The sequence below is a fragment of the Hyperolius riggenbachi genome, chromosome 5 (genome assembly GCF_040937935.1).
Source record: "Hyperolius riggenbachi isolate aHypRig1 chromosome 5, aHypRig1.pri, whole genome shotgun sequence".
Lineage (NCBI taxonomy): Eukaryota > Metazoa > Chordata > Amphibia > Anura > Hyperoliidae > Hyperolius > Hyperolius riggenbachi.
Genome location: NC_090650.1, coordinates 28,040,292 through 28,323,028, shown reverse-complemented (window position 1 = coordinate 28,323,028; position 282,737 = coordinate 28,040,292). Strand labels below are relative to the sequence as shown.

Genomic DNA, 282,737 nt, shown 5'->3' with positions numbered 1-282,737 from the left:
CACGTCGTCGAATTTGAACGCATTGTGAGTGAGAACAAAACGCAAACAGTCGCATACAAACGTTACGTGATCATGATCGGACCAAACCCGGTTAAAAAAACGTTCGACTGCCTCTATGCCTGCATTATGAGGTATGTGGCTATAGAGGCTTTCAACGTCGATGGACATTAATAAGTCACCGCCAGAGCACACGAATATGTCCAGCCGAGGGGATCCCATCGACTTAGCTGAGGAAGCAGAAATCCAGGAGGATATCACTGAGGAAGACGACAACACAGTCGCTTCAGGAAGGACAGATCTGACAAACTTCTTTAAGAATCTGTCAGTAGCATCTAAAACCAACAAAGCGGTGGGTGCACGGGTATTGGAAACCAGACTAGACCAACTATGCGAGAGGGAGGTCAAGCTGTTCTGGACAGTGGAGACTTTGAAGCAATATAAACACGATCAAATCTCTGCAAGAGGTTTCCGTAAATACGAGGAACCATCTGAGTATCAAGATGACCCCGCCTTCGTGGAAAAATGGCGGAAAGCTTATCTAACTCACGCTGCAGTATTACAAGGAATTGTTCTAGAAAGAACGCAACAGGAACATGCCCATGTTACTAAACAAATCGATACGATTAAACAGCAATACAAAACACTGGTGAATCCGGAAAAATTTTCTGGAACCATTGGTAAAAAATCGACGAAAAATTGACCTCTTTGCAAAATAATACACCGGTCGCATGCGCTTACGCTAATTTATTTTTGGCAGCTTGGGAGGGGGATTGCGTCTATAATAGACGTAATCCCTACAGAAGCTGTATCAGGAGATGGTCCAGGTATGTGGACGACGTCCTGGTGTTCTGGTCTGGGTCCCCTTCGGAGTTTACCCGATTTGTAGATTATCTTAATCTGAATGAGGTCAATATGGCCTTCACGTTTGAAATGGGCCCTGACAAAATTGCCTTCCTCGATTTGGAGCTGCGGGTTTGCGGTTCTCGCCTAGTGGCGAGGGGGCACCGCAAGCCCACAGCTACTAACTCACTTTTGCGAAGGGATAGCTTCCACCCTGATCATGTCACTAAATCATTGCCTTATGGCCAGGGGCGTAACTAGAAATCACTGGGCCCCCCTGCGAATATTTGGATGGGGCCCCCCCCCATAGGTGCCAAATAATCGTAATGGGGCAGCGTTTCACTGTAAATTAATTGTAAAGTGGGCAGCATTTTACCAGACAATCGTAATGTGGGCCAGAAAATCGTAATGTGGGCAGAGTTCACCAGAAAATCGTAATGTGGGCCTTTAGAAAATCATAATGTGGGCAGAGTTCACCAGAAAATCGTAATGTGGGCAGAGTTCGCCAGAAAATCGTAATGTGGGCACCAGTCACCAGAAAATCGTAACGTGAGCAGCAGTCACCAGAAAATTGTAACGTGGACAGCATTCACCAGACAATCGTAATGTGGGCAGCGTTCACCAGAATATCGTAATGTGGGACAGAAAATCGTAATGTGGGCAGAGTTCACCAGAAAATCGTAATGTGGGCAGCGTTCACCAGAAAATTGTAACATGGACAGCATTCACCAGACAATCGTAACGTGGGCAGTGTTCACCAGAAAATCGTAATGTGGGCCAGAAAATCGTAATGTGGGCAGCAGACACCTGAAAATCGCAATGTGGGCAGCAGACACCTGAAAATCGTAATGTGGGCAGCAGACGCCTGAAAATCGTAATGTGGGCAGCAGACACCTGAAAATCGTAATGTGGGCAGCAGACGCCTGAAAATCGTAATGTGGGCAGCAGACACCTGAAAATCGTAATGTGGGCAGCAGACACCTGAAAATCGTAATGTGGGCAGCAGACACCTGAAAATCGCAATGTAGGCAGCAGACACCAGAAAATCATAATGTGGGCAGCAGACACCAGAAAATTGCATTGTGGGCAGCAGACACCAGAAAATCATAATGTGGGCAGCAGACACCTGAAAATCGTAATGTGGGCAGCAGGCACCTGAAAATCGTAATGTGGGCAGCAGACACCAGAAAATCATAATATGGGCAGCAGACACCTGAAAATCGTAATGTGGGCAGCAGACACCAGAAAATCGCAATGTGGGCAGCAGTGACCAGAAAATCGCAATGTGGGCAGCAGTGACCAGAAAATCGTAATGTGGGCAGCAGACACCTGAAAATCGTAATGTGGGCAGCAGACACCAGAAAATCGCAATGTGGGCAGCAGACACCAGAAAATCGCAATGTGGGCAGCAGTGACCAGAAAATCGTAATGTGGGCAGCAGACACCTGAAAATCGTAATGTGGGCAGCAGACACCTGAAAATCACAATGTAGGCAGCAGACACTGGAAAAAAAAATGCACCTGTGAAAAAAAAACAATTCACTTACCTGACAGAAGTCTTCTCCTCTCCCGGCATCTGGCTCGCAGCTCCCCAAGTCCTCCTGCAGCACATCTCCAGCGCTGACAGGCAGAGTGCAGGGCTACGGCAAGATGGCTGCCGAAGCCCTGTACTAGAGACACAAATAGTCTCCAGTGTAGGGCTTCTTCGGCGGCCATCTTGCCGTAGCCCTGCACTGCCTGCCGGAGACTATGCAGGCTGCTGGAGCGGGGCTGCGGGGAATGAACTGGCGCAGCGTCTATTAGACACTGCGGCCAGTTGAGCACCTTGCTGGGGGGTCCAGAGCAGCGCTCCCCCCACGCACAGTGAGCGGGCCCCAGAGCAGCCCCGGGCCCCCCTGCGGCTGAGGGGGTCGCATCCCCGGTAGGTACGCCGGTGCTTATAGCCAATTCCTCCGTCTGAGGAGAAACAACTCAGAATTGGAAGACTTTGTAACTCAGGGAAATGCTCTGAAAAAAAGACTTTGCAGTAGAGGGTATCCCGAGAACGAACTTGATACTGCCTTCCATAGAGCCCTACAAAAAAATCGAGACGACCTCCTGTTCAAGGATCGCGATTCTAAACGCGATGACAAAATTGCCTTTACGTTTAACTACACACAAATGGCCAACACAGTTAGAAATGTTATTAAAAAGAACTGGTCTGTCCTAGTTAAAGACCCTATTCTGAAATCCTTGCTGCCCTCTTCCCCCTTGGTGGCATTCAGGCATGCGCCCACTATTGGAGACCATGTCACTAGGAGTGAGTGCACGCCTGGTCCCATTGAGAATTGGTTACAAAGATGTCGGCCGAAGGGCAACCACAGATGCCAATTTTGCTCCCACTGCCAATTTATGTGTACCGGCACGTCTTATCGTGTAGGTGCCTTGCAGTGGACAGTGCGTGACTTAATTACTTGTAATACTAAATTCGTGGTTTATGCTCTGTGGTGCCCTTGTGGCCGATTTTATATTGGCAAAAGGAGAATACAAGAACATTGGTGTTCCGTTGCTAACGGTAAAGGCGCCACGAGATTAATAGAGCATGTCAGACAAACACATGAAAGCAACCCAAACGTGTTAAAATTTTGTGGTCTGGCACAGGTTATGATTCCAAAACGGGGAGGAGATCGCTCTCGACCTCTATTAAGAAAAGAGTCGCTTTTGATCATTAAAAGTGAAGCCCTGGGCCCAATGGGTTTCAACGATCATAACGATTTGGCATGTTTTTTAGATCCATAGCTGTAGCAACCTATGCATTGAGATTATCCCTTAAGTTTGAATATGTACTTTTGATCTGTAATTTTAGATGTTGCAATTTTATGCAAACAGGTTTGCAATGAGGATGATGATTCCTGTAATAATTGCTTCCATCGTCCAGTAGTTTTTTCCTCCTTTATCTCCCCCTCGCATTTTCGGCATTTTTATGCAATCTCACGTTCCACATGCACGTTTGAGTCACTGTACTTCACAGCTAGCCTCAAACGGCCCCCCTCCCCCTTTTTCTTACAACTGATTTTGCAATCTGAAGCAATATGCTCCTTTCAGATGGTGAATACGCCTCTTTTTTAGATTGCATGCGTATACGGTTACGCGTCCGCATGCGTTCCATGCCGATACGCATGGTCTGCGCCGACGCGTAATTTGTTACGCATACAGTAACGCGTTTTCCTTTTGGACGCGTGAACGTCTGGTTGACGCTTACGTTTTTACGCATGCGGCCGGAATAGTGTTGGGCGAACAGTGTTCGCCACTGTTCAGGTTCTGCAGAACATCACCCTGTTCGGGTGATGTTCGAGTTCGGCCGAACACCTGATGGTGTTCGGCCAAACCGTTCGGCCACATGGCCGAACTAAGAGCGCATGGCCGAACGTTTCCCGAACGTTCGGCTAGCGCTGTGATTGGCCGAACGGGTCACTTGGTTCGGACACGTCTTTGTCTGTGGATTTAGCTTTGGGTAGGCAGGCAGGGTAGTTCGCGCTCCAGCCACGCTAGCCAGGGTCCCCCCAGTCATTGTGTCGCTGCTGGGAATAGTAGTACACCGCTCGCTCAGCCACACTATATAGCATTGTGTTTACTGCCACTTTGTGTACCACACTCAGCCACACTATATAGCATTCTGTTTACTGCCACTCTGTGTCTGCTGGGAATAGTAGTACACCGCTCGCTCAGCCACACTATATAGCATTCTGTTTACTGCCACTCTGTGTACCTCGCTCAGCCACACTATATAGCATTCTGTTTACTGCCACTCTGTGTCTGCTGGGAATAGTAGTACACCGCTCGCTCAGCCACACTATATAGCATTGTGCTTACTGCCACTCTGTGTACCTCGCTCAGCCACACTATATAGCATTCTGTTTACTGCCACTCTGTGTCTGCTGGGAATAGTAGTACACCGCTCGCTCAGCCACACTATATAGCATTCTGTTTACTGCCACTCTGTGTACCTCGCTCAGCCACACTATATAGCATTGTGTTTACTGCCACTCTGTGTCTGCTGGGAATAGTAGTACACCGCTCGCTCAGCCACACTATATAGCATTCTGTTTACTGCCACTCTGTGTACCTCGCTCAGCCACACTATATAGCATTGTGTTTACTGCCACTTTGTGTCTGCTGGGAATAGTAGTACACCGTTCGCTCAGCCACACTATATAGCATTCTGTTTACTGCCACTCTGTGTACCTCGCTCAGCCACACTATATAGCATTCTGTTTACTGCCACTTTGTGTCTGCTGGGAATAGTAGTACACCGCTCGCTCAGCCACACTATATAGCATTGTGTTTACTGCCACTCTGTGTACCTCGCTCAGCCACACTATATAGCATTGTGTTTACTGCCACTCTGTGTCTGCTGGGAACAGTACTACACCGCTCGCTCAGCCACACTATATAGCATTCTGTTTACTGCCACTCTGTGTCTGCTGGGAATAGTAGTACACCGCTCGCTCAGCCACACTATATAGCATTGTGTTTACTGCCACTCTGTGTCTGCTGGGAATAGTAGTACACCGCTCGCTCAGCCCCACTATATAGCATTGTGTTTACTGCCACTTTGTGTCTGCTGGGAATAGTAGTACACCGCTCGCTCAGCCACACTATATAGCATTGTGTTTACTGCCACTCTGTGTCTGCTGGGAACAGTAGTACACCGCTCGCTCAGCCACACTATATAGCATTGTGTTTACTGCCACTCTGTGTACACCGCTCACCCAGCACACTATATAGCATTGTGTTTACTGCCACTCTGTGTCTGCTGGGAACAGTAGTACACCGCTCGCTCAGCCACACTATATAGCATTGTGTTTACTGCCACTCTGTGTACCTCGCTCAGCCACACTATATAGCATTATGTTTACTGCCACTCTGTGTCTACTGGGAATAGTAGTACACCGCTCGCTCAGCCACACTATATAGCATTCTGTTTACTGCCACTCTGTGTACCTCGCTCAGCCAAACTATATAGCATTCTGTTTACTGCCACTCTGTGTCTGCTGGGAATAGTAGTACACCGCTCGCTCAGCCACACTATATAGCATTCTGTTTACTGCCACTCTGTGTCTGCTGGGAATAGTAGTACACCGCTCGCTCAGCCACACTATATAGCATTCTGTTTACTGCCACTTTGTGTCTGCTGGGAATAGTAGTACACCGCTCGCTCAGCCACACTATATAGCATTCTGTTTACTGCCACTCTGTGTACCTCGCTCAGCCAAACTATATAGCATTCTGTTTACTGCCACTCTGTGTCTGCTGGGAATAGTAGTACACCGCTCGCTCAGCCACACTATATAGCATTGTGTTTACTGCCACTCTGTGTACCTCGCTCAGCCACACTATATAGCATTCTGTTTACTGCCACTCTGTGTCTGCTGGGAATAGTAGTACACTGCTCGCTCAGCCCCACTATATAGCATTGTGTTTACTGCCACTTTGTGTACCTCGCTCAGCCACACTATATAGCATTGTGTTTACTGCCACTCTGTGTCTGCTGGGAACAGTAGTACACCGCTCGCTCAGCCACACTATATAGCATTCTGTTTACTGCCACTAGGTGTCTGCTGGGAATAGTAGTACACCGCTCGCTCAGCCACACTATATAGCATTCTGTTTACTGCCACTCTGTGTACCTCGCTCAGCCACACTATATAGCATTCTGTTTACTGCCACTCTGTCTGCTGGGAATAGTAGTACACCGCTCGCTCAGCCACACTATATAGCATTCTGTTTACTGCCACTCTGTGTACCTCGCTCAGCCACACTATATAGCATTGTGTTTACTGCCACTTTGTGTCTGCTGGGAATAGTAGTACACCGTTCGCTCAGCCACACTATATAGCATTCTGTTTACTGCCACTCTGTGTACCTCGCTCAGCCACACTATATAGCATTCTGTTTACTGCCACTTTGTGTCTGCTGGGAACAGTACTACACCGCTCGCTCAGCCACACTATATAGCATTCTGTTTACTGCCACTCTGTGTCTGATGGGAATAGTAGTACACCGCTCGCTCAGCCACACTATATAGCATTGTGTTTACTGCCACTCTGTGTCTGCTGGGAATAGTAGTACACTGCTCGCTCAGCCCCACTATATAGCATTGTGTTTACTGCCACTTTGTGTACCTCGCTCAGCCACACTATATAGCATTGTGTTTACTGCCACTCTGTGTCTGCTGGGAACAGTAGTACACCGCTCGCTCAGCCACACTATATAGCATTCTGTTTACTGCCACTAGGTGTCTGCTGGGAATAGTAGTACACCGCTCGCTCAGCCACACTATATAGCATTCTGTTTACTGCCACTCTGTGTACCTCGCTCAGCCACACTACATAGCATTGTGTTTACTGCCACTTTGTGTCTGCTGGGAATAGTAGTACACCGTTCGCTCAGCCACACTATATAGCATTCTGTTTACTGCCACTCTGTGTACCTCGCTCAGCCACACTATATAGCATTCTGTTTACTGCCACTTTGTGTCTGCTGGGAACAGTACTACACCGCTCGCTCAGCCACACTATATAGCATTCTGTTTACTGCCACTCTGTGTCTGATGGGAATAGTAGTACACCGCTCGCTCAGCCACACTATATAGCATTGTGTTTACTGCCACTCTGCGTCTGCTGGGAATAGTAGTACACCGCTCGCTCAGCCCCACTATATAGCATTGTGTTTACTGCCACTTTGTGTACCTCGCTCAGCCACACTCTATAGCATTGTGTTTACTGCCACTCTGTGTCTGCTGGGAACAGTAGTACACCGCTCGCTCAGCCACACTATATAGCATTGTGTTTACTGCCACTAGGTGTCTGCTGGGAATAGTAGTACACCGCTCGCTCAGCCACACTATATAGCATTGTGTTTACTGCCACTCTGTGTACACCGCTCACCCAGCACACTATATAGCATTGTGTTTACTGCCACTCTGTGTCTGCTGGGAACAGTAGTACACCGCTCGCTCAGCCACACCATATAGCATTGTGTTTACTGCCACTCTGTGTCTGCTGGGAACAGTAGTACACCGCTCGCTCAGCCACACTATATAGCATTGTGTTTACCGCCACTCTGTGTACACCGCTCACCCAGCACACTATATAGCATTGTGTTTACTGCCACTCTGTGTCTGCTGGGAACAGTAGTACACCGCTCACTCAGCCACACTATATAGCATTGTGTTTACTGCCACTCTGTGTACACCGCTCACCCAGCACACTATATAGCATTGTGTTTACTGCCACTCTGTGTCTGCTGGGAACAGTAGTACACCGCTCACCCGCCAATGTATAGCATTGTGCTCTGTGTCGCTGCTGGGAATAGTGGTACACCACTCACCCACCACTGTATAGCATTGTGCTCTGTGTCGCTGCTGGGAATAGTGGTACACCGCTCACCCACCACTGTATAGCATTTCTGTACTGCCACTGTACTGCTGCCAGTCAGCGTGTACTTTAAGGATAAGTGAAATGAGGAAGAAATCCGGTGAAAGAGGGAGGGGCAAGGGAAGAGGTGTTTCCCCTGACGGTTCAGGTACAGGCCACAGGGGAGCACCCAAGAAAACCCACTCAATACTGCCCATGTTGTCCAGGACAACAACCCTCACAAATCCAAAAGAACAGGACCAGATAATTACTTGGATGACCTCTCAAGCGTCCAGCAGTGGGTTAAGCAGCACCAGCACATCACGCACGAGGTCCGAGTCCTCAGCCAGTTACAAGGAGCCAGTGGGCACAAAGCTGACACAACCGGCAGCGACACCACGCACACAACTGCCAGATAACCAGTCCGATGAATTACCTCAGGACACAATGGGGTATTCGCAGGAGCTATTCCCAGCCCAACAAACTTCCACCTTTGAAAAGGTCAATGGAGGAACAGCCAGAAATGTTGTGCCCGGATTCACAACCATTAACTGTGGGAAATGCACCGCGCACTGAAATGCAAGGCGAGTCCGAGGACTTTGAAACCCAAATCCCAGAGCAAGTTGGGCAGGAGGGGTTGCAATTGCAGGAGGTCGGACGACAAGATCTGGAAGACGACGTTGGAGTGAGCTGCGCAGAGGTTGTTCTGGGGAGCTCTACTCCACGGCGGCGGCCCCCCACAATGACATATGACGAGTTTCAGGAGATGGAAGAGGAGGGTATGGACAATGTGGACATAGACCCAGATTTTGTTTGTGAACGAGAACATCGCCGTCGTAGCAGCAGCACAGATGAGTCTGTTGAAGAACCCACTGCTGCACGAGTTCGCCTTGTGCCACAAGGTAGGCGGCGCGCAATTTCAGGCACCACAAGCGTGGAAGTTCAAGTGAGAGGCAAAAGAGGCGCAAACAGAAATCGCCAGCAAGGCAGGTGCTCCAAAGTCTGGGCTTTCTTTGAAGACTGCACTGAGGATGGTACTATGGCGATTTGCAAGGTGTGCAAGACCCGCCTGAGCAGGGGGAAAAGTATTAACAACCTCTCCACCACCAGCATGAGCCGCCACATGCTATCCAAACATCCCACTCTGTGGGCAAACGCGGCAGGACAGGGTACCAGCAACACTGCCTCCCTTGGGGCCACCAGACTCACCACCAGACCCGCCTCAGCAGCAGCAGTAGCCCAGCCATTGCGTGGTTCACAACATTCACAAACATCAGACGCTGACACTGTCACTTTCCGGAGTAGTGCTCTTGAGGTCTCCCAGTGTTCATCAAACACAACAACCAACAGCCCTTCAGTGTGCAGCCCTACGATTCAGTTGTCTGTCTCGGAGATGTTTGATCGCAAGAGGAAATTGCCAGCAAATGACCCCCGGGCCGTGGCAGTAACAGCCAGCATAGCCAAGCTTCTGGCCTGCGAAATGCTGCCATATCGAGTGGTGGAGACAAACAGCTTCAAGGGCATGATGTCAGTGGCCATCCCACGTTACGTGGTTCCCAGCCGCTACCACTTTGCGCGCTCTGCAGTGCCTGAGTTGCATGAGCACGTGGTCAGCAAAATAACCCGAAGCTTGAAGAATGCCGTTGCCTACAAGGTTCACCTCACCACTGACACCTGGACGAGTGTGTTCGGCCAGGTTCGATACATCTCCCTTACCGCGCACTGGGTGAACCTTGTGGAGCCTGGCAGCGATTCCTCACCTGCTACGGCGCGGGTGTTGCCCACGCCGCAAACAGCTGCACCGCCGTCCCTCCCACTGGATAACAACAGCAGCACCTACCTCTCTGACTCCTTCTCCTCCAACGCATCTCAAAGCTGTACCTCATCCGGAAACGCTAACCCAGCACCAGCAGCAGTAGGATCGTGGAAGCAGTGCAGCACAGCTGTTGGCATGCGTCAGCAAGCGTTGCTGAAGCTGATCTGCCTTGGGGATAAGCAGCACACAGGGGAGGAAATTTGGAGGGGAATAAAGGAACAGACGGATTTGTGGCTGGCACCGCTGGACCTGAAACCGGGCATGGTTGTGTGTGATAATGGGAGTAATCTCATTCGCGCTTTAAGGTTGGCTAAGCTGACACTAGAGTTGGGCCGAACCTCCGATTTTCGGTTCGCGAACCGGGTTCGCGAACTTCCGCGGAAGGTTCGGTTCGCGTTAAAGTTCGCGAACCGCAATAGACTTCAATGGGGATGCGAACTTTGAAAAAAAAAATAATTATGCTGGCCACAAAAGTGATGGAAAAGATGTTTCAAGGGGTCTAACACCTGGAGGGGGGCATGGCGGAGTGGGATACACGCCAAAAGTCCCCGGGAAAAATCTGGATTTGACGCAAAGCAGCGTTTTAAGGGCAGAAATCACATTGAATGCTAAATGACAGGCCTAAAGTGCTTTAAAACATCTTGCATGTGTATACATCAATCAGGTAGTGTAATTAAGGTACTGCTTCACACTGACACACCAAACTCACCGTGTAACGCACCGCAAACAGCTGTTTGTGTATTGACGGCTGTGCTGGACTGGTGCGCACCATGGCGAGAGTGCAGGTTTTGGTGGCTTTACAGCCCATATGGTCGGCCTGGCTGATGTAGCTGAATGACAGAACAGTGACTGTCCAGCTGATCAAATTTGGTCTGACCACAATGAAGCAACGACCTTATTATCTTTTGTGTGCCCCCCGAGACACTCATCTAGGCGCCGGTCATTGCTTCATTGTGATACGCAAGCCCCTTCACCACGGCAAGGTAATGATCACGAAGGGGAATGGGCGCATGTACATGCCTTTTCTTTTGTTGTTGCAGCTGCCCGCAGTGCAGCCAGAAAAATTAGGCAGTCATGTACACGCACCATAAAAATTATTGCAGCGACCTAAAAAATTCAGCAATCCGCCTGGAGTCCCGGACCCTGTTGGTGGTGGCGGAGAAGGTAGTGAAGCGGCCTGCAGGCAGACATGCTGTGTGGAGGGACTGGGAGCGACTTAGTCTTTTTGGGGCAGGCCAGGCAGCCAGTCACACGGCGTGCAGGCAGAGATGCTGTGTGTGCGGGGACTGACTTAGTCTTGGGGCGGGCAGCAGCCCTCCGGGATCCATGCCTCATTCATTTTGATAAAGGTGAGGTACTTAACACTTTTGTGACTTAGGCGACTTCTCTTCTCTGTGACAATGCCTCCAGCTGCGCTGAAGGTCCTTTCTGAGAGGACGCTTGCGGCAGGGCAGGAGAGAAGTTGGATGGCAAATTGGGACAGCTCTGGCCACAGGTCAAGCCTGCGCACCCAGTAGTTCAAGGGTTCCTCATCGCTGTTCACAGCAGTGTCTACATCCACACTTAAGGCCAGGTAGTCGGCTACCTGCCGGTCGAGGCATTGGTGGAGGGTGGATCCGGAAGGGCTACGGCGAGGCATTGGACTAAAGAACGTCCGCATGTCCGACATCACCATGAGATCGCTGGAGCGTCCTGTCTTTGACTGCGTGGACACGGGAGGAGGATTAGTGGCAGTGGTACCTTGCTGGCGTTGTGCTGTCACATCACCCTTAAAGGCATTGTAAAGCATAGTTGACAGCTGGTTCTGCATGTGCTGCATCCTTTCCACCTTCAGGTGAGTTGGTAACAGGTCCGCCACTTTGTGCCTGTACCGAGGGTCTAGTAGTGTGGCCACCCAGTACAGCTCATTCCCCTTGAGGTTTTTTATACGGGGGTCCCTCAACAGGCAGGACAGCATAAAAGACGACATCTGCAGAAAGTCGGATCCAGTACCCTCCATCTCCTCTTGCTCTTCCTCAGTGACGTCACGTAAGTCAAACTCCTCCCCCCAGCCGCGAACAATACCACGGGAAGGTTGAGCAGCACAAGCCCCCTGCGACGCCTGCTGCGGTTGTTCTCCTGCCGCTGTCCCCTCCTCCTCCTCCTCCTCCCCCAAAGAAACACCTTGCTCATCATCCTCTGAGTCTGACTCGTCTTCTGCACACGACCTCTCTTCTTCCTCCTCCTCCCCCCTCTGTGCTGCCGCAGGTGTTGAGGAAACAGCTGGGTCTGATGAAAATTGGTCCCATGCCTGTTCCTGCCGTAACGGTTCCTGGTCACGCTCATTCGCAGCTTCATCCGCCACTCTACGCACAGCACGCTCCAAGAAGTACGCGTAGGGAATTAAGTCGCTGATGGTGCCCTCACTGCGGCTCACCAGGTTGGTCACCTCCTCAAACGGCCGCATGAGCCTGCATGCATTTTTCATCAGTGTCCAGTTGTCGGGCCAGAACATCCCCATCTTCCCAGACTGTTTCGTTCTACTCCAGTTGTAGAGGTACTGGGTGACGGCTTTCTTCTGTTCTAGCAGGCGGGAGAACATGAGAAGGGTCGAATTCCAGCGAGTGGGGCTATCGCAAATGAGGCGTCTCACCGGCATGTTGTTTTTACGCTGAATTTCTGCAAATCGTGCCATGGCTGTGTAAGAGCGCCTCAAATGCCCACAGAACTTCCTGGCCTGCTTCAGGACATCCGCTAAGCCAGGGTACTTTGCCACAAATCTTTGAACCACTAGATTCATGACATGTGCCATGCAGGGTATGTGTGTCAGCTTCCCCATATGCAAAGCGGCAAGCAGATTGCTGCCGTTGTCGCACACCACGTTGCCTATCTCCAGGTGGTGCGGGGTCAGCCACTCATCCACCTGTTTCTTAAGAGCAGCCAGGAGAGCTGCTCCAGTGTGACTCTCCGCTTTGAGACAAGCCATGTCTAAGATGGCGTGACACCGTCGTACCTGGCATGCAGCATAGGCCCTGCGGAGCTGGGGCTGTGTAGCTGGAGAGGAGAACTGCCACTCAGCCAAGGAGGAGGAGGAGGACAGCGAAGAGCATGTAGCAGGAGGAGAGGAGGTGGCAGGAGGCCTGCCTGCAAGCCGTGGAGGTGTCACAATTTGGTCCGCCGCTTTCTGCTTGCCATCGTTCACCACCAGGTTCACCCAATGGGCTGTGTAGGTAATGTAGCGGCCCTGCCCGTGCTTGGCAGACCAGCCATCCGTGGTCAGGTGTACCCTTGACCCAACGCTCTTCGCAAGAGATGACACCACTTGCCTCTCAACTTCACGGTGCAGTTGGGGTATGGCCTTTCTCGAAAAATAAGTGCGGCCTGGCATCTTCCACTGCGGTGTTCCGATGGCCACAAATTTACGGAAGGCCTCAGAGTCCACCAGCCGGTATGGTAACAGCTGGCGAGCTAACAGTTCCGCCACGCCAGCTGTCAGACGCCGGGCAAGGGGGTGACTGGCCAAAAGTGGCTTCTTCCGCTCAAACATTTCCTTCACGGACACCTGACTGCTGCTGTGGGCAGAGGAGCAGGAACCGCTCAAGGGCAAAGGCGGAGTGGAGGAGGGTGCCTGTGAAGGTGCAAGGGAGAAAGCGGCAGAAGCAGATGATGCACCTGAAGGAGGAAGAGGAGAATGAGGGTGACTTTTCTTTTGTGTGCTGCTGCTGCTTTTGCTCAGGTGGCCATCCCATTGCTGTTTGTGCCTTTTCTCCAGGTGCCTTCGTAAGGCACTTGTCCCTACGTGAGTGTTGGCCTTTCCACGGCTCAATTTTTGTTGGCAGAGCGAACAGATGGCTTTGGTCCGATCTGAGGCACACACATTAAAAAATTTCCACACCGCTGAGCCACCCTGGGATGTGGGCACTATGGGGACCTCAGCAGCTGATGCTGAAGGGCAAGTTGGCTGGCTGTACATAGGTGGCGATACATGGTGCCGGACTCTGCCACCAGCTGTTTCTGACGAAGAGCTGCCCCAGCTTCTTTCAGCAACTTCTATCCTCCTACTACTCTCTGACTCCCCCTCTGAACTGTCCCCCTCTTCATCTCCTCTATTGGGAACATACAGAGGATCCCTATCATCGTCATCATCGTAATCATCCTGCCCAGCTTCGCTTGACTCAGAAAAATCCAAACATGCACCATCAGTAGGTCCTTCATCCTCCTTACACGTTACATCCATAGTGTTGCCGCGTAACGCAGACATATGAGCTGGTGAAAATTCATCTGGCTGTAACAATGGTTGTGCATCAGTGATTTCACCACCACTAAATAATTCTTGCGAAGTGTCAAATGCAGCGGAAGTGGTGCTAGTAGTAGCGCTGGTGGCTGAGCAAGATGAGGTGTTCTGTGTCGCTAAATACTCAACCACGTCCTGACAATCTTGGGAGGTGATGGGACGTGCCTTCTTCCGAGCACTGTACTGTGGGCCAGGTCCACACGAAATTACATTTACACGACCTCGCGCAGACCTGCCGGGTGGCCTTCCTCTGCCTCTGCCACTACCTCTTCCTCTTCCTCTACCTGTTTTGTCCATATCGGGTATGCACGGAGTGGTATATCACACTGCGTGCACTCACGTAGGTAGGTGGGTTCACTTAACTGCACAGGTATGCGCACTGATGCGGTGGGTTCACTGAACAGTACAGGTATGCAGTGGCGGGTTCACTGAACACAACAGGTATGCAGTGGCGGGTTCACTGAACAGGTATGCAGTGGCAGGATCACTGAACAGGTATACAGTGGCGGGTCCACTGAACAGAACAGGTATACAGTGGCGGGTCCACTGAACAGAACAGGTATACAGTGGCGGGTTCACAGAACAGGTATGCAGTGGCAGGTTCACTGAACACAACAGGTATGCAGTGGTGGGTTCACTGAACAGGTATACAGTGGCGGGTCCACTGAACAGAACAGGTATACAGTGGCGGGTCCACTGAACAGAACAGGTATACAGTGGCGGGTCCACTGAACAGAACAGGTATACAGTGGCGGGTTCACAGAACAGGTATGCAGTGGCAGGTTCACTGAACACAACAGGTATGCAGTGGCGTGTTCACTAAACAGGTATACAGTGGCGGGTCCACTGAACAGAACAGGTATACAGTGGCGGGTTCACTGAACAGGTATACAGTGGCGGGTCCACTGAACAGAACAGGTATACAGTGGCGGGTTCACAGAACAGGTATGCAGTGGCAGGTTCACTGAACACAACAGGTATGCAGTGGCGGGTTCACTGAACAGGTATACAGTGGCGGGTTCACTGAACAGAACAGGTATACAGTGGCGGGTCCACTGAACAGAACAGGTATACAGTGGCGGGTTCACAGAACAGGTATGCAGTGGCAGGTTCACTGAACACAACAGGTATGCAGTGGCGTGTTCACTAAACAGGTATACAGTGGCGGGTCCACTGAACAGAACAGGTATACAGTGGCGGGTTCACAGAACAGGTATGCAGTGGCAGGATCACTGAACAGGTATACAGTGGGGGGTCCACTGAACAGAACAGGTATACAGTGGCGGGTCCACAGAACAGGTATGCAGTGGCAGGTTCACTGAACACAACAGGTATGCAGTGGCGGGTTCACTGAACAGGTATACAGTGGCGGGTCCACTGAACAGAACAGGTATACAGTGGCGGGTCCACTGAACAGAACAGGTATACAGTGGCGGGTTCACAGAACAGGTATGCAGTGGCAGGTTCACTGAACACAACAGGTATGCAGTGGCGTGTTCACTAAACAGGTATACAGTGGCGGGTCCACTGAACAGAACAGGTATACAGTGGCGGGTTCACAGAACAGGTATACAGTGGCGGGTCCACTGAACAGAACAGGTATACAGTGGCGGGTTCACAGAACAGGTATGCAGTGGCAGGATCACTGAACAGGTATGCAGTGGCAGGATCACTGAACAGGTATGCAGTGGCAGGATCACTGAACAGGTATGCAGTGGCAGGATCACTGAACAGGTATGCAGTGGCAGGATCACAGTACAGGTATGCAGTGGGCTGAGGGCTCACTGAACAGAACAGGTATGCAGTGGCAGGATCACTGAACAGGTATGGAGTGGCAGGATCACAGTACAGGTATGCAGTGGGCTGAGGGCTCACTGAACAGAACAGGTATGCAGTGGCAGGATCACTGAACAGGTATGCAGTGGCAGGATCACAGTACAGGTATGCAGTGGGCTGAGGGCTCACTGAACAGAACAGGTATGCAGCCAGGAAGAAGTTAAGCCTAACTAATCTTTCCCTATATGAGAGACTGCAGCAGCTCGCCCTACTCTCACTAATGCAGGCACACGAGTGGCCGTAATGGCCGCCGCTGCCTGCCTTATATAAGGGGGGGTGGGGCTCCAGGGGCTAGTGTAGCCTAATTGGCTACACTGGGCCTGCTGACTGTGATGTAGAGGGTCAAAGTTGACCCTCAGGTGCATTATGGGGCGAACCGAACTTCTTCCGCAAAACATTCGCGTGCGGGTACCCGCACGCGAACCACCTACGTTCGCGCGAACCACGTTCGCCGGCGAACCGTTCGGCCCAACTCTAGCTGACACACATCCCTTGCCTGGCGCACGTGGTGAATCCTAGTAGTTCAGCGGTTCCTGAGGACATACCCAGGCGTGGCCGATCTTCTGTTGAAGGTGCAGTACTGCTTCGGGGGCACTCGCCAAGATGCAGGAGCGCTTCAATCTCCCCCACCATCGCTTGCTGTGTGATGTCCCTACGCGCTGGAATTCTACGCTGCACATGCTAGCCCGCTTTTGCGAGCAGAAGAGTGCAGTGGTCCAGTACATGACGGCGCAGTACTGAGGCGCATCCGGACAGCTGCCAAGCTTCTGTGGATCCGATTGGGCCAACATGTTGGACCTCTGCCAAGTCCTCCAAAATTTTGAGCAGTCCACGTTGCTTGTGAGCAGTGACAACTCTTCAGTCAGCATTACCATACCACTGCTGTGTTTACTGAAGAGGTCAATGTTGAAAATCAAGGAAACAGCTGTCATGATGCAACTGGGGGAATCTGAAGGAGAAAACGATCAGCGTGATGGTACCAACATCAGGCCATCCGCCTCAGGAAACACTGGCCCCAGCAGCTATGACGAAGAAGAGGAGGAGGAACAGCTGGAGTTGGAGCAGGAATTTCATGCCACCACTGACGAGGGCCAGAGCGGTGCACGTTGGACTTCCACAATTCAGCGCGAATGGTCAGCAGAAGCAGACCAGGAAGAAGGTGACGACTATGATGCATCACAACAACTATCACAACGCTCACAAGAGGATGATGAGGATTCTGGCAGGACTCTGGCACACATGGCTCAATTCATGCTAGACTGCATTGAACGCGACCCACGCATTGTGCGCATTCTGGACAACACCAATTACTGGGTTTATACACTTCTGGATCCACGGTACAAACACAATGTTCCAAAACTGCTTGAAGAAAGAGTCAGACAGGTCAAAATGGAAGAATACCAGCAGGCCCTTGTGGAAACTTTAGAGAGGAGATTGACATCCTCCCCCTCCTCTAGCCAGTTGTACGCCGACAGACTGACTTCCGCAAACCCAGGACGACCAGGAGGGCAGCAAACAACACAAGCCGCAGCTAGTGCCCAAAAGGGAATGGTATCGGCAGTGCCCTTGGAGTGGGAAAATTTTCTGACACCCATGCAGCAGCAGCCCACAGAACAGCAAGCGTGCAGATCCACCTCCAACACCGATCGCCTGGAGAAGATGGTCAAGGACTACATGTCAGATGGCGTAGCTGTGTTGAACAATCCATCTGCACCCTTCAACTATTGGGTATCGAAGCTAGACACCTGGCACGAACTGGCAATGTACGCAATAGAGGTGCTGGCTTGCCCGGCAGCCAGCATTATGTCGGAACGCTGTTTCAGTGCTGCCGGAGGCATCGTCACAGATCGGCGTATCCGCCTCTCCACAGAAAATGCAGACCGTCTGACTCAAATTAAAATGAATCAATCCTGGATTGGAAACGACTATGCAACACTCCCGGACCCCAACCAAGTAACATGAACAATGACCATCTGTGATGGGTTAGCGTTGCCGGTCCCTGTTTATGGAACCTCTCATCTTTATTACATTTATGACTGCATGGCGGTAAAAAGCATGCTATCCGCACGCTTCTTGTCCTCATGCAAGGCCTGGGTTGTTGTGTCTCAAAGCGTGGCCTTCTCCTCCTGCGCCTCCTCCTGTTCCATCACGTGTGCTGCTGCTGCTGCTGGGTTAGCGTTGCCGGTCCCTATTTATGGAACCTCTCATCTTTATTACATTTATGACTGCATGGCGGTAAAAAGCATGCTATCCGCATGCTTCATGTCCTCCTGCAAGGCCTGGGTTGTTGTGTCTCAAAGCGTGGCCTTCTCCTCCTGCGCCTCCTCCTGTTCCATCACGTCTGCTGCTGCTGGGTTAGCGTTGCCGGTCCCTGTTTATGGAACCTCTCATCTTTATTACATTTATGACTGCATGGCGGTAAAAAGCATGCTATCCGCACGCTTCTTGTCCTCATGCAAGGCCTGGGTTATTGTGTCTCAAAGCGTGGCCTTCTCCTCCTGCGCCTCCTCCTGTTCCATCACGTGTGCTGCTGCTGCTGCTGGGTTAGCGTTGCCGGTCCCTGTTTATGGAACCTCTCATCTTTATTACATTTATGACTGCATGGCGGTAAAAAGCATGCTATCCGCACGCTTCTTGTCCTTCTGCAAGGCCTGGGTTGTTGTGTCTCAAAGCGTGGCCTTCTCCTCCTGCGCCTCCTCCTGTTCTATCCCGTCTGCTGCTGCTGGGTTAGCGTTGCCGGTCCCTGTTTATGGAACCTCTCATCTTTATTACATTTATGACTGCATGGCAGTAAAAAGCATGCTATCCGCACGCTTCTTGTCCTCATGCAAGGCCTGGGTTGTTGTGTCTCAAAGCGTGGCCTTCTCCTCCTGCGCCTCCTCCTGTTCCATCACGTGTGCTGCTGCTGCTGCTGGGTTAGCGTTGCCGGTCCCTATTTATGGAACCTCTCATCTTTATTACATTTATGACTGCATGGCGGTAAAAAGCATGCTATCCGCATGCTTCATGTCCTCCTGCAAGGCCTGGGTTGTTGTGTCTCAAAGCGTGGCCTTCTCCTCCTGCGCCTCCTCCTGTTCCATCACGTCTGCTGCTGCTGGGTTAGCGTTGCCGGTCCCTGTTTATGGAACCTCTCATCTTTATTACATTTATGACTGCATGGCGGTAAAAAGCATGCTATCCGCACGCTTCTTGTCCTCATGCAAGGCCTGGGTTATTGTGTCTCAAAGCGTGGCCTTCTCCTCCTGCGCCTCCTCCTGTTCCATCACGTGTGCTGCTGCTGCTGCTGGGTTAGCGTTGCCGGTCCCTGTTTATGGAACCTCTCATCTTTATTACATTTATGACTGCATGGCGGTAAAAAGCATGCTATCCGCACGCTTCTTGTCCTTCTGCAAGGCCTGGGTTGTTGTGTCTCAAAGCGTGGCCTTCTCCTCCTGCGCCTCCTCCTGTTCTATCCCGTCTGCTGCTGCTGGGTTAGCGTTGCCGGTCCCTGTTTATGGAACCTCTCATCTTTATTACATTTATGACTGCATGGCGGTAAAAAGCATGCTATCCGCACGCTTCTTGTCCTCATGCAAGGCCTGGGTTGTTGTGTCTCAAAGCGTGGCCTTCTCCTCCTGCGCCTCCTCCTGTTCCATCATGTGTGCTGCTGCTGCTGCTGGGTTAGCGTTGCCGGTCCCTGTTTATGGAACCTCTCATCTTTATTACATTTATGACTGCATGGCGGTAAAAAGCATGCTATCCGCACGCTTCTTGTCCTCATGCAAGGCCTGGGTTGTTGTGTCTCAAAGCGTGGCCTTCTCCTCCTGCGCCTCCTCCTGTTACATCACGTGTGCTGCTGCTGGGTTAGCGTTTCCGGTCCCTGTTTATGGAACCTCTCATCTGTATTACATTTATGACTGCATGGCGGCAAAAAGCATTGCTATATCCGCACGCTTTTTGTCCTCATGCAAGGCCTGGGTTGCGTCTCAAAAAGCGTGGCCTTCTCCTCCTGCGCCTCCTCCTGTTCCATCACGTGTGCTGCTGCTGGTGCTGGGTTAGCGTTACCGGTCCCTTTTCCTGGAACCTCTTTTCTGTATTACATTTATGACTGCATGGCGACAAAAAGCATGTTACCTGTGCAAAGAAACATGACATTTTCCACATTTAAAAGACAGTTTTTCCTTTGAAACTTTACAATCAATTTTCTCAAAAACTATAAGCTCTTTTTCAAATATTTTTTTTTCCTCTTGTACCCACTCCCAAGGTGCACATACCTGCAAATTTGGGGTATGTAGCATGTAAGGAAGCTTTACAAAGCACGAAAGTTCGGGTCCCCATTGACTTCCATTATGTTCGGAGTTCGGCGCGAACACCCGAACATCGCGGCGATGTTCGGCGAACGTTCGCGAACCCGAACATCTAGGTGTTCGCCCAACACTAGGCCGGTAATACGCACGTCATTGCGTACCTGCCTCCAGTTCATGACACAGGAAAAATAAGCCTGTGCATTCATGTGTACAAACGTGGATCAGCCTCGGAAGAAGCACCGCCGTGCGAAACGGCTGTTAGGCTACCGTTTTTGCCCTGCACCCACCACCGCCACCTTTTGATATGGTAGGACATCCTCCTCTTGCAACTGTTTGAATGCACAAGATGTTTGCACATGACGATTTTTCTACAGATGATGATGTTTTGTACCTACCTTTTTGAATGTCATAATTTTTGCAATAACAATGGTGATTTTATTCACAATCTGAAACACCATTAAAACAGTAATCACTGCAGTGCCTGATTCAATTGCTTTTCTTTTCTGATGCTGATCCTATGTGTATGTTTCGCTAATCAGTCATGAGCACGCAGTAACTGTTACATTATCAAAGTGGCTTTTAGAACATCTGTCCATCCTCATTCCCAGTGACATCTGTCAATCCTCATTCCCACTTAGCTTCAGCCTATCAAATGACAGCGATCCCCGGACCCCGGCCAATCAGAGGCCGGGGATCGCCGATCTGCTCTACGGCGCTGCTGCGCAGCAGCGCCGTATGAAGTAAAACAGCGGGGATTTCTTCCCCGCGTGTTTACATTTTGCCAGGCGAGCCGCGATCGTCGGCTCTCCTGGTGTTCACAGAGACACCCTCCGTGAACTGACATGGAAAGGCCGCTCGATAGAGCGGCCATTTCCATGGTAACCCACTTAAGACCTGCTGACGCCTATGGGCGTTAGCTGGTCCTTAAGTGGTTAACCCGTACCCCCACCCAAAGTACCTGCATTCAAAACCCATGTGATGCCCAAAGCCTACCCCTAGCCAGCACCCAGTACAGGCATGATGCCAAGTATTCACACCCATGTCACATTCAGTACCTGCACCCAGCACCCACATGACATCCAGTACATGCACCCAGATCTTACATGGCACTAAGTATTTGCAATCAACACCCGCATGAAACTCGATACCCAACCATAGCCAGAACCCACATGGCACCCAGCATCTGCATTCAGCAGCATGACAATCAATACCCCCCTAGCCAGAAACGAGGAAGGGGGGGGGGGGGCATGCAGGGGAAGGCATTGCCAGGCCCCTTTTTTAAATTTGAGCACTCTCCACTTAAGGACCCTCTGCACGGCCCTGCGTATGGCATATAAAAAGTAGGAAAACATGCTTTTATTGAATATTATGTCAGGGTTTTATACCGCTTTAACATATACACAATGATATGCATATTAGATGTATGAATATACACTGTAGATACTGTAATTCACCTGTAGTATATGGGCTTCTGCCCATTTGTATTAGAGATTAGTCTTACTTTATCGAATCCTCTATTATGAAACTGCGTATTAGGAAAACTATAATTGATCTTGAGAATATGGGTTTTGCCCACTACTGGTATACTAGGCCTTATAGCATTGTCCTCTGAAGTTGCTTTTTATTTTTATTTGGGTTTTTATCTGTAAATATTGTTATGCTATCCTGTTATATAATTTTCCTTTAACAATATGACTTTGATTATCTGGGTCTGAGCGCCACCTCCTATTTTGTTTTTAAAGGGAATCTGGAGTGAAAATACATTTATGATATAATGATCTGTATGTGCAGTACTGCTAAGAAATAAAACATTAGCAGCAGAGACACAAGTCTAATATTGTTTCCAGTACAGGAAGAGTTGAAGAGAACTCAAGGCGGGTATTTGAAATCTTAAGAGACCACAGAGGAATGTCCTGTGCATAATAACATGCCTCTGGCTCTCACTATTGCTGCCTCTAGTCCCCCACGGGGTCTCCTGTGCTCTCCTGTAAAAAACGCCCAGTATCCTTGTCGCTAGCCGTCTATCTACCTTCCGTATGTCATTTAATGCACGCTCCCCCACCTCTATCCCCGCCTCTACCCACCTCCTGTGAGCTTCCTCCAATCGGAAGCTAAGCTGCGACCCAAGAAATACCTCCCAGGTCGCGGCTTAGCTTCTGATTGGAGGAAGCTCACAGGAGGTGGGCAGTGGCGGCCGAGGGACAGAGGCGGGGGAGCGCGCATTGAATAACGTACAGAAGGTAAATAGATGTCTAGTGACCAGGAGTCTGTCGCTAGCCGGCGCTATTTACAGGGGGACACAGGAGACCCCGTGGGGGACTAGAGGCGGCTATAGCGAGAGCCAGAGGCATGTCATTATGCACAGGACATTCCTCTGTGGTCTCTTAAGATTTCAAATACCCGCCTCGGGTTCTCTTTAAGAATCTCCAGTTATCTATGAAAAAGAGCCACTGATCTCTCCTACTTTCTACTATATAACTGAAATAAAAAATATGAGAATATTTTCTTTGCTACTAATGTTCTATTAATTATCTGTACTACACAACCAATTCATTATATCTTAATTTGTTTTTCGCTTTAGTGTCACTTTAAGGCACGTATTTGACCTGAGGAAATGGCTTACGCTGAGAAACGTGTTGTCATTGTGCTGTATGTAAATAAAAGTATTGGAACCTTTTTTTACCAAAATTCCTAAACCACAGGACTCACCTACCTCTTAGACATTATGTTTTGGGCACCTCCAAATAATAATATTAGCAATATTAACCACTTCACCACTGAGGGGTTTTACCCCCTGACCACCAGAGCAATTTTCACCTTTCAGCGCTCCTTCCATTCATTCGTCTATAACTTTATTATTACTTATCGCAATGAAATGAACTATATCTTGTTTTTTTCGCCACCAATTAGGCTTTCTTTAGGTGGGACATTATGCCAAGAATTATTTTATTCTAAATGTGTTTTAATGGCAAAATAGGAAAAAGTGTGGGGAAAAAAATATTTTTTCAGTTTTCAGCCTTTATAGTTTTTAAATAATGCATGCTACTGTAATTAAAACCCATTAAATGTATTTGCCTATTTGTCCCGGTTATAAAACCATTTAATTTATGTCCCTATCACAATGTTTGGCGCCAATATTTTAATTGGAAATAAAGGTGCATTTTTTTTCAGTTTTGCGTCCATCCCTAATTACAAGCCCATAGTTTATAAAGTAACAGTGTTATACCCTCTTGACATAAATATTTAAAAAGTTCAGTCCCTAAGGTAACTATTTATGTATTTGTTTTAATTGTAATTTTTTTTATTTTTTTTTTATTACAAAAAAAAAAAAAATTGGGGAGTATGGGAGGTAAGGAGTTAATTTTTTGTGTAACACTAATTTATTTCTATGTAAAAAATGTTTAGGGTGTAATTTACTATTTGGCCACAAGATGGCAACAGTAACTTTTTGTTTAATACAACCTGCAAGCGTCCTTCCGCACCCTTGCAGGAAGTACTAGGAGGCTGAGAGTTTGTTTTTCTTTACAATGATCGCGCTGCTCAGCGGAGCAGCAGCGGATCATTGCGGGGCTTAGATCAATGAACGGGAATGGATTTTCCCGTTCATTGATCTCCGGGCGAGCGGCGGGCAGCGTGTTTACTGGTGGGAGTGCGCGCTAGAGCGAGCGGGAGTGCGGGCAGCGGCGGGAGCGCGGAAAGTACGGATTTCTCCGTCCCTGGGGGTTAAAGGATGGAAGAAGGGACGGAGAAATTCGTACGGGCGGGGGTAAAGTGGTTAAGTATGTATGGAGGCTGCACAGTAGCAATACTCTTGTCCTGTATGAAGGGTGTAATTCTCAGTATCTGCTCTTATTCTGTGTGTATGGTGGCTGCACAGTAGCACTTCTCTTGTCCTGTATGCTGGGTGTAATTCTCAGTATCTGCTCTTATTTTGTATGTATGGAGGCAGTGGCGTAGCTAAGGAGCTGTGGGCCCCGATGCAAGTTTTGCAATGGGGCCCCCAAAGCACTCTATACATAACAATTGATATGGCGCACCAAAACCTGCAAATGGCAATTACAGTGTCAGAGGTACAAGAAGGGAATGGGAAACAGTTTGCTAATGATTACCACAATTAAAAGTACCTATAGAAGTGATTATTATGAGCACAGGACCAATAGAGAGCTAATACTGTAGTTGAGGGTGGGCCCTTCGGGGCCCCTCTGGCGCAAGGGCCCCGATGCGGTCGCAACCTCTGCAACCCCTATTGCTACGCCCCTGTATGGAGGCTGCACAGTAGCACTCCTCTTGTCCTGTATGCTGGGTGTAATTCTCAGTATCTGCTCTTATTCTGTATGTATGGAGGCTGCACAGTAGCATTTCTCTTGTCCTGTATGCCGGGTGTAATTCTCAGTATCTGCTCTTAGGCCTGGTGCACACCAGAGGAGTTTTTCTGAGCGTTTTGAGTTTTTAAATCTGCTGCTAATGTTATCCTATGTGTCTGTGCACACTGGAGCAATGAGGTTTTGTAAAAAACCCCATAGCATTACATTGGGAAGAGCTTTTAGAGGTTTCAAAAGCTCTTCCCAATGTAATGCTATGGGTTTTTTTACAAAACCTCATTGCTCCAGTGTGCACAGACACATAGGATAACATTAGCAGCAGATTTAAAAACTCAAAACGCTCAGAAAAACTCCTCTGGTGTGCCCCAGGCCTTATTCTGTATGTATGGAGGCTGCACAGTAGCACTTCTCTTGTCCTGTATGCCGGGTGTAATTCTCAATATCTGCTCTTATTCTGTATGTATGGTGGCTGCACAGTAGCACTCCTCTTGTCCTGTATGCTGGGTGTAATTCTCAGTATTTGCTCTTATTCTGTATGTAAGGAGGCAGCACAGTAGCACTGCCCCTGTACTGTATGCATAGGCGGCACCACACTGGGGCACTCCCCCCCCCCCCCCCAGAAATCCCTGTGCCCAGGAGAGAGTGGGCACCACTCTCTCCTGGTCCATCTTGCCAGTGTGCTGTGCCCAATCGCAGTTTAAGTGGTGTTCCCTGGTTTGAGTTATGTCCAGATGGTACCGGTCTTAGTTTTGTCTTGTACATTACAGACTATTACAATTGTTTGTGAAGTCCTGAAGAAGGTTTTTCCGAAACAAGTCGATGTCGCCTTTCTAAGCAATTGCATACTTCAGCATATGTTTTATGTACCCATCAATGGGATATTGTTTGCAAAGATAATTTTGTTAGAAGAGCTGTGAACTAAGACCACCACTTCCTCCTTCAATTTTGCCATTTAAGTTGGTTTTTAAGCTCATTTAATCTAATCTTATACTTTTGGCGCCTCTGTTCATTGTATACAATTTTGAGTCCACCCTTGGTGGAGGGTTGTTACCCTTTCTTCCTGTCTACAGAGAGCGACTTCTTAATCCTGAGTGGGGTCAGGATAATCTCCCCACCTGCCTTTACAGTGGTTGCCTGCTGGTGACCCCGACTTGTGAGTATTTAGCAATACAAACTTATTGCCACCTTGTCCAGTACGATTTACACTATTGGGGCTCTTGGTGTTCCCTGTTTTTATCCTGATTGTATGTTCTAACATTGTCAGTCAACAGCAATAGAGTCTGAAGAAAGCTTACGATCAGCCAATAAACTATAGAGCTTGTATTTACATACAGGAAGTTTTGAATCAGGATGACAATCCTGATTCAAAACTTCCTGTCTGTAAAATGCAAGCTCTAGTCTACAACAATGCTTAGCTACTAAGAGAAGGTATTACACGCACAGTGTGCGCCTCCCTACTGCCTCTTCCCCCTCCCCTTGCTTGTAGAGACATCAGCCACACGATGGGAGCTGGAATGATTTCTCTGCGTTCTGTCCACACAGGAGCAGCTTGCCAGCAAGTAAGGATTAAAGCATTCCAGCAAACCGGCCAAGTACATTTTTAAGTTACTTTTCTTCAATAATAGCACCATCATTTGGACAATCTGCTTTGCCCAAATGCCTCAGAGTTCTGTATCTGTTGTTTATATTTGGTTCCTATCATTGCTGAACTAGTTAGCTTTAATTTTATCACCTGAGTTATACAAAAAAATATCTAAAACTTGCCATACAAACACTGATTTCACCCAAATGGGCCCCACCAGCCAGCCATCGTGCCCCCTTTGTGTCCCCCCAAAAAATAACGCTAGAGCCGCCACTGTTTATACATGGATTCATCCCTCAATATTTGCACAACTTCAGTTTTTTTATGCTTGTGGTTGGATAATAGTAAAAACTTGTAACACCATAATCATGCTCATAAAATATAGTAAGTGGATGTATGGAATAGGCGGCTGGTGGGGATAAAACCTTTAAAATATTGAAAAGGACCATAACAAACCATACCTCCTGTCTGGAAGACTGCCCGCTAATAAAGGGGTCATGTAAAACTGTATTGGCTATTTACTTGACCCCTCAATTAGTAAGTTCCTATGCTCCTTTTTAATATTTTAAATGTTTTATCCACAGAGGATGCCTCTTCCATAGAACCATTTACAGTATTGATAAACACCCTCCTATACCTCTCTCTGGGATATCCTGAGGAGTTAAGGCAAAGGAATCCTCTCATGTTACCATCTTGAAAGAGTGACCACATTCTTTCTCAAGGAAAATGTCCAAAAGGAAACAATCGTCTTTATCTTCTAAAGGTGGCCATACACTAGTCGATTTGCCATCAGATTCGACCAACAGATAGATCCCTCTCTGATCGAATCTGATCAGAGAGGGATCGTATGGCTGCCTTTACTGCAAACAGATTGTGAACCGATTTCAGCCTGAAACTGTTCACAATCTGTGGTGGTGCTGCCGTCACTCCCCCGCATACATTACCTGCTCCGCCGGCGCGACTCCCCAGGTCTCTGCTGTCTTCTTCTCCGCTCTGGTCTGGTCTCCGGCATGCTTCACTTCTTCCTGCCCGGCAGGAAGTTTAAACAGTAGAGCGCCCTTTACTGTTTAACCGGTTCAGCGCCGCAGTGCCGAAAATCTCATGCATCCGAGCAATGTTCACCTCCCATTCATTCGTCTATAACTTTATTGCTACTTATCACAATGAATTGATCTATATCTTGTTTTTTCCGCCACCAATTAGGCTTTCTTTGGGGGGTACATTTTGCTAAGAGCCACTTTACTGTAAATGCATTTTAACAGGAAGAATAAGAAAAAAACGGGAAAAAATTCATTATTTCTCAGTTTTTGGCCATTATAGTTTGAAATTAATATACGCTACCGTAATTAAAACGCATGTATTTTATTTGCCCATATGTCCCGGTTCTTACACCGTTTAAACGATGTCCCTATCACAATTTATGGTGCCGATATTTCATTTAGAAATAAAGGTGCATTTTTTCAATTTGCGTCCATCCCTATTTATAAGCTTATAATTTTAAATAATATAATAACATATTCTCTTGACATGCATAATTAAAAAGTTCAGACCCTTGGGTAACTATTTATGTTTTTTTTTTTTTATTGTATTTTTTTTTTTTTTTTAATAAAAAAAGTGTATGTGGGTAATTTTTGGTGTGGGAGGGAAACTGCTAATTTTGAATGTAAAATTATATTTTTTTTAATCAAAAATTTATGTGGGTGCAGTTTACTATTTGGCCACAAGATGGCCAAAGTGAAAAAAGTCCTGGATGCGAACGATCCAGCATCCAGGAACTAAAATGCTGGGGAAAAGTTTCCTGGGGGCAGAAATACAGCACTCTCTTGAGAGAAAGCGTCGGTATTTCTGTGGGGAAGTTAGATCGGTGAATGGAAATTATATTCCAATTAACTGATCGGGGGGCTAGCGGCGGGTGCGCGCCCGATCGCGCGCACCACGCAGGGAAACCAGCAGTGCCTATCTGGACGAGGAAACTCGTCCAGATAGGCCGAACTGGTTAAACTTCCTTGGTGCAAAGCCCGGAGGCCAGTAGGGGCATGAGTTGTTTCCCCATAGGAAACAATAGACCAATTCTCCCTAGCAACAGGAAGAATTTCAGTGCCCGTTTTGCATCCAATACCTGTGCCTTTAAGGACGATTAGACATTCTTGTTTTTCACTGAACCTGGGGCCTCTTGGAATGTCTGTCTGTGTTTAATAATGCAAATCTGTGCCAGATGGGCCCCTTGTGATACGGTGAAGAAGGGGGGGGGGGAGGGGGGGAGTAAGAAGCTCAGTATTGTTTAGGAAGTGGAGGGTGTGGGGAACTTGCACGCTTGGCACTTATTTTGTATGTTTAATTTATTTTGGAAGGCCTGGGATGGAAGGATGAAGCAAATAAGTACCGTAGTTCCTGCCATACTTAGGGTGGATACACACCTCCAATTTTGATTGACTTAGCGTTGCTATAGCCTTAATCCCATTACGTCCTGTGGCGGCACCAAAATTTCCAATGCCGTTATTGCTTGACTATAACGATGAGAGATTACCTATACAACCTGTTAATAGTATTCAAAATCTAAATCTACTACATGGAGGTGGTAAAATTGGCCAGTGATTGGTCAATTAAAATTGGATGTGTATGTCAGGCTTTAGAGTCAACAGATTAGGCCCGGTTCACATTAGCGTTCCCTGTCCTCGGATCCGGACCGTATACTGTACAAACGGAATGTACGTTCCGCATAGCAATGCAAAGGCTATGCGGACGTTCACATGCGTCCGTTCCGTACAGTACGGAGCCGGCCCGGATCCGGACACTTTTCCAACATGCGCTATTTTTTGGTCCGGCTCATCCGGCCCACGCACCCGGACCGGAGCCTGACTGCACCATCCAGAAACAGAAAACCAATGGGAAACGGAAGCACAGAACACACTGGCTACAAACACCTGACGTTCTACCCCACTTCCTATGCGTATTCTAGCAGCGATTTTGGATGGGGACACATGGGCAAGCATTTTGGAGTTGAGTTGCAGTGACTTTTAACGTGCTGGAGCTGTTGGCAGTATGTCGGAGGTGGAGGTGAGGCCTAAACAGCGGAGGACCTGATTCCACAGGTGCACCTTCTGCTGACCTCCCAGACCCCAAAATTTGTATTCATTTCTACTCTCTTTCGCCAAACGGATCCGGATCGCATCCTGATGTACACCTGATGCAACCTGACCGGATCCGGATCAGAACCGTACGGTTCCGATCCGGATCCGATCAGGTCATCCGGTCCGTTTGGCAGAGAAACGCAATTGTGAACGGGGCCTTAATTGGTAAACTGAGAAGCCAATCAGGATAATATGCACTAAAAGATTTTTTTTTAAAAAGTAGGTAATGGTGGACTTACCTCCTACTTTAAGACACTCAGGTCAATATATAAAAATTGTTTGTTTTTGAACAATAAGTAGCTCCATGTTTCGTGGGGTTTACCCGCTTCCCCAGATAAAGAAAGGGTAGGAGTATTTGTTTCGGGAACCCTGTGGGCTCCGCGCCTTTGGAGACAAAGAGGGCACAGAGCTCCCACAGTGTCCTTATCCAAAATAGGGGGCTTTCTGTTATTTGCATGCTGAGATAAGATTGTTATTATAGCTAAAAAATAAATAAATAAATAAAAAAATCGCACAATCCTGCTGGCACTGCACAGTTTCTGCAGTTAGGCAAAGACATCCAGTCTAGGTAAACAAAAAATGTAAGGACCAGCTTTCATTTTCGTCCGACAGGCTTACTGCACAGGCCTGGCCACGCATCTACTTTTATGTGTTCTAGTCCACAATAGCGCCCTGCGCAAGACGCCATTGCGGACAGGACCGTGTAGAAGACTACGCGTGGCCAGGCCTGTTGGCGAAGTGAAAGTAGCTGCCGGCGGGGACAGGAGGATCCGAGCGAGACTGCGAGGGCACCGGACAGCTGCAGGGGGCTGGTAGAAGCCCCAGGTGAGTAATGGTGCCCCTACACAATACAATAAAAATATTCGATTTTCCCATTTATTCGATCTAAATGATCAAATCGAATGAAAGTTGAAAATATATTTTTTTCGATCAAGAAATTCGAATGATTATCCTGTTTTTTCGAGAAAAATCTGATCTGACATGCTGGAAAAATCTTTATATTCGATCTAATGGAATAATCGAACTAAATTATCTAATCGAAAAAAAAAAAAATTGTACCATGTATGGGCATCTTAAAAACAGATTTATTTCGTAGGCTTCAGTGTTTCTTTAAAGAGAATCTGTATTGTTAAAATCACACAAAAGTAAACATACCAGTGCGTTAGGGGACATCTCCTATTACCCTCTGACACAATTTCGCCGCTCCTCGCCGCATTAAAAGTGGTTAAAAACAGTTTTAAAAAGTTTGTTTATAAACAAAACAAAATGGCCACCAAAACAGGAAGTAGGTTGATGTACAGCATGTCCACACATAGAAAATACATCCATACACAAGCAGGCTGTATACACCCTTCCTTTTGTATCTCAAGAGATCATTATACACAGGCAGTGTGCATAGAGGGGCCAGGAGGGGGGAGATGCATCACAGAACCACAACACTGAAGAACTTGGCAGCCTTCCAGACACAGGCTGACAAGTCTGACAAGAGAGAGATAAGTTGATTTATTACAGAGATGGTGATAGTAGAACGTGCTGCAGTAAGCCAGAACACATTAGAATAGCTTTTGGAACTTGTAGGATGATAAAAAACAGGATGTAATTTTTGTTACGGAGTCTCTTTAAAGGGGAACTGAAGAGAGAGGTATATGGAGGCTGTCATGTTTATTTCCTTTTAATCAATACCAGTTGCCTGGCAGCCCTGCTGGTCTATTTCTCTGCAGTAGTATCTGATTAAAACCAGAAACAAGCATGCAGCTAGTCTTGTCAGATCTGACTTATAAGTCTGAACCACTGAAACACCTGATCTGCTGCATGCTTGTTCAGGGGCTATGGCTAATAGTATTAGAGGCAGGGGATCAGCTGGGCTGCCAGGAAACTGGTATTGTCTAAAAGGAAATAAACATGACAGCCTCCATATACCTCTCTCTTCAGTTTCCCTTTAAAGTGACTAACAAAAATTACAACGTTTTTTCTACCATCCTACAAGTTCCTAAACCTATTCTAATCTGTTCTGGCTCACTGCAGCACTTTGTACTATCACGGTCTCTGTAATAAATCAATGTATCTTTCCCCTGTCAGACTTGTCGGCCTGTGTCTGGAAGGCTGCCAACTCTTCCGTGCTGGTCTGTTCCTCTATGCACACTCCAGTGTGTGTTTTATTTACATAAGCCAGCAGCTTCTCTGCTATCTTATCAGTGATAGAAGAGAGCTGGATAAAAATCCTCCTCTGTTAGGCTGTGAAAGTAGCTGGCTGACACATACTGAGGAATTACAAACACAGGCACAGGCAGAGCTGTCTGCAGGAAGCCTGTAATGTTCAGTGCATGAGAGAAGAAGGGGACAGAAGGTAAACACACAAATGATCTTTTGAGATTGAAAAGGAAAGCTGTATACAGCCTGCTTGTGTATGGATATATTTTCTATGTGTGGACATATTGTACATCAATCTACTTCCTGTTTTGGTGGCCATTTTGTTTGTTTATAAACAAACTTTTTAAAACTGTTTTTGACTACTTTTAATGCGGCGGGGAGCGGCAAAATTGTGACAGAGGGTAATAGGAGATGTCCCCTAACACAGTGGTATGTTTACTTGTGCGATTTTAACAATACAGATTCTCTTTAAAGTGTAACTGTCGGCATAAAATAAATTCTTTATTTTTATCTGGTAACCAAGTAATAAGGATGCTAACCAGGCAATCCAAAAGTTAAAATCTCTATTACTTTTCTTGTTTATAAATGATCATTCCCCAGTTTACCTGACTCTTATTTGGTACGTTGCCGCACAAAGGAAGTTGCAGGGCATGCTGGGTTGTCTTTTTTTTCTTCTTTATTTCCCCTCAGACTTAACTAATGTATAGAAGCAAAAAAGGACAACCCAGCATGCCCGGCAACTTCCTTTGTGCGGCAACGTACCAAATAAGAGTCAGGTAAACTGGGGAATGATTATTTATAAACAAGAAAAGTAATAGAGATTTTAACTTTTGGATTGCCTGGTTAGCATCCTTATTCCTTGTTTACTAGATAAAAATAAAGAATTGATTTTTTATTTTATGCCCGACAGTTACACTTTGGCTGCACCATCATTCTGATTCCCTAATTCTGCCTCTGCCATGTTTAACATTCTTTTGCTCCTCCCCATAACACCATGTTGCTTATCTACCACGCCTCCCTCATTATATGTACATCTATGCCCCGCCCCTCTGCAGCCACCGTAATGAGAGGCCAGCCCAGTTTGCTACATTACCTGAGACCCGTTGCTTCATTCCCCTCAAACATCTTAAAGGAAACCTAAACTGAAAATAAAAAGAGCAGTTTAACTTACCTGGGACATCTTCCAGCCCCCTGCAGACGTTCGGTGCCCTCGCGTCATTCCGCAATCATCTGGTCAACTGCAGCTCCCTTCTGTCTGCTGTATACGCTTTCCCAAGCCAAGCCCCTTCTGATCCAGCTTCCATGCACGGGAGAGTTCTGTGCTTGTGCAGTATGATACAGAAAAATTGCTACTGTGCTTGTGCAGAACGCTCTGATCAGAAAATACAGATAATCATTACAGTCATAAAAAGTATTTCTCTGCTGCAAGAATGAAGTCCAGTGCATAGCTGTAATGCAGTCTGATGTTTTTACATAAGTTTAATGTGGATTACAGTACATTTTATTTGAGCTGTTACAGTACTTGTTTTTTACACTCAAATGAACTTTTTTTCAACACATAACTGTCGTCAGCCCTAGGACTAGATCCACACAAGTTTAAAACTTACTTGGGTCATGAAATAAATTAATTTGATATATTACTACATTGGGGGCTTAGGGTTTATATAATTTAATCAGTTTCATAGAGTACCACTATAGTCTACAAATACATTCCCTGCAGGTCTGTTGTGAATCTGCTGAGAATGCTGTGCACGCCTAACAGATGTTGTCTGTTGCCCACAAAGTCGGTTAAGATAGCATGTAAATAACGAATGATACAGGAAGAGTATGCTTATTTGCCCTGCAGATCAACTGCCCATCGCCCTCAGAATCACCTGGATTGTCCAAGGCAACATAGGTACCTGCCTAGTAGCGTTGGCTGAATTCACCTCAGTTTGGTTTGGATTTAGTTGACTTAGTGCCAATGTTTGGGTTAATTCAGAAGCCAAATTTAGATTGAAGTGTTGGATGGTTTCTATTGTTGTCCGTTTCAATCTGTTTTACATTAAAAATAGACAAAAATGCACAGAAAAATATCAATAAATTAAAAGGAATGGCTAAATTAACTATAGTTACCGATTGCCCAGCCAGCTCATGGTGAACCAGAACTCCTAGGAGTGTGTAAGGGGCTGAAAGAGACCAAAAAAGCCTCCTTACTAAAATATTATGCGAAACAAGTTTTCCTTCTTAAAACAGAAGGTATGTGCGATTATCCAAGTTGGAGTGAGCATTAAGGCCCATATACACGTCGGATTTCCGTGAACGACGGGTCGTTTGAACGTCCCGTCGTTCAGTCGTTCGCCCGCTAAATCGGGCGTGTGTACAGACTGTCGTTCGCTTGATAAGAGTGAGTTTGAGCGATCCGCCCGAGGTTCACGGAAATCCGACATGTGTGTGGGCCTTTAGATGTATCCCACAATGCATCACTGCTGAATATGCAAAGCATTCCGGGCAAAGCTAACAAGACAGATAGGAAACCAGCGAAGGTAAGGGGAGTGTGTGTGGGCACTGGACAAGCCCCAGGAGTAGCTACTTCATATTTTGCTTAGTTCAGGTTCTCTTAAAGCATGGGTGTCAAACTCAAATACAAAGTGGGCCGATATTGTACACTGGGACCTAGTCGCAAGCTATCCTCAATGTCTACTGGCCACCTCCCTCCCCTATACAGTTCCCTGGTGTCTAGTGGTCCTCCCACCCCTATACAGTTCCCTGGTGTCCAGAGACCCCCATCCTCCCCTATACAGTTCCCTAGTGTTTAGTGCCCCCCCCCCCATATGGCTTCCCTGGGGTTTCACCTCTAATATAGCTTTCCTGGTGGTCTAGAGTGGGCTGTAATGCAAAATGGGGAAAACACTTGAAGGCCAAATTTAATGGCTCTGAGGGCCAAATTTGGCCCACGGGCCAGAGTTCGACATGTGTCTTAAAGGGAATATCGACTTATCCAGGGCTTCCTCCATCCCCTTGCAGCCGACATGTCCCACACCGCAGCTCCGCTCCCAGAGGCCAACCTTGCGAGGTAGTTCTCTACTGCGCCTGCGCAAGCGCCGCTGTCCATCAAGTCCACGTTGTCTGGAGTGTACCGCGCAGGCGCAGTAGAGGACGACCTCGCGAGACCTGCCTCTGCACCAGCGAGGACCCCGGGTTGGCGGCTGAGAGCGGCGTTGCGGGGTGGGACATGTTGGCGGCAAGGGGCTGGAGGAAGTCCTAGGAAAGTAGATTTGGAGAGCTTGGATATTCCCTTTAATAACTTATGTCTAAACTTTAGGGTTAGTGAATGTTTGTGGTTTCTTTAAAGAGAACCTGAAGTGAGGAAACTGGCTTCAGGTTGGATACTCACCTATGCAGAAGGAAGACTCTGGATACCACAGCGCCTTCCCAGTTCTCTGCCTGTCCTGTGCTTCTAGCGAAGTTAACAAATAAAATAAATAAAGCCAAAAAGACGTAGCCTCAGCCATAGACCCAAAATGTATCAATATTCTCATTCAGAGCCGGGTCATCCACAAGCCAAACCTAGGCAGTTGCCTAGGGCCTGGAGAAAGTCTAAAGGGCCTGGTGGATGTCAGGCCCCCACCACAACTTACTATAAAAACCAGGTGACTATCAGCGGTGGACAAAAACTGCTTTCTTACCTACTGGCCCCACTTCATACTGTTCTGTTCTCATTCATGCAGTGACTGGCTTAGATGGTCAACAGGGCTCAACTTCATAGCCAGTAGTTCTTTGGTTTGTTGCAAAAGCAAACACCATCTTCATATAGATTTAACATTGCTGAGCTCTGGCTGTGATAAAATGCCCAGTACTGTATGTTGCTTTCTTTCAAGCAACATGGAAAATACATTAGTATAATAAAAACAGAGGAGCTGGAGTCAGAAATTCCAAAAACGGAGAAGTTGGAGTGGAAGGATTTATGTGCAGACTGCAGACTTCACAGCCCTGTTACTGAAGCACGCCTCATCTTAAGACCGTGGTTGCATTCTGCCTCTTGGCTCCACCCCTTCTTGCTTTCTTAAAGAGACACTGAAGTTTCTTGTCTTACCTGCTTTTATGCTTAAAGAGAACCCGAGGTGGATTTGAAGAATGTTATCTGCATACTGAGGCTGGACCTGCCTATACAGCCCAGCCTCTGTTGGTCTCCCAAACCCCCCTAAGGTCCCCCTGCACTCTGCAATCCCTCATAAATCACAGCCAAGCTGCTGACAAACAGCTTGTCAGAGCTGGCTGTGTTTATCTCTATAGTGTCAGTCTGCTGCTCTCCCCGCCTCCTGCAGAACTCCAGTCCCCGCCTGCATCCCTTCCCTCCTCGCTGATTGGAGGGAAGGGACGGGGGCAGGGACCGGAGCTATGCAGGAGGCGGGGGAGCAGCTGAGACTGACACTACAGATGTAAACACAGCCTCACAGCACGGCTGTGATTTATGGGGGATTGCAGAGTGCAGGGGGACCTTAGGGGGGTTTGGGATAGCAACAGAGGCTGGGCTGTATAGGCAGATCCAGCCTCTGTATGCAGATAACATTCTTTAAACACACCTCGGGTCCTCTTTAAGTCCTCTCCAGCATTAAATTCTAAGCTAATGCGCCGCATTCCTGCGACAGAGCGAAAGATTTAGAGCAGAGAAATAGCCCACCAAAGTTCTGGGCTCGCAGATTACTTTCTTCCTGGAAGAGGCAGAGCTCTGAAGAGAACTTATGCATAAAAGTAGGTAAAGAGAGAGACTTCAGTGTCTCTTTAAAGCTGGATAATACTCCCAAAACTAAAATTTCAGTAAATACTCTTAAGGTGGCCACACACGATACAATAAAAAGGATACGATTTTACAGTAATTCGATACATGTGATTGGATCTCCTGAAAAAAATAAATAAATCATAAGCTTTTTTTTCATTCGACAAAAATCCGATCCGATTTCTCGTTTTTTGTTTTCAATTTTTATCAATCCGGAATGCTGGAAATTTTTTTTTTTTTACATTTCTAAAGATTGTATGGTGTGTGTTAGATTGTCAATTTATTAATATACACACCCTAGCAATTTTCTCAGAGGTTCCAATCATTTTTATCATAATTGGGGAAAAATTGAACATAGGTGTGTAGTACATTGCTCAGATTTTTGAAATGTTACAATCAGTCAGATAAATTAATTGCAATTCTTAAATTGGACAGATATTTTTTTTTAAAAATGTATGGTCACCTTTAGTCACAGAAAAGAACATTTGAAAGAGTTCCCTGTGACTACAAATATCTATTTTTACTGCAGAGAGAAGTAGAAGCTGGCTTATCTCTGATTATCGGCAAAGGCACGATTCTCTCTGCCTGTGTCTTCACTCTGCCCCCCTCCCTCTGCTGGTGTGACTCTGTTGCCAAGGCAATGTGTCTATTCAACGGGGGGGGGGGAGAGGGAAGGGATAGGGCGGAGTGAAGACACGTGCAGAGAGCTTCAGCTGGGAATGATAATATTTGCAGATTAGCCAGAGATAAGTAAGGCTGTACTGCTCTCTGCAGTGAAAATAAACATTTTTACACACGGGGAATTCTTGGGAATGCTTTCAAATGTTCTTTTAAGAGAATTTACTGAAATATTCATCTTGGGAGTATAAATCACAAGGTTTTAAATATATACAGTATAGCACCCCCTTATTTTTACTGCAAGCCTGCTGCAGCGCAGTTACGAATGCAAATGAATCCTTCCCGTTCCTAAAAAGCCAAACATACATTTAAAAACACTGGATTATAAAGTAGAGGCATTACCCTTACACATCATGGATATCCAAAACCACTAATATTTTTGAAGTGGGTCAAAAAAAGACAAAACCAAACAAACAAAAAAAGTCCCTCTACAGAAGAACGGCACTAAGTAATTCCGTACATAGTAAATATGCAAATGGAACATCTGGTTAAGGAAGTAACTTCCATAGCCCAAAACAGGTAACGGTATTTTTCAGGCAACTTCCTCTAATCATAGTTTTCTTCACATCAACAGCAAAACAAATGTGAGCAGTAATATAGAGGTCATGTGTATATTGTCAGCATAGTTACAGTACTCCATCATAGGCATATAACTATCATAATACATCAATCCTCCCTCATGTCCTTGATAATCCAGGCATACTATATATATAGAACCACCGATACATAAAACACCTACAGCCAGAGCAGGATCATCCACAAGGCAAGGTAGGCAGGTGTCTAGGGCCTAGTGGGTTTCAGGGAAGCCAACAGCCACTTTTTCTGAGCCCTCTCCCACACCAGATAACCAAAAGGACCATAAGAGGAAGCCAAAGCAGCTACCTTGCCCAGGACCCCATTGCATCTTAATCCATCTCTGCCTACAGCATATTCATTTTATTGAACCATAGAAAACAATTTGCAGATTTTTCTTCTAGCTTTCTTGGTGTCTGCCAGATGCCTAACAAAGACCCTAAAGAGGAAGGACTGAAAAAAAAGCAGTAGATAAATACTGCTACATAAAAGAACTATGGACGATCAATAAAGTGCAACTTTCTCCAAGTTGATGCAAACATGGTTGCAATTTGTGTGCGGCCTGAACCTGGACCAATCAAATACATTTGCAGTTAATTGTGATTGGTGGAGTTTCAAGTTGGATGCAAATTGAAACTTAAATTTGTGTTACTTGGAAACATTGGCATGCAGCAGATATTTACAAGCAACAAAAATAAGTGGAGATCTAGGCGCTTCCTAATGGAAGGAACCACCAATCACAGGCCCTTTAATCTTCCAACTAGGGTTCCAGCAGATTGGTTGTTTTCTTCCTCTGTACTGTAGGCTCACTGGGTGCTAAAACAGCAGAAGGATTGGAGATGCTTTTAAAGGATACCCGAAGTGACGTGACATGATGAGATAGAATGAAACAATTAAATATCAGGTATGTAAGTGGCTGACTCAGTCCTGACTCAGACAGGAAGTGACTACAGTGTGACCCTCACTGATAAGAAATTCCCCTTTTTATCTCTTTCCTGCTCTCAGAAGCCATTTTCTGCTAGGAAACTGTTTTATAGTTGGCATTTCTAATCAGTGAGGGTCACACTGTAGTCACTTCCTGTCTGAGTCAGGACTGAGTCAGCCACTTACATAACTGATATTTAACTATTTCAGACAGAGAAAGAAAAAAAGGAACACAGCATAGTTATTTGTGGGCTAGGCACTGTACATACACATGTCTATCTCATCATGTCACATCTCACCTCGGGTATCCTTTAAAAACACTAGACTACAGGACTAGGGAGATAGATGTGTTACTCATTTAAAGCGGAACTGAAGTACCTTTAAAAAAAATAAGAGTTTCACTTACCTGGGACTTCTGCCAGCCCCCTGAAGCCGACCTGTACCCACGCAGCTTCAAGACGAGCCTTGGTTCCCACGCCGCGGATCACTTTCACTTTGCGCAGTTAGATACTACTGTGCCTGCGTGGCCCTAGCCGTGCGCATCCTCGTTCACGCTCCCATCGCCAGAAGCGTACTGAGCAGGCGCAGTAGAGATTTTCTCCTACTGCGCCTGCACAGTATGCTCCTGGCTACGGGAACGTGTAAGAGGATGCGCTCGGCCAAGGCGCAGTGGACCTAGACTTCGAGTCGAGTGTCCACTGCGTGAAGACAAGCCAGCCGTGGCGGGGAACGGAGGATCGCTTTGAAGCTGCATGGGCACAGGTTGGCTACAGAGGGGCTGGCAGAAGCCCCAGGTAGGTGAAACTTATTTTTTTTTAAAGGTTCTTTAGTTTCGCTTTAAAGCAAACGTTTAAAACAATGTGAGATACTCACCTATTAAGAGAAAAGGCTCTGGATTTAATAGAGCCCTCCTGGTTCTCTCTCCGTACCCTTGTTACACCGCTACAGCCTCACCTCCTGTAAAAGTCTGAACCTTCAGGAGTCCAGTCTTTGGAAGTATTTGCCAGGCACATTCTTAACACACGCGCAGGATGGACCCGATTGTCTTCAGAAGTACTAAGGTACATGAGGACTCCCGAAGGCTTATTCAAACACTTGGTCAAATACATTTTATGGGAGGCCTGACAGTGGACCGAGGGCACGGAGAGAGGAACAGGAAGGCTTCTCGGACTCCAGAGCCTTCCATCTCTGTAGGTGAAAACCACCAATAGTTTACTCCCCTAAAAACAAAAACTATTTCCTTCATGAAATATGAGTTATTTTTTAAGAATACGGCATCACATGAGCAGGATGTTACCCCTAAAATCAACTGTAAATCCTTTCACCCTCTTCAAAAATCCTAGTGGTTCTGATTTACCATCATATCTCAGGGTACGTTACAACACCATTTCCTTTTTGGGTTAGCAATGGTCAGCCATCTTGGCAGATCTGGCTAAAAAAGTAATCCCTGTTATCCAAACCAAACTCCAACTGTTTTTGGGCAATTTTCCCCAAAGTCTAAACAGATGTGAGCAAAAGTAGGGATGCTTTTTGTGTATACGGTCTACAAAGGGTTCTAAAACTCGTTACAGCCATACTGTGCAGCCACATGACACACCTCTCCAACAAGTCTCCCATTCCAGTCAGTTCCAGTTTTGATTTTTATATGCTATACATGGGATTAGTGTCACACTTACACTCATAGTAGTACAGAGTTAGCAGCTCTCACTCGTCATGCCCTCAAAGACCCTCCCGACAGCCACACCTGACACAGTCTCTTCCTGAACAACAATGTCAAGCCACAGAGCTTTCACAGGCCCGAAGCCAGCTTTAAAAAACAAAAAAAAGTGAAATACTCACTTATGGAGAGAACAACACATGGTGGAGAGGCACCCAAGAGTTATAAAAGGTCAGTTTTAAAAACAACTTGAGGTAACTTACCTCAGACAAGAAATCACTTACGGTACAGTAAGAAATTAATTTATTAAGCACAACCCTTGCTCAATCTTGTTCACTTATCCTTCCAGAGGTGTAGCTAGGGTTTTCAGCGCCCGGGGACAAAGACAGCCCCCCCCCCCCCCATCTGGACAAAATGGATGTAGCCACCCATTACAATGTGGTCGTGGTCATGGGTGGAGTCAAATGTACAAATGCTATTTAAATGGCCATATGTGCCCCCGTTCCCCCCATTTAAATAGCCAAATGTGCCCCCTTCCTCTGTTCAGATAGCCAGATGTTCCCCTCCTATAAATAGCCATATGTACCCCCTCTTCCCACATATATTTAGCCAAAATGTACCCCCCTTAGGTAGCCAGACGTGCCCCCCTCTATAGATATCCAGATGTACTTCACTTTTTCTGCTGCTGTTAAAGCTTCTGCACTCCTCTGCAGAGAAAGGGAGAGAAGCAGGGGCACTTTGGCAGCCAGCGAGCCGCCTCTCACGCACATGGGGGAGCAGCGGCCATGCTGAGCGCCCTCACAGTGCTGCACCCCCCTTGTGCCCCCCATAGCTACGCCTCTAGATTCTTCCCAGTTCTCTCTTCATGTCCTCGGTCCAGTGCTGTCACCCCTGTTGTAGTTATTCAACCAACTGGTCAAATAAGCCTTCAGGGATCCTTTGAAGGCTTCAGTAGGTCCTCAAGTATTCAAGTGCTTCCGAAGACGGGCGGCCTCGTACTAACCATGCACAAACGGCACTCCACACAATGTGGAGAAGCCCATCTTCCGAGGACTCCTGGACGCAACAAAACTGAACACGGGACAGTGTGGGAACTAGGACACCAAGAGGACCAGGAAGACTCTTGGAGATCCAGAGGCCTGCTATACACCATGGCTCTCGATGTAAGCCTGGCTACAGGGGCATAAAGAGAATTTGCATATTCAGTAGCGGTGCATTGTGGGTAACCACAGATGTTCACTTAAAGCTGAATTATTGCAAACACCTTCTGTTTTAACCTTTTAACTACCGCTCCACACCAATTAGCGTGGACGCGGCTGCAGCCCCAGGACCATCTAACGCCGATCGGCGTGCGGTGCTGGGGGTGGGTTTTGCAGGAGATCGTGCTTGCATCTCCGCTTGAATGACGGAGCTCCCCTCCGTCATCAGTCTCCCAGCGGCTAGGAGGCTGTTACACGGCAAAACCCCCGTGTGGCATGGCTGTCCCCCTGGGAGGCACAGAAGCGATCGGCTCTCATAGGCTGATGCCTATGACAGCTGATTATGGTGATTGGCTGGCGGGGGGAGGGCGGGCTTCCAATAAAAAAAAAAATTAGTTAAATATATTGAAGAAATAAACATAAATAAAAAAATAAAGAAACACGCTGGCGGGGATCAGACCCCACCAACAGAAAGCTTTGTTTGTGGGGTAGAAAAGGGAGGGTGGGGTGGGCGGATGGACACTTGTGTGCTGGGTTGTACGGCCCTGCAGCGAGCCCTTAAAGCTGCAGTGGCCTAATTTGTGAAAAATAGCTCGGTCACGGGGGGGTGGGAAGGTTAGGGGATGCAAAGCCTACGGCCCATAAGTGGTTAAGGCAAATCACACTGAGCATTGCTTTTTACTAGAAGGGCTTTTCAGTCTAGTTCCCTATACTTTCCTAGTGTTTATGGATAACCCCCAGCTGCTTCGGCATTCTGCTCCCCTCTCCATTGGTGAGTATCTAATTTTTTTTTTACTGCTGGCTTCAGAGCTGCTTTAACTACACTGAATGCTTTACAGGATTAGCAAGAATAAATAGTGCTCTGGACTATACCTGGCTGCTTCTTGCTGGCTTACTATGTGGCTTGCCAATCGCACATGCATTCACACTCACCTACTCAACTCACCCAATGACTTCACATAGACACACAAAGTGATAGTCTCCTTTAACAAAGTTTAAAAGAAAAACGAACGCGTTAGACACTGCACAGAGAATGAAGCGACTCGTGATTGGAGAGAGAGAGAGAGAGGCATGCAATCAGGACTACGCAACCTATTCCAGCTCTCCTGACTCTCTAGTAGAGACAGTGGACGAGGTCAACCTTCATAATCTAGCCATAAATACATAGTGCAAGAGGGTGCTGGGGGGGGGGGGGGGGGGGAGGGGAACACAAATGTTCTGCAGTATGAACTACAAGGAGAAGAACGGCAGTCACAGCGAGTCTCCATCGCTTCAATATTACCACCAAGAAGTCCAGGAGCTCGCGTGGAGCATTCTAGGAGTTTTCCTATGTCAGATCTTTGGAAACGAGTGCTCACATCATAGCGCTGAGGGCCCGGTGGCTGAGCGGAGTGTGGGTCCTCTGGTGGATGAGGAGGTGGGAACTTTGGCGAAAGCTCTTACCACATTCGGCACAGGTGTACGGGCGCTCACCGGTGTGGACTCTCTGGTGGGTCACCAGGGAGGAGTTGCGGCTAAAGCATTTGCCGCACTCGTTGCAGACAAAGGGTTTCTCTCCAGTATGAATTCGTTGGTGGATGGCCAGGTAGGAGCTCTGGCTAAAGCTTTTGCCGCAAACCTTGCAGGTGTAGCGTTTCTCTCCGCGGTGGACGCGGTGATGCCGGTTGTAGTCGGAGCTGTGGATGAAGCCTTTGCCGCACTCTATGCAGATGTAAGGTTTTTCCCCGGTGTGGGTGCGTTGGTGGGTCACCAGAGTGGAATTACAGCTGAAGCTCTTGCCGCAGCGCAGACACGTATACGGCCGCTCACCCGTGTGAGTTCGCTGATGCGTGACCAGCTGCGAGCTGCGTCGGAAACACTTCCCGCAATCCGAGCAACTAAAAGGCTTTTCGCCCGTGTGAGTTCGCCTGTGCCGCAAATACGCAGACTTATAGCGGCTGGTTTTACCGCACTCTACACAAATGTACTTTTTGTCCTTGGAGTCCGTGTCCTGCAAGATTTTGATGGCCTTGAAGGCCTTCAGCCTCTGGTCGGTGGAGTGTGGACGCCCTTGGGGGGAGGACAGGTCAATGCCGTTTTCTTCGTATGGAATGGTGAACGAGCTTTCTCCCATCTGGAAGGCCTCCTCTTCCTCCGCCGCCGTCTCCCTGCGGCTGGACTCGCGCTCGCTGGCCAAGCTCTGCAGGTGAGCGATGATGTTGGAGAGCTTGCTCGCCCCCTTACCGCTCGGGCCAGGCTTGGCTGGAGAGCTGAGGGGAGGACTGTCCTTCTTATCCGATTCCAAGAAGCTCTCTTCCATCTCCTCAACTGGAGCAGACTGAGAAAGATCATCATCGTCATCACGGCAGTCTAATAGCACTCCACACTGCTGGATGTACAATGTGTGCTCATCTTCTGTACCGTTCATCGGCCCAAATGAGTCTGAGGACAAAAAAAAGCCAATGAATTAAAGATATAATCCGGCATACAGTTAACCATTTCCCATCCAGACCTCAGTCCCCTCCCCCCCATGGGCCAAAGCAGTTTTGACATTGTAGCTATGTCCCTATTTAGTCAACAATAACATTATCCCTACTTAAGACACCTAAATGAAATATATATCGATTTTTTTAAAGGGAAGGTTCAAGCAAAATAAAAAAATGAGTTTCACTTACCTGGGGCTTCTACCAGCCCCATGCAGCCATCCTGTGCCCTCGTAGTCACTCACTGCTGCTCCAGTCCCCCGCTGGCAGCTTGCCAACCTCGGAGGTCGACGCACCGCATTGCGTACATTTTTACGCATTCCCGCTAGTGCAGGAACATTAACACATACATTTTTACGCGTTACTGGTTCAATGCGTAAATTTTTACGCATTGAACCGGTAATGCGTAAAAATGTATGTGTTAATGTTCCTGCACTAGCGGCAATGCGTAAAAATGTACGCAATGCGGCCCGCCGACCTCCGAGGTCGGCAAGCTGCCAGCGGGGGACTGGAGCAGCAGTGAGTGACTACGAGGGCACAGGATGGCTGCATGGGGCTGGTAGAAGCCCCAGGTAAGTGATACTCATTTTTTTTATTTTGCTTGGACATTCCCTTTAAGACAAACTAGACTTTCATGTGGCATTTTTCCTCTAGAACAATTTTGTTTTCTATGCATTTTAATGGTAAAAAAAGAGAACAAAATAGAAAAAAAAACACATTTGTCGGTTTTACCAATTCCAGTTTAAAAATAAAAATGCTACCTTAGATAAAAAACACAAACTTTGGCTATTTCAACCGTTTATCGCAAAACTTAGATTATGTTCCTGTCCCAATTTATGGGAGGTTATTTGATTCAAAAACAGTGATACTGTGTGAATTTTCATTATGAACCGAGAAAATAAAAGTATTTAATTGGTGAAAATCAATCTTATTGGCTCAGGGAACATATATTCCCTTTCACCAATTAGGGTTTGCATAGGAGTAGCCCAATCATGCACAGCTGTGCTTCAGTTACAAGACGTATACTTTACCTACGTCCTTGTGCCTTAGACAAAGTCACAGTGGACGTAGATATACTGTATCTGAGGCTGAAGTGGTTAATAACAGAATAAAAAGGTCCAGCTGGAATACTTATACTGGATGTCATGTGGTGGAGCGCACAGGAGGTGTGTGGAAGGTGTGTGGAATGTCTGGGGCAGATCATGTTAGCATGACAACTCACAGAGCAGCATGTGATAAGTTTGATCAGGTGATAGATCTGTAAGGCTCTGATTTGCTGGGTAAGCAGGAAGTGATCACAACCAATCAGAACCCTCTCAGTCAAATGTTTCACTAAGCAAGCGCCGACAGGCACAAGGCGTTAAAGATCAACAATTTCAAATCAATTATTTCCAACCATCTAAAATTGCTTCTAATGGATGTGTCTGTAAAAGTGTGTGTTAAGAAATGCTGAATGTTTAAGAAATGAACATTAGTGCTTCTAGCCTAGCTGTCTATTTGTAAAGGAACTAATGAGGCGTTGGGATTTCACAAGATTAGTTTCTCCAACTTTAAATTGGCAAGATTGTAGCCGCGTGTGGCTGAAGGAAGCCGAGTTTCCGCTCGCTCTCCCCGACGATGCGACCGTTCTCTTCCCGCTGATGTGCCGCCCCCCCCCCCCCTCCCCAACCGGAAAAATTGGATTGTGCATGGTATGATTACCATACACAATCAAACCGCGATATACCGTCGTACCGGTATACCATGGCAATCCTACTCCACACACTGGGGTGTTCCCACTGTCCCATCTCCCCACACTGCTGTGTTACTGCAGTCCATTCTCCCCACACTGCTGTGTTACCGCAGCTATCTCCCCACACTGCTGTGTTACCGCAGCTCCACCTCCCCACACTGCTGTGTTACCGCAGCTATCTCCCTACACTGCTGTGTTACCGCTACTATCTCCCCACACTGCTGTGTTACCGCTGTCCCATCTCCCCACACTGCTGTGTTACCGCAGCTAACTCCCCACACTGCTGTGTTACCGCAGCCATCTCCCTACACTGCTGTGTTACCGCTACTATCTCCCCACACTGCTGTGTTACCGCTGTCCCATCTCCCCACACTGCTGTGTTACCGCAGCTATCTCCCCACACTGCTGTGTTGCCGCAGCTATCTCCCCACACTGCTGTGTTACCGCAGCTATCTACCCACACTGCTGTGTTACCGCTGTCCCATCTCCCCACACTGCCTTGTTACCGCAGCTATCTCCCCACACTGCTGTGTTACCGCAGCTATCTCCCCACACTGCTGTGTTACCGCAGCTATCTCCCCACACTGTTGTGTTACCGCAGCTATCTCCCCACACTGCTGTTTTACCGCAGCTATCTCCCCACACTGCTGTGTTACCGCAGTTCCACCTCCCCACACTGCTGTGTTACCGCAGCTATCTCCCCACACTGCTGTGTTACCGCTACTATCTCCCCACACTGCTGTGTTACCGCTACTATCTCCCCACACTGCTGTGTTACCGCAGCTATCTCCCCACACTGCTGTGTTGCCGCAGCTATCTCCCCACACTGCTGTGTTACCGCAGCTATCTACCCACACTGCTGTGTTACCGCTGTCCCATCTCCCCACACTGCCTTGTTACCGCAGCTATCTCCCCACACTGCTGTGTTACCGCAGCTATCTCCCCACACTGCTGTGTTACCGCAGCTATCTCCCCACACTGTTGTGTTACCGCAGCTATCTCCCCACACTGCTGTTTTACCGCAGCTATCTCCCCACACTGCTGTGTTACCGCAGTTCCACCTCCCCACACTGCTGTGTTACCGCAGCTATCTCCCCACACTGCTGTGTTACCGCTACTATCTCCCCACACTGCTGTGTTACCGCTACTATCTCCCCACACTGCTGTGTTACCGCAGCTATCTCCCCACACTGCTGTGTTACCGCAGCTATCTCCCCACACTGCTGTGTTACCGCAGCTATCTCCCCACACTGCTGTGTTACCGCAGCTATCTCCCCACACTGCTGTGTTACCGCAGCTATCTCCCCACACTGCTGTGTTACCGCAGCTATCTCCCCACACTGCTGTGTTACCGCAGCTATCTCCCCACACTGCTGTGTTACCGCAGCTATCTCCCCACACTGCTGTGTTACCGCAGCTATCTCCCCACACTGCTGTGTTACCGCAGTTCCACCTCCCCACACTGCTGTGTTACCGCAGCTATCTCCCCACACTGCTGTGTTACCGCAGCTATCTCCCCACACTGCTGTGTTACCGCAGCTCCACCTCCCCACACTGCTGTGTTACCGCAGCTATCTCCCCACACTGCTGTGTTACCGCTACTATCTCCCCACACTGCTGTGTTACCGCAGCTATCTCTCCACACTGCTGTGTTACCGCAGCTATCTCCCCACACTGCTGTGTTACCGCAGCTATCTCCTCACACTGCTGTGTTACTGCAGTCCCACCTCCCCACACTGCTGTGTTACTGCAGTCCCATCTCCCCACACTGCTGTGTTACTGCAGTCCCATCACCCCACACTGCTAGAATGCCCCGTGTAACAATGTTGTAATATCTTTCCCATCGATTAATTACAAAGCTCTGATGCTGGGAATACACAATGAGTTTTTCAGCAGATTTACTGGCCAATCGATTTTCCTCGTTTTAGATAGTTTTTCTGATCGATTGCCATTCAATCCTCTGAGAAAAACTATCGAAATAAGATCGGACCTGTCGGTAATTATCTATAGAGCCATCTGTCTGCCAAAAGCAAAAAAAACTTATGGTGTATTCCCAGCATTATATTACACAGCAATGTACAAGGTTTATCAATAATAATCAGATGTTTCACTAAGCAAGAGCCTATGGGCCCCAGGTGCTAAAAGAAATGAAAAACCAGGAGGACATTTCAAATACATTATTTTAATTTAAAATTGCTTCTAATGGATCTGTCTGTAAAAGGCTGTTAAGGGTATAAAATGCTGAATGTTTAAGAAATGTACATTAGTGCTGCTAGCCTAGCTGTCTATTTGTAAAGGTACTAATGAGACACTGGAGGACTCATTTTGCAAGATTACTTTCTCCGAAGACTTTAAGTTGGCAAAGTCTATTGGTTTTCCATTTACTTTGCTAAAATCCTCTCAATACTTCTGTTTCATCTCCCCACACTGTTGTGTTACCACTGCGATCTCCTACACGGCTGTGTTACCACTGCCCCATTCCCACACTGCTGTGTTACCGCTGTCCCATCTCCCAACACTGCTGTGTTACCGCTGTCCCATGTCCCCACACTGCTGTGTTACCTCTGCCCCATCTCCCCACACTGTTGTTACCACTGCTATCTCCTACATGGCTGTGTTACCACTGCTATCTCCCCACACTGCTGTGTTACCGCTGCCCCATCTCCCCACACGGCTGTGTTACCACTGCTATCTCCCCACACTGCTGTGTTACCACTGCTATCTCCTACACGGCTGTGTTACCACTGCTATCTCCTACACGGCTGTGTTACCACTGCTATCTCCTACACGGCTGTGTTATCACTGTGCCATCTCCTCACACTGCTGTGTTACCTATATCTCATCTCCCCACACTGCTGTGTTACCTCTGCCCCATCTCCCCACACTGCTGTGTTATCACTGCCCCATCTCCCCACACTGCTGTGTTACCGCTGTCTCACCTCTCCCATATTGCTGTATTACCTCTGCCCCATTCCCACACTGCTGTGTTATCACTGTGCCATCTCCCCACACTGCTGTTACCTCTGCCCCATTCCCACACTGCTGTATTACCACTATGCCATCTCCACACACTGCTGTGTTAACTATATCTCATCTTCCCACACTGCTGAGTTACTACAGTCCCTACTCCCAACACTGCTGTGTTACTACAGTCCCATCTCCCAACACTGCTGTGTTACTACAGTCCCATCTCCCAACACTGCTGCGTTACTGCTGTCCCACCCCCTCATACTGCTGTGTTACCTCTACCCCATCTCCCCACACTGCTGTGTTACCTCTGCCCCATCTCCCCACACTGCTGTGTTACCACAGTCCCAACACCCCACACTGCTGTGTTACCGCTGCCCCATCTCCCCACACTGCTGTGTTACCACTGTCCCATCTCCCCACACTGCTGTGTTACCACAGTCCCATCACCCCACACTGCTGTGTTACCGCAGCCCCATCTCCCCACACTGCTGTGTTACAGCTGTCCCATCTCCCCACACTGCTGTGTTACCACAGTCCCATCACCCCACACTGCTGTGTTACCGCAGCCCCATCTCCCCACACTGCTGTGTTACCGCAGCCCCATCTCCCCACACTGCTGTGTTACAGCTGTCCCATCTCCCCACACTGCTGTGTTACCACAGTCCCATCACCCCACACTGCTGTGTTACCGCAGCCCCATCTTCCCACACTGCTGTGTTACCGCAGCCCCATCTCCCCACACTGCTGTGTTACAGCTGTCCCATCTCCACACACTGCTGTGTTACTGCTGCCCCATCTCCACACACTGCTGTGTTACCACTGTGCCATCTCTGCACACTGCTGTGTTACCACAGTCCGATCTGCACACACTGCTGTGTTACCACTGCCCCATCTCCCCACACTGCTGTGTTACTGTTGTTCAGTCTCCCCACACTGCTGTGTTACTGTTGTTCAGTCTCCCCACACTGCTGTGTTACTGTTGTTCAGTCTCCCCACACTGCTGTGTTACTGTTGTTTGTTATAATTTAAGTAGGCCTCAGTTACTTGGCCTGAGTTTTATGTAAAAGGCTTGTCCGCAGTGTATGCCTTTAAAATAAATAGAGGTTTTGTGATGCAGGCAGAGGCATCTCAGGGTCTGCGTGTAGCAGAGGATACACGCAGATACTGAGAACATGTTCCTAAAAGAAGGCCATCGGACTACTCTGACCTCAACCACAGGAACAGAAAACATTGGCCATGTTTACTAACCATCCACGGTCCTGCATATAGGCCAAATGCCTCATTGATTATTAATCAAGTAGGTGTGTATGATGACACCACGAGTGGGTCCACCAATAATCTGGTCTAGGGGGTGGCGAAGATGATGTCATATTTAACTCTTTCCTAGTCAGTATTAAAGGCTGAGGGAGCTACGAGAGGTCACTTCTGCTTCTGCTTCTTCCTTCTGCACTAGCTAGCAAGGCTGACTGGGACGACTTCTAAGCATGTTCTTCCTTTCTGTAATCTGATATAATGTATGCTGTACATAGGTAGTTTAGTGTAACGTAGTTAGGAAGAAGGTACCTGATAGACTCCAGCAGGGAGTCTAATCACGAGCTTGTAATGCAACATGAAGATTGGCATGGCTAGGATATGATGTATGTATCTATCTGCATTCCTGTTTCCTGAATAAATAACGTAAACATTGAAGAAGCCTGAGAAAGTCTATATCCTGTTTGCGGTGTGGAGAGTCAAGTGATCTCACAGTCTGTGTGACGATGGTGTCGAAGCAAGGTGATTAGAACAGTTTATAACAGTGGTGCTGAAATCCTTCCCTGCCTAGCAATACAGGCAGACGGGGCCGGGGCCGAAGAAAGTGGTTTCAAGATATTCCACAGCAAAACAAGCGGAATAGACGGACACGGACTGTAAAGCTTATCAAGCTGATACTGATAAGCTGGGGTGAGTGTGTGGGAGCCGAGCACACACGGGCTGCAATTCGAGGGAACCAGCGGCGACACTCGTGGATGTTAAACTTTGACTGTAAGTGCACATCAGTCATAGCCTAAACCGGATCGCAGGTGACTGGAACGCTCCGAGGCCGGCTGGCAGCTGCCGCTGGATATCGATCCGCTAAGCCAGTGTGGGTACACAGAGATGACGCTCAGGAGTTCCAGAGATCCACTCAGTGTCGGGAAAAAGTTGCCATAAGCTGGTCGAATTCGCAGGCTTACAAAGTCCTCTGCTCAGGCAAGTATGTTTTACGTTGTTATGTTGCATTATCTTTATTGTATGAGAGGAGGATAATGTGTTTATGTGTACATTCTGTGTTAATTGCAGCGTGGAGGCTGCGGGCTTCTCATCTCTCCTGTGCGTGGTGGGAGGGGTGAGGAGAGGTGCAGCTCCGAGGTAAATACAGAATGTGTTTTCAGAGTTTATGCGCTTTGATTGTTTCTTAGGATTCGATGTTCCTGTGTGGCAGATGTTTTGTTTTCTCTCTCTCTGGATTTTGTTTTGTTTTTCTCTCCCTGTCCAGAGACTGGGCAGGATGATAGATAAAGGGGGGGGGGGGTCCCCCGCGGCAGAGGGAAACCAACAGTGTTAGTGGTGGACAGGGGAGAGAGGTAGCCGAGTAGACAGGAGAGGGAAGGAGAGAACAGTTGTAAAACTTAGAAGTAAGTTTTTTCTCGGTGAGCTGTTTTTTTTTTTTTTTTTTTTTTTTTTTTTTTCGGGGAGCTGGGTGGACAGCCCTTGTCTCTGGGTAGCTGTGTAAGTTCGCATAGTGACAGCTGAGATAATGGGTGAGGTTTTTGTTTGTCTTTCCTCCGTGCGTTTCCAGTCAGAGTTGCTAACATGCTTGTACATATCCGCATCTGTTATGTTGTTCAGCCAGCTCGTCTGTTGTTCGTCTCAGCAGTACTAGCCGTTAATGTGGTTTAGAGTTATGCGGCGTGCTGTAGTAGTTCTGAGTTATGGCTGAGATAAGCTGCAGGTGATTTGTGGAGAGAGGGAGTTTTCCACGTCCCAAGGATTTCTCCTTAGGTTTTTACGGACATCCAGGAATGTATGATTTTTTTTTTACTCTGCATTGTGGATAGATGCTTTGTAATTATGCATAAAATGTTTGTTCTGTTTGTATTTTGTTTTCTCTCCTAAGATATAGGAACGAGAGGCTGCTATGGGAGCAGCCATCTTAACTGGCAGTCCAGGACTCAAAATGGCGGCAGTGGAGAGAGCCCGCCCCCGAGAGTCATGGCCCCCACACGTCATGGCAGGGGGGGAGGAGGGGCTGGGGGATCCACGTCACGTCAGGCTGTGCTCACGGCTCCGGGCAGAGCAGCTGAAAGGGAGGGGGGTAGAAATACAGAGACATGCTACTGTGTGTCTCGGGTCTCAAAGTATTTCCCCAGAGGTTTTCCCTGAGTCCGTGGAAAGGAATGCCAGGATACGTGCAACAAGCTATTACTGTATGATTAGCAGGAGCACGGATAGGAAAAGTGTCCCAGCTAGGTGCAGGGACACACGTAGCAGTGCAGGTCAGGGAAGTGTCTGTACTGAGTTGCTTACGGGATTATTCCTGTAAGTGGGGCACCTTAATGGGTGGTGCAGCATGAGTTCCCAATAGCGTATAGGGGGGGACAGTGCATCAGGGGGGTGCCGGAGTTGGAAAAAAGGGAGTTGACCAATTCGGGTTTCCGTCGCCGCTTCTGCAGAGCGGTAACGTTTTTTTCCGGTTTTTGTCGTGGACAGGGCCAGAGCTTGACTGAGTGGTCTATGCTGGGCTGGGGCTGTTTTTTTGTGCGTTTTTTTTCGTCCACTGATTGGTCAAATATGTTTTTTCCAGCTCCTATCAATTGTAACACAAAGAACAAAAACTGACCGCAGTTTTTGGGGCAATTATACAGATGATAGAATTGCCATGTACAGAGTGACAGTGTATCAGTACGCTGTTTGCCATGTGACTACCTACCATGTGGGCATTCAGGGATCTGCATACAGGCATGCGACGCTGGTATGCTTAGCCCTGCACCCTGTGTAGTTTAAGTGCAAAGTGCTCCTTCCTACAGGGAGGCAGCCGTTTTTTTTGTGAAGTCTGGGGGTAGTGGCACGGCAAACATTGGTCAGAGGGTACAACACACAGAACTTCTAGCAGAGCTGGTATCGCGATGAAGTTCTAGATAAGTAAATGCGATAATGAGTAGGAGCATTGCAGGCTCACCTGCAAAGCAGCATCAGGTGTGGCATCCGTAATCTGTGCATGCGACGGCCGCGCATGGACAGATGAGGGGGGATGTGGAGTGAGCTGCAATGGGGTGAGAGCTTCCAAAGGTGAAGCGAGCTTCCAAAGGTGAAGTCTGCGGGAGCATATTGTAAACAGGTAAGTACTGAGGATAGTACTGAGGTAGGGGGGTGAAGTTTAACTCCAATCTACCAATAAGAGTAAACAGAGTTCATGAGAACCATAAAGCAACGAGATCAATTACGGTATATATTGATCAATTTAAAGTGTAAAGAGTACAAGCCGCAGGGCGAATCCCAAATCATTAATAAGAATTGATTTGTTTGTATTTCGATTTCAGGTGTTTGGCAATATGGAATTGAGACAGCTGCAGTGCTGGCAGCAAAGATGGAGATGTCAGTCGGATAAGCGAAAGGTTCCAGATGCCAATCTAAGCTTGGAGGAACACGAGATTCCTGAAATCGGAAAGAGACTAAAACACGAGATTCCTGAAATCGGAAAGAGACTAAAACACGAGATTCCTGAAATTGGAAAGAGACTAAAACACGAGATTCCTGAGATCGGAAAGAGACTAACAAAACAGTCTGAGCAAAGCATAATGCAAAGTGCTAATGTTTTTCTTTCCCAAGGTGGTGCTTTTATAATGAAGAGTACCATGCTGATGGTGATCCTAGGTTGCCATTCCGTCCTAGGAGAACGAAGAGAGGACATTCTCATGTATAATAAGGGGTTAATGAGAATGCAAGGCCCAAGCATGTTAATGTTGGGTGACAAAGGTACTGATCCTTTCACACCTCCCTCTGATTGGCACAGATGGACCAAGCAGGGATGGAGGGAAAGAGCACTTGTGCCAGGAGAAAACAAATTTCATGGCACAATGTGGGTGAAAGGTCTGAAGGGTCAGGTGTGCGGGCAGTGGGGATTGAATGGCAGTGTAAATCTGCTATTTAATACCACACTCCCAGAATCGACGCACCGATCCAAAGGTTGGTTAAAAGGTACATTGCAGTACAATGGGTACGTGCAAAAGGTGGAGTGTGTGATTCAGGGGTACCTTGTCTTGGTTATGCAGAGTGAGATGGTTCCAGATTGGAGAGGAACGAGTAGGAGGCGTCAATTCTCCTGCCGGAGAGACGCGGGGGACAACATCACACTCTGGAGCTACCAACAGAGAGTGCCTCTGAAACAACTTTACACACGTAAAGGCTGGAAAGCCGAGGGTGGGTGGTTCTCGAAACAAGAAGTAAAAATCGAGATCAAGCCACATTTCCAGGTGACAAAGAGGGTGGGGAGAGCGGTCCCGGGGGAGGGAAAGCCCACACAGGGAACCCCATTCACACCACACGGGTCACAACAGGGGACGATATTACACAGTCCATATGCAACAGCTTATCCTCATGATAGTTGGGTAAGTGAAGAGGTACTCTTAATCGAACGATTGCAGAGAGTACAATCTTCCCGACCTCAGGTACATAGTGTGCCTCAGGACATAAGGGGGGAAGAGGTCCAATCAGGACAGCTGGGGACATATTTTGTCAGCGAGAGATTGGACAAGGGGAGGTATATTAATCTTTCTGGAGAAGGATCTTTTGCATGGCAGCTTCGAGATGTTTGGGTGAACAAATGGAAACGGTGCAACATTCCTTTAGGCACCGCCACTTCCTTAGTTCCAACCTCAACCCAGGTCTTACACCAGGACCTGAGAGGTCAACCTTTTTTGGTGCTAGACGGCGAGGTGAAGCAAGTAGAGTTGTCCTCATGCGGGCAATTCTTGCAGAAGTACCTGCGTTGGCCGGGGCAAGTCAAATTTAGTGAAGAAGCCTGCAGGCTCAATAACGCAGAATGCGAGGCTACCATTCAAAAGATCCACCCTGAAGCCCAACCGATAGTTCCGGTGGCGGAAGGAAAGGTTTAGTTTTTTAACATAAGTTCTAATGATACATTCAAGGTATATTCTCATAATTGTTCCGATAAGGGGGAGTTTCCAAGGGGAACATATTGTGGGAGCGGAGATCCCATATGGATCCAGTCATCCAGGTTGGATGACGTTGTTTCTCAAATTGTTAAGAGAACTCTAAAGTGCAAAGTTTCACGGGTAGTTCCCGTCCTGAAAGAGAACATGACATGGGACAAAGGGGAACAGGTTTTGATCCAAGACGACCACATTTTGTTACAAAGGTTAAACAAACAGTACACTAAGTTAGAGGTAAGATTTCACCATGATACAGGTGATCTTCACGAGGTAGAATACAAAAACGAGCAGGTGAGTTCCAGTCTGACCTGGTGGAAAAAGGTTCCGGTGATGTTCCAGGGACACTCGGACTGGGCCTCTGCGGTTCCAAAGTTCTTTCTACACCCACTGGTCGTCTGGATGGGGATGACAACTTTAGGCATCATTATCCAGGTGAGGTTGCATGTTAAAATTACGTAAAACAAATTAACCTAGTCCAGAGATTGGTGCCTCATAAACAATCTCCTGAACCGATATTTTCAAATTAAGGGATATACAGGGTTACGGGTATAGGTTTAGTAGTACCTGTGATGGAGCTGATTGTATAAAGGCGTTCTTTTAGAAGGCACCTGGCACTGCTCCCTTGAGTAACAACCAAACGAGTTTCACTTTTCTGTGGTCATGCAAGTTTGTGAGTGACACGGAAGTGACGCAAATGCTGAGCATGTGGTATAGAGGGACTTAGAAGTAGGGCCTCCCCAGAGAGCCTGGTTACAGGAAGACCAAGAGGTCTTGCTCTCTCTCTTCCAGGGGTAATCGCCGAGAGCAGAGAAGTTGTGTGAGCACGAACATCGAGAAGTGAAACATAAAAGAAAAGAAACCAGGTACTGGGAGGTTCAGACGCTGGGATCTGCGGGTCAAGCCGTTTTAGGGGGGATTGTTATAATTTAAGTAGGCCTCAGTTACTTGGCCTGAGTTTTATGTAAAAGGCTTGTCCGCAGTGTATGCCTTTAAAATAAATAGAGGTTTTGTGATGCAGGCAGAGGCATCTCAGGGTCTGCGTGTAGCAGAGGATACACGCAGATACTGAGAACATGTTCCTAAAAGAAGGCCATCGGACTACTCTGACCTCAACCACAGGAACAGAAAACATTGGCCATGTTTACTAACCATCCACGGTCCTGCATATAGGCCAAATGCCTCATTGATTATTAATCAAGTAGGTGTGTATGATGACACCACGAGTGGGTCCACCAATAATCTGGTCTAGGGGGTGGCGAAGATGATGTCATATTTAACTCTTTCCTAGTCAGTATTAAAGGCTGAGGGAGCTACGAGAGGTCACTTCTGCTTCTGCTTCTTCCTTCTGCACTAGCTAGCAAGGCTGACTGGGACGACTTCTAAGCATGTTCTTCCTTTCTGTAATCTGATATAATGTATGCTGTACATAGGTAGTTTAGTGTAACGTAGTTAGGAAGAAGGTACCTGATAGACTCCAGCAGGGAGTCTAATCACGAGCTTGTAATGCAACATGAAGATTGGCATGGCTAGGATATGATGTATGTATCTATCTGCATTCCTGTTTCCTGAATAAATAACGTAAACATTGAAGAAGCCTGAGAAAGTCTATATCCTGTTTGCGGTGTGGAGAGTCAAGTGATCTCACAGTCTGTGAGACGATGGTGTCGAAGCAAGGTGATTAGAACAGTTTATAACATTGTTCAGTCTCCCCACACTGCTGTGTTACTGTTGTTCAGTCTCCCCACACTGCTGTGTTACTGTTGTTCAGTCTCCCCACACTGCTGTGTTACTGTTGTTCAGTCTCCCCACACTGCTGTGTTACTGTTGTTCAGTCTCCCCACACTGCTGTGTTACTGTTGTTCAGTCTCCCCACACTGCTGTGTTACCGCTGCCCCATCTCCACACACTGCTGTGTTACCATTGTTCAGTCTCCCCACACTGCAATCTTACTGCCAAATAATCGCAAATGCCTTCTGTTTTAAGAATGCAACCTTCTGTTTTGCATAACATCTTAGTAAGGGGGCTTTTTGATCTTTTGTAGCCCCTTACACACTCCTATGAGTTCTGGTTCACCGTCCAGGACAGGAACTTCCTGGGCAATCTGTGACATAAATAGAGCAGCTGTCTGCTTTTTACTTAACATCGCCACATAGAGCCTGACAGGAGCAGTGGCACTGGATGAAATAAAAGTGCCAGCTTTCCAAATGACTCAGTACTGATGTCTGCGGATGTAGATGAGGATAAAGGCCTGTTTCCTCTGGGTTCTGTGTCCGTTTTCGAACTGGATGTGTGCTATGGAAAGCTGCAGTATGCCTTTCAGAACCGCATTAGATTCAGACGGCATGTTATTGACAGAATAGGCAGAGTTTCCCCGTGTGACTCGGATGCGGGAAACCGTTGCGTATTCCGCAATAGTGGAAACTTCCTGTTGTCAGGGCTGAATATGCGTCTGTACAGCCTCTGCCCAGCGATGTTGCCTGAGGGGTCATATCCCGATCCATGTGGTGCTACATCAGCCAAGTGTGTGTACGGGTCTTAAAGGATACCCGAGGTGACATGTGACACGATGAGATAGACATGTGTATGTACAGTGCCTAGCGCACAACTATGCTGTGTTCCTTTTTTAATTGCTCTGCCTGAAAGAGTTAAATATCAGGTATGTAAGTAGCTGACTCAGTCCTGACTGACAGGAAGTGACTATAGTGTGACCCTCACCGATAAGAAATTCCAATTATAAAACACTTTACTAGCAGAAAATGGCTTCTGAGAGCAGGAAAGAGAAAAAAAGGGTCAATAGTTTATAGATTTTAGCTCTGGCATACTTCAATGAATGTGTCATTGAGCAAAAACAATAAAACAGTTAAAACGTTAAAAGTAGATAGAACATAAAATAAAACTGGAATATCTTAAAAAGTCATTTTAGGAGAAGGAAGATAGATACAATTGTTTATGTCATTCGTTTATTTTCACTTCTGGTGTCCTTTAAAGGATACCAGAGTTGAAATTAAAAAGTGAAACCAAGGTGAGAGTTCTATGGAGGCTGCCTTTTAAAGTGACTCAAATATTAAAAATTAAAAAGATTTTATACATACCTGGGGCTTCCTCCAGTCCCATCCCCCTGGATCTCTCCCACGCCGCCGTCCTCTGCTGCCTGAGAACCGGGTCCCTACACTTCCGTCAGTCGGAGCCAGTCAAGCGTAAGAGAAGTGCGCTGTTTGCGTATCTCTCCAGCAGCCGCTGGAGAGATACGTAGAGGGCGCACTTCTGCGTAGGCTGAGTCCGATGACGTCAGTGACGGGACCCAGTTCTCCTAGCTGCGGGCAGCGGAGGACGGCAGTGTGGGAGCGATCCAGGGGGATGGGGCTGGAGGAAGCCCCAGGTATGTATAAAATCTTTTTGCTTTTCATATCTGGTACCCTTTAAGCAATACCAGTTGCATGGCTGTCCTCTGATCCTCTGCCTCTAATGCTTTCAGTCATAGACCCTAAACAAGCATGCAGATGATCAGGTGTTTCTGACATTATTGTTAGTTGCATGCCTGTTTCCGAAGGGCTGCCATTCAACTGGAAGTGTTTAAAAGGAAATAAATATGGCATCCTCCATATCCTTCTCACTTCAGTTGTGCTATAATTTGTAGTCATCAACCCCAAATTTAATACCATATAAAACTAATTGATTTCTTGAGCAAAGGGAGTTTGAAAAGGAAAAAAAAACTTTTTTTTTTTTAAATTTGAAATAATTAAAGTGCATTTTTTTTTTACGACTCCAAGCACCCAAAAATTGCTCCGACTCCTCGACTCCACAGCCCCGCCGTGGTGAGTTCTGCAGCAGAGTTTATGCTCCACTTTAATCCGGTGCCTTCTCCCAATCATCTGCTATGCACCTGTACCATGTGACCAGATGGGATGGTCACATATATGCCATCGCGTCATGACATACAGGCAGGCGTCCGACAGCAATGGAGAGGATACACAGGAGGAGTGTAGCAGCAGAGGTGAGTCTATGCCTCCACTGCACAGCCCAGGAGAAGCATGTGAGGCGGGGGGAGACCTGGGCTCCTGGCATGCAAGGCGGCTGCACAGATTTCCAATAGATTTCATGCTGAAATCTGTGTACAGTAAACTGGCAGCAATAGATCTCTATCTTATCAGATTCGGTCAGAAAGGGATCTGTCTGATGGGACCATTGTGCTAATCAAAGCACAAAACGTTGATCCTGCACCTGCTGGATCAGGAACATTTTCAGCTGAGGGAGCCATAAATGCCATATATTTTAAAATGTATTTCCGTGAGAGCCATACAATATGTTTCAAACGGAGACAGTGTGCATGCACAGCAGAGGGCTCACGTCCCTGTTGCCAAGGTGATGTGTATACAGTTGATCTGCCGGGCAGCGGTAGTGTCAGACACGTCTTCAGTTTATTTTGGGTTTCAGCAACATCAGCAATTTCCCTGAGAGCCTGACAGGAGACATACCGACTAACAGCTTGTACAATTAGCTGGCTGACTTGGGGGTTGATTCACTTTGTAGGACGAGATCACAGCACTTTGGCCCAATAGGCTGCCTGTCAAGTGACAGGCAGCCTATTGGGCCAATCAAAGTGCAGGGATCTCATCGTACAAAGTCACTGGAACCGACAGGGCTCAGAGTGGGACAATTGAAGCGGCAGTTCGTTTAGGGGAGAGCGCAAGAAAGTTAGTGGTGCATGCTACAGCAGTAGCGTGCCTACTTTTACTTGCGCTGTCACACTAAGCTGTGCTGCTTGAGCAGTGTAGCTCAGTGAATCAACCCCTACTGATTTGTCTGTGAGCCGGATGTAGCCATCAAGAGAGACACATCTGGCTCCTGAGCCATAGGTTCCCTACCCCTGCTTTAATGTCATCTCAAGTATCCCTCAATACATACATACAGCATAGTCCCCGTTATCCAGAACTCAGGCAACCGGAAGTCTCAACTAAGGCTTGGAGGCTTTGCAGTGCATAACATACTTTCCGAGCCTCCAGCGATGCTTCCTAACCTTCCTGTACCTCCTAGTGGCTTTCCGGTGTCCATGCACTGTGGGGGGGTTTCAGCACATGTGTCCGGCATCAGACGAACCCTGCCGGTGCCCAGATAGTGGGGACTTTGCTGTGTTTGTTATGTGCACACCATATCTGTCAATGTATTTCAAACATTACCGTGAACGGCCTTCTATGGGGCTAGCAGGAGATCGCGGGCACTGATGCGCACACCTATCCACTTAAAAGGCGGAGCCCCGCACCGCCTTCAGTCTCCCATCAGCGATTGCCGCTCGGAGACTGTTAGACTGCGAAACCACCGTCTTATTAGGCTGTGCAGCGCTGCGATCTGCATCAGCGCTGTACTGGGGACAGCCGTGTGACACGACTGTCCCCCAGGACACAGGAGAGCGATCGGCTCTCATAGGCTGAAGCCTATGACAGCTGATCCCCGTGACTGGCTGGCTGGGGGGAGGGACGGATTTAACAAAAATAAAAAATAAATACTAGAATTTATTAAAAAGTAAAGCGCATAAATATTTATATAACTAGAAAAAATAAACACTGGGGGAGCGATCGGACCCCACCAACAGAGAGCTCTGTTGGTGGGGAGAAAAAGGGGGGGGGGGGTGGGGGCGTGGGAGCCCTTAAAGCTGCAGTGGCCAATTTAACAAAAAATGGCCTGGTCTTTAGGGGGGTTCAACACTGCGGTCCTCAAGTGGTTAATTAACTATTAATACTTATTCAGACTTATGTATATAAAATGTGGTTTGATTGCTTTTTTACACTCGAAACATACTATAATAGACTTTGACAAGCTGAAGGGGCCCTGAGGCCTAATAAAGTACCCTTTCTAGGATATGTGTCCCATGTGGTGAAAACTTAGGTGGTATGATACACTGTGCAACTTTGGATGTTTTCTCTGAGCACTAACCTATGATTCATACAGGACTGTTGCAATTACTCCTAAAAATAGATGCATGATGCAGTGCACTGCTTTTTGATGTTGTTCTACTGGGCTATATCTATTTCAGGCTGAGTGTGAAGATTTCAAAGGTTGGCGAGTGTCTGGATAGATCTACAGAGGGAGTTTGAGTGGAGGGGAGAAGCACGTGAAAAATCCTGCATGCATAAGAGGGAAGAGGTGAATAAGGTGGCTGAATGGAGAAGAACATCAGCAGGCTGGGTTTAGAATGTGATCTAGGAATGAGAGCAGTATACTGAGGAGCAGCACTGGTGAGCACTTTGTAGGCATGAGTTAGTAGTCTTAAAGCCGACCTGAACTCAGAACTTCCTCTCTGCTCTAAAAGATAAGCAACAGCATAATAACCGTTAAAGAAAAAACATTTATTTTGTTACAGCGGATACAAATCCTGCAACAAATCTGTAGTTTGTCTACTTCCTGCTTTCACAGAAGAAGATATATGGTTAAAATCCTGCGTTTACAACTTAGCTGCTCTGCAGATATTCCTGATCTCACTCAGCTGAGAGATCAAATTACACTTGTGATCAGTCACAAATGAGAGGGAATTAGGCTAAACTCTCTAAATATATACAGGGGGCATTTCTTTGTTTTCCTTCTGTCCTGTGCAAGAGTTCAGGTCCACTTTAACCTCCTTGGCGGTAGCCCCGAGCTACAGTCGGGGCAGAAAAACCACAGGTCAAAGCGGTAACCCCAACCTCCCGCCAGCGGTTCTAGCAATGCGCGCAGCGGGCGTTTCATCTCACCTCCCAGGAAGTCCAGACGTCGGCCGCCATTCTTCTTCCTCTCCTCCAAGGCTCTGCTTCCCCCTGGTGAGATCGCCATCTGTTGTCATGATGACAGCCAGCAATCTATACTGTAGAGTTACAGTGCCACCCGGAGGACGGATGGAGAACTTCAGCACTGGAGCCAGGGAGGTGAGTGATTGCTGCGCTGCTGCAGACTCTCTGCTGGGATGATTTTTTTCATTATTTTAGGGTCTAAAAGCACATGAAAAAATTGTACCGCTTTTAGACCTTAAAATCAGAAAGAATCACAGTGCCAGGGAGGTTAAAGGACAGCTGAAGTGAGAGGGACATGGAGGCTGACATATTTATTTCCTTTTAGTGCAAACTGCCTGGCTGTCCTGCTGATCCTCAACCTCTAATACATTTAGTCATAGTCCCTGAACAAGCATGCAGATCAGGTGCTCGGACTGAAGTGTGGCTGGATTAGCCAGATGCTTGTTTTAGATGTGATTCAAACACTACTGCAGCCAAACAGATCAGCATGACTGCCAAGCAGCTAGTATTGTTTAAAAGCAAATCAATAGGTCATCCTCCCTATCCCTCTCAGTTCATGTGTGCTTTAACCCTTTCCATTCCTATATTGGGACTAATGTCAGACACTGGCCTTTTCCTCTATAGGCCCGATGTCGGTCACAGTCCATTACAGAAAAAAGCGGCTGCGGCTAGATGGCGATAAATGGGTCATGGGTGATCCAGAAAATAAAAGCATTGTAAAGGGTTAAAGGGGGCCTGAACTCAGAGGAGATAAGCAACAGCATAAAAATATTTCAATGAAGACATTTCTTTGTTACAGCGGATACAAATCCTGCAATAAATCTGCAGTGCATCCACTTCCTGCTTTCATGCAAACAGACATAGGGTTAACCCGTGGGTTGTTTTACCTTGTGGACGAGTGGAAGTTTCACATTTCAGCGCTCCTCCCTTTCATTCCCCCATACCTTTATCACTACTTATCACAACAACATTAGCTATATCTTGTTTTTCCGCCACCAATTAGGCTTTCTTTGGGTGGTACATTATGCTAAGAATTATTTTATTCTAAAAGCAATTTAATGGTAAGAATAAGAAAAAAAATGGCCATTATAGTTTTGAAATAAAACGTAAAACTGTGTATAAAAGTCACACATTTTATTTGCCCATTTGTCCCGGTTATTGCAACGTTTTTAAATTATATTCCTAGTACAATGTATGGTGATTGGTGACAATATTTTATTTGGAAATAAAGGTGCATTTTCCCAGTTTTACATCCATCACTAATCACATGCTCATAATTTAATAATAATATACCCTCTTGACATGCATATTAAAAAAAAAACATGTTAATCCCTAATGTGTGTAGGTGTAATTTTACTATTTGGCCACAAGATGTCCTTGCGAATTATTTCCTATAAGCGTACATTTAATACGCTAAATAGGAAGTAATGCGTGGCTGTGTTATTTCGGAAGTGACGCAGGTAACTCATTGATGGCTGCGATCACGGTGGCCTAGAGGGGAGATGAATGAATGGCAACAATGTTCCCATTCATTAATCTAAAGATCGGCGGCGGAAAAGAGCGAGCGGGAGGGTGCGCGGCGGCACCATTGGAGAATGATTACTGTTTTTGAACAAAAAAAGTGATCATTCTCACCGGACATGCATGTCCGGACTTCTGTCCCCTGCCACCAATACACCCTGTTGCAGGGACCATTGCAATCGCGGGATTGCGCACGCAGCCCCCCAAAGTGCACGGATGTGAGTCTTGCGTCCCTGCGGCTAAACTAGTTAAAGTAAACCTGAACTCTTGCACAACATAGAAGGAAAAAAAAGAAATGCATCCTGTATGTATTTAGAGAGTTTAGCCTGTCAAACCCACCCTCATGTGTGACTAATCACAAGTTGTAATTTGATCACTCACCTGTGTCAGCTGACTGCCATGGCAGAGAAGTTAACAGGTAAACACAGGATGTTAACAATAGGTCTGCTTCCATGAAAGCAGGAAGTAGATATATTGACGTATTGCAGGATTTGTATCAATTGTAACAATGAAATGTTTTTCTATAAAGGTTATTATGCTGTTGTGTATTTTTTAGAGCAGAGAGGAAGTTCTGAGTTCAGGTCCCCTTTAACATCCTGTGTTTAAAAATTAGCTGCTCTGTCGAGGCAGCCAGCTGACACAGCTGAGAGATCAAATAACAGTTGTGATTAGTCATAGATGAGGGGGAATTAAACAGGCTAAACTCTCTAAATACATACAGGGTGCATTTCTCTATGCTTTCCTTCTGTCCTGTGCAAGAGTTCAGGTCCCCTTTAAGAGGGTGTATGCCACAGAAACATTAATTTACAGTACTGCGCAGGTAAGATGATGCAGTAGCAAGCTGTTCTCTATCACATCTCATGCACAGATCCTGAAGAAGTAGGGCAGGTTCTACGAAACACACAGAAGCAGTGAATGAGGTCGATGTGTGCTCTTTTTATACTCTGGCACATCTCCCTTCTTGAGTCACCTGTTTTTATGGGCGCAGTCTCTCCAGCAGAATCATTTACAATGTATTATGTAGCCTATATAAAACTGGTGCCTTTGTGCTGTCATAAATAGTTTACTGCGCAGCATTAGGGTTTCGTATACTCCCTGTGAACTGCTCCCCATTTGGCATCTGCTCACCGCAGAGCTATAATTTTGTTTTCCACGGAGCGCCTCAGAAGGAACTCATTAATTCTTGCACCATCACATTTATATCTGATGCACAGGATTAGTCACTGTTCAGACTGAAGGTGGCCATACGCTTATTGATTTTTTTGAATCGTTATTGGGCTGATTCGATCATTTGATCAAATATGCTAGAAATCGATGCTGCAAATGATTCCTGATTGACCGATTTTTACCTGATAACGGTCAATTTGGTGCGCGACACTAGCGCGCTTCTGATCTCTTGTCTCCAGTGTCTCCAGGCGCCTGTGTGACATAACAAATGCTAGAGGCCTCTAGTGGTCATGTAAGGTATTTGCCATGTTGCCCCTAGTGTTTGACCTCTATAGCATATGTCACTCAATCGCCCCGGGACTCAGCAGCCAGCGGGGAGAGAAGAGCTAGCGGCAGTGGAGAGAAGACAAGGGACACAGGAGGCACACGTGAGCGGACAGGTGCGCCAAAACTACTGTGCAACACTTGCCATTGGTCCGGGGGTACATGTTACATATTGGGGAGACCAACCAGGGGTCCATCGGTCATCAAAAAATCGAAGGCCACTACCGCCAAGCCCCCGACTGATGCCTTTCAAGCAAGATCTTTCCAGCATGCCGGGTCAACCTTTTTGATTGATTTAAGCTGGTAAATTGATCAAAATGACGATGGGCCAGCCACAATGCAAAATCAATCTCTTCCAGATTCAATCACTATGATGGAATCTGCAGGATAACAACACGGCAAATCGAGTAATGTACAGGCACCTTTACTGAGCAATATCTGGCGTTTTAAGTCTTTTTTTACGATATTTTTAAAGGAACTTGAGAGGATTATGGAGGCTGCCATCTTCCTTCTCTTATAATGAATGCTGGTTGCCTGTCTTCTGCGCTGATGATCCGCCTCTAATACCATAAGTCACTGGCCCAGAATGAGCAGCAGATCAGATGCTGTGACTCCACTGGCAGCATGCTTGTTACAGGGCTGTGACTCCAACACTACTAAAGCCAAAAGCTCAGCATGACAGCCAGGCAACTGGCATGGTTTATAAGGGAGTGAAGATTTGTGTATTTTTTTTAATGGTCAGTAGTGGTGTTATCTACACAAACCTATTCACATTTCTAATACAAATATTTTTGTTATCATATGGGGTTGGTAATTTTGTGACCGACCCCCGACCTGAAGGTCAAGCAACTTTGATTTTGGACAGCTCCACCCCTTCAGTGATGCCTTTAACTGGTCTCATAAGAGCAATTTACCCCATTTCACTTGACAGGCAGCCTATTTGGCCAATCAGAGTGCAGGGATAACGTCCTTTAAAGTGATTGGACCTCCAGGGGCTGAGAGCAGGAGGAGTGGAGCGCTCGTTGTTTTCAGGGTGAGTGGGCGTAATTTACTAGCTCTTGCTATCCTATGCATAGCGTGCGCTGAGTGCTCGCTCCCCTGACTGAGCCTGATTACGCAGGCTACTCTGCCATTTGCACGCATAGCATGCAGGGAGGGAGAACACATTAAGTGGCAGTGATTCACTATCGCACGTAAGTCGCTAACTCGCGCTGTTACGCTGTGCTATGGTTAGTGATTCAAGCCCTATGGACCAAAAAAATTGAAGAACGAAGTTTCAACAATTATTTCAAAATAATCACGTGACAATTAAGCCTCTAACACACACACACACGGGGTGGGGAGAGAACAATGTGGTTGCTAAACTGCTAAAACTTTATGTGGCACAGGGAGGGGAGTGCAATACACCGGTGCATGCGCTGGATTCCTGTCCAACGCAGTTCTGAACAGCCACATGTCATCTAGTGTGTGTACCTAGCTAAAGCCCTGTATACACGCTAGATAAAACCTGACCTTTGCCAATAAGCCAGCATATGTACAGCAGGCCCCAAAGCCCCTCAACTGCTTGATTAAGAGCATTGTTCTGTCTGTCGGCACCCCCCCCCCCACACACACACAGAACGCATCACTATTGCACAGTGTCGGCCACGCAATGTCACGAAAGGGTTCGGTACGTGTGTACAAGGCTTAATGCCTGGCATACACGGCCCAGATTCTTCTTATCAATCGAGCCGCTGATAGCTCGATAATTTCCGACATGTCCGATCACCGCGTGGATCGATTTCCCGGCTCGATCCTCGCAGGCAGACAATAGGCAAAAACGAAGGGTTGATAAGCACTGAGAAGGAAGTGCCCGCGGGGACGAACGGGAATCGATCCGCGCGCACGAGCGGTGACGCGCCGGCATCGAGCCGCTGGCTCGATACCAGTGCAAAAACGAGCCGTGTATGCCCAGCATTAGAGCTATTGTGTTATCTCTAAAGACAATAGAGGTTGACCTTTGCCTGTTTGTCACTGCTAACACAACTAAGGTAGTAAACAAAATAAGACAAAAAAAAAAAAACTGTCTTAGGGCTGAGACACACCAGAAAAGCTCCCCAATCGCTAGAGGTTTCAAAAGCTCTTCCCAATGTAATGCTGTGTTTTTTTTTTACAAAACCTCATTGCTCCAGTGTGCACAGACACATAGGATAACATTAGCAGCAGATTTAAAAACTCAAATCGCTCAGAAAAACTCCTCTGGTGTGCACCAGGCCTTAAAGCGGACCTAAACAAAACATTTTTTTAATTCAAAATATTTAGTTGCACCACTCTGACACATACAAAGATAAATAAACACTCCTTCAAGCCTATGAGCATTTCAGTGCATACTTTTCACCCTTCTCTTTTCATAACTAGGGTTATACAGGTGGCAGCCATTACTTCTGAGCTTAGTAGGAGGTTTTAGATCATGGGTGTGTTTGTCATCAGCTACCCTCCCTCACAGGGGCGTCGTCTATGTGAAATCTCACACAAGCTGAGATCACCTCCCCTGTGACATCATCAGTAGCAGCCTTTGTTTTTGTTTTTATCTCCTCCACCAGTCTGCCGGATTCTGTCCCAGCAAAATGAATGGAAGGGAGGGGTTCCTCCAATAAATGTAAAATATTTTATATTTGCCATCATGCAGCTGAAAAAAGGCTGCTATTTATTATTATTATAAGTTAGAAAATAGATTTTATTTCTGAAATCTTGTATTTTTATTTTGGGTCCACTTTAAGGTGCGTACACACGTCCAACTTTACGCCTGTTTATCGTTTAAACTGTTCGTTTGAATGGCGTGCAAAAAATGATGTCTTGTACACACTGACCGACTAAGCAGCTGATATGCTAATTTATATGACGTTTAACCAACTTGCTAATGGACAATGGACTGGATAGACCAATGGGCTAGATTAAACGACTGATCAAACGACTGTATGTTTGAATGTTTATTAGTTGGACAAACGACTAGAAGTTGTTTGTACACACTTACGGACCAGACAGTTGTTTGAACGACAGTTGGACCAACTGATCCGCCAACCGGCTGTTATCAGTCGCTCGACTCCGCGTACACACATCCAACTTGACGTTCAAACGACAAGTCGGACGACAAATTGGGCGGAAAAACAGGACGTTTGTACTATACCTGGTACACACCAGGCAATTTTCCACCAGATAAACAGGTTGAATCAATTATTTCTGACAGGTCTGATCGTTTTTATGATTTCCCATGGTGTTTTCTGATCGTTTTTTGTATAGAAGTGATCGGAAAATCAATCAGAAACAAAGATCGGAAATCAAATCAGTCCTGCTGGAAATATTCGATTTGACCAGTCTATCTGATGGGTGTAACTGTAAATGTGGCCATACATCATGCGATTTTGGTGGAAGAGATAGATCTCTCGGTGATCGAATCTGAACGGTGAGAGATTGTTGGGTGCCTTAAACCGCAGGCTGATTCCCGATCAATTTCAGCATAAAATCTTTTGGGAATTAGCCTAGTGACACCATTTCTGCCCACGTTGCCCCAAATGTTAGATGGTCCCCCAGTGCATTAACACTTTACTCTGTGTCCGCTGACACTAAACCCCCGATACCTTAAACGTCCATTTGAAATCACTCCGCAATACAGAAGTGTTCACTCCAGCCTAACTACCGCTTTCAGCAATCTCTCAAAAAAAAAAAAAATCAAAAAAGAAGTTACAAAGTCCAGAGGCTTACTGTATCCTCCTCGCCCTTGCCAGACAAGGCTGGATTTATACTTTATGTGCCTCTAGGCCAAGTATGTTGTTGCTTTTCTTTCTTGTGCAGCAGCCTCATCTTCCATGTGTATGATCCATGTACTGCAGCCCCTTTCCCATACCATGTGCAGCCCCCTCTTCCATGTGTATCATCCATGTACAGCAGCCCCTCCCGCCCCATGTGGAGCCGCCTCTTCCATGTGTATCATCCATGTACAGCAGCCACTCTCATTCCATGTGTATCCCTCTTCCATGTGTATCATCCATGTGCAGCCTCCTCTCCCATGTGAATCATCCATGTACAGCAGCCCCTCCCATTACATGTGCAGCCCCCTCTTCCATGTGTATCATCCATGTACAGCAGCCCCTCCCATTCCATGTGCAGCCCCCTCTTCCATGTGTAACATCCATGTACAGCAGCCCCTCCCATTCCATGTGCAGCCCCCTCTTCAATGTGTATCATCCATGTACAGCAGTGCCCCCCATTCCATGTGCAGCCCCCTCTTCAATGTGTATCATCCATGTACAGCAGTGCCCCCCATTCCATGTGTAACATCCATGTACAGCAGCCCCTCCCATTCCATGTACAGCCCCCTCTTCCATGTGTAACATGCATGTACAGCAGCCCCTCCCATTCCATGTACAGCCCCCTCTTCCATGTGTATCATCCATGTACAGCAGCCCCTCCCATTCCATGTGCCGCCCCCTCTTCCATGTGTATCTTCTATGCACATCAGCCCCCTCCCATTCCATGTGCCACCCCTCTTCTATGTGTATCATCCATGTACTGTAGCCCCCTCCCCTTCCATGTGTAGCCCCCTCTTCCATGTGTAACATCCATAGTTACATAGTTATTTTGGTTGAAAAAAGACATACGTCCATCGAGTTCAACCAGTACAAAGTATAACACCAGCCTGCTCCCTCACATATCCCTGTTGATCCAGAGGAAGGCGAAAAAACCCTTACAAGGCATGGTCCAATTAGTCCCAAAAGGGAAAAATTCCTTCCCGACTCCAGATGGCAATCAGATAAAATCCCTGGATCAACATCATTAGGCATTATCTAGTAATTGTAGCCATGGATGTCTTTCAACGCAAGGAAAGCATCTAAGCCCCCTTTAAATGCAGGTATAGAATTTGCCATAACAACTTCTTGTGGCAATGCATTCCACATCTTAATCACTCTAACTGTAAAGAACCCTTTCCTAAATAAATGGCTAAAACGTTTTTCCTCCATGCGCAGATCATGTCCTCTAGTCCTTTGAGAAGGCCTAGGGACAAAAAGCTCATCCGCCAAGCTTTTATATTGCCCTCTGATGTATTTATACATGTTAACTAGATCCCCTCTAAGGCGTCTTTTCTCTAGACTAAATAAAGCCAGTTTATCTAACCTTTCTTGGTAAGCGAGACCTTCCATCCCACGTATCAATTTTGTTGCTCGTCTCTGCACCTGCTCTAAAACTGCAATATCTTTCCTGTAATGTGGTGCCCAGAACTGAATTCCATATTCCAGATGTGGCCTTACTAGAGAGTTAAACAGGGGCAATATTATGCTAGCATCTCGAGTTTTTATTTCCCTTTTAATGCATCCCAAAATTTTGTTCGCTTTAGCTGCAGCGGCTTGGCATCGAGTACGATTATTTAACTTCTTGTCGATGAGTACTCCTAAGTCCTTCTCCAAGTTTGATGTCCCCAACTGTATCCCATTTATTTTGTATGGTGCTAGACCATTGGTACGACCAAAATGCATGACTTTGTCAACATTGAATTTCATGTACAGCAGCCCCTCCCATTCCATGTGCCGCCCCCTCTTCCATGTGTATCATCCATGTACTGTAGCCCCTCCCATTCCATGTGCAGCCCCCTCTTCCATGTGCATCATCCATGTACTGTAGCCCCTCTCTTTAATAAACAGCTTCCTTGGACATCAGTTTCCCTTTTTAATGTGCTGCTCCCCAATTGCAGCCTTCATTTCATATGCAGCAGCCCCTCTTTCATGTCTAGGTGCCCCTCAGGCTGCAGCTGCCCAAGGCCCAGGTCTTGGTGGCCTTTCCATAGACCCGGCCCCGCTTCTCATTGAAGGACCCTCTGAACATATCAGACAAGAGTTTGTCAGATATGTTCTTGTGGCCGCACTCCCCAGTCTGCCAGTGCAAGTCTGTTTTGGGGGACGAATGGTCAAACTAGAGGGGGAACAGTTAAAAGCAAAACCACATGTATGGGGCAGAGATGGTGAAAGAGAGGATAATAATTCAGGCTTGAATGAGAATTGTATGCAGCTTGGATTTGCGTTCATCAAAATAGTCCGAAAGTACAAATTCCAAAAAGCATACGCTCTGCAAAATATTCATGTACAGCTGGAGTTATTTGCATCTCACCACCCGTCCCTTATCGGGAATACAAAAGTTTGCTTTCTTAGAACAGAAAGAATTTGCAATAATTCAGGTTGGAGTGAGCTTGAGATGTCTCCCAGTGCATCACTGCTGAATATATGCAAATTAACCATTGTACCCTTAGAAGCTAAACACACCTCCAGAACCGCTGGAATGCAATGATGTGTCAGCTTGTTAATTTGTGAAGAGCCATAATAATCCAACATGCATACAGACTGTTTCAGATTGATCCTCATCAGTGCATGGCATGGATTAATGTGGCTCTATGGAGTAGTGCTTGTAACACCGGGAGATACAGACTAACCAGCAAGCTCATGGTGACCCAGAACTCTTTGGAGTGTGTAAGGGGCTACAATGGTCCTAAAAGCCCCCTTACTAAGATGTTAAGAAATACACACAGGCTGAGCAAATTCCAAAATGTCTAGATAGTAGGTACGATAGGTAAGAGAACAGCAGCCTCCAAGTCTGGGGACTTGCCTTTTGTGTATTTATAAACTACAACAATAACAAACACCACATTCTGCCCAACAAACTCTCGCCAGAAGAACATGCAATACGCACATACACTCTTCGTATAAGCCAAATATTAGTGAGCCAAGTGCTCTAGTCCATGTTCTCAGGGTGATTGAAAGCACCCTTTACTAATCCATAAACAGTATGAAGAGACTGGCAGTTCTGGCAAATGACAACTCGATTCAGGCAAGCGCAAGCCAAAGTTCCGGACACAGAGGTCCTTTCTCAAAGTGTACCTGAGGCAACATGTGACATGATGAGATAAACATGTGTATGTTTAACCACTTTACCTCCACAGGTGCGGATATCTCCGTCCCTTTGCACAACCTTTAACCACCAGTGACGGAGATATCCGTACCTCCCGTCGCCGCCCGCGCTCCCGCTTGCTCATGCGCGAGCTCCCGCCCGCCGCCGCCCGCCGGGAGATCAATGAACTTGAAAAACCGTTCCCGTACGTTGATCTCTGCCCCCCAGCAATGATCGGCTGCTTCTATGAGAAGCAGCACGATCATTGTGATTTTCCCAGCCTCACTGTGCTTCCTGTAAGCGTACTTCCGGATGCTTACAGGTCGCATGAACAAAAAATTACTGTGGCCATCTTGTGGCCAAATAGTAAAACTACGCGTACGTTAAAAAGGGGCGCTGGGAAAAAAGGGCGCCGGGTTTTTAACGATAAGCATGGATAACGTTTAAAAAAATATTGTACTGTTTTTCGTTTAAAATTAATGGTTTTTAAAGTTATAAATCATTAAATAATGTGCATTAAATCGGCAATTGTAAAAACGTTAATCTTTCGTTTAAATAGTGAACCGTATAATAACGTTTAAAAAAAAAAATTACTAAGTAACCCTCCCTGTACCTACCCCTAACCCCTAGACCCCCCTGTTGATGCCTAAACCTAAGACCCCCCCTGTTGGTGCCTAAGTAACCCTCCCTGTACCTACCCCTAACCCCTAGACCCCCCTGTTAGTGCCTAAACCTAAGACCCCCCTGTTGGTGCCTAAACCTAAGACCCCCCTGTTGGTGCCTAAACCTAAGACCCCCCTGTTGGTGCCTAAACCTAAGATCCCCCTGTTGGTGCCTAAACCTAAGACCCCCCTGTTGGTGCCTAAACCTAAGACCCCCCTTTTGGTGCCTAAACCTAAGACCCCCCTTTTGGTGCCTAAACCTAAGACCCCCTGTTGGTGCCTAAACCTAAGACCCCCCTGTTGGTGCCTAAACTTAAGACCCCCCTGTTGGTTTTTTCGTTTAAAAATAATGTTATAAAAAAAATGTACTGTTTTTCGTTTAAAAATAATGTTTGAAAAAAAATATTGTACTGTTTTTCGTTTAAAAATAAAATTTAAAAATGTATAAATCATTAAATAATGTGTAATCATGAGAAACAGTAATAAAACATTAAGTCTCCGGGCGCCGCTTTTAAAACGTTAATTTTCTCCGGCGCCCTTTTTTCCTATCGGGCGCCCATTAAACGATATTTATTATAGGAGTGAATGGCGGCGCCCGATTTGTCCACTAGCCTCAGGCGCCCGAATTTACTGTTTCCTAAAACTACACCCAAAAGCATTTTTCATATACAAATACATAGTTTTACATTATAAATGAACTCATTACCTCCCACACTCCCCTAATTTTTTTTGTGTGCAATAAAAAAAAATTACAATAAAAAAAATACATAAATAGTTACCTTAGGGACTGAACTCTTAAAATATTTATGTCAAGAGGGTATAACACTGTTACTTTATAAACTATGGGCTTGTAATTAGGGATGGATGCAAAACTTAAAAAAAATGCACCTTTATTTCCAAATAAAATATCGGCGCCAAACATTGTGATAGGGACATAATTTAAATGGCGTAATAACCGGGACAAATGGGCAAATACATTTCATGGATTTTAATTACAGTAGCATGCAATATTTAAAAACTATAATGGCCGAAAACTGAAAAAATGATTTTTTCCCAAATTTTTTCCTATTTTCCCATTAAAACGCATTTAGAATAAAAAAATTCTTGGCATAATGTCCCACCTAAAGAAAGCCTAATTGGTGGCGAAAAAAACAAGATATAGTTCATTTCATTGCGATAAGTAATAATAAAGTTATAGACGAATGAATGGAAGGAGCGCTGAAAGGTGAAAATTGCTCTGGTGCTCCAGGGGTAAAACCCCTCAGTGGTCAAGTGGTTAAAACCTTTTCACCTCCCCCAGCACAAGTATCTAGGTCCCTGTATTTACACAAATATAAACAAATACAAACACTTGGTTCTGTTTCTATTTTTAGAACACACTAACTCTGTATCTCCACCTTGTGGCCAAAAAGTAAAACCACTTCCAAATACCCTATTATACACCTTCCCATAGAAAAATGAAACACATTTTCATTATTTTTTTTTTTTAAAAACCCTTCAAGGTGAAATGAGTAAAGCAGCCTAGTTATTAATGTTTTGCACTGTACATACACATGGTACAAAGAGATATAGATATGCAGAGAACCGAAGAAGGAAATATGGTGTTATGAGTGAAGAACAGAATGTAAATTTGTTTAAAGGATACCTGAAGCAAGAGGGATATGGAGGCTGCCATATTTAATTTTAAACAATACCAGTTACCTGGAAATCCTGCTGATTCTCTGCCTCTAATACGTTTCGAAACTGACCCTGAACAAGAATGCAGCAGATCAGGTGTTTATGACAAGATTAGCTGCGTGTTTGTTTCAGGTGTGTGATTCAGCACTAGTGCAGCCAACGGGATCGGCAGGACAGCCAGGCAACTGACATTATTTGAAGGTAAATAAATATGGAAGCCTCCATACACCTCTCACTTCAGGTTCCCTTTAAAGTGAATATGAGACAAAGCACACTCATGTATTTTACCATATATATCAGTGGGAACATTAGAGAAAACACCTACCTTGCTTTCTGTTTCATTCTGCACTGCTCAGCTTGCTTGTTATCAGCCCTGATAAAATCCCTGACTGAGCATTCAGTCTGGCTTCGCTCAGGAATCATTATAGCCGAGTCATTATAGCAGAGCCAGAAGGGGGCAGGCTTGGGCTTGAAAAGACATCAGAGAAGACAGACTCAGCTATAATGATTCCTGAGCAAAGCCAACCTGAATGCTCAGTAGGGGATTTTTTCAGGGCTGTTAACAAGCAGGCTGAGCAGCGAAGAATGAAACAGAGAGCAGGATAGGTGTTTTCTCTAATGTTCCCACTGATATATATGGTAAAATACATGATGGTGCTTTGTCTTTGGTTCACTTTAAATGCCTTTGCACCTCTTTTTTTCTCCATGCCTAGCCTTCTCTTCCCTTCTTGTGCCTACCCATCAATGATATCTATGCCTAACCCTCTCTGCCCCTCTCCCACCTACCAACCCCTAGCCTAGCCTTTCCTTCTTGTGCCTTCGCATCCATGCCTATCCCTCTCCAGCTCACTTCTGTCCCTCCCTTCTTCCTACCTGTGTAAGGTATTTGACAGTCGTCATCATCATCATCCGAGCCTGGAGGATCCCACATGTGTGTCCCGTCCATATGATGGTTCATAGCGTCGTTCTCACTCTGTGAAAGGAGAAACATTTTCAATAAAAGACAGAAATAACATAACACAATGGCACACAACACCCATTCATTCCCACTTCGGTGAAACTTCAGGACAGGTAAACATTTTAAGGCGTAACACCACATTGCATTCTGAGAATTTGGAAGACACTTGATCGGTACGCACACAAACAATGCAGCGTTCCCAGCGACAGTGGGGGACATTTATCAAGAGTGTCTGAGAAAAAATATTGGTAGGATGTGAGAAATCTGTGCAGAACTGTCTCAGACATCTTAAGAAATCACTAAATAGTGCAGATTCCTTTGTAAACGGTAAAGAATAGGAGGAGTTAGGGAGGTCTCTCAGACAGTGCAGTGTGTGAGAGGATTTGCTGTTGGTTATGTAACCAATACATCTGCTGTATTGCATCAATACCCAGCACTGGAAGGGTTATGCACAGAACAGCTTCACAGGACACCTGGCAGCAGGGGGAGGAGCACTTCACAAATCACGTCTAGCCTGCACTGCTGCACTATCTGTAGAACTGTTTTTAAACACTTCATAATCTGTCACAGTTTAGGAATGTATTTGCTCTTTTCTTAACTGTAGTGCAGCTCTAGAAATCCACGCTAAACTGCTGCTATTACGTAGGATTTAAAGGGAACCAGAGAGGAATGGAGCCTGAAAATAGAAAAAGATTTCATACATACCTGGGGCTTCTTCCAGCCCCAAAAGCAGGATCGCTCCCACGCCGCAGTCCTCCGCTTCCGGGTCCCGTCACTTCCGGCGGACGCGGCCAATCGTCCGCATTACAGGCGCTCCCTCCATACCCTTACACATTGCGGCTGCGCAGTAGGCAGCCACAAGCGTAAGTGTATGGAGGGAGCCCCTGTGATGCGGACAATTGGCCGCGTCCGCCGGCCGACTGGCGGTAATGACGGGACCCGGTACTGGCGGATGCAGGCAGCGGAGGACGGCGGCGTGGGAGCGATCCGTGTGTATGGGGCTGGAGGAAGCCACAGGTATGTATAAAAGCTTTTCTGTCCTCCTCTCTGGTTCTCTTTAAGAAGTTTCTTATTATCATGCAGAACCCCTGCTGGTTAGAACAGTTTAAGAAGAAAAAAACGTTGGTAATGCTTTGATAAATCTGACCCAGTGACACTGGGCAAATCTAGCTACACCCTGTCAGGATAATCTGGGCGAGGGCCAATGAGGCCAATTCTCTGCAGTACGAATGGCTAGTGGAGAGGGTGATGAGTGTTCTTGTGAAATGACTGATGAAGAGGTGGATAGCACAAATGATAGTTCCCTTGCCTGGAGTGCTGGATTCAAACACTAGGATGGGGGCCAGTTAGAGATGACCACTTATAGCAGCGCTGGATTCTGTGACCAGTAAAAAGTGCTATCCTATGGGTAGCCAGTGTCTCTGATGTTGGTGAAGTAGGACCAGGTACAGATGACCACGCTAGTCTACTTTAGGGGACCCAAATTCTCATAGGGAACAGTTCTCCAATTACAGCATTCTTTACAAAACAAAGCGCTGTGATTGGCCAAATAGTGTGGGCTTAGTTTACTACAACCTATTGGAAACCTAGCAGTTCGAGAGGGTGCTGTCCACCCCAATCACGTTAGCTGAATTTCCCTAAGAAGTTTCCTGCTGGGACCCCTAAACTAGGCTAGCGTCCAGATGACATCTGAAGTTCTGAATGCAGCACTAGACAACAGATGTCTAGTAAGCCCCCGTAAAGCAGACTTTGATGGGGGTTGGGGGGGTGGGGGTGTCACAAAAGATGGCCCAGGGAGAGGATGGGACAGAAGAAAGCAGAAGATATCAGGTGGGGTCTGTGGGGAGGGGGTGTAATCAGACAAGTCTCTGATGAAGGTGAGTTAGAGACGGAGGATACCTGACTGCAGCACTGGCCGCCATTTTTCTGTAACACCTGATATAGTAACTGGCAGGGGTGGATTGTAACTGGCAGACGCCATACAGCAGGTATCAGACAGGGTATCTGATGATAGTGGAGGATGGACAGATGACACTAACTTGTAGCACTGTATTCAGTGACCAGCAGGGGTATCTCTGTACCAGCAGCCCCCTCATGAAGCAAATACTGGTCCTCTGATGAAGGTGGGTAGAAGCAAAGATACAGGAGAGGCAGGACAGATCAGTGGTTAGCAAGAGTGACTCTGTACCCCTAAGAAGCAGATACTGATCCTCTGATGAAGGTGGGGGAGAAGCAGAGATACAGGAGAGGCAGCATAGCTTAGTGGTCAGCAGCGGTGACTCTGTACAGGGGGAGGAGCAGAGATACAGGAGAGGAAACACAGCTCAGTGGGCAGCAGGAGTGGCTCTGTACAGGGGTGGGCACTGACAGGAGAGGCAGCACAGCTTAGTGGGCAGCAAGGGTTACTCTCTCCCAGCAGCACAGCTCAGTGGGCAGCAGGGGTGACTGTACAGGGGGAGGAGCAGGGATGCAGGAGAGGCAGCACAGCTCAGTGGGCAGCAGGGGTGACTCTCTCCCAGCAGCACAGCTCAGTGGGCAGCAGGGGTGACTGTACAGGGGGAGGAGCAGGGATGCAGGAGAGGCAGCACAGCTCAGTGGGCAGCAGGGGTGACTCTGTACAGGGGTGGGCACTGACAGGAGAGGCAGCACAGCTCAGTGTTCAGCAGGGGTGACCCTCTCCCAGCAGCACAGATCAGTGGGCAGCAGGGGTGACTCTGTACAGGGGGAGGAGCAGAAATACAGGAGAGGTAGCACAGCTCAGTGGTCAGCAGGGGTGACTCTCCCAGCAGCAAAGCTCAGAGTGGGCAGCAGGGATGACTCTGTACAGGGGGAGGAGCTTGGATACAGCAGAGGCAGCACAGCTCAGTGGTCAGCAGGGGTGACAGTACAGGGAGAGGAGCTTGGCTACAGCAGAGGCAGCACAACTCAGTTGTCAGCAGGGGTGACTCTCCCAGCAGCACAGCTCAGTGGTCAGCAGATGTGACAGAAAGGGGGGGGGGGTTGGATACAGCAGAGGCAGCACAGCTCAATGGTCAGCAGCAAAGCTCGGTGGTCAGCAGGGGTGACAGTACAGGGGGAGAAGCTTGGATACAGGAGAGGCAGCACAGCTCAGTGGTCAGAAGGGGGGACTCTGTATTGGGAGAAGCTTGGATACAGGAGAGGCAGCACAGCTCAGTGGTCAGCAGGGGTGACTCTGTGGGGGGGGGGGGCTTGGATACAGCAGAGGCAGCACAGCTCAGTGGTCAGCAGCACAGATCAGTGGTCAGCAGGGGTGACAGTACAGGGGGAGGAGCAGAGATACAGCAGAGGCAGCACAGATCAGTGGTCAGAAGCACAGCTCAGTGGTTAGCAGAATGACAGTACAGGGGGAGGAGCTTAGATACAGAAGAGGCAGCACAGCTCAGTGGTCTGACAGATGTGGGGGGACACAGACAGGACACACTGCAGCCACGCCCCCTGTCAGGCTGAGGGGAGGATGGTGCTGACAGGGAAAATGAACCACCCCCGATACAAGCCCCTTCTACACCCCGCCCCCTCCCGGTTGGCCTCCCCTGCCCCACACCCGCCGGGTTACCTCCTCCTCCTCCTTCTCTTCTCCGCCGTCACCGCTCACTAGGGGCTCCATTCACCGGAAGCCGCCCCCGCTGCCGGCCCCGCCTCTTCCGCTTCCTCTCACCTTCACGGAAGTGCTTCGCGCTGTATGCTGGGAGATGTTTCACCGGCACTACAACTCCCAGCATGCCCCGTCCACCCCGGGGTCCCCCCTGCCCGGCGCATGGGGGCGCCTGACCGGCCAATGAGGTGAGAGCATTGCCCCCCAATGCTGTGTCTGTATGATAAGGGAGACCCCCAATGTTGTGTGTGTAGAATATGGGAGACCCTCAATGTTGTGTCTGTATAATAAGGGAGACCCCGTAATGTTGTGTCTGTAGAATATGGGAGACCCTCAGTGTTGTGTCTGTATAATAAGGGAGACCCCTCAATGTTGTGTCTGTAGAATATGGGAGACCCCCAATGTTGTGTCTGTAAATTATATGGGAGACCCCCAATGTTGTGTCTGTGGAATATGGGAGATCCCCAGTGTTGTGTCTGTAGAATATGGGAGATCCCCAGTGTTGTGTCTGTAGAATATGGGAGACCCCCAGTGTTGTGTCTGTAGAATATGGGAGACCCCCAGTGTTGTGTCTGTAGAATATGGGAGACCCCCAATGTTGTGTGTGTATAATATGGGAGACCCCCAATGTTGTGTCTATAGAATATGGGAGACCCCCCAATGTTGTGTCTGTAGAATATGGGAGACCCCCAGTGTTGTGTCTGTAGAATATGGGAGACCCTCAGTGTTGTGTCTGTATAATAAGGGAGACCCCCCCCCCCCCCAATGTTGTGTCTGTAGAATATGGGAGACTGCCAATGTTGTGTCTGTATAATAAGGGAGATCCCCAATGTTGTGTCTGTAGAATATGGGAGACCCCCAATGATGTGTCTGTATAATAAGGGAGACCCCCCAATGTTGTGTCTGTATAATATGGGAGACCCCTAATGTTGTGTCTGTAGAATAAGGGAGACCCCCCAATGTTGTGTCTGTAGAATAAGGGAGACCCCCCAATGTTGGCAACTGACTGACAAGACAATGTACTGTGTACAGGGCTGTGAAAGATTATGTGGTTTTATAAATACTAAATTATAATAATGTGATACCGCAAAAGCAACAGTGAAGCATACTTTTCATCTACTGTATGCTTCACTTCACTAAAGGCACGGCGCCGCTTAGCCATTGCATTGTATTCCTGCTGTTACAGAGAATGCACCCCAACGCCCACTGTGAACGTAGCCTGAATAACATTTTTTTTTTAATTAAACCAGGATATCTTGGAACATCTTCTACACTATGGTTGTTACATTTAGCTGCACACTCACAACTGCTATTCCAATCACAGTCTTTCTAGTCCTTTTTGTGATCCATTGTAACCATGTGAGCGTTTCATACTTTTGCCCCTCAATAACAAAAGCCTGTCCAGGTTTCCCAGATTCAAACAGGCTCCGAAGCCTTAAAGAGAATCTGTATTGTTAAAATCGCACAAAAGTAAACATACCAATGCGTTAGGGGACATCTCCTATTACCCTCTGTCACAATTTTGCCGCTCCTCGCCGCATTAAAAGTGGTTAAAAACAGTTTTAAAAAGTTTGTTTATAAACAAACAAAATGGCCACCAAAACAGGAAGTAGGTTGATGTACAGTATGTCCACGCATAGAAAATACATCCATACACAAGCAGGCTGTATACACCCTTCCTTTTGAATCTCAAGAGATCATTTGTGTGTTTCTTTCCCCCTTCTGCTCTCATGCACTGAAGTTTCAGGCTGCTCTTTTCTTCCTACAAACAGCTTTGCCCTTGTCTGTAATTACTCAGTATGTGAAAGCCTAGCCAGCTCAGAGGAAGATTTATCCAGCTTGTAAAAGATAAGAGAGAACAGAGAAGCTGCTCTAATCTAAATAATACACAGTCAGTGTGCAGAGAGGGGCCTGGAACGGGGAGTTCATAGCAGAACCACAACACTGAAAAACTTGGCAGCCTTCCAGACACAGGCTGACAAGTCTGACAGGGGAAAGATACATTGATTTATTACAGAGACTGTTATAGTACAAAGTGCTGCAGTGAGCTAGAACACATTAGAATAGCTTTTGGAACTTGTAGGATGATAAAAAACAGGATGCAATTTTTGTTACGGAGTCTCTGAGAATCTGTATTGTTAAAATCGCACAAAAGTAAACATACCAGTGCGTTAGGGGACATCTCCTATTACCCTCTGTCACAATTTCGCCGCTCCTCGCCCCATTAAAAGTGGTTAAAAACAGTTTTAAAAAGTTTGTTTATAAACAAACAAAATGACCACCAAAACAGGAAGTAGGTTGATGTACAGTATGTCCACACACAGAAAATACATCCATACACCAGCAGGCTGTATACAGCCTTCCTTTTGAATCTCAAGAGATCATTTGTGTGTTTCTTTCCCCCTGCAGCTATCTTCCACTGAAGTGTCAGGCTGTTTCTTCCTGCAGAGTGCAGACAGCTCTGCCTGTATGTAATTCCTTAGTATGTGAAAGCCCAGCCAGCTCAGAGGAGGATTTATCCAGCTTGTAAAAGATAAGAGAGAAGCTTCCCTAATCTAAATAATACACAGGCAGTGTGCAGAGAGGGGCCTGGAGGGGGGAGATGCATCACAGAACCACAACACTGAAGAACTTGGCAGCCTTCCAGACACAGGCTGACAAGTCTGACAAGAGAGAGATAAGTTGATTTATTACAGAGATGGTGATAGTAGAACGTGCTTCAGTAAGCCAGAACACATTAGAATAGCTTTTGGAACTTGTAGGATGATTAAAAACAGGATGCAATTTTTGTTACGGAGTCTCTTTAAGCGGATCCGAGATGAAAAACGAACTATAACAAGTAACTTGTCTATACATCTTATCTAAAGTTTAGATAGTTTACACAGCAAATCTAGCTGCAAACAGCTTTAATAGAATATGATTATTTCTTCCTGTGATACAATGACAGCAGCCTTGTTGTTTGTAAACATTACACAGAGGCAAGCTTATCTGCATCTTGAGCAAAAAAACCTAATCCCCCCTCCTCCCCTCTGTCTCTGAAATCTCTGGCTAGTAATACCTCCCCCTCCTCCTGCCCAGACTGAGCTCCCATGAGCCCTTGCTGAAAGTGCCTTGGCTCTCTGAAAACCTGTGGGCGTGGCTTGTTTAGTTTATAGGGAATTAGAGTATTAAAACAAAAAAAGAAAAAGTATTTGGCTTGAGGAATGCCCTATAAACAATAGGAAAGGAACACAATTATGCAATGAGTAAAAGTTCTGAGATAAACGTTTACTCATTGCATAATTCTGTTCCTTTCATATAGTTTATAGGGCATTCCTCAAGCCAATTAATTTTTTTGTTTTGTTTTAATACTCTAATTCCCTATAAACTAAACAAGTCTCGCCCACAGCTCAAAGTGCCTTGGCACTCCATGTAGCAAGGGCTTATGGGAGCTCAGTCTGGGCAGGAGAAGGAGGTTACTAGCCAGAGATTTAAAAGGCAGAGGATAGTGGAGTGAGCTGAGGGCTGGAGATGCTATCAGCTTGCCTGTGTGTAATGTGACAAACAAAACATGGCCGCTCTCATTGTATCACAGGAATAAACAAACTGTTAAAGCTGTTTGCAGCTAGATTTGCTGTGTAAACTATCTAAACTTTAGAAAGGATATGTAGACAAGTTACTTGTCATAGTTAGTTTTTCATCTCGGATCCGCTTTAAAACTAATGGGAACCAAAAAGAAAAAAGCAGATACTTACCTATGGAGGGGGAAGGCTCTGGTCCTCGTTTTAGTACTGTCACCCCCGGTAGTATCTGACCGATCGGTCGTATACTGCTCTCTGCTGCGGGAGGCTTTGAAAGTCTTTGGGAGCCTGAGTGCTCCTGAAGCTGGGCGGCTCCCTTCTGCGCCTGCGGTAGCACATTCACTCACACATGCACAGTGCATAGCCGCCCGTCTTTGGGAGAACTCGAGCTCCCGAAGACTTTCAAAGCCTCCCGCAGTGGGGATTCAAACGAGGATGACATCACTGGAATGAAGAGACCGTGAGAGTATCAGGAAGGCTTTATAGGACTCAGAGTCTTCCCTCTCCTTAGGTAAGTAACTGTTTGTTTTTGTTTATTTCGGTTCCCATTAGCTTTAACCACTTAAAGAGGAACTCCAGTGAAAATAATGTAATAAAAAAAAGTGCTTCATTTTTACAATAATTATGTATAAATGATTTAGTCAGTGTTTGCCCATTGTAAAATCTTTTAAATCCCTGATTTACATTCTGACATTTATCACATGGTGACATTTTTACTGTTGGCAGGTGATGTAGCTGCTGCATGCTTTTATGGCAGTTGGAAACAGCTGTAAACAGCTATTTCCCACAATGCAACAAGGTTCACAGACAGGAAACTGCCAGGAGTACCACAGTCCTCAGAGCTTCTTGTGGGAGGGGTTTCAACAATACATCGCCCCCTGATGGTCTCTTTGTGAAAAGGAATAGATTTTCCATGTAAAAGGGGGTATCAGCTACTGATTGGGATAAAGTTCAATTGTTGGTCGGAGTTTCTCTTTAAGCCCGAAGGGTTGTTTATTTTTTGCATCTAAACAACTTTCACCTCCCATTCATTTTCCAATAACTTTATCACTACTCATCACAATGAATTGGTCTATATCTTGTTTTTTCCGCCACCAATTAAGCTTTCTTTGGGTGATACATTTTGATAAGAATTATTTTATTCTAAATCCATCTTAACAGGGATATTAAAGGGACTCCGAGCAGTGCAGAAACTATGGAAAGATGCATATCATTTAAAGCTCTCTTTCTCCTCTTTCCAATGATATATAAACCGGCCGCCCTATGCCTTTTAGTTTTCGCTATTTTCGCGATTGAAATTGCTGCGGCCGCAATTTCAATCGCAAAAATAGAGAAAACTAAGAGGCGTAGGGTGACGATTTAGCTGTTGCCAGAAAGAGGAGAAAGAGAGCTTTAAAATGATATCCATCTTTCCATAGTTACATTGTATTACACAGGACGACACTTTCCCCAGTGTCAGCAGCTCCATTCAGCAGAAAAAGTCGCCCTGTGTAATACAATGTAACTATGGAAAGATGTATATCATTTTAAAGCTCTCTTTCTCCTCTTTCTGACGACCCCTAAATCATCGCCCTACGCCTTTTAGTCTTCTCTATTTTTGCGATTGAAATCGCGGCCGTGGCAATTTCAATCACGAAAATAGCAAAAACTAAATGGCGTAGGGCGGCGGTTTTTAGATCATTGGAAAGAGGAGAAAGAGAGCTTTAAAATGATATCCATCTTTCCATAGTTTCTGCACTGCTCGGAGTCCCTTTAAAGAGACTCTGTAACAAAAATTTCATCCTGTTTTTTATCATCCTACAAGTTCCAAAAGCTATTCTAATGTGTTCTGGCTTACTGCAGCACGTTCTACTATCACCATCTCTGTAATAAATCAACTTATCTCTCTTGTCAGACTTGTCAGCCTGTGTCTGGAAGGCTGCCAAGTTCTTCTGTGTTGTGGTTCTGTGATGCATCTCCCCCCTCCAGGCCCCTCTCTGCACACTGCCTGTGTATTATTTAGATTAGTGCAGCTTCTCTCTTCTCTTATCTTTTACAAGCTGGATAAATCCTCCTCTGAGCTGGCTAAGCTTTCACATACTGAGGAATTACATACAGGCAGAGCTGTCTGCACTCTGCAGGAAGAAACAGCCTGACACTTCAGTGGAAGATAGCTGCAGGGGGAAAGAAACACACAAATGATCTCTTGAGATTCAAAAGGATGGCTGTATACAGCCTGCTTGTGTATGGAGGTATTTTCTATGTGTGGACATACTGTACATCAACCTACTTCCTGTTTTGGTGGCCATTTTGTTTGTTTATAAACAAACTTTTTAAAACTGTTTTTAACCACTTTTAATGCGGCGAGGAGCGGCGAAATTGTGACAGAGGGGAATAGGAGATGTCCCCTAACGCACTGGTATGTTTACTTTTGTGCGATTTTAACAATACAGATTCTCTTTAAGAAAGAAATGGAAAAAAATCGTTATTTCTCAGTTTTTGGCCATTATAGTTAATACATGTTACCGTAATTAAAACCCATTTATTTTATTTGCCCATTTGTCCCGCTTATTACACCATTTAAATTATGTCCCTATCACAATGTATGGCGCCGATATTTTATTTGGAAATAAAGGTGCATTTTTTAAATTTGCATCCATCATTATTTACAAGCCCATAATTTAAAAAATTATATTAATATACTCCTTTGACCTGCATATTTAAAAAGTTCAGACCCTTAGGTAACTATTTGTTTTTTGTTTTTTTTTGTTTTTGCGTTGTTTAATTGTAATTTTTTTTTAATTGTATGTGGGTAATTTTTGGTGTGGGAGGTTAACAGCTAATTATATATGTAAAATTTTTTATTTATATATTAAAAAATGGATGTGTGTTTTACTATTTGGCCACAATGAAAAAGTCCTGGAAGCGTGATCGTACGCTTCCAGGAGGATGAATGAAGACGGGGAACTTTTTGAAACTCTGAAAAACTGCAGCGTCTAAAGAGCCGCTGTCGGCTTTTCTGCGGGGTACTTCGATCAATGAAAGGGATCTATAATCCCTTTCTTTGATCGCTGGGCTAACGACCTGGCAGCGGGAGTGCGCGCGGCCCGCGGGAGTGCGCGCGGCCCAACTGGACGTGAATGTGCGTCCAGTTGGGCTTAAGTGGTGAAAGAAAACCTGTAACTAAAAAAACCTCCCCTGGGCGGTACTCACCTCGGATGGGGGAAGCCTCCGGATCCTATTGAGGCTTCCCCCATCGTCCTGTGTCCCATGGCGATCCCGCTGTGCCCCTCCGAACAGCAGGGATGTAAATATTTACCTTCCTGGCTCCAGCGCAGGCGCAGTATAGGCTCTCCTTTCGGAGATAGGCGGAAACAGCCGATCGCTGTTGGTCCTCTGTACTGCGCAGGTGCATGTCTCCTGCGGCTGCGTAGTAGAGCGGACCCAACAGAGATCGGCTATTTCCGCCTATCTCTGTGCGGAGTGCCGCAACAGCGCCCCCTGCTGGAGCCAGGGAAGGTAAATATACGGTATCAGTGCTTTTCAGACTTATCAAGCCAGGATTGCAGGATGCTTCGGGGGAGCCAGCGCTGGATTGCCTGCAGCAACAGGGATGGGGGAAGCCTTATTGGGACCCTGAGGCTTCCCCCTCCCGAGGTAAGTACCCCCCAGGGGACATTTTTTTTAAAATTACAGAGTCTATTTAATAATCAGGGCTCTATGCGCATACATTGAGTGTGTGACTTCCACCTTTCTGTCTTAGAACTTTTCTCCTATCAATGTGCAGCATTTCTCTATGATTTTTGCTTCCTGCAGTGCTGGGTCGTGTCTGGAGAGAACAGGGGCAGATTTTATGGACCCCGCAAAAGATGGCCGAGAGTGTCCTGCAAGGGAGGGACGATGGAGAATTCGACTTGGACCTCTTCTTCTTCGGTATGTAGAGGTTCCAAATTCAATCAACCTTCATTATTTCCTCCAAGTTTTCTGCTGTTATTCGGTATTGATTTAGAATCAAAATTTGAGTTTTAGTCAGAGTGCAATGGAAAAGATGTCCTCGGTGCTGCAACCTAATTAATATGCGGTGTCAGGGAGACAACCAGCCAACAATCGAATCCCACAAAGGTGCAAGTTGGAACCAATCAAAAGAAGTGACTGGGTCTCAACCTGGTCTCTACTGTTGTGTGATGAGAGGTAGTTTGATAACCGGTAGAGGAGTGGCTCTGGGGTGAGGAAAGGTAGTTTGATAGCTGGGTAGAGGAGAGGCTCTAGAATGATGGGAGGCAGTTTGATAGCTGGGTAGAGGAGAGGCTCTGGAGTGATGGGAGGTAGTTTGATACTTGGGTAGAGGAGAGGCTCTGGAGTGATGATAGGTAGTTTGATAGCTGGGTAGAGGAGAGGCTCTGGAGTGATGGGAGGTAGTTTGATAGCTGGGTAGGGGATAAGCTCTGGAGTGATGGGAGGTAGTTTGATAGCTGGGTAGAGGATAAGCTCTGGAGTGATGGGAGGTAGTTTGATACTTGGGTAGAGGAGAGGCTCTGGAGTTATTGGAGGTAATTTGATAGCTGGGTAGAGGAGAGGCTCTGAAGTGATGGGAGGTAGTTTGATAGCTGGGTTGAGGATAAGCTCTGGAGTGATGGGAAGCAGTTTGATATCTGGGTAGCGGAGAACCTCTGGAGTGATGGGAGGTAGTTTGATAGCTGGGTTGAGGATAAGCTCTAGAGTGATGAGAGGTAGTTTGATAGCTGGGTACAGGAGAGGCTCTGTAGTGATGATAGGTAGTTTGATAGCAGGGTAGGGGATAAGCTCTGGAGTGATGGGAGGTAGTTTGATAGCTGGGTAGAGGAGAGGCTCTGGAGTGATGGGAGGTAGTTTGATAGCCGGGTAGAGGAGAGGCTCTGGAGTGATGGGAGGTAGTTTGATAGCCGGGTAGAGCAGAGGCTCTGGAGTGATGGGAGGTACTTTGATAGCTGGGTAGGGGATAAGCTCTGGAGTGATGGGAGGTAGTTTGATACTTGGGTAGAGGAGAGGCTCTGGAGTGATTGGAGGTAGTTTGATTGCTGGGTAGAGGAGAGGCTCTGGAGTGATGGGAGGTAGTTTGATAGCCGGGTAGAGGAGAGGCTCTGGAGTGATGGGAGGTAGTTTGATAGCCGGGTAGAGGAGAGGCTATGGAGTGATGGGAGGTAGTTTTGATGGCTGGGTACAGGAGAGGCTCTGGAGTGATGGGAGGTAGTTTGATAGCTGGACAGAGGAGAGACTCTGGAGTGATGGGAGGTAGTTTGATAACCGGGTAGGGGAGAGGCTCTGGAGTGATGGGAGGTAGTTTGATAGCTGGGTACAGGAGAGGCCCTGGAGTGATGGGAGGTAGTTTTGATAGCTGGGTACAGGAGAGGCTCTGGAGTGATGGGAGGTAGTTTGATGGCTGGGTAGGGGAGAGGCTATGGAGTGATGAGAGGTAGTTTGATAGCTGGGTAGAGGAGAGGCTCTGGAGTGATGGGAGGTAGTTTTGATAGCTGGGTACAGGAGAGGCTCTGGAGTGATGGGAGGTAGTTTGATGGCTGGGTAGGGGAGAGGCTCTGGAGTGTTGGGAGGTAGTTTGATAGCTGGGTAGAGCAGAGGCTCTGGAGTGATGAGAGGTAGTTTGATAGCTGGGTAGAGCAGAGGCTCTGGAGTGATGGGAGGTAGTTTGATAGCTGGGTAGAGCAGAGGCTCTGGAGTGATGGGAGGTAGTTTGATATCTGGGTAGAGGATAAGCTCTGGAGTGATGGGAGGTAGTTTGATAGCTGGGTAGAGGAGAGGCTCTGGAGTGATGGGAGGTAGTTTCTTAGCTGGACAGAGGAGAGGCTCTGGAGTGGTGGGGGGTAGTTTGATAGCCGGGTAGGGGAGAGGCTCTGGAGTGATGGGAGGTAGTTTGATAGCTGGGTAGAGGAGAGGCTCCGGAGTAATGGGAGGTAGTTTGATAGCTGGGTAGAGGATAAGCTCTGTAGTGATGGGAGGTAGTTTGATAGCTGGGTAGAGGAGAGGCTCTGGAGTGATGGGAGGTAGTTTGATAGCTGGGTAGAGGAGAGGCTCTGGAGTGATGGGAGGTAGTTTGATAGCTGGGTAGAGGAGAGGCTCTGGAGTGATGGGAGGTAGTTTGATAGCTGGGTAGAGGAGAGGCTCTGGAGTGATGGGAGGCAGTTTGATAGCCAGCTAGAGGAGAGGCTCTGGAGTGATGGAAGGTAGTTTGATAGCTGGGTACAGGAGAGGCTCTGGAGTGATGGGAGGCAGTGTGATAGCTGGGTAGAGAAGAGGCTCTGGAGTGATGAGAGCTAGTTTGATAGCTGGGTACAGGAAAGGCTCTGGAGTGATGAGAGGTAGTTTGATAGCTGGGTAGAGGAGAGACTCTGGAGTGATGAGAGGTAGTTTGATATCTGGGTAAAGGAGAGGCTCTGGAGTGATGAGAGGTAGTTTGATAGCTGGGTAGCGGAGAGGCTCTGGAATGATGGGAGGTAGTTTGATAGCTGGGTTGAGGATAAGCTCTAGAGTGATGAGAGGTAGTTTGATAGCTGGGTACAGGAGAGGCTCTGGAGTGATGGGAGATAGTTTGATAGCTGGGTAGAGGATATGCTCTGGAGTGATGGGAGGTATTTTGATACTTGGGTAGAGGAGAGGCTCTGGAGTGATTGGAGGTAGTTTGATAGCTGGGTAGAGGAGAGGCTCTGGAGTGATGAGGTAGTTTGATAGCTGGGTAGCAGAGAGGCTCTGGAGTGATGGGAGGTAGTTTGATAGCTGCGTAGAGGATAAGCTCTGGAGTGATGGGAGGTAGTTTGATACTTGGGTAGAGGAGAGGTTCTGGAGTGATTGGAGGTAGTTTAATAGCTGGGTAGAGGAGAGGCTCTGGAATGATGGGAGGTAGTTTGATAGCCGGGTAGAGGAGAGGCTCTGGAGTTATGAGAGGTAGTGTTGATAGCTGGGTAGAGGAGAGGCTCTGGAGTGATGGGAGGTAGTTTGATAGCTGGACAGAGGAGAGGCTCTGGAGTGGTGGGAGGTAGTTTGATAGCCAGGTAGGGGAGAGGCTCTAGAGTGATGGGAGGTAGTTTGATAGCTGGGTACAGGAGAGGCTCTGGAGTGATGGGAGGTAGTTTGATGGCTGGGCAGGGGAGAGGCTCTGGAGTGATTGGAGGTAGTTTAATAGCTGGGTAGAGGAGAGGCTCTGGAGTGATGGGAGGTAGTTTGATAGCCGGGTAGAGGAGAGGCTCTGGAGTTATGAGAGGTAGTGTTGATAGCTGGTCAGAGGAGAGGCTCTGGAGTGGTGGGAGGTAGTTTGATAGCTGGGTAGAGGAGAGGCTCTGGAGTCTGGAGTCATGGGAGGCAGTGTGATAGCTTGGTAGAGAAGAGGCTGTGGAGTGATGAGAGGCAGTTTTATAGCTGGGTAGAGCAGAGGCTCTGGAGTGATGGGAGGTAGTTTGATAGCTGGGTAGAGCATAAGCTCTGGAGTGATGGGAGGTAGTTTGATAGCTGGACAGAGGAGAGGCTCTGGAGTGGTGGGAGGTAGTTTGATAGCCGGGTAGGGGAGAGGCTCTGGATTGATGGGAGGTAGTTTGATAGCTGGGTAGAGGAGAGGCTCCGGAGTGATGGGAGGTAGTTTGATAGCTGGGTAGAGGATAAGCTCTGGAGTGATGGGAGGTAGTTTGATACTTGAGTAGAGGATAAGCTCTGGAGTGATGGGAGGTAGTTTGATACTTGGGTACAGGAGAGGCTCTGGAGTGATGGGAGGCAGTTTGATAGCTGGACAGAGGATAGGCTCTGGAGTGGTGGGAGGTAGTTTGATAGCCGGGTAGGGGAGAGGCTCTGGAGTGATGGGAGGTAGTTTGATAGCCGAGTAGAGGAGAGGCTCTGGAGTGATGGGAGGTAGTTTGATAGCTGGGTAGAGGAGAGGCTCTGGAGTGGTGGGAGGTAGTTTGATAGCCGAGTAGAGGAGAGGCTCTGGAGTGGTGGGAGGTAGTTTGATCGGAGCAGTGCTTTTCAGCGCTGCTAGATTTGGGCGCAGCCAGTGCCGCCATAGACTGTAATCAGTCTATAGAGGCGCTCAGTGAGTAACGTCGGCGCCGTCAGCAAATGGAGCCGAAGTTGCTTAAAAAACACAATAATTCGGCCTCCAGCACTCGCTGGAAGCCAAAATATTTCATTCCCCCACTATCCATGGCGACCTGGAGGGGGATTAGTAATTAAAACGGCCCGGACTTGTGCAGAAGCAAGATCAGCCATATAACGCTGTATCCTGCCTGATGGGAGGTAGTTTGATAGCTGGGTAGAGGAGAGGCTCTGGAGTGATGGGAGGTAGTTTGATAGCTGGGTAGAGGAGAGGCTCTGGAGTGATGGGAGGCAGTTTGATAGCCAGCTAGAGGAGAGGCTCTGGAGTGATGGAAGGTAGTTTGATAGCTGGGTACAGGAGAGGCTCTGGAGTGATGGGAGGCAGTGTGATAGCTGGGTAGAGAAGAGGCTCTGGAGTGATGAGAGCTAGTTTGATATCTGGGTAGAGGAGAGGCTCTGGAGTGATGAGAGGTAGTTTGATAGCTGGGTAGCGGAGAGGCTCTGGAATGATGGGAGGTAGTTTGATAGCTGGGTTGAGGATAAGCTCTAGAGTGATGAGAGGTAGTTTGATAGCTGGGTACAGGAGAGGCTCTGGAGTGATGGGAGATAGTTTGATAGCTGGGTAGAGGATATGCTCTGGAGTGATGGGAGGTATTTTGATACTTGGGTAGAGGAGAGGCTCTGGAGTGATTGGAGGTAGTTTGATAGCTGGGTAGAGGAGAGGCTCTGGAGTGATGAGGTAGTTTGATAGCTGGGTAGCGGAGAGGCTCTGGAGTGATGGGAGGTAGTTTGATAGCTGCGTAGAGGATAAGCTCTGGAGTGATGGGAGGTAGTTTGATACTTGGGTAGAGGAGAGGTTCTGGAGTGATTGGAGGTAGTTTAATAGCTGGGTAGAGGAGAGGCTCTGGAATGATGGGAGGTAGTTTGATAGCCGGGTAGAGGAGAGGCTCTGGAGTTATGAGAGGTAGTGTTGATAGCTGGGTAGAGGAGAGGCTCTGGAGTGATGGGAGGTAGTTTGATAGCTGGACAGAGGAGAGGCTCTGGAGTGGTGGGAGGTAGTTTGATAGCCAGGTAGGGGAGAGGCTCTAGAGTGATGGGAGGTAGTTTGATAGCTGGGTACAGGAGAGGCTCTGGAGTGATGGGAGGTAGTTTGATGGCTGGGCAGGGGAGAGGCTCTGGAGTGATTGGAGGTAGTTTAATAGCTGGGTAGAGGAGAGGCTCTGGAGTGATGGGAGGTAGTGTTGATAGCTGGTCAGAGGAGAGGCTCTGGAGTGGTGGGAGGTAGTTTGATAGCTGGGTAGAGGAGAGGGTCTGGAGTCATGGGAGGCAGTGTGATAGCTTGGTAGAGAAGAGGCTCTGGAGTGATGAGAGGCAGTTTTATAGCTGGGTAGAGCAGAGGCTCTGGAGTGATGGGAGGTAGTTTGATAGCTGGGTAGAGCATAAGCTCTGGAGTGATGGGAGGTAGTTTGATAGCTTGACAGAGGAGAGGCTCTGGAGTGGTGGGAGGTAGTTTGATAGCCGGGTAGGGGAGAGGCTCTGGATTGATGGGAGGTAGTTTGATAGCTGGGTAGAGGAGAGGCTCCGGAGTGATGGGAGGTAGTTTGATAGCTGGGTAGAGGATAAGCTCTGGAGTGATGGGAGGTAGTTTGATACTTGAGTAGAGGATAAGCTCTGGAGTGATGGGAGGTAGTTTGATACTTGGGTACAGGAGAGGCTCTGGAGTGATGGGAGGCAGTTTGATAGCTGGACAGAGGATAGGCTCTGGAGTGGTGGGAGGTAGTTTGATAGCCGGGTAGGGGAGAGGCTCTGGAGTGATGGGAGGTAGTTTGATAGCTGGGTAGAGGAGAGGCTCTGGAGTGATGGGAGGTAGTTTGATAGCTGGGTAGAGGAGAGGCTCTGGAGTGGTGGGAGGTAGTTTGATAGCCGAGTAGAGGAGAGGCTCTGGAGTGGTGGGAGGTAGTTTGATACTTGGGTACAGGAGAGGCTCTGGAGTGGTGGGAGGTAGTTTGATAGCCGAGTAGAGGAGAGGCTCTGGAGTGATGGGAGGTAGTTTGATACTTGGGTACAGGAGAGGCTCTGGAGTGATGGGAGGCAGTTTGATAGCTGGACAGAGGATAGGCTCTGGAGTGATGGGAGGTAGTTTGATAGCTGGGTAGAGGAGAGGCTCTGGAGTGGTGGGAGGTAGTTTGATAGCCGAGTAGAGGAGAGGCTCTGGAGTGGTGGGAGGTAGTTTGATCGGAGCAGTGCTTTTCAGCGCTGCTAGATTTGGGCGCAGCCAGTGCCGCCATAGACTGTAATCAGTCTATAGAGGCGCTCAGTGAGTAACGTCGGCGCCGTCAGCAAATGGAGCCGAAGTTGCTTAAAAAACACAATAATTCGGCCTCCAGCACTCGCTGGAAGCCAAAATATTTAATTCCCCCACTATCCATGGCGACCTGGAGGGGGAATAGTAATTAAAACGGCCCGGACTTGTGCAGAAGCAAGATCAGCCATATAACGCTGTATCCTGCGACGGAGCCTACCGGCGCCGATTTCAAATGTACTCAGTTTAATAGCGGGGTAGAGGAGAGGCTCTGGAGTGTTGGGAGGTAGTTTGATAGCCGGGTAGAGGAGAAGCTCTGGAGTGTTGGGAGGTAGTTTGATAGCCGGGTAGAAAAGAGACAGTCGTTGGATGTAGAGATGCAGAACACCCTCTTAGGTGATGGATGGGTGGGGGGAAGGATAGGTTCAACTTTGATTGACTCATTGGCCTCGATTCACTAAGCTTATCTCCTGTCTTTAATAACTCTTCTAGAGTTGTTACCATGGTGATAAGGCATGTAGTATTCAGGAAACATTTTACCTCAGGCAAACCTAAAGTTAACTTTTCTGTCTTTAAGTTAACTCTTCAATCCTTAAAATAACTCCAGAGTTAAAGACAGGCTGCTGCATGTGAAAAAAACTACAGAGGAGGCAAATTAACTACAGAGGAGGTAAATTAACTACAGAGGAGGTAACTTAAGGAATGAAGAGATAAGATAACTCTCTCACTGTGTGGAGGTAAGTTTTCTCTTGCCTTATTATCTCCAGCATGATCTTAGTGAATTGAGGCCTTTGTATTGTTCTGAACATTGCCATTATATAGAATACGTAAGTAATAAAGTACCACATAGAAGCAGCTCTTCTGTGAATGTGTACTCTGTCCACAGACTGTCTACAGTGAACAAATGATTTTATTTGTTACTATCTTTGTTTTGTTTTTACACTATGGCTACATATCTATTCTGGTATCATTCTGTTCTCTTGGCCTTAATCAGCCTCGCGGATTATTGTGTATCTTTTCCAGGGACAGAAGCTCCAGCCGTCCAGTCTGACATTGCGCCAATCATAGAGAGAGGAGTGGAGCCTTGCGCTGCAAGTGTTCAGGCAACTACTGGAGCAACAGCCAGTACATGTGGTGAGCTCGAGATAAAAACCAATCCCATCATCTTACTATTGCTAAGCCTGTCAGAAACACTTGTGTGACTTGGGCGGGTCCAGCATTGCGTGACATGTCTCAAGCGTAAGGTTATGGTGAGGGTGGACCTACAGGGACACAGAATCCACTGGAACAAATTTTAAGAGTAGCACAAGAGTACCATCTGTGATTACAAAGACACAGGCTCCCTTCTAGGACCTAGTTCAGGCCATGGGCTGCATACTGAGTATCTCAAGTGTAGGATTACTGTAGGCCCTACACAGGGGTCTCAAACTCAATTCACCTGGGGGCCGCAGGAGGCAAAGTCAGGATGAGGCTGGGCCACATAAGGGAGTTCGCTTCAGTGCTCCCAAGTAATCCGCCACATCCCAGCCGCTAAACGAGGGCTGCAGAGCCCCCAAATCGCCCGGGGGGCAATCCGCAGGCATTTCCTGGAAGGGGCAGAGCTTCCAGCTTCAGCTCTGCCCCTCCTGACGTCAATCGCGGCAGAACGCCGCCTTTGCCCGCCCCTCTCACTGTTCCTTCACAAGAAGGGGTGGGGAGAGGCGGCGATCCGTGCGGCAATTGACGTCTGGAGAGGCAGAGCTACAGCTGGATGCTCTGCCCCTCAGCGCAGTCGTGGATGTTTGCCCGGGGGATTTGGGGGTTTTGCAGCCCTCGTTTAGCGGCGGGGATGAGGCGGATTACTTGGGAGCACTGAAGCGAAAGGCAAAATAGGCAAATAATAGTTCGCTTCCGTGTCTCTTTTGCCGGCGTGGGCCACAAAATATTGTATTGAGGGCCGCAAATGGCCCGCGGGCCGCGAGTTTGAGACCCTCGCACTACAGCATAGGGATTACAGTGTAGGGTGTATGCTAAGTGAAGGGTAACTATAGATATAAGTTTCTGGTAAGTGTAACATTGCCAAAGAATTTATAAATATATATCTCCACTCCACTACTGCTTGCCAGGATCCTCTATTTTGGTGCTGCACTACTGTCCGTGTACATGCTAGAAATCTGTGCATCCAATTTATGAAATTAGTTATATGTTACCGAATTTTAATCAAAATGAGTTAGTACAATACATTTTGATGTGTCCTACAGCTTAGCCTCAGGGCCAGTTCTAGACTTTTTGCTGCCTGAGGCACACTTGTGAGGATGCCCTCCACCCAATTTGGAATGATCGGACAGCAACCGAAAATTTTCACCTTTAGTATAGGTAGCCAGGTATAGTTGCTCCCTCTATAGGTAGCTAAGTATAGTTGCCCCCTGTATAGGTAGCCAGTATAAGTAACTAGTATAGTTGCCCCCAGTGCAAATAGCCAGTATTGGTAGCCAGTATAGTTGCTCCAGTATAGGTAGTATTGTTGCCCCAGTATAGGTAGGTAGAATCACGTTTATTTCGCTAAGTACAACGTGAGTTGAACCCGGAATTATTTTTGGCTCAGACAGGGTCGGAGATGGTACAAACACATGCATGCAATCCAACATGTACGGTCAGGTACAGTAGTACAAGTAGCATATACCTATAAATACAGCACACTAGCTATAATGACGGACGCGTGGGGGAGTCTGGAGAGCTGTGTGAGGGGAGCAGCCGGTGGCCCTCTGCCGGTGGCGCTCGCTCAGCTCCGCAGCAGCTCCAGACGCCCCTCCGTGTGTCATGGAGAGAGTGGACAGCGAAAGAGAGAGAGAAACAGCAGGAATAGCTAAGAGACTTAGGCAGGAAAGAGAAAAGAGAAAGAACGAACAGAGAAAGAACGAACAGAGAAAGAACCAGGGCAAGAGGAGAGAGACAGAGGCAGAGTCCCCCCCAGGGCTGCAGGATAAGGAAAAAAAAGCACCCCAGGGTCCGACAAAACAGTCCAAACAGAGTCCATCCCCGTGGAGAAGTCGCCAGGTGTAGATCGCTAGTCCTCCAGGCTGAGTGGTGGGTGGTGGAGCAGGCTGACCGCTGGTCCTCCCGGCTGAGTGGTGGGTGGTGGAGCAGGCTGACCGCTGGTCCTCCCGGCTGAGTGGTGGGTGGTGGGGCAGGCTGACCGCTGGTCCTCCCGGCTGAGTGGTGGGTGGTGGGGCAGGCTGACCGCTGGTCCTCACGGCTGAGTGGTGGGTGGTGGGGCAGGCTGACCGCTGGTACTCCCGGCTGAGTGGTGGACGACACGAGCCATGGCAGTGGCAGATGGCCCTGGTAAGGCTGGGGGCCGTGGCTGGTAAAGACCCACTACCACGTGGGAGGCCCGGCATGAAGCGGTGGTGGTCAGGCCTCCTGCCTGCATGGAGTGGCGGTGGCTGAGGGGCTGGCTCGGGGCAGCAGCCAGGCAGCACCGAAAGTGCCAGTGCCCGAGAAAAGAAAAAGCCCGAACAGCTGATCAGCTGTCGGCCCGCAGGCGGTTTGTGCAGCCGGGCGCACCGACCCGCTGGAGGCCTGCATGGCATTGTCCTCCGTGGCTGGAGTGTGCGGAGGATCATGGTGGCCTCTCCCCTAGGAGCCTTCCTGGTCGTCGGGCCTTCAATTCCTGCGTGGAGTCGGCGCGGAAGGTGCCCCTGATGGTCGCTAGTATAATTGCCCTAGTAAAGGTAGGTAGCTAGTATAATTGCCCTAGTATAGGTGGTATAGTTGCCCCAGCATAGGTAGGTAGATGTCAGGTTTCCCCCATGTAGATATAGTTGCCCCATTATGATGGTAGATGTCAGGGGAAGGGTTAGTAGTGGAATTGAGGTTTGAGGGTTTTATTTTCAGTTGGTTATTTTAGGGGGGGGGGCTTTTGAGATACTTACTGTGATTTCATCGACATTGCGTGTGGATTAGCATTCTAAATTCTGATGTGCCAAGCAGAGTTAGTAGGGCTCAGATTTACCACCAGAAGATGTAATAGTTAGGTTGGTGCTAGTCAGAGCCGGATTAAGGCTAAATGGGGCCCTAAGCAAAGTAACTGATTTGGGCCCCCCCATCATGTCGTAATAGAATCAGAAGATGCAGCTGCACAGCAACATGCCGCACACACCAGGGCAGCCAAGCTACTGGTTGCTATGGGCAACAGCCCGCTTTCCTCTGTGGGTGCACAATGCAGGGAATAGCAGCGACAAAATGCAGAGTGAGAGATGAATGGCTGGGACATTTGCACTCAGGGGCTGGGGCACTCCTGTGAAGAGGGCGCCAGATATCACAGCAGCAGCACTTTCCCCCTGCATCTTCAGCCTGGCAATAGCAGAAAGCTCTGGACACCGCCAAACCGGAAGCCGTTCCCCAGACAGAAATACATAACCACCCCCACCACTGAACAACCGATTTCCTCCCAAACTAGACAGCCACCATGCAGCCTCCATCCCAGTGAATACGATATTCCAGCAGAGAAGGCAGCCGCAGCGGGGGAGAATGAAAGCACCAGATGACTCACATTCACCTCTTGCGATCCAAGCAATAGAGGTCCCGTCATCCGGAGCCCATCTGTCTCCTCTAGAGTGCTGCCGCTCTGTTACTACTACTATTACTACTTTCTGTCTGATCTGAAAATCAGGAAGTTCACAGCGAGCGGCTGCACTGTAGAAGAGACAGATGGGTTTCAGATGATGGGATCTCTATCGCTTGGATCATGGATAGGTGAGTGAGCGTTTGCCATCTGCTGCTATCATTCTTGCTGCAGCTGTGGTTCTCTGTGGGAAGGGAGGGAGGAGTGGGCAGCGGCAGAGCGCACAGTAGCAGGAGGGGGACCTAGGAGGAGAGCCTGGCTCTGAAGACAATCAGCAGCGCGCGGCATCATTTGAAAGACAAATAACATTTATATCGCGCTTTTCTCCTGGCAGACTCAAAGCGCCAGAGCTGCAGCCACTAGGACGTGCCCTATAGGCAGTAGCAGTGTTAGAGAGATTTGCCTAAGGTCTCCTACTGAATAGATTCTGGCTTACTGAACAGGCAGAGCCGAGATTCGAACCCTGGTCTCCTGTGTCAGAGGCAGAGCCCTTAAAGGGACTCCGAGCAGTGCCTGTGGGTACGCCTTTAAGCATACCCACAACTAATTAATTACATCCTCACACCTACCAGTATAATGTTTGTAATTATATCCCCCTGGGTTCCTTATATTTCATTGCATTGTGCTGAATCGAGCTGCCGACTTTGGAGAAAAGTCGTCCTGTGTAATACAATGTAACTATGGAAAGATGCATATCATTTTTCTCCTCTTTCCAATGATAGATAAACTGCCACCCTACGCCTTTTAGTTTTCGCGGTCGAAATTGCTGTGGCCGCGATTTTGATCGCGAAAATAACGAAAACTAAAAGGCATAGGGTGGCAGTTTAAATATCATTGGAAAGAGGAGAAAGAGAGCTTTAAAATGATATGCATCTTTCCATAGTTACTGCACTGCTCAGAGTCCCTTTAACCATTATACCATCCAGCCACCGCTGACAGGATGGCGAGGGCTGGTTTATGTGCTGATGGGGCCCCTTTGACTCTGAATGGGGCCCCAAGCGACTGCTTTTGTTGCCTGGTTGGTAATCCGGCCCTGGTGCTAGTAGTTATAGTATTTCATATTTTGTTCCCTAGCTTAGGGTATGTGTAAGGAGTGGAATGATATTGGTAGGGGATAGTTAGTAGTACTTCAGAGCTCTAGTTAATATGGGAGGGTGTGTGTCAGGAGTAAAGCTACTAGTGGTAAATGTGAGAGTTAGTGGCAGGGCTGTGGAGTCGGTACAAAAATCATCTGACTCCGACTCCTTAGTTTATGAAACTACCAACACTGACTCCAGGCACTCAAAAAATTGCTCTGACTCCGACTCCTCGATGCCAACCCCAGATCCCTGGTTAGTGGTAGCAGTGGTTTAGTTATTAATAGACGGTGTTTGGTTTTTACAGTATTAGATGTGGCAGTTGTTATACCACAGGTACAAGAACCGTTCGGGCCCTTTTCCACTGCTGCAGAAATCGGGATGAATTTGCAGTTTCCCCACAAGCAAATCGCGTGGGGAAACTCTGCCATGGGGATAATGCTGCCACCGTCCGAATCGCTTGCCTTAGTGATTCGGCTGACATTGCAGCATTTTTTTGTGCGGGATTTTGCTGCGTACTCGCACAGGAAGGAAGTGCCGCCGTGCATCTCGCAGGACACATGGCGGCTAGTGGAAACGGGCCCTCAGAGATTATAGTGTTGGTTCTCCAGTCACATAGAGAAAGGTAAAAAAAAGCCTCTTTGTGTCTTTCAGATGGCGGCACCATGCGGTCCGGTCAGCAAGAGATGATGGCGACTCAGTTTATGCCACCTGGAATTCCATTGATAAACCCTGAACTGTCCTCGTGCTTTCCTCGGGACTCCACGTGGGGAGTATGCAGCTCCGGGGACCTTCAGTCGGCACCTTCCACCAACTGTCTGGAGAAAGCCAATCAAGGCGAGCGAAGTCCCACTGACCTCACCAGTATTATTGCTCATCTCCGTAGTTTGGCCACAGAAACCTCTAATAACTGTTCAAGAACGGATGTGGAGAAAACAGGACCAAGTCCCAGCACGGACATTGAGGTTGCAGGCAACTCGGAATGCCTTAGCAACAAACTGGCAACTCCAGCCACCGGGGAAGACATCAGTAGTCCTCCATCGGACCTTCAAGAGGGTTATGCGAACAACCAGTTTCGATTTGTCAATACAGAAACGAACCTGAAGAAGAAGTCCAACCATAAGATCTACATCTGCTCAGAATGTGGAAAGACGTGTCCGTGTCAGTCAGCCTACATTCGGCATCAGAGAATTCACACCGGTGATAAGCCGTACTCCTGTGCAGACTGCAGTAAAAGGTTTATTCAGATTTCGGATTATAATAACCACGTGAGATCCCACACTGGTGAGAAGCCGTACACCTGTACGGAGTGTGGCAAGAGTTTCAGCCGTAGCACCTACCTGGTCACGCATTCCAGAACGCACACCAAAGAGAAGCCATACACGTGTAACGTTTGCGGCAAGAGCTTCATCCAGCATTCTCACCTCTCGCTTCATTTGAGAATCCACAGCGGAGAAAGGCCATACATCTGTATCGAGTGCGGCAATAGCTTCAGCCGCAGCTCTACTCTCGTGAAACACAAAAAATCCCACCGCCGGAAGACCCTACACATGTGTCAGAGGAAGAATGGAGAAGAGCTTGCCTATAACTTCACCCAGAACACACCACCTACCTGGGGGATCAACACTGACCAGGAGGAACCAGCCATTGTCTCATCTGCAGCCAAGGTTGCTCTTGTTAAATCAGAGACAGACGAGAGTGCCGAGAGCTATCAGCAAGCGAGGGATTGCCAAGCACAATACAGAGAGGACAAAAAGATAAAACCATTACGAATTACGCTAGAAAAATATTTAGTTCCCGCGAGGGACGCTGATGATCCCTCTGGATCTGTCACACCTCAGACAAAGGTCTTGTGGAAGAAGAAAATGCCACATGCAGATGAAGAAAACAACAATGCTTCTTGTAACGGATATGTGGAAACATCTGAAGGTCCGGTGGAGGTTTTGAAAGAGATGGACAGTCCAAAGACGGAAGACATAATTTCCCTCTCAGTGCAAGAGAATGGAGTAAGTGAAAACTGTAACCCAAAGCCAGAGTGCTCAGCACTTGACCCTGATCATCTCAGTAAGACTCCTGTAGACAATGTTGAGTCTGGTGACTCTGTGGCCACAGACACAGCGGTTACCAAACATGAAGTGACTGATTCCCCCACCTTGAACAGCAATACAGACTTTTCCAGCATTTTCAACAGTTCTGAAGAGACAGCACATCTTGGTGGCCTCCAGAGTCCACACAGAGGTTCTCTCTTCATCTGCAGCTACTGTGGAAAAAGTTGTCCATGTAAATCGGCTTTTCTCCGACACCAGAGAATTCATACCGGAGAAAAACCTTATTCTTGTCCCGAATGTGGCAAATGCTTTATCCAGGCCTCGGACTACAACAACCACGTCAGATCTCATACCGGCGAGAAGCCATACACTTGCGCCGAGTGTGGCAAGCGCTTCAGTCGCAGCACTTACTTGGTCACGCATTCCAGGACTCACACCAAAGAGAAACCGTACAGCTGCCAAGAGTGCGGCAAGAGCTTCATCCAACACTCGCACCTCTCTATCCACCGCCGCATTCACAGCGGAGAGAGGCCCTACTCCTGTCTAGAGTGCGGCAAACAGTTCAACAGAAGCTCAACACTTGTCAAGCACCAGAAGTCGCACATTAAGAAGAGCATTGCTGATGAACAAGCCAAAATGACACCAACATCCTTGGGACCTATTTCAATATCTAGGAAAGTCTAAAACTGGGTGGTGCTGAACTTGTTAATCCATAACTGGACCTTTTCCAGGTACCAAGGGGATTGCTGCTGTCTGCTGTTTCACAATCAGTGTCTTTCCAGATTGGCTGATCATGTGACTGGCCACTCATTTATAGATGTTGATAATGGCAGATGTTGTTGAACATAATTGTTAACAGAGCGAATTGGGAGCGCAGCCTAGAGGTTTTCCCCATCTGCAGAATTCCATACATAAATTAATGCTATTGCAACAGTGTTTTCCCCAGAAATTTTTTCCAGCCGGGCGGCATGAAAAAGTAGCCGGGTGGGGCGAGATAAGAGAATGCAGGGCCGGTGTTTCTGTGAGCAACTCTGCTTACAGCATAGGAGGAGGTGAGCTGATGACAGCCTGGGGAAAACACTGTGCAGTTATAGTCCCTGGCAAAGATGGTGTCTTCCACTGTTCTGTCTTTCTCAGTGGGTTGTGAAGGTGGAATGTGCCATTATTTGAGGTGTTGAGGGTAATGGCGTCTCCAGCGAAGCAGGTGGTTTCGGCGCTCAATGTCGAGCACTAAAACTAAGGGCCACTATAGCAGTAATGCTATAGGGCATGGGGCGCATAAGGGTAATTCGGGGTTCCAACAATTCCCGGATCCCCAAATTACATCTCCCTCAGAGTTGCTTCAACTCGGAGAGGGAATAGTATTTAAAGTAAGTCTGAAACGAAGTAAAAAAAAAAAAACAGATACTAAAGACAACCGAGGTGACATGATAAGATAGACATGTGTATATACAGTGCCAAGCACACAAATAACTCAGCTGTGTTCCTTTTTTCTTTCTCTGCCTGAAAGGGTTAAACATCAGGTATGCAAGTGACAGTTTCTGTCCGGGTCGGGACTGGGTCAGACTATAGCATAACCCTCACTTATAAGTAATTACAGCCATAAAACATTTTCCTGTCAGTAAATGGCTTCTGAGAACAGGAAAGAGATAAAAAGGGTTAATAATTCATAGTTTTGGCATACTTCAATGAAGATGTCATTGACCAGAGACAATGAAACAGTAAAAACTTAAAACTATATTTAAATATAAAATAAAACTGTGGGATATCTTAAAAAAAGTCATTTTTTTAGGAGGAGGATAGATACAATTGTTTTTCTCACCAGTTTATTTTCACCTCGGAAGTTCTTTAACTAAGGAGATGGAAGGCTCTGGGTCCTATGATGCCTTCCCGTTCCTCTCCTGGTCCTCTTGTTCCAGCGCTGGCTCTCCCGTTAGCAGTTTCTGACTAATGGGTTGGAGACTGCTCGCTGCTGCTGCCCGAGTGCTCCCAAAGACGGGCAGCTTTGTACTGTGCATGCGGGAGCACGCTTTCTCGCGCGCACACAGTACAGAGCCACTTATCTTCAGGAGAACATGGGCTCCCAAAGACTTCCGAAGCCTCCCGCTGTGGGAAATTTGAATGGGAGAGCCAGGGGTGGAAAGAGCAGACTGGGAGAGGAATGGGAAGGATCCAGAGCGTTCCCTCTCCTTAGGTAAGTATCTTAGGTTTTTTTTTCTTTACTTTGCTTCAGATTCCTTTTAATGCTCACCCTGCGCCCAGCTCACCAGCGGCGTACTAATACGTGCGCGTCTCCAGAGCAGAAATGTTCAGGAATTGGTTGCTGAGGTCACCAAGATCTCCAGTGCTTTCACGGAAAACCTCACCCGGCCCGAACACGGAAAACCTCACCCGGCCCGAACACGGAAAACCTCACCCGGGCCGGACACGGAAACCCTCACCCGGCCCAGACACGGAAAACCTCACCCGGCCCGGACACGGAAACCCTCACCCGGCCCAGACACGGAAAACCTCACCCGGCCCGGACACGGAAAGGATTGACAGATTGATAGCTCTTTCTCGATTCTGTGGGTGGTGGTGCATGGCCGTTCTTAGTTGGTGGAGCGATTTGTCTGGTTAATTCCGATAACGAACGAGACTCCCTCATGCTAACTAGTTACGCGGCCCCCGGCGGTCCGCGTCCAACTCCAGTGCTTTCTGTCATTAGAAATCCTCTCCTCATTGGTCTTTTTATATGATGTTCTTCATGTGTGACCGGAGTGGACATTATGGGCTTCCATATATTTACAGTATTCATTCATGGATTACCCATCTCTTCTCAGCTGCTGTTTTCTTTGTGTCCAACCCGAGGTCAGAGATTTTCTATGCAAATCTACAAGGAAGGGGGAGCAGTGTACATGCTATTACTGGTAGGGGGCATCCACTCCGGAAGAAAATCATTCATTCATTTTAATGTAAAGCAGACCTGAAGCAAAAAAAAAAAAGTATGATATAATGAATTGTATGTGTAGTACAGATAATGAATAGAACATTAGTAGCAAAGAAAGGAGTCTCTTAAGAGAGATTTTTATTTTCAGTTACATAGCTTTTTTTTTTTTTTTTTTATATAACATTGCATCATTTTGTCACATTTGCCGTTTTAAAACCACACTCTGTCTTTTAGGGCCCGTTTCCACTACAGCGGAAACCGGGCCGAATTTGGAGAGATTCCCCGCAGGCAAACCGCGCGGGGAAACTCTGCCATAGGAAACTATGGTGCCCCAGGCCCAATCGCTTACCTTAGCGATTCCGCTTCCGTGCGGGAGGCTGAGAATCCTATAGTCGTGCATGGCACGACTTCTGGGATTCGTCAGTATTCCCGCTGACCAGGAAGTGCCACCGCGCGTCTCGCAGCCGCACGCGATGGCCAGTGGAAACGGGCCCTTAAGCTATAGAACAAAGCAGAGATAATGACCCTTTGAACCTTCCTGCATTCAAATCCTATCTCAAGATGTCCCTCACTGCACTGTTTAAAGGAAACATCCAAGCAAAATAAAAAAAAAAAAAGATCCACTTACCTGGGGCTTCCTCCAGCCCGTGGCAGACGTCCTGTGCCCTTGCCGCAGCTCCGGTGGCTACCGGTCTTCTCTGCTGCAGAACCTGACCTCACCAGGTCGGGTTCCGGGTCGGTGTCTTCTGCGGTCCACGGCGCGGGTCACGTGGTCCAGCCGACGTCATCAGGACGGTACTGTGCAGGCGCAGAACTACTACTACTACTGCGCAGTACCCTCCTGATGATGTCTGAGGGACCACGTGACCCGCACTGTGGAGCGCAGAAGACACCGACCCGGAACCGGACCTGGTGAGGTCAGGTTCTGCAGCAGAGAAGACCAGGAGCCTCCGGAGCTGCAGCGAGGGCACAGGGAGGCTGCCACGGGCTGGAGGAAGCCCCAGGTAAGTGGATCTTTTTTTTTTTTTTTTTTGCTTGGATTGCTTTAGAAAACAGGACTCTATTCCACCCGGTGGGTGGAATAGCTCAGAGAAGTTCTTTTTAGTAAAAATTGAAGTTTTTTTTTTGTTTTTACTCTTCCTATACTGGAAAACAATGAGACTTTTCTTTACTACTAATGTTCTATTTCTTAGCTGTCTTCTACAGTGCTACAGTACATAGCCATGTCACTGACTGTCCTTCAGATGAGCTCATAATCTAATCCCTACCATAGTCTAATGCAGGGGTGCCCACACTTTTTCGGCTCGCAAGCTACTTTAAAATTTGCCGAGGCCAGGAGATCTACCAACGTCCCAAATGCTAAGCACGCGTCCCCCCCCCCCCCCCCGCCCGCGTTAGCCAGGTATATGTGCCTGCAGCATAGGTTACGTGCCCTCAGTTAGGTTAGCCTGGTATTTGGGCCCTCAGTGTAGGTTAGCCAGGTATATGTGCCTGCAGCATAGGTTACGTGCCCTCAGTATAGGTTAGCCAGGTATTTGGGCCCTCAGTGTAGGTTAGCCAGGTATTTGGGCCCTCAGTGTAGGTCAGCCAGGTATATGGGCCCTCAATGTAGGTCAGCCAGGTATATGGGCCCTCAGTGTAGGTTAGCCAGGTATATGGGCCCCCAGTGTAGGTTAGCCTGGTATATGGGCCCCCAGTGTAGGTTAGCCTGGTATATGGGCCCCCAGTGTAGGTTAGCCTGGTATATGGGCCCCCAGTGTAGGTTAGCCAGGTATATGGGCCCCCAGTGTAGGTTAGCCAGGTATTGGTGCCCCCAGTGTAACTTAGCCAGGTATTGGTGCCCCCAGTGTAGCTTAGCCAGGTATTGGTGCCCCCAGTGTAGCTTAGCCAGGTATTGGTGCCCTCAGTGTAGCTTAGCCAGGTATAGGTACCTGCAGCGTAGGTTAGCCAGGGTCCTCTGGACTCCTGGAACCTCCAGCAGGCAGGCCGCTGGCCAATATGAATGTCGGGGAGAAGATGGCAAGACGCGGCGAGGAGAGAGGCGGCGCGGCCGCTACGTCATGGCTGGGGGCGGCGCCGGGCATGTTACCAGCACGCACGTTGCAGGCTGCCCGGCGCCGCCCCCAGCCATGACGTAGCGGCCGCGCCGCCTCTCTCCTCCCTCTCTGCTCGCCGCGTCTTCTCTCCCCGTCTCCCGTGCATTCTTATTGGCCAGCAGCTAAACATGATGAGCTGCTGGCTGCAAAATTTAATGAGACGCGGCCAAGAGGCCGCGATCTACCGAGTAGGCGGTCGCGATCTACCGGTAGATCGCGATTGACCTATTGGGCAGCCCTGGTCTAATGTTTCTATCATAGTCTAAAGGTGGCCTTATTACTGGTACAGGCCATACAATTTCCCATCGGATAGGCCGGTTGAATCAATTTTGTCAGGTCTGATTGGATTTCCGATATAATTTTTCTGATGGATTTTCCGATCACTTCTATACAAAATTGCGCAGAAATATGATCAGAAATCAGATCAGACATGTCGGAAATTAGCAATTTGACCCTTCTATCTGGCGGCAAATTGTATTGCATGGTGTGTACCAGGCATTATAGATGGTCACCAGATCGACCATAAGATAGGTCACTCTGAATCTAAATCACTCAACAATTTGTGGAGCCGCCTGCCAACACCGCTCAGGTCTACCCCCATCAGTGATCCTCCAACCGGCAACAGAGCTCTCACATGTGTAGCTAGCATGTGTCCTCCTGGGTCCAGTGGTTTAACTTCATGCCGCGAGTCTCCTCCTCCCTGTATCCCTCTGCTCTTCCTTGTCCTGTGACACAAGCTAACGTTCAAACACTAGAGCTCGGACGTGTATGCTGCCAGACCTCTAGTGATTGAACTTCAGCTTGTGTAATATGCCCACACAATGCAGCCATTTAGAATGCTTCAAGTTGTAGATGTCGATGTGATTGGAGAACTGTTCCATGCTGGCTCATCTCAACCATACCAGCACCAAAAAAATGTATTTTCGTTTTGGGGGCAGGTTCTCCTTTTACCTGGAAGTCTATTTTTTTTTGTCATCCCTGACATTTCAGGGGACTGGAAAAGCTTGTTCGAAAGGTTCGTACACACACTAGATTACACTTGGCCGAGGCAGTTACTATAGACCGCTTCTGCTGAGAATCTTGTGTGTGCACAGCACCCCCCAACCAATCCTGATGTGTGGGCGTGAGGTCTGGCCTGCCAAGATCATCCAATCCTGATGTGTGGGCGTGAGGTCTGGCCTGCCAAGATCATCCAATCCTGATGTGTGGGCGTGAGGTCTGGCCTGCCAAGATCATCCAATCCTGATGTGTGGGCGTGAGGTCTGGCCTGCCAAGATCATCCAATCCTGATGTGTGGGCGTGAGGTCTGGCCTGCCAAGATCATCTTGGCCAAATGCAGCTTGAATCTTTTGCTCTCCTTCCTTACCCCTCCCACTCCTTCGTGCGGTGCTCGTTGTCCTTCCAACCCATAACATAACCATAACATAACCATAACAGAACGCACTGTTAGCCTGCTGGCTAGCAACCCATCGAAACACAGCCTTGGGATAGACACAAACTGTTGCCTTAGGGAGGGATTCCCTATCTCTGCCTTGCGACCGTAATCGCATGTATGTGCTTAGCCTAAAATGTGCCAGAGCTGAGCAAATATAAACGTTTTTACATACCTAGGGCTTACTCCAGCCCCATGCGCACGGATCGCTCCCACACCGCCATCCTCAGTCTTCAGCTCCGGTCCCATAACTTCAGCCAGTCTGCACAAAAGAAGTGCGCCCTCTACGTACCTCTCTGCAGCCGGCGTAGAGCTACATAAAGAGCGCACTTCTCTTGCGCATGACTGACTGTGACTGGCAGAACTAACGGGATCCAATACTGGAGCTGCAGGCAGCGGAGGACGATTCATGCGCATGGGGCTGGAGGAAGCCCCAGGTATGTATATAAAGTTTTGTTTTTTTTTTTTTAGCTCTCTGGTTTCCTTTAATGTTTTGTGGAATTACTGGTATCTTTTGGAGGAATTAATACACAGTGCAGTCTTCAGTATATCAAGTACCGTAGACCGTTGATATCCACCAAATATCAATCCTTTACTTTATCTGCCTCCATAGATGGTGGGTGAGATGCAACCAAATCTGGCTTGCACACACGTTATACAGTATAATCTTGTTATTATAAACTCGGGCATAGTAAACATTTGGGTATAGTAAACTACCTCTCCAGGTCCCGGCCAATCTCCATTGTAAGTCTATGTGAGCAACACCTGGTATAGTAAACCCAGATAAAATAAAACTTCTGTGATAGTAGACATGTTTTGGCCCCCGCGTGACGCTGACTCTGGATATAGTAAATGGTGGGCGGTGCATGCATCACATGTCAGTGGGTGGAGCATGCGTCACATGTCAGTGTGAAACCCATGGACAGCTGCTCTCTTCAGGCTGCGTTGCAGGTGATTTGATGCCTGATAACATTTGTAACACAATAAGAATGGCACCGGAGCTGGATAAACAGTACTGTACAAATAATTAGCCTGGGGAAAATGAGGAATAATGTGAACATAAACAAAAGAGGATGCAGCGTTACCACTTCCACTGTGCAATCACCGTTAAAAGTATTGTCACAGTCCTCCCACAGGATTGTGCACACTCCCAGGTATCTCTTCCCTTGTTAGTGATAACTCTCCTGGTAGCGTGTGGAGCACAGTACAAGCTACCTTCACTTGTAGTGCAGATCAGAGCGGGCCTACTTGCTACAAAACTAAGGAGAGTGAAGAGGTGAGTGCTAAGTCCTGCCCACGGAGGTATTGGAGCCACTCGCATTACAGATGCAAGTGGCTCATATCATGATTGGCTGCATTTTGAAGAGAGGCTTCATGATTGGCCCAAGTGTGAGCAGAGAGTTTTGCAGGACATGTGCTGCAAGTCCCGCCCGCAGAGGTATCAAAGCCACTCACAGGAAGCGAGTGGCTGCCTCTATTCAGTGACGGCTTCAGTTTTTAAGGAGCCCTGGATACTGTACCAGCAATTTGTCCAGCCTGGCTGTGCAGCCCTAAGGTATACTAAACCTTGTAGTTCCCCAAATGTGCAAGCGCTTGTACCGTACCTCCAATGGGAGGACAGAGTTGGTTCTTTGCAGCAGAGACTGTACCAGGGCATGCTGGGCCATTTCTAGGACAAGTGCTTTTACTGTACCTCCAATGGGAGGACAGAGCTGCTCCTGTGCAGCAGAGATGTACCAGGGCATGCTGGGCCATTTCTAGGACAAGTGCTTTTACTGTACCTCCAATGGGAGGACAGAGCTGCTCCTGTGCAGCAGAGAATGTACCAGGGCATGCTGGCCATTTCTAGGACAAGTGCTTGTACCGTACCTCCAATGGGAGGACAGAGTTGGTCCTTTGCAGCAGAGACTGTACCAGGGCATGCTGGGATGTTTCTAGGACTATTTCTGATCTAGCAAACCACTTTTACCAGCCCCTTGGAGTTTACTATAACAAGATTATACTGTATTCAGCTTGGATCTGGGCCCGTAAGATTCAGCAGCAAATGCATTTGATTGGCACAGCTCACAAGCGGCATGCAAATTGCATTAAATTAGCATACGCTAGTCCACCACCGCCTCCTGAGGAATTTTAAAACTTTTAGTTATGTTTTTATCCTTTTGGCGCCTCTGTTCTCTTTACAATACTAGCATCCACCTGATGGAGGGGTTGAATCCCCTTCTTCTATCTACAGAGAGCGACTTCTTAATCCTGAGTGAGGACAGGCTAATCTCCTCACCTGCCTACACGGTAGTTGCCTTTGAGGTAACCCTGACTTGTGAGTATATTCACTATATACTTTTCCACTAACCCAACTCTTGAATTACTACACTATATTGGGCTCTTGGTGTCCCCTTTTTTCTCATAAATTAGCATACAGTCTGGAATTGTTTGCGTCTTGTCACTAAATCTATCATCTGCCACCTTGCAGCATTAGAGAAGACTTCAGCATTGATCTTGTCTAATATTGATGATACCACCTTCACTAGATTTGGACTGTTCGATGTGTACAAAAGCCATGATGATGTCACTTCCGTACCGCTGCTCTCATCACCTTCCCACCACCACCTTCTTGCCCCAACAATGGTTACACAAGAAACCGCCATTACCATGTGACATTCTGATCAAGTATCAATCGCAAATGCCCTTCTTTTTTATATATATATTTATATATTTTGATTATTTAAATTAAATCTGTCTAATATATTAAAAACCTTGTACAGTCTATGGCAGCCCTTTGATTACCTTTTTCAGGTTTTTCTTGGATAAACTTTCTCTTCTGAGAGATGTTGAAATGGTGTCACCCAGGATCAGTTCACCAATGCTGGAGAAGCAGAAAAAAACCTCATCCCTGGGATCATGGCATCCAGGCAGAGGTGTTGATGAAGATGGGAAATGCATGGGAAATAAGGGGAGAGGTTTTCTGTCCTGCTTTTTCACCAGCTATGCATGTTGCAGCTTGGTGTCAGAGAACATAGCATAGGGGATGCGCTTTTAAGGCAACCATTGCAGAACCTAATGTGAACACTTACACATCATATACGGTATAAGGCTTTTGGAGAGAACTGTGCAGTTTCCTTTCTGTGATTAGAAGCAAACTTGCACCAAACCTTTCTTTGCACAACCGCCTGGCCTAAATAGCATTATGCTATGAGTGGACGGCAGGAGGGCAGCACAGGGCTGGGTGGTAATTCTGTGTGTGTAGCCACTCTACTGCCTATATAACGATTGTAAGAATCTATACGTTGGTTGCTATTGGCAACAACACTACACCTTCGTTCGGCACCATATCACAGGAAGTGTGATAACTTGACTCTCATCACAGCAACAGCATAGGAGATAGAACTTCTTAGACGTCGTCAAAGTTTCAGGAGTTTATTCAGTAAACAGATATACAGATGCTTATCTCTACATGTTCGTTACACCTCAGCAAAGCCATTGGTCTGTAGTAAGTCCTATTTGCGTTCCTTGCATACTTGATCTATCTCTAATAGCTAGATCAGGCCTCTTATGTTACATCTATACTACATTGCACTTAGGCCTATATACAGCATACATTTAGATAAGATGACAATACATTACAAAAAGAGTAGAGGGTGGAAGTCATCAGCCAGAAGTCAGAAGAAGCAGCAGTAGTCGTCTCCCCCCCCGGGAGCTCGTTAGCTCTTCTTATACTAAACTCTCAAGAGTTAAATGTGACATCATCTGAGCAGGGACCGATCACTAACTCATCACCTGCTATTGGCTGATAAGACCCCATGATATCATGACAAGCACAGTCTTTACTGCGCATGCCCTGGAAAATTCAATTTTCCAAGGAACTGTCATCTTGTTCTGAGGAGGCCATTGGTTAATGTTTTTGTGAGAATCTTTTCATAACAATGGCTCATGTTTATGTTGTTCGTCGCCAGCTGGTCTGGCCTCTGCACTGGATATCTCTGATACAGCCTTGGGAGTTCCAGTACAATGTTCTACTGAAAATCAGAACTGTATCTCTAAGCGAAATTCTCTTTAAAGGGCGATTCTGCACATCAAGTCTTTTAACTAACTCAGTTAAAGTAACTGAGGCCTACGAATTCAAGCATATAATACTTAAATTCTAACAACGATGAGGTACCAAAGACATAACAACAAAAGTTGTTTAGGTGATACCTTTAATGACTAACGGTACAAGATTTTACAAGCTTCCAGAACTTTGTTTCTTCTTCAGGCATATTTCAGGACTATGGTATGATTCTGATCCAGTTCTGTATCATGCCTGAAGAAGAAAATTTAACGTTTCCAAAGCGTGCAAAGAAATCTTGTACAGTTAGTCATTAAAAGGAATCTGAGCACCTCTCATGGACATGCCTTTAAGACTCCAACCAGTACTGCAAAGTACTTAAAGATGCATACCATTCTGTAGCTTGTGCTCTCCTCTTTAATTTGATACCTGAATCACCGTTCTACACAAAATAGTTTTAGTTCGATTTCAATTTAAAAATCGCGGCTGCCATCTTGGCTATGTTATAACTTCCGGGTCACCCCTGTCTTCTCTGTTAGAGAAGTGCATTACTGAATGAAGCAGAAAGAGGAAGTGACATGCATGGCCATTGCAAAAGGCTCCTCCAGAGGGGTCATAGCATGACTTTGTTGGAAGTTCACCTTTGTTGGAAGTACCTGGAGGTCGCTCTGTACTGCGCCTGCGCGATCGGCGCTGTCAATCACCACCACGTGGGCCGGAGCGGACTGCGCAGGCGCAGTAGTTCTGCGCCTGCGCATTCTGCTCCGGCCCACGTGGCGGTGATTGACAGTGCCGATCGCGCAGGCTGACGTCATCGCCGGGGACCGGGTCGGAGCTCCGGCAAACGGCTGCGAGCAGAGCTGCGGCGAGGGAGGTCCTGGGAGCTTGGGGCTGGAGGAAGCCCCCGGTAAGTACCACTCCTTTTACTCTCTGTGGCCTGATAACCCCTTTAATGCCATGCCCATGAGGTGCTCGGAGTCCCTTTAAAGGTCTCGCCTAACCAACTTTTGTTATGTCTTTGGGTTCTCTCCATGACCAATACCGGACCACAAGCCATTGATGAGGTACCAGCGGTTCTTGCATTACGGCTCGTGGGAGCAGCTGACAGAAGCAGCAGAACGAGGCAGCCATTGCCAGTTTTTAACCATTGACTTGTTGGGATTGGCTGTATCAGCACATCTCAGCATTGAATAAATGAGGCTTATGGGAAGAACTGATTAGGAATGTACGGTGTTCTGTAAGAGGACCATCGTTGGGGGTAAGAGGAGAAAAACTTTGAATTGGTTCTGATGAATTACCGTACTCCTCTCCTCTTCATGATGCTGTTTAAAGGGACCCCGAGCAGTAATTTAAAATCAAAAGTTTAACTTACCTGGGGCTTCCTCCAGCCCACCGTAGGCCGCAAGGTCCCCCGCAGTCCTGACTTCTGCGGGTCCCACTGGCGGCTCCGTTGCCGGCGACACCCGGGTCGGGTGTGTCGGGCCGACACTTCCTGGTTTTGAATCCTTGGCGCCCGCTTCGCGTCATCGCGCCGGCCGCTCAGCATCATGCCGGCATGACAGTACTGCACATGTGCGGTTCAGAGTTAGAAAAACGAGCATGCGCAGTACTGTAACGCCGGCCACCGTGATGACGCTGAGCAGCTGGCGCGATTACGCAAAGTGAGCGCCAAAGATTCAAATCCAGGAAGTGTCGACGGCAACGGAGCCGCCAACGGGACCCGCAGAAGAGCCAGGAGGACGGCGGGGGACCTCGCGGCCTACGGTGGGCTGGAGGTATCACCAGGTAAGTGAACGTTTTTAATTTTAATTACTGGTTGGGGTCCCTTTAAGCTGCACCGGTGTAATGAAAGGCAACGAAAGAGAGGATTGGCTCTTGGGTGCATGAAAATTGTAAACAACTTTATTGATGAATAAGTAAAAAAAATCCTAAAACTAAATCTAAACACACAATCTATATATAAACATTAAAAAGGTCTATCACACAACTCCGCCACAAAAAGCCACTGAGTACTCAAAAATTAGCTTAGGCAAATCTACAGCGAGTTAACTTTGCCACCCTGCCACCTGGGACTCCTCTCCATCTATATTATCTCCTTTTTGGACATTACCACGGCGACTGGATTGGTAACTATTGTACCTCACATGCATTATACACCTGGACCTCCATTAATGTTTTTGGAACTTTGCTACCTTGCTGATATACCTGCTCACCACAGTATAGTGGACCTTTAGCACTGGAGGTTTGCTGGCATCATCTCTATACACTCCTTGCTTGTGCATGGCTCTCTTCACCCTGTTGCAGATGCCTTTGTTGCCATTGGCTTTTACATCATGTGCTGCATTGCTTGGAATTACATCCTTTCCTAACAACCTGCTGACAGCCTGCTTGTCTTACTAATCATCAACTACCATCACTTCCATCTCTGCGAGTGGGGGGTGTGTTTTGTGGACACCAACAGCAAACATTTATGCATTGTTTCATCTGTTGCATTACCAGCCCCTGCGAGTGGGGGGCTTAGCTGCATCATCATTTATCTTGTGAACCCTCCAACAATACCTAAATGGAGAACTATGTCCATTAAGGTCCAGTGCATGTTTTTCATACCGGTTAAAATATTTTATTAACTTTTTTGGGGGACTGCAGCCCCATAGTTTGATGGAGATTTTTGAGTACTCAGTGGCTTTTTGTGGCGGAGTTGTGTGATAGACCTTTTTAATGTTTATATATAGATTGTGTGTTTAGATTTAGTTTTAGGATTTTTTGTACTTATTCATCAATAAAGTTGTTTACAATTTTCATGCACCCAAGAGCCAATCCTCTCTTTCGTTGCCTTTCATTATTATTGTTGGCAGGATGCATGAAAAAAGTCTTTTTTGATCATCAATATCATTACTAATTCACTCATTACTCCTAATCAATTTCAGGTGTTCCTTTTTGAGTAATTTGTACGTGTAATGAAAAATATTGCAACCTGTAATATTTTGCAACTTGAAAGGACTGTGCTTAACTGCACATGCCCTGCATTCTTTCACATTTCCCAGCTGTCATCTGCATCTGCTGGTGTTTAGTTCCCTCCAGGGGGAGGGGGGTTATTACTTCCCTCCAGGGGGGGTATTAGTTGCCCACCAGGGGCGTTCTTACTTTTCTTCCCGGGGGGTTATTAGTTGCCTAGTAGTGGAGGGTTCTGTGTGAGAATAGGGGTAGGTTGGGTTGCATTTTCTCATACAAATACATTGAAATCAATGGTTAGGTTGCACCTTACGATAGCTATAAGTTTAAATTATTGCAACCGGTTGCAATATATTACAAAGTTGCAAACATTTTCACCACACCATTTGACCATGGCAAGAGGGTTGACTGGATGGACATATATGTGAATCAGGGTAGTTGTGTCACGTGTCACAATGCACCAGTGAAAACCTATCAATAAAAAACAGAAACCTCAAAAGTTGGTTGTGCTTTTTTTATTCCGATCTTTACGTCTTGTAATGTCTGTTTATCCATCCATCAGTAGATAGAGGACACCGTACTTCAGCAACAGAAGAGGGAAGTCTTGTGCAGCAATCTAGATTGGGGTGAATGTTTTGGTTAGAAATGAGTCTTCTTGCTCTTTTCCTGAAATAAAGGTTTCCATGTGACCAAGATTTGCCCACCACCACTCCAAATTCTCATTAGAGGTCACAAATGGACCTTGTGCCTAAATTGATGCCTGACAGGTTGATTAAACCTACCATGGTAAACCTACCACTCCCAAGCAGCGTGGGATAAAATGAGTGCACGCACGACATGCTCGGACTTGTTGCGTAGCAGGAGCTCTTAAGTTACGTGCAATCCTCGTAATTGCTGCACGATGTGCTGTAGCGCAACTGTGATACTTCACTAGCGTGGTCGCTACTACGTTGATTAACGGGCTAATAAAGTATTCCGGTACTTGATTAACGTAGTAACTGCCAAACTAGTGAAGTATTGCAGTCGCTCTACAGCACATCTTGCGGCAATTACAAGGATCACGTGTACCTTAAGAATCAGCCTCCATGATCCTGGACTTGATGTACCAATGTCCTAGACCAGTATTCCCCAAACCTTTCTTTAACCTCTTGACAACCAGCTAACGCCGATTGGTGTAAACTGGTTGTCTGAGGGTTTCCATGGAAACGGCCGCTCGAGCGGCCTTTCCATGTCAGTTCACGGAGGGTGTCTCCGTGAACAGCCGGAGAGCCGCCGATCGCGGCTCGCCGGCAAAATGTAAACAGGCGGGGAAGAAATCCCCGCTGTTTACATCATACAGCGCTGCTGCGCAGCAGCGCCGTAAGGCAGATCGGCATATGATAGGCTGAAGCCTATCCTTCAATGCGCAGGACGGAAATCCATCCTGCGCAGCTCACGGGGAGGGAGAGGGAGGGAGCGGGCGAGACGGCGGAGAACGCTGCGGAGGGGGGCTTTGAAGAGCCCCCCCCCGCTAAGCAAATACAGCCGGCGGCAATCAGACCCCCCCAGCAGAACATCCCCCTAGTGGGGAAAAAAGGGGGGTAGTCTGATCGCCCTGCTGCACTCCTGATCGGTGCTGCGGGCTGTAGAGCCCACGCAGCACCGATCTCTGAAAAATCCCCTGGTCGGCAAGTGGTTAAGGCCCACTAGTAGGGATGGTCAAAAAGATGTAAACAATTCTACTTTGATGCAGGATTGTGCAAATTAATGCAATCTGAGCATGGACCAATCAAACTTCGCCAAGGTTGGGTTTGACTGGCCCGTTATCAAGCTGCATCAATTTGAATAATCCTACATCAACTTGGAATTATTTCCATTTCTTTGACCAGCCCCACCCACCAGGCACAGATGTATAATTATTGTCTCAGCTATGTGGATTTCCTTGCCACACACTGTCCATGCTTTCCCAAATGCCCTCCAGTCCAATAATACAGCGTTCCCCAACACTAACATCAAGGCCCACCAACATTGCATGTTTTGCAGAAAACCTCAAACATGCACAGGTGGGGTAATTAGTGACTCAGCAAAGATGAACCTCCTGGATTTACACAAAACATGCACTGTTGGTGGGTCTTGAGCACAGGGTTGGGGAACACTGCATTAATACTTGTTCTATGGACACTTACCTGGGGCATCTACCGCCACCCTGCAGCTATCAAGTCCCACTCAGTCACTGTATCCCCCTCCGTTCCTCGCCGCGAGTCATCTGGCAATTATTCGTCTACGTAGACGAATAGCACTGTGGCTGCGCGGCCGCACGCGTCATTGGAAGCTTACTGCGCAGGCACAATATGAAGTTTTCTTGTACTGCGCCTGCGCAGAAAGCTCCTGATGATACACGCGGGAGTGAGGACACGCAGCTGCAGTGCTATTCGTCTAGTTCAGGGGTCTGCAACCTTTAAGACATAAAGAGCCAGTTGGACCCGTTTCCCGAAAAGAGAAAAAAATTGGGAGCCGCAAAACCATTATAAAACAAATCTAACACTGCATATATTGTTTCTTACCTTAATGCTATATACAGGATCAGATATGACCCGAATATGCACAAATCGTTAGCAGATATGACCCCAATATGCACAAATCGTTAGCAGATATGACCCCAATATGCACAAATCGTTAGCAGATATGACCCCAAAATGCACAAATCGTTAGCAGATATGACCCCAAAATGCACAAATCGTTAGCAGATATGACCCCAAAATGCACAAATCGTTAGCAGATATGACCCCAATATGCACAAATCGTTAGCAGATATGACCCCAATATGCCCAAATCGTTAGCAGATATGACCCCGATATGCACAAATCGTTAGCAGATATGACCCCGATATGCACAATCCTTCAGCAGATCTGACCCCAATATGCACAACCTCCTGTCACGATCTCCTCCTGTCCCGACCTCCTTGTGGTGTGCAACTCTCACGATCCTCTTCCTTCCCGACGTCACGTCCTGCCTGCATTGCACTGCAGGGCTACGGGAAAATGGCCGCCCGAAGCCCTGCACTCCACCGGTCCGGCGGCCTCTCTGATAGGCTGCCGGCCAGCGCAGCACACGTCACACGTGCGCCGCAGCCACTGACACACACTACCTGAGCCACGGCTAAGTCGCGGCCTAGGAGCTGCGGCAAAGGTGAAAAAGAGCCGCATGCGGCTCTGGAGCCGCGGGTTGCAGACCCCTGGTCTAGTTAGACTAATAATTGCCAGGTGATCAATGGCGAGGAACGGGGCTTCAGTGACGGCGTGGGACTTAATAGCTGCAGGGGGCCAGTAGAAGCACCAGGTAAGTGACACTTTAAAGGCCACAGAACCCCTTTAATTCACATTAAACTCATTACACTACTTGAATGTGTAGCAAGAAGGAAAAGAAGCTGGCACCATCAAATGTATTTATGTTCTTTTATTGTTTAAAAACATGCATACAGCCAAAATTAGCGACGTTTCGAAGCAAATAGCCTCTTTTTCAAGCTGAGCTGTGCATGGCAGCTCACCTTGAAAAAGAGGCTATTTGCTTCGAAACGATGTAATATTGTAATACATCGTTCACTACTCCATCAACGAACCAATCTTTGCTTTCTATCTATCACAAGCAACAAGAAAATCCAAATTTTGGTTCAACGTAAATTCATTTGGCCGACATTTTTTTCACTCTTTCATAATCGATTGTGTCCACCAACTGAGATTATTTACAACCAATCCGATCAAAATTTCTGATCGCGCGAACAATTTTTCGATAGAAATTGGACCGTTAGTGGCCACCTTAAGTTTGCCTATTGATGCCTTCATGTGATGGAAGGCTTAAACAACCAATCGAGAAGCCCAGCTCACATTCCCACCTTCTACTCAGCCTTCTTAAATCGGCTCCAACCTCGGGCACCAGTAAAAAATGTAGACCTTTATTTAAAGAGGAACTCCAGTGAAAATAATTTAATATAAAAAGGTGCTTAATTTTTACAATAATTATGTATACATGATTTAGTCAGAGTTTGCTCATTGTAAAATCTTTCCTCTCCCAGATTCACATTCTGACATGTATTAAATGGTGACATTGTTACTGTGGGCAGATTATGTAGCTGTTCTGGCTTTAACAGACAGCTATAAACAGCCATTTCCTGTGTGTGTCATTGTTACATTGTGGCAGTTTGCCCAGAGTACCGTACGGTACCAGAGCCTCTTGTGGGAGGGGTTTCAGCACAAAATCAGTCATACAGCGCCCCCTGATGGTCTGTTTGTGAAAATCATTATATTTTTCATGTAAAAGTGGGTATCAGCTACTGATTGGGATAAAGTTCAATTATTGGTCGGAGTTTCTCTTTAAAGCATACAGGGGTCAATAGCTGGGAGGCATATTCTTCCAATCATCTGGCTGTTAGGGCCAACTGACAAGGAATGAGCCTGCTGTACTGGTGTGGTGCATGGGAAGCTCCATCTCTAACTGCTCCAAGCAGGCCAGCCCCTGACGAAGGCGCAGAAGACAAAACCCCTGGGTTGGGACCAGATTGTTTTTATTGATGTGCAATAAACCAAGAAGTTGTCTGTAAGTAGCCTGGTGTGGTGTGTGATTTCAACACTGGGTGAAGTCTGCACAATAGTCTCTCCCCTCCATCCTTGCAGTTACTGACTGGCTCGCCTACAAATTGACGCGGAGGTGACGTCTGCATAAGTTGGGAGGGACGCACAAGTGGAGAGAGCCGACACTGGTGGAGAGTGGGACGAGATTGTGGAGAGCAGCATTCACGCTATACCAAGGCGACGTTCAACTTTATCCATCTGTTAACTTATTTATTTATTTTTGAACAACTGTTTATGGGTCCTATGAAGGGTCTCTCTGGTACTTATTCTGTAGGTTTAACGATTACAAATCTCCTCTTCCCTGAATTTTGCACTTCTTACATGGCGACTTATATTTGTGTGCTTTGTCTATGGAGGGCTAGCGTTCTAGGCAGCCAAGTATATTATAGTTTGGCTTCCTCTTCTTTTCTTCTATAGGTTTTGATAGTTAGGGATGTCATCAACCTCAGGATTTCCTTTTTGTTAATTGTTCTTTTATGTATTTTTTATTTTCTATATATGTGTATTTATGTGAAACGACATGCAATACACTTGAGCCTGCTCTCTCCCCACCTTGAGCTATTGCCCTTTAAAGAGTAACTGTCGGGCCTAAAATAAAAAATCAATTCTTTATTTTTATCTGGTAAGGAAGTAATAGGGATGCTAACCAGGCAATCCAAAAGTTAAAATCTCTATTACTTTTCTTGTTGATAAATGATCATTCCCCTGTTTACCTGACTCTTATTTGGTACACACAAAATTTGGTACACAAAAAGGAAGTTGCAGGGCATGCTGGGTTGTCCTTTTTTGCTTCTGTACTTCCCCTCAGACTTAACTAATGCAGCCTGATTGGCTGAAGCCTATTTCCCTCCTGTTTTCTCCTCCCACACCTCCGTTCCTCTGTGATTGGCCAATATTTATCATGCTGAGACAATGCACTTTCTATAGTGAAGGGCGGGCAAATCAGGTAGAGGAAACTAAGGGAGGAAATAACACCAGAATTGGCTGCATTTAAAATGGAACATGCTAAGAAGAAATTTCTCTTTTTTTACTGTACAAAAATCACTAAAATAAAAACATGAACAGTGCAATACATATGTTATGTAGGTAGAGCAAGTATTTATCTACTTATATATAATTTGCTGAGATAGTATGGCTGACAGCTCCTCTTTAAAAGATTCATGCTACCTGTTTAGGTGTGGTGGGTAGTAGGAGTGGCCTCTTGGGATTTAAAGTGAACCTCCAGACTAAAAATTGACTCAGCAGCACTGGAAAGGCCTGGTGTTTCTTTAACTGTTTCACAGCATTAGAACTTTTTTTCTCTTATACAAGCCTCATTTTTAGCTGCACAGAAAAAAACTGCCCGGGCATTTTTCCCCTAATGCTGTGCAAAGCATGATGGGATTTCTTATGTTGTTGTTCTCGTTCTGCTGTTTTGGTGCAATTTTTTTTATTTTTACATTTTTAATTTGACATTTGAAGCCTAGCACGTGCAGCTGGGAGGGGTAATCAGGACACAGGACAGTTGGAACTGTGTCTCCTGCTCCCTGTCACCTCCTTTCAACCAAAAAGATGGCAGCCCCCATGAATCACAAACATTTGCCTGTTCTTTTAAAACGGGGTGGGTAAGAGATTATATTACCTATCTATTCTAATTAACATAACTAATGTAACTTAATGACAGTATGTTTGTTTAGGCTGAAGTTCCCCTTTAAGGACAGACTTGTGAATGTTATATGAGCTACGACTAAGAACCCGGTGGAGTCAGAAACGCGTCAGTTTGTATGCTGCCATATTTTTGCTATTTTTCTGCGATGATTCAATAAACTATTATGTAATTTTAACATGGAAGGAGTGCAGAGGATTTTGGTTTACTAATGTTTAGATATAGAATGTATTTTTTATTCTGAATACTTTACCACAATCCCGTTTCACTACTGTGCTGCCACTTGACTCTTTGGTTTTTGCCATTACATATACAGTTGTGTGAAAAACTATTTGCCCCCTTCCTGATTTCTTATTCTTTTGCATGTTTGTCACACTTTAATGTTTCTGCTCATCAAAAACCATTAACTATTAGTCAAAGATAACATAATTGAACACAAAATGCAGTTTTAAATGATGGTTTTTATTATTTAGTGAGGAAAAAAAAACTCAAAACCTACATGGCCCTGTGTGAAAAAGTGATTGCCCCCCTTGTTAAAAAATAACCTGAGTTCAATTTCTGTAGTCACCCCCAGGCCTGATTACTGCCACACCTGTTTCAATCAAGAAATCACTTAAATAGGAGCTATCTGACACAGAGAAGTAGACCAAAAGCACCTCAAAAGCTAGACATCATGCCAAGATCCAAAGAAATTCAGGAACAAATGAGAACAAAAGTACTGTAATTGAGATCTATCAGTCTGGTAAAGGTTATAAAGCCATTTCTAAAGCTTTGGGACTCCAGCGAACCACAGTGAGAGCCATTATCCACAAATGGCAAAAACATGGAACAATGATGAACCTTCCCAGGAGTGGCTGGCCGACCAAAATTACCCCAAGAGCGCAGAGAAAACTCATCCGAGAGGCCACAATAGACCCCAGGACAACATCTAAAGAACTGCAGGCCTCACTTGCCTCAATTAATGTCAGTGTTCACAACTCCACCATAAGAAAGAGACTGGGCAAAAACGGCCTGCATGGCAGATATCCAAGGCGCAAACCACTTTTAAGCAAAAAGAACATTAAGGCTCGTCTCAATTCTGCTAAAAAAACATCTCAATGATTGCCAAGACTTGTGGGAAAATACCTTGTGGACCGCCGAGACAAAAGTTGAACTTTTTGGAAGGTGCGTGTCCTGTTAAATCTGTCGTAGAAGTAACACAGCATTTCAGCAAAAGAACATCATACCAACAGTAAAATATGGTGGTGGTAGTGTGATGGTCTGGTGTTGTTTTGCTGCTTCAGGACCTGGAAGGCTTGCTGTGATAGATGGAACCATGAATTCTACTGTCTACCAAAAAATCCTGAAGGAGAATGTCCGGCCATCTGTTCGTCAACTCAAGCTGAAGCGATCTTGGGTGCTGCAGCAGGACAATGATCCAAAAGACACCAGCAAATCCACCTCTGAATGGCTGAAGAAAAACAAAATGAAGACTTTCAACAAAATGAAGACTAGTCAAAGCCCTGACCTGAATCCTATTGAGATCTTGTGGCATGACCTTAAAAAGGCAGTTCATGCAAGAAAACCCTCAAAGCTGAATTACAACAATTCTGCAAAGATGAGTGGGCCAAAATTCCTCCAGAGCGCTGTAAAAGACTTGTTGCAAGTTATCGCAAACGCTTGATTGCAGTTCTTGCTGCTAAGGGTGGCTTATTTGAACAATCTAGACAAAGATACTAGCAAGCATTTCTTTTCACATGCAACCAGTTATTAGGTTCAGGGGGCAATTTCTTTTTCACACAGGGCCATGTAGGTTTTGAGTTTTTTTTTCTCACTAAATAATAAAAACCATCATTTAAAACTGCATTTTGTGTTCAATTATGTCATCTTTAACTAATGGTTAACGTTTTTTGATGAGCAGAAACATTTAAGTGTGACAAACATGCAAAAGAATAAGAAATCAGGAAGGGGGCAAATAGTTTTTCACACCACTGTAAATGCTAAATTGTTACCATTACCAAGGAATAATTTCATGGACAACAGTATTTTGGAAGACACTTTTTTATTGCCATATGAATAAAAACAATAACAAATTAAACAGGTTAAAAACTATAAATAGAATGGTATAACATTTTTATATTAAACTCTGATACAGAAGTGTATAAATAAACATTCTGGGGAAAATAAGAAATAATGTGAATGTAAACAAAAGAGGATGCAGTGTTACCACTTCCACCTTGCAACCACTGATAAACGTATCGTCAAATTCCTCCCACGGGATTGTAGGCACACCCGGGTATCTATTCTCTTGTTAGTAATGATGCTCCTGGAAGCCTTTGGAGTGCAGTACCGGCGGCTACTTTCTCTTGTAGTGCAGATCAGAACGGTACCTACTTGCTGCAAAACTATGGAGAGTGGAGAGGAGAGTGCCAAGTCCAGCATGCGGTTGTGTCGGAGTCACTCACATTACAGATGCGATTGGAATATCATGATTGGCTGCATTTTGAAGATGGCTTCATGATTGCACCAAATAAAAAGTTGAAAGTTTGGCAGGACACATGCTGCAAGTCCCACCCACTGAGGTATCGGAGCCGCTCACAGGAAGTGAGTGTCTACCCTTATTGAGTGATGACTGTAATCTTTAAGGAGTCCTGCATACTGTACCAGCGATTTGTCCAGCCTGGTTATGCAGTCCTAAGGTATACTTAACCTTGTAGTTTCCCAAATGTGCAAGTGTTTGTATTGTACCTCCAATGGGAGGAAAGAGATGCCCCTTTGCAGCATAGAATGTACCTGGGCATGCTGGGTTATTTTCAAAACAATTTCTGGTATAGTAAACTTCTGATATAATAAATCACTTTAAAGTGGACCTGAATTATTGCACAGTAGAGAAGGAAAACACAGATGAATCCACCATGTCCCTATGTAATTCTACCTTATCTGCAAGTAATGAGCCAGTGTAATTTCAGCTATCAGCTCTCTGACGAATTCTGAGCTAATATGTAAACACAGGAGGTTAATCCTTTCTTTTCTCCCAGCAAACCAGTAAGCAACCATACTGCAGCATCCCTGGGGAAGTTCTGTAGGCTGTAACAAAAAATTATTTTCTTTAAAGGTTATTATGCTGTTGCTTATCTTCAAGTCCGCTTTAAAGAAGAACTGTAGTGTGAAGAATATGGAGGCTGCCATATTTATTTCCTCTTAAACACAGTTGACTGGCAGCCCTGCTGGTCTATTTGGCTGCAGTAGTGTCTGAATCACACACCTGAAACAAGCATGCAGATAATCTTGTCAGAATAATGTCAGAAACACCTGATCTGCTGCATGCTCGTTCAGGGTCTTTGGCTTAAAGTATTAGAGGGAGAAGATCAGCAAGATAGTTAGGCAACTGGTATTACTTATAAAGAAATAAACATGGCAGCCTCCATACACCTCTCCTGTCAGTTGTCCTTTGACTGGCTTTGAATGAGGGATGATGGTCGGTGCAAGAAAAACGGGTGGTAGCATCTCTGAAACAACTTTTTTTTTAGGATTTTCTCTCCTAACAGTATCTCGGGTGTTTAGAGTGGCAGTCAGGAAAAAAAACTTCAAGCGAAAAGGACTAAACTGGTTGAACGAGAAAGGTGAAAGGCGGGCAGCACGCATAGTCCACAGCAACAGTAGGGAAACAAGACTACAAATTACAGATGAATTCAATGCAGGTGCATCACAAAGCATATCCCAAATCACAACAAGGGATGGGCTTTAGCAGGACACCATCAAGAGAGCCTTTGGTATCACCGCTAAATAGGACACATTTTATTGTCTATTTCCCAGCTGGGCAAAGGATGCATGTAGCTGCAACACCTCCTCCATGTATGCCAGTACTATCTGTCTCTGGACCTCACCTTCTGCCTCGACTGCAGCCATCCGCTGCTCAAACTGAGCCTGCTGCTCCTCTAATCGCGTCTCCAACCGCTGCTGCTGCTCCAGATGTCGAACTGCGACAGACAGTTCCTGAACCTTCTCCGTCAGCTGGACCACAAGCTGATCTGTAACTGTCATATCAGCAGCTGTGAAATAGATAGATAAATATATTGTTGCACTTCACATGAACCTTAAAGGGACTCCGAGCAGTGCAGAAACTATGGAAAGATGCATATCATTTTAAAGCTCTCTTTCTCCTTTTTCCAATGATATATAAACCACCGCCCTACGCCTTTTAGTTTTTGCTATTTTCGCGATTGAAATTGCCGCAGCTGCGATTTCGATCGCGAAAATAGAGAAAACTAAAAGGCGTAGGGCGACGATTTAGGTGTCGTCAGAAAGAGGAGAAAGAGAGCTTTAAAATTATATCCATCTTTCCATAGTTACATTGTATTACACAGGGCGACTTTTTCTCAAAGTCAGCAGCTCCATTCAGCAGAGCTCTCTTTCTCCTCTTTCTGGCGACACCTAAATCGTCGCTCTACGCCTTTTAGTTTTCTCTATTTTCGCGATCGAAATCGCGGCCGCAGCAATTTCAATCGCGAAAATAGCAAAAACTAAAAGGCGTAGGGCGGCAGTTTATATATCATTGGAAAGAGGAGAAAGAGAGCTTTAAAATGATATGCATCTTTCCATAGTTTCTGCACTGCTCGGAGTCCCTTTAAGCAACTTTATGTAAAGTTAAGCGTGTTCATCATACATTTAAAACGTTTGTGGTCGGCTTTGAGGACAGGCAGGTTCTGACAGGCTCAAGTTTCTGACTGACCACTTTTTAACCCGGTACAAAAATAAGAACCATAATGAACTTCAACAATGACAAAGGCCACGATTCACTAAGATCATACTAGTGATAATAAGGCAGGTGAAAACTTATCACCACATGTCAATCAGTAAGTGTTTTAAGTGTTAACTCACTTTAACCAATTGAGGACCGTAGGCTTACACCCCCCTAGTGAGCAGGCTATTTTTTATAATTTAGGCCACTGCAGCTTTAAGGCCTTGCTGCAGGGCCGTACAACTCAGCACTCAAGTGATCCCCCCCCCCCCTTTTCTGCCCACCAACAGAGCTTTCTGGGATGTTTGTTTATTTTTTTTTAAATATTTGTTTTATTTTTAAATACATTTTCTTAATTTTTATTACCCTCCCTCCCCCTGCCAGCCAATCACAACGGTCGACTGTCATAGGCATCAGCCTATGACAGCTGTTCGCTCTTGTGCCTCCAGAGGTGACATCTGTGTCACACGGCTGTCCCCCGTACAGTGCTGCCTTAGTACGCATCGCTGTACATTGTACATAACAGTCTCCTAGTGGTGATCGTCATTCAAGCGGAAATGCGCGCGTATCGGCGCACAATCTGCAAAATCCCGCCAGTACCCCCAGGACTTGATGCCAATTGACTTGACGCCAAACGATATTTTCCGATAGTTTTTATTTATTTTTTTCGATCGATTTTTGTTCAGTTCTATGAAAATTGATCGAAAAGATGGAAAAAACAATGACAAAAACAGCGATCGAAAAATCGCTCGAAATTAAAATCGAATTCAGATCGGACATGTTGGAAATAATCAATCTGGCAGGTATAGCTGCCAGAAAATTGTATAGTGTGTACCTAGCATTACACACTGTGATAAGAGAAGTAATTTGATCCAGGCAGGCAGAGAGCAGGGGAGGGAGGGGCAGGGGAGGGAACCAGGCAGGAGGGGAGGACACAATGCTGAGGGTGTACTCGCAAGGCTTCAGCATGAAGAAAAAAAAGGAAGTGCTACTACAGATATAAATGTGAGTCTGTCCACTACGATGTACCAGCTGTAAACTTTATATGCTCATCTAACTGTACACAGTGCATAGATTACGTATATGTATTGCAATTCAAACCTTTTTTTGGCCAGAGGTGCTCTTTAAGTCTGATTCTAGATAACATAACTATACTAAACATCTTGCTTTGTAGAAAGGTCAGCTAGGACCTTATCTACTCAAGGTCCAGACTGCCAGGCACTGCCTGGGACTAGAATGGTAAACATTTTCATTCTTTTGCAGTCTAAAACAACGATTCTAAGACATCAGAGTAATAATAATCCTAACATTTGTATAGCGCTTTTCTCCTGTTGGACTCAAAGTGCTCAAGAGCTGCAGCCACTAAGGGTGTGCTCAAGGGGCCACCCTGTAGTGTTAGGGAGTCTTGCCCAAACACTTCTTACTGAATAGGTACTGATCCTAGCCAGGATTCAAACCCTGGTCTCCCATGTCAAAGGCAGAGTCCTTAAAGAGACTCTGTAACAACAAAAACCTCCCCTGGGGGGTACTCACCTCGGGTGGGGGAAGCCTCCGGATCCTAATGAGGCTTCCCACGCCGTCCTCTGTCCCACGGGGGTCTCGCTGCAGCCCTCCGAACAGCCGGCGACAGAGCCGACTGTAGCTTCAATATTTACCTTTGCTGGCTCCAGCGGGGGCGCTGTGGCGACTTTCGGCACGGAAATAGACGGAAATACCCGATCTCCGTCGGGTCCGCTCTACTGCGCAGGCGCCGGAAACTTGCGCCTGCGCAGTAGAGCAGACCCGACGGAGATCGGGTATTTCCGCCTACTTCGGCGCCGACAGCCATCAGAGCGCCTGCGCAGGAGCCAGGAAGGTAAATATTGCGTCACGGCTGTACGGAGGGCTACAGCGAGACCCCCGAGGGACGCAGGACGGCGTGGGAAGCCTCATTAGGATCCTGAGGCTTCCCCCACCCGAGGTGAGTACCCCCCAGGGGCCGTTTTGTCGTTACAGTTCCTCTTTAAAGCGACCCTTAAGTCAGATAAAAAAAATGAGTTTTACTCACCTGTTGCTTCCCTCAGCCCCCTGCAGCTGATCGGTGCCCACGTAGAGTCGCTCCGATCCTCCTGGACCCACCGATGGCCACTTTCGGTTTCGCCGTCACCGAGGCAAGGAAGGCCGCAACAGCAGTATAGGGGGTGCTATTGTAGCTGGGGACGCGAAGAATCACTCGCGTTCCCAGCCTGACGGCCGGTGATGGCGAAACCGGAAGTGGCCGCCGGTGGGTCCAGGAGGATCGGAGCAACTCTACGTGGGCACCGATCAGCTGCAGGGGGCTGAGGGAAGCCCCAGGTAAGTAAAACTCATTTTTTTTAACTGACTTAAGTGCCACTTTAACCACTTGAGGACCCACCCTTTACCCCCCCTTAAGGACCAGCGCTGTGCTGAGTGATCTGTGCTGGGTGGGCTCTGCAGCCCCCAGCACAGATCATGTAGCAGGCAGAGAGATCAGATCACCCCCCTTTTTTCCCCACTAGGGGGATGATGTGCTGGGGGGGTCCGATCTCTCATGCCTGCATGTGGCTGGCGGGGGGGGGCAGCTCAAAGCCCCCCTCCGCGGCGAAATTCCCCCCTCCCTCTCCTACCTGCTCCCCCCCCGGAGATCAGGGCTGCACAGGACGCTATCCGTCCTGTGCAGCCAGTGACGGGACGTCCCCTGTCACATGGCGGCGATCCCCGGCCGCTGATTGGCCGGGGATCGCCGATCTGCCTTACGGCGCTACTGCGCAGCAGCGCCGTACAAATGTAAACAAAGCGGATTATTTCCGCTTGTGTTTACATTTAGCCTGCGAGCCGCCATCGGTGGCCCGCAGGCTATTCACGGAGCCCCCCGCCGTGAATTGACAGGAAGCAGCCGCTCGCCCGAGCGGCTGCTTCCTGATTAATCAGCCTGCAGCTGGCGACGCAATACTGCGTCGCTGGTCCTGCAGCTGCCACTTTGCCGACGCGCGGTATGAGTGCGCGGTCGGCAAGTGGTTAAAGGGAACCCGAGGTGGGAGGGATATGGAGGCAGCCATATTTACTTCCTTTTAAACAATACCAGTTGCCTGGCAGTCCTCCTGATCCTGTGTCTCTACTACTTTTAGCCATAGACCCTGAACAAGCATGCGGCAGATCAGGTACTCTGACTCAGCTGACTCAGTTTTTGCTGGATTAGCCATGTGCTTGTTCCAGGGTTTTGACTCAGACACTACTTATGCCAGAAGATCAACAGAGCTGCCAGGCAACTGGCATTGTTTACGAGGAAATAAATATGGCAGCCACCACATCCCTCTCACCTCGGGTTCCTTTTAACCAGTACATTATCCAGCCACCAGAGGACAAAGAAAGCTCCCAGTTTGGTCTTGAGCTTCCGCACCTGCACAATGTATGGTCTGTCAATCACTGGATCATGAAAGCCAACAGAAAGCTCATAAAGCGATTGACATCCACAACACACCCATGGCCCACCTACAGTGGGATGTGACTAATTAACCCTTGTGAAGCTAGAGGTTTTTCTGTATATAAGATCGGTCCATAGTTTTATGGGCACTTCACTTTAATCTTTTACTTTGCCTTGCACTGTAGCCTAGTTTAGCTTACTTCTGATGGAATGTAGTTCAGCTTAGCAGTGCTGACTTTTCTGAAACACATGCAAGATCTGTAATGAAATTCATAGTCTTGCTTTGCTGCTGTAACAAAGAGTGCTGACAACATGAAAACCTTGTAATTCTGATTGAAGCCAATAAATTACTTAAAGTGAATCAGAACCGCATTTAAAAAAATGAGACAGATACTTACCCAAGGAGAGGGAAGGCTCTGGGTCCTATAGAGCCTTCCGGCTCCTCTCCTGGTCCCCTCGTTCCAGTGCTGGCTCGCCCGGTAGCAGTATTTGACTAATTTAGTCAAATACTGCTTTACCCGGCCGAAGGAGGCTTCAGAGGTCTTCAGGGAGCCCGAGTGCTCCTGAAGAAGGGCGGCCCTGTACTGCACCTGCGCAAGCACGCTCTCTTGCACGCTCACGCCTGTGCAGTATGGAGCCGCACGTCTTCAGGAGGACACGGCTCCCGAACACTTCCAAATACCCTTTCGCTGGGGGATTGAGATGGGGGGGGGGGAGCCAGCACAGGATAGAGGGCACCGAGAGAGGAGACGGAAGGCTCTATACGACCCAGAGCCTTCCCTCTCCTTAGGTAAGTATTTGCTTCATTTTTTTTTTAAATGCGGTTCCCATTCACTTTAAAGTGCATGTGAGCGCCATGGTCTACATCGATCTGCTACAGCTGTGTGAATGTCAACGCTGATAAGAGACGACGTGCGTTCATTTGATCACTAGTGCTGACGGTAACTAGTAGCAACCACAAATTACAACATCCAGAAAAAATACTTACATGCAGCAGATAGGCTACGGTGCCTGCTTCTCCCGGGAGTGGGGGCGGAAGCGGGAGCAGGTCCTCGTGGCTGCAGATGGGGTGGGGAGTCAGGCAAAGCTTCTGAGTCAGGAGGTGGCAGATCTTGCTTGGGAGTCAGGGATGGAGGTGGAGCTGAGGAGGACCATGCCTGCTCCTGCTGGTATCGCCTGCGACGCTCAGCTGGAAAAGAATGTGAGAATGTTATCAATTAATATTAAACTGTAAAATACAGTGGGATGTGAAAGTTTGGGCAATGTTGTTAATCATCATGATTTTCCTGTATAAATCGTTTGTTGTTATGATAAAAAATGTAATTTAAATATATCATATAAGAGACACACACAGTGATATTTTAGAAGTGAAATGAAGTTTATTGGATGTACAGAAAGTGCGCAATAATTGTTTAGATAAAATTAGGCAGGTGCATATTTTGTCATTTTATTGATTCCAAAACCTTTAGAACTAATGATTGGAACTCAAATTGGCCTGGTAAGCTCAGTGACTCCCTGACCTACATACACTGGTGTATCCAATTATGAGAAAGAGTATTTAAGGCGGTCAATTGTAAGTCTCCCCCTCTTTTAAATTTCTCTGAAGAGTAGCAACATGGAGGTCTTAAAACAACTCTCCATCATGGTTTAGGGGAAGGATACAGAAAGCTGTTTCAGAGATTTCACCTGTCTGTTTCCACAGTTAGGAATATATTGTGGAAATGGAAGACCACAGGCTCAGTTCAAGTTAAGGCTCGAAATGGCAGACCAAGAAAAATCTTGGATAGACAGAAGCGACGAATGGTGAGAACAGTCAGAGTCAACCCACAGACTAGCACCAAAGACCTACAACACCATCTTGCTGCAGATGGAGTCACTGTGCATCGTTCAACCATTTGGCACACTTTACACAAGGAGATGCTGTATGCAGAGGAAGACTTTTCTCTGCCCACAGCTCTAACAGAGATGCTTGAGGTATGCTAAAGCACATTTGGACAAGCCAGCTTCATTTTGGAATAAGGTGCTGTGGACTGCTGAAAGTAAAATAGAGTTATTTGGGCATAACAAGGGGCGTGATGCATGGAGGAAAAACAACACAGCATTCCAGGAAAAACACCTGCTACCTACAGTAAAATATGGTGGTGGTTCCATGATGCTGTGGGGCTGTGTGGCCAGTGCAGGGTCTGGGAATCTTGTCAAAGTTAAGGGACGCATGGATTCCACTCAGTATCAGCATATTCTGGAGACCAATGTCCAGGAATCAGTGACAAAGCTGAAGCTGAGTCGGGGCTGGATCTTTCAACAAGACAACGACCGTAAACACTGCTCAAAATCCACTAAGGCATTCATGCAGAGGAACAAGTACAACGTTCTGGAATGGCCATCTCAGACCTGAATATAATTGAAAATCTGTGGTGTGAGTTAAAGAGAGCTGTCCATGCTCGGAAGCCATCAAACCTGAATGAACTGGACAGAACATGTTTTGTAAAGAGGAATGGTCCAAAATACCTTCCACCAGAATCCAGACTCTCATTGGAACCTACAGGAAGCGTTTAGAGCAGGAGTCTCAAACTCAATTTACCTGGGGGCCGCAGGAGGCAAAGTCAGGATGAGGCTGGGCCGCATAAGGGATTTCACAAAAAAGGTCGATCAGCAGCTATCCCCCCCCCCCCCCCACATTGATTTTTATTTCAAAATCAAATTCACACTGAAGCGAACTATGTTGCATATTTTACCTTATAGTTCGCTTCAGTGCTCCCATTACAGGTAACCCGCCGTGTCCCAGCCGCAAAACGAGGGCTGCAGAGCCCCCAAATCGCCGGGGGGCAATCTGGCCGGCATTTCTTGGAAGGGGCAGAGCTTTCAGCTTCAGCTCTGCCCCTCCTGACGTCAATCGCGGTGCATCACCGCCTCTCCCCGCCCCACTCTGTGAAGGAAGAGTGAGAGGGGCGGGCAGAGGCAGCGATGCGCCGCGATTGATGTCAGGAGGGGCAGAGCTGAAGCTGAAAGCTCTGCCCCTTCCAGGAAATGCCCGCGGATTGCCCCCCGGGCGATTTGGGGGCTCTGCAGCCCTCGTTTAGCGGCAGGGATGCAGCGGATTACTTGGGAGCACTGAAGCGAACTATAAGGAAGCTTTTGCCGGCGTGGGCCACAAAATATTGTATCAAGGGCCGCAAATGGCCCGCGGGCCGCGAGTTTGAGACCCCTGGTTTAGAGGCTGTAATTTCTGCAAAAGGAGGATCTACTAAATAATGATTTCATTTCTTTTTTGTAGTGTCCAAATGTATGCACCTGCCTAATTTTGTTTAAACAATTATTGCACACTTTCTGTAAATCCAATAAACTTCATTTCACTTCTCAGATATCACTGTGTGTGTCTCCTATATGATATATTTAACTGACATTTTGATTGTAACAACTAACAATTTATACAGGAAAATCATGACGATTAACAAGGTTGCCCAAACTTTCGAATCCCACTGTATATGCAAGAACACTTTACTGCAGATGGTGTACGTGGGATATTGCGCCAACTTCAACTGTATTAGGGTGTTGATGACAAAGGAATCCTATGTGTACTGTCTTCACATGTAGAATCACACGTTGTATACAAAAGTTATTGTAACAACTTTAAGATGTGCAGCGCTGCATGTGCCACCATTGCATGTACATTGTGTCACGATAGAACTTCAGAACGTCAATTTTGCCAGAGGTATTTAAACAAGTCCAATAATTTGGTTCAAAGGTAATTACTGGGATTTCTTTTTTTTTGGGGGGGGGGGGGGGGGGGGATATTTGGCAAAAGAAGAATTCATTGCATGGTGGAATAAGAACAGAACTAACACTGATAGACACTATCAAACATATACAGTTCTCAAAAGTAAGGAGGCGCCAGAAGAATAAAAGGAGGATCAGATTTAAAAAGTTAAAATTGTAGGTGGCAATGGTGGACTTGCTCACCTCACAAAGAGCACAAGCACTGGTTCAGTGTAATAAAATTATACAATTTAATTATTACTCCTTATCAGAAAAAACAAAATTGCAACGCGTTTCACGGATCTCAAGTCCGCTTCCTCAGGCAACAAAAATCACACAGGCAGGAGCAACCGTAGTGCTACGCAGATACGTATGGCGCCTCCGCCGCAGCGGAGGCGCCATACGTATCTGCGTAGCACTACGGTTGCTCCTGCCTGTGTGATTTTCTGATAAGGAGTAATAATTAAATTGTATAATTTTATTACACTGAACCAGTGCTTGTGCTCTTTGTGAGGTGAGCAAGTCCACCATTGCCACCTACAATTTTAACTTTTTAAATCTGATCCTCCTTTTATTCTTCTGGCGCCTCCTTACTTTTGAGTACATTTTGATCCACCTGGTGGATGGGTGTTGACACCCCTCGTTTTTTCTTCTACGGAGAGCGACTTTCTTAACCTGAGCGAGGACAGGTCTAATCTCCTCGCCTGCGATCGAAGTGGTTGCCCCTATTGGCAACCCATACTTGTGAGTATAAACTCTTCTTTTCCATAATTGTGCCTTATACCAAACGATAATACACCATTGGGGGCTCTCGATCTCTTCTCTTTTTCTTGTTACAAACATATACAGTTAGTTTAAAGAGGTGTTAAACTCTTGACATAATATTCAATAAAAATGTGTTTTCCTACATTTTGTAACCCATAGAGTTATCATATTTGCTTTTGCGCACAAGTATTATTATTCATTTAGAAATTAAAAGCTCCCAAAGTATAGTTTATTTGCTGTAAAAGCTGCCATTGCATTTTATTCATCGCTACAGTATTAATATATTTGTATATATGTAATATATCCAGAGATTATTTGTGAGCTGTCTGCTGTTCTAGATACTTAGGAGTTTCAGCACTGCCAGGGAATGTTTACATTCTTCTCCTGCTACAATTAAATAAACACAAGATGTTTATTCTTGTGAATATAACCTGCTACCTACAAATTCTACTGATTAATGTGCAGGCAATACTAATCAGTCCAATTTTTAAACTTACACTTTGGGAATATTCCCAAAAGAGGACATAACATTGAAATGTATTCTTGCATTCACGCAGAGGGAGTGGTAAAAGGTAACCGAACAGCCAATCACTTAATGAGAAGATCAAGTCATTGTCAAAGCTCTTGCAAATATCCACCATAGAGCACCATTAAAGGGACACTTAAGTCAAACAAAAAAAAATGAGCTTTACTCACCTAGGGCTTTCAATAGCCCCCTGCAGCTGTCCGGTGCTCTCACCGTCTTCCTCCAATCCTCCTGGCCTCACCGGCAGCCACTTCCTGTTTCGGTGACAGGAGCTGACAGGCTGGGGACGTGAGTGATTCTTCACGTTCCTGGCCACAATAGCGCCATCTATGCTGCTATAGCATATATCATATACCATATAGCAGCATAGAGGGTGCTAATGTGTCTGGGAACGCGAAGAATCACTCGCGCCCCCAGCCTGTCAGCTCCTGTCACCGAAACAGGAAGTGGCTGCCGGTGGGGCCAGGAGGATCGGAGGGAGACGGCGAGGGCACCGGACAGCTGCAGGGGGCTATTGGAAGCCCTAGGTGAGTAAAACTCATTTTTTTTGTTTGACTTAAGTGTCCCTTTAAATGCAATGGATAGAACATGGTGGTTCATTAGCAAACCAGCCGAGAGAGGGCCGCCCACTAAAACTTAGAGACCGGTCAACAAGGGCCTTCATCAGGGTGGCAGCCCAGAGTTCAAACCTGAAGTGAACCTTAACCGTCCTTAAAAAAAAAAAGTTTTACTTACCTGGGGCTTCCCCAACCCCCTGCAGCCGCCTTGTGCCTTTGCCGGTCTTCTATGATCCTCCGTTCCCCCGCCGCAAATTAGTTTAGTTTTCCCTGTCCACGCGTCTCCTTGTACGCGTTCCCGTCGTCAAGTGCATCCTGTGCAGGTGCAGTACGAGGTTTCTCTTGCTGCGCCTGCACAGGATGGCTGCAGGGGGCTTGGGGAAGCTCCAGGAAAGTGAAACTTTTTTTTTGAGGACAGTTAAGGTTCACTTTAACACAGAAGGAGTTTCACTGTTCCACACAAGAGACTGGATTATCTGTCCATAATAATTACACAAAAAACTGCAATGTACTCCATAGAGGTGACCTTTATGAGAGTAGAAAGAAAACATCAAGTCTGTAGTTGCTGGATTGGTTTTGAATTAAGAAACTGGACAAAAACTAAGATGTGGCAAGCACATTGAGACTTTCTGTCTATGTGGGTTTACTCCGGGCACTCCAGTTTCCTCCCACATTCCAAAAACATACAGATAAGTTAATTGGCTTCCTGTAATGCTTGTGTGCATAAGCAATACTGTCTGTTTACAAATCACAAGTAAAATGCTTGGGGGTTAAACTTTGACCACCCAGAGCAACAAGGCTGGTAGCGGAATAATGGAAGAGGCTACACAGGTTGCCCAGAGCAACTGCAGCTCTGGGCTTCCGATGCCGCTACAAATAAGACACAAAAGGCTTGATTCACAAAGCGGTGCTAACCCAGTTAGCACGCCTAAAAACTTTTAGGCATGCTAACCTTTGCACTAGCTCGAGTTAGCACCGCTTTGTGCTGCTGATCGCGCGCAAAGTCTCGCACCCAATTGCGCCATTGAGTGCGCAAAGTCGCATAGGGTTTAATGGCGCTGCGCGCGTACAGTTTTGAAAAAACAAACTTTGCGCACGAGTTTATTTTTATCACGCCTAAACTGAGTTTAGGCGTGATAATGGGCTTTTCACCAGCGTGCTAACTGTTAGCACCGCTTTGTGAATCAAGCCCAATGGCAGCGCAGTGCGATGTTGCGCTGCCTTTGCGATAGCAAGCATTCAGACAGGTACAAGGCAGGACTAGATTGGAGCGTAACTAGTAGGGACTAGATTGTGAGCCCCTCTGAGGGACAGTTAGTGACAAGACTATATACTCTGTACAGAGCTGCGTAATGTCGGCGCTATATAAATACTAAAATAAATAAATAAAAATGTGCAAGTGCTGCCAAAGGTGTCTCCAAAAATGTAGGCCTTTGGTTGAGTGGGTTTGAAAATCCCAACACAATGCATTTTTCCTTCATGTTGTCCAATACATTGTTCGAACGCTATACAGAAAACATTATATCCTCAAGGTGGAAGTTATAATATGCCAAAAATGGTGCGAAATTGACAAAAAATCCATGTGAATTCTAAGTTGTGAGGCTGCCTATAAAACAAGAAAAACATCAAGAGTCAATACTTTAAAAAGACATTTAATACATCCAAGTATAGTTCTTACTTACATCTTCTCAATTCCCGCCTCACTTGCTGCACCGCACCTGGAGTTTTTGATTTAAAATCGCTCCACATTGTCTGTAATTTTTTTACAGACCGTATGTGCTGAAATTTGTTTTCCAGCCGCCCCCTCAAGTGGGTCAGCAGACGCCTCTTCTTCTCCCTGCTCCCATCATCGTATCGCCCTTTCAGCATTTTCTGGAAATAAATATAAAAGGACATTTATATTGAAGTACTTGACAATTTGCATATTCTATAATATAACAGGGCGACACAGCCAATTAAACATGAAACACAATCAATTTAAAGTGAACAGAGTAATTTTTAAAAAAAATAAACACATGATGTACTTGCAAATAAATATTGCGTACTTACTTCACCGTCAATTCCTCTCAGAAGCTCAGTTTTCCTTCCATTTCTGACAAGATTTTGTCAGAACTGAAATATATCAGTTGCCGTCAATTATATATCAATTGCTGTCAGTTATAACTGAAAGGGCAACTGATGAGCAAGGTAATAACCACGTTTCCTATGACTCACATGAGCGATATTACAGTTTGCTGACCAGGAAGCTGTTATGCGGTAATGACCATTTTCAAAATAGAGAACAGAAAATTCCATTGATCACAGTGGACAAACAGGATGCAGGATAGGAGAAAGAGATTGATGAGTAGGCTACACGGTAGGTAAGTATGATGCATTTATATTTATTTTGACTTAACCTCCTTGGCGGTAATCCCGAGCTGAGCTCGGGGTATGCCGCCGGAGGTCGCCGCTCAGGCCCTGCTGGGCCGATTTGCAATCTGAAAAAAGCAGCACACGCAGCCGGCACTTTGCCAGCCGCGTGTGCTGCCCGATCGCCGCCGCTCCGCGGCGATCCGCCGCGTGCAGCGGCGAAAGAGGGTCCCCCCAGCCGCCCGAGCCCAGCGCAGCCGGAACAAACAGTTCCGGCCGGCGCTAGGGGCTGGATCGGGCGGCTCTGACGTCAGGACGTCGACTGACGTCCATGACGTCACTCCGCTCGTCGCCATGGCGACGAGGAAAGCGAAACAAGATAGGCCGCTCATTGCGGCCTATCTTGTTACTTTTGATTGCCGGAGGCGATCGAAAGTACGCTTCCGTAGCGCCCTCTAGTGGGTTTTCATGCAGCCAACTTTCAGTTGGCTGCATGAAATATTTTTTTTTTAATTTAAAAAAAAACCCATTTCAGCCTCCCTGGCAAAATAAATAAACCGCCAGGGAGGTTAATATTTCCAGTTCAGGTTTGCTTTAAGATAAATGATGATCGCCAACAAAGCATGACAGAAATTAGTTGGGGGTTGATAAGGTTAATGTTGGACAGTGACACCTCTGATTGCTAAATTTGACTCCTCTAAACCCTTTAAACCCTCTAACCTCCTCTGGATCACCCCAGCTGATAGGACAACAATCACCAACCCTATAATTAAACATTCCCTATCTGTCTGGGATAGCTGCAAATACTCCGGAAACTTACTATCCCCCCACAGGCCCCTAGCATCTTTCCTAGGGAACCCCTCTTTCCCTGCAGCCTTAATCTCACCAGCTAGCTTTCACTGGTGGGTAAACTCCCACCTCACTACGGTTTATGCCTTATCTTCAGACGCAGGCATGAAAACCTTAGCCTTCCTACATGAGCATAAGCAACTCCCCCCCACTGAACGATTCCGATACATGCAGATTTCACACTTTGTTAAATCCCACCTCTCCCTCACAGATTCCCCTCTAACTAGAACTCCATTTGAACATATCTGCGCTACAGATCCACTTTCATCTGGCACTGTCTCAACCATATATAAGGCATTATCCCATGCACAATCCAAGCACAAACCCAAATATATAGTTGACTGGGAGAAAGATTTAAATATCTCAATCGATCCTGAAGATCTGTCAGACATTTGGACTAATATCCCCAAAATTTCTATCAATGCCGACCTAGTCGAAGTTAACTATAAGCTACTTTTTAGATGGTACTTGGTCCCTTCCCGTTTGGCCAAGTTTAAAAGCAATACATCCCCAAACTGCTTCAGAGGCTGTAACGCTTCTGGAACTCAGGTCCATATTTGGTGGAAATGTACTAAAGTCCGCCGACTCTGGCTAAGAGTGTGTACTTGGGCCTCCTCGCTAGTCAACCAACCAATACCTAGGAACCCAACCCATACTTTACTGGGCCTTCCTTACCCAAACCTTACTAAATCGCAAAATACGTTGGTAAATCATATCTTTACAGCAACTAAACTGACGATTGCAGCAGCATGGAACTCTAGTCTCCTCTCCTTCGACTTGGTGAAGAGCAGATTAAGCCGCATCCTCTTCTTCGAGAAATTGCGTGCCAGACTAGAAGATAACATGACTAAATTCAACAAAATCTGGTCTTCCTTCATGGAATACTTACTAGGGGCTGACTATAGCGCTAGGATTGGCACAGTTTGACACCCCGAATCCGCCCTGGCCCTCACTGCCCAGACTGATTTGCAACAGCTGACTCTCTCCTCGTCCCATACTCTGCCCCACTTCTCTTTCTATCCCCACGTCTTTCCCTCCTTTTCCCCCTCTTTCCTTCTTTACTACTTTCTTTATCTATTGTTAGACGGGCCTTCCAGATATCTACTCCTGCCTCCACTGGGAGACAGGTAGCATTAGCTAACCACAATATCAGAACAAGATAGGCTCATGCCCAGCCAAAATTTTGGTTCTGTGAATGGGCAAGAGACATTTTGTGGTAATTATAATCACCATGACTAATCTTTACATAATTCAATGAAGGCAATGCCCTAAACTACCACAACCCTTTGGTTGCTTTATGTATGCCAGTCGACAATACCTCTGATACTTGATTATGTTTATCCCTATTATTCCTGTTATGATTGTTATTGATGTTAAATCCTGTACACGACTGTAACCTTTCCTACAGCCTATCCATATGCCAATGTCTATACAGTCTGTGCAGATTTATGTTAACATTTTATCTTACAAAATCCAATAAAAACGATTGAAATTAAATTTGACTCCTTTTGACAGTCTCGTGATTGCTGCATTTGACTCTTAAAGGCCTACCTATTACTGCTTAGATATACGGTAAGAGGAAGTTCTATCAGCTTTAGGCACAGAGGTTGAATTTTGACAACAAAGTTTTCCATGGTGGCAGTAAAAGAGGTTATATAAGGGGTGGGGGGACTAATTAGTGCACAGACTTATAGTACATACACTCTATGGAAATGGTCTACATGACTGTTATCCCAGAAGAAAGGCTCTTTTAAAGTACACCTGTCACAAAAAAAAGTGCCCCCTATGGGGTATTACCTCGGGAACGGGAAGCCTCATCATGCTAATAAGGGTTCCCCTGTCCTCTGTAGCCTCGGGAATCCAGCGTTGGCTCCCCCAAAAATTCCCCAACAAGCACTGCGCAGGCGCCCCAATATTTACGTTCAGGGTTCCAGCGCAGGTGCAAGTAGTGGCTTTCTGATGGGCTTCAGCAGAAATATCTAAGCCTGATCGGGTCTGCTCTACAGTAGAGAGGACTAGGCATGGGCTGAAATTCGGCTTTGGGTGATCCGGATAGTTACTATCCGGATTTCACCCAGTAATGCTGTGCCGGCTGGGCGGGGGGTCAAGCTTACCTCTCTGACATCTTCTTCGCTCGTCCCTCGGCGCCTCCCACGATGCGCTCTAATCCGCCGTCACGTGATTACAAACACTTCCTCCTTCCTGGTTGAAGGAGGAAGTGTTTGTAGTCACGTGACGCGCCGTGGACTGCATCATGGGAGGTGCCGAGGGACGAGCGAAGAAGACGTCAGAGAGGTAAGCTTGACCCCCCCCCCGCCCAGCATTACTGGGTGAAATCCGGATAGTAACTATCCGGATCACCCGAAGCCGAATTTCAGCCTAAGCCTAGAGAGGACCTGACCAGGCTTGGCTATTTCCTCCTGAGCCTGATGGGAAAGCCGCTACTGCGCCTGCGCTGGATCATGGTAGCTAAATATTTACCTCCCCAGTGTTTGGGGGCTTCCAGTGCTGGATCTCTGGGATGGGAGAGGACGAGGGAAGCCTCTTTAGGATCCAGGGGCTTCCCCCTCCCTAGGTAAGTACCACCCCCCCCCCCCCCCCCCCAGGGGATGTTTTTTTTAATTTAATCTAGTCTGGGTCCTCTGCGCATGTGCAGAACTCCCGTGCTAGTTGGATGATGTATTTCCGCTTCCTGTTGACTTCCTAGTGATTTGCATAAAACACATAAAAAAAAACATACAACACGTATATACAAACCAAAAATGCATTAAAACGCACGCAACACGCAAGAAAAACGCATGTGCGAAAAAAACCTCAAAAACGCAAATGCACAGAAAACACACTAAAAATGCACAAATGCCCTGAGGGTAAGGAACACACTAGGCAGAATCGCATATGCGTTTTCCACATGGAAACAGCATACGCGATTCTGCCTAGTGTGTTCCTACCCTAAGGGTCCGTTCACACTAGGGGCGTTTTTCAGCCTTTTTTCAAGCGCAGGCGATTTTTATAATCGCCCACAAAATGCTTGTGCAATGATTCCCTATGAGAGAGTTCACAGCTGAGCAATTCATTTCCGATCCGCTCAGCAAAGCGCTGCCTGTAACATTTTGGAGGCGTTTTTGCTATAATGGAAGATATAGGAATAGCTCACAAAATCACATTGTTCAGTGATTGCATTCGCGTTTTTAAGAATAAATACATTGTATTTATTATTTTCCGGGTCAAAGAGTTCACTTCCTGACTTGCGTCAGGGAGAGAATTACAAAACTGCTCTGAAAGGCGCAGTGGAGCGCTGGGAGGGGGAAAAAAAGCGCACGAAAACGCAAAACGCTTGAGTTTGCATTATCGTTTTTAAGTGTGAATGGGGCCCTAAGGGTTTGTTCACACCGAGGGCATTTTCGCCTTTTTTTAAGCACCGGCAATTTGCAAAATCGCTCTAAAAGCGATTGTGCAATGATTCCCTATGAGAGTGTTCACATATGAGCGGTTCGATTCCGATCCGCTTACCAAAGTGCTGCCTGTACCATTTTTGGGGCGATTTGCCTCAGTGGAAGGTATAGGGAAATCGCAAAGCGCTTGCAAAAATGCTTTGTATAGTGATTTCCCCAGCGCTTTCATGAATAAATACATTAAGCTCGATTCACTAAAGCGTTCCTATGCCTTGAATTGTTGTTACTGTAGACCCGGAACCATCATGCAGCATATATATATATATATTTTTTTTATAAAACAACCATTGGTGCGGTAATGTAACAGTGCATGTGTAAATTTATGTTTAATTATTTGTAAAAGGACTGGCACAGGTGGTGGGCCGCCACAGTCGCTTCCGTTGACTGAATATGAGGATGTGGTGGAGCCATTCCTTAGAACCGAGGCCCTGTATGGCATCCCCGGGGGCTATGACACGGACTTACCAAGCTCACTATCTTCTTCTCAAGCAGGTAATTGATGAAGCTGTTGTATTTTTAATGACAAATGAAGTTTGACACGTTTTACTATAGTTGTTACGTGAATACTGATTTTTTTTACTTCCCCTCTTCCCATTATTATTATTATTTCGTATTTATATAGCGCCGACATATTACGCAGCGCTGTACAGTGTATATATATATATATCTTGTCACTAACTGTCCCTCAAAGGAGCTCACAATCTAATCCCTACCATTGCCATATGTCTATATTATGTAGTGTAAGTACTGTGGTCTAGGGCCAATTTTAGGGGGAGCCAATTAACTTATCCGTATGTTTTTGGAATGTGGGAGGAAACCAGAGTGCCCGGAGGAAACCCACGCAGACACGGAGAGAACATACAAACTCTTTGCAGATAGTGCACTGGCTGGGATTCGAACCGGGGACCCAGTGCTGCAAGGCGAGAGAGCTAACCACTACGCCACCGTGCTGCCCATTATTATATATTCATGTAGGTGAGGGTGCATCTGGGGCGAGTGTGGCCGACATGGAACCCACTGATGTCGTCACAGAATCAGCTGAGGGTGCATCAGCTGCAGCGGCAACTACTGGTGAGTGTTTTTGAAAAAAATATTTGAAACAAAGCGAACTGAAGTGAGAGTGATACGGTGGATGCCATATTTACCTTCTTTTTAAACAATACCAGTTGCCCGGCTGTCCTCCTGATTAATTTGTCTACAATAGTATCTGACTCTCAACATAAACAAGCATGCAGCTAATCTTCTCAGAACTTACAATAATGTCACCAAAACATGATCTGTTGCATGCTTGTTCAGGGGCTGTGTTTAACGCCCCATCTACACTATCCCATTTTTGGTCTGTTTGGATTAATTGATTCAATTCCATACAATCCGACATGTCCGATCGGGATTCGATTCAATTTGCCATTGTTTTGCATTGGAAAATTGAATCGAATCCCGAGCGGACATGTCGGATTTAATCGAAATGAATTGTATCAAATTGAAGAGAATCGGACAAAGAATCGTATGGTGTAGATGGGGATTGTTTTGCAATGGCAACTATTGATTAGATTCTATACAATCCGACATGTCCAATTGTAATTGGATTCAATTCAATTTGCCATTGCAAAACAATGACAAATGGACTCTAATCCAATAGGACATGTCGGATTGAATACTCAAATCAATGTATGGAATCTGACAAAAAATTGGATGAAAAGCCCCATCTACACCATACGATTCTTTGTCCGATTCTATTCAATTTGATTCAATTCATTGATTCAATTTGATTAAATCTGACATGTCCGCTCGGGATTCGATTCAATTTGCCATTGCAAAACAAGGGCAAATTGAATCGAATCCCGATCAAACATGTCGGAATGAATTGAATCAATGATTTGAATCGAATCGGACCAAGAATCGTATGGTGTAGATGGGGCTATAAAATAATAAATCTGCATGCAATCTGCATTTTTGGAATACAGGCCCTAACTGGTGTAATTGTATTGATAGGTGACATTGAACCAGAAGATGTTCTGCTGGTTTTGGAGCCCATACTTGATGAGCAAACATCAGCTGGTGAGTGTTAAAATGTTGAGACATGGCCTTCTTATCTGTACAAACATGACCTTAACATGTTGTTCATTAACTTAATAGGTGAGGGGCCTTCTGTTGAGCTATCAAATTTGGAGGAAGCAGAATTTGAAGATGCTGAGTTACATCTGCACGTCTGATGAGTCGGATGAGACGTTTGGGATTCCCTCTCCAACATCACCAGAACAACACTCACTACCTTCCACACCAAGAGATGGACCCTCCCGCCCTTCATCACCACCTCCAGCAGCACAGTCCCGGGAATAGTACAATAGTGCTAGGTGGCACTCGCGCCAGTTCCTACAAGCACAAACTGAATATAGGAGGCTAATGAGCGACCACATGAGCCAGATCCATGCAGATTTGGCTGAATTTCATGGAAATGGCCAGGAAATGTTGGGCAGTTTGGGCCGAAGGACAAAATTTAGATTTGTCCCAATTGGCCGATGCCCCAAGAGCACCAAAATGTGATGTTGGGCAGATTGGCCGATGCTGCAGAATCACAGAAAGATTTGATGTGATTCTGGCACGTGTAGGCGAAGGCCAAAATGTAGCCTTGGGCCGATTGGCCGATGCACAAGTGTGCCAAAATGTGATTCTGGCCGATGCTGCAAAATCACAGTATGATTTGATTCGTCAGTTTATTAATAAATTATTTCTGTTCCAGGGCTGTGGAGTCGGAGTCGTGGAGTCGGAGTCGTGGAGTCGGGCAATTTTGGGTGCCTGGAGTCGGAGTCGGGAAAAAATGCACCGACTCCGACTCCTAATGAATTTGTAACTGTAATTAAAATAGAAAATATGATAAAATGTTCTATTTCTCAGATAAGTCATTTAAAATAATGTATATATACAGTAATAGCTGTGCTTAGTCTACAAAAATGAAATAAACCAATCAAAATTAGTTACTTGTGCTGCTTCAATAAAGCAGTCCCCGTATTTTTAAAGTCAGATATACATATCTGATTGTGACTGTATATAGGATGTGTACACAGGAATCTCTTATATATACTAAATAACATCTATACTGTAAGTATAAAGCCTGATGTGTAGCCATGTCACTAATAGAGATGGTCAACGAGATGGAAATAATTCTGCACTGATGCTGATTTATGCAAATGTATGCACTCCCTTTGCTGATGAAATCAAATAATTTGATATGTTATTAAAATTTGGTTTGGTGACTACAAATTAAAGGGAAACTGAGACGGATGAAAAGTAAAGTTTTATACATACCTGGGGCTTCCTCCAGCCCCCTTCAGGCTAATCAGTCCCTCACTGTCTTCCACCACCCGGATCTTCTGCTATGAGTCCTGGTAATTCAGCCAGTCAGCGCTGTCCGGCCGCATGTCGCTCCCACAGCCAGGAACATTCTGCACCTGCGCAATAGTGCTGCACAGGTGTAGTATGCTCCTGGCGGCGGAGTGTGTGCATGCGCACTACGCCTGACTGGCTCAAGTACCTGGACTCATAGCAGAAGATCCAGGTAGTGGAGGAGGACAACGAGGAACTGATTATCCTGAAGGCGGCTGGAGGAAGCCCCAGGTATGTATAAAACTTTAATTTCATCTGTCTCAGGTTTACTTTGTTACACAGTAGTACTATACTCTACATATGCACTCCCCACAGAGCTGCAGGGAATCCACTGAGAATGCTGTGCACATTGAACACAGAGGTGTTGTCTGTTTACAATCTCCTCATTCCCCTGCAGAGTACCTGCACATCATTCTTACATGTACCCACACTTACATTGCCTAGGGCCTGATAGATGTTCTTTGTTCCGGTTTGTACCTTTTACAAGTACTCTTACCAAGGACTAGTTTTAGTCTAAAGGGAATAAATATAGAAGTCTACATATCCTCCTCACTTCAGTTGTCTTGTAAAATTCCTAAGCGTTGGCAGTTAAGAGACAAATTTCATGTTACATACTTTTAATCAACAAAATTGTAATATGCAAATTAGAGGAGTCGGAGTCGTGGAGTCGGTGGAATCCTAAACTGAGGAGTCGGAGTCGGTGGATTTTTGGACCTACTCCACAGACTAGTTCTTTTTGGTTTACTGTGCCTTCTTCATAATGCAAATAACATTTAAGAACATGTTAATATGTATAGGTTAAAAATACATTACTGTAGGATGGTATATCATAGGCAGTAATACTCCTTTCCATTGTGTAATTTTTTCCAAAAATTTCTCAACCAAAAAAAGTGATGCATGCAGACCTCAAAATGACAAAGCATTGTGTATCAAAAATCTTCACATGCAAGCATACAGTATGTGTAAAGTCTTACTATATTGCTGGTGTCACATTGCCTTTTTTAATACAGTATTAGAATGATGTCTGCATGGCCACATTTTGGGCCCAAATGAACTGGGGTCATTTGTACTTTCACCATGGCAAAATGTTTGTTATAGTCACTTTAGGGGATTGAATAAAGTGAATAGTGGCAGTAACATGAGCTGCAGAGCAAAAATAGCTTTACTGAATCCACGCCAAGTTGCAAAAACTACAATCAATCCAAAAAACAAAATGAAGACACAAAGTGAACATGTCAAAAATACTTTATTTAATTTTTTTTTACTTTTTTTTAAGCAGATCCGAGTTGAAAAACTAACTCTGACAAGTAACTTGTCTATATATCTTTTCTAAAGTTTAGATAGTTTACCCAGCAAATCTAGCTGCAAACCGCTTCAACAGTATATGATTATTTATTCCTGTGATACAATGAGGCCAGCCATGTTCTGTTTGTCACAGGCTGAGGGCTGGAGATGCTATCAGCTTGCCTGTGTGTAATGTGATAAATTCACCCACCTCTCCTCCTCCCCTCTGCCTCTGAAATCTCTGGCTAGTAACCTCCTCCTCCTCCTGCCCAGACTGAGCTCCCATAAGCCCTTGCTACAGTGCCAAGGCACTCTAAAAAGCTGTGGGCGAGGCTTGTTTAGTTAACAGAGAATTCGAGTATTAAAACAAAACCAAAAAAAAATTAGGCTTGAGGAATGGCCTATAAACTATATAAAAGGAACACAATTATGCAATGAGTAAAAGTTTATCTTGGATCCACTTCAATCAGCGTCACTTTGTAGCATGGCCTCCTGTAAAGAGGCCATCAAATTTTGCAATTGCTGAAAAATGCGCTCCATTCTAGCACGTCCTGTAAAACAGAAACACATAATTATCCACTTATATTACACAAATGCAAAGCATGTCAAGTGTGAATAGAAGTAGTAATAATGTCCAAACTTACTGCTGCCTCTTTGTTGCTGGAGAGGGGCATCAGCTCGCACTGGCTGGGGTTCCTCGGGGTGTGGGGGGAGTGGCAGATCTTGCCTTAGTTCCTGGGGGGCTGGAGGGGGCTCAGGGCGAAGTGGTAGAGGTCCATAATCCTCCTCTGGATGGTCTGGGGGATCAGCTTGGTCGGCCAAATCCAATGGAGGTGGGTGGTCCGGAGACTCCTCCGAGTGGGACTCCTCGTGACTACGCCGACCCCGGTGTCGGCGGGGTGGTATTTGGGCATCTATGGAGCAATCAGAACATGATGTTAAGCCTCATACACACGGTCAGCAGCGGTCTTTTACGCAGCACAATTGTTAAACAGCTATTATTGGAAAAGAAGTTTAAAAAAAAAATTAAAAATTGGCGATGGTTCCAAAAGCTAATAAGACTGATAATACGTCAATCCAACAGTTGGAACGACTTCTTATCAGTCTTATAATTTTTGTTAGCAATGGCCAATTTAAAACAGTTGTTTGACAATTGTGCTGCGTAAAAGACCTCCGTTGAGCTTGTGTATGGGGCATCACAGAAAAAGATACAGAAACATCTCTCTGCAAAATCAAAACAAAAATTGTATGGTGTGTACTAGGCATCTAGGTATCTGCCTGTCCTGTTGATATTAGTCTGCATTATTGACACAACACAACAGAAAAAAGCATGGCACTAACTTAAGAGGTCACTTTAATCAGAACACAGATATGCATGCTTGTTTAGGGGCTGTAGTTTATCAATACTGACAAAATAATAACTAAGCAAGGCCTGCAATATATAAAAAATATGCTAATGTATAATACCTTTGTGGCCAATTTCCTGAACTTTCACCCCCCAAAAAATGTTTTTTTTTAGTGTATACTTTGGTCTTTGCTTTAAATCCAATAGGCTGCCTGGCTCTGTGGCTGCTTAGTCTAACATTCTTTGCAACAGAACCCCAGACCAAGCATGCACAGCTGTGACTGAAGGCACTACAAAAATTCAGAATAATTACCCAAGGACAGGCAAACACATCATAATCATTACAAAGATTAGTCAAGACCACAAAAAAGTCTCTCTTTCACAACATACATATGTGTAAAAAATTGTTTATGGGCATTACTTACTAGGCACATGTTGGTCCCTGACGTTGTGAAGTAATCTGCGGTCCCTCCGTTTTATGTCGGACCACCTCCGTTGGATTTGGCTGACTGAGTGCCGTCTCCGGAACCTCTCCCAGAGCTCTTGTTGCAGACTCTCCACAATCTGCCGTTTCTGGAAGAGGTCCCGGAGACCATCATAGTTTGACTGAAGCATCGTCTGTAACGAGAAAGGACACATTTTTAGAAACGCACACTTAACTTTAAAGGAGAACTGTAGTGAAAGGGATATGGAGACTGCCATATTTGTTTCCATTTAAGCAATACCAGTTGCCTGGCTATCCTGCTGATCCTCTGCCTCTAATACTTTCAGCCATAGACCCTGAACAAGCATGCAGCAGATCAGGAGTTTCTGACAATTTTGACAGATATGACAAGATTAGCTGCATGGTTGTTTCTGGTGTGATTCAGACACTTCTTCAGCCGAATAGATCAGCAGGGCTGCCAGGCAACTGGTATTGATACAACAAGTGGAAAGCAGCGCACAATAGGAATGTCAACTGGCAACAGTACTGTAATGGATAGCGGAGATACCGCCGCAACAGCAAGCGGCATGGCGGCTATCTCCGCGTCGCAGCTGTCAGTTTCTGCCGCACAGTTACATGCTGGTGCTTTGCCTGGTCCTTCTATCGCTCATAGACTAAGGGCTACGCGCGCGCGCCAAGCGAAAGGACCTTTATGCATCTAGAAGGGGAGTCAGCTGATCACTCGGTCAGCTGACTCCAGCTATGCTATGGATTGGCTGAGTGACTGGGGCGGCGCTATAGAGCGCGTTTAGTATATATAGGACCTGACTGTCAGTTGTTCCGCGTCTGCTGTTGCATATGCTATGTGTTAGCACTCAGACCTAGTCAGATCCCAAGGTGTGCCTAGAACCAGCTGGAGCTGGGGATGCACACTTAGCCAGATTCTGTTGATAACTTAACCACTTGCCGACCGCACACTCATAACGTGCGTCGGCAAAGTGGCAGCTGCAGGACTAATTAATCAGGAAGCAGCCGCTCGTACGAGCGGCTGCTCCTGTCAAATCACGGCGGGGGGCTCCGTGAATAGCCTGCGGGCCGCCGATGGCGGCTCGCAGGCTAGATGTAAACACAAGCGGAAATAATCCGCTTTGTTTACATTTGTACGGCGCTGCTGCGCAGCAGCGCCGTAAGGCAGATCGGCGATCCCCGGCCAATCAGCGGCCGGGGATCGCCGCCATGTGACAGGGGACGTCCTGTCACTGGCTGCACAGGACGGATAGCGTCCTGTGCAGCCCGGATCTCCAGGGGAGGCAGCAGGTAGGAGAGGGAGGGGGGAATTTCGCCGCGGAGGGGGGCTTTGAGGTGCCCCCCCCGCCACCCACAGCAGGCAGGAGAGATCAGACCCCCCCTGCACATCATCCCCATAGGGGGGAAAAAAGGGGGGCAATCTGATCTCCCTGCCTGCACCCTGATCTGTGCTGGGGGCTGCAGAGCCCACCCAGCACAGATCAATCAAACCAGCGCTGGTCCTTAAGGGGGGGTAAAGGGTGGGTCCTCAAGTGGTTAAAGAACTAATTGAATTGTATTATTTGTTATGACCTTCTGCTAGTTTGACTATTCTTCTGCTCTCTGATTTGGTACCTTTGCCTATCTGATATAAATTGCCGACTCTGCCTGAACTACTACTCTGATTTAGCTTCCTGTCTCTGTACCGTATCTGTCCGTGTGTTGCCGAACCTGCTTGTCTGACTCTTCTTCCCTCACCAGGGACCTTAGCCCTGGTGAGGGACTCTCAGTTTAGTTATCACCTGCTCCTCAGGTAGATAGCTGCAGTATAGTCTGAACCACCTGCTCCTCAGGTAGATAGCTGCAGTATAGTCTGAATCACCTGCTCCTCAGGTAGATAGCTGCAGTATAGTCTGAATCACCTGCTCCTCAGGTAGATAGCTGCGGTATAGTCTGAATCACCTGCTCCTCAGGTTGATAGCTGCAGTACAGTCTTAATCACCTGCTCACACTAGCCGAGAAAAGTACCAGGGAAAAATATACCTGCTCCTCAGGTGGATAGCTGCAGTATAGTCTGAATCACCTGCTCCTCAGGTAGATAGCTGCAGTATAGTCTGAATCACATGCTCCGCAGGTTGATAGCTGCAGTACAGTCTTAATCACCTGCTCCTCAGGTGACTAGTGTAATAAGTAGTTTTGATGTTTTAACCTCTGAACAATCTAAATATACGATGATTGGAGCTTTCTGCATGGCAAGGGCCCTGCCATGTTAGAGGGAATAATTATCTATATTGGATGTGACGCGATTAAGATATCAAAGCTATAGATAAATTATATATGTGATATTGATAAGATTGATTGAAAAGAAATCTTCTATTATTTAGGTTAGGGGAACAAGGCTGGGTTGGTAATAGGACAGCCTTCCCCCATAAAGGTAATTAGAGCATGTGTTTCTCATCATTGGGGGCAGGGAACGCATTCTTCAAGGCATAGTAGTACAATGAAGCTGTTAGAATTCTGGATTCAACCAGTTTGACCATGTGCTGTGAGATAGATTAAATTGAAGCAGCTAGGTATGGAAGTCAGCAAATAGAGACTACAGCATTGTTTGAACAAACCAATCACAGATAGCATTGGGACATACTGTGGGCCCAGCCCATTTCTTTATGTAAGGAGTTTTAGGCGGGAGTGGGTCATTCTGCCATTTTCTCTTCACAGACACACACATACTTTCATACATACAGACATACAATCAATTTGTTCATTTTTTGTAATCATTTGTAACGTAACTAAGATTTGTACCTTTATTGATTTATATTTTTGAATATTCATGGAAAATCAATAATGTTAAATAAACAACCACATCCTTTTAAATGAGTTACTCTGGTCTCTGAATGACTTTGTGTTCAAGTTACAAATCCCTCATTTTAACATTTAACATTTTGGCTAGCCAACCAGTCGTAAATGTTTCATGAAGAATTAACTCAGCCATAGATCACAAGCTCGTTTCAAAACGGGGGAATGAGAAAGGAAGCTGGGTATTTTTGAAACTATTTTTTGCGATTGAGCCTGAAGCAAGAGACGAGACCAGACGAGAGGAGATCATGGTCCTCCTTAAGATGTGGGTGATACCAGAAGTCTGTTTGCATAAGGTGACTATGTTTTATTTCCTGTTGAATTGGTTAAAAGTTTTAAGAGTCAGATTGCGTTGTCCGAAGTTGTTAAAGAAATAAAGAATATTTGTTAGTTAGTTAGGGAAATAGTTACTTAAAGGTTGCTAAAATGAATAGCAGGCAAAAGGAATGTTCTTCTCATTCCTATGTAAAATGCTTTAGTGGTAGCAGACAGGATGCAGACTTCCTTAATGATGTTTATTTAAAGAGGCAGATATTTTTGTTCACAAAGTTGCAAGCTAAACTTGGGAAAAAATGGTTTAAATTGAAGCTTAAGATAGTGTAATTGGATCATAGAAGCAAAACTTACCATAATGGCTTCTATAAGTAAAGTAAGGGTTTTTGTATTTATGCTAATTGGCCACTTGTGTAAAAGAAAATGTGTAAACCATGAATAAGTGACAGTTTATATAAAAAGGAAATATATCTGTAATAATGGTTTATTAGAAGCGCAGTAATCCTGAAAGCCAGGAAAAATAAAAATGTTTCTGGGTATTTAAAAGTGTGGTTACCAAAATGACATTTTCTTTGCAGCAGCAGTAGTATCATATAACAGCTAGTCTAGTAGGAGTGTAAAATCATTGCAGATGTCACATAAAAGTATTTGTATTGCAAGCTATTTATGTTATGAAAATTTCATTCAAGTTTCAGAGTTGTTGTCCTATTTTTCCATTTGAGTTTGATAAAAAGTATAAATATAGTCATTAATATAATAATTGATATTAAAAAAAAAATAATTAAAATGAGCTTATTATAAGGTTGCATAGGATAATTAATCACCATAGTTTAATGATAGACATATCTGTTTCTGTATTAGAGGATTGATGAGGATATGGTGATAAGGTTCAGCATTCATAAGTAAGATGTGATTGCTGGTGTCCACAGATGACAGATATATATTTCAACAATCGATTTACACAAAAGTTGATAAAATAAGTTTTTTTAAGTTATAGGTTTAGTCAGGAGGTTATTCTTAGTGAGTTTATTGTGAAATAAAGAGATTTGAATTAATTTTGATTAAAATAAAGCTGAATTGTTGCAAATAATGATTGCATCAATTACATAAGAATTTGATCTGTAAGGTATAAATAAATTTGGTAGGTCATGACTATAGTTATTACTTTTAGATGATTTTGACACTTTATTAGGTAAAGTTATTTTAAAAGACAATATGTGTGTTCAGTCTAATGTGAGTGATGATTGGAAATATGATCAGGATATATATGTGCTGAATGCTCAGTCCCGTAAGTGATTTGTCATGAATAAGTATATCCTTATACTTATATATGCATTATTTTTGTAAAGATCTGTTTTTCTTTACCGGAGGAGAAATGGGAATTTATAAAAATATAATTGATGAATGGTGACAGGTGGTTTCATATCTTTTCCGGTCAGAGGTGTGAAATCAGTTGTGCCAGTTCAAATTATTGGTATACAAGGGACTTGGTGTTGGTGTATCAAATATCTGAAATAAAATTGTATATTTTGGTCATTGCTGTAGATTATTAATACAGTAATGTATGCACTGATATTTTAGACTGTACACAATATATTCAAATTCAAGGAAATTTAAAAATTAAACGTTTAAAGGACAACAGGTTAAAGCAGAACTCTGATAAAAGTTATTGGTTGTGAATTCTATATGTGTTTATGTGATAATATTTTTTTTATTCCCCTTTTATGATTTGGTGTACACATGTATTCTATCTCCTTAATTATTAAATTTTGTTTCCTGGGAAGTATGTGAAGAGAATCAGAGATGGTGGTGATTTCCTTCCTTTCTGTAAATTGATGAAAATTGAGGTACAATATTGAATGGGATATTGGTTTTAAAAGTAATTCGAGTATCAGTTGTTTATAGAAAAGTGGATTTCATGTTTCCTTGAGTTTATTTTGGATACTAGCAATTGGTTACATCAGTTGCAATGTATTTTAGTAAGATGAGGTCATTTTAAAGTAAAAATTAAAGAAAGGTTTCTAGTTAAGTTTTAGTGACATAGAAATGTTTCAGCAGAAGCTGTTTAGGAAATGCTTTCCTCTGTTTGTATGAGAAACAGTGGCATCTATGTTAAGCGAGAGTAGGGTTAATTAAGAACAGCTGGAGTCCTGTAATCTGAAGCCATTAGCTGTCACTCAAACTGCATGAGTAAAAATACGTCAGAAGTTGTTATAAATAATGTATTGATCATTTTTGAGATATCATTGTGAAAGAAATGTAAGGGTATCATTTAGTTACTTGCAACTTGCACACACACACAGCAGGTATACTAATAATGACATATACACATGAGATTAGCATGTTATATAAACGCACACACACATATTAACATGCTGTTACACATTTACATAAGAGAATATAACTTTGTTGTCCTCACAATTAAAGTGTGAAGGATATTTTTTAGATGACATTGTGTTTTGTTTTTATTTTATTGGGCTTTATCTCAGGTTTGTCTAAGGTTATGTTTATTAGATAAACGAGATTTATTAAAGTTCATGGTTTGTGTCCTCATCAAAGGATTGCAATTTAGACAATGTCATATGAGTTTGTTTGTTCAAAGGGGGAACAAAAAGTTTAAAGTTATTTTCTTGAAATAAGATCATTGATACCATATTTTCTAATTATAGATGTATCTCTAAAGATTGATTGACTAAAAGGTCACATGCAGAAATGGCGAAGATTACAAGGCTTTCACATGCTAACGAGCCTATTGAGAGGAGATTCCATGCTTCCATTGATAAAGGAATGAACAGAAGTGCTTGAAGACATGAAGAGTTTTTTTTTCTTTTCCCTCCCCACTTTTCATGAACTGAACTGAGACTCTAATCTCTTTACACACATATAATTTTTAATTTGACACACATGAAAAAGACATTGTTGGTGTTTTGAGTTTAATTGTTTGTTTTATTTGTTACAGAACAGAATTAGATTTTATGTGATATTTTCATAAGGTAATGAAAAAGTTTAGGGAAAAATATTGATAAGATAAGGAAAGGTTTTTTAAGGAAAGTTTTTTTTATCCAATAGCTTATAGATCCATTCATTTAAAAAAAAAATAATAATAAGGTAAATTTTTGATTAATGTTTGGAAGTTGATATTTTTGATAGAAAGGGGTTTCCATAATATATCTGGTATGCAAAGTTATTTTGAGAGTTTGATCAAAATATTAGAAAAGGAATTTTAGATGGTGCAAAAATCATTGATATAATTAATGGGTTGTATTAAGAAACTTTGAAATCTGATTTAAAGATAATAAGGCTTGTCAGAAAGCAAAAGGCTTGTCAGAAAGCAAAGGGCTAGTTAGATAGCATAATAAATTGTTAATGTAAATCAGATGATGAGAAGGTATCATTATACACATTGCATCAGTATTATGTCCTTAAATGACACATTTTTATGATTTAATATTTTTGATTTTGATTAATAATGGAAACCATATTTGATTAGGATATGTTTGAAACTTCAAACTGCACATATTTTATAGATATTTCCAAACAGTAATACAAAGTTTTAAAGGAGGTATGACATAATTGAAGAATACAGGTATACATTAATTCATATTGATTTGGGATGGATAAGTGATATGAATTCCACCAAGATGAATGAATAATATTTTAATGATATTAGTAGTTGTAAGGCAATACATCTGATTATTATGTAACATTATTAGGTAATCCAGTTAATTATATACATTATTATGATTGTTTTTATAAACAGGGTTTTATGATCATTTTAAAATGGAAGAAAAAGTAATGAAATTCAAAGTTTAGATTTGTCATCATGCTTGCATGTTTAGTTTAAGGGTATTAGTTTAATTTTAAGAAGAATCTACCGTTTTTGTCAAAGGTAAAATTCCCTATACAACAGGATGTGAAAGGGTTAACACACATTGTTTCAATTACACATGAGAGTATAAAAGTAGTTGCTGTTTAAGTTAAGTCCAGCAGGGCAGAGGTTAAGAGTTTTAATTTGAAGGTAATTATTAATGAAAGGGGACAGAATATGATTGTTAAATTTTTGATAATGATTAAAATAGACAAAAGGTATTTATAGAAGTGAAAGTAATTTTAATATATGATTTTACTTCTATAAAGGGGGAAATGTAATAAGTAGTTTTGATGTTTTAACCTCTGAACAATCTAAATATACGATGATTGGAGCTTTCTGCATGGCAAGGGCCCTGCCATGTTAGAGGGAATAATTATCTATATTGGATGTGACGCGATTAAGATATCAAAGCTATAGATAAATTATATATGTGATATTGATAAGATTGATTGAAAAGAAATCTTCTATTATTTAGGTTAGGGGAACAAGGCTGGGTTGGTAATAGGACAGCCTTCCCCCATAAAGGTAATTAGAGCATGTGTTTCTCATCATTGGGGGCAGGGAACGCATTCTTCAAGGCATAGTAGTACAATGAAGCTGTTAGAATTCTGGATTCAACCAGTTTGACCATGTGCTGTGAGATAGATTAAATTGAAGCAGCTAGGTATGGAAGTCAGCAAATAGAGACTACAGCATTGTTTGAACAAACCAATCACAGATAGCATTGGGACATACTGTGGGCCCAGCCCATTTCTTTATGTAAGGAGTTTTAGGCGGGAGTGGGTCATTCTGCCATTTTCTCTTCACAGACACACACATACTTTCATACATACAGACATACAATCAATTTGTTCATTTTTTGTAATCATTTGTAACGTAACTAAGATTTGTACCTTTATTGATTTATATTTTTGAATATTCATGGAAAATCAATAATGTTAAATAAACAACCACATCCTTTTAAATGAGTTACTCTGGTCTCTGAATGACTTTGTGTTCAAGTTACAAATCCCTCATTTTAACATTTAACAACTAGCTATTGCAACACTGTCGGGATCTCCTGCCCCTCAGGGAATCACCTGCTGCAGTACAGTCTGAATCACTCGCTCATCGAGTGATCACTCTACATTGTCTCACTGTGCATCACCCGCTCCTCGGGTGAAACTATCACTATTCCTCTGTGTCTCCAGCCTGCTGGAGTACTGATTACTGTGTTCCTCAGAGATACCCCCTTCTACCAGCTCCTCTGGGATAGTGGGTATCTCCATCAATATTTACTGTTGCACCAAACACTATCTTACACCTGGGTGTCCTGTGTCTTGCTATACTTGCATTTTTGGTGATTCTGCAGATCACCACATAATCAGGTATAACATCTGTATTATTGGTGATACTGCAGATCACCAATAATCAGAAAATCTGTGCTTGCTGACACCAATTGTTACAAGTTCTTATCCTTTTTAACGTGTAGTAGTACTAGAGCTGCATGCAGTATCCTCTTGTTAGAAGGCGTTAAGTAGACAGTATATATAAACTCTGCTGCGCTTCTGTAGTAAAAAACAGACAGTATTTTCTTCCTATGACACTCATCCAAGAAGTTCAGTGAACCGTCTAAAAAATAATAGATGCTGCACATAGGGTGTAACTTACGCACATAAGGCACCCAGAGTATATACACTCTGAGGAAAGTGGACAACATGATCTACGTATGGAAGCAGTTGACTATTTTCTTAGGTCCTGAAGCATCCATGTGCGTGAGCATTCATTATTTATTTTGGACCTTCTTAAGTATATCGCGACGCACAATTATTTCCTTTTTCAAGACCAGTACTATCTACAGGAACGAGGTTGTGCTATGGGGACGGCGTGTGCCCCCTCATATGCCAACCTCTTCCTAGGGTGGTGGGAGGATGTGACCGTTTTTGGTGAAGATCTGGCAGTGTATGCTTCACACATCTTGTTCTGGGGTCGTTTCGTAGATGACGTGTTCATTCTATGGGACGGTCCCAGGGAAATGTTTTGTGATTTTGTGGAGGAGTTGAATAACAATAAGATAGGTATGTTCTTCACTCATGAGATCAGCTCAAGTTCAATTGACTTCCTGGATGTGCATTTTGTTAAGAACAGTATGAATGGCCTGGATACCAGCATTTTTTCCGTAAATCAACAGCCACTAATTCCCTCTGTCACATCAGCAGGCTGGGAGGAATTCAGTAATTCATTACTGAATATCCTCCCAGCCTGCTGATGTAATGGAGGGGTGTGTCGCATGTTGCTCTGTATTATTCTTCCTGGGTTATTCATAGGAAGTTTCAAAGATGCTCGGGATACAGAACAGCTTCATAAGAACAACATTACTCACATTTTGTCTATACATGACAGTGCCAGACCAATGTTAGAGGGCATGAAGTATCTCTGCATTCCTGCATCAGATTCACCAAATCAAAAATGGAAGTTTTATATAAGTAGGCAATGGATGCCGTTACATGCTGAGATACAAGCAAATAGAGGGTAAGCAGGCTTTCTAGGGGGAGGGGCATGAAGGCTCCCTATCCTATTCTGTGCGGTGACGGTTATCCACTTTCCTCAGAGTGTATATATGTTACGGCCAGAACCCGAAGTTTGGCCACTTCTAGTTCTGGCCGGCCACTTCGGGTTCTGGCCGGCCAATGCGCGAAGTGGCCGCTGCGCTGCGGCCAATGTTAGAAATGGAATGATTCCTCTGACATTAATGTATCTTCTGGCCGCAGCGCAGCGGCCAAACGTAGAACAACTTAGTTCATTTAATGCAATTCAGCCGGCGGCAATGTAACAATTCAAGCCGCCGGCTTTTTCTCTGCATCTCTCTCTCTCTCCTTCTCCCCCCCCCCCCCTCCCGCCTCTCTCGCTCTCTCCTATGGGCAGCCGGGCGGGGACACGAGTGTCCCCCCGGAGTCGTTCGTCACGGCAGGGGAATCCTGCCGTTCTTGCAGAGCGGGTGCTGGCAGAAGCGATGTCTGCAGCCTCCCCGCTCTGCTTTCCTGGTGCGACGAACGACTCCCGGGGACACGCGTGTCCCCGCCTGCTGCCCATAAGAGGAGGAGAGAGAGGCAGAGAAAAAGCCGGCGGCTTGAATTGTTACCTTGCCGCCGGCTGAATTGCATTAAATGAACTAAGTTGTTCTACGTTTGGCCGCTGCGCTGCGGCCAGAAGATACATTAATGTCAGAGGAATCATTCCATTCTCAACATTGGCCGCAGCGCAGCGGCCACTTCGCGCATTGGCCGGCCAGAACCCGAAGTGGCCGGCCAGAACTAGAAGTGGCCAAACTTCGGGTTCTGGCCGTAACATCTACACTGGGTGCCTTATGTGTGTAAGTTACACCCTATATGAAACATCTCTATTATTTTTTACACGGTTCACTGAACTTCTTCGATGAGTGTCATCATACGAAGAAAAGACTGTCTGTTGTTTTTACTACAGAAGCGCAGCAGAGTTTATACAGGGAACTAGTATTGCTTAAAAGGAATAAATATGGTAGCTTCCCTATACAGTGATGTAAAAAACTATTTGCCCCCTTCCTGATTTCTTATTCTTTTGCATGTTTGTCACACTTAAATGTTTCTGCTCATCAAAAACAGTTAACTATTAGTCAAAGATAACATAATTGAACACAAAATGCAGTTTTAAATGATGGTTTTTATTATTTAGTGAGAAAAAAAACCTCAAAACCTACATGGCCCTGTGTGAAAAAGAAATTGCCCCCTGAACCTAATAACTGGTTGGGCCACCCTTAGCAGCAATAACTGCAATCAAGCGTTTGCGATAACTTGCAACGAGTCTTTTACAGCGCTCTGGAGGAATTTTGGCCCACTCATCTTTGCAGAATTGTTGTAATTCAGCTTTATTTGAGGGTTTTCTAGCATGAACCGCCTTTTTAAGGTCATGCCACAACATCTCAATAGGATTCAGGTCAGGACTTTGACTAGGCCACTCCAAAGTCTTCATTTTGTTTTTCTTCAGCCAATCAGAGGTGGATTTGCTGGTGTGTTTTGGGTCATTGTCCTGCTGCAGCACCCAAGATCCCTTCAGCTTGAGTTGACGAACAGATGGCCGGACATTCTCCTTCAGGATTTTTTGGTAGACAGTAGAATTCATGGTTCCATCTATCACAGCAAGCCTTCCAGGTCCTGAAGCAGCAAAACAACCCCAGACCATCAAACTACCACCACCATATTTTACGGTTGGTATGATGTTCTTTTGCTGAAATGCTGTGTTACTTCTACGCCAGATGTAACGGGACACGTACCTTCTAAAAAGTTCAACTTTTGTCTCGTCGGTCCACAAGGTATTTTCCCAAAAGTCTTGGCAATCATTGAGATGTTTTTTAGCAAAACTGAGATGAGCCTTAATCAGTGGCGTAGCTAAAGAGCTGTGGGCCCCGGTGCAAGTTTTACATGGGGCCCCCCCAAGCACTCTATACATAACAATTGATACGGCGCACCAAAACCTGCCAAGGACAACCCCAGTGTCAGAGGTGCAAGAAGGGGTTGGGGAACAGTGTGTTAAGGATTACTACTATTCAAAGCATCTATAGAAGTGATTATTACCAACACAGGACCAATAGAGAGCTAATACTGTGATAGAGGGTGGACCCTTCGGGGCCCCTCTGGCCCAAGGGCCCCGATGCGGTCGCTACCTCTGCACCCCCTATTGCTACGCCCCTGGCCTTAATGTTTTTTTTGCTTAAAAGTGGTTTGCGCCTTGGATATCTACCATGCAGGCCGTTTTTGCCCAGTCTCTTTGTTATGGTGAAGTCGTGAACACTGACCTTAATCGAGGCAAGTGAGGCCTGCAGTTCTTTAGATGTTGTCCTGGTGTCTTTTGTGGCCTCTCGGATGAGTTTTCTCTGCGCTCTTGGGGTAATTTTGGTTGGCCGGCCACTCCTGGGAAGGTTCATCACTGTTCCATGTTTTTGCCATTTGTGGATAATGGCTCTCACTGTGGTTCGCTGGAGTCCCAAAGCTTTAGAAATGGCTTTATAACCTTTACCAGACTGATAGATCTTAATTACTTTTGTTCTCATTTGTTCCTGAATTTCTTTGGATCTTGGCATGATGTCTAGCTTTTGAGGTGCTTTTGGTCTACTTCTCTGTGTCAGATAGCTCCTATTTAAGTGATTTCTTGATTGAAACAGTAATCAGTCCTGGAGGTGACTACAGAAATTGAACTCAGGTGTGATAAACCACAGTTAAAGCGGACCCAAACCAAACATTTTTTTAATTAAAAATATTTAGTTGCACCACTCTGACACATACAAAGATAAATAAACACTCCTTTCATTTCAGTGCATGCTTTTCACCCTTCTCTTTGCATAACTAGGGTTATACAGGTGGCAGCCATTAGCAATTCCTCCTTTGCTGGACACCATCTACTCCACCAGTTTGCCGGATTATTTGCCGGCAATATGAAAGGAAGGTAGGGGTTTCTCCAATAAATGTAAAATATTTTATATTTGTCATCATGCAGCTGAAAAAAGGCTGCTATTTATTATTATAATTTAGAAAATAGATTTTATTTCTGAAATCTTGTATTTTTAATTTGGGTCCACTTTAAGTTATTTTTTAACAAGGGGGGCAATCACTTTTTCACACAGGGCCATGTAGATTTGGAGTTTTTTTTTCCTCACTAAATAATAAAAACCATCTTTTAAAACTGCATTTTGTGTTCAATTATGTTATCTTTGACTAATAGTTAACGGTTTTTGATGAGCAGAAACATTTAAGTGTGACAAACATGCAAAAGAATAAGAAATCAGGAAGGGGGCAAATAGTTTTTCACGTCACTATACATACATACAGAACACACAGGACAACTGACACACACACATTTGTAATATAGAGGCACTAACACACACACACAAAATAAAACCATTTTCAGCAAACAAGCTACTTACAGCGGCCAAAAGGACCTGTTCACGTGTGCCAAATTTCTGCACCATATTGCCTGCATGCAGATCCACTTCCTGTAACTGCTGTATAAAAATCCCGTCACACGGCAGGCGCGACACGAATTGCGCTTCGCTAAGTGCACACATGGCCCAACGCCGCACTCCATGGTGCACCATGTAAGAAATACACATCAAAAATGATGCGACGGTATAAAATTTGGATATCTTACTACTGTATGCATAAAAACATTGTTATTATTTGGTACTACACTACACATGAACATTTTATTGAGTGTTTGCTCACAACAGGTGATTGTGCTGTATGTAGAACATTGGAATGCAGCTTAAAGGGAACCTAAACTGAGCGGGATATGGATGATCTTTAGTCATTTCACGTGATATCCCGCGCTTGTGCACAAAGTCATTACTTATCACGTGCAAAGGCAGAAGTGTTATTGAGCGCAAATCGGCTTATTACAGTCGTGATAAGTGTTAGCACGCTTTTTGTGAATCAAGCTCATTTATTTATTTCCGGGTGAAAGAGTTCACTTCCTGACTAACGTCAGGAAGTGAAAAAACAGAATCGCTCTGCAAAAGCACTTAGAAAAGAGTTTTATACAAAATCGCAGGGTGCAGGTAAGCGTCGAGAGGCGCTGAAAAAAAATCACGCTAAAAAACGAAAAATGTTAGCGACAGCGATTTCGATTTTAGATGTGATCAAAGCCTAAGGCTAGGTTCACAGTGCTCAGTTGCATTGCAGAAAAATTCTGCATGTCAACTTACCGCCCACACAATTCTATGGGAATCGGGATCACGTTATTCTAACTCGCTGCATGCAGGCTTTGTATCAAAGTCTATGTCCAGTCTCAGTTGCAGTTCACACACATTTTAACACGTGCGTTATGCAACTGACCAGGGCCGGATTTGTACTCTTTACCACCCAAGGCCACTGTCACCAGCCGCCCCCCTCCAGTATAGGTAGCGAGATGACCTTTCCCTCCTTCCCTCCAGTATAGGTAGTGAGATGACCCCTCCCTCCAGTATAGGTAGCCAGATGTCCCCTCCCCCCTTCCCTCTAGTATAAGTAGCCTGTTGACACCCCCCCCCCCCCCAGTACAAGTAGCCAGATGACCCCTCCCGCTTTCCCTCTAGTATAATACAATATACAATACAATAACATTTGTAAAGTGCTTTTCTCCCATAGGACTCAAAGTGCATAGTTGTGTCTCAGATTAATACAGGGTTGCAGGCTGGGTTGTGTTACAGAGGAGATAGGTGTGGGGGGGGGGGGGGGGGAGACACCGAGAGCCCGATATAGTGCAGTATGTATTGTAAGTATGAATAAAGGTAGTTTAATGAGATTTATACTCACAAAGATGGGTTACCCTCCAGGTAACCACTGTATAGGCAGGTGGGGAGATTAAACCCGTCCCCACTCAGGATTTAAGAAGTCGTTCTCTGTAGTTCGGAAAGATAGGGGCCAAATCCCCTCCACCAGGGGTGGACAATTGTATAGCAAAGTCTCAGAGGCGCCAAAAGTATAAAATAAAGTAAAAGATTTAAAAATAGGGAGGCAGCAGGTGGACTCACCTCCCCCAAAGCAACCACAAGAAAATGTCAATTTTTTAACACAAAAACAATTTTTAATCATATACGCCAATATTTTGCAACGCGTTTCGCGGGTTCAACCCACTTCATCAGGCTATGGACCGGAGTACAACACTTGTATGCAGGATTCGTCAGCTTAGCGCCTCACAGAGGGCAGATGACTCCCTTAACCCCTCCCTTTCCAACCCCTGCACCTTTCAGTATAGGTAGCCAGCTCACCTTCACACTGCTGCAGCCATCAGTGTCACTCATTTCTCCACTGGTCTAAAGTGCAGAAGTTTCTTCTTCCTTTACGTCTCCAATGCTGCCCAAGTCCATAGCCACCGGCCACAATGCAAACAGGCACAGAGAGTAAGGTGGCTGCTGCATAGGTGGCGCTAGCAGCAGAATACCGCGGTCAGGCGCTCACCTGATCTCCCTGCATTGCAGCAGTTTGGTGCCCTTCCTCCTTTGGTGCCCTAGGCCATGGCCTAGGGGCCTTGGCCTAAATCTAGCCCTGCAACTGACCACTGTGATCCCAGCCTAAGAGTTTTTGCAGGTCCAGTGTGCAATGTGCACCATGTTCACCTTCAAATAAAGTGTTTGTGTTTTTTTTTTTTTTTTTTTTTGCTTTTAACTTCCTGTAGCATGCTCAGTAAAAAGCATTGCTGGTTTACGTGTAAAATTTTTCACATTTCACGTTTAAAAATAAGACCTGGAGCACGCTCAATGGACACCGCAGGCTTTGAGCGTACGATTTTTCACGTTTAGTATAAAATAATAAAAGTTATGCTAAAAATATGCATCCTTTCTGCATTAAAGTTCTGAGTGTGCTCAGTTGACCCAACAAGTTTACATGTACAAATTTTCGCAGTCGCATAAAAAAATAATAATATGCAAATATGGAATTACGCGTAATCGCATACGGCGATTTCACAAAAAATGATGTGTAGCCATTGGAATTTTGTAATGGAATTCGTAAATGGGAATTTTTTTGTGAAAACAAAATTACACATTAACCACCCTGGCGTTCTATTAAGATCGCCAGGGCGGCTGCGGGAGGTTTTTTTTTAAATTAAAAAAAAACTATTTCATGCAGCCAACTGAAAGTTGGCTGCATGAAAGCCCACTAGATGGCGCTCCGGAGGCGTTCTTCTGATCGCCTCCGGCGGCCAAAAGTAACACGGAAGGCTGCAATGAGCGGCCTTCCGTGTTTTGCTTACTTCGTCGCCATGGCGACGAGCGGAGTGACGTCATGGACGTCAGCCGCCTCCGATCCAGCCCTTAGCGCTGGCCGGAACTATTTGTTCCGGCTGCGCAGGGCTCAGGCGGCTGGGGGGACCCTCTTTCGTCGCTGCTCGCGGCGGATCGCCGCAGAGTGGCGGCGATCAGGCAGCACACGCGGCTGGCAAAGTGCCGGCTGCGTGTGCTGCACTTTATTTGATCAAAATCGGCCCAGCAGGGCCTGAGCGGCACCCTCTGGCGGTAATGGACGAGCTGAGCTCGTCCATACTGCTAAGGTGGTTAAGAGCCCCACTGCTTCAAAGGATCACTTGTGTGTGCAAGAGTGCAAAGAGTTAAAAGACTTTGCTTTTATAATAATAAAGCCTTATCTCCTGTCTTTAATAACTTTTCTAGAGTTATCACCATGGTGATGAGGCGTGTAGCATTCAGGCATGTAGTATTCAAGCCCTAAACCTCAGTGTGATTCATATACGGCCGTTGTATGTGTGTGTGGGTGTGTGGTGAGCTGTACTGGGTGGTTGTGACGGGGTGGCCATTCCATGCTGTTTTTAATAGCACTCTTTAATTCTTGTATTCTAATGTTCAATAAAACGTTTTTTACTTTTATAGCATTATTGTTGTGAGGAGTATGATTAACGATTTATCCTTTCAATTTGGTAGCTAGATACGTATGTCCTACTATGTAGTTGCCACTTTCAGAATAAGTTGTATAGTTAGTATTTAGGAAACATTTTACCTCAGGCAAACCTAAAGTTAACTCTTCTGTCTTTAAGTTAACTCTTCAATCCTTAAAATAACTCCAGAATTCTAGACAGGCTGTTAATTAACTGCGTGTGAAAATAACTACAGAGGAAGTAACTTAACCTCCCTGGCGGTATGATGAATGCGGCTGCGCGGCCGCGGGAGGGTTTTTTTCACTTTTTTTTTTTTTAGCATGTAGCTAGCCTAGCGCTAGCTACATGCTTCCCCCCTCCCTGCGGCGTCCCCCAGTACGCGCCGATCGCCGCCGGCGCGTATGCCTATCCGGAAATCCCGTTCTGAACGGGATTTCCATGAGGGCTTCCCCCGTCGCCATGGCGACGTGCGCGATGACGTCACCGACATCAGAGGGAGTCCCGATCCACCCCTCAGCGCTGCCTGGCACTGATTGGCCAGGCAGCGCACGGGTCTCAGGGGGCGGGGGACACCCTCTGCTGCGGCGGGTAGCGGCGAATCGGCGCAGGGCGGCGGCGATCGTAAGTACTTTAGCACTTTGCTAGCTGCGTGTATGAAAAAAAAAAAATTATGCAGATCGTCCCAGCGGGGCCTGAGAAATCCTCCTGAACGGCTTACCCCGTGTCCAGCACGGGTTTACCGCTAAGAGGTTAAGGACTGAAGAGATCAGATAACTCTCTCACTGTGTGGTGGTACGTTATCTCTTGCCTTATTATCTCCAACATGATCTTAGTGAATTGAGGCCAAATTATTGTGTTCACTGTGACATTTGGAAAGCGAGAGACACTGACATCAGTGTCACAAGTTGCCTGCCATTATGTCACATGCTGGGCAGCACAGTGTCCTAGTAATTAGCGCTCTCACCTTGAATCCCAGGCAGATCAATATCTGCAAGGAGTTTGTATGTTCTCCCCGTGTCTGCGTGGGTTTCCTCTGGGCACTCCAGTTTCCTCCCACACCCCAAAAACATACAGATAAGTTAATTGTCTTCCCCCTTAAAATTGGCCCTAGACTATGATACATACACTACATGATACATACATAGACATATAACTACGGTAGGGATTAGATTGTGAGCTCCTCTGAGGGACAGTCAGTGACAAGACAATATACTCTGTACAGTGCTGTGGAAGATGTCGATGCTATATGAATACTAAATATTAATAATAACATGCTGTTAAGCATACAGTAAATGAAAAGTATGCCCTGCTTTAACTGTTAAAGAAAATCTGTAATGAAAAAACCAGGGCTGTGGAGTCGGAGTCGTGGAGTCGGAGTCGTGGAGTCGGGCAATTTTGGGTGCCTGGAGTCGGAGTCGGGAAAAAATGCACCGACTCCGACTCCTAATGAATTTGTAACTGTAATTAAAATAGAAAATATGATAAAATGTTCTATTTCTCAGATAAAAATAATGTATATATACACAGTATATATGTTACGGCCAGAACCCGAAGTTTGGCCACTTCTAGTTCTGGCCGGCCACTTCGGGTTCTGGCCGGCCAATGCGCGAAGTGGCCGCTGCGCTGTGGCCAATGTTAGAAATGGAATGATTCCTCTGAGGTTAATGTATCTTCTGGCCGCAGCGCAGCGGCCAAACGTATAACAACTTAGTGAATTTATTGCAATTCAGCCGGCGGCAATGTAACAATTCAAGCCGCCGGCTTTTTTTTTTTCTGCCTCTCTCTCCTCCCCCCCGCCTCTCTCGCTCTCCTATGGGCCGCCGGCGGGGACACGCGTGTCCCCCCGGAGTCGTTCGTCGCGGCAGGGGGATCCTGCTGTTCTTGCAGAGCGGGTGCTGGCAGAAGCAATGTCTGCAGCCTCCCCGCTCTGCTGCCCTGGCGCCACGAACGACTCCCGGGGACACGCATGTCCCCGCCGACTGCCCATAAGAGGAGAGAGAGAGAGGCAGAGAAAAAAAAAGCCGGCGGCTTGAATTGTTACATTGCCGCCGGCTGAATTGCAATAAATTCACTAAGTTGTTATACGTTTGGCCGCTGCGCTGCGGCCAGAAGATACATTAACCTCAGAGGAATCATTCCATTTCTAACATTGGCCGCAGCGCAGCGGCCACTTCGCGCATTGGCCGGCCAGAACCCGAAGTGGCCGGCCAGAACTAGAAGTGGCCAAACTTCGGGTTCTGGCCGTAACATATATACAGTAATAGCTGTGCTTAGTCCACAAAAATGAAATAAACCAATCAAAATTAGTTACTTGTGCTGCTTCAAAAAAAAGCAGTCCCCGTATTTTTAAGGACAGATATACATATCTGATTGTGACTGTATATATGATGTGTACACAGGAATCTCTTATATATACTAAATAACATCTATGCTGTAAGAATAAAGCCTGATGTGTAGCTGTGTCACTAATAGAGATGGTCAACGAGATGGAAATAATTCTGCATTGATGCTGATTTATGCAAATGTATACACTCCCTTTGCTGATGAAATCAAATAATTTGATATGTTATTAAAATTTTGGTTTGGTGACTACAAATTAAAGGGTAACTGAGACGGATGAAAAGTAAAGCTTTATACATACCTGGGGCTTCCTCCAGCCCCCTTCAGGCTAATCAGTCCCTCACTGTCCTCCACCACCCGGATCTTCTGCTATGAGTCCTGGTAATTCAGCCAGTCAGCGCTGTCCGGCCGCATGCCGCTCCCACGGCCAGGAACATTCTGCACCTGCGCAATACTGCTGCACAGGTGTAGTATGCTCCTGGCGGCGGAGTGTGTGCATGCGCACTACGCCTGACTGGCTCAAGTACCTGGACTCATAGCAGAAGATCCAGGTGGTGGAGGAGGACAACGAGGGACTGATTATCCTGAAGGCGGCTGGAGGAAGCCCCAGGTATGTATAAAACTTTAATTTCATCTGTCTCAGGTTTACTTTGTTACACAGTAGTACTATACTCTACATATGCACTCCCCACAGAGCTGCAGGGAATCCACTGAGAATGCTGTGCACATTGAACACAGAGGTGTTGTCTGTTTACAATCTCCTCATTCCCCTGCAGAGTACCTGCACATCATGCTTACATGTACCCACACTTACATTGCCTAGGGCCTGATAGATGTTCTTTGTTCCGGTTTGTACCTTTTACAAGTACTCTTACCAAGGACTAGTTTTAGTCTAAAGGGAATAAATATAGTAGTCTACATATCCTTCTCACTTCAGTTGTTTTGTAAAATTCCTAAGCGTTGGCCGTTAAGAGACGAATTTCATGTTACATACTTTTAATCAACAAAATTGTAATATGCAAATTAGAGGAGTCGTGGAGTCGGAGTCGGTGGAATCCTAAACTGAGGAGTCGGAGTCGGTGGATTTTTGGACCGACTCCACAGCCCTGGAAAAAACTTCCCCTGGGGCTACTCACCTCGGGTGGGGGGAGCCTCCGGATCCTATTGAGGCTTCCCCCGTCCTCCTCGGTCCCACGGCGGCGGCGAAAATCCTCCCGGAGCGGCGGCGATGTAAATATTTACCTCCGTGGCTCCAGCGCTGGCGCAGTATCTGCTCTCTGCACGGAGATAGGCGAAAGTAGCCGATTTCCGTCAGGCCGATCTACTGCGCAGGCGCAAGTCTCCTGCGTCTGCACCGTAGAGCGGACCCGACGGAGATCGGCTATTTTCGCCTATCTTCGTCAGAAGAGCCACAACAGCGCCCCCGCTGGAGCCAGAAAAGGTAAATATTGAACAGGCTGTCAGATTTGTCGCCTGTGTGTTCCGGGGGCTGCAGCGAGACCGCCGTGGGACACAGGAGGACGGGGGAAGCCTCAATAGTGTCCAGAGGCTTCCCCCTACTGAGGTGAGTACCCCCCAGGGGAACCTTTTTCAGTACAGGTTTTCTTTAACACAAATGGCTGTGCGTTCAGAGTGCAACGCATGCTATTGCACGTCATCTGTGTTCCCGTGCCTTGCACTGCTGATCACATTCATTACAGTGAATTGGAACAGCACTGTGTTTTGGCAAAAATGCATGTAGCATCGCATCGCACCGCTGTGCATTGCCTATAGTCTGAACGTCATATCCATACCTGGGGCTTCCTCCAGTCCCCTTCGCACCCATGCCGTCTTCCTCCACCTTCTCCCATTATACCCCCTGTAACTTTGGCCAGTCGGCACATGCGCAGTGCGGCTGCATGTGCCCCCTGTCTTGCTCCCATGGCTGGGAGCTGCGCAGTAGTACGCAGGCGCAGAACGCTCCTGGCCACAGGAGTGCGGTGGGGTGCAGCCACGCAGCCGGGCCATGCATGCACAGTCCGCCCCAACTGGCCAAGCTATCGGGGCTTCTAACGGGACAACAAGGAGGCGGAGGAAGATGGCATGGGAGCGATTGGTGCGGAGGGGGCTGGAGGAAGCCCCAAGTATGTATAAATCTATTATTATTACTCATCTCATAGTCACTTTAAACTACAAGGCACCAGCGCACTGTGAACGTCGCTATAGGTGGTGCATTGCAGTACGACAAGACGAATTACAAAACAACCATTATGCCACCACCACAACCCACCATTGTGAACTTGCCCTTAGTCAGGTATTAATACAGTTAAAAAATAAACAAACAAAAAAACTTACTTTAATAATATATATTTTTTCGGGCTTGATGAGGCGGGCGGTCCCAGCGGCTCTGGAAGCCACGGAAAAGTGAAAATCTGAGGATAATGACATTGCCGAATATGAAATATGCTCCTCCCCATGTTAAATATACAATAATATCAACAATCCTCAAATTGGGATTTCAACGTTGGCGTAAATAATGATTTGCTAGTTGAAAAAGCAAAACAGCTAAAAGCAAAACTTGTATAGAAATCTAACAGGTTAACACAAATCTAAAATACACATGCGAGTTGCAACTTCACAGCTAAAGGCTGACACTTGTTTCGCTGTATCTCTGCCACTTCCTCGGGGGCATAGGAATAATATATACAGCCTGTTGGAAGAATACTGTAACCAGACAATGACATCACAGATTGCACGGGACAAATACCAGAATTAATTTCCCATGTTCCTGGCACAAATATGTCCCGGGCAGGCAATGTACCAAACTGGCGGACGAACATCCCGGCCGCCAGCCTCTATGTGGTTGCAAAATGCAGGGCTTTTCAACCCTGTCCTCAAGTACCACCAACAGTGCATGTTTTGCAGAAAACCACAAACATTCACAGGTGAGGTAATTAGTGTCTCAGCAGAGCTGATTAAAGAGACACTGAGGCGAAAAAAATATATATGATATAATGAATTGGTTGTGTACTATGAATAATTACTAGAAGATTAGCAGCAAAGAAAATATTCTCATACTTTTATTTTCAGGTATATAGTGTTTTTTCTAACATTGCATTATTCTATAATATGTGCAGATTACACAACACTCAGCATTCAAAATTATTCTTTCAGAGCAGTCTGTGAAGTAATGACCTCTCCTCTAGCAGAGAAAAAGTAAACAGTTCACTTACAGTTGAGATAATAAAAGTCAGATAACAGCCCTCTCCACGACTAATGCTAGATACACACCATGCGTTTCTGCGTTCGATGCGGCCGTCGATACGCGTCGATTCGATTATTTCCGACATGTCCGATTGAAGCTTCGATGGATTGTTAGGTCGATTTGCCATACTTTACATGGCAATCGACCTAAAAATCATCGAAATTCGTTCAGAAATGCTCGGAAATAATCGAATCGACGCGTATCGATGGACGCATTCGACGCGGAAACTCATGGTGTGTATCCAGCATAACTTAGTCGGAGAGCTTAATGGCTTGTTTGCATAGAGATAACAACTGGAGTTTCTCAACTCTTCCTGTACTGGAAACAATTAGACTGATGTATCTGATCTTAATGTTTTATTTCTTAGCTGTACTACACATACAAATCATAATATCATAATTTTTTTTTCGCTTCAGTGTCTCTATAACTACCTCTGTGGATTTCCACAAAACATGCACTGTTAGTGGTACTTGAGGACAGGGTTGAAAAACCCTGGCAAAATTAACCGCTTGCCTGCTCTGTCTCCTGTACATCTCCATGTCCACCCATATATCAAATCATCCATACACTAGATGTGTGTGTATAGACATGACCGACCATACACATATGCCCCGCCCCCCAGCGCACTTTACCACCATGCAGGGTGCGTGATGACTTTCTAATAGGCAGGGTTGAACATGTTTAGTTTGCCACCATCATGGTACCATTGGGCACAAAGCTTTTTTCTATTTTCACCTTATCTATGTGACATTTTTAATCTTCCACAGAGCCAAAAATATACATTTTACTGTCATTGTGTTTATTTTGGTTTATTGATTAGCATAACATTTACTATCATCATGACTGAGCCCTTAAGATGGCAAATGTTGCAACAATAACACCTAAATAGTAAATGCAGCCAATATGACCATCAAATAATAAAACCAGGAAACATTCGCTACAATACATAAAATCAGGGGCATTGCTAGGGTCCTGGAAGATCCAAAGCAGCCCCGGGCACCAGGGCAGTGCTGAGCTGTGGTGCGCATAGTGCGTCCTGTGAAAAATGGGTGTGGACATTAACAGGAAATTGGGCATGGCGGGTGGGCCAAATGTACATTAACTTAAAGGGACTTCGAGCAGTGCAGAAACTATGGAAAGATGCATATCATTTTAAAGCTCTCTTTCTCCTCTTTCCAATGATATATAAATCGCCGCCCTACGCCTTTTCGTTTTCGCTATTTTCGCGATTGAAATTGCCGCGGCCGCGATTTTGATCGCGAAAATAGAGAAAACTAAAAGTTGTAGGGTGACGATTTAGGGGTCGTCAGAAAGAGGAGAAAGAGAGCTTTAAAATGATATCCATCTTTCCATAGTTACATTGTATTACACAGGGCGACTTTTTCCTAAAGTCAGCAGCTCCATTCTGCTGAATGGAGCTGCTGACACCGGGGAAAGTGTCGTCCTGTGTAATACAATGTAACTATGGAAAGATGGATATCATTTTTTAAAGCTCTCTTTCTCCTCTTTCTGGCGACACCTAAATCGTCACTCTACGCCTTTTAGTTTTCTCTATTTTCGCAATCGAAATCGCGGCCGCTGCAATTTCAATCGCGAAAATAGCGAAAACTAAAAGGCGTAGGATGGCGATTTATATATCATTGGAAAGAGGAGAAAGAGAGCTTTAAAATGATATGCATCTTTCCATAGTTTCTGCACTGCTCGGAGTCCCTTTAAAGGGAAGCCGAGGTGAGTTGGATATGGAGGCTGACGTGTTTATTTCCTTGTAAATAATGCACATAGGCTGGCACTCCAGCTGATCCTCTGCCTCTAATACTTTAAGCCATAGACCCAGAACAAGCATGCAGATCAGATATCTTTGACAAATCTGACAAGATTAGCTGCATGCTTGTTTCAGATGTGTGATTCAGGGCCCGTTTCCACTGTTGCGACGCGATTTCGCCGGCATCCCGACGCTTGTAAAAACGCATGCGGATGCATTTCCGCATGCATTTTTACCCGCAATTTCGCGTGCGATTTCACCCTGCCATGCGAAATTAACCATGACTCTGCCAGGCCAAAATAACATTGAAAAATGTGCGAAATCGCATGCGAATCACGGGTAAAAACGCATGTAAAAAACGCATGCATTTTTCCTATTAAATACATTAGCGGCGATTCGCATGGATTCCCGACGCAGGCGAATTCTGTGGGTCCCGTCGTGCAGATTTGGCCCGCCGCCAAATCGCTCTCGCACGCCGCACATATGGAAACAGCCCCGGCCACTTCAATGTAACAAGCGAATCCGCATGTCGGCGCCGCATGCGGATTCGCTATGGTGGAAACGAGCCCTTAAGGTGCGTACACATGCACGACAGCAGCCAACGACGAGTCCCTCAGCACCTCCCGCTGGGCAGGTTTTCAGCAGACTGTAGTGCGTGTGTACGCACTGTCGGCGGACTGATGAGGCTGTTCCTGAACGCTCCCCCCAGCGGATCGTTCAGGAACAGCCTTATCAGTCTGCCGACAGTGCGTACACACGCACTACAGTCTGCTGAAAACCCGCCCAGCGGGAGGTGCTGAGGGACCCGTCGTTGGCTGCTGTCGTGCATGCGTACGCACCTTTAGACCCAACTGAACAGAAAGATCTGCAAGACTGACAGGCAACTGGTATTGTTTAAAAGGAAATAAATATGGCAGCTTCCATAGGTCTCACGCTGCAGATTACTTCTAACAGCATATGTGCAGCAGACACCATTCCACAATAATACGCAGAGGGTATCCTTACCTGTCTCTGACTCTGAGCTCAGCTGTTCTGTTGGTGCTGTTGCCTGACCTGGCAGTGCTGTGTGCTGCTGGTCTGACGATGATGTTATGCTGGCTGACGAAGATGTCGTGCTGGTTGACGATGATGCCGTGCTGGTTGACGATGATGCCGTGCTGGTTGACAATGATGCTGTGCTGGTTGACAATGATGCTAGGCTAGACAGAGCTGAAGATGCAAAATATATACATTTTCCTGTATTTGTGTTTGTTTTGGTTCATGTATAACCCACTCAGGTTCCGTCGTTTTCACGTGAGAAATGTTCACCTCCCATTCATTAGCCTATAACTTTATCACTACTTATCACAATGCACTGATCTATAGCTTGTTTTTTCCGCCACCAATTAGGCTTTCTTTGGGGGGTACATTTTGCTAAGAGCCACTTTACTGTAAATGCATTTTAACAGGAAGAATAAGAAAAAACGGAAAAAATTCATTATTTCTCAGTTTTCAGCCATTATAGTTTTAAAATAATACATGCCTCCATAATTAAAACTCACGTATTGTATTTGCCCATATGTCCCGGGTATAACACTGTTAAAATTATGTCCCTATCACAATGTATGGCGACAATATTTTATTTGGAAATAAAGGTGCATTTTTTCCGTTTTGCATCTATCACTATTTACAAGTTTAAAATAAAAAAAATATAGAAATATTTCATCTTTACATTGATATTTAAAAAGTTTAGACCCTTTGGTAAATATTTACATTTTTTTTTTATTGTAATGGTTTTTTTTTTTTATTGTAAACATTTTATTTGGGTAGTTTTGGGAGGGTGGGGGGTAAACAAGTGATTTATAATGTAAATGTGTGTTAATTTTAAATTTTTTTTTTTTTACAGGTGTAGTATTACTTTTTGGCCACAAGATGGCGGCCATGAGTTTGTTTACATGACGTCACTCTAAGCGTAACATACGCTTACAGTGACGCATCGGGAAGGGAATGGCCAGAAAAGGCGCAGCTTCTGAGAGAAGCTGTCGCTTTTTCAGCGGGGGAGAGGAATCAATAATCGGGCACCGTAGCCCGATACATTGATTCCCTGGCTACCGAATCCGCGGCCGGGAGTGCGCGTGCACGCGCGCGATCGGCCGCGGGAGCACGCATGGTTCCTGGACGTAGAAACTACGTCCAGGAACTAAAATAGGATAAGCATACTTTTTAGTAATCATGATGAGCCTCCAAAAAGCCAAATGCTGCACCAATGTAACCCCAAGGTAGCAAATGCAATCACTTTGACCATCAAATAAGAAATGCGACAAACATTACCTCCCACACATGCAATGCAGCAAACACCAACACATGAAATGTGGCAAAACGTTACCTCCGACACATGAAGGGGTTGATTCACTAACAGAAATAGCGTGAGTAACCTCCTGTTATTTATTTCATCAGCGTGTCTTAATTACTAGAGTCTGCACGCCACGGGCCACATAGCAAGTGTAATCAACTCAAGTGACAGGAGCGCACATTATCCTGCTGTAGTGCAGCATAGCGAGCGCTAGTAACTTTACGTCTGCTATGTGCCAATAACGGGCACCACACTCGTCCCGCCCTTTCGAGGCCAGTCACTTTAAAGGATGAGATCCCCGCACTTTGATTGGCCCAATAGGCTGCCTGTCACTTGACAGTGGGGCGCGTTACTGGCCCATAGCGAGCGTAAAGTTACTAGTGTTTGCTATGCTGCACTACAGCAGCATAGCGTGCGCTCCTGTCACTGGGGCTGCCAATAGCACGTGTAGCGTGCAGACTGACAATTAAGGCACGCCGAGTGTTGGTGAATCAACCCTGAAATGCGGCAAACACTTCCTCTAAAGTATGTGAAATGCACATATATAACTAGATGAATTAAATGCAGGAGAAGTACAGTTGTTTTCCTCTCTCTTGTCATCCACATGCAGTCTGTGGGAGTGACGGTAGTTTTACCGGTTACCGGCCAATCAGTTTTACCGGTTTCGGAGAAACGGATTTCCGTAAAAAATTATGGAAGTTTTCTTTATTGAAAAACTTTATTGACATTCATTTATTTATTTAATTTAAAGAGAACCAGAGGTGGGTTAAAAGAATGGAAAAAAAAAAACTAGGCTACCTGAGCCGCGTGGCTGATCGGATCAGGTAGCCGCAAAAACCGCTGCTCCCGTAGGCTGCAGTAGCCACTTTCACTTTGGTGACCCCTGGGTCACGTAGCTGCGCCAATAAACTGTGTTGTCGCGCATAGCATGCAGGGAGGAGGGGGAGCGGCAGGAGGCGTGGCCAGGGGAGAGAGCTGCCCAATGGTAGCTCAGGAAACCCTGTAAGAATGCCCCTGGCCGACGTTTTAAACAGGGAATTCCTCTCCCCTCTATTTACCTCCGAGTTAGTGACAAATCTTGTCGCTATACTCTGGGGGCTATATCGCGGCTGTGGGGTCAGAGAGCGGTGGTTGGATGACACAGAGCCATGTCGTTAGCCAGAGGACATGACTCTGTGTCCCATCTGCTACCCATATCCCCACCTCGGGTTTTCTTTAAGCATTTATATAGCACCGACATATTACGCAGCACTGTACAGAGTATATTGTCTTGTCACTAACTGTCCCTCAGAGGGGCTCACAATCTTAATCCCTACCATAGTCATATGTCTATGTATGTATCGTGTAGTGTATGTATTGTCGTCTAGGGCCAATTTTAGGGGAAGACAATTAACTTATCTGTAGGCTTGATTCACAAAGCGGTGCTAACAGTTAGAACGCTGGTGAAAAGCCCCTTATCACGCCTAAACTCAGTTTAAGCGGGATAAGTTTACGCATTATAAGTTTAGACATGATAAGTTTAGGCGTGAGAAGTTTAAGCACCAACTGGGTTAGCACCGCAGTGCACAGCTGATCAAAAGTTTTGCGCTAGCAAAGTCTGGTGCACTTCGCATAGAGTTTAATGGCGCTGCTTTGCGTGCAGGACTTATCACGCCTAAACTTATCACGCCTAAACTGGCTTTTCACCAGCGTGGTGCAATGGTTATCACGCCTAAAGTCTTTTACTGGGTTAGCACCGCTTTGTGAATCGAACCCTGTATGTTTTTGGGATGTGGGTGGAAACTGGAGTGACTGTATGTCAAGGATAGAAACAGTGGGCGGAGAAAAAGACAACTAACTTTTTACATGGGAAAATATAAACTGCAGCCATTCTTACACTGTTAATGCGCAGGGTTCTCAAACTTGACACAGTTGGTCACTGGGAGACTGGGATTAATATTTAGAAAAGTGGGGGAAAGCTATTTTATCACCTCTTTTGGTGTCTCTCTTCAATGCTTACAGATTGGGCAAAATCCCTCACGCTAGTGCTCTTCAAGCAGATATTGCTATGCTCCCTAAGTCAGATCTTGAACCTCTAGAGCCACACCAATTTCGACCAATTTCTCTATTAAATATAGACAATAAACTTGTAACTAAAATATTATCAACAAGACTTAATCTCTTTTTGGCTGACATAGTACATAAAGAACAGGTGGGCTTTGTCCCAGGCCGACAGGCCTCAGATGCAACCTTAAAGAGACACTGAAGCGAAAAAAAAAAAAAGATGATATTATGATTTGTATGTGTAGCACAGCTAAGAAATAAAACATTAAGATCAGATACATCAGTGTAATTGTTTCCAGTACAGGAAGAGTTGAGAAACTCCAGTTGTTATCTCTATGCAAACAAGCCATTAAGCTCTCCGGCTAAGTTAGTCGTGGAGAGGGCTGTTATCTGACTTTTATTATCTCAACTGTTCCTGCACTATTTACTTTTCCTCTGCCAGAGGAGAGGTCATTACTTCACAGACTGCTCTGAAAGACTAATTTTGAATGCTGAGTGTTGTGTAATCTGCACATATTATAGAATGATGCGATGTTAGAAAAAACACTATATACCTGAAAATAAAAGTATGAGAATATTTTCTTTGCTGCTAATCTTCTAGTAATTATTCATATAGTACACAACCAATTCACTATATCATATTTTTTTTTCCGCTTCAGTGTCTCTTTAAGAGCAATCCAAATTATAGAATTGTTAAATAAAAGGAACATTCCTGGCTTATGTCTATCATTAGACATATACAAGGCCTTCGATACGGTGTCTTGGGACTACTTATTCAAAGTTTTAGCCAGATGGGGGTTGGGAGAGTCTTTTATTACCAGGATTAAGGTGCTATATTCTAAACCAACAGCCAGTGTTCACTATGCAGGCTTTTCGTCTGCTCTATTTCAAATTAACAGGGGCGCTTTTCAGGGGTGTCCCCTATATTATTTATACTGGCCATGGAACCGCTGGCTTCAGCTATTAGGCAAGAAAACAGAATATGGTGTCGTTTCTCCCCTGATGACGCAAGATTGAGAAACCGGTCGGGAAGGCGACAGGCGGCACCATTTTATTTGAGGTCTTCTACTGACCATTTTATGCGCGCTACTTTTTCGGGGTTCCCAGTGCACGGGCCCCGTATGTGAGTTTCTTTTATCCTTGTTTTTAAATTGTTTTACTTGTTATGTAATAAAGACGGTTTACACTTAGATGTGCCGTACATCTCTTTCATGTCACGTAAAAGTGAAAGAGGCGCCCTGATATAATAAAAGCATCTAAAATCAGCTTAAAATCGAAAAGTGATATGAGGTAGCTTACCTCAATAACGAAACCTCTGTAGTTAATACAAGGGATTTTTATTAGCACAGGCAACGCGTTTCGCGGGTCTCAGCCCGCTTCATCAGGCCAGTAAAAGTGCCAAATAGAAAAGATCATCTAGCTTAGGGAGCCTCTCTCTCATGTCCCTATCCTACTGGACTCCCCATTTGGTTAGTCTCTGCGACCTCAGGATATCTACTATATTCCGGAGGAATCTGTGGTGTGCAACATCGCTGGTGAAACGACACCATTTGAAAGGAGTTCCTTCGCGAATGATAAAAAAAATAAAAAGTGGTTTATGCATAAACTATTAAACATCCTTCTAAAATAGTGTAAAAAGTTTTTTTAAAAAATGACTGGTTTCCTCAAAGCAACATGTAATGTAATTAGTGACGGATGTCGGACTGGGAGGCTAATCCATTTGATAGGGGTGTTTTTTTTTACTTGCATTTCACAAACATAACTGCTGCCTAGTTTTCAGTTGAGTAATCTATTGCCATCAGTTGCAGTTACAGTGATAATGGCTGATCTCTGCATATTTTCTTCTTGTATTCACACACAGAGAGAAAGGACACACACACCTTGCTCCCCTCCCTGCAGGAATGGCTAAAGCACATGCCGATAACTATTCAGTGAGTACGTCAAATGTTTACATAGTTGCCCGGCAACCAGACGGCATCTGTGCAGAATAGTTTGTATCTTCTGCAAGCGAGTTATCTGCTATCAGCTGTAGTGTGTCCCCTTATTGAACTGCTCGCTTGCAGAAGATACGAACTATTCTGCACAGATGCCGTCTGGTTGCCGGGCAACTATGTAAACATTTGACGTACTCACTGAATAGTTATCGGCATGTGCTTTAGCCATTCCTGCAGGGAGGGGAGGGAGGGGGGTGGGTCCTTTCTCTGTGTGTGTGAATACAAGAAGAAAATATGCAGAGATCAGCCATTATCACTGTAACTGCAACTGATGGCAATAGATTACTCAACTGAAAACTAGGCAGCAGTTATGTTTGTGAAATGCAAGTAAAAAAAAAACCCTATCAAATGGATTAGCCTCCCAGTCTGTCATTTACATTACATGTTGCTTTGAGGAATCCATTCATTTTTTTGAAAAACTTTTTACACTATTTTAAAAGGATGTTAATAGTTTATGCATAAACGACTTTTTATTTTTTTCATAATTCGCGAAAGAACCCCTTTAAAAAGTGCTGCGGACCATCTATCCAACTCGTTAACAACCTTATAATGTGGGTTGTTGGAATCTGGTAAGCCTTGCTTCTTTACATTTTTGTTCGAAGATCCTGTATACCAGAAAATGACGAAATCTGTATTACTATAGACCTGCGCTGACTTTATATAGTCATTGCTTGTGTGGACTTTTGGACATTGTCCTTCTCGGCTGCGGTCGCCTTCTGCCTTGGCGCTGACACTCGTTGTTTAAGAAAACAGAATATGTGGAGTGGAATTGGCTAGAATACAGCATAAATTAAATTTATTCGCAGACGATTTATTACTTTTTCTCACTCAACCTGAGTCTTCCATCCCAGAATTCTTTACTTTAATATACAATTTTCTCGATTATCTGGCCTTCAAATTAATACAAGTAAATTAAAAGCCCTCAATATTAACTAACCTCGAGAGATTTGCCAATCCATCCAGGCTCAATATCCCTTTTCTTGGTCAGAGAGTATCTGGGTATTAACTTAACCTCTTCCTATCAAACTCTTTTTCGATATAATTACTATGCACTAAATAAATTAATCACACAGACCTTAACCCAATGATCAGTATATAATCTTTCTTGGCTGGGTTGTATAAATTCAATCAAGATGACACTTTTGCCTAAAATCCTTTATTACTTTAGAATGTTACCAACCTATATTCCTCCTCACTTTCTTCGGATGCTGCAGAATAAAATTTTAAAGTTTATATGGAAAGACGCTCGCCCCAGGGTCCCAAGAGTGTCAATGTATGCTCATAAAAGAAATGGGGGTTTGGGAGTCCCAAATTTAGAAAATTACTATCAGGCTCCCAAATTAGTCCATCTTATAGATTTATACAAAGGCTCAAAGATGCCACTTTGGTCTCTTTTTGATATTCCGGAAGGTTCCCCTCAATCGGTCCAGACTCCCATTTGGATCTCAAAAGCTCTTCGCCCTCAGAGGTTGAGCGCAGTCTTGCAACACTGCCTACATATATGGGATTCCATCTGTTAATCTAAGAACTTATTATCTCCTACTCTACCCTTATTATCTTTTATCAATAACCCAACGTTTAAACCTGGCCATGATAATCCACATGGTTTTAAATGGTGGAGAGAGAAAGGCATTCAGCAAATTAAGTTCTTGTTAGGTAGCGCAGGCATTCCAACATAGAATGACCTAATTGACAAATATCAAATTCCATTAGCTGAGAAATTTCGTTATTTTCAACTCAGGCATTGGTTACATTCCTTTTTCCCAGCGCAAGTTCAATTTCCAATAACTTTAACAAGATTTGAACGTTTTTGCTCCACTGAGCCCTTTGCTAGGGGCATTATTTCTGACCTTTATACACTTTTAAACGAACCACCTTTATCTTTCCACTATGGGTATAAGTCCAGATGGGAGTCTGACCTGAAAAGCAGCAAAACACGGGAGAAATGGGAGGAGACCGGAAGGGGAATTCCTAAACTTTCCCTTAATCTGGCGGTGACTGAGTCGGCCTATAAAGTATTAATGAGGTGGTACTGGGTTCCAGCCAGACTCTCCCATTTATCAGGAACAAATTCAGGACAATCAGTACGTTGTAAAATTAAACGACACTCGGCACTCAGAAATTATCTTGGGAGGGAGAGGGGAAGTCAAGCAGCATCTGTATTGCTTCCGTGATTCGCACCCCTGTATAACACCTGTATGGGGGCTTTACTGGACAAGCCAAGTGACGTGCAGCCGGAAACACATAGGTAGAAAACACTCAGCAATTTATCTGTACACAAAGGCAGACCGGGCACTGTCACTTGTACGCTTTATTGCCTCTGTAGCCATACATGCAAATTGTCTTCGTATAGAAAATACATTACATCTGCCATACAATAATGGATCAGTCAAACCTGGTGCTGGGGTGCTGGGGATAGTGGTGACCATAGGGAAGAAAAGGACGGCACAACAGCCGTTTCACGCCTGACTGGCGCTTGTTCACGTGTGTCCTGTAATACGTGTGTAATACAGGACACACACGTGAACAAGCGCTAGTCAGGCGTGAAACGGCTGTTGTGCCGTCCTTTTCTTCCCTACGGTCACCACTATCCCCAGCACCCCAGCACCAGGTTTGACTGATCCATTATTGTATGGCAGATGTAATGTATTTTCAATACGAAGACTATTTGCATGTATGGCTACAGAGGCAATAAAGCGTACAAGTGACAGTAAGTGACAGTGCACGGTCTGCCTTTGTGTACAGAGAAATTCAGGACAATGCTTTCGTGGTTGTAACGCTAAGGGTGACATGCTCCATATTTTTTTGGACATGTCCCATGCTTTCCAGATTCTGGAGCAGAATATATAGACTGATTCAGTCATTGATGGGCAAGAGGGTAACGAAGGACCCCTGGTCAGCTTTATTACATTTTAAAATGAAATCCCAAAACTATCTTATCCATTACATCTTTGTAGCAGCAAATCAAACGATAGCCAAAGCCTGGAGAAGACAATTTGTCTCCTTTGAGGAGGTAAAAGAGAGGGTCTCGACCTTCACGATACAAGAGAAAATGGCAAGTATACTGGAAGACAGGAGCGCCAAATTTCATAAAATTTGGGACCCCTAAATATCATTTATAGGTCCACTATGATATTGTGGCTCTAGATTTCTATTTTCTATTTCCTGTTAAGGTACTCCGGGGATACTCACCTTGCTTACCTTTCTCTTTTCTCTTCTCATCTCTCCTTCTATTTCCTTCTTTTCTTATTTCTCTCTTCCTCCTACATTCTTCTTTATGCAGTACTTTTCCTAGTTGCACCTGAGAGTTGACAGGTTGCTGTTCTTTGGAATCTTTTTTTTTTTAAGGCCTCGGCCTCAAGGATTCTGAGGGGATGTTTTGTGTATCTTTTCAAATGGAGCTTGTCAAGCACTACTACATTATCTTGGTGTGAGCAGCCCTTGGCAAAGTATCACCAGGCTCTAAAATAAAATGTACTGTGGAAATGTATAATCCCCTGTACTGTCACTCATACGCATTGAGTGACTGTGTGTCAAGGTTACAAAAAGTGGGTGTAGACAAATACAATTTTCACTGGAAAAATGCAAACTGCAGCCATTCTTACACTGTTAATGGCAGGGTTCTCAAACTTTGCACAGTCTCTCACTGGGCGATCACTGGGCGACTGGGATTAATATTCAGAAAAGTGGGTGGAGCAGTGCCTACCCCTTGGACTGATTAACAAGAGTCAGTACAAACTGTACATTACGTTAACCAGCCTTGTCTCCCTCTTATTGCTTTGGCTTTTCGCCTTATGGTCGCCAAACTGTCATGATAAACAATTATGAACTGGTCACATTTTTTAAGATTTAGGACAGTTGGCATCTTTAACCTTGGCTTGCATATGTTTTTCTGTTGATTTTCAAGAGGAATATTTAAATTGCTGCCATTCTTTCACTGTTAATGGCACAAGCCTCAAACCTGGTACAGTTGGTCATTGGGTGACTGTAGTTCAAATTCAGAAATAGGGGTGGAGCCACAAACAGCCAATCAAGTTTGTTTTATTTCAATGGGAAAATACAAATTATTGATGCCAAAGACCCAAAAGCTCACAAACTTGGTCATTGAGTGACTGTGTGTTAGGGTTAGAAGAGCAGAGCCAACACCAGCCAAATACATACCAGAGCAATGCCGGGTCATCAGCTAGTAAAGTATTAAAAAGATCTCACACTATCAGACCATATTAGGATGCAACTGTTGAGATGGGCAGGACATGTGGTTAGAATGGATGACCATAGGATCCCCCAAAAAATCTTTACAAGAAGCATGAATGGACAAAGAGTAACTGGAAGACCTAGAAAGAGATGGGCAGATGAAGTTGACAAAGATGCTGAAGAACTGCTTATACGCAAGTGGAAACAGGCAGCAATAGATTGAGATGGATGGGACAGAAAACTGAAGTAGGCCAAGGCTCAAACTGGGCTGTAGTGCTATCGAAGGAGGAGGAGGAGTACTTTCTGATCAATTATTGGGTACTTTTTCAATTGTAAAATGCTGAAAAGTTAGTTTAAAGAGAAGATGAAAATTATCTCCTAGGAGATAACTCAGGTAAAGAATGCATATGGGCCCTGGACTATAAAGACTTGCCTGTGAGTAAAGGTGACAATGATGATGTGGTGAAACTCCATTGCTCACTGGATGGTGAGGTCACAGCAGCAGGTGGGTCCAAATTATCCACAGGGGGTTCATTACACACACCAGATCCCTCCTCCACTTCCTGAAGCTCCTCCTCTTTTGAAGAGGAGGGTGGCAGTGGACGGGCATATATTCTTCTTCTGCACCTCCATAATTCTGCCACAGTAACACCAAGAAATTATCTCACACAAACACGCAGGAAAACAAAAGCCGAGATAACTCAAATACAAAAGCTAGTACAAAACACAATGCAAAATAACACGCATACAGCTACAACATCAAATAATACAACCATAATCTTACAAGTATAACATTGATCCACAGGACACCAGAATGGTTCCAGTAGCGCCGGGTATACAGGAAGTACTTACTTCCTGCATATGCGCCGTTACCAGGGGAACCGCTCTGGTGTCTTTTCACTTCCTGCGGCCGGGTCACTGCGGATCTGAGGTCTAGCGCTAGTGAGGGGGACTGGGCGGCACTGTGGTGGAAGACAGGGCCGCTTACTTAAGGAGGTAACTGAGCGGTGGCCGGGATGGGGGGGGGGGACAGGACAAGCTGGCTACCTATATTGGGGGAACCTACCTGGCTAACCCATACTAGGGGCAACTATACCTGGCTAGCTATACTGAGGGCACCTATACTTGGCTAACCTATACTGGAGGCACCAATACCTGGCTAATCTATACTCGGGGCAACTATATCTGGCTACCTATACTGGGGGCAACTATACCTGGCTACCTATACTGGGGGAAACTAGACCTGGCTACCTATACTGGGGACACCTATACCTGGGCAACCTATATTGGGGGCAACTATAGCTGGCTACCTATACTGGGGCAATAGCTGGCTACCTATACTGGGGGCAACTATACCTGGCTACCTATACTGGGGACAGCTATACTTGGCTAACTATACAGAGGGCACCTATACCTGGCTACCTACCTACCTATACTGAGGGTGTTTTTTTGCCACATACATCCTCACAAGTTTGTCTCAGGCAGAAAAAAGTCTAGAACTGTCCCTAAACATAACTGTGAACACTGACATGAGATCAGTTATTTGTGAAAGATATGGAATTATTCAGTTTGTACTCAATCACCTGGACTATAAAGACTTGCCTGGTGGTATTAATGATGTGGTGAAACTCCCCCGCTCACTGGATGGTGAGGTCACAGCAGCAGGCGGCTCCAGATTATCCAAAGGGGGTTCATTAGACACACCAGAGCCCTCCTCCAATTCCTGAAGCTCCTCTGCCTTTTTTATCCTCTTGCATAATCCTGCCACAGTAACACCAAGAAAACAGTTTACACAAACGCAGAAAGACAAAAGCCCAAAAAACTCAAATACAAAAAGTTCACAAAAACACGCAGAAAAAGAAAAGCCAAAGAAATCAAACGCAAAACCTATTACAAAACACAATGCAAAATAACACCAAATAATACAACCATAATAATATTATTATTGATTTATAAAGCGCCAACATATTTCGTGGCGTTGTACAAAGTAAGAAATGAACATGAGGTTACATAATACATACAAATGGAATACACCAATATACAAAATACATAATTTGTGACAAAATACAGAATTGGTAATGACAGTGACAAAAGTAACATGATGAATAAAATGTATAATGAATTCCGAGACACAAAAGGAGGAGAGAGCCCTGCCCTTGTGAGCTTACAATCTAAAGGAATAGGGGGAAACCACAGGTGAGGTAGTATACAATAAACATACCTAGAGGCAGTGCGTTTTAGGATATCTAGTAGAAGTGCAACTTTGGCCTTAGGACAAATGGGAAGTGACCTAAGGTAGAGCGTATGCTTGTCAGAACAAGTGAGTTTTTAGAGAGCATTTAAAGGTAACAAAGGTTTGCAGAGTGACGGATGTGTTGTGGAAGGGCATTCCAGAGAAGGGATGAAGCATGTGAGAAATCCTGTATATGTGAATGTGAGGAGGCGATTCTAGAGAAAGACAAAAGACGGTCATGTGCAGATCTGAGATTGCGATTGGGTTGGTATCTGGAAACTAGTGAGATGTACAGAGGAGAGATATTGTGGAGAGCTTTGTAGGTTAGGGCTAAGGTCCATTTACACTTAGGCGATTATCTGGCATTTACCACTAATCGTCAAATTGTCGGCAATCGCTAGCACTTTTTAAAGCGCTAGTGAAATGTTAACTATACAGCAGTGATCTCACTCCCATGATCGCCAGCAATTTGAGATTAGCTTACATGCAGCATTTTTTCGTGATTTTAGAGCGATCGTGATTGCAATGTATTTCAATCATGAATTTCGATCACTAAAAAATCATAAAAAGGTCCAGTGAGACTTCTGGTTCCGGCGCCCGTATGGAAGGCTAGCAGAAGGAGAGCTCCGGCTAGACCCTCTAACAGCGGCACATAAAACAGCTTAACGCTGCCATCCAAACACCTCAAACCACTCAGATTGCCTGCAAGCCCCCCTGAGGCACCCAAGGACGGCTGGCGGCGCACCAGATAAAAGTAACAAGAACCGGCCAAAGAAGGGAGAGGAGGCGAGTTCCAGAGCGGGCACCCCTGATCGAGACTCTGGAGAGGAGTCACAAGCAGAACGACAAGAACAAGGTACCGTGCAGATAAATTATAAACAGCTTGCACTGGAGATGGGTAAAGTGTTGGCCCCAGAAATCCGAGACATGATAGACTCAGCCATCACCAAGTCCCTTCAACAAGTGAAGCAAGAACAGCGCAGACAAGGGGAAAAGCTAACAGAGCTAGAGAAAAGGCTTAGTTCATGTGAAGATGATCTGCATGAGGCACAGTTGGCCATAGAGTCTTTTTTACAAGAAAACGCCACAGCACATGAAAGAATCAAGGGTCTGGAGAGCAGGTCCCGGCGGAATAATATTCTGATTGTGGGGGTGCCGAAGATGTTACAGCCGCACAATTAATATTATGCTCAGTGGACAATCCCAAGCTGCTGGGTATCTCTGGTGAACTCAAGGTGGAGCGTGTCCACCATGTAGGGCTCTCCAAAGCAAAAGGCAAGGTGGATAAACTGAGAATGATTATGGCCAGATATGTGGATTTTGCAGACAAGGTGAAGCTAATGACGGCTTATAGATCAGCCTCCTCTGACCTCATCTATAACAACAAAGAAATACGTCTTTTTCAAGACTACTCACTGGAAGTGTCCAGAAGAGACAAGCTTTTGGCAAAATATGCAACACTCTTTATAGTCACAAAATAAAGTTTGCCTTGGTCTACCCTGCGATATTAGGAATTACGGATGAAGAGGACAAGGTGTTTCTATGCCACACCCCAGAAGAAGCACAAGATTATCTTTTAAGCCGCCGATTAAGCCAAACATTTATATAGCGCTTTTCTCCTGTCGGACAAAGCGCTCCAGAGCTGCAGCCACTGGGACGCGCTCAGGAGGCCGCCCGACGGTGTTAGAGAGTCTGGCCTTGAACTCCTTACTGAATAGGTACTGACCCTAGCCAGGATTTGAACCCTGGTCTCCCATGTTAAAGACAGTGCCCTTAACCAGTACTCTATCTGGAGGGTATTCCCACAGCGTTCCAGATCGTCTCCAAGAGATTGACTGGACGCTCTGCTCTTCTGGAGATGGTAGATATGAAAAGGAGATCCAGACCTGAACTGTCTGGCCATTACTCTTCATACAAGTTTTAGTATATATACGGTATAGCATGCTACTCATGTTAAATCTAATATAAAGGTGCTGATCCTGATGTAAAGCGTAATACACTACTGTTCCTTTAGAAAGCTGACTTTTAGAACATTGTACCCAGCTGAGCCAGAGGAATTCTGACCACATTCATTGAGAAAATATGTCAAGCCTGTTTGTTATTTCTTTTGTTGATATTTAACTAAATCTGTCGCTGACCCATACTGTGAGAGGGTCCTCAGAGTGTGATGGAGAGAACTGTACAGGGAAGAAGTACTAATGCGTATATGCAAAGTTTGTATGTTTTACATTTTCTATTATTCTTACCATGAGAAGGGAAAGGGAGAAGAAAGGGGGTGGGAGGGCTTTTCTCTGCATGTTCTAGTGTAGCATCTACAGTTGCATCGACCAATGGGGCTTTGGATAATGAGAATAATCACTTGGAATGTGAAGGGGCTGAAGTCTCCATACAAGCGGGCGAAGGTCCTGGCGCACCTAAAAAAGATGCACCCGGACATTTGCATGCTACAAGAAACACATATGGGGGCTGACCAAATATCCTATTTGAAAAAGAATTAGGTGGGTGCGGTCTATGGAGCTCCAGCGGTTAACAAAAAAAGCAGGAGCTGTGATACTAATAAGTAAACATCTAAGACACCAATGTCTACAGCAAGACCATGATGCCATTGGTAGGTGGGTGTGACTGCATTTGCAAATAGCCACAAAACAGGTGACACTACTAAATGTCTATGGTGATAACAGAAATTTTTTTGACAACCTTGTGGAGCAAATAAATGCAGTAATGCATACATCCTTGAGTGTAGGAGGTGACATGAACTCTGTGGTTGAACACGGGATGGATAGGAGCTGCTTGAATGTTGTACCACGCAGATCGGATACCAGACTGTCCTCTCTATTGGAGGCAACCAATCTGTTAGACCAGGGGCCAGGAACCTTTTTGGTATTGTATTTCCATGAGAGCCATACAATACGTTTCAAACTGGGGCAGTAGGGCCCCCGTCCCTGTTGCCAAGGTGATGTGCATAGAGTTGATTCGCTGGGCAGCGGAAAGTGTCAGACACATCTTCAGCTTCTCTTGGGTTTCAGCAACTGATTAAGTGTAACAGGGCCCTAAACTGCCCCTCTTGAGCAACCCTACTGATTTGCAGGGATGAGCAGAAACTACGCCAGTGCGAATTCACGCATTGTAGTTTGCATCTACGCATCGTAGTTCGTAGGTGAAGTTTCAAAACTATGCTTACGAATTTACGCGTAGCGAAGTACTGCTACGCGTAGCTTACACCCACTATGCGTAGTTAACATGTGTATTGTGTAGTGAAACTACGAATGCGTTACTCGCGTCTAATTTTCCGCGTGCGGTTGCATGCTTACAAATGTACGCATTGGAAAGGGGAATGTACGCATAGAAAAGTTACCGGTATAAGCATTTACTGAAGAATTAATGCGTTACATTTTCTGCATCCGGGCATAAGCATCCGCATGCACTACGCGTAATTGCGTATTTTAATGCATAGTCTACGAAATGCATACGAAGCGAATATTTGATTTCGAAGCCGTAGTTTGGTGAAGCGTAATTGCGTAAAACTATGCGTAGTTCCAGCATAGCGAAGTTGACTGACTACGACCATCCCTGCTGATTTGTATGTGAGCCAGATGTAGCCATCAAAAGAGCCACATCTGGCTCCCGAGCCATAGGTTCCCTACCCCTGTGTTAGACGCTTGGAGATACCTTAGTCCATTTCATAGAGAATAAACTTTCTTTTCCCCAAAACACAGCACATGGTCGAGAATAGACATGTTCCTAATAGGAGATTAAATGGCCAATAGAATTAACTCCTGCTCAATAGGAGATATACTCATCTCTGACCATGCCCCAGTGACCTTAAATCTGTGTGATAGCCCCGAAAGGCTCCGCATTTGTGTGGAGTTTCCCCACAAGTTTGTATGGCGACGAAACATTTGAGCTACTTTTACACAGCTGGTAGGTTGAGTATGAGTACGACAATTTAAAACATAAGACAATGCCAGTTCTGTTTTGGGAGACGGCAAAGTCAGTACTTACAGGCCGCAATATCTCATATGTAGCAGCAAGGAAAGAGCAGCTAACCAAACATTATACAGATATGGTTGAGCAGGTGAGTAAGTCACAAAAAGATTATATGACGAATCCATCTCCACAAACAAGAGAATGCTAAATGAGAGATAAGGCAAAAGCGGATTTATGGTTAACAATGAGGACGACACTGCATAAGGCTCACTCTGATCTATTCTTCCACAGAAATGGGGATAAGGTGGGCAGACTAGTGGCAAATATAGCATCCAAACACCTCAAAAAAACAGGAAATCACATTGCTAAACGACAGGAGTCTCTTAGATTAACAGTGTTCCCCAACCCTGTCCTCAAGGCCCACCAACAGTGCATGTTTTGTGGAAATCCACACAGGTAGTTAATTAGCTCTGCTGAGACACTAATTACCTCACCTGTGCATGTGTGTGGTTTTCTGCACAACATGCACTGTTGGTGGGCCTTGAAGACAGGGTTGGGAAACTCCGTCTTAGAACATAATCCCAAAACAGTTAATGGCATTTTTGCAAAATTCTACCCCAAACTAAATATGTCCAGTACTGTGAGTAGACCAGATATTGATGGCCTTTTGACGCAGATTAGGTTGCCCAATGTGACAGATTCAGAGGCAGATATGTTAAACGCACTAGGAACCACAGGAGAGGTGCTGAAGACCATAAAAACATTGGCCAATGCAAATTCTCCAGGACCGGATGGTCTTCCAGCGGAGTTTTTTAATATTCTAAAGCAAGACGTCTCAGACTAACTGGTGCAGGTTTACAACTATATACTGAAAACGGGGCAGTACCCCAATACGGGTCAGTTAGCCTAAATCAAGCTCATTCCAAAAGAAGGAAGAGACCCTACGAATCCAGGTTCCTATCGCCGTATTTCGTTATTGAACCAGGATATGAAAATTTTCTTGAAAATAATGGCAGAGACTAGCACAGATAGTGCCGAAACTAGTGCACCCGAACCAAACTGGGTTTGTACTTAACAGAGCAGCAGTAAGCAATGTGAGGAAAATCCTAACTGTCCTAGAACATGCAAAAGCATATCCTAGCACTTTTAAGGACACAGCTCTCCTTGTGTTTGGCGCAGAGAAAGCCTTCGACAATGTGGAGTGGGATTGGCTGCAGGCGGTGTTGAGACGCTGGGGCATTACAGGAGCTTTTTTGACAGCAGTTCAAGCTATGTATGCTAATCCAATGGCAGGGGCGTAGCTTGGGGGGGCGGGGTGGGACATGTGCCCCTGGGCGCTGGATCCCTAGGGGCGCCCAGCCGTGAGTTTTTTAAAATATATATTTATTTATTTCCCGCAAGAGGGGTGGCCGGCCAGCCACATGACTATGGGGTGCTGGTTAAGGGCACTACCTCTGACACAGGAGACCTGGGTTTGAATCTCAGCTCTTCCTATTCAGTAAGCCAGTAGCTATTCAGTGAGGAGTCCTTGGGCAATACTCCCTGACACTGCCAGGTGGCTTATTGAGTGGCCCTTAGTGGTTGCAGCTCTCAAACGTCTTGAGTCTGACTGCACAAAAGTGCTATACAAATGTTTGAATTATGTGTAAAGCACTAGGAAAGATGTCTGTGCTATATAAATTAATAATCACATTCAGGAAGTTAGGGTCGAAGGTTGTTGAATTATTTTGGAGCGGGAGTGTGGAACAGAAGGATAAACAGCATAGGAAGGAGGAAGAAAATGGGGGGGGGGGGCGAGGGGGGAGGAGGAGAGAGAAGACTGGCCCCCTGAAAGATAATGATGCTGCATCAGGCTAACAAACAATTTTAATTCAGCACAGGAAAAGTTTGGTGACCTCTTGCTGAAGTCTATCCTCCCTGAGAGAAAAGAAAACCAGAGAAGTGCAGCTCACACATGCAGAAACCGACTGGAAAATGTTACTTCCATAGCCAGGCATTTGCTGGACATTTTCATTACCTGTAGTACCTCTGTTTTGCCACAAGATGCCGCACATTGCTCATGATCCATTGTCATCATAAACCAAGGCAAATTCTCAAAGTAATCATGTTATTTAAAGAGACACTGAAGCGAGACTAAATCTCGCTTCAGGTCTTATATATAGCAGGGGCACGTGTGCCCCTGCTAAAACGCCGCTATCCCGCGGCTTAACGGGGGTCCCTTCACCCCCAACCCACCCCCCGCAAAAGTTGGTCGTAAAATGGTCGTAGGGAAAACTCTTCCTGGAGGCAGGGCTAACGGCTGCAGCCCTGCCTACGCGCATCGCTGCCTCTCCCCCGCCCCTCTCAGTGAAGGAAGACTGAGAGGGGCGGGGGAGAGGCGGAGATACGCGTCTGACAGACGCGCATGGGGCAGGGCTGCGGCAGTTAGCCCTGCCCCAACCAGGAAGCGCTCCCCCGCTGCACGGTGGTGGGGGTTTGGGGGGACAGGGACCCCCGTTAAGCCGCGCTATGGCGGCGTTTTAGCAGGGGCACGCATGCCCCTGCTAGCTATGAGGTCTGAAGCGAGATCTATTCTCGCTTCAGACTCTCTTTAAGAGTAACTGTCAGGCTGCAGAAGCTAATTTAAACCTCTATTCTCCTGTGTTAAACAGTTTAGAAGGAAGCCATAAAGGCATTATTGAAGATAAAAATCTCTCTTACCTTTGATGTGTTCTTATCAGAAAAGCTGTTAGACCTAAGAGGACGCAAGCCGCATACTATACTGCAAAGCATTCTGGGGCCCTCCCCTCGGCTGCTAATGAGACGTTACAGCAGCTTGTAATCAGTCCAGCGCGTAGCACTGATAAATCTCTGGGCAGAGTACACTGCAGGAGTCAGCTATTGTTCCTAGCCACATGGCTCATTAATATTCACTGCACACTGTGTTATTCAGTACGAGCTTTTCTGTGATCAGGAAGCAGGCAGGACATGACGACACATTTGACAGAAAAACATGGAACCTGCCATGAGCTGTCAGGAGCATCAATCTCTGCATATACTATATAAAAATTCTGTGAAGTACAAACGTGGACAGTGAAATGCATATGTAATGTAAGTACAGCCAATCTTTAGCTACTGATATATGTGTTTATTTTCTCTGAGACCTTATACCTAACAGCTCCTCTTTAGGGTGAAATACATACATATTACCTTTGGACATTAAAGAGAACCCGAGGTGGGATTTAATTATGTTAGTGGGGCACAGAGGCTGGTTGTGCACACTAACACCAGCCTCTGTTGCCCCATGGTGTGCCTCCAGGACCCCCCTGCGCTCTGCTATCCCCAGCGCCGTGCTAGCGTCATACAGCGTGTCGCCAGCACAATGTTTACCTATGCGGTGTCTGTCAGCGCCGCTCCTCCGCCTCCTCTGTATCGGCGCTACCCGCCCACGTCCCTTCTCTCCCGCTGATTGGAGATAAGGGACGCGGGCGGGTAGCGCCGATACAGAGGAGGCGGGGGAGCGGCGCTGACAGACAGTCACATGTAAACAGCCTCGCTAACACGGCGCTGGGGATAGCAGAGCGCAGGGGGGTCCTGGGGGCACACCATAGGGCAACAGAGGCTGGTGTTAGTGTGCACAACCAGCCTCTGTGCCCCACTGACATCATTAAATCCCACCTCGGGTTCTCTTTAACTTTTCAAATTCAAAAGTGTATTGTATTGCTTTGCTTGCCTATTGCCTTACACAGATTATGGTCTTAGGGCCAGTGCACACCAAAAGCAGTTTTCAGAGTGATTCTAGGAATGTTTAGTAGGCCTGAAAGATAAATTTAAACCGAATTTAAACCGAAATCGTGATCACCAAGATCACAATTTCAGATTTGTCAAAGCGGCAATTATCGCGACCACATCATTTCCACATAGGGAAGTTTGAAGTAGTGGCTTCAAACTTCCCCAAAGTCCCGGCGCGTGTGGCCCACAGCGTTGGACATACCTTCCGCACGAGTCCAACGCTGTCCTTCCTCTATAGCCGTCTGCCGGCTTTTGTGCTTGGCAAAACTCCAGGTTCCTGTAGGTCACATGACATACAGGAAGTATTCCGAGCATTAGAGCCTGCAGGAGGTGAAGTGGATAGACGGGCATCTCTGGACTCATGCTGGAAGCTATGTCCAGAACTGGTGCAGCTTTTGGGAAAAAGGAGGCACAGAGTGGGCACAAAGAGAGACAAATAGGGGGCACAGAGAGAAACAGAGTGGGAACAGAGACACAAAGGGGGCAAGAGAGAGACCCTGAGGAGGCATAAAGAGGCAAAGGGGGCACAAAAAGAGACAGGGAGAAAGGGGGGGGAGGGGAACAAATAGACACAGAGGGGGAACAAAGCTTGATTTGAAGGAAATCGTGAATTGAATCGAAATCGCAATTTCAGACAGAAAACGCTCAATTCAATTTTTTCCTAAAATCGTTCAGGCCTAATGTTTAGAGCGATTTTCTAAACATGCCTAGCATTTTTTTGGAGCGTTTTTGTGAAGTGGATTTTATATTTTGTTACAACAGAGCTGTAACTGAACAGCTTCTGTAACAAAAACACTTGGAATCTTGATCTAGCATTTTTCAGAGCGGTTTTCCACTTTCCTATTCTTAACAGTGAGGCAGAAACACCTCAGAAATCCGCAAAAATGCTGCAGGACCCCAGTTTGCGTTTCGAGAAAAAAACAAACCACTCTCAGGGGCAAACGCAGGATTTTTAAGGGGGGGGGATTCCTGAAAGGTCCAGAAGCACTTATGTCCCCGAGTGCTTCCGAAGACAGGTGGCTCCATACTGCCCATGCACAAAAGTGCGCTGGCGTATTACGGAGCTGCCTATCATTGGAAGTACTCAAGGACACAAGTGTTTCTGAGGGCTTCTGGTAGCAGCAAATGTGAACGGGGTACAGCGCTGGAACAACTCCCCGAGAGAGGAACGGGAGATAGACTTAGTTTGGACAATTCAGTGGAATATGTCACATGTCACATAGCGCAAGCGATACCCATATGATGCAGGGATATATGCATCTGCGGAAGATGTCGGCGCTATATAAATACTAAATAATAATAATTTGCCTCACCAGGATTGCACTTTTATTTAGCTTTCCTGTATGACAAGAAGACACAGCCAGCACTAGGGGAAGAGGGAAATAAACGTGAATGAGGGAGGGCTGGTGCACACCAAGAGGGCTTCTGAGCGTTTTTCAAATCAACATTGATTTGAAAAGCGCTTGGCTAATGTTACCCTATGTGGGTGTTCCCACAGCAGCGTTGTGATTTTTTCAAAATCGCAGGTATACCGCATGTAGCATTTTTTTGAGTGATTCATTCAGAAATCGCTCTGAAAATCGCACTCACTAATTGCTAGCGATTGCTATTGTGATTTTGGCGTGCACTAGCCCAGAGAGAAGAGGAGTGGAGAGAAATTGAGAATAGCCTGAGATGGAGCATTTATCTGTATTGCAGTCCCACATCACACAGAGGCTACTTGCCTGTAATAGGACTCCTGTCCCTGCCCGTCTCTCACACAAGTCAGAAAGCAGCCCTCCTGGAGTCTAGGGACTGTTAAAAAATGTTCACCTTGTTTAACAAATCCAAAAAAAGCTTTATTGGCAGGACCAAATACATTTAGCATTGCCAAAGCAAAAACAAAACATTAACAACATGGTGGGGAGGATTGTGGGAATAGGGGAATGATATAGGTATACCGTCCATAGGGGTGTGGAGAATGTAAGGGATGGTCAGCCTCTCACACAAGCTGCAGGCAGCCCTCCTGGAGTTTAGGGACTGTCAAAAACTTTTCAGCCTGTGACATATCTTATGTAGCTGTCTACATGCAGTCTTTACAATAGGGAAAGAGCTGAGTTTTTCCCACAGACCCTGCAGGCAAGCCTGTATATTTACCAGCTTGTCTGCTTCAGCGATTTCAGGGAATTTTTTTTAAAGGTACAGGAGTCTCAGGGGGGTGTTCCATACATCCAGAACCCCCGTCTGGATACGCCAGTGACTCTGGTGTGCACCATCCCATTGAAGTACATTAGCCAAGCAGTTTTCTACCTGCAAGCATTTATAAAAATTCCCAGAACCGCTCTTGGTGTGCACCAGCCCTTAACCACTTAAGGATCACAGTCTTTTCGCCCCTTAACCTTCCTGGCGGTAAGCCCGAGCTTTGCCGCGCAGGAGGATTTCTCAGGCCCTGCTGGGCCGATTCGCATAATTTTTTTTTTTGCAACACGCAGCTAGCACTTTGGTAGCTGCGTGTGCATTCCGATCGCCGCCGCCACCCGCCGATTGCTGCGCCACCCCCCCCCCCTCCCAGACCCCGTGCGCTGCCTGGCCAATCAGTGCCAGGCTGCGCTGAGGGGTGGATCGGGACTCCCTTTGACGTTATCCCGCCCCGTCGCCATGGCGATGGGGAAGCCCTTCAGGAAAGGCGATCGAAGCGGGCGGGGGGATGCCACTGCACAGCGGCTATCATGTAGCGAGCCCTAGGCTCGCTACATGATTTAAAAAAATAAAAAAAATTAAAAAAGACTGCTGCGCTGCCCCCCGGTGGTTTCTGATAGACCGCCAGGAGGGTTAAGGACCAGAGCCTTTTTTTCCATTCAGACCACTGCAGCTTTAACGGTTTATTGCTCGGTCATACAACCTACTATCTAAATGAATTTTACCTCCTTTTCTTGTCACTAATACAGCTTTCTTTTGGTGTTGTTTGATTGCTGCTGCGAGTTTTAGTTTTTATTATATTCATCAAAAAATACATGAATTTTGTCAAAAAATATTTTTTTTTACTTTCTGTAATAAAATTTGTCAAATAAAGTAAAATTTCTGTATACATGTTTGTCCAAATGTATTGTGCTACATGTCTTTGATAAAAAAAAAAAAAAAAACATTCAGTGTATATTTATTGGTTTGGGAAAAAGAGTAGAATAAAAACATTTACAAACCGTCTAAAAGAGGGGGATGTTCAGGTGGACTTACCTCCCTCAAAAATATAAAACTCAATTGAGTCACAATATATCAATACAAATGTTTTATTCAACTCCACTTTGTGCAACGCGTTTCACAGGTGTGGTCCCGCTTCATCAGGCAAACAGGAGTATAACTCAATGGGTCTAGATGCAGAAGTGAGCGCCACTGTCCCCCTCTTCTAGACGGTTTTTAAACGTTTTTATTCTACTCTGGCGCCTCTGTACACCAAGTCTTGCTGAAATCTTGATTCCACCCTCGGTGGAGGGGTGCTACCCCGTTTCCTATCTACAGAGAGCGACATCTTAAAAACCTGAGTGGGGTCAGGTTCTAATACTCCCCACCTGCACTTGAAGTGGTTGAATATGGGTAATCCATATTTGTGAGTATATCTAAATATTTTGCTTTAAACCACAACTAACTCAACAATACTACACCATATCGGGCTCTCGATTTTTCTTTGTTCTTTCAACCATTTTGGAAAGAAGACATCCCAAAGTATTCCCTGAGAGGCATGGTGAGTTCATAGAAGATTTTATTTTTTGTCACAAGTTAGCGGAAAATGACACTTTGTGACAAAAAAAAAAGTTTCCATTTCTGCTAACTTGTGGCAAAAAAAAAAAAATGAAATCTGCCACGGGCTCACTATGCTCCTCTCTGAATACCTTGAAGTGTCTACTTTCCAAAATGGTGTCATTTGTGGGGTGTGTTTACTGTCCTGGCATTTTGGGGGGTGCTAAATTGTAAGCACCCCTGTAAAGCCTAAAGGTGCTCATTCGACTTTGGGCCCCTTAGCGCACCTAGGCTGCAAAAAAGTGCCACACGTGTGGTATTGCCGTACTCAGGAGAAGTAGTATAATGTGTTTTGGGGTGTATTTTTACACATACCCATGCTGGGTGGGAGAAATATCTCTGTAAATGACAATGTTTTGATTTTTTTACACACAATTGTCCATTTACAGAGAGATTTCTCCCACCCAGCATGGGTATGTGTAAAAATACACCCCAAAACACATTATACTACTTCTCCTGAGTACGGCGTTACCACATGTGTGGCACTTTTTTGCAGCCTAGGTGCGCTAAGGGGCCCAACGTCCTATTCACAGGTCATTTTGAGGCATTTGGTTTCTAGACTACTCCTCACGGTTTAGGGCCCCTAAAATGCCAGGGCAGTATAGGAACCCCACAAATGACCCCATTTTAGAAAGAAGACACCCCAAGGTATTCCGTTAGGTGTAAGGCGAGTTCATAGAAAATTTTATTTTTTGTCACAAGTTAGTGTAAAATGACACTTTGTGAAAAAAAAACAATAAAAATCAATTTCGGCTAACTTGTGACAAAAAATAAAATCTTCTATGAACTCCCCATACTCCTAACGGAATACCTTGGGGTGTCTTTTTTCTAAAATGGGGTCACTTGTGGGGTTCCTATACTGTCCTGGCATTTTACGGGCCCAAAACCGTGAGTAGTCTGGAAACCAAATGTCTCAAAATGACTGTTCAGGGGTATAAGCATCTGCAAATTTTGATGACAGGTGGTCTATGAGGGGGCGAATGGTATATAATGCTAAATACACATTTGTTGGGGTCTCTCTACCCCCTCCCCCTGCAGACTGAACCAATGTGGCTCTGTATGTCCCCAGTGTCATTTTGTAAAGACTTCAAAGCAAACCTGAAGTGAAAATAAACTTATATGAATTGTATGGGTAGTACGGCTAAGAAATAGAGCATTAGTAGCAAAGAAAAGAGTCTCAGGCCCCCTTCACACTTGAAAAACGCAAAACGCTAGTGCTTTTGGTAGCGTTTTGCTCTGGGGATTTTTGCCGATGAACGCAAAAAAAAATCATCATTCACACTTGCCGATTTTTCGCAATCGCGATTATCGCTTCTATAGCACTAAATGCGATCGCCGGGAAATCGCCTGAAAAAGGTGCAGGATACAAATTTGCGTTTGGCGATTTGCGTTAATCGCCGGCGATTAACGCAAATCGCCCAAGTGAGAAGGGGCCCATAGGGTATTATGGCACTATCGCTTTAAAAAGCGCTAGCGCTTGAGCGTTTTGTCGAAATCGCCGGAAAAATGCTCAGATGTGAACGGGGCCTCATATTGTTTTCCAGTACAGGAAGAGTTAAGAAACTTCAGCTGCTATCTATGAAAAAGAGCTTCTCTGAGCTCTCCGACCAAACTTGAGTCGAAGACGGTCCTATTTTCTGAAGCACTTAAAAGTATACTAGATTTCTAACAAAAGCCAAAATGGAATGGGTAGGGGAGTAAGAGTTAATACATACCGCTCCTTCCGTTCCGCTCAGTCAGCCGCCGTTCTCCAGTAATCCTTCCCGGTCTTCTCCGTCCATCACCGCAAGACAGACGACTCTCCTGACTTGTCTCCCGGACATCCTGCAACGCACATGCGCAATTATGCCCAGCCACGGGGAAGCAGAAAGGACATACTGAGCATGTGCGTCACAGTATGTCCGGGAGACAAGTCAGGAGAGTCCTCTGACTTGCGGTGACGGACGGAGAAGACCGGGAAGGATTACTGGAGAACGGCGGCTGACTGAGCTGAACGGAAGGAGCGGTAAGTATTACAGCTTGAGATAAGGTTTTACTGCAGGAAAGTTCAAAGGGTCATTATTCTGCTCTATTTTAAATATGACAGAATGATGCAATGTTATAAAAAAAAAGGAGGTATATAACTGAAAATAAAAATAAGAGACTCTTCTTTGCAACTATTCATCTGTTCTGGCATGCCCAAGCACTCTACCACCAAACACTTACCCACATTGGAAGCGGGCATAAAATGTAATCCCTCCTGTCTTGGAGCTTCTGGAAGCAGAAAGTCCTCCCCACGCTCTATTAGTGACATCATCTCTGACTTCACCACAGGGATCCCTGTGCAGTGACATCACAGACATATTTTAATGTATCACATTCTAAAGTTTTATCATGGGCTGATATATAAGATCTGACTCTGAACCATAACTTAAGTTGTGAGGTGGGTGTAGTTTCTGCTTTCACATTTATAAAATTGGCTGTAACAAGCACCCACAGTCAGACACAGCATCGCACGGCATCTTCAGAGAACCGTGTATTTTTACTGTAACACACAACAACATTTCTATTCATATTATCAGATGACACTGTAGGCTCATGCCTACAGGCGCTTGATGATTCAAAGGCTGCTCACTTCCTCCCCATGTGACTCCCTCCCTATTTTCCTATGTAGAGTCCCCAAAAAGCATAAATGAGAGGTTACTCACCCTGCTCTCAGCATTCTAATGACGTTCTCACATCAGCCGGGGGCACCTCTAGCTACCTAATACCTGGGGGTCACCTCTAGTTACTTATTACTGGAGGTTCCTCTGGATACCTAATACTAAGGGGCACCTGTGGCTTCCTATGCCGGGAAGGGTAATAAGGTGAGCGGTAAAAACCCCGCCAGCCAGCACACTTGCAGTGTGGTTTGGCGGGGATGAAGTTTGAAGTGCTAGAACATCTGTGCCTACAGGCTCCTGTGATGTAAGTCCGAGCCTGCATATTATGATCCCTTTGGAGAACGCTAGGTTCTGAAGGTGGTCAGATAATGCCAATATGTTTGACCATAAGGCAATGGCCAAAGAGTGTCGGAACAGATGTGCCCCAATATTAGGCAACTCCACCCCAGTTAAGGGGGTCTCAGCTACTGATTGGAATGAAGTTGAAACCTTGGTTATAGTTCCTCTTGAAGATGCCTGGTGCTAGGAGGCACTGAATTTGCCCCTGCTTCGGTGGGCCGGATGAAAATGTCGAATGAGCCACAGTTTGCCCACCTCTGGATGGCGGATGGTTTCCTTGCATCTGTGGAGGATGGTTGGTCATCTGTGTGTAACCACACTGCTCATGGTGTACACTGTATGTGACTGTATGTTACTGTGTCCACACAATGGGCTCAATTCTGGTAGCAATGTAAGGTAAAAAAAATTTTATAGGTAAAATACCTCATGAGGTATTTTCCTCTTTTTTTAGCAATTCTGAAAGATTTTTCTCCATTTACGAACATGAGGTAAAACATGGGATAAATGCATAAAGTGAGGTAAAACTTGAGGTATTTCAGCAGTAAGCGTGCAGTAAATAAATAATAGTAGTTTTCATTGTCTTCCATAAGTTAGGAAAGTCTTTGGAAGATTTTTTTTTTTGAGGTGGGAAGGTGTATTTGATTATGTAGCAACCTATGAAAAGTGTATTTACAGGCATCCCTTATAAAAAAAAAAATTCGGTAAATATTTCCGAGTTTTATTTCTATTGTTCTTTTCTATTACACAGCCTGAATAGGAACGACACTAAAACAGCAATAAGGACCTCCACTAAAAACTGCAAAATGCATGCAAATTGACTTTACCTCCAGGTACAGGCAGGTCTTAAACTGATCGGTAAATTATGTCCTAACATGCCCCCTAATTTCCACGAGAATACCCATTTTTGGTAAATTACCTCATAATTTACCTCATGAGGTAAAACATGACTAAAACCTACTAGAATTGCTAAATGTCATTACCTCATGAGGTAAATTACCCCACATGAGGTAATTTGTTTGATAACCCTACCAGAATGGAGGCCAATAAGTAGTAGGAAGGTGCACAGGTTATGTGGAAAATCACGGTATAACGGTAGAGTGTTGCTCTGAACTAAAGTTGTACCAACCAACAGTTCAAATGGAGATACGGTAGGAGCAGAGTGCAAATCCAATGTTAAAAAAGCATTTTATTTCAAAATCCCAGTAAAAAATAGACAGGCAATTGAAGGTGTATAGGCAAACAAATCCTATTGGAGCATTGGAGAGAGAGAGATATACGGACCAGTGCAGGGTTGTCCATGGGGGGAGTGCTACTGTTCAAGTGTGCAAGGTGCCCATCTATGTTTTGCTTCATGACTTGAAATCTTTCCTCTGATAAGAAGTCCATCATACATATGAATATGGGCCCGATTCAAATCTCAGCCAGGACACTATTTACATGGAGTTTGTATGTTCTCCTCAGGTTTGAATGGGTTTCCTCCAGGCATTCTGGGTTCCCCCAGGATTTAAATGCTGTACTTGAACTGACATGATATAATGAGATAAACATGGACTTATGAGGTAACAAGCTTAGTTGGAGCTTTTCAATGTTCACTTTACTATTCCAATGCATTGCATTGTCCCCTCGGCCAAGAACACAGTGTCTGTACAGGTATCCCACAGGACCACTTAGGGCCCATTCACACTTGGATGATGAGCGTCAATATACCGCTAATCGCTGGAGATCAGCGCTAGTGTAATCTAAAGTATATGTCAGTGTGCTCACTGCTGCGAGTGCCGCCGTTTCGCCATAAATGCAAACGCTTTTTCACGATTTTTGAGCGATCGCAATGTTAAAAAAGCGCTAATTGTGATCACTCAAAAATCACGAAAACGAACAGTCAAAATATGCGCAAAAATCACTACCAATAATCGCTAGCGTTTTGCAATCCCCAGCATGAATGGGCCCTATAGATCCGGTATGACATCCAATTGTTCCACCCCCTTACACCACCCATTGGATACCACCCCACCAAACGCTACATAGGTGTTGCATGTATAACGCAATTTGCGCACATTTGGGCTTGATTCACTAAACCATGATAACTCAAATATCACACCTTATGAAAGATATCACACCTTATCTAAGATATCACACCTTATCAGAGTAGCATAGCGAGCGCTAGGAACTTATGCCTGCTAATTGGCAATGAGGAGAGCTCCACTCGTGCTGACCTGAGCTTCTGCAGGTTCGTAGCGCTCGCTATGCTACTCTGATAAGGTGTTATATCTTAGATAAAGTGTGATATCTTTGATAAGGTGTGATATCTTTGATAAGGTGTGATATCTTTGATAATGTGTGATATTTGAGGTATCATGGTTTAGTGAATCAAGCCCATTACGTGATGTGTTGTATAATTCATGTAAAGCCCACAAAACTTTACAGTTTACCCACCTAAAGTGATTTTACCCAAAATTTCGATTATAATTGATACACAAGGTCCTTGTCTTACCCAGAGACAGGACAGTTTGATAATTGTCCATCATCACCTCCTTGTAGAGCTTCTGCTGCCATTCTGCCAGAGTAAGCCACTCTTCCTCCGAGAAATGCACTGCCACATCATCCCAAGTCACCTGAAATAACACCACAATCTAAAATGAGGACTCTACCGGTACGACCATCACCAGCATGGACTATAAAAAGCATCCAGTGGCATCATCACCAGACTAGGCTAACCCAACCGGAAACCACCACCAAGTCAGAACTATGATGACCTATCCAATACCATCATCATTAATAATAAAGCCTAGGAAGATGCATCCTGTGCTACCACCACCCATGAAGACTAGGAGAACACATACCGTATCATCATCACTAACCATGACTAGCATCACTAAAACGACAACCCATTGTAACGATTGTGGAATTCTCTCCGTGATCAGTGCGGAAATCCTCCACAAGCATGTAATTTGCGGGAACCCAGCAAAAGGTGCAGTGCACCTGTAGAGGGAAATTCCTGTCGGCAGGTGGAGCTGTGGAGTGCAGAGGAACAGCTCCTCTGCCCTGCCACACACGTCAGACAGGAATTGCACAAAGGGAAGAAACGCAGGGCAAGATAGCCCTGAAAGAGAGAGATCAAAGCGAGAGAGGGTATGTGTGTTCACCAATCTAGTCACCACCCTGCGACGATGAACACACAACCAGGAAGAGAAAGCGAGAAGGCAATCGCCGGAGATGGCGATTGCTAACAGAGACACAAGACTGAATAAGCACAGATGAGGAATGTATGTATGTCCACCAATCTAGCCGCCACCTGCGACGGCAGACACACAACCAGGAAACCGAGTGAGAACGCAATCGCCTGAGAAGCGATTGCGAATGAGATTGAGCAAAGGGACAGATTGTATGTGTGTGCACCAAACTAGTCGCCAACCCGCGACGGTGCATACACAACAGCAGATATGAAGTAGGAACGCAATCGCGAGAGAGGCGATAGCCAGAGGTGACACAAGGCTACAGCAAGGCAGAACACGAGAGTAGCAAAGGCACAGCAAAACATACAATGAGGAGATACGGAAAATAACAAACGCTACCTAAACGCGAACACCGCACTCATTCGCAACAGTGCACGCGTTTATGCGCGGTCTCCACGTGATAAGCACGCCTAACTAACCACCGACAGACAAACATTAAAAACAGAGGACGCGAGCGCTTGCTTAACGGTTACCTCACCGAGCCTCCAGCAAGCGTTCGTAGCAGACAAGACAGATACACGAAAACAGGAATAAGCGAGCGATAGGATCCACAGCACTAGCGCAGTGGCTAGTGCGATCCAGGAAGAGAGAACAGAAGGATCCACAGCGCTAGCGCAAGATGCTAGTGCGATCCAAGTACAGAGTAGCAGACCAGAAGGATCCACAGCACTAGCGCAAGAGGCTGGTGCGATCCAGGCAGACAGATCAGAAGGGGCTACCAGTAACAACCGCTGTTCCGGTTAGCACCCAGACACACAGAACGATTTCCTGTCGACCACTGCTGGGACAGGACAATCGCAACATACAAACAAAACAGATAAGCAATCCTAACTGCACTAGGGAAACCTGCCTAGTGCAGTCCCAGGAATTACTCTAGGCTAATCTTCAAACAAAGAGCAAGGCTGACACTCCAGGCGCGTGTTCCACAGGACTAATGCTACGTACACACATGCGACAACGATCGTTCGTTAAGAACGACGAACGAACTTTTAATTGATGAAAGAACGACCTAAGTAAAGATAGTTTTAAAATGTGTGTAACGATCTGATCGTTAGAACGAACGTTACATCACAGAAAGCAACTATTGCGCCTGCGCATAAAAATGAGAAGTTCCATGGAGAAATAGTGAAATGCGCATGTCAAGCCTAGTACGAACGATCGTTTCCAACGATGTACTACTTTTGCAAACGATCGTCGTTGGTTAAAATCCGCCGAGACAGAACTTTCTTTTGTAGCGATTTGGCTCGTTCGTCGTTTGCCTTAATAGTCGGTGGTTCGTTTTTTGTAACGATCGTCGTTGGTAAAGATCGGGGAACGATCGTTACAAACGACTATAGTCGCATGTGTGTACGCACCTTAACCTGCTGAGCGGTCTGGACGAGCTCAGCTCGTCCAACACCGCCAGAGGCTGCCGCTCAGGCCCTGCTGGGCCGATTTTTGTCAAATAAAAAGCAGCACACGCAGCCGGCACTTTGCCAGCCGCGTGTGCTGCCTGATCGCCGCCGCTCTGCGGCGATTCGCCGCGAGCAGCGGCGAAAGAGGGCCCCCCTAGCCGCCTGAGCCCTGCGCAGCCGGAACAAAAAGTTCCGGCCAGCGCTAAGGGCTGGATCGGAGGCGGCTGACGTCAGGACGTCGGCTGACGTCGATGACGTCACTCCGCTCGTCGCTATGGCGACGATATAAGCAAAACAAGGAAGGCCGCTCATTGCGGCCTTCCTTGTTTATTCTGGGCGCCGGAGGCGATCGGAAGATCGCCTCCGGAGCGCCCTCTAGTGGGCTTTCATGCAGCCAACTTTCAGTTGGCTGCATGAAATAGTTTTTTTTTTATTTAAAAAAAACCCTCCCGCAGCCACCCTGGCGATTTAATCAGAACGCCAGGGTGGTTAACTCTTATGACCAGCAACTTACTGTGGGAAACATAGCTCTTTATAGAGCAAGCCCACAAGGGATGTGGCTAGGCAATCTGCATGACAAACATATGCAAATTCCTCAGCAGCAAGCTGCACAACTGACAAAAGGTCTCTCTTCCAGAGACCTGCAGAATGCAGACCTGAACAGTGGTCAAAAGGCTGCCTGCGCCACATGGATCCTCACACCCATCCATTACCACCACCCTTATCCGTTAAAATGGGATGAACCTCCATATCTGGGGGAAAAAAATGATTCTGTAAGAAATGAATTACTTTGCTTACCTAGCCAGTTTTTACGGTTCACTGTCAGATTTAGGAGAAATTGAATATGAAAAAAGATAATAATAATTCTGTTGGTTTCCCTATTTACTGTTTCTCAGTGATGCCAAAAGTGACATCACTTCTGCCTTTTTTTTTCAACCCTTAAAGTGTACGAGAAGCGTCTCAGGTACCATACTTACATGGGGCCCCTTTAAGGCCGCTCGACCTCGCTGTCTCCCTGGGTGGCTCCTGTCCCCCGTAATTCAGCCCGAGTCACGATTCTTCACACATTCACGACCCCGCCCGCTGCCCTGTCTTGCTCTCGCGGCTGGGAGCATCCTGCGCTTGCGCAGTAGTACAGTAGTTTTGAATCGGTACTGCATGCTGCATTTTTCTTTTTGTTTTGATAGCATCCAGGGAAAATCGGAATCGTAAATCAGAATTGCAAAATGGATTTGCAGTGTGCAGGGGGCCTCAAGGGGGCTTAAAGTGAATGTTTACCAGTAAAAAAAAGAAAAAGTCAGATACTCACCTAAGGAGAGGGAAGGCTCGGTCCTAATGAGCCTTCGCTTTCCTCTCCCGGTGCCCGGTCCCGCGCAGGATCCCCCGTGGCAGTATTCGACCAGTTCGGTCAAATACTGCCACTTCCGCATGACTTCGGGAGCTTTCGGAAGCCTTCGGGAGCACTCGGGCTCCGGATGACGCGGCCGCTCCATACTACGCATGCGCGAGCGCCCTCTATGACGCACTCGTGCGTACGTAGTATGGAGCGGCCCGTCTTCGGAAGCCCGAGTGCTCCCGAAGACCTCCGAAGTCCCTGCGACGGCAGACGCGAACGGGGGAGCCAGCGCAGCACCGAGGGCACCGGGAGAGGAGAGAGAAGGCTCATTAGGACCGAGCCTTCCCTCTCCTTAGGTGAGTATCTGACTTTTTCTTTTTTTTTACCGGTACCCATTGGCTTTAAGGAAGCTCCAGGTAAGTATGGAACCTGAGACGCTTCTCGTCTCAAGTTCCCTTTAAAGGACATCTGTAGCGAGTGTTATTCAGACACTTCTGCAGCCAAATAGATCAGCCGGGCTATCAGGCAACTGGTATTGTGTAAAAGGAAATATATATGACAGCCTCCATATCCCTCTCAATTCAGCTGTCCTTTAAGAAAAAGGCTTAAAGGGGAACTGAAGAGAGAGGTATATGGAGGCTGTCATGTTTATTTCCTTTTAGACAATACCAGTTGCCTGGCAGCCTGCTGATCCTCTGCCTCTAATACTATTAGCCATAGCCCCTGAACAAGCATGCAGCAGATCAGGTGTTTCAGTGGTTCAGACTTATAAGTCTGATCTGACAAGACTAGTTGCATGCTTGTTTCTGGTTTTAATCAGATACTACTGCAGAGAAATAGACCAGCAGGGCTGCCAGGCAACTGGTATTGATTAAAAGGAAATAAACATGACAGCCTCCATATACCTCTCTCTTCAGTTCCCCTTTAAGAAAAAGGCTTAAAGGGGAACTGAAGAGAGAGGTATATGGAGGCTGTCATGTTTATTTCTTTTTAAGCAATACTAGTTGCCTGGCAGCCCTGCTGATCCTCTGCCTCTAATACTATTAGCCATAGCCCCTGAACAAGCATGCAGCAGATTCTGTGTTTCAGACTTTAAAGTCAGATCTGACAAGACTAGCTGCATGCTTGTTTCTGGTGTTATTCAGATACTACTGCAGAGAAATAGACCAGCAGGGCTGCCAGGCAACCGGTATTGATTAAAAGGAAATAAATATGGCAGCCTCCATATACCTCTCTTTTCAGTTCCCCTTTAAAGGACAACTGAAGTGAGAAGAATATGGAGACTGCCATATTTATTTCCTTTTAAACAACACCAGTTGCCTGGCAGCCTTGCTGATCTATCTGGCTGCAGTAGTCTCAGAATCACACCAGAAACAAGCATGCGGCTAATCTTGTCAAATCTGACCATAACGTCAGAAACACCTGATCTGCTGCATGCTTGTTAAGGGTCTATGGTTAGAAGTATTAGATGCAGAGGATCAGCAGGATCGCCAGATAACTGGTATTGCTTAAAAAGAAATAAATATGTCAGCCTCCATATTCCTCTCGATACAGTTGTCCTTTAAATCACTATGTAAACTCTTCAAGTGAGGATTCAATTACCTTCTGAGCATGGTGTCCTTTTCTTATCCAAAATAGGAAGCTTTTCCACCTTTGTAACATCTGTAAGATTCGCCCTTTCCTGACCTCTGCCACCACTCCTCATCTATGCCCTCATAATTTCCCGCCTCGACTACTGTAATGACATTCTGTCTGGTCTCCCTATGACCCGAACAGCCCCACTGCAGTCCATCATGAATGCGGCAGCCAGATTTATCCACTCCTCCCACCGCTCCACCACGGCGTCTCCCCTCCTTGAATCCCTCCACTGGCTTCCTATCCAGTCCAGAATCAGATTCAAGATATTGTGTCTGACCTACAAATCTGTCCACAAAACCTGTCCAACCTACATTTCTGATCTTACTCATAGGTACACACCTAGCCGCTCACTCCGCTCCTCCAATGAACTTCGCCTGACTGCCCCCCGCATCACCCAATCCCATGCATGCCTCCAGGACTTCTCAAGAGCCGCTCCAACACTATGGAACTCCCTACCTCCACCCATTAGGGCAGCTCCCTCCTTCAACACCTTCAAGAAGGCCCTCAAAACTCAACTTTTCACTCTGGCCTACTACCCCTCACAATTGCTCTAAACCCACAACGGAACTCTGGTCCCCTACCTTTCGTGTCCTTACCTCTCCCTCTAGATTGTAAGCCTTTGGGCAGGGTCCTCCTCCTTTTGTGTCCTACCTGATCATGCACCTCCATTACTGTGAACCCATGCTATGCACTTGAGTGAACCTAATTTGCCTATCCTCCATGCTCCATCCAGTGACTGACTAAGCATTACCTTCTACTCATACTGTGCTGCATGATCTGGATTGCATGTATTCCTGTATTGTCATATTGCTCTATGTCACCCCTAAATATTGTCTGTAACCTAAATTAATGTTCAGCGCTGCGTAATATGTTGGCGCTTTATAAATACAATAAATAATAATAATAATTTGCATGCTAAGATAAGCTTGTTACTGTAGGTAAACAAGAAAAACTTCCCAAAATCCCACTGGCACTGCACAGTTCCTGCAGTTAGGCACAGGCACCAAAACCAGGTAAGAAGAACAAAATGGGAAACATGTAGGGACCTATTTTAGAAAAAAAGGAGGGTTACGTATAATTTTGGGGCACTATTTTCTGACAATTATTTTATTTTTGGTCTAGAAGTACCCATTCATTACCAACATTAACCTCCCTAGCCGCTGTGCACCACTCTGGCCCAGGTGGGCAGATTTGCACAATTTTTTTTCCAAACACGCAGCTAGCACTTTGCTAGCTGCGTGTTTGTTTCGATCGCCGCCGATCCGCCACTACCCGCCGCGAAAGAGGCCCCCCCTCAGACCCCTTGCGCAGCCTGGCCAATCACCGCCAGGCTGCGCTATGGGGTGGATCGGGACTCCCCGTGACTTCACGACGTCGATGACGTCACTCCGTTCGTCGCCATGGCGACGGGGGAAGCCCTAAAGGAAATCCCATTCAGAACGGGATTTCCTGATGGGTATAATCGCCGGCGGCGATCGGAAGGGTCGGAGGGAGGGAGCAGGGAGGGGGGAATCATGTAGCTAGCGATAGGCTAGCTACATGATAAAAAAATTGGGCGAAAAAAACCTCACGCGGCCGCACGGCCGTTGGAATAAGAACGCCCAGTTGGTTAACAATCAGAACTAGAACAAATCTAGCATCACCATCATTTTTCAGAACTAGGATGACTGATCATGTTCCTCTATAACCAATCAAGACTAAGAAGAGAGATCCAGTGTCATAGCTGCCAATCAGAACTACCGATAGGAGAAACAGATCCAGTAGAACCATCACCATTCAGAACTAGAAGGATACAGTACATTTATCACCAATCAGGATTTTGGGGACCTGTTCAGTACCACCACCATCAGTCAAGATGAAACGACCCATCCAGTGCCACCGCTTCCAGTCAGGGTATGGAAGAGGGCTGCAACAGTGGCATACAGGTTGCTGTCAATGGGGTACAGAAGAAAGGGGTGCTGTTATTGTGATGTACAGTGGGAGGGAGTACAGTGACTTTAAAGTACAGGGGGAGCTGTCATTGTGGTGTACAAGGAAGAGGGGTGCTGTCTTTTTGGAGTGGGGGGAGGGAGTTGTCACTATGGGGTATAGGAAGGAAGGGTGGTGTGGGGAATGGTTTTGTCATTGTGGGGTACAGGGGAGAAGTTGGTGCTGTCCTTGTGGGGTATAGGGAAAAAGAGTGCTGTTTATATAGGGTACGAGGAAGGGGTGGGTGCTGTCACTGTGGAGTTCAGAAGGGAGAAAGCTGTAATTGTGTGGTATAGGGGAGACAATGGTACTGTCTGTGTGAGGCAGTCATTGTGGGGTACAGGAGAGTAAGGTGCTGACATTGTGGGTAACTGGTAGTGAAGATGTTGGTTTTGTCACTGTGAGGTACAGGGAGGAAATATGCTGTCATAGTGGGTTACAGAGGAGAAAGTGTTAATATCATTGAAGGATACAGAGCAGGGTTTGCTGTGATTATGGGGTACAGTGGAGAAGGGGGTGCTGCCATAGTGGGGAAAAGGAGGAGCATTATGAGGTACAGAGAAGGAGGTTCTGTCATAGTAGGTACAAGGAGGAGGGGTGCTGTTATTATGGGGTACAAAGAAGGGGGTGCTTTCATACTGAAGTAGAAGGTGGATGGGTTCTGTCATTACTGGGTACAGAGAAAGGGTCCCTGTCATAGTGGGGTACAAGGAGGGAGAGGTGCTGTTATTATGGGGTACAGAGGAGAAAGGGGTGCTGTCATAGTGGGGTGTAAGTAGGAAGGGGTGCTGTCATTATGGAGTACAGAGAAGAAGAGGGTGCTTTCATCGTGGGGTACAGGGAGGAAGGGTGCTGTCACTATGGGGTAAAAGGTGCAGGGGTGCTGCCTGTCACTATGGGGTACAAGGTGCAGGGGTGCTGCCTGTCACTATGGGGTACAAGGTGCAGGGGTGCTGCCTGTCACAATGGGGTACAAGGTGCAGGGGTGCTGCCTGTCACTATGGGGTACAAGGTGCAGGGGTGCTGCCTGTCACTATGGGGTACAAGGTGCAGGGGTGCTGCCTGTCACTATGGGGTACAAGGTGCAGGGGTGCTGTCACTATGGGGTACAAGGTGCAGGGGTGCTGTCACTATGGGGTACAAGGTGCAGGGGTGCTGCCTGTCACTATGGGGTACAAGGTGCAGGGGTGCTGTCACTATGGGGTACAAGGTGCAGGGGTGCTGCCTGTCACTATGGGGTACAAGGTGCAGGGGTGCTGCCTGTCACTATGGGGTACAAGGTGCAGGGGTGCTGCCTGTCACTATGGGGTACAAGGTGCAGGGGTGCTGCCTCTCACTATGGGGTACAAGGTGCAGGGGTGCTGCCTGTCACTATGGGGTACAAGGTGCAGGGGTGCTGCCTGTCACTATGGGGTACAAGGTGCAGGGGTGCTGCCTCTCACTATGGGGTACAAGGTGCAGGGGTGCTGCCTGTCACTATGGGGTACAAGGTGCAGGGGTGCTGCCTGTCACTATGGGGTACAAGGTGCAGGGGTGCTGCCTGTCACTATGGGGTACAAGGTGCAGGGGTGCTGTCACTATGGGGTACAAGGTGCAGGGGTGCTGTCTGTCACTATGGGGTACAAGGTGCAGGGGTGCTGCCTGTCACTATGGGGTACAAGGTGCAGGGGTGCTGCCTGTCACTATGGGGTACAAGGTGCAGGGGTGCTGTCACTATGGGGTACAAGGTGCAGGGGTGCTGCCTGTCACTATGGGGTACAAGGTGCAGGGGTGCTGTCACTATGGGGTACAAGGTGCAGGGGTGCTGCCTGTCACTATGGGGTACAAGGTGCAGGGGTGCTGCCTGTCACTATGGGGTACAAGGTGCAGGGGTGCTGCCTGTCACTATGGGGTACAAGGTGCAGGGGTGCTGTCACTATGGGGTACAAGGTGCAGGGGTGCTGCCTGTCACTATGGGGTACAAGGTGCAGGGGTGCTGCCTGTCACTATGGGGTACAAGGTGCAGGGGTGCTGCCTGTCACTATGGGGTACAAGGTGCAGCCTGCAGGGGTGCTGTCACTGTGAAGTATATATTACTGGAGCTGTGGAGGGTAATCCTGGTTGGGTGTGTCAGGAACCCCAGCTCCGTTCCTTCCCCTCACCTCTCCTCTGGGTTCCATTCTTCCCCCTGGCACTGGCAGTGCGACTCCTGCAAATGAATCAGTGGAACAAGCGGCGTATTAGGACGTAATAGTCCCGCCCCTCCCCTCCTCTGCTCAGGAACTACAGCGCTCGACGTCTACCACGCCACGTGCTTTCTTACTGCGCGGCGTGCTCGACGTCCTCTGCGTCACGTGCTTTCACATGTTATTATGCGTTGAGCTCGACGTCCTCCGCGCTAGTACTGCTACTGCTTTAATTGCGCGGCGAGTTGAGAGACGGCTATTCTATTCTGCTATTATCGCACACAGACGAGGGTATTTGTTACAGCACTACCGTACCGCTGTGCTGTAATCATGGTTACAGTTCCCTTACCTTTTCTTGCAGCCTGGCAATTAACTAGGGCCAAAGGGGAGCAAAATTGAGACAAAAATTGAGACAAATCTCCAGCAAGCAGTGAGACAGTTGTTTTTTGTTCTATTATGACAACGCTGATTCCTGATTGTTCTTCTAAGCTTTTGTTCAAATTTGCATTGTAATTGCAGGGAACCTGAAGTAAGTTTTTAAAAAAAGTTCAACTTATATGGGGCTTCTACAAGCCCCGTGCAGCCGCCCTGTACCCGCGCCAGTACTGAAGGGCGGCTCACTTTTGGTTCTGGCAGCCGGTGGCCCTGGCTGCGCGTGTCCTCGTTCGTGCTTCCGTAGTTGGAATTGTTCTGCAAAGATGCAGTAGAGATTTCCTCGTACTGTGCGCAGGATGCTCCCGATGATGGGATTGCAAACAAGGAGGGCAGCACAGGCACAGTGGCTGTCAATTTGCAAGTCGGCGATATCGAAACTGGGCACAGGGAAACTGAAGGGGGCTGGCAGAAGCCCCAAGTAAGTGAAACTTTTTTTTTTAACTTATTTCAGGTTCCCTTTTTAAAAGGTGTTCCAGATTGTTGTAACTATAGCAACCTCTCCTCCATCATTTCACTGTAGCCATAGAACTCCTCTAGTGTGTTGTAAGCATAGCAACCACCCTCCATTGGTGTGCTGGTATTATATAGTCAAAGCAGTTTTGGGGTACCTTGTGATGGAGTGGGGTAAAATGCTCCAATTCCTAATAAATTTAAACCGTAACAGTGTTCTCCCCAGGCACTTTTAGCCGGGTGCTCCACCCGGCTAGATTTGGTGACCACCCGGCTGTCATCAGCTCACCTCCTCACCACCTCCTATGCTGTAAGCAGAGTTGCCCTGCATTTTCATCTCATCCCACCCGGCTGCTTTTTCATGCCACCCGGCTACTATTTCATGCCACCCGGCTAGAAAAAAATTCTGGGGAGAACACTGCGTAATGAAAAGAGAAAATACAGGATATCTCATTATAATACACTCGGGTTTAGAAAAAAATTCAGGTATAGTAAACTACCTCTCCAGGTTCCAGCCAATCTCCATTACAAGTCTATGGGAGCAATGCCTGGTATAGTAAACTTTGAAATAATAAAGCTTCTGTTATAGTAAACGTTTTTTGGCCCTTATGGGACGCTGACTCTAGATATAGTAAAAAGTGGGCGGTGCATGCGTTATATGTAAGTGTGAAACCCGTGGTCTGCTGCTCTCTTCAGGCTGGTTGCAGGTGAGTTGATGCCTGATAACATTTGTAAGACAATAAGAATGGCACTGGAGCTGTATATACAGTACTGTTTAACTGTCTGAGTGTGCAAGCCTGTTGTCCGCTCCTCCCTCTCTGCACCCTAGGCCATGGCCTTTGTGGCCTTGCCTCGAATTCGGCCATGATGTGCTGTAGCCTTAGAAGTATTTAACCGATAATAGGGAACGTCCAATATGATCTTTAACAACATATATAGTTCAGAAATATAGTGCATGCATATCTAATATCGATGTTCACTGAGTGCTTATATTTAAATGAGTGCCTAATTAATGGGATGGGGGCATATATGGTGAAACAATACAGATTACTGTTGTTATAGATCATACCGGTATTAGTCATTCCCTATTATCCTCTGTGAGTGGTTACATCTTAGTAAGGCTATGGCCTATAATTATTACCTCCTCAGTTTACCTCTCAGGGTGATGATTGGATATTTGTACCAATATCTATATACTTAATGTATAATAAATATAGGTTTCAGGTGTGTGTTACTTGAATGGCGTACATAATTGTGAATGGATTGCCATATTTTTCAGAATATAAAACACACTCTTCCCCAAAAATGGGGAGAAAAAGGTCCAGCATCTTATATTCCAAAGACACAGTAGTAGAAAGATACAGAGCGGCACACTAATCCTAATAGTTCTTCGGGTGCATGACCTTGAGTGCTAAGCAACACCCCAGTAATCCAAGTAGTAAAGATGGTTGGTCAGCATACCAGCCTCTAAACAATAATAATAATAATAATCCGAACATTTGTATAGCGCTTTTCTCCTGTTGGACTCAAAGCGCTCAAGAGCTGCAGCCACTGGGACGCGCTCAGGAGGCCAGCCTGCAGTGTTAGGGAGTCTTGCCTTGAACTCCTTACTGAATAAGTACTGACCCTAGCCGGGATCGAACCCTGGTCTCCCATGTCAAAGGCGGTGCCCTTAACCAGTACTCTATTCAAGCGTAATTAAGTTCCAGATCACATGTCAACACTTAAGTTAACAATTGTTTCGGGGCCACTCAGGGTCCCCTTCTTCAGAACAGTGCAGACAAACCAATTTCAATATTCCAAAGACAGACTTACGCCTGCCGATACAAACTGCCGACCCACCGAAACATCAGGGACTCCCTGCTTTGTCTCCCTGTGTTGTCCTCCGGCCCCCGCCGGTCTCCCCGCTCCCCTGTGTAAAATAAATTAGTGGCAGGGCGGATCACCTCAGAAACGATTCCAGCGGTGAACACAGACCTCTCATCTTATGCCCGGCTTCACCTATTGAAAGCTTCTCCTGAGGATGCGAGCAGCAGAAGCCAGCACTAGGGGAAGCCGAGCAGGAAATGAGAGGTCTGATGAGAGGAGACATGCGGGGGAAGAAAGGGACACGGGAGCAGAGGAGACATGCGGGGGAGGAGCAGGAGGGGGAAAAGCAGGGGACATCGGGATACACAGGGGGACATAAGTGGCCAAAGAAGGACACAGTGGGACACACAGGGGGGAGCAAAGGAGGACAAGGGGGCACAGGAGGACAGTTATTGGGCAAGAACATGTACAAGATGCTTTTGGAACATGGATGCACCAGGTTGAGTTATATATATTTTTTTCCCTGTTTCTTGCCCTTGAAACTTAGGTGCGTCTTATATTCTGTGTGTCTCATATTCCGAAAATACAGTAACCATTCTATTGGATTACACTATCAAGGCAAAAATAAACTGATGATTGTATCTATCTTCCTTCACCTAAAAATGACTTTTTTTTAGATATTACACAGTTTTATTTTATGTTTAAATCTACTTTTTAAATTGTAACTGGTTTTGTTTTTGCTCAATGACACATTCATTGAAGTATGCCAGAGCTAAAATCTATGAACTATTGATCCTTTTTATCTCTTTCCTGCTCTCAGAAGCCATTTTTTGCTAGGAAAGTGTTTTATGGTTGGAATTTCTTATCAGTGAGGGTCACACTGTAGTCACTTCCTGTCTGAGTAAGAACTGAGTCAGCCACTTACATTCCTGATATTTAACTCTTTCAGGCAGAGAAAGAAAAAAAGGAACAGAGCATAGTTATTTGTGTGCTAGGCACTGTACATACACATGTCTATCTCATCATGTCACATGTCACCTTGGGTATCCTTTAATCACAATGATTATGGTGCATGTGTATTGTTGAACTATGGTTGTGCTTACTACTACAGCCAACCTTATTGACCGTGGTTTTATGAATTTACTATAAATATATTGTAGTTTGATCAGCATATACTGGTTGTCCTCTACTTAGTGTGTTATAGCTTATATTCATTACCTGTGTTAGCACCTGCAAGCAAGCCATGTTCCACAACGATTTTTTCTCTTGTTGTTTTTGCAGTGGGGAAGGTGGCCTGGATGAAATGCCCTATAAAGGTAATAGAAAACAAATGCCTTTTTTAACCTGCATCCTATATGTACGATGTTTTCTCAGCCGTTCTACTTTCACCGGGTTCCTCGATGTTGCGTCTCATTATTTTATGTTCCAGGAACCCCCGCAGAACATGAAAGTCTGGCGTCCAGCAGGGGGCAGCGGCCCCGTGACATGTAAACACTGGGCCCGGGGCTCTCTGCAGGAACCTGCTAGATTTGTCATCTTCAGCTTGGCCCAGAATGTGCTCGGCCACCGCACGACCTTCTCTTCCCCGTGAGCAAAAAGGCTGCTGAGTTTCCTACATGGTGTCCGAAATCCGCGCAGGAAAGAATATTCTCTTCCAGGGAATTGATTTCATGGCCTTTGTGGGGTCACAGAGAAATATTTTCTTAGCAGTAAGGTAAAACTGGCCCCAGTTACCCTGGGAGAGAAGGAGGCCGTTTAGTTTTTTCTGGACCAGACCTGACCAGCTTGTGAGGGGCCGGACCTGAGGGATGCAGCTGCGTGATTAAGGGCCTGACTCATGAAAGTTGGACAACCTGCCTGATTCAGAAAGCTTGCTCTGGATTCTTTGAAAAAAATGTCATATTGAAGATTGCTAAAAAGTGAGTAAATATGGCATTCAGGTAGAGGTACATACAAAAAAAAAGGCGCCTGGAAATTTGGGCACCTAGTAATGCCATTAGTAAAATATTGGTATTAAATTCCAATATTTTACTATGGCTAAACCGAACCCTACTCTCACACAGAAACCTCCCCCCACCCCAATGCCTGACCTTAACCCCCCCCCCACACACACACACACACTACCTGCCTGACCCCTACTCCCCCCCCCCCTTCACAAACTGCCTGCTTGATGTCTAAACCCCCACCCCCCCCCATGCCCACACACAAACTACTTGCTTGATACCTCCCCCCGCACACACTACCTGCCTGATGCCTAACCCTAAACACCCCCTTCCTCTGCACAAAGTACCTGCCTGGTGCCTAATTCCCCCCCCCCACACACACACATAAACTGCCTGCCTAAGGCCCCCCCCCCCCCCCGTTCACACACAAGCTACCTGCCTATTGCCCCCCCCCCACACACACACACACACACACAAACTACCTGCCTGATGCCTAACCTAAACCCTTCCCTGCACACGCTACCTGCCTGATGCCTAACTCCAAACACCCCCTTCCCCCGCACAAACTACCTTTCCTGGTGCTTATCCCCCTCGCACATACTACCTGCCGATTGCCTAACACTCTCCCAAAAAACACATTACCTGCTTGATGACTAACCTTAAACCCCCCCCCCCCCCACACACACACACACTATCTGCCTGACGTCTAAACAACCCCCCTCCCCCAACTACCTTCCTGACTCCTACCCCTAACCACATACACACACACACACCCGCCTGCAGAAAAAAAGAGAATAAGTTCTCGTGCGCCACTGTAGGCGCCTATAGAAATATCAGCATTGACATGTAATTTCGGTGCCCAATAAATAGCGGGCTATGTAGTACTGCGCAGAACGGTCCATGGGTCGGGAGTGCAGCAGGGGCGTGCACGTGGTTGGGCTGTGCATGTGCAGAAGCACACAACTGGCCAGATTACCTGGAAGATTTCAGACAGAATGGAGCGTCCAGAGAGGACAACGAGGGTCTCCAAGCACATGTGCAAATTTGGACAGAGGCGCCAGGCAGGTTAAAATGATCTAAAAACAACTAAAAAGGAGGAGTACAGGTGGACTTACCTCCTGAAATGATGGACAATCAAGATTGTTCAAATCGCAAATAACAATTTATTTTGGCACTCCGCAACGCGTTTCGCAGGTATAACCCGCTTCATCAGGCAAGGAGTGCAAGCTCAAAAAGGTCCAATAGTGGCAATGCGCCTCTGAGGCGCATTGCCACTATTGGACCTTTTTGAGCTTGCACTCCTTGCCTGATGAAGCGGGTTATACCTGCGAAACGCGTTGCGGAGTGCCAAAATAAATTGTTATTTGCGATTTGAACAATCTTGATTGTCCATCATTTCAGGAGGTAAGTCCACCTGTACTCCTCCTTTTTAGTTGTTTTTAGATCATTTTAACCTGCCTGGCGCCTCTGTCCAAATTTGCACAGTATATAGTCCACCTTGGGTGGAGGGGACTGTCCCCTTCTTTCTATCTACAGAGAGCGACTTCTTAAACCTGAGTGGGGTCAGGTTCTAATACTCCCCACCTGCAGTTCAAGTGGTTGCCTATGTGGTAACCCGTGTTTGTGAGTATATCCACATCTGTTAATTATTTCGCCAACAATTGTTAGACTTACTGCACTATATTGGGCTCTCGGTTTTTCTTTTTGTTTCAAGTGCTCCAAGCACATACACACCATCTCACATACGCTTTTACTGCTGGTTGTCTGGTAAAAAGCTGTAGTGTGTATATTCAGGAGCAGGGACAGGTGGCCATATGAGCCCCTTTTTACAGCGTGGTGTAACCAGATTTAAAGGACTACTGTACGGGGGTAGAGGGGAAAAGAGTTGAACTTACCTGGGGCTTCTAATGGTCCCCCGCAGACTGCTCCAGTCCCCGCCTCTGGTTCACTTCTAGAATTTGTGATTTTAAAGTCGGAAAATCACTGCGCCTGTTTGGCCACGTCCTTGCTGCCGCTGACGTCACCGTAGGTGTACTGCAAAAGTGCAAACTGTACTGGGCATGTGCAGTACACTCCCAGTGATGTCAGTGGGAGCGAAGATGTGGGCATGCAGGCGCAGTAGTTTTCCGACTTGAAATTCGCAAATTCCGGAAGTGAACCAGGAGGCGGGGACAAGAGCATTGGTGAGTGGTTGCGCGGGCACAGGACGTCTGCGGGGGACCATTAGATGCCCCAGGTAAGTTCAACTCTTTTTCCCCTACCTGCCAACAGTAGTCCTTTAAAAAAAATTCAGTGCAGGATTAGAATTTTGAGGCAAACAGGAAGACTCCATGCTCTTGCAATAAGAGATAAAATGGAAATGTAACTGGATGAATGGGTCATTTTCAAACCCTCGTAAAGATTATTTGATGCATAGCAATGTTCACAAACCCAACTCAGTATGAATGGGTCTATTGACACAAGCTAAAGAGCATATTCTGTGCAGCTCCCACAATGACAGTGATTTTAAGGGGAATATTTAAATTGCTGCCATTTTTACACTGTTAAAGAGAATCTGTATTGTTAAAATCGCACAAAAGTAAACATACCAGTGTGTTAGGGGACATCTCCTATTACCCTCTGTCACAATTTCGCCGCTCCCCGCCGCATTAAAAGTAGTCAAAAACAGTTTTAAAAAGTTTGTTTATAAACAAACAAAATGGCCACCAAAACAGGAAGTAGATTGATGTACAGTATGTCCACACATAGAAAATACATCCATACACAAGCAGGCTGTATACAGCTTTCCTTTTGAATCTCAAAAGATCATTTGTGTGTTTACCTTCTGTCCCCTTCTTCTCTCATGCACTGAACATTACAGGCTTCCTGCAGACAGCTCTGCCTGTGCCTGTGTTTGTAATCCCTCAGTATGTGTCAGCCAGCTACTTTCACAGCCTAACAGAGGAGGATTTTTATCCAGCTCTCTTCTATCACTGATAAGATAGCAGAGAAGCTTCTGGCTTATGTAAATAAAACACACACTGGAGTGTGCATAGAGGAACAGACCAGCATGGAAGAGTTGGCAGCCTTCCAGACACAGGCCGACAAGTCTGACAGGGGAAAGATACATTGATTTATTACAGAGACTGTCATAGTACAAAGTGCTGCAGTGAGCCAGAACACATTAGAATAGGTTTAGGAACTTGTAGGATGGTAGAAAAAACGTTGTAATTTTTGTTACAGAGTCACTTTAATAGCAGATGCCTCAAACCAGGTAGTCGGTCACTGAGTAACTAGGGGTCAAATTCTGTAAAGGTGGCGGAAATCACCTGTTGAAATTTGATTTAAGACATCACCGATACTGGAATATGTGCATCTGATAAAATACACATTTATTTTACTAGGCAGCTAAACAAGGCCTTTTATCGATTTATACCTTTCGAAGGCTTTTCTGAAATGCATGATAGGAAAAGCAAAGTATCAGATATTTCTGGACCTTCTCGTGATTCCTTGATATTGATGACATATTTATTAAATATTCTATGCTCAAAACATGTGACATGATGATGGTGGCTGGACATTCTTCCAGGACATGAGTGTCTCACTATATCCAGGAACTCCAGACTTCTGCTTTTTCCAACACAAACCAAGAGTGACTCCTTGACGATACATCTACTGCTCAGACAGCAAGCTTTTCCATCTCTGGAAAAAGAGGAAACTCTAACCATAATCCCAAATCTCAAACATCAGACACTACTTTCCTGGAAACTAAACTGTGACGTAGCTTATTGTGTAAATTTGAAGAAGAAGAAGCTGTGACTTCAGAAGGGACATCTGTAGGAGAATCCTCGTGCTGTAGTTGAGACACGTTTTGGTCTTCCAGATAGGGACATCCTGAGAATTTCTCTCGCAAGAAAATCCCTGCTCATCCAGGAAGTCAAAGCTATGCTAGCAAATGGAAGCTACTAGCTGCTGATCAATTCGGTGTCAACTTGAAGAACACAATTGCAGGCTAGCTGATCAGCAGCAAGTGGCCTAATTTTGTAGCATAGCTGTCTTGTCACAGGTCTCGTATAGTTGTTTTGCTCAGTACGCCTTAAAATATTCATCTCAAGTCTCAACCTCAACCCTAGATAATGGCAGTGAAAAGGGAGCAGGGGGAGTTAACTTCTCAAACATGGCAGCCCTTTCAGCTATTTGAAACCAGGAGCTGCTAATATCCCTTTAATGGTTACAACTAATCAAAGCACATCTAGAGGTGATCATTATTAGCTTGGCACCAATAAAGAGCTAATATAGTGGTTGAAGGAGGTTCCCTACTGGGCCCCTCTGGTCCACGGGCTCTGGTGTGATTGCCACCTCTTCACCCCCTATTGGTACACTACTGGTAACATACATATGTTCCATCAAATATTAGTTGCGAAAAAGAATAGATAGTGAAAAAGAACATTGAATTCATTAAAGGGGAACTTCAGCCTAAACAAACAAACTGTCATTAAGTTACATTAGTTATGTTAATTAGAATAGATTGGTAATATAATCTCTTACCCACCCTGTTTTAAAAGAACAGGCAAATGTTTGTAATTCATGGGGGCAGCCATCTTTGTCATGGGGGCAGCCATCTTTTTGGTTGAATGGAAGTGACAAGGAGCAGGAGACACAGTTCCAACTGTCCTGTGTCCTGATTACCCCTCCCAGCTGCACAAGCTAGGCTTCAAATGTCAAATTCAAAATGTAAAAAAAAAATCTGCACCAAAACAGCAGAACGAGAACAACAACATCAGAAATCCCATCATGCTTTGCACAGCATCAGGGGAAAAATGCCCGGGCAGTTTTCTTCTGTGCAGCTAAAAATGAGGCTTGTATAAGAGAAACAAAGTTCTGATGCTGTGAAACTGTTAAAGAAACACCAGGCCTTTTCAGTGCTGCTGAGTAGATATTTAGTCTGGAGGTTCACTTTAAGCCCCTGGCATTATGATTCTTTCAGGATTTTAGGGTCTAAAACGGGTCAGGAACCTTTTTGGCTGAGAGAGCCATAAACACCACATATTTAAAATGTATTTCCCTGAGAGCCATACAATATGTTTCAAACTGGGACAGTGCACATATGCAGCAGAGGGCTCACGTCCCTGTTGCCATGGTGATGTGTATACAGTTGAACCGCCTGGCAGTGGAAGTGTCAGACACATATTCAGCTTCTCTTGGGTTTCAGCAACATCAGCAATTTCATCGAGAGTCAGACAGGAGAAATACCGACTAACAGCTTGTACAATTAGCTAGCTGACCTGGGGGTTGAGTCACTTTGTAGGACGAGATCCCTGCACTTTGGCCCAATAGGCTGCCTGTCAAGTGACAGGTAGCCTATTGGGCCAATCAAAGTGCAGGGAACTTGTCCTACAAAGTCACTGGACCTGACAGGGTGCAGAGTGGGACAATTGAAGCAGCTGTTTGTTTTGAGGGGAGCACGAGTAAGTAAGTAGTGCACGCAGAGCTGGGACAAGGTCCTCCAGCACCCAAGGCTGAGACACCAAAGTGCGCCCGCTCCATCCCTTCCCACCCCAGCCGTCACACACTGATTGTTATTAGACTAAGAGATGCCCCAGGGCCCCCAACACCTTAATCTGTAAGTTACTGGCTTGCAGTCACTGCCATGTATCCCTTTTTCTTATTTCTCTTTGCTTCAAACACAATAAGGTAATTATAACTGAGTGAGTTGTGCGCCCCTTCCTACACTGCGCCCTGAGGCTGGAGCCTCTGTCACCTCTGCCTCGGCCCGGCCCTGAGTGCATGCTACAGCAGTAGCGTGCCTACTTTGACAATTTTACTTGCGCTGCTTGAGCAGTGTAGCTTAGTCAACCCCTACTAATTTGTCTGTGAGCTAGATGCAGCTATCAAAAGAGCCACATCTGGCTTCTGAGCCATAGGTTCCCTACCCCTGCTCTAAAAGCAGTGCAATGTTTTTTGTATGCTTTTAGATCTTAAAACCTGGAAAAAATAATGCTGCTTCTGCAGCAGCTCAACACTCACTCACCTCACTGGGATCCAGCGTTGCAGTTTTTCCTCCGTCCTCCGGGTGGCGTTGTAATCCTATAGTGAGATTGCCGGCTGTCGTCATGACGACAAACGGCAATCTCACCAGGGGGAAGAAGAGCCTCGGAGGAGAGGAAGAAGAATGGCGGCTGACGTCAGGATCCTCCCGAAGGTGAGTTAAAACGCCCGCTGCATTGCTCTGCATAGACCTCCCGACGGCTCCTGGCTTGTTTTTTCCACCCGAACTGAACTCGTGATTAGGGCTCTTTCACACTACAGGCAGCGGTAAAAAGGCTAAAACGCTGCGTTTTGGCTGCAGGCGTTTTAACTCCAATACATCACTATCAATTGTAATAAGAAACGCCGCGGTAGGCCCAGAAAAAGCGCCTGGGAGCTTTGAAACGCAATGCTCCAAAACGCTCAAAACGCGTTAGATGTGAAAGGTAAAATGAAAGTCTATGGACTTTCATTTTACCTTGGAAAACCCCCACTTTGGCCGTGGCGTTAAAACGCCGAAAAAGCCCTCTAGTGTGAAAGGGCCCTAAGGAGGTTAAAGAGGAAATAGAAATATGAAACATTAGTAACAAGTAAATGGCAACTTTCTAGTATTGCGACAAGAAGCAGCGCAAATCATACCATTCATTAAAGGGAAGCTGCAGTAAGAGGGATGTGGTAGCTGCCATATTTGTTTCCTTTTAAACAATACCAGTTGCATGGCAGTCCTGCCGATCTATTTGGGTGCAGTCGTGTCTGAATAACACCAGAATAAAGCATGAAGCTAATCTTGTCAGATCTGACAATAATGTCAGAAACACCTGATCTGCTGCATGCTTGTTCAGGGGCTATGGCTGAAAGTATTAGGCCAGTTTTACACCAGCAACCAGCGTTTTGGATGCTAAAGCTAAAAAGCTGAAAACAGGCTTTGGAGATACTGGCGGCACTGCATGGTAATGTAACTTTTGGCAGGAAGTCAATTTAAGTGAGTCTCTCTAGCAGTCACTTCCTGTGACCGAAATACGAACTGCATGGAAGTGTATTAAAAAATCATGCTTCCGCGCATGCACACCGTAACGTGAATGTGAAACAATTTAATATATCTGCAGCGCCATTGACTTACATGACTTCATGTCAATGGACTAAGCTGCAGATGACCCAAAACGCGCTGATGCTTTCACGTCAGATGCAATACTTTGGGCGCATCGCACCGCAGCAAGTATGAATTGTCCCATAAACTTTCATTGCTTTAGCATTACCCGGCGGTAAAAAAAAAGGTAATACAACGCAATGAAAACATCCTAGTGTGAAAGTGGCTCCAGAGACACAAGATCAGCAGGACAGCCAGACAACTGTTATTGCTTAAAGGAAGCATCAATCAAATAATGCTGCTCCATGATATACTTACCTAGGGCTTCTTCCAGCCCCTTGCAGCTGACATGTCCTACGCAGCATCTTCGCTCGTAGCCGCTGGCCCGAGGTCCCCGCCGGTGCAGAGGCCAACCTCCTCTACTGCAGCTGCGCAGTACACTATGGACAACGTGTACTTGATTGACAGCTGCGCTTGCGCAGGCACAGTAGAGGACGACCTCAAGGTTGTCCTCTGCACCGGCGGGGATCCCGGGCTGGCAGCTGCGCGTGGTGATGCTGCAAGAGACATGTCGGCTGCCAGGGGCTGGAGAAAGCCCCCGGTAAGTATATCATGGGGCAGCATTATTTGATTGATACTTCCTTTAAAGGATACCTTAGTGTAAATAAAAAATGGGGGGAGCAGGCATGTTTAGTGGGCTCTCCTCATGCCCACCTCTCCTCCGTCCCCCTCCGGTACAGCCTAGCAACCCCCCGAATCGACTTCCTGGTCGAGGTTGTCGTGGCTGACGGCAGACGCACTACATAGTCGGGACATTACAACAACGTAGTGAGCCGCCCAGAGCGCTCCTGGCCGCGACCACGCGAACAAGGACGCGGACGCTGGGCAGTGCCTGCGCAGTCAGCCGCAACCAGCACGACCAGGAAGTAAGTTCAGGGGTCCCTAGGCTGTAGCCTACATAAAACTCTCACCACGGGTTCACTTTAAGTCCCAAAGGGCCACAAGCTTTCATTTCGGAGATAATATAGCCTCTTGTTCAGCGCTGCGTAATATGTTGGCGCTTTATAAATACAATAAATAAATAAAATGGTGATAGCTGCTTACGATTACCCTCTCTATGGCGAGTTTTGAGTCATTTGGATGTAATAACTTTTGCTTTACTGTCGGTGGGGGTGTTGAATCTCGAAGTCAGGGGGTGGAGGATTTAACTTATAGGTGGAGTTATGCCGTTAATACAAATATAAAGCCTGCTGGCAGTTTGATCTGGCTCTGTGCGCCGGAGGACAGATTAGAGGATCAATACGTCACATATTACCGCTGCTCTCGTTAATCCACCCAAAATTAAACTGCAACGTTCACGTACGGCATCAGCAGAATTAACATGTCAAAGATCTTGTGCCGCAGGACGGAGCTGGTCTGGATCTTTCTGGAAAAGCATACTTATAGAGATCTTGGTGAAAATCTCCGGCATACTAGTTTCACCGTGTTCTCGTGCACATATGTGCGGAAAGCCGTGTAACGCTGTTTGTGTTACATTCCGTCACACGCGCTCACGCCTGCTTATCCTGTCAGACATGCTCATTACTGATGCAGGCTGGCACCGCCAGCTCCATACCTACTGATCCTTAATTAATGTTATTAGGAGATTATTGATCAACAGGGAGCTAACGAGGATGGGGAGGGGAGCATTCCAGCAACTGGCCCCAACACGCCCAGCCCATCCCACCCTGATCCTCACTGTAAAGGGGGGGGGAGGCTAAAGGCAGAACATTTTCACATGAGGAACCTGATGTGATACAGTGGGGAAGGAGCACGGCCTAGCTGAGGGTGTAGCCAGAACTTGGGGTGCCTCGGAGTCCTGCACCCCATCTCACACGGATGAGATGCAGTCACCCCATCCCACCGGGGGGCCCAGAAGCCACAGGGGGCCCCGTGGGGGAGAAGTTTCTTTTCCCTGTTCTGAGAGTCAACTAAGGGCACACAGAGAAGAAAAAACGTTCAGCTCTCTGCACAATTGTTCTAATGACTGCATCTGCTCAGTCACTGATAACCGATAATCCTACAAAGTTTTATAGACAGATTTGTAGACAGTCCCTATTCAGTGTGCAGCAGTGTCTTGTGTACAACACCCAGACCCCAGTCTCTCTACCCCTCCCTAAGTGCTCTGTACAGTAGTGATGCTGGAGGAGTCTGCAGAGCCAGTTATGCTCCATCAGAGATGGACAGAGTGAGTGTAATGAGCTGAGGCTGGGAGCACACTTGTCTGTCAGTTTTCTGTATGCGGTTTCTGCACATCATATGTGTCTGTATGTGGGAAAACATGTACGTTTTATCACAGAAGCTAATGGAATTGATAGAGAAAATGCGTGCAGTACCAGTGGTCGAGTGGGGCGTGAACGCGGGTGGACGACGTTCACAAACCTTTTCTTCAACGTGAACGCCGTCCACCCTGTCCCCATTTCCTGGTTGGCGGCGCTGGCAGTTGGGCTAGACAGCTAGAACAGCCGCAGCGGTCATGTGACCGCTCGGCGCGCTGGGCACTTCTCTCCCGGCTTCTCCCCTCCTCTAGTGGGCGGAGCCGGAGTGGCAGCTGAGCTGAGCTCGCGTGATCGCAGGCGCTGCGGTCATGTGACAGCTTAGTCACATGACCGCTCGGCGCGCTGGGCATTTCTTTCCCGGCTTCTCCTCTCCTCTAGTGGGTGGAGCTGGAGCCGGAGCGTAATGACGGCCGCTCGCGTAATGCGGCGTGACGTCTTTACCTCCCAAGCCCAGCCCAGCCAGGCTAAGCCCAGCCCAGCCCAGCAGCCCCCAGCGCCATTTTAGCCACACAGGCAGACGCAGAGCAGACAGACAGAGAGAGACAGTCTGCTGCTCCTGAGCTCTAGTGCGACACTGCGACTGCGAGTGATCTGATCTCCATTCATTACCTGCTACTAGGCTAGCTAGCCTGCCCTATTTGCTCCCTGAGACGAGTCACTGTCTCTGAGTCTGAGAGTGACCCAGTCCACTCCAGAGAGTCTTCTTACCGGACTGACTGACTGACTGCAGCACTGTCACAGAGACAGTGTGTGTGCCAGGCCTGCTAGTACAGACAGTCACAGGACTCAGCAGGAGACTTAATTTAACTCTGCCTGCCAGAGTGCCAGTGCCAGTCCAGCCAGATATAATACCAGTCCATTACCAACCCACCAGTCAGACCAGTGTCAGTGTAATATATTGCCTGATAATATTATTGACCTCCTGCTACCTGCTTTCTCCAGATATTTTTGTCTAAAAAGTGACCACCTGTGACCTGTCACCAGATATATTGTCTAAAAAAGTTACCTGCTGCTGCTGTCTCCAGATATATATTGTCTAAAAAGTGACCTGCTGTCTCCAGATATATTGTCTAAAAAGTGACCTGCTGTCTTCAGATATATTGTCTAAAAACTGACCAGTTGTCACCAGATATATTGTCTAAAAACTGACCAGTTGTCACCAGATATATTGTCTAAAAAGTGACCTGCTGTCTCCAGATATATTGTCTAAAAAGTGACCTGCTGTCTCCAGATATATTGTCAAAAAAGTGACCTAATTTCTCCACAAATTTTATCTAAAAACTGACCAGTTGTCACCAGATATATTGTCTAAAAAGTGACCTAATAACAAGGTTGGCCAAATTTTCGAATCCCACTGTATATATCCTTTTTTGGGGGGGTGTGGAGTATGGGGGGTGGCATCCGTGGCTGGGGTGAGCCCACTCACTACTTTTTCCAGGACTATGGCCCACCCATGACCACGCCCATGACCACGCCCACATTCTGCTGCATGGCCACGCCCATTTTTAGTGTCGGGGTAGAGTCCACCCACCTTTTTTTCCAGGACTAGACCCCTGGTGCAGTACTTCACTGATGTCTGTTTTTATCTGCATGGGGAAAACACATTCAAGTGTGCACTAACCAATTGATTAACATTGGTGCTCAGTTTACCTGTGCAGAAAGTAGGGGGGAGGCGGCTCCAAAGTTTCGCAGGGGGGAGCAGTGATTTCTAGTTACACCCCTGCTGATCCTATACTGATCTTCAGTCAAGTTGTTTAGTTAATGTGGCTGTAGTTCTCTGGGGAGATGTGAGGGATGGGAAGCCAAACAATAGGTAGAGTTTTACTTTTAAAAATATATACTGCGAATGGCTTAAAGCACATAAAAACAAATGACATTTGAGAATCTGCCAAATGAGTGCAAGCAAAAACACACTACAGTAGAATCTCATTATAGCACACACTATGCCTTATGTACCCTGATCTGGGGTCTAACTGGGGCGCCCCCACACAACAACCACCAAATAAATGCCTCATGCAAGCAGGTAGGGTGGCTGTACCCCTTGAAAATAGAATATAGAGACAACGGGGGCCAAACACTCTCAGTATAGGTTTGTAGGTAGCCAGGTATAGGTGCCCCCTGTATAGGAAGCCAGGTATAGGTGCCCCCTGTATAGGAAGCCAGGTATAGGTGCCCCCAGTATAGGTAGCCAGGTATAAGTGCGCCCAGTATAGGTAGCCAGGTATAAGCGTCCCCAGTATAGGAGGCCAGCTATAGGTGCCCCCAGTATAGGAGGCCAGATATAGGTGCCCTAAATATAGGTAGCCAAGTATATTTGCCCCCAATATAGGAAACCAGGTATAGGTGCCCCCAGTATAGGTAGCCTGGCATAGTTGCCCCAGTATAGATAGCCAAGTATAAGTAGCCAGGTATAGTTTCGCCCAGTATAGGTTAGCCAGTTAGGTGCCCAAGGCTAGTGTTTAGTAGAGAAGAGGGGAGGTTAGTGTTAGGCAGAGGAGAGGGGAGGTTAGTGTTAGGCAGAGGAGAGGGGAGGTTAGTGTTGGGCAGGGAAAAAAGTTAAACTTAGGCAGAGTAGAGGGAGGTTAGTGTTTTACACAGAGGAGAGGGAGAGATTAGTGTTAGTAACAGGAGAGGGGAGGTTAGTGTTAGGCAGAGGAGAGGGGAAGTTAGTGTTAAGCAGAGGAGAGGGAGGTTAGTGTTAGTGACAGGAGAGGAGATGTTAGTGTTGGGCAGAGGAGAGGGAAGGTTAGTGTTAGGCAGAGGAGAGGGAAGGTTAGTGTTAGTGACAGGAGAGGAGAGGTTAGTGTTAGTGACAGGAGAGGAGATGTTAGTGTTGGGCAAGGTGAAGCAAGGTGAAACATTTGCATCAGGCGCAGAGATTACAGGGGCAGCATGTTTGTACTGTGTTTACATTTAAACCATGCAGTCAGAGGAGGAGGAGAGCGAAGTGAAGATGTCATCATTGGGGAAAAGCAGCTTGTTGTGCTGTGTGAGGAGTCTGACAGTGAGTGAGGAGGTGTGTGTGTTCGGGGGGTAGGAGAGCAGCAGTGTTTCATTTGACTTGCACAGCAGAAGGGAGGAGGTGGCACTGCTGTCCTGACTGAGGAGGAATGGAGCGGCTGAGGGTGAGCAGGTTGTTATAGACTCACAGCCAGCCAATGTGCTATTGTGTTGAGCTGCAGCATGTCATGTGAGAACATTAAATGAAGCAGAGTAAATTGTCGGGTGTTGTGCGATCATTCCAATTCGGTGGGGCGCATCCTCACAAGTTGGCCGAAACCTTTAGTGTTGAGTGAACAAGGGGGGACAAGCACAAATCACCCCCCCCCCCCCCCCCCCCCGAAAAAAAAAACTGCATTGCAAAGCCAATATAGCTATTTATATGGTCACTTCTATCTATCTGTTTGCTATCTATCTATCCATTTATCTTTCTATCTATCTGCGTACCTGGTTGTTGCACCGCCGGTGAGCTGGGCGCAGGGTAAGCCAAATGACGTCTCGCCCTGCTGCCACTGAAATCCCCGGTGCCATTTGATACTATTCCCCCTCCTAGTCGTAGCAACTCAAAGGAAGATATAATTAACCCCAAATTACCCTTATGTGCCCTGTGCTCTATAACATTAGTGCTATGGCGGCGCCTGGTTTCAGCGCTCTGCGCTAAGTGTTGTGCGCTGAAACCACTTCTATCTATCTATCTATCTATCTATCTATCTATCTATCTGTCTATCCTGTCTGTCTCCCATGCTTCCATACATTGCACACACACACACGCCAGGCATTAGGAAGGGAGGTAGTGTCGGGCTCCCCTGCGTGTGTTAATCAGATTGGGGATTAATCTGCAGGGTGTGTCTGTAGGGGGATTGTATTATCCGTTACAAACACAACATGTATTGTTCTGCCACATTCCCAGGTTGCGGTAACACAACACAGCTCGGAAGAATGTGCAGCCACAACGCTCAGGAATTCCCTCCTCCCCAGCAGGCGGCCAGTGCTGGGCCCCTCCGGGTACCAGCCAGGGCAGCTCAGCTGTGGTTCCCCAATAGTCCGCAAGGGGCTCCCCTTCTTCTGGGCACCGTGTCCTGCGCTTGCTATGAAGCTCTCTTTATGATTCCTCCCTGGTTTGAGACATGATGAGAACTTGGGTTGAACTCGATGGACATATTTCTTTTTTTGACACAAGTAACCATGAAGAGGCAAGTTTAGGAATTAGGAGACAATATCGGCAGCCTCAGTGGCTGCCAATGGCTAAGTGCCATCAAAATGTAGGTGGGGCATAGACTGTACAAACCTTGTCTGATTGCTGCCCAGAAGCTGGTGGCTGGATAGTATACTGGTTAAGCGCTCTGCCTCTGACAGAGGAGACAAGGGTTTTAATCTCAGCTCTTCCTGTTTAGTAAGTCAGCACCTATCCTTGGGCAAGACTCCCTAGCACTGCTACTATAGAGCTCACCCTAGTGGCTGCAGCTCTGGCACTTTGAGTCTGCCAGGAGAAAAGTGCAGTATAAGGGATTGATTCACTAAACCGTGCCATGACAAATAGCACGCCTTGTCAGAGATAACACGCCTTATCAAAGTTAGCACGCCTTATCAGGGTAGCATAGCGAGCGCTACAAACTTATGCCTGCTAATTGGCAATGGCACTCATCCTGCCCTGAGCCCCTGCGGGTTCGTAGTGCTTACTATACTACTCTGATAAGGCATGTTATCTTTGATAAGGCATTTTATCTCTGATAAGGTGTGCTATCTCTGATAAGACGTGCTATTTGTCATAGCACTGTTTAGTGAATCAACCCCTAAAGGTAGCCATACACTGGTCGATTTGCCATTAGATCGACCAGCTGACAGATCCCTATCTGATCGAATCTGATCAGAGAGGGATCGTATGGCTGCCTTTACTGCAAACAGATTGTGAATCGATTTCAGCCTGAAACCGATCACAATCTGTGGAGCCGCCGCTGCCGCCTGTCCCCCCTCCGCGCATACATTACCTGACGCTGGCTCCCGGGCATCTTCTCCGCGCTGCACCCGCTCCATCCCGGCGCTTCCTGTGTCACTCCGTGACCAGGAAGTTCAAATAGAGCGCCCTCTATTTGAACTTCCTGGTCACTGCAGTGACAAGAAGCGCCGGGATGGAGCTGGTGCAGCGCAGAGAAGATGCGGAGAAGACGCCCGGGAGCCAGCGTCAGGTAATGTATACCTGATCGGATCGGCCGCCGCTAGCGATGCGCTCCCTACCCGCGGGCGATCGAGGGTAATTTCCCGCACGGCGCGATTGACGGACCGATCCGATTTCGGGAGGAAATCGGATCGGCGGGTGCGTTTAGCGCGAACGATTGGCAGCAGATTCGATCCTATCGAATCTGCTGTCGAAACGGCCGCGAATCGGGCCAGTGTATGGCCACCTTAAATGTTATTTGTCTTGTCTTGGTGTTGGCAGTGTTTACACATATTTCTCTATTTCCTCTTTTGTGTTTGAGCTGAGCATCTGTTTCTTGAATGAGACGAGGATTCCCGATTGTGAAGAATCAGTTTGATACACCAAGTACGACTGGGTCCAGGTGTAACTACAGGGTACAGGGTATGACCGCAGTGGGCCCCAGAGCTGTAAGGGGACCCCACTACTACTTCAAACCCACCGATAATGGAGTCTGTCCTTCAGATCAGGTGTTTTTGTGGCTACACTTGTAAGGAGGAATGGATGGGGATGAGCGCAGTTGGGGGTGGGGGATAGGACTTGAAAAACCCAGAGCTACAGATTACCCAGCAAGATCATGGTGAACCAGAACTCCTAGGAGTGTATCATGCTGAATACTCACCTAAAGATGGATCGGGGAATCGGGGAACCTCACAGCAACGCCTCGCGATGACAGAGGTTCTCCAATCCTTCTCTTTACGTGGACAGCACGGTGGGTCCGCAGTTTGAATCCCAGCCAGGTCAACATCTGCACGGAGTATGTATGTTCTCCACGTGTCTGCATGGGTTTCCTCCGGGCACTCCGGTTTCCTCCAACATCCCAAAAAAACATACAGATAAGTTAATTGGCTTCCCCCTAAATTGACCCTAGACTACGATACATACACTACAGGATACATACATAGACATATCACTATGGTAGAGATTAGATTGTGAGCCCCTCCGAGGGACAGTTAGGTGACCATATACTTTGTACAGCACTGCGTATGATGTCGGCGCTATATAAATACTAAATAATAATAATAATTACCCGCAGGAACACGTGATGACAAACGACGGGCGCGAACGGGAGGTGAAACGATTGCGGTACTTTGAGAGGGAGTGGTCTGCGCAGTAGAGCGGCCCGACGGAGATCGGCTATTTCCGCCTATCTCCGTGGGAAGGAGCAGATACTGCGCCTGCGCTGGAGCCAAAAGGTAAATATTTACGTCGCCGCCGTGGGACCGATGAGGACGGGGGAAGCCTCAATAGGATCCGGAGGCTTCCCCCACCAGAGGTGAGTACCCCCCAGGGGAGGTTTTTTCATTGCAGGTTTTCTTTAAAGATCCAATCCATCATGACGGTCAATGTCATCTACACATGGCATGAGATCGCAGAATGATTTAAAAAATTGACAGTTGTCAAAAAAAACAGCAGTGAGGCCTTGTTCACAATGCGTTCCGTTCGCGTGTCTGTCCGCGTTGGGTTATTTTTTGAGGCATCTTTTTTTTCTGATTCCCGCCGTTTGGGTGGTCGATTCATTTTTGTGATTAGCGGTTTTCTAAGCATTTTTCCCCGAGCGGTTTTGTAATTCACTCCCTGGCGCAAGTCAGGAAGTAAACTCTTTGACCCGGAAAAGAATAAATACAATGTATTTATTCTTAAAAACGTAAACACAATCGCCTTAATGCATGTTTTTGTTTGCGTTTCGCCAATTTTCATATGCCTTCCATTGACGCGGAATCGCCCTGAAAATGGAACACGCACTGCTTTCCTAGCCACACCGCGGACGTCCCACGCTGATATAAACCTTCTCATAGACATTCCTTGGCCACGCGGTCAGGGTGCGTTTAAAAAAAAAACGCTTGCAGTGTGAACAAGCCCTAAAAGTTGCTTAGTGGGTACGGGCCTTATGGGGCTGAAAGAGATCAAAAAGCCTCCTTCCTAAAATGCTATGTAAAGCAGAATTTTCCAATCAGCGATATGAAGTTCTGTATGTGAGCTGTGGATTATTCTGCTGGAATCGCTGTGTCTTGACCTCACCTGGCCACAGAAACAGGAGCTGGGATTTAGCTAGAATTAATTTCTGCAGCTCAGACAGAATAAAAGGCAACCGGACACCAGAGCTGACAATCTGATCCCTGCGGGGAGGGGTGCACCTGGAACATTGTGTAATAGGCAGCGTGAGAGGATACCGCAGGGGTCAAGGAAGGGTTGCACAATACTCTGGTCGCATTTCACTGACCGCAGCACAAAAAGTCCACCAAGCTCTGCGTGTTTTACAGCAGAACATTAAGTTTTACAGCTAAAGCAAGGAGTTTTGAATCAGGATGATACCATTTATTGGCTAACTTAGAGATGAGTAAACAGTGAGCTTTCGGCTGCTGCCGCCTCCTTCCCCCCTCATACATTATCTGATCCGGCCGGCGCATGTCTCCTGGTCTCTGCTGTCCCTTCTCCGTGCTCGGCTCCTCCAGCTACACTCAACTTCCTGCCGGGGAAGTTTAAACAGTAGAGAAAGCTCTACTGATTAACTTCCTGCTGGGACAGGAAGTTCAGTGAAGCTGGAGGAGCCGAGCACGGAGAAGGGACAGTGGAGACCAGGGGACACGCGCCGGCCGGATCAGGTAATGTATTGCCGCTAGCGTTGGTCATCGGGCATTCGAACGCCGTTAGCGACGCACTCCCGACCCGCCGGCGATTGAGCGAAATCTTCCACACGGACAGATCAACGGGAACGATTGATTTCGGACGGAAATCGATCGTTCTGTCAGCGTTTGCGCAACGATTTCACAGCAGATTCGATCACAGTGATCGAATCTGCTGTATATTAGCGGGAAAATCGTTAGGTGTATGGGCCCCTTAAGTCAGACCAACATCTCTGCACTGCTAGCAGTCATCTGTGCCCATTGTCCTGAATGGGTGTATGCTGCAGCACCTGAACTCTTGCAAAGGACAGAAAGGAAACATAAAGAAATGCACCCTGTATGTGTTTAGAGCATCTAATTCCCCCTCATCTGTGCCTAATCACAACTGTAATTTGATCTCTCGGCTGTGTCAGCTCAGGAATCCCCTCTGCCACTGTAGAGTGGATAATCTGTAAACACAGGATGTTAACCCTATGTCTGCCTCCATGAAAGCAGGAAGTAGACACACTGCAGATTTATTGTAGGATTTGTATGTATCAGCTGTAACAAATAAAAGTTTTTCTTTAAAGCTTGTTATGCTGTTGCTTATCTTTTAGAGCAGAGAGGAAGTTCTGAGTTCAGGTCCGCTTTAAGTGGCCTCTGAAGCTCTGTAAGAAAGTAATTACCGGTACATATGACCCAAAGGTCATTTCTGCACTGGCGAAAGCAGCTCCTAAGTTGGAGTGTTTGTCTAAGTGCTTGTTATGAAAGCTCTGCAAAGAATCAGATGTAAATCGGTGTCAATTTCAGGCCGAAATTGGTCGCATGTGTCGATCGAACATGATACAAGATGTCGGAGTGACGCGCTCCATCGGGTGCATGGCGGTAATGAAGTCCAATATCAGGATGAGCTTTGAACACGATGGACCCCCTGGCGCTGCCTCCCTAGTGTAAAATGTGCCCTCCTGGTCAGTGGCGTAGCTAAGGAGCTGTGGGCCCCGATGCAAGTCTTACATTGGGGCCCCCCAAACACTCTATACATAACAATTGATACGACGCACCAAAACCTGCCAATGGAAACTACAATGTCAGAGGAGCAAGAAGGGAATGGGGAGCAGTTTGTGAATGATTACCACTATTCAAAGTATCTATAGAAGTGATTATTATGAGCACAGGACCAATAGAGAGCTAATACTGCAGTTGAGGGAGGGCCCTTCAGGGCCCCTCTGTCCAAAGGGCCCCGCTGTAGTCGCAAACTCTGCAACCCCAATAGCTACACCCCGACTCCTGGTGCATACTTTACATGTCGGTGTCTACCGCTGGTTCCCATCTCCGCACTCTTCCCGAGGTGCGTGTATTTGGGGAAGAGTGCGGAGACAGCGCCAGTGGCAGACACCAACAGGGCACTGAGGGAGGGGCACATTTTACACTGCGGGGACATCGCCGGGGATGGCAAAGCAATGAAGTAGTGACACTAAGCCAATACCCGCAACATTCCATGCTGAAATTGATTGGGAATCGGCCTTAGGTGTATGGGCAGCCAACAGATCTCCGATCAGAGAGAGATCGGTTCTTGGGCAATCTGTCCATTAATGGCCTCATGTATGGGCACCTTAAAGCTGGTTTCACAGTGGGACGTTGCGTTTTAGGGGAGGTTATGGTCGCATAACGTGCCCCCTAACGCAACGCCTGGTGGTGTTGGAGCAGGATGCTACCAAGAGCCGCGTTACAAGCAGCTCTTGGTGCGCCTGCTCTGTCGGAGGCACTGCGGAGACCACGTAAGCGGAGCTCTCCGCATCACGTGGTCCCGCCAGCCAATCAGCGGCCGTTCCAAGAAGAAAACACTGCAACTGCAGTGAATATTAAGTAGCCATGTGCCTGGCTATGTAGCGGCCTCTCCCCGCCTCCTCTCCGCCCCCAAAATAAAAAAACCCACCCGTACTGAGCATGTGCAAACAGTCTAATGCGGCTTCACCGCGTGTAAAGTACTGCATGCAGTACGTTATCTGGACGTGCTGCGTTACAATGTAACGCAACGTGGGCACTGTGAACAGCCCATTGATTTTTCATTGCTGTGCGGTGGGCTGCGTTACAGGCTTCTCTAACATGCGCCTGTAACGTCCCACTGTGAAACCAGCCTAAGTCCACCATCGCTGTTGAAGGTTGGGAGTGGAAAGAATTACCAGTTAAAAGACTTGGAAGGTGTCCAAACAGAGCTGACAAGATAGTGACAGGATATGGAAAATAGTGATCTTGTGCAACCCAACAGGAGTGACAGTACAAGATCGTGAGTGTCAAGGTGACACTGGTTGAGTCAACCCTTCGTTTCAATTAAAAAATTAAGTAGGCTCAGCTGTTTGTAGGGACACATGCTAGAGCAGGCTGAAATAATAGAAATGTTCCTTTCTTTTCATGCCTGATTTTATAAAACTAGATAATAGAAGTGGATACGCTAGGCCTAACAACAACAAAAAAAGAGAACTGGGCCAATCAGTTATTATTATTACTGAGTATTTATAGACCGCCAAAATCTTCTACAGCGCTGCAGAGAGTACATCTTGTCACTAAAGTGGATTCGAGATGAAAAATTAACTATAAGAAGTAACTTGTCTATATATTTAATCTAAAGTTTAGATCTAGCTGCAAACAGCTTCAACAATATATATGATTATTTTTTCCTGTGAAGCCACATTCTGCTTGTGATCATTACACACAGGCAAGCTGCTCTGCATCTCCACCCCTCAGCCTGCGAAAGCTCCACTCCTCTCTCCTCCCCTCTCCGCCCCCTTGCCTCTGAAATCTCTGGCTGGTAACGCCTCCTCTTCCTTCGGGAAAAGCCTCCCCCTCCTCCCTAGGAGAAATTGAAATAAATGTAATGATGCACAAATAATAAGACAACGCGTTTCACGGGTACTGGTCCGCTTCCTCAGGTCTACAACAAAGTGCTTAAGTCTGCGTGGGCGGGGCTAGGAGTACTTTGTTATTGACCAGAGGAGGCAGGCCAGTAACCGTGAAACGTATTGTCTTATTTTTTTGTGCATCATTACATTTATTTCAACCCTTATGGTTTGTTCATTGATGGAGGTAAGACCGATTTACTAGTACTGTATTAGCTAGGCCCTGTATTAGTACACTTATCCAACATCAGCTGATCCCCGTCAGTGCTGGATAATTGAGACTGTACTGTAGTTGTGAGAATAACATTGCAGAATTGGATAGTATAAGAGGTTATACTGTTATATCCTAGGTTGTTCCTGATTGGCGCTCACCTGGATGAAACCCGGGTTTCAGAAAACTGCTTATATATATGATTGGTGGAAAATTCCTACATAAAAAAATAATAATACAGGTAAAGGTAAATTCATACAAAAAAACTAAACCTGAAACTTTTAGCTGGGATTGAACATCATACAATATACCAGTATATAGCAGAGACTGTGGGAAAGTGCACAAGAAATGTACTGTATAGAGGATGATACTTAACTTAGCCTAGGCACGCAGCTAATTTTTAGAAGAGGCCATTGTAGGTTTAGCCACTTTATCCACCACTACAGTATATCTACCTCCTCTGTGGCTTCATCTAAGCCACGAGTCAGTAGATATACGTCTTGTAGCAGAAGCAGTGCTGGGCAGGATTGGGCTTGCTCCTGTGCACATATCTGGCACTATCTGATGCAGCACTAATTGGTGAATGGGAATATATGTTTCCTGAGCTAATGAGATTGATTTGTACCATTACAAATACTTTTATTTTCTAAGTTCACAGTGAAAAACATACTCTGTAGCATTATTTCAGAATCAAATATCTTCACCATAAATTGCGACAGGAACATAATCCAAGTTTTGTGATAAGCGGTAAGAATAGCCAGACAAAATTTGTGTTTTTTTATCTACAGTAGCACTTTTTATTTTTAAACTGGAATTGGTAAAACTGAGAAATAAGGTGTTTTTTCTATTTGTTTTCTTGTTTTCCCATTAAAATTCATAGAAAACAAAATAGTTTGAGGGAAAAAAATGGCATACAATGAAAGCCTAGTTTGTCTTGAAAAAAAAACATATTTTTCATTTCTGTGTCATAAGTAGGGATAAAGTTATTTCTGATTAATTAAGGACATAACTAAACTGTCAAAACTGCTCTGGGCAATAAGGGGGAAACAAGGCCTGGATGCAAGTGAAGGCTAGTATCTTGCCTTGGGCCACATTTCATCTTGAACCTTTTTCTGGCAAAAAAGCACTGGGGCAGGTAAGTATTAAACTGCTCCACGGCGCTACTCTGCAGAAGGGGCGGAGCTACCCCCATGTTCGCTATAGTTATGCCACTTAGTTTGAGACTCACTACATATTAAATCTTAATAAACAATTTGGCCCGTGACTTAGACTAGGTTTTAGACTTTGACCCTAACTGTGATCGAGTTTGACACCCCTGATTTAGAGAGTTAAATTTGGGCTATTTAAGACAACATAAAGTAAGGCATAAACATGCCATTGGATTAGCGTGGTAGATCTCCACAAGGGTCACATACAGTCAATGGCCAGCCTATGAAGAGGTAATTAACCTTAACTGCAAGTCTTAAGAATGATATTACTCTTACAGTTATGTTTGATGTTAACATTTAATGATGTCATGGAATGCGAAGACTTGACTGACTTTTTAAGTGTTTTTAATGCATTCATGATTGTTTACATTGATTTTTGTGAACTTTAATAAAGATTAATTGTATTGATTCAGTGGTGCTGTCCTTGGACCTTATTTCTAGGAGTAACTGCTTTGTATAATTCAAAAGGAACTGTAACGATACAGTAAAATGCACAAGGCTTTGGATTTTTACTTTTTGTGCCCCTAGGCTAAGTATTTTGTGGCTTCCCTTTCTTGTGCAGCAGCCCCCCCTCCCATTCCATGTGCAGCCCCCTCTTCCATGTGTATCATCCCTGTACAGCAGCACCCCTCCCATTCCCTGTGCAGCCTCCTATTCCATGTGCATCATCCATGTACAGCAGCCCCTCCCATTCCATGTGCAGTCCTCTATTCCATGTGTATCATCCCTGTACAGCAGCACCCCTCCCATTCCCTGTGCAGCCTCCTATTCCATGTGCATCATCCATGTACAGCAGCCCCTCCCATTCCATGTGCAGCCCCCTCTCCCATGTGTATCATCCATGTACAGCAGCCCCCTCCCTTTCCATGTGCAGCCCACTCTTCTTCCATGTGTACCATCCATGTACTGCAGCACCCCTCCCATTCCCTGTGCAGCCTCCTATTCCATGTGCATCATCCATGTACAGCAGTCCCTCCCATTCCATGTGCAGCCTCCTCTTCTATGTGTATCATCCATGTACAGCAGTGCCCCCCCCCCCTCCCCCAATTCCATGTACAGCCCCCTCTTCTATGTAAATCATACATTTTGTGTAGCCCCTCTCTTTCACGAACATCTCTCTTTGGCATCAGTTTTTCCATGTGTTGCACCCCATTTTCAGCCTATACTTTCCTTTGTAGCAACTCCCCGTTTATGTTCAGGTGCCCCCTTTGGGCTCTTGCCGCCCAAGGCCCGGGCCTCTGTGACCTTTCCAGAAATCCATCCCTGGGAATGCAGTGAATTATTCGGGATACCCTACTAAAGCTAGGCTGTTTATTATGCAGAATTCCTATCAATGGCCCAGGATATACAGTATAGGGCACAAAGGGAAGTAATTGGTCAGACAGGTAGCACAGCTTGACAAATGCAATATACCCTCCGAAATTTTGCAATCACCATGTGCTATACTAATGTGTCTTTAATAAAAGAGCTATAATTAATGAAAATTGATAGCTCTGGTCTCGTCTTCTTACAAGTGACTAGTGGCTCATTGTGCTGTTGAAGCCAAAAACCAGTCACTTAACACCGTGAAATACAGGAGTGCATCCCATCGAAAACATTATGATAGATAAACCATTAGAAAATCATTATATGCCATTAAATCTAATCTTCTTAACCTCTTGAGGGCCACAGTGTTAAAAGCCCCTAAAGACCAGTCCATTTTTTGTAAAATAGGCCACTGCAGCTTTAAGGCCTCGCTGCAGGGCCGCACAACACAGCACACAAGTGATTCCCCCGCTCCCCCCCCCCCCTTTTCTCCCGACCAACAGAGCTCTCTGATCGCTCCACCAGTGTTTATTTTTTTTGTTACAAATATGTTTATTTTTGTAATAAATTTGCCTTTTTAACCACTTCGGGACCGGCCGCCTAAGGGCTAGGCATTTTGCGGTGGAGGGGGGGTGCGTACGTTTGGGGGGGGTCGGGCGGCCGGATCCCGTCTGTGGCTGGCTGGGCAGTGTCCCCCCCCCCCCCTATGGTGGCAAGTGTCCGCCCTTACGCCAGCAGCCATCACTCACCTTCCAGGCTCCAGCGATGAGCCGCAGTAGCCACCTCTTCTCCAGCCGGCATCTCCGCTCCAAATGACGCTCAGGTCGGATCGCGGCTTGATGACGTCATCAAGACGCGACCCGGCCAGAGCAGAGGGGGGCGCCGATTGTCGCTGGAACTGCAGGGAGGTGAGTGGATCCTCTTTTTTTCCCCCTGCCGCCACCGCTGTCAAAGTGATCACTACGATCCGACGGTGATCATAGTGATCACGTGATCAGCAGCCATACGCAATGGCTGCTAATCACTCGGGGGAGATGCCAGCTGTCATATGACAGCTTAATCTCCCCTGTTGGGTGCGCACGATCGCGTCGGGACGGTTCTTTAATGCGGACATTGAATCAACGTCCAGTCAGAACGGTAGCACCACCTGCTGGACGTTGATTCAACGTCCGTGGTCCCCAAAAGGTTGATAAAAAATTCTCCCAGTCCCGCCCTCCCTCCCCCCAGCCAGCCTATCACTGTGATCGGCTGTGATAGGCTTCAGCCTATCACTGCAGATCGCTTCTGTATCCCCCTTCTTTGCCTTAGATGCCAGCGCTGTACAGGTATATTAGACGGTGGGAGGCTGAAGGCGGAGCTCCGCCTACCAAGCGATCTCCTGCAAAACGAGCCTCAGGGACTTTACGCCGACCGGCATTAGGCAGTCCTGGGGCTGCCGCCACAGCCACGCCCATCTGCGTGACGCGGTCGGAAAGCAGTTTAAGGGGACCAGTCCGTTCCTTATACCGGTCTGGTATTAGGTCTTTGATTCGGTTGGTTGTTTCCTTTTGCCCTCTAAAAGGTCCAGAAACAACTCTAGTTGTGCAATCACTTCCTGATTTCAGCTGTGGCACCGGAGAGTGCATGCCTAGTGTGTACCACACTCCCATCGCCCAGCAACACCACAGGATGCATGCACATGAACGCACGCAGAGATGACAGGGACGCCAACCCTGTTCTATAAGGAGCTTGGCTGTCCCCGAAGACTCCCTGAAGTGCCTGACATGCTACTGGAAGGAGGTGAGATCGTGACAGTCCCGGGAGGTAGAGCTCGGTATGTATGGATCCATCCTCTTTAAATTGTACATCCAAGAACTGTGCTCCAGAAAGATATGTTGTATCATTCAGGCATTGCAAAAAGTCCATGCTGTCCCTCAGGTAAGAGTCCAAGCACCGATTTATCTCCCTCGTTCATCAACTCCGTAAGGTCCAAGAACACTTGGTGGTCTGTTGCATCGTGGTACTACTGTAGAGCAGGTATTGGAGAATAATTTCTTAAAAACAATGCACATAGGGGGAATCAGGCGCCCAGGTTGGATAAAAACTTCTAAAAACAGTTTTAAAACGAAAAAGTAATGAGGTATCTTACCTCAATGACGAAATCCTTGTAAACTTACAAAAGATTTTTATTGAGCACAGGCAACGCGTTTCGCGGGTCTGAGCCGTCTTCCTCAGGCCAATACAAGTGCCAACAGACAAATACCAATCGGCGTGGAGAGGCTCCCCACGCCGATTGGTATTTGTCTGTTGGCACTTGTATTGGCCTGAGGAAGTGGGCTCAGACCCGCGAAGCGCGTTGCCTGTGCTCAATAAAAATCTTTTGTAAGTTTACAAGGATTTTGTCTATGAGGTAAGATACCCTGATTACTTTTTCACTTTTAAACTGTTTTTAGAAGTTTTTATCCAACTTGGGCGCCTCTTTCCCCCTATGTGCATAGTATATACCCCCGTACAGACTTGGTGCGAGGGGCGGTAACAGAACACCCGTGGTGCCTACCAGGGTAGACACCTGTCTCCTTTTTTTTTACAAGAGAGCGACCACATCGAGGTCCATTTTGGACCACCCCGAGTGGAGCCGGGTTTGTGATCTCCACCTGCTTCTTGTGGTCGGTTGCCCCATGCAACCCTCCTTTGTGAGTAGTGACTTTATTTCTTTTTCACACAACATTGATCTCTGACGTATTGCACTACTGGGCTCCCGCTTTTGTTTCCTGTACTTTTTCTGTAGGGTGTCAAGACACCCCCACATCAAAAACAAGTCTCATACAAAATAGGTAAATATCCTTACATGCTTCAAATGCATCCAATTTGGCAGTTGGAAAAAAGATAGACCTTTTCAGGGTACAGAGTGAGGGTAATAATGCTAAATTCTCGTGATTCTTCTACTGCTGCTCTTCCTCTGCACTTGGGGTGCGCTTTGTCCTGGTGTCTTTTCATGATGCTTGCGGCCGCTCCCCCTGATCCTTCTATGTCTGATTCTGTTGGATCTGATAAAAAAATCATTATCACTCTGATTTTCAGGTTCATCAGAATTCCCATTAGGTTGTGGTTGCCTCTATGCTTCCACCTACCGGTATATGCTGCTCCAACCCTGTAATCCTTTCTGCCTCTCTCCAGCTTTTTATTTTTACCATGTGTAATAAACTTCTCTTATTGTACTCAGGGCCGGATTTACCATAAGGCACTGTAGGCAAGTGCCTACAGGCGCCCAATGATGAAAAGGAAGAAAGATACGTGGGGCACACAGGCGCAGTTGCCGTGTCGGTGGTAACTAAATTAGTTGGCGGCGGGGGAACGGAGGATTGTGGAGGACCGGCGTGGGACAGGAAATCTGCAAGGGGCTAGCAGAAGCCTCAGGTAAGTGAAACACTTTGTTTTTATTCAACCTTCAGTTCAGCTTTAATACTAAGGGGCACCTGTAGCTACCTATGATGGGCAAGGGAAGTAAGAGAGGAGTGACAGCGGGGACAGCCAGCACACTTGCGGTGGGGTTCGGCAGCATTTGTAGTTTCATGGAAGGCAAAGCCAGAACATCTGTGCCTATGGGCACCTGTGGTGTAAATCCGGGCCTGACCGGTACTCTGTTCAGCATGCAGATCTGCACCAACTCTATTCAGTGTACTATCAGTATTTGCCTTATCCCTGGTACCATGCCTTTCTGATACCTGTTGCCAGGGGCATACCTAGAAATCACCGGGCCCCCCTGCAAAAAAAAAAATCCGGGCCCCACCCCCTAGGGCCCGCTCAGGGACTTTTGGGGGGCAGGAGGGGTCACAGCATACGAGGAGAGTGTGGGGAGGGGGAAAATTCCCCCCCCCCCGCTCCCTCACCTCGGGCTCTCCTCTCAGCGCTCCCCCTCCTGCAATCATTGGTGGCAGCGGGCAGCAGCGGCGGCGGCAGCAGGCTGAACACATTACCTCCTTCTCACCAGAGGTCTTCCGTTCTCTAAGAGCAACTTAGAGATAGGAAGACCTCCGGTGAGAAGGAGGTAATGTGTTCAGCCTTCCGCCGCTGCTGCCCGCTGCCACCAATGATTGAAGGAGGGGGAGCGCTGAGAGGAGAGCCCGAGGTGAGGGGGGGGGGGGGGGATTTCCCACCTCCCCACCGATCTCCCACACTCTACTCTTATGCCGCGACCCCTCCTGCCCACCAAAAGTCCATGAGCGGGCTCAAGGGGGCCCCCCCACGATGGCAGGGGTCGCATCCCCTATTGTTACGCCAGTGCCTGTTGCTGACCTTGCTTTCCTGCTGACTTTTTTTGCTTGATTCCTTTGTACTGTGATTGGTTGTATATATATTCCTGTGTACATTTGCTTGTAAATAGATAGTTAGATAGGGTATTGTTGGAACGTGTGCACTCTGTTTTGTCTGGTTTGTGGGAGATTCATTGTACATATTGTGTTTGCATGTGGTTTGCATTTAATTTGCATTTATGTTGGTATGTATTTTTTTTCACTTTATTGCATTGCAATAAATACTATTGCACAATAACGATCTTGTGTCAGTGTCAATACTTCTGCAAACTGTGGTCATTTCCTGATTGCCTGTTTAGTAATCGTTACAATGTTATGTAGCAACATGCCACGGGTCACAGAGAAAATGCAGCCAGGGGTGTACGAAAATGGGAGTGTAGCCACACACTGACAGAGCAGGGCGACCGCCAGCACAGGTGAGACGCTACTCGGTCAAAGACTCTGCAGGTCCCCCAAGGAGCACAGTTGAGTTGGGGGTAGACACATTGGGGCAATTGCCCCCTTTGCCTCTATGGTAACGCCGGCCCTGCTCCCCTCCTCCCCCAAGCATCCTGGGAGATCAGAGATTTTTTTCTTCTGGCTTTAGAACTCTCAGTAAACAAACATACCACAGAGATCACTTGGCAGTACTAAATATTTTTAGTACTGTAAATCTGGGAGAGGAAAGATTTTACAATGAGCAGACAGTGACGAATTAATACAATTATTATTGAATTTTGTAAAAAAAAATATTCTTTAACCACTTCACCACTGAGGGGTTTTACCCCCTGACCACCAGAGCAATTTTCACCTTTCAGCGCTCCTTCCATTCATTCGTCTATAACTTTATCATTACTTATCACAATTAAACGATCTATATCTTGTTTTTTCTACCACCAATTAGGCTTTCTTTAGGTGGGACATTATGCCAAGAATTATTTTATTCTAAATGTGTTTTAATGGGAAAATAGGAAAAATGTGGGGAAAAAATTATTATTTTTCAGTTTTCGGCCATTATAGTTTTTAAATAATGCATGCTACTGTAATTAAAACCCATGAAATGTATTTGCCCTTTTGTCCCGGTTATAAAACTATTTAAATTATGTCCCTATCACAATGTTTGGCGCCAATATTTTATTTGGAAATAAAGGTGCATTTTTTTCAGTTTTGCGTCCATCCCTAATTACAAGCCCATAGTTTATAAAGTAACAGTGTTGTACCCTCCTGACATAAATATTTAAAAATACATTGTACATTTTTAAAAAAAAAAATTTATTACAAAAAAGAAAAAAATTGGGAGTGTGGGAGGTAATGAGTTAATTTTTTGTGTAAAAGTAATTTATTTGTATGTAAAAAATGTGTAGGGTGTAGTTTACTATTTGGCCACAAGATGGCCACAGTAACTTTTTGCTTTAATGCGACCTCCAAGCGTCCTTCCGGAAGCTTGGAGGAAGTACTTGGAGGCTGGGTAAGTTTGTATCGTTTCACAATGATCGCGCTGCTCATCAGAGAGCAGCGGATCATTGCGGGGCTAAGATCAACGAACGGGAATGGATTTTCCCGTTCATTGATCTCCGGGCGAGCGGGCGGCGGCGTGTTTACTAGCAGCGGGCGGCGTGTTTACGAGCGGGAGCGCGGACAGCGGCGGGAGTGCGCAAAGTACGGATTTCTCCATCCCTGGGGGTTAAAGGATGGAAAAAGGGATGGAGAAATCCGTACGGGCAGGGGTAAAGTGGTTAAAGAGACTCTGTAACAAAATTTTCAGCCTTATTTCTAATTTCCTAACTTCCTATACCTGTTCTAGTGTGATCTGGATTACTGCAGCCTTTTCTAGTTGCACTGTCTCTGTAATATAGCTAATCTTCTTTTCTTTGTCAAGCTTTGTCGACCCAGAGAGGAAGGAGCTGCCTCTGCTGTGATAGGGAGAAGTTATGCACGCCCCTCTACGCCCCCTGCAGGCTCTGTTTGTGTGCTTTGTTTATTAGTCACAGACAGGTTCTCTGCTCTCAATTTCAGCTTGTCTGAGGGGGGAGGGAGCTGCCCATGCTGAGAAACTGTGAAAATCACTGACTGGAGTGCAGCTAATTCACTATGTAATAAAAACTTGTAGTATACTGTAACATGATATATATATATATATATTTATCACTTCCTGGTTAGCGGCCATGTTTTTTGTTTGAAAACACTGCCTAAAACTGGCAATTGAAAGCAAAGATCGCGTCATGGAGCGGCGGAAATGGCAAAGAGGGATCCAGGAGATCACAGTGACTCGATTGGTATGATCTTTATTGTACCAATCGGACAGTACAGATTATCTTTAAATTAATAAGCCAACAGTATCCAGGCAAGCGCTGACTAAGCGCTGACTAAATCATTTCTAAATGAATATTGTGAAAAAATAAGCGATTTCATTCATTATGTTACTTTGACTTCAGTTCCTCTTGAATTATACAAAGCAGTTACTCCCAGAAATAAGGTCCAGGGACAGCACCACTGAATCAATACAATTAATCTTTATTAAAGTTCACAAAAATCAATACATACAATCATAAATACATTGAAAACACTTAAAAAGACATAGTCAAGTCTTTCCATTTCATGACATTATTAAATGTTAACATCAAGCATGATAATTGTAAGAAAAATATTGTTCTTAAGACTTGCAGCTAAGGTTAATTACCTCTTCCCACCCAGGCTAGCCATTGACAGTATATGATCCTTGTGGATATCACATGCTAGTTCGTGTCTTACTTTATGTTGTTCTGAATCGTCCAATTTTAACGCTCAGAATAAAGGTTAAAGTAAACTTGAGATGAATTAAAAAAAAGTTTGATACAGGTATTTGGCTGGATAGTGTAATGGTCAAGGGCTCTGCCTCTGACATGGGAGACCAGGCTTCGAATCTCGTCTCTGCCTGTTCAGTAAGCCAGCATCTATTCAGTAGGAGACCTTGGGCAAGTATCCCTAACACTGCTACTGCCTATAGAGCGCGTCCTAGTGGCTGCAGCTCTGGCGCTTTGAGTCCGCCAGGAGAAAAGCGCGATATAAATGTTCTGTGTTTGTATAAAAATGTTTTGATCGGTCCCTCACTGTCCTGGATCCTCTGGTAGACGGGCCAGTAACTTCGCAAGTTGGGGCATACTGCCCATCACGCTCGCATTACTGGGAGAGTTCTGCACCTGCGAAGTACACCTGCTCCAACTGGTGCCGGCTTGTGAGATTGCCGGGCCACCTAGTGGAGGATCCAGGCGGCGTTGGAAGACGGCAAGGGACTGATGCTGCTGGAGGAAGCTCCGGGTATGTATAAAACTTTTTTTGTGTCTCAGGTACCCTTTAAGTTTTAAATTGTTCCTATAGAGCATTTGATCTTTTGATAACAGTTTATTGTTTAATATCCCTTGGCAACCTGGGATTTGTTGAAATGTTGATTCCTCATATTCTTTGGTGTATGGTCCCACACCAACATTGTTAAAGCAGTAGGATTAGCCATACTATGCCAGGGAAAAAAAACACATATATAAGTATATAAATACTTGATCTACTTACATAACACATGTATTGTACTGTCCACGGTTTGATTTCAGTGGATTTTATATAGTAAATTAGGAGAATTCTGTTCCAGGTGGGGGTCATGTCTTATGCTCACAGTTTAGGCTAAATCCTGATGTCATTTCTGCTCTTTACTTTTTTTTCTTTTCTCCTCAATCGCTGAGTCACCTCTGTCTTACTTGTAAACGCAAGTGAGCAGGGGATCGTGTTTTAGATAAGCAGCTAGGCAGGGAAATAAAGGGAAGAGGAGGAATATATCTATATATATAAAATCGGATGTATGTGTGTGTGTGTGTGTGTATATGTGCCGCGATCACTCGAAAACGGTTTGACCGATTTGAACGAAACTTGGTATACAGATCCCTTACTACCTGGGATGATATGTTCTGGGGGTCTCGCGGTTCCCCTGCACACGGGGGCAGCGCTACAAACAGCTAAACAGATTTCACCCATTTAAGTCAATGGAAAAAATGTAAAAGGCTGCCATTCTCACAGTAATCAAGCCACAGTCCCCACACTTGGCACAGGTGGTCACTTGGTGACTGAGGTTAAGAATCCAGGAAAAGTGGGCGGAGCATAAAACAGCCAATCAAATTTCAGCCATTCATTTTAAATGGGAAAATGTAAACTGCAGCCATTCTTAGCCTGTTAAGCGCAGGGTTCTCAAACTTGCCACAGTTGGTCACTGGGTTACTGGGATTAAGATTCAAGAAAGTGGGTGGAGCCTACAACAGCTAATCAAAATTCACCTATTGATTTTCAAGGGGAATATTTAAACTGCTGCCATTCTCACACTGTTAATGGCAGAGGCTTCAAACTTGCTACAGTCAGTCATTGGGTGACTGCGGTTCAAATTCACTAAAGGGGCGGGGCCACAAACAGCCAATCAAATTTCCTTGGTGGATAAACTGCTTCCATTCACACATTTTTGATGCCAGGAACCTGAAAGCTCACACACTTGGTCATTGAGTGACTGTATGTCAAGGTTACAAAAAGTGGGTGGAGCCAAAAACAAATTTCCCTTGGAAAATATAAACGGCAGCCATTCTTACATCGTTAATGGCAGGGTTCTCAAACTTTGCACAGTTAGTCACTGGGTGAATGAGATTAAGATTTTGGAAGGTGGGTGGAGCCTACAACAACCAATAAAAATTCACCTTTTGATTTTCAAAGGGAATATTTAAGCTGCTACCATTCTCTTACACTGTTAATAGCAGATGCCTCAAACCTGGCACAGTTGGTCACTGGGTGATTGGGGTTCAAATTCAGAAAGGGGGCGGAGCCACAAATAGCCAGATTTGTTTATTTTTCAATGGGAAAATACAAAGTATTGATACCAAGGACCCCAAAGCTGATAAACTTGGTAACTGAGTGACTGTATGTCAAGTTTAGAAAAAGTGGGCGGTGCCAACAACTACATTTTTAACATGGCAGGGTTCCCAAACTTTACACAACTGGCCACTGGGTGACTGGGATGAATATTCTGAAATGTGGGTGGAGCCTACAACAGCCAATCAAAATTTACCTATTGATTTTCAAGGGGAATATTCACATTGCTACCATTCTTACACTGTTAATGGCAGAGGCCTCAAACCTGATACAGTCAGTCATTGGGTGACTGGGGTCCAAATTCACTAAAGGGGTGGAGCCATAAAAAGCCAATCAGATTTGTAAGATTGATTTCAGCCATCCTGTTATTGGCAGGGTTCTCAAACTGGGTGGGTAGGTGACACAGTTGGTCACTGGATGACTGGGACTAATATTCAGGAAAGTGGGTGGAGCCTACAGCAGCCAATCAAAATTCACCTTTTGATTTTCAAGGGGAATATTTAAATTGCTGCCATTCATGCACTCTTAATGGCAGAGGCCTAACATCTGCTACAGTCAGTCACTGGGAGACTGGGGTTTAAATTCTGAAGGGAGCGGGCCAAAAACAGCCAATCAGATTTGTTTAATTTCAATGGTAAAATGCAACTTATTGATGCCAAAGACCCCAAAGCTCATAAACTTGGTCATTAAGTGACTGTATGTCAAGATTAGAAATAGTGGGGGGAGCCAAAAACAACTAACTTTTTACATGGGGAAATGTAAACTGCAGCTTTTCTTCGCTGTACACTGTAAAATGGCGGTTTCTGAGCCAATCCTGATGTCATTTCCTCCCTTACTCTCCTCTGTCGAATTGTGTATGCATTGCCCGCCCTCCTCCCAGTCTTCCGGCACTCCCACCCAGCTATGCAATAGAGATGGCCCGAACCTCCGATTTTCGGTTCGCGAACCAGGTTCGCGAACTTCCGCGAAAGTTCGGTTCGCGCTAACTTTCGCGAACCGCAATAGACTTCAATGGGGAGGCGAACTTTGAAAACTAGAAAAAAATTATGCTGGCCACAAAAGTGATGGAAAAGATGTTTCAAGGGGTCTAACACCTGGAGGGGGGCATGGATGAGTGGGATACACCCCAAAAGTCCTGGGGAAAAATCTGAATTGGACGCAAAGTAGCGTTTTAAGGGCAGAAATCACATTGAATGCTATATTGCAGGCCTAAAGTGCTTTAAAACATCTTGCATGTGTATACATCAATCAGGTAGTGTAATTAGTGCACTGCTTCACATTGACACACCAAACTCACTGTGTAACACACCGCAAACAGCTGTTTGTGTAGTGACGGCCATGCTGGACTGGTGCGCATCATGGCCAGAGTGCAGGCCGTGGCGGTTTTCAAGCCCATATGGTCGCCAGGCTGTGGTAGCTCAATGATAGAACAACAGTGACTGTCCAGCTGATCAAATTTGATCTGTCCACAATGAAGCAACAACCTTATTATCATTGGTGTGCCACCCCCCGATACACTCATATAGCCGGCGGTCATTGCTTCATTGTGATACGCAAGCCCCTTCACCGCGGCAAGGTAATGATCACGAAGGGGAATGGGCACATGTACATGCCTTTTGTTTTGTTGTTGCAGCTGCACTGCAGCCAGAAAAATTAGGCAGGCATGTACACGCACCAGAAAAATTATTATAGTGAATTATTAAAAATTCAGGAATCCGCCTGGAGTCCTGGACCCTGTTGGTGGTGGCGGAGAAGGCTGAAGAAGATGCTGTGTGGGGAGCGACTTAGTCTTGGGGCAGGCAGCCAGTCACACAGCGTGCAGGCAGAGATGCAGTGTGTGGGGACAGTGTGTGGGGACTGACTTAGTCTTCGGGCATGCAGTAGCCCTCTAGGATCCATGCCTCATTCATTTCAGTACAAAAGTACTGAACACTTTTGTGACTTAGGCGACTTCTCTTCTCAGTGACAATGCCTCCAGCTGCGCTGAAGGTCCTTTCTGACAGGACGCTTGAGGCAGGGCAAGACAGAAGTTGGATGGACAAATTGGAGGACAAATCTGGACAGCTCTGGACACAGGTCAAGCCTGCGCACCCAGTAGTCCAAGGGTTCGTCGTCGCTGCTCACAGTGTCTACATCCACACTTAAAGCCAGGTAGCCGGCTACCTGTCGGTCCGGGCGTTGGCGGAGGGCGGATCCGGAAGGGCTAAGGCGAGGCGTTGGACTAAAGAATGTCCGCATGTCCGACATCACCATCACTGTTTTGTCCATATCGGGAGGGGGGGGGGGGTGAAGTGAAAGGTATGCACTGACTTGACTAATACAATATGCAGTCACACAGGTGCAGTTAGCAGGTATGCACGGAGTAGTATATCACACTGTGTGCACTCACGTAGGTAGGTGGGTGCACTGAACACAACAGGTAGGTATATGCAGTGATGAGGTGGGTGCACTTAACACAACAGGTAGGTATATGCAGTGAAGTCTGAAGGGAACGTAAAGAAGCAAAAGCAGACAACCCAGCATGCCCTGCAACTTCCTTTGTGCGGCAATGTACCAAATAAGAGTCAGGTAAACTGGGGAATGATCATTTATCAACAAGAAAAGTAAGAGTGATTTTTAACTTTTGGAATGCCTGGTTAGCATCCTTATTACATGTTTACCAGATAAAAATAATAGATTTTTGATTTTATGCTGCCCGACAGTTATACTTTATGTGGTCCTTGAGCGGAAATCTTAAAATGGCTGTACACCGACGCTTCCCCTTCAACCTGAAGGAGCTTGAGAGGTGCTGCAAAGAGGAATAGGTGAAACTGGCCAAGATTAGGTGTACCAAGCTTGTGGCATCACATTCAAAAAGACTTGAGGCTGTAATTGCTGCCAGGGGTGCATCGACAAAGTATTGAGCAATGGCTGATAATACTTATGTACAGGTGATTTCTCCGTTTTTTTTTATGTTTAATACGTTTGCCGAAACCTCAAGCAAACTTTTTTTTTCATTATCATTATGAAGTGTTCTGTTTAGAATTCTGAGGAAACAATGTATTTAATCCATTTTGGAATAAGGCTGTAATATAACAAAATGTGGAAAAAGTAATGCGCTGTCGATACTTTCCGGATGTACTGTAGACTATAATTTATGGCAACATATAGTATGTATACTTTTTACAATGATTGCCTTGTTTCTTGTGAGCCCCCTCTGCTCTCCCTTTGTCTGCAGGAATGGAGCAGCTCATAAGCACTGCCTCTTATCCTATTGATCTCCTGCCTATTACTTTGCACATGCATTCCGTGTTCTAGTGCGGTCTGGTGGCTTCCTCCTTCTGGTGTTGTGTGCTTCATGGTCCCGTCACTTCCATTTGTGCACTTCCAGTCACTTCACCGCCCCCCTTCCAATTTAACCACTTTGCATCCAGACCTTGTTTCCCACTTATGGGCCAGAGCAGTTTTGACAGTTTAGCAATATCCTTATTTCATCAGAAAGAACTTTATCCCTACTTATGACACAGAAATGAAATATATATTGTTTTTTTCAAGACTAACTAGGCTTTCATTGTATGCCATTTTTTCCCTCGAACTATTTTGTTTTCTATGAATTTTAAAGGGAAAACAAGGAAAAAAAACACATTGTTTCTCAGTTTTACCAATTCTAGTTTAAAAATAAAAAGTGCTACTGTAGATAAACAACACAAATTTTGTTTGGCTATTCTTACTGCTTATCACAAAACTTAGATTATGTTCCAGTCACAATTTATGGTGAAGATATTTGAATCTGAAATAATGCTACAGAGTGTATTTTTCACTATGAACTAAGAAAATAAAAGTATTTTTAATGGTAAAAATCAATCTCATTAGCTCAGGAAACATATATTCCCGTTCACCAATTAGTGCTGCATCAGATAGTGCCAGAAATGTGCACAGGAACAAGCCTAATCCTGCACAGCACTGCTTCTGCTACAAGACGTATATCTACTGACTCGTGGCTTAGATGAAGTCACAGAGGAGGTAGATATACTGTAGTGGTGGATAAAGTGGTTAAAGAAGCTTGAAGCATTTATTACCAACTGGAACTTGAGCTCCCCTAAAGTGAAACATGGTGGCGAGGCATGTTGGACCGCCTGGTCTTTTGATGTACCAACCTTTTATTGCATAATGGTTACTGGACTAAAAATGAACTGCATTCCTGGGCCAAGTATCACCCTCTATACATTGCTTATGCACTTTTGCACGTTCTCTGCTATACACTGGTACAGTATATCATTCCATCACAGCTAAAACTTTCAGGATTCGTTTTTTTGCACAAAATTACAACTTTTTTTGTATGACTTGTTTTTAGAATGAATTAGCACTATTGCACCTTATCATTTATACCTGCTGGGCTGGCCAGGCTTTTTATTATCTACCTTTACCTGTATTATAGGATTTTTGCACTAATCATAAGTATATAAGCAATTTTCTGAAACACTGGTTTCATCCAGGTGGCGTCCAATTAGGACCCACCTAGGATATAACAGAATGACCTCTTATACTATCAGATTGTGCAATATTATTCTCGCAATTATCATGTTTGATGTTAACAGTTAATGGTGTAATAACACAAGGACACTTGACTATGACTTTTTAAGTGTTTTGAATGCATTTATGATTGCATGTATTGATTTTTGTAATAAGACTTATTATATTGATTGAGTGGTGCTGTCCTTGGGCCTTATTTCTGGGAGAAACTGCTTCGTATAATTAAAGGCTGATTGCACACTGAATAGTGTTGGTGCAAATTTGCTTGTTTTTCGTCTATGTTGCACAGAGATACTCTCATCTCTGTAATGTTTGTTATCATTGCACGACACAGGTGTTTGATAGTTAATTATTTGGATGACTCAATTGATTAATATACCCTATTTTAGTAACGGAAGTTTTTTTGAAAATTCCTAATTTTGCTATTAAATCCTCTGTTCCCGAAGTTCAAGACAGAACTGATAAAGTGAAACCAAACCTAAGACTTTCTTCAGGCTCAGGAGTGAAATAAGTTGGAGGCGGATAAAGAAAGAAGATTAAGTTCCAACTTCAAATTTAGTGAGTTTGCTCAAGTTTGCCGTGCCTCTATGAAGCTGGGGCTTTGGTCCTTTCACAGTTAAGAAGAAAATTAATTCTGTAGCATTCAGATTGACTCTTCCAGACACTCTACAAGTACAGCCGGTCTTCCATGTACCCTGCTTTAAAGAGTTTAGTCTAGATCCCTTCACATAGAAGGCACCTCCACAACTAGTTATGGTTGATGGATCCGAAGTTGAGGCTGAGAAAGTGCTGTATAGCAGACTTTGGACTTGTCATACCTTGTAATATGAAAGGATTTGGGGTTGAAGACAGCTCTTGGGAACATGCTCAAAATATTCACGCACCAAAACTGATTAAGGCCTTTCTCTGAGCTCATCCTGACAGACCCACTCCTGAGGGTATTCGGAGACTTCCCTTATTGGGGGGGGGGGGGCAATTTTAGTCTCACCTTGCCTCGGTCCTTCTCGACTGCTCTCGTGGTGTAGCTTCTGCCCAAGGCTTCTGCCTGTGGTCGGGGGTGGGCACATGTGTGCGACGTGGCATTGGGTTTTGCAAGCGCATGCACAGAATCTGGCCCCTACCTTTAAAAGGCATCCTGCTCTGAGCCTCAACCCCTATTCCTCTTTTAGATTTGGGGATTGTGTGCGACTACTCGCTCTGTTCTGATTGACCTCTGATCCTGACCTGGCTTGTTTGGCTATCTCTTGCTCTGCATTCCTTAGTATTGAACCTGGCCTGTCATCATGTTCCTGTCTGCTGCCTGCCCTGACCCGGATTGTTTCTTGCTCAAGATTGTTTGCTACTTGGACTGACCCGACCTGTCCCTCATGGGAACAGTCAATAGGTTGAGTACCAGGCATAACACCAGTACAGCAGGAACAGACCCCCGCACTTCTCTTGTTTAGGAGTAATTAGTCGCGGACTAGGCCCTGGCCTACCTGGGTCACTTCCTTTGACCCGGATCCAGTATTTTCTGCGCATGCCCGAACCAGTCGGATGCTGTAGCCACGCTCCTGGCAATTCACACGCACTCACAGCACTTGCCGCATTGCATTTGGGGCCGCGCCTACAGTGCACAGGAAGGACGTGCAGCTGCAGCGTCTGGCTGGTTCATACCGCGAATGCGTGGGAAGGAAAAGGCCCAAACTGCACATGCACAGGAAATACTGGATCCGGGTCAAAGCTCGCAACTCAGGTAGCTCAGAGCCCAGTCCTGGGCTAATTACTCCTAAACAGAGCAGTGCAGGGGGCAAAGAGAGGACACACTCCTCATATGGATGACGTTATGAGACATGTATGTTCCTATTTATTTCATGTTTTTCACCTCGGGAGTTCCTTTTACAACGGATAGTCCAGGATAATATTCTCCTGAAGATATAACTGATTGGGGTATAATAATGTTCTATTGATTCTTCTATCTTAAAGGGAACCTGAAGTATATTTTAGGATTTTTGCAGTAATCATATATATCAGCACTTTTCTGAAACCCAGGTTTCATCCAGATGGGGTCCAATTAGGAATATAACAGAATGCAGTATACAGTCAGAGTAGGAGGAGAAGTGAGAGGAAGAAGTCATAATTGGGGAAAAGCAGCTTGTTGTGCTGTGTGAGGAGTCTGACAGTGAGTGAGGAGGGGAGAGGCAGGAGAGCAGCATTGGGGAAAAGCAGCTTGTTGTGCTGTGTGAGGAGTCTGACAGTGAGTGAGGAGGGGGGAGGCAGGAGAGCAGCATTGGGGAAAAGCAGCTTGTTGTGCTGTGTGAGGAGTCTGACAGTGAGTGAGGAGGGGGGAGGCAGGAGAGCAGCAGTGTTTCATTTGAATTGCACAGAAGAAGGGAGGGAGTGGCACTTCTGTCCTGAGTGAGGAGGAATGGACTGTCAATGACTTACGGCCAGCCAGTGTGCTTTTGTTTTGAGCTGCAGCATGTCATGTGAGAACATTAAGAGTAAATTGTCAGGTGCTGTGCGATCATTCCAAATTGGGGGGCGCATCCTTACAAGTTTGCCTCAGGCAGCGAAAAGTCTAGAATCGGCCCTGGCTGTATACCGGTAGACAATCAGACACTATGTTAGTTCGCCTGTAAACAGCTCCAGTAGGCCTGAACGATTTTAGGAAAAGATTGAATCGCACGATTTCTGTCAAAAATTGCGATTTCGATTCGATTCACGATTTTCTTCAAATCCAGCTTTAACACTAAATTCACAATGTACACAGTAACATTTACAAACATGCAGTGACAGAAAATAACATCATACTATCAAATTGGTAGTATAATGTAATTGTCTGTCATGTTTGTAAACCTTACTGCATTATGTGAATTAAGGTGAGAGACTAGAGAACAAAGGTGGAGATTAGGGAACGCGTGATCACAACGTGATTGCCGCAAGACTACTGGCGGTAGGCCCTAACACAACAGAACCACAATTTGGCTTATGAGATAGAATTTATTATGCATATTCTGTGTGTATGCAAGATGATGTGTGCTCGGCAGTGTGGGCAGTGTGCATTTGAGCTGATGTGACTGTGAGCTGGACTGTGTAATTAGAATATATATATGTGCATACACACAGAGTGGATGAGGCACATACAGGGTGTCAGCGTGATCTAACTGATGTACGAACTCTTGCCTGACAGTATTGCCGCCCGCCCAGCTGATGACGCGCTAGGCTAGGCGGAGGGAATCAAAGCGAGAGCCTGTGGGTGGAGTTTGCCGTCCGCCCAGCTGATGAGGTATTAGGCTGGGCGGAGCGAAAGAGTGTGAGCCTGCAGCAGCTGCCCGCCCAGCCAATGACGTGCTAGGCAAGGCGGAGGGTGATGACGTGGGCGGTGGAGGTGGCCACAAGGCAGGAGATAGTGAGAGCCGCTAAGTCGCCGCTACGGAGCGGCAAGCGGGAGATAGACTGCCGGCCTGAAATGGTACACTGCTGCACAGCAGGGGGGGGGGGGAGAATCGTGAGAAATCGCCACGTTCGCTATCACGGAATTATCGTTTCCGTCATCGCGATTTCGGTCTAAAAACGATAAATCGTTCAGGCCTAAGCTCCAGTATCCTAAGAGGGGTGGCGCCCACACGCGCTGTATGCCGGGTCGGATGTGTAACCGCGCTCCCTCTCGCCATAATCAATGTGCGCTGATGCGTCTCCAGTACACATGTATTTGCGGCAAGAGGAGTGTGGTCACTGAGCCGACCCAGCATACATTGCGTGTGCGGCGAACGGGTCAAACGGCACCACCCACCTTAGGATACTGGAGCTGTTTACAGGTGAACGGAGGGGAACGCAGCCACAAGGGTGATGCGGTAAGAGTCTGCACACCTCTCCATGCTCTAACATATCGTCAGGTTTTACACACCTCAAAAATATAAGCCCTCCCTGAAAATAAGCCCTAGCACATCTGTTGGAGGTAACATTAATAAAAGACAGTGTCTTATTTTCGGGGAAACATGGTATCTGATTGTGCAATTGGCTGTGTGCCCCCCACACCCCTCCCCCCTGCACCAACAAGCGCATGCATAATGGTCAGGGGCGTAACAATAGACCCTGCAAGGGATGCCGCTGCAGGGGGGCCCAGAAGCAACAGGGGGCCCTGTCCTGAGAGAATGACAACTAAGAGCAAGGAGAGAAAAAAACTTTCTGCTCTCTGCACAATTGTTCTAATGACTGCATCTGCTCCACCACTGATCATACAAAGTTTTGCAGATAAAGATTTGTAGACAGTCCCTATTCAGTGTTCAGCAGGGTCTTGTGTACAGCACTGTTCTGCCCCTAGACTTTCTACCCCTCCTTAAGTGCTGTGTCCTGTAGTGATGCTTTGAGAAGTCTGGGCACGCTGAGAAAAAGCTTTCTATGCTCTGCAAAATAGTTCTAATGACTGCATCTGCTCAGCCACTGATAATCAATCATACAAAGTTTTGTAGACAGTCCCTATTGAGTGTGCAGCAGGGTTTTCTGTACAGCTTGGAACTGTACCTATTGGTGGGATTGGCGGGAGGGGGCTCCATCCAAAGTTTTGCAGAGGGGCCCAGTGATTTCTAGTTACGCCCCTGATAATGGTATGAAGACATTTACGTGCTTAGTGAATGTTATTAGCAGGAAACCATTAACAAAAGAGGTGACCTCAAGCAAGGCCGTATCATCTATACTTGCCCTGGTATATCATTCCTACATAAACCATGTGTGATGTTAGCAATTAATGATGTCATGAAATGCCTGGACTTGACTATGACTTTTTAATTGTTTTTAATGTATTTATGATTGTATTGATTTTTCTGAACCTTGATAAATACTTATTGTATTGATTGAGTGGTGCTGTCCTTGGGCCTTATTTCTGTGATCAGGGAAGTAGCAATAGGCATAGCAGCTGCTATGGGGCCCTGGAGCATAGGGGGGCCAGGTGGTACTTAATGTATTCACTATGAACGTTTTTGTGTCTCCACCCACTGACTGTGTCGCAGTGCCCATGAACTATGTGCAGTGCTGATTGCATGGGAATGTAAATTGCCTAATTAACTCATATCCATAGAGTAGAGGCAGGTGGCATTACTTAAGAGTGCCTCCATCTGAGGGCCCTAGGAAAGATTTGCAATGGGCCCCGTGATCCATAGCTACGCCACTGTCTGTGAGTAACTGATTTGTATAGTATATGTAGAAAATAGGTCAGTACGTGCAAAGAAAGAAATCAGCATAAAAGTAGCTTTATTTATCCGGCTAATGCAAGAAGCAAAAAGCAGTCAGCAATAAGTACAATTGTACAAGTAGAGGCGCATTGCCTCTGAAGACGCTCAGGAGAGCAAAACGGTCGCAAGGCGGCCCCCATCGCTCCCACCTCACCCCACAGCTATTAAATATCGGGTAGGACTACTTGTACAATTGTACTTATTGCTGACTGCTTTTTGCTTCTTGCATTAGCCGGATAAATAAAGCTACTTTTATGCTGATTTCTTTGCATGTGCCGACCTATTCTCTACATATACTATACTAGCTGATTGCCCGGCGTTGCCCGGATATGTATTTGGCTGGTGTTGGCTCCACCTACTTTTTCTAACCCTAACACACAATTACTCACTGGCCAAGTTTGTGAGCTTTGCGGTCTTAGGTATCAATAATCTGCATTGAAATGAAACAAATCTGATTGGGTGTGTGTGGCTCCACCCCCTTTTCTGAATTTGAACCCCAGTCACCCAATGACCAACTGTACCAGGTTTGAGGCCTGTGCCATTAACAGTGCAAGAATGGCAGCAATTAAATATTCCCCTTGAAAAGCAATAGGTGAAGTTTGATTCACTTTTGTAGGCTCCACCCACTTTTCTGAATATTAATCCCAGTCACCCAGTGACCAACTGTGCAAAGTTTAAAAACCCTGCCATTAACAGTGTAAGAATGGCTGCAGTTTACATTTTCCCAGTGAAATTTGTATTTGTCTCCACCCACTGATGACCCGGCGTTGCCTGTGTATGTATTTGACTGGTGTTGGCTCCGCCCAATTTCTAACCCTAACACACAAACACTCAATGACCAAGTTTGTGAGCTTTGGGGTCCTTGGCATCAATAATTTGTATATTCCCATATAAATTAAACAAATCAGATAGGCTGTTTGTGGCTCCACCCCTCTCCAGCATTTGAACCCCAGTCACCCAATGACCAACTGTAGCAGGTTTGAGGCATCTGCTATTAACAGTGTAAAAATGGCAGCAATTTAAATATTCCACTTGAAAATCAACAGGTGAATTTTGATTGGCTATTATAGGCTCCACCCACTTCCCTGAATATTAATCTCAGTCACTCAGTGACCATCTGGGCAAATATTGGGAACCCTGAAATAAACAGTGTAAGAAGGGCTGCAGTTTACACTTTCCCAGTGAAATTTGTTTTTGGCTCCACCCACTTTTTGTAACCTGGACACAAAGTCACTACTCAATGCCCAAGTTTGTGAGTTTTGGGGTCCTTGGCATCAATAATTTGTATTTTCCCATGAAATGAAACAAATCTGATTCACTGTTTGTGGCTCTGTCCACTTTTCTGAATTTGAACCTCAGTGACCCAATGACCAACTGTACCAGGTTTGAGGCTTGTGCCATTAACAGTGCAATAATGGCAGCAATTTTAATATTCTCTTTAAAAAATTGACATGGGATTTTTGATTGGCATTTTTAGGCTCCACCCACTTTTCTGAATTTTAATCCCAGTCACCCAGTAACCAGCTATGCTAAGTTTGAGAACCCTGCCATTAACAGTGAAGAAGGGCTGCAGTTTACAATTTCCCAGAAAAATCTGTTTTTAACTCCGCCCACTTTTTGTAACCTTGACACACAGTCACTACTCAATGACCAAGTTTGTGAGCTTTTGGGTTCCTGGCATCAAAATTGTGCTAATGGAAGCAGTTTATCCACCAAAGAAATCTGGCTGTTTTTGGCTCTGCCCCATTACTGAATTTGAACCCCAAACACTTAACGACCGACTGTAGCAGGTTTGAGGCCTCTGCTATTAACAGTGTGAGAATGGCTGCAGTTTCAATATTCCCCTTGAAAATCAATAGGTGAATTTTGATTGGCTCTTGTAGGCTCCACCTACTTTTCCAAATATTAATCCTAGTCACCCAGTGACCAACTGTGTGAAGTTTGAGAACCCTGCCATTAACAGTGTAAGAAAAGCTGCAGTTTACATTTCCCCATGTAAAAAGTTAGTTGTTTTTGGCTCCGCCTACTATTTCTAATCTTGACATACAGTCACTTAATGACCAAGTTTATGAGCTTTGGGGTCTTTGGCATCAATAAGTTGCATTTTACCATTGAAATTAAACAAATCTGATTGGCTGTTTTTGGCCCGCTCCCTTCAGAATTTAAACCCCAGTCTCCCAGTGACTGACTGTACCAGATGTTAGGCCTCTGCCATTAAGAGTGCATGAATGGCAGCAAAGTAAATATTCCCCTTGAAAATCAATAGGTGAATTTTGATTGGCTCTTGTAGGCTCCACCTACTTTTCCGAATATTAATCCTAGTCACCCAGTGACCAACTGTGTGAAGTTTGAGAACCCTGCAATTAATAGTGTAAGAAAAGCTGCAGTTTACATTTCCCCATGTAAAAAGTTAGTTGTTTTTGGCTCTGCCCACTATTTCTAATTTTGACATACAGACACTTAATGACCAAGTTTATGAGCTTTGGGGTCTTTGGCATCAATAAGTTGCATTTTACCATTGAAATTAAACAAATCTGATTGGCTGTTTTTGGCCCGCTCCCTTCAGAATTTAAATTTCAGTCTCCCAGTGACTGACTGTAGCAGATGTTAGGCCTCTGCCATTAAGAGTGCATGAATGGCAGCAAAGTAAATATTCCCCTTGAAATTCAAAAGGTGAATTTTGATTGGCTGCTGTAGGCTCCACCCACTTTTCTGAATATTAGTCACAGTCACCCAGTGGCCAACTGTGTCATGTTTGAGAACCCTGGCAATAACAGAATGGCTGAAATCAATCTAACAAATCTGATTGGCTGTTTATGGCTCCACCCCTTTAGTGAATTTGGATCCCAGTCACCCAATGACTGACTGTATCAGGTTTGAGGCCTCTGCCACTAACAGTGTAAGAATGGTAGCAGTGTGAATATTCCCCTTGAAAATTAATAGGTACATTTTGATTGGCTGTTGTAGGCTCTACCCACATTTCTGAATATTCATCCCAGTCACCCAGTGGCCAATTGTGTAAAGTTTGGGAACCCTGCAATGTAAAAAATGAAGTTGTTGGCACCGCCCACTTTTTCTAACCTTAACATACAGTCACTCAATTATCAAGTTTATCAGCTTTGGGATCCTTGGTATCAATACTTTGTATATTCCCATTGAAAAATAAACAAATCTGGCTGTTTGTGGCTCCGCCCCCTACCTGAATTTGGACCCTAATCACCCAGTGACCAACTGTACCAGGTTTGAGCCATCTGCTTTTACCAGTATATGAGAATGGTAGCAGATGAAATATTCCCTTTGAAAATCAAAAGGGGAATTTTTATTGGCTGTTGTAGGCTCCACCCACCTTCCAAAATCTTAATCTGTGACCCAATGACCAACTGTGCAAAGTTTGAGAACCCTGCCATTAATGGTGTAAGAATGGCTGCCGTTTATATTTTCCCAGTAAAAGTTGTTTTGGCTCCGCCCACTTTTTGTAACCTTGACACACAGTCACTCAATGACCAATTTTGTGAGCTGTCAGGTTCTAGGCATCAAAAATGTGTGAATGGAAGCAGTTTATCCACCAAGGAAATCTGATTGGCTGTATGTGGCCCCGCCCCTTTAGTGAACTTTGACCCCAGTCACCCAATGACCGACTGTAGCAAGTTTGAAGCCTCTGCCATTAAAAGTGTAAGAATAGCAGCAGTTTAAATATTCCCCTTGAAAATCAATAGGTGAATTTTGATTGGCTGTTGTAGGCTCCACCCACTTTCTTGAATCTTAATCTCATTCACCCAGTGACCAACTGTGGCAAGTTTGAGAACCCTGCGATTAACAGTCTTATGGCCCATACTCACGAGGGACTTTTGTCGCCTCAACACACGGCGCGCGCGTGTTGCGGCGACAGGTCGCTCGTGAGTATGGGCCGCCGCACGCGCGCGCACCCCGAACTGTCGCCCGCCGCTCATGTCGCCATGCGATTGAAAGTTTCAATCGCATGGCGACAGTCGCCGCCGCACCTCCCCCGCAACTGTCGCTAGTCCGCGTGAGTACGCGGACTAGCGACAGCAACCTCCATTGTATCATATGGAGCTTCCGGCGGGGGGAGGAGGAACGTCGGTGACAGCTTCCGCCTCGCCGCTGGTCCCTCTTCCGCGTGTGTACGCGGAGGGACCTGGAGAGAAGCTGTCGCCGGCCTGTCGCCCACACGCTCACGTGTGCTGGCGACAGGCAACTTCTGCAGCCCGTGAGTACGGGCCATTAGAATGGCTGCAGTTTACATTTTCCCATTTAAAATGAACGGCTGAAATTTGATTGGCTGTTTTATGCTCCACCCACTTTTCCTGGATTTGTAACCTCGGTCACCAAGTGACCAACTGTGCAAAGTGTGGGGACTGTGGCTCGATTACTGTGAGAATGGCAGCCTTTTACATTTTTTCCATTGACTTGAATGGGTGGAATCTGATTTGCTGTTTGTAGCTCCGCCCAGGTGTGCAGGAGGGCCGCGAGACCCCCAGAACATATCATCCCAGGTAGTAAGGTATCTGCGTACCAAGTTTCGTTCAAATCGGTCAAGCCGTTTTCGCGTGGTCGCGGCACATACACACATACATACATACATACATACATCCGATTTTATATATATAGATTGAATTGTTCTGTCTTCAAGGCCTGAGCATGCAACTGTACAGCATATATACCCGATATATCCTCCTTATAAGCAATCTAAACAAAGATGATACTTTTTCACTGAGATCTGCAGTGCCGGTTCTTTGCATCTTTTTTGGGACTATAACTGATTTGTATACTGAAAGGCTGATAGCACACTGCATAGTGTTGCAGCAGATCGGCTCTTTTATTTCTTCTATGTTGCACAGAGATACTCCCACCTCTGCATTTTTTTGATCATTGCATAACACAGGTGTTCAATAGTTAATTACCGAGATTAACCATTGATTTTGATTTTACCCTTTGAAATTGGTATACCATTTTTTAATAATGGGAGGTGATTTTGAACAATCTTACAACTTTGATTGGCCCAACAGGCTGCCTGTCAACTAAGTTTCCTGTCAAGTGACAGGCAGCCTATTGGGCCAATCAAAGTGTGTGGATAATGTCCTTTAAAGTGATTGGACCCGCAAGGGCTCAGGGCAGGACGAGTGGAGCTCTCGTCATTGCCAATTAGCAGGCATAAGTTCGTAGCAGTCGTCGTGCTACTCTGATAAGGTATGTTAACTCTGATAAGATGTGCCAACTCTGATAAGGCATGCTATTTGTATTAGTGAATCAAGCCCATAATTTGACAGTGTTTCCCTCAAAATACACATAATCTGGCATTGTTTCCCGCAAAATACACATAATCTGGCATTGTTTCCCGCAAAATACACATAATCTGACATTTTTTCCTTCAAAATACACATAATCTGACATTGTTTTCCACAAAACACACATAATCTGCTACTGTTTCCAGCAAAATACACATAATCTGGCATTGCCTGTGGTTGAATGCATAGGCACACGTGAGCGGCATGGCGTTAGGGTTTGTGGGCACATGCGCAGATTCTTGCGTTTGCGCACATGACATGTGAAATCACGCACCAAACCAAACAGAACTTGCCTTTAAAAGGCATCCTGCTCTGCGCCTTGGTGCCGATTCCTCTGTCAGCTTTAGTGATTTTGCGTGACCCTAGTGTTGCTAATCACTCTGCTCTGATTGACCTCTGATCCTGACCCAGCTTGTTGGACTACTTGCTCTACATTCCTTGGTATTGACCCCGGCCTGTTAGCGTGTTTTGTGTCTGCCACCTGCCCCGACCCGGATTGTTTCTTGCTCAAGATTGTTTGTTTGCTACCTAGACTGACCTGGGCTTGTACCCCGTCTATGATTCTAGTCATCCCCTGCCTTTTGACTCGGACTATCCTTGATTAATGATTGCTCTCCTCATTGTCGTGTCACCTGTTCTCTCCACCACTGTTAGAGTTTTTCTTCAGTGTAATCTGGTAGCACTAGGCAGCAAAGCCCATCGTCTTTCAGGGCGCTCTGGTGAAGCCCTGTGATCATCTAGACTACACACTCTTGGTCACTCTTGCCTCACAGGTTTATTACCAGGCATAAGGGGACCAGTACAGGAACAGACTGGTCCCCTTAAAGAGGAACTTGCCATAACTATTTAAAGAGTACCTGTAGTGAAAATAACATGATGAATAAAATGGCTTATTTTGTTACAGAACAAAAAAGGAAGTGGGACAGCACCCATGAAGAAGAGAAAGGTGTGCCCAGGCAAGTAGCGTTCCACACCACTGGGGCCGTCACATATAGATCCCAAGTACGACAGGCACCACCAATTGTAAATATAGCTTCTTTTATTAGTCACAGGTGATTTAAAGCAGTAAGTACAACGACAGACCGCTGTTTCGAGCATCCCTCGCTCTTTTTTTCAAGTTGTCAGGAATGCAATCCTGCAAACAGTGGTGTGTCGTTGTACTTACAGGGCCGGATTTGTACTCTTTACCGCCCAAGGCCACTGTCACCAGCCACCCCCCTTTGGTATAGGTAGCGAGATGACCCCTTTCCTCCAGTATAGGTAGCCAGATGACTCCTCCCCTCTTCCCTCTAGTATACCTGATGAACCCCCCAGTATAGGTAGCCAGATGAGATGACCCCTCCCCCCTTTCCCACCAGTATAGGTAGCCAGATGACTTACTTAATCCCTCCTTTTCCCAGTCCCCTTCAGTATGGGTAGCCAGCTCACCTTCACACTGCAGCATCCATCAGTGTCACTACGGTAATTTCTCCGCTCGTCTCCAGTGCAGAAGCTTCCTCTTCCTTTCCGTCTCCATAGCCACCAGCCACAATGCAAACGTGCACAGTGAGCAAGGTGGCTTCTGCACAGGCGGCTAGCAGCACAGTACCACTGTCAGGCGCTCGCCTGATCTCCCTGCATTGCAGCATTTGCAAGCTTGCAAATGCTGCACCAGTTTAGCCTGCTGCTTTGGTGCTCTTGCTGCTGTAGTGCCCTAAGCCACGGCCTAGGGGGCCTTGGTCGATATCCAGCCCTGTTAACTTACTGCTTTTAATCACATGTGACCAATAAAAGAAGCTATATTTACAATTTATGGTGCCTGCTCTACTTGAAATCTTATTTTGTTACAATATTCATTTATAAATTACTTACTCAGTGTTCGCTCATTGTAAAAACTTTCGTTTCTCTGATTTATATTCTGAATTTTATCACAGGTGGCCACATCTGTAGTCCTGTCGAGTGATCTTATTGGAATGTTTCTTTATTGAGAGTTCTACAGAGGGAGATACTGCTATGCTTGGCAATTGGAAACAGCCGTTATTTTCCACAATGCAACGAGGTTCACAGGCAGGAAACTATCAAGCCCATGGCCCTGACATCACATTGTGGGAGGAGCTTCATCACAATTTTAGCCATACAGATGTTCCTGATGATGTATTTGAGAAAAAGTAAAGATTTATTTTGGGAAAAGGGTATATCGGCTGCTGATTGGGATGAAGTTCACTCATGGGTAAAGTTTCTTTTTAAGGAGCGGATATTCCTGGATAATATTCTATTTGGGATATATTAATCTACCTTAACCCATTCGCGTTCCGTCGTTTTCACTTGAGAAATGTTCACCTCCCATTCATTAGCCTATAACTCTCGGTGGGAGTCCCCCAAGGTTCGGTCCTTGGCCCCCTACTGTTCACCCTATACACATCCTCCATTGGTAAGGTTATCTCCTCCATGGGTTTTAACTATCATCTGTATGCAGATGACACCCAGATCTACCTCCACACCCCTGACATATCCACCACTACCATGGACAAGGTCTCCTCCTGCCTATCAGCCATCTCCTCCTGGATGTCCGCAAGGTTCCTGAAACTAAATCTAGACAAAATTGAATTTATGATCTTCCCACCCCGGCCATCCACGAACCTCCCAGATGTGCATGTCACTGTTAACCACACTACCATTCGCCCTACCTCTCAAGCCCGCTGTCTGGGTGTCACCCTGGACTCCGCACTCTCCTTCACTTCCCACATCCAAAACCTCACTAAGTCCTGCAACTTCCACCTTCGTAACATCTGTAAGATTCGCCCTTTCCTGACCTCTGCCACCACCAAACTCCTCATCCATGCCCTCATAATTTCCCGCCTTGACTACTGCAATGCCCTGCTGTCTGGTCTCCCTATGACCCGAACAGCCCCACTGCAGTCCATCATGAATGCGGCAGCCAGAATTATCCACTGCTCCCATCGCTCCTCCACGGCGGATCCGCTCCTAGAATCCCTCCACTGGCTTCCTATCCAGTCCAGAATCAGATTCAAGATACTGTGTCTGACCTACAAATCTGTCCACAAAACCTGTCCAACCTACATTTCCGATCTTACTCAGAGGTACACACCTAGCCGCTCACTCCGCTCTTCCAATGAACTTCGCCTAACCGCCCCCCGCATCACCCAGTCCCATGCACGCCTCCAGGACTTCTCAAGAGCTGCTCCAACACTATGGAACTCCCTACCTCCACCCATTAGGGCAGCCCCCTCCTTCAACATCTTCAAGAAAGCCCTCAAAACTCACCTTTTCACTCTGGCCTACCACCCCTCACAAGTGCTCTAAACCTACAGCTGAACTCTGGTCCCCTACCATTCGTGTCCTTACCTCTCCCTCTAGATTGTAAGCCTTTGGGCAGGGTTCCTCCTCCTTTTGTGTCCTACCTGATCTTGCACCTCCATTACTGTGCACCCATGCTATGCATCTGAGTGAACCTAACCTGCCTAATCTCCATGCTCCATCCAGTGACTGACTAAGCATTACCTTGTACTCATACTATGGTGTGTGATCTGGTTTTCTTGTATTCCTGTAATGTCATATTGCTGTATGTCACCCCTAAATATTGTCTGTAACCTAAATTAATGTTCAGCGCTGCGTAATATGTTGGCGCTTTATAAATACAATAAATAATAATAATAATAATAACTTTATCACTACTTATCACAATGAACTGATCTATATCTTGTTTTTTCCGCCACCAATTAGGCTTTCTTTGGGGGGTACATTTCGCTAAGAGCCACTTTACTGCAAATGCATTTTAACAGGAAGAATAAGAAAAAATGGAAAAATTCATTATTTCTCAGTTTTCAGCCATTATAGTTTTAAAATAATACATGCCTCCATAATTAAAACTCATGTATTGTATTTGCCCATATGTCCTGGTTATTACACCGTTAAAATTATGTCCCTATCACAATGTATGGCGACAATATTTTATTTGGAAATAAAGGTGCATTTTTTTTCCATTTTGCATCTATCACTATTTACAAGTTTAAAATAAAAAAATATATAGAAATATTTCATCTTTACATTGATATTTAAAAAGTTTAGACCCTTAGGTAAATATTTATATGGTTTTTTTTTTTATTGTAATGGTTTTTTTTTTTTTATAGTAAACATTTTATTTGGGTAGTTTTGGGAGGGTGGGAGGTAAACAATAGATTTATAATGTAAATGTGTGTTAATTTTTTTAAAAAAATTTTTCAGGTGTAGTATTACTTTTTGGCCACAAGATGGCGGCCATGAGTTTGTTTACATGACGTCACTCTAAGCGTAGCACGCGCTTAGAGTGACGCATCGGGAAGGAGACAGCCAGAAAAAGCACAGCTTCCGAGAGAAGCTGTCGCTTTTTCAGCGGGGGAGAGGAATCAGTGAATGGGCACCATAGCCCGATACATTGATTCCTTGGCTACCGAATCCGTGGCCGGGAGTGCGCGTGCACACGCACGATCGGCCGCGGGAGCGCGCGGTAGCGCGCATGGTTCCTGGACGTAGAAACTACGTCCAGGAACCAAAATAGGTTAAAGAGAACCTTAACTGAGAGGGATATGGAGGTTTCCTTTTAAACAATACCAGTTGCTTGGCAGTCCTGCTGGTCTATATGGCTGCAGTAGTGTCTGAATCACACACCTAAAACAAGCATGCAGCTAATCCAGTCTGACTTCAGTCAGAGCACCTGATCTGCTGCATGCTTGTTCAGGGGCTGTGCCTATAAGTATTAGAGTCACAGGATAAGCAGGAGAGTCGGGCAACCGGTATTATTTTAAAAGTAAAAATCCATTTCCTTCTCAGTTAAGGTTCCCTTTAATGTATTGTTGTATTGTTATTGTCCCTGACCATTTCTTTTCCCTTTATTCCCTATATAACATGGGTCTTTGGTAGAAATACTGATATATACTTTATTTACATTGGTATATTGTTCCACCCCAGCTAAAACTTTCAGTTTATGTTTTTTTTGCACAAAATTAGCATTTTTTTTAATGAATTGTTTTTTATATGAATTAGCACTATTGCACCTTATCATGTATACCTGCTGGACGGGCAAATACCACATAATGGTCTGAGAACATTTATATGCCTCGTGAATGTTATTTGCACAAAACCATTAAAGGTCTGCATCAGGTGTATTATTCTTACATATATTATGTGCGATGTAACAATTAATAATGCCATGAAATGCTTGGACTTGACTATGACTTTTTAATTGTGTTTAATGTATTTATGACTGTATGTATTGATTTTTGTGAACTTTAAAAAGATTTATTTTATAGATTGAGCATTTTATAGATTGAGCGGTGCTGTCCTTGGGCCTTATTTCTGGGAGTACCGGTAACTGCTTCGTATAATTGAGGCAGGGGTCACACTTACCAAAAATGGTGTGCGTTTTCGCACATAATGCGAGTGTGACCCCTACCTAAAGGATAATAACACACTAGATTAGTGTTGGTGCAAATCTGCTCTTTTTTCTTCTCTGTTATTATCATTCCCCTTAAAGAGAGACTGAAGCGAACAAAAATTGCTGTTTTTACCTGCTCGTTCGCTTCAGTTCCCTTTATTAGATGTAAACCGCTGCATCCCCGCCGCAAAACAAGGGCTTTAGACCCTCCAAATCCCCGGGGGGCAATCCGGCCGGCGCTTCCTGAAAGAGGCAGAGCTCTCAGCTGCAGCTCTGCCTCTACTGATGTCAATCGCCACGGATCGCCGCCTCTCCCCGCCGCTCTCACTCTCCCTTCACAGAGAGGGGCAGGGAGAGGAGGAGATCCACACGGCGATTGTGACAAGTAGAGGCAGAGCTACAGCTGAAAGCTCTGCCTCTCAAGGCAGCACAATCCCCGACCAAGATGGTCATGGATGTTTTCCCCGGGATTTGGGGGGTCTAAACCCCTCGTTTTGCTGCGGTTTACATCTACTGAGACTACTGAAGCGAACTACCAGGTAAAAATAGCAATTTTTGTTCGCTTCAGAGTCTCTTTAAGGGGCCTTTCATACATGACAGAATTTGTGCGCGAATTGCGTTTTTGCTCATGTTTGCCACACATCTAGTGCAAGTCAGGGCTCTTTTCCACTATGAAATGCGATCGCGATTGCGATCGCAATCGCGTTTAAATTTCCACCATGCAATTGCGATTGCGATTGAGCTACTATATTCATTATAGTCCAGCTCAATCGCATGCAAAACGCAGCAGGACGACGATTGCGCTTTGACCAAAATCGCTGCTGCAGTTTCCATTAGTTTAATGTACCTTGCGATTTGCGATCAGAAGCAATTCGCAAATCGCAGGCTAGTGGAAAAAGGCCCTTAATGGAATTGCATTTGACATGCGTTGTTTGAATTTTTGCATCCAGATTGTCTGCAGGAGAAAAAAAGGCCTTTTTTTTCGGAACAGACGTGCAAATCGCATACAATGGGCAGCATGGTGGCGTAGTGGTTAGCACTCTTGCCTTGCAACACTGGGTCCCTGGTTCGAATCCCAGCCAGGGAACTATCTGCAAGGAGTTTGTATGTTCTCCCCGTGTCTGTGTGGGTTTCCTCCATGCACTCCATTTTCCTCCCACATCCCAAAAATATACAGATAAGTTAATTGGCTTCCTCCTAAAATTGGCCTAGACTATGATACATACACTACACGATACATACATAGACACGTGACTGTGGTAGGGATTGTGAGCCCCTCTGAGGGGCAGTTAGTGGCATGACTATATACTCTGTACAGCTACACGCTATATAAAATACTAATAATAATAATAATACAATGAAAGTCATTGGTAATAGCAAATGTGAATGTAACGTTAATTACATACAAATTCATGTAAATAAACTTCTTGGAAAAATCTGAATCTGGAAAAAAAAAAAGAATCTGATGCAAAAAGTCCCAAAACGTAAAATCACAAATATGAAAAGAAGTGGAAAAATGCAGACGAAAATCGCAGAGATAAGTGTGGAGGCGCTTTATGCTATTATTGTGTTATACATTTCTATCAGTTATTATGATATTATAATATTAGGTGGTGTTGCGTTAGGCGGAGTGCATCTCAAAACCTTTTGAGCCAGAGCTTTCTGTCATGCTGCCCCTACCCTTTGGAAATCCCCACCACACCCAGTAAAGACAGCCCCATCCCAGAAGTTATCTAAATCCAGACTGAAAAGCCACCTGTTTAGCCTGGCATTTGCGGACTTGTAGAATTCTTCATCTGTACCAAAATTTACCAATCCACCACTTACTAATCTGAGCCATGCTTATGCGCATCTGAGTCCTGCGCGAGAAAAGCACTTTACAAATGTTGTTTGTCGTTGTTGTTGTTAATACTATATTCTGTGTCGTTTATTATAACGCCCGGCCTGTTATTGACTGCGGTTCTTTGATGTTTTGTCTGTTATCATTGTGTTATTATAACGTGTGAGCCTATTATTGTCCCGTTATAACGTGGTGTGTGTGTGTTATTGTGCCTTTCTACTCTTCTGTGCTACTATCATGTTATTACTGCTGTGCTACGTGTGTCTGTTATTACGTGGCGCTCCACCGGCTGCCCTCCCGATGCTGCTGCTTCTCCCGCCGGGTGCCGTGAAGTTTTTTTTGGGTGATGGTTTTGGTGTGGCGCTGGAAGGGTTACTGGCAAAGCACACGACAGCCACTTGCAGCATTTAATCGCTCTGATTAATTCTCAGCTGCTGATTGAGGAACTCAGAAATTCCAGAGGAACGATCCCCCCCCCCCACCACCACCCCCGCTCTCCATGACTGCTGTGCAGTGACTGGAATTAAATCCCATGTTGTTATTACATTCAGTAACAGCAGAGGATAAAGGAAGGGAAATTGCACCAATTCATAATGAAGACAGATGGATGTGAAAGGTTAACGTATGTTCTCCAGTTTCTTCATCGGGGCCTCCAGTAGCGAGATCTCAGCACTTCTGAGTTACCAGCTCTGCATACCTGTTGCAAGAGACTCCTGGCTCACTGCTGGATTTGTCTATCTATCAGGGACTCCAGTAGTGAGGTTTCTGCACTCCAAAGTTCCCAGCTCTGCACATTTATTTATTTAAGTATTTATATAGCGCTAACATATTACACAGCGTTGTACAGTGTATATTGTCTTGTCACTAACTCTCCCTCAGAGGAGCTCATGATCTGAGCCCTACCACAGTCATATGTGTATGTATGTATCGTGTAGTGTATGTATCGTAGTCTAGAGACAATTTAAAGGGAAGCCGATGAACTTATCTGTATGTTTTTGGGATGTGGGAGGAAACCGTAGTTTCCAGAGGAAACCCACGCAGACACAGGGAGAACATACAAACTCATTGCAGATGTTGACCTGGCTGGGATTCGAACCGGGGACCCAGCGCTGCAAGGCGAGAGCACTAACCACTACGCCCCAATGACCAGGAACCTTCACCCTGCTAGATGCAAAGTGTCTTGTGGACTCCAGTTGTGAGACCTCTGCCCTCCTGACGTTCCCAGCTCTGTACCCTTGCTGCATGTCACCAGAAACTCCTCCTCCCCATCTTGGATTCTTCTATTTCTCGGGGACTCCTGTAATGAGATATTTGCTCTCCTAGGTTCCCAGGTCTGCACAAGTGCTGGACATTACCAGGGGCTGCCTTTCTAACTGCTGGCTTTTGATTTGATTTATCATTGTAGCTATGATAGTGTGAAAAGGGGCTGGTTGGATTTTTTTTGGGAGTTAGAATACCTGACTAGTTTTTATTGCTGTCTCTTTTCTGTTCATTGGATGACCAGTTTTCATATTGAGACCACAAAGCTTTGCGGAGTTCCAAGGGGCACAGGGGCGTTTCTAGGCATAGGCAGTACAGGCCACTGCTTAGAGTGCCATTGGTGCCGGGGGGCGCCGTACACATGATTAAGCTCTGCCCCCTGGACTAAGCCTCACCCCAGAACAAAGCCACTCCCCTCGGGTGTTTGTTCCTCCTTTGTGCCCTGTCTTTCGGTCACCTTGTGACTCCTTCTGCCACCTTCAGTCCCCCTGTGCCACCTTGTGTCTCCTTGTGCCAACCTCAGAGGTTGTCTCCCTGTGCATCCTGAGATGGATTAAGGTGAAATGGTACCATAGGCAAGCAACTTTGGGCCCACCCTTGATAGCCACCTAGCTTTTTGGAAAGATTTGCTGGGGGCTAGCATAAACCAGGCCCCTAGACTCTCTCCAGGCCCTAGGCACCTGTCTAAGTTGCTTTGTGGATGATCCAGCTCTGTGTGCATCCATCTGTGCCTCCTTCTGTCCCACTGTGCCTCCTTCTGTTCCCTTTTGTGCCGCCCTCTCTCCCCCTTTGTGCCGCCCTCTGTCCCCCTTTGTGCCGCCCTCTGTCCCCCTTTGTGCCTCCTTCTGTCCCCCTTTGTGCTTCCTTCTGTTCCCCTTTGTGCCTCCTTCTGTACCCCGTTGTGCCTCCTTCTGTACCCCGTTGTGCCTCCTTCTGTACCCCGCTGTGCCTCCTTCTGTACCCCGTTGTGCTTCCTTCTGTTCCCCTTTGGGCCTTCTTCTGTTCTCCTTTGTGCCTCCTTCTGTACCCCTTTGTGCTTCCTTCTGTTCCCCTTTGTGCCTCCTTCTGTACCCCTTTGTTCCTCCTTCTGTTCCCCTTTGTGCCTTCCTCTGTCCCCTTGTCCCACTATCTGTTCCCGCCCCACTACTGCGCTCCCCCAATCCAGTGTGTAAAGGTAGAGTATAGCACAGCAGAAGTTGCGTTCTAACCTCCCCTCTGGAGTCCAGTGCTGTGCCTGTGCAACTATCCTGTCTGTTTTCTGCTCTCTCTAGTGCTGGCACCTCACTCTCCTCAAGTAGCGTGTAATCACGCACATGTGGTAGGAGATGCAGGGCACTAGGCAGTGGCATAGCTAGAGATAATGGGGCCCCATAGCAAAACTTTCATGGGGCCCTCAGATGGAGGCACTCTTTAGCTATGCCACCTGCCCCTACCATATAGATATGAATTAATTGTCGATTTACATTCTCGTGCACTATGCACTGCATATAGTCCAGGGGCACTGAGATAGTGGCGGAGCACAAGAAAGTTAATAGTAAACACATCCAGTATCATCTGGGCCCCCTCTGCTCCAGGGCCCCATAGCAGCTGCTATGGTTGCTATAGCTATTGCTATGCCCCTGATGTCCAGCGAATCAGAGCCTTACAAATCCATCAGCTGATCAAACTGATCACATGCCTCTCCATGAGTTCTCCCAAGCATTGCCATCCCTATTTATAAATACAGCGATGGCAGACAGTATCAGCAGGGGAATAAGCCCTGCAGCTACTGGGAGGGCCAGAGGGGGCCCATCTTCTACTATGGGTCCCCTGTTGAAGCAGCCCTGATCGCTGTCATTGCAAAGCTTGCACAGTAGAGCTGAACGGTTTTGCGATTTTAAACCGAAACCGCGGTACCTGTCAAGACGATCTAGTGATTGTCAGTAGCTGCGGTTTTACCCGGCGCCCACTGTGCTGCTGTATGGCTCCGCTCCGCCCACCACTGCGCCGTCATGCACGAGGAGGAAAGGCATTGGCTGAAGCTGCGCTGCTCCATGCGTATACAGCTCCACCTACTGCCGCCGTTGTCATGCAAAGTAGAGAAAGTCAGCGATTGGTGGAAGGAACAAGGAAGCTGTGCTGCTCTAAACGTATCTGCCCCCTGCCGCCCTCATACGCGAGACTCCACAGGCTCAGTCCGCACACAGGCGGGCACAGAGACACGCAGAGCTGGCACAGAGGAGACGCAAAGCTGACACAGAGGAGGTGCAGAGCTGGCACAGAGATGACACAGAGCTGGCACAGAGGAGACGCAGAGCTGGCACAGAGGAGATGCAGAGCTGGCATAGAGGAGACGCAGAGCTGGCACAGAGGAGGTGCAGAGCTGGCACAGAGGAGGTGCAGAGCTGGCACAGAGGAGACCCAGAGCTGGCACAGAGGAGACGCAGAGCTGGCACAAAGAGAGACGCAGAGCTGGCACAGAGGAGACGCAGAGCTGGCACAGAGGAGGTGCAGAGCTGGCATAGAGGAGACGCAGAGCTGGCACAGAGGAGGTGCAGAGCTGGCATAGAGGAGACGCAGAGCTGGCACAAAGGAGACGCAGAGCTGGCACAAAGAGAGACACGCAGAGCTGGCACAGAGGAGACGCAGAGCAGTGGAGGTGCAGAGCCTACACAGAGACACGCAGAGCTGGCACAGAGGAGACACAGAGCCTACACAGAGACACGTAGAGCTGGCACAGAGGAGACACAGAGCTGGCACAGAGGAGGTGCAGAGCTGGCATAGAGGAGACGCAGAGCTGGCACAGAGGAGGTGCAGAGCTGGCATAGAGGAGACGCAGAGCTGGCACAAAGGAGACGCAGAGCTGGCACAAAGAGAGACACGCAGAGCTGGCACAGAGGAGACGCAGAGCTGGCACAGAGGAGGTGCAGAGCTGGCATAGAGGAGACGCAGAGCTGGCACAGAGGAGGTGCAGAGCTGGCATAGAGGAGACGCAGAGCTGGCACAAAGGAGACGCAGAGCTGGCACAAAGAGAGACACGCAGAGCTGGCACAGAGGAGACGCAGAGCAGTGGAGGTGCAGAGCCTACACAGAGACACGCAGAGCTGGCACAGAGGAGACACAGAGCCTACACAGAGACACGTAGAGCTGGCACAGAGGAGACACAGAGCTGGCACAGAGGAGGTGCAGAGCTGGCACAAAGAGAGACAGGGGGACGGAGAGGCACAGAGGGGGAACAAAACTTGATTTGAAAAAAATTGTGAATCGAATCGAAATCGCGATTTCGTACAGAAATCGCTCGATTCAATATTTTCCTAAAATCGTTCAAGCCTATTGCACAGGGAAGCACTGGCACCCAGTGCTGCTCGGATACCCCTTTTCAAAATCCAGATTGGATTCGGATCCGGATACCCAGATATCCGATCCAGGTCGGATATCAGAGTTCAAAATTTTCTGATCCGAATCCAAATCGGATATCCGATCTCAGTATCCGGGCAGATTCTGATATCTGGATAGAAAAACCGGAAGTGGCCTTTAAATTGCTTTAAAAACTTTTTTTAGGGTAAATTAGGCATGTAGCATCATTATTTTTTAAAGAGAAACACTAATTGATGATGTGGGGACTTAAAATCCCCCCCCCCCTCCAAAAAAAATGGCTGTCAATTAACAACAGGACTAGGTTCCAGACAGCGGTCGTGCAGCCACATTGGGCTTGATTCACAAAGCGGTGCTAACTGTTAGCACGCCTGTGAAAACCCCCTTAGCACGTATAAAAGAGCTCTTCGCGCGCAAAACTTTATGTGCGCAAAACTTTGTGCACGCAAAACTTTACGCGTGCACTGTACAGAGCGCAAGGTGCTCCACGCGAAGTGCCCATTGAAGCCTATGGGACTTAGCATAGGACTTTGTGCGCGCAACAGTTTGCGCGCGCAAAGTTAGCGCGCGATCTGATTGAGAAATTCAGTGTTAACCTACTTAGCACCCTGGTTAGCACGTCTAAAGAATTTAGACGTGCTAAGTAGGTTAGCACCGCTTTGTGAATCAAGCCTTATGTGTCCAAAATCCAACCGCACAACTGGGACATGGCAGTTTTCAGCCCAGACGCCTCCAAAAAATTACGTAGCAATTGTGTTTTGGGTTAAATATAGGTGGTATCGGCACAGCAGCAGTGGCCTGTGGCACCCTGGTGGTGGGAGCTGTAAAGGCAGCAGGAGCAGGGCAGTGCAGCAGCAGCAGGTGTAACGTCTCCCAGGAGCAAAGTGCCATGTGCAAAGTGCCACGTGCAAAGTGCTACGTGCCAAGGGCCACGTGCCAAGTGCCGAGTGACAGTCAGACAGCAGAGGAGAAGACACTAACTGTCACACTGGCACTGCTCAGCAGTACAGCAGTTCTGTAGTAAGCTAACACAGTAGTACTACTACTCTAACAACTACTAGCACTGACTGCAGTACTACAGTACTAACTACTCAATAACACAGTAATCCTAATCCCTAACCTATACTGTAGCTAGCTAAGGCTAATAGCTGGCCAGCAGGCAGCAGCTGGCCTGGTCTGTGCACAGCACACACACAGACACATAGCAGCTGCAGCAGCCCTGCTCTGACTGTCACAAAATGAAATCAAGCTAATTAACAATACAACGATAGTGTAGTGATAGTGAAGGGGTTAATCACTGCAACAGCTTTAGGTTTATCACTGTGTACAGCACTTGCTAGGCCAGCAGCACTGGAACATGTCTCTCAGTGAGCATTCACAAGCAAGGACGAGATTTCTCATCATGGCAGTCCTCCTTATTATGCGAGGGGGCTGGCCAGGGTTCCTCTCTGTGATTGGGTGCCAGGGCTTCTGCTGGGAGCCCTCTGATTGGCTCAATGACGTCCTAGACGTCATCTACTTAGTTACAGTATCTCAATAGTCGGATTTCTGCGGATACCCGCGGATATCCGCATTGCCAGCCAACTATCCGCAGATAGCTATCCAGATTTCTACAGAAATCCGGAATCTGAATCCGAATCGGATAGCTGAAAAAAGGTCAGATATCCGCGCTACCAGGATATCCGGAATCTGGATGAGCAGCACCGCTGGCACCACTATTATATTTATTTTTCCAGGCATGCCATAGTCCTCTCTTCCTGTCTGACGCGCTCTTCCACATAGCCATGCCCTGCTCCTGCCAGCGGGCGCTGCTGTGACTTCACCCCAGCACCAGACAAGGCTGGGTCAACAGGAAAAGAGGACCACTTCTTCCAGTCAAAGGCAAATATTAAACGGGTGCCAGAGCCTGCCTGTGCTCAGTCTGCTTAGGGTGGGCACCGAACATGGGGTTGGCACTGCTAGGGAGACATTGGCCCATATGCAAGTTGTTTTCCCTCAGGTGATATTTTCACAACTTGTCATAAAAAGCCTTTTAAGCCAAAAACAAGCAAGGAAATACTCAAAATAAATTTAATAGTACTTTTTCAACAATTTGGGGGTACATTTCCAGTTTGTAAAATGCTGAAAAGTTAGTTGAAAGAGAAGGTGAAAATGATCTCCTTGTTTTCTTTCTTGGGGCTGGTGGCGCTGCAAGTTAAAAAAATAGAAACTCTGAAAGGGGATGGTGGGGGGTGGGCAGTTGTTGGGAACTGGCTATGCTGTCCCCACCCTGTGGAATGCCTTGCTGAATTTAATCAGGACAGCTCCAAACTCAAAGCTCCCAACTGTCACTTTTTCAGAGGGACATTCTCTCTTTGGGAACCAAATCATTCTGTCCCTCTTTCTCCCTCGTTTGTCCCTCTTTCAGGACTCATACTCAAATCTGTGTAACAGTGTATTTTTCTACTGAAAAATGTGTTTCATTGACTCTAAACTTTATTCCCATCCTTTTCAGGAGTCTCAAACTCAATTTACCTGGGGGGCCGCAGGAGGCAAAGTCAGGATGAGGCTGGGCCATGCATCGCCGCCTCTGCCCGCCCCTCTCACTCTTCCTTCACAGAGAGGGGCGGGCAGAGGCGGCGATGCACCGCGATTGACGTCAGGAGGGGCAGAGCTGAAGCTGAAAGCCCTGCCCCTTCCAGGAAATGCCGGCGGATTGCCCCCCGGGCGATTTGGGGGCTCTGCAGCCCTCGTTTAGCGGCGGGGATGCGGCAGATTACTTGGGAGCACTGAAGCGAACTATAAGGAAGCTTTTGCCGGCGAGGGCCACAAAATATTGTATCGAGGGCCGCAAATGGCCCGCGGGCCTCGAGTTTGAGACCCCTGCTTTAAATTGATATATAGTATATCTTATTTTCAAATGTTCATACAACAAAGGAAAATAAACCAGGATAGAGAGGACCAGTGCGGTTTTATTTCTAAAACCATTTATTTTTCATATTAATTTTTTTCTGGTATCTGTAACTAGGGGTGTGTTGGGGGCGTGATTAGGGGTGTGGTAGGGGCGGTGGCTTAATTGTCCCTCTTATCTCAAAAAGTTGGGAGGTATGTCCAACCCCAGACACGTTTAATTCAAAACTAAAAAGCCACCTGTTTAGTCTGACATTTATGATCACATAACTTTTCCCCCGTACACATCACTATGTACTGATCTGAGACAAGCTTATGCGCTTTGGGTCCTATGGGAGAAAAGCACTTTACAAATGTTTTGTTGTTGTTGGAGTGGGGGGAGATTGGACGTCAGTGGGGGGGTTCATCAAAAGTGTACTGGGAGGACCTGATTTGTCGTTACATCCATGAGCATCAGACGTTTAATTCACGTTCATATTCATCCGCCGTAATAAAACTTCAGCTATTAAACCTGTTATTTGACATGGACACATACTTGAAATACCTCGAATAGCTGCGAGCTTGTAGCACAGATTTTGACACTTGATGGTGAAAGGGGTTGTTTCCTGGTGTAAGCAGTTTATCTGAAGTTTTGCAGCGCCTGGAGAATTGTAATATTTGCGGCCGGGGAATCGCTGCCTGTTCCGTCAGTAGCACGCTGGTGCGATTCTGGAAGGCATGTTGCAGTTTACCGTCCCCGCATATCCCTATAGCCGTGCATGTGCCCTGCTGGCTATAGTGATTTGCAGCAGCAGGAGGGGGGGGGGGGGCGCGTCCGATTCAGAGGCGGGACTCTTGTAAGGCTGGCCATACACTGGTTGATGTGACCAACAGATAGAACCCGCTCAGATCATAATCTGGTGAGAGAGGGTGGGATCGAATCCCTCCACACACAGTACACAGATTTTCAGTAGATTTCATGTGAAAATCTGTGGAGCTGTGCACTGCCTGCCAGGCCCTCCCAGGTCTTCTCCATCTAATATGGTCCCAGGGCTGGTTCTACACTTTTTGCTGCCTGAAGCAAACTTATGAGGAAGTGTCCCTTCCCCCGAATTGGAATGATCGCACAGCACCTGAAGATTTGCACCGCGCATTATAGCTGTGGTGCACCCCCCCCCAACACACAAAAACACCCTCAGTATAGGTAGGTAGGTAGCTAGGTATAGGTGCCCCTTTATAGGTAGCATGATATGGGTGCCCCAGTATAGGTAGACAGGTTTAGGCGCCCCTAGTATAGATAGCCAGGTATTGGTGTCCCCAGTATAAGTAGCCAGGTATAGGTGCCCCCATTATAGCAAGCCAGGTATAGGTGCCTCCAGTATAGGTAGCATGGTATAGGTACCCCTAGTATAGGTAGCCAGGTATAGGTACCCCCAGTATAGGTAGCCAGATAAAGGTGCCCACGGTATAGCTGTCCCCAGTATAGGTAGCCAGGCATAGGTGCCTCCAGTATAGGTAACCAGGTATAGGTGCCCCCAGAATAGCTAGCGAGGTATAGGTAGCTATAGGTACAGTTATAGATGCCCCAGTATAAGTAGCCCGTTATAGATGGCCCCATTATAGGTAGCCAGTATAGGTGCCCCCAGTATAGATAGCCAGGTATAGGTGCCCCCAGTATAGCTAGCAGGTATAGGTGCCCCCAGTATAGATAGCATGGTATAGGTGCCCCCAGTATAGGTAGCCAGTTATAGATGCCCCAGTATAGGTAGCCTGTTATAGATGCCCCCAGAATAGGTAGCCATGTATAGGTGCCTCCAGTATAGGTGTCCACAGTATAAGTAGCCAGGTATAGGTGCCCACAGTATAGGTAGACAGGTATAGATACCCCCAGTATAGATAACGAGGTATAGGTTCCCCCAGTATACAGTGGTGTGAAAAACTATTTGCCCCCTGATTTCTTATTCTTTTAAGAAAATAAAGCAGAGGGACACCAAGAGCCCCAATAGTGTAATTCGTCTTGGGGACAACAAAATAAATGAGAAGTTAAAATTATACTCACAAACCAGGGTTACCAATAGGCAACCACTGTATAGGCAGGTGGGGAGAACAATCCTGACCCCACTCAGGAATAAAAAGTCGCTCTCTGTAGACAGGAAGATAGGGTAACAACCCTCCACCCAGGGTGGACTCAATGTAGTGTACAAGATACAGAGGCGCCAAAAGAATAAAAGGTAATTAAATGAACTTAAAAAACCAACTGGTTAAACAGAGGAGGCAGCGGTGGTCTTACCCCCTCCAAACAGACACAGGCAAGGACTGCGATTCAGACAGTCAACAATTTATTCGGAACTCCAAAAAACAATGCAACGCGTTTCACGGGCCATACATCCCGCTTCCTCAGGCAAAATACAGTAGGAGTCACAGCATCTGTATTATATCAGCGAGCTCGGCGCCTCTGTGACAGAGGCGCCGAGCTCGCTGATATAATACAGATGCTGTGACTCCTACTGTATTTTGCCTGAGGAAGCGGGATGTATGGCCCGTGAAACGCGTTGCATTGTTTTTTGGAGTTCCGAATAAATTGTTGACTGTCTGAATCGCAGTCCTTGCCTGTGTCTGTTTGGAGGGGGTAAGACCACCGCTGCCTCCTCTGTTTAACCAGTTGGTTTTTTAAGTTCATTTAATTACCTTTTATTCTTTTGGCGCCTCTGTATCTTGTACACTCTTATTCTTTTGCATGTTTGTCACACTTAAATGTTTCTGCTCATCAAAAACCGCTAACAATTAGTTAAATATAAAAATAATTGAACACAAAATGCAGTTTTAAATGATGGTTTTTATTATTTAGTGAGAAAAAGAACTCAAAACCTACATGGCCCTGTGTGAAAAAGAAATTGCCCCCTGAGCCTAATAACTGGTTGGGCCACCCTTAGCAGCAATAACTGCAATCAAGCGTTTGCGATAACTTGCAACGAGTCTTTTACAGAGCTCTGGAGGAATTTTGGCCCACTCATCTTTGCAGAATTGTTGTAATTCAGCTTTATTTGAGGGTTTTCTAGCATGAACTGCCTTTTTAAGGTCATGCCACAACATCTCAATAGGATTCAGGTCAGGACTTTGACTAGGCCACTCCAAAGTCTTCATTTTGTTTTTCTTCAGCCATTCAGAGGTGGATTTGCTGGTGTCTTTTGGGTCATTGTCCTGCTGCAGCACCCAAGATCGCTTCAGCTTGAGTTGACGAACAGATGGCCGGACATTCTCCTTCAGGATTTTTTGGTAGACAGTAGAATTCATGGTTCCATCTATCACAGCAAGCCTTCAGGTCCTGAAGCAGCAAAACAACCCCAGACCATCACACTACCACCACCATATTTTACTGTTGGTATGATGTTCTTTTGCTGAAATGCTGTGTTACTTCTACGACAGATTTAACAGGACACGCACCTTCCAAAAAGTTCAACTTTTGTCTCGGCGGCCCACAAGGTATTTTCCCACAAGTCTTGGCAATCATTGAGATGTTTTTTTTTTAGCAAAATTGAGACAAGCCTTAATGTTCTTTTTGCTTAAAAGTGGTTTGCGCCTTGGATATCTGCCATGCAAGCCGTTTTTGCCCAGTCTCTTTCTTATGGTGGAGTTGTGAACACTGACCTTAATTGAGGCAAGTGAGGCCTGCAGTTCTTTAGATGTTGTCCTGGGGTCTTTTGTGGCCTCTCGGATGAGTTTTCTCTGCGCTCTTGAGGTAATTTTGGTTGGCCAGCCATTTCTCGGAAGGTTCATCACTGTTCCATGTTTTTGCCATTGTGGATAATGGCTCTCACTATGGTTCGCTGGAGTCCCAAAGCTTTAGAAATGGCTTTATAACCTTTACCAGACTGATAGATCTCAATTACAGTACTTTTGTTCTCATTTGTTCCTGAATTTCTTTGGATCTTGGCATGATGTCTAGCTTTTGAGGTGCTTTTGGTCTACTTCTCTGTGTCAGATAGCTCCTATTTAAGTGATTTCTTGATTGAAACAGGTGTGGCAGTAATCAGACCTGGGGGTGACTACAGAAATTGAACTCAGGTGTGATAAACCACAGTTAAGTTATTTTTTAACAAGGGGGGCAATCACTTTTTCACACAGGGCCATGTAGGTTTTGAGGTTTTTTTCCTCACTAAATAATAAAAACCATCATTTAAAACTGCATTTTGTGTTCAGTGATGTTATCTTTGACTAATAGTTAACGGTTTTTGATGAGCAGAAACATTTAAGTGTGACAAACATGCAAAAGATTAAGAAATCAGGAAGGGGGCAAATAGTTTTTCACACCACTGTAGGTAGCCAGGTATAGGTGCCCCCAGTATAGGTGCCCCAATATAGCTAGCCAGGTATAGGTGCCCCATTATAGGAAGCCAGGTAAAGGGGCCTCCAGTATAGGTAGAATGGTATAGGTGCCCCTAGTATATGTAGCATGGTATAGGTGCCCCCAGTATAGGTAGCCAGGTATAGGTGCCCCCATTATAGGAAGCCAGGTAAAGGGGCCTCCAGTATAGGTTGAATGGTATAGGTGCCACTAGTATATGTAGCATGGTAAAGGTGCCCCCAGTATAGGTAGCCAGGTGTAGGTGCCACAGTATAGGTATCCAGGTGTAGGTGCCCCAGTATAGGTAGCCTGGTAAAGGTGCCCCAGTATAGGTAGCCTGGTAAAGGGGCCCCCAGAATAGGTAGCCAGGTATAGGTGCCTTCAGTATAGGTGTTCCCAGTATAGGTAGCCAGGTATAGGTACCCCCAGTATAGGTAGCCAGGTATAGGTGCCCCCAGGATAGGTAGCCAGGTATAGGTGCCTCCAGTATAGGTGCCCCCAGTATTAGTTGCCAGGTATAGGTGCCCCCAGAATAGGTAGCCAGGCATAGGTACCCCTAGTATAGGTAACCAGGTATAGGTTCCCCCAGTATTATAGGTTCCCCCAGTATAGGTGCCTCCAGTATTATAGGTACCCCCAGTATAAGTAGCCAGTTATAGGTGCCTTAGTAAAGGTAGCCAGGTATAGGTGCCACCAGTATAGGTAGCCGAGTATAGGTGTGCTCCTCTTCCTGGGCCTTGCAGAGTGTAGGCAGCAGGGTTTACACTCACGTGTTGTCTCTTCATCGCCATCACTCCTCCCTGTCTATCTCTCCCAGGGTGCCTGTGTCCCATGACAAATGCTAGAGGCCTGGAGGCACGTATCTTACATGGCCACATACACACCAGGCCTCTAGTGTTCAGCCTCCAGCATTTGTCATGGGACACCGGTGCTCCGGTAGAGAAGAGACAGAGAGAAGTGGCGGCGGTGCAGAGAAGATATAGGAAGCATGTCGGCGTTCAAGTGAGTGTAAGTTCTGCTGCTGACACTGCTCGTCCGTTGTCCTGGAATAAAATGCCGCTATCGCCGCTCTCCTGGTGATATCTTGCCATAACTATTTAAACCTTAACCAAGGACTAAACTTCATTACAATCTGTAGCCGATACCTCCTTTCCCACAAGAAATCTTTACCTTTTCTCAGACAGATTATAAAGGGGGGTTTGTATGGCTGATATTGTGGTGTAACCCCTCCCACAGTGTGATGTCATAACCACGGTCCTGACAGTTTGCTGTCTGTGAACCTTGTTGCATTGTGGGAAATAACGGATTTTTCCAACTGTCAAGCAAGTAAGATCTCCCTCTGTGCACAGAACTCTCAATAATGAACATTCTGTACAGATCACCCGGCAGAACTAAAGTTGCCGCCACTTGTGATACATTTCAGAATTTAAATCAGGGAGAGGAAAGATTGTACAATGGGCAAACACTCACTAAATAATCTATAAATGAATATTGCAAAAAAAATAAATAATAAGCAATGTTCACTACAGTTCATCTTAAAGTGAAGGAGTTCTAAAACCACTAATACTTTAGTAGGCTAAAGAAAAAAAAGCAGTGAGAGGCCCAGGGCTTCTGCCCCCCCCCAAAGCGCTGGAAGGGCTGCATGTTCTGGCTGTGGGCCTGTGGCTCACTAAACAGCCCACAGCATTCCAGCACTGAGAGAAGAGTGACATCAGCGCTTGAACATGGAGAGCAGATGAGTGAGCCCGCTACAGCGGACATTCTATACTGGGGCACCACCTATATCTGGCTACAGGCTACCTATACTGGCCTACCACTAATACCTGGCTTTCTATACTGGGGCTGGAACCACCTATACCTGGCTACCTATTCTGAGGCACCACCTATACCTGGCTACCTATTCTGAGGCACCACCTATACCTAGCTACCTATACTGGGCCACCACCTATACCTGGCTACCTATACTGGGGCACCACCTATACCTAGCTACCTATACTGGGCCACCACCTATACCTGGCTACCTATACTGGGGCTGGAACCATCTATACCTGGCTACCTATTCTGAGGCACCACCTATACCTAGCTACCTATACTGGGCCACCACCTATACCTGGCTACCTATACTGGGGCTGGAACCACCTATACCTGGCTACCTATTCTGAGGCACCACCTATACCTAGCTACCTATACTGGGCCACTACCTATACCTGGCTACCTATACTGGGGCTGGAACCACCTATACCTGGCTACCTATTCTGAGGCACCACCTATACCTAGCAACCTATACTGGGCCACCACCTATACCTAGCTACCTATACTGGGCCACCACCTATACCTGGCTACCTATACTGGGGCACCACCTATACCTAGCTACCTATACTGGGCCACCACCTATACCTGGCTACCTATACTGGGGCTGGAACCACCTATACCTGGCTACCTATTCTGAGGCACCACCTATACCTGGCTACCTATTCTGAGGCACCACCTATACCTAGCTACCTATACTGGGCCACCACCTATACCTGGCTACCTATACTGGGGCTGGAACCACCTATACCTGGCTACCTATTCTGAGGCACCACCTATACCTAGCTACCTATACTGGGCCACTACCTATACCTGGCTACCTATACTGGGGCTGGAACCACCTATACCTGGCTACCTATTCTGAGGCACCACCTATACCTAGCTACCTATACTGGGCCACCACCTATACCTAGCTACCTATACTGGGCCACCA

General features: G+C 46.1%; 3 protein-coding genes and 1 long non-coding RNA gene across 7 annotated transcripts; 2 read left to right on the top strand and 2 right to left on the bottom strand.

Moving 5' to 3' along the window:
• Nucleotides 1-42,393: 42,393 nt before the first annotated feature.
• LOC137518052 (zinc finger protein 436-like) lies at nt 42,394-78,425 on the bottom strand. Its single transcript, XM_068235261.1, has 3 exons — nt 78,335-78,425; nt 74,676-74,775; nt 42,394-43,844 (listed from the first exon to the last, which is right to left on the bottom strand). Exons 1-3 carry the CDS (start codon nt 78,383-78,385, stop codon nt 42,778-42,780), a joined length of 1,218 nt encoding a protein of 405 aa, XP_068091362.1. The 5' UTR covers nt 78,386-78,425; the 3' UTR covers nt 42,394-42,777.
• Nucleotides 78,426-78,447: 22 nt separating this feature from the next.
• Nucleotides 78,448-100,703, top strand: LOC137518049 (zinc finger protein ZFP2-like). The gene is made up of 4 exons (XM_068235253.1): nt 78,448-78,561; nt 85,729-85,845; nt 93,311-93,421; nt 98,624-100,703. The coding sequence occupies exons 2-4, from the start codon at nt 85,782-85,784 to the stop codon at nt 100,699-100,701; spliced, it is 2,253 nt and encodes a 750-aa protein (XP_068091354.1). The 5' UTR covers nt 78,448-78,561; nt 85,729-85,781; the 3' UTR covers nt 100,702-100,703.
• Nucleotides 100,704-121,744: 21,041 nt separating this feature from the next.
• On the bottom strand, nt 121,745-209,323 carry LOC137518050 (protein split ends-like). Of its 4 annotated transcripts, none has more exons than XM_068235256.1 (11): nt 209,242-209,323; nt 200,060-200,143; nt 196,756-196,869; nt 182,448-182,606; nt 181,279-181,482; nt 171,288-171,491; nt 167,611-167,687; nt 135,151-135,340; nt 128,853-129,053; nt 123,587-123,751; nt 121,745-122,104 (listed from the first exon to the last, which is right to left on the bottom strand). In XM_068235256.1, exons 2-11 carry the CDS (start codon nt 200,082-200,084, stop codon nt 121,923-121,925), a joined length of 1,521 nt encoding a protein of 506 aa, XP_068091357.1. In that variant the 5' UTR covers nt 200,085-200,143; nt 209,242-209,323; the 3' UTR covers nt 121,745-121,922. The 4 variants fall into 4 exon arrangements, with proteins under 4 accessions (XP_068091357.1, XP_068091355.1, XP_068091356.1 ...); XM_068235254.1 differs by having other exon boundaries at nt 200,023-200,143; nt 209,242-209,317; XM_068235255.1 differs by lacking the exon at nt 196,756-196,869 and having other exon boundaries at nt 200,023-200,143; nt 209,242-209,317.
• A 345-nt stretch (nt 209,324-209,668) lies between these two features.
• Nucleotides 209,669-263,483, top strand: LOC137518053 (uncharacterized). Its single transcript, XR_011020733.1, has 4 exons — nt 209,669-209,695; nt 213,241-213,275; nt 261,819-261,870; nt 262,828-263,483. It is a non-coding gene; the product is annotated as an uncharacterized lncRNA (long non-coding RNA).
• Nucleotides 263,484-282,737: the final 19,254 nt, after the last annotated feature.

What these genes read in the sequence shown, in the direction of transcription:
- LOC137518052 (XM_068235261.1), bottom strand. Translation starts at nt 78,385, where the DNA reads ATGGAGCCCCTAGTGAGCGGTGACGGCGGAGAAGAGAAGGAGGAGGAG. An exon ending in AAGAGAAGGAGGAGGAGGAG is followed by an intron (nt 74,776 to 78,334) that starts GTAACCCGGCGG and finishes CTCCTTTCACAG; the next exon opens with AGTGAGAACGACGCTATGAA. An exon ending in CTGTCAAATACCTTACACAG is followed by an intron (nt 43,845 to 74,675) that starts GTAGGAAGAAGG and finishes TTTTGTCCTCAG; the next exon opens with ACTCATTTGGGCCGATGAAC.
- LOC137518049 (XM_068235253.1), top strand. Translation starts at nt 85,782, where the DNA reads ATGGCCGAGAGTGTCCTGCAAGGGAGGGACGATGGAGAATTCGACTTG. An exon ending in CTTGGACCTCTTCTTCTTCG is followed by an intron (nt 85,846 to 93,310) that starts GTATGTAGAGGT and finishes TATCTTTTCCAG; the next exon opens with GGACAGAAGCTCCAGCCGTC. An exon ending in AGCAACAGCCAGTACATGTG is followed by an intron (nt 93,422 to 98,623) that starts GTGAGCTCGAGA and finishes TGTGTCTTTCAG; the next exon opens with ATGGCGGCACCATGCGGTCC.
- LOC137518050 (XM_068235254.1), bottom strand. An exon ending in TATGCCCGCTTCCAATGTGG is followed by an intron (nt 182,607 to 196,755) that starts GTAAGTGTTTGG and finishes TTACTGTGGCAG; the next exon opens with GATTATGCAAGAGGATAAAA. An exon ending in CACATCATTAATACCACCAG is followed by an intron (nt 181,483 to 182,447) that starts GCAAGTCTTTAT and finishes TTACTGTGGCAG; the next exon opens with AATTATGGAGGTGCAGAAGA.